Source organism: Bos taurus, chromosome 27, assembly GCF_002263795.3.
Source record: "Bos taurus isolate L1 Dominette 01449 registration number 42190680 breed Hereford chromosome 27, ARS-UCD2.0, whole genome shotgun sequence".
Lineage (NCBI taxonomy): Eukaryota > Metazoa > Chordata > Mammalia > Artiodactyla > Bovidae > Bos > Bos taurus.
In genome coordinates, this window is record NC_037354.1 from 32,105,763 (window position 1) to 32,394,120 (window position 288,358).

At 42.5% G+C, this 288,358-nt stretch overlaps 1 protein-coding gene and 1 pseudogene across 3 annotated transcripts; both read left to right on the forward strand.

Annotated features, from left to right (window-relative positions):
* Nucleotides 1–31,181: 31,181 nt before the first annotated feature.
* On the forward strand, nucleotides 31,182–179,243 carry KCNU1 (potassium calcium-activated channel subfamily U member 1). Of its 3 annotated transcripts, XR_009493070.1 has the most exons (28): nucleotides 31,182–31,408; nucleotides 35,069–35,185; nucleotides 50,151–50,212; nucleotides 51,312–51,402; nucleotides 52,635–52,746; nucleotides 53,897–53,972; nucleotides 55,849–55,924; nucleotides 59,811–59,981; nucleotides 61,086–61,177; nucleotides 63,555–63,665; nucleotides 75,871–75,976; nucleotides 77,505–77,587; nucleotides 78,647–78,716; nucleotides 79,894–80,046; nucleotides 88,021–88,133; nucleotides 88,526–88,594; nucleotides 92,111–92,200; nucleotides 92,339–92,433; nucleotides 103,764–103,872; nucleotides 148,400–148,496; nucleotides 152,059–152,283; nucleotides 153,615–153,801; nucleotides 161,208–161,279; nucleotides 164,357–164,496; nucleotides 170,754–170,948; nucleotides 173,356–175,519; nucleotides 176,274–176,407; nucleotides 177,398–179,243. XR_009493070.1 is itself a non-coding variant. In NM_001163249.1 (27 exons), exons 1-27 carry the CDS (start codon nucleotides 31,220–31,222, stop codon nucleotides 175,766–175,768), a joined length of 3,426 nt encoding a protein of 1,141 aa, NP_001156721.1. The 3 variants fall into 3 exon arrangements, 2 of the variants coding, with proteins under 2 accessions (XP_059738221.1, NP_001156721.1); NM_001163249.1 differs by lacking the exons at nucleotides 176,274–176,407; nucleotides 177,398–179,243 and having other exon boundaries at nucleotides 31,220–31,408; nucleotides 173,356–173,468; nucleotides 175,357–175,768; XM_059882238.1 differs by lacking the exons at nucleotides 176,274–176,407; nucleotides 177,398–179,243 and having other exon boundaries at nucleotides 173,356–175,988.
* Nucleotides 179,244–182,928: 3,685 nt separating this feature from the next.
* LOC132344083 (exocyst complex component 3-like) lies at nucleotides 182,929–194,970 on the forward strand (annotated as a pseudogene).
* The last annotated feature ends 93,388 nt before the right edge of the window (nucleotides 194,971–288,358 follow it).

Sequence of the window (288,358 nt, forward strand, 5' to 3'; positions counted from 1 at the left end):
GAAATCATAATCCAGAACAGATGCCAAACTAGAAGCCAGTTCTGAGTTTTCCTGTCACCTGACATTTAAAGTAAAATTAAAAAAATGTATTTGGCTGTACCAGGTCTTAGTTGCAGGATCTTTCATCTTTGTTGCGGCATGTGGAAGCTTTTAGCTGTGGCGTGCCTTTTGTCCAGACCCAGAATTCATTTGGATTTTGATCAGATGTGTAGAGTAACCGAGCAGGCAGGACCAACACATCCAGTGTGTACAGATTTTCTGTTCTTCAGAGCATGGGCAGCTCCTGTGCACGTGTGCTAAGTTGCTTCAGATGGTCTGACCCTTTGTGATCCCCTGGACTGTAGCCCACAGGCTCTTCTGCCCATGGGATTCTCCAGGCAAGAATACTGGAGTGGGTTGCCATGCCCTCCTCCAGGGGGTCTTCCTGACCCAGGGTTCGAACCTGGGTCTCTTATGTCTCTTGCATTGGCAGGTAGGTTCTTTACCACTAGCACCTCCTGGGAAGTCCAAAGTGTTAATTGCTCAGTCTTGTCTGACTCTTTGTGACCCCATGGATTGTAGCCCACCAGGCTCCTCTGTCCTTGGAATTCTCCAGGCAAGAATACTGGAGTGGGTTGCCATTCTCTTCTCTAGGGGATTTTTCCTACCCTACCCCGAGTGAATTCTTCTATTTTCTTGGTAGTGGGTTGAGTTCAGGGACTGAACTGAATGATTGTTTGTTTGTTTTTTTTTAATTGAAGAAATAATACTCAGAACTTGGAGATCACACTGTCTTTAAGTTATAAGCATTTATCATACAGTGTCCCTTAATAATGACCAAATTAATTATTGTGTTTACATCTTCCTGAAGTTTCCTTAATTCTTTTTTCTAGCTTTACTGAGATATACTTGACATAATGACATTGTGTGCATTTAAGTTATACAAGGTAATGATTTGATACATGTATATATTGCCAAATACTTACAACAATAAAGTTAGTTAACAAGGTTAGTTCATATAATTACCATTTTCTTCTTGTTTCCGTTATGTTGCAGTGAGAACATTAAAGCTCTACTCTCATAGCAACAGTCTGTGAAGCAGTATTGTTATTGTATTGGTAGACAGAGCACTGTTGTTAGCGGTGGTCACCACGCTGTACCGTAGATCCCTGGGTATTTTCATCTTATATCTGAAAGTTTGTGCCCTTTGACCCGTATCTCCCCATTCCTCCAACACCTCAAGCTGTGGGGGTCACCATTCTACTCTCTGTTTTTGTAAGTTCAATGTTTTTAAGTTCCACGTATAATTGAGATTGCAACTTGATAAGAAGAGTTAGGGGCCTCCATTCATGGCAGAACAATGAACTCTTAGTTTAAAATATCAATACATACCACCTTTTCCCAGAAAAAAAAGAAGAATTTGCTTTAAGATATTCTTCACTTAAAGTTTAAAGTGAAGTAAATATTAAAAAGAACAAAATTCGTGTATCTTAAAATACAGAGTTTAACAAGTCAAGGATTCCATGGTATTGAATCGTAGAAGTCACTGGAATAATCCAAACGCAATTCCTTTTTCAAATTTGAAGCACTATTTCAGCAAGTTAGGCAATGTTTGAATCATTGTTTGGTTGAGACCTGTGCCTGTGTGCTCGAGTGTTACTGAACCAGTATGATCCAATGACTTTAAATATTTCTTCTCTTCCCAGAACTAGGCAGTTTGGGCTCAGTGAGGATTCACGAGAATTGCTTTGCCCATTAACCGTAGAAAAACAGAAGAGAGTTTGATAACCTCAAGCTCAGAAAATCTTTAGGATTCACAACGGTGAGATATTTTAAGGTAGAAATCAATCATGTAGATTCCAATTCCAGATTCCTAAGAACAGAAGCAATAGAGGATGTCGGGTGCGAACGGATGAGCCCTTCCTCCCATGGGTTACCCAGCAGATCAGGTTGTTGAAAAGCAAGGGCTGCCCTGAGTCAGAGAGGAATGATGTCCTACAGTTCACAAGTATGTGTTCAACGACCAGCACTCTAAGTAACGTAAGAAAGGCTGGAGATTTCTGGAGAAGACTTGGAATACTTCAGGGCTAAACTGAGTCTGTGTGAGGTTACAAAGAGGTGTCACAGCAGAATCATTATAACATCGTGTCTATAATGAACAATACTACATTACACACTTAAAAATTTGCCAAGAGGATAGAGCGCATATTAAATGTTCTTACCACAATTTAAAAGACATTGATAAACTTATTTTAAAAAGAAGTACAAGGAAATCTTAAAGTTTATTCAGTAGTTTTATTTCAGTAGTAATGCTTATTTTATTTTGAAACTTTCTTGTGAATATTGTATTATGCTACAATAAATAGTCATTTCCATATCATTTTTTATGTATCATGATTTCACTGTATGGGAAAAGAGACACAGATCTAAAGTTCAAGAAATTAAGTAACTTTTTTTATGTCATCCTTGAAATGAAAACTGTATAGATAGATGCAAGATTTTTTTTAAAAAATTATGGCATTCATGAAAGGGTTGATGATCAGTGATATCCAAGTAAAATTGAGTACCACTTGTATCCAAAGTTTGTTTTCTCAATACCATTCTCCACTAAAGGGGACGGTGTTCTTTTCTAAAAATGACTGTCTCCAGATCTGCTAGGGCAAGGGAAAGGTATTGGGACATCTTTTTTGTACCAGAAAACAAAAAGGCATTCAAAGACTAATGGAATTCTGTCAAAAGGACCCAGGACCTAGTTGAAAGAGATTCTACTGTTCAAACTTGAAACAATATGAGCAAAATAATAATAATAAATGTATTTCATTGTAGCATGTTGTGAATATACAATTTCAGCCCAGTGAAATACAGGTGTGTGTGCTTAGTCGCTCAGTTGTGTCCGACTCTGCGACCCAATGGACTGCAGCCCTCCAGGCTCCTCTGTCCATGGGGATTCTCCAGCTGAGAATACTGGAGTGGGTTGCCATGCCCTTCTCCAGGGGATCTTCCCAAACCAGGGGTCAAACCCAGATCACCCGCATTGCAGGCGGATTCTATACCATCTGAGCCATCAGGGAAGCCCATATGTGTGTATGTGTATGTATGAAAAAGTGAAAATTAGTCATTTAGTTGTGTCTGATTCTTTGTGACCCCATGGACTATAGCCCACCAGGCTCCTCCATGGAATTCTCTAGGCAAGAATACTGGAGTGGGTTGCCATTTCTTTCTCCAGGGGATCTTCCCAACGCAGAGATCAAACCCAGGTCTCCTGCACTGCAGGCGGACTCTTTACCAGCTGAGCCACCAGGGAAGTGTGTGTATGTATATACATATGTATATATAAAACATTGTGGATTGAAATTTGAAATTGAAATTACACACATGAAAAAGGCTTTCATTGGAAATGACAGTTATACTAACTTCTGACTTTAAAAGTAGATTAATAAGAAAGAATTAATTAGGCATTTATACTTTTGTTTTTCTGACTATGACATGTCACCAGATGGCCCTAATTGATGAGAAAACAATATCTCATTATAAAAGAGAATCAGCTAATGATTGTAGATGAAACGACAGGGAGAAAAACACCACCACTGACTAGCTCGAGTCAGGCAAGGATCACTGATGAATGCTAAAATCACTAAGTGAAAAGTGACTGTGCTGAAAATGCTGCCACTCAGGTGAAGTCCCACTTGTACAGGGGACAATATCCCCTCACAATGGAGGAATGGTTTGTCTCCGCCATGAATAATGGGTCAGCTAGTCATTTTGTGCTGCTTGATGTGATGCAACATAAAATACTCAACATCAGCAACAACTTATTTTGTTAAAATTGTTATAAAATATACAAAACATAAAACTGTTTTAACCATTTCTAAGCACACAATTCAGCAGCCTTAAACACAGTCAATATTATGCTACAGCCTTTACCACTATCCATCTCAAGAACTTGTTTTCATTGTCCCACACCGAAACTTGGTACTAACCAAACACGGACTTCCCAGTCCTCTCCTCTGCAAGACCCTGGGAACAACCATACCGCCCGCTGTCTTTAGTGAAGTTAAGTCAGACAGAGAATGAAAAATATCATATGATGTCACTAATATATGGAATCTAAAAAAGTTGATACAAAATAGCATATTTGTATAATAGAAACAGATTCACAGACTTCAAAAACAAACCTGTGATTACCAAAGGGGAAACATGGAGGTTGGTATGGAAAAATTAGGAGTTTGAGATTAACATTCTGCTGCTGCAGCTAAGTCGCTTCAGTCGTATCCAACTCTGTGCGACCCCCTAGACGGCAGCCCACCAGGCTCCACCATCCCTGGGATTCTCCAGGCAAGAACTATTACATATAAAATAATCAACAAAGCCTACCATATAGCTGGAGAAGGAAATGGCAGCCCATTCCAGTATTCTTGCCTGGAGAATCCCAGGGACAGAGGAGCCTGGTGGGCTACAGTCCATGGGGCTGCAAGAGTCGGACACGACTGAGCAACTAAACCACCACCAGGACCACCACCACGACCACCACATAGTACAGGAAACTACTCAATATTCTGTAATAACCTATATGGGAGAAGAATCTGAAAAAGAATGTAGTGTTTTATATCAGTCAATTTTTGTATATTGAGCCAATCATGCCTTCCAGGTATAAGTGTTTGTTAATCATGGGTTTTTTTTTTTTTTAACATGGATTCAGTTTGCTTGTATTTTAGGGGGAATATTTCCACCAGTATTCATTAGCAATATTGGTATGTATTATAGTTTTCTTTGCTTTGGATTCAGGATAATTCTGGCTTCATAGAATGAATTAGGAAGTGTCCCTTCCCCTTCAACTTTTTGGAAGAACCTGAGATTCTGTTGTTTTAAACGTTTGATAAAATTCACTAATGAAGTCATCTGACCCAGAACTATTTTTGTTGTTGTAGGGTTTTTTTTTTTTTAATTACCAATAAAATCTCCATATTCCTTATTGATCTATTGAGATTTTCTAATTCTTGATGATTTAGACTTAGTAGGTTGCATGCATCTAGGAATTTGTGCTTTTCTTGCAAGTTATCAAATTTGTTGGCATACAGTTCTTCATAGTAGTCCCTTATGATTATTTTTATATCTGTAAAGTCAGTAGTAATGTTCCCACTTTTGTTTCTGATTTTACTTCTTGGAGGCGTTTCTCTATTTTTGCTAAGTTAATCTAGCTAAAGATCATCAATTCTGTGATCTTTTTGAAGGAGAAACAAGGATCTTAGTTTCATTGATTTTCTCTATTGCCTTGCTGTTCTCTATTTTATTTGCCTCTGCTCTAATCTTTATTATGTTCTTCCCTCTAGCTTTTAGTTTTTTTTTTTTCCTCCCTCTTTAAGATATAAAGTTAGGCTGTTCATTTGTGACACTTGTTCTTTTTTAATATTAGCACTTAGAACTATAAATTTCTCTCAGCTGAAAATGTCTGATTTTTAAAATGTATATACGAATTTTGTTTTTAAATATTATACATATATCTGTGTATGTATGGTTGTGTGGCATGTATATACGATAGAATATGGCAAAATATTGACAGCTGTTTGATTTATGTGGTGAGTATGTGGAGGGTGGTTATACTGTTCTCCTTGCTTTTAAATATGTTTAAAATTCAAGTAGAGCAGGATTAAAGAGGGTTTTGGCCTGGAGAATCCCAGGGACCAGGGAGCCTGGTGGGCTGCCATCTATGGGGTCACACAGAGTCGAACACGACTGAAGTGACTTAGCAGCCGCAGAAGAGCTTAGTCTATGGTGGAGATAGACAGGGAGCTGAAGTAGCTAAACAAATTTGACTGTGGTTCAAATATTCCCTACTTCCAATAGCCTCTCATTCATGTCTCCCTAGCACACGTGTGTTTGGTGTTTATAAGCTAGGGATGCATGAATCTGTAGACCTTAGATGAGGCAGATGTTTATCCCCCCAGTAGATTATTAGGAACTTGAATACAGCAACAATAGTTTTTCTTCCTTTTGTCACTCCTTATAACACCTACACAGACTTCCCAGGTGGCTCAGTGGTAAAGAATCTGCCTAGGCTACAGTAAATGGGATCGCAAAGACTTGGACATGACTGAGCGTGCACACACACACACACACACAACACCTATACACCCAGATACTGCAGTAATTGTAAGTCACCAAGAGACTCATGAGACCTGCAACAGAGAGATGATAGATTACAAAAATTGCTGTAATGCTTCACTCCGACCTTTATCCATGCCTCTTTGCGATGTGACTTTACAGGACTTCCTGCAAGAGGCAGAACCTCTTCCTCAGTCTTTGCATCTGGGCTGTTCTTGCTTTGATTCGAGGACGTGTCAGGAATGTTGCTGTACTGGGTCTGAGCCTCCTTCTCCACATGCCCTGCATGCCTCTTTTCCCTCTCAAGATCCTCGAAACCCCCGTTGTGCCTCTCACGGGCTAGCCTGCTCTGTGTTAACAGGTACTTGCTGTTGTCCCCAAAACCTCAGATCTGAGCTCCTCATTGATTGGAAGCTGACCACAGATGCATTACCTAAGCAAGCTGAAAACAGAAGTGCTGATGCACAGAACCGTTAGCTAAATAAGTGTTCATTGTTTTAAATTACTCTACTTGGGGTGGTGTTTGGCAGAGAGAAAGATAAGTGATGCAAGGAACAAGGGGGAGGAATAAGAAAAAGAAGAGGGAGAACTAGGCAGGAAGGAAGAAGAGAGGACCTGAACATACGGACACTTTTTTCATGGCAGTCCTGCATCCTGTATTATATTTAACTAGGGTTGCTGCTGCATTGGTAGCATTCAGCACGGTCCCAAAAGTTATGTTGCATTCCTTCTGTTTTGTCAAGCTCTAGATTTGAAATACTCATACAGATGTGTGTATGTGTGTGTGTTAATCGCTCAGTCATGTGTGTTAGTTGCTCAGTTGTGTCCAACTCTTTGCGACCCCATGGACTGTAGCCCTCCAGGCTCCTCTGCCCATGGAATTATCCAGGCAAGAATACTGGAGTGGGTAGCCATTCCCTTCTCCAGGGGATCTTCTTGACCCAGGGATCGAACCCAGGTCTCCCATATTGCAGGTAGATTCTTTACCATCTGAGCCCCATTCATACAGATAAAAGAACACATTACAATTCAGGAGAAAGTCCTTCATTTGCCATTAGCTCATATGCACAGAAGCAGCATCTGGCTTCTATCAAAGGGTAGGTACTCAGTCTCACTGATCAACTTTTCATTTGACTAAGCCCTCATATCCAAACACTATTGCTCCCTGTGTCTGTTAGGACACTGATGCTGTACTTTTTAAGACTGTTGGAGGTGTGAGTGAGGTGATTTTTTTTTTTTTTTTTGGTAAAGACTTTGATCAGGTTTCTGAAACCATGGAAATCCTGGACTCTAATTGGAAGCTTCTAATTTCTTTTTCTCCATCCTCCTTACATCTTTCCTCTGAGTATAAAAAATATGTACATCAGGAAATACATGTGGAATATTATCCAGTGAAAAAATACTTAGAAAAACCTGAAAAAAATTGACTAATATCAAAATTTAGGCTACCCTGATAGCTCAGTTGTTAACGAATCTGCCTGCAATGCAGGAGACCCCAGTTCGATTCCTGAGTCAGGAAGATCTGCTGGAGAAGGGATAGGCTACCCACTCCAGCATTCTTGGACTTCCCTTGTGGCTCAGCTGGTAATATTTAGAAAAAGTACTTAGAAAAACCTGAAAAAAATAGATCAATATCAACATTTAGATATGAAATATTTACTTGACCTACCATCAGAATGTCAGTGTTCCATCTTGATACTGTGCAAAGACCTCAAAAAATACCTATGGACAGAGGAGCTTAAAGGAAAAATAGAAGAGGTAAAATTAGAGAAATTTTAAACCCAGTAATCACCCAATTGCTTATCACCCTGCTGAGGGTTTTGAAAATGTACAAGAAGTCTGGGGAAACCAAGAGGCCAAAGTACTCTTGAAAACAGAGAGACCTAGAACACAGATCTCTGAGCTGCTACTGCTTCTGTAATTTTGACTTCAGCCATGTTTCTTTTAGATCTTGATCTTTTCATTCAATGGGCTCATCTAACAGATCAAAATAAAATTACTAATAAAGGAAATTAGTCCTGAATATTCATTGGAAGGACTGATGTGGAGGTTGAAACTCCAATACTTCAGCCACCTGATATGAAGAGCTGACTCGTTTGAAAAGACCCTGATGCTGAGAAAGATTGAAGGCAGGAGGAGAAGGGAACAACAGAGGATGAGATGGTTGGATGGCATCACCCACTCAATGGACATGAGTTTGAATGAACTCTGGGAGTTGGTGATGGACAGGGAGGCCTGGCGTACTGCAGTCCATTGGGTCGCAAAGAGTCAGACACGACTGAGCTACTGAACTGAACTGAATTGAATGCCAGGAAATTTAATTCAATGTATGAGTATTCCTGGACCTGCCAGGCAGTCAAGCTGCAATAATCAATGGGCTCCCCTGCCCCTCCCATCTCACCCTCCCTCCCTCCAGGATCAGAACGGCTGGAGGAAACCAATTGTTCCCAACACACGTGTGCAACAGAATTACTCTAGATGTTTTAAACAAGATGGACATCTCTGAGGGCAGGAGCCTGATCATCTAAATTCAGAAAACTCCTCCAGTTCGTTTCCCTGCAGCCATCAAGGTGCTGCTCCATGACCAGATTTTTGGAACCCACTGGACAATATGAAATTATAGTCAAGAGTCATAGGGTATTTGTAGAGCTTTTGGTAAATTGATTTCTATAACATTTGTCTGGGTTCTTCCACATAAATGCACCACATGAATGAGATTCTGAAGCACAGAATACAAACAAAAACCTACAGAATTAAGTGGGAAGGTGGAAAGTATATAAAAACTGGAGACCAATGCCCTTTCTAAAAGTCATAGCCTATTCCTGCCATCTGGGAATAAGGGTGCAGGATTTGTTTTTCAAGTATATCTAGAAATCCAAATATTTTAAAGTGAAATTTAACTATTTAAAAAGGTTAACAACTTATTTTTTAAAGCTTAAAAACACTGACCTTGGACCCTTCTGGATATTTCTCTGGGCTTGAACAAGACAACCCTATGAGCTACCTTAGGGTATCTGCAGATGCGATGTTGCCTCTGCAGGAGTTGACTTTGCAATAAGTGTTCTGGGACCTCCCAGCCAGCACAGTGGTCAGGACACCCCCTTTCACTGCCAACTGCCTGGCTTTAATCCCTGGTCAGGGAACTAAGATCCTGAGAGCTGTTTAGCGTGGCAAAAAAATAAAATAAAAAATAAGGTATGATAAATGTCCTGAAGTATTGCAAGTATCAAAAGACTTAGACACAACAAGGAAATCTACTAGATTGAATAATGACTAATCTTCACAAAATATAATTTTTTCACTTTGGTATGCATTACTGTAATATGACCTCATTCTAAAGACAGGCTGATATGTCTCCCCACATATAACCTCAAGCATGAGCACTTATTTCCTTTCGGTATCTATTTGCATGAGTTTATATACATAGAATGTTTGTTTGGCTTGAGGAAGTCATGTTATGCAGAGACTTTGGGTATACAAAGGTCTTGGAACAATGGCTCCCACGCTCAGTGTTTCCTGAGCTGTGGGTTTTCAGTTCCATGGAGAAGGGTATTAAAAACCACAGGATAAAAGAGTTCTTTCCTTGAGAGATCTTGTGAGACTCTCAGCCCAAAGAGTGCTCAGATGAGAACGTCAACACAGAGTCAGGAAGATTGTCCTTCTTTCTGTTGCTCCTCAAGTTATCCCATGGCTCCAGCCCTAGAAGGACTCAAAGACAATGCGGCTTCATTTGGCATCTCAAGGATGTGGTGGCTCTTAGTAGATTGGTCAAGCATTCAGCATCTTTCGGAGGATGGCACTGCAAGTGACAAATGACCTATTTTGAGACACTTGGCAGCAGCCACTACCCACAAGGAGGCCAGGGTTGACCTAAGCCAACTCATTCCTGTGTATCAGTGAAACGACCCAGGGAATCGCCAGGAAATGTTGATCCGTGGCCACCATATACCTACCACTATCAGCAGTATGGCCCTACTCACCCTAATGGTACCTTTATTAAGGCTGACCTAGGTTAACCAGCTCTTCAGAGTTGTTAGGTTCTTTGGGGTGGATATTGGTTGCCTCCAGTGATCACTGATGGTTGGAGCCGTTTTTTTTCTCTGCAATATCATTGCCAGATATTGTGCTTTAAAGAAAGCAAAAACCGTACCTAAGTGCCAATGTTGATGCTACCAAAAGTACCATTGATATTGCTGCAAATACTGCCATAAGTACCAATATTGATTGGCGAGCAGGTTTTAAGATATCTGAATAATGTGGTCTTGCAACTCAAGTGAAGCCCTACTCTCCACCCTTTCCACACTCTACGTACTCTGCAAGTCACTTGCACTAAAGGCTCATCCAGCCCCAACAAGTATTCTGATGGCAGAAACAGCTATGTTCCTAGTTTTATTAGAGCAAAGAATTCTCTATAAAGTGGGGAACTCGGGAATGAGTAGAGTTCAAAATCTAGGGTACTGCTCAAAAACTATTAGCCTGCTGGGATTGTCAGAGTGTTAATCAAACTAGCATTGATTTTTTTTCTGTTCAAATCTTTCTGCCTGACATATATTGACACTATTCATTTCTCCAATGACATAATTTAATATTCTTTATGTTAATTAATAAACCCTCTGGTGCCAAATCAGACTGATATGTGAGGTACTTACTGTAGTGGAGTGTGAACTATACAGTAAGGTTTTCAGATTCTAACCAACCCGTTCTGATATATTCTGAAATGTAAGTTAGCAACTAACATACTTCACATGCTACGCGACCATTCCTGCACTCTAGATCAATGTTAATTTAGATATGCACGCATGCCCCATACTGCGAAGTTGAAGCACTTCAAATAAATTTTAGAAAAGAGAGTAATATTCCAAGAAACTCACTTTTCAGTGAATTCAGTTTACAGTGAAAGAATCCCTTAGGATTTACTGATCTTATCCTCCAATCCGTCATCTAGGAGCAGCTAACTCCGTTGAAGTCAGTTGAGTGCTTCGTGAAGACTCTGTGTTAACTAAGGGAAAACACCCAGCAAAACAGAGGTGTTGTGCATAGAATTGGAAGTCACTCCACACCAACAACCAGAAAGGAGCTCTTCCTTCCTGAAGCCACAGGTGCAGGATCCAAGAGATCAGAGTGAAAGGATCCCCTCTTAGTTTTACACACATAATAACCATCTCACAAATTTCATCTTATGCAGTAGCACAATGCATTAATTAACCATGTTCTTGATCAGTATTCCTGTATCACAGACATTTCTTTTGGTTTAGTCAGTTGCTGGAAAAGCTCAGGGTAGCCAGGTGCGCTATAGCTTCAGATTCAATGGGGCCGTCCCGAGTCTCTTCAGGGAAGCACTATTCTGAAATAGTGAAATCTGGAAACCGTAGGAGCCTGGATCTCCTGGTATTGGACAACAAAAGAGTGATAATTAACAGTAACAACACTTTCTTCCTGATGATAATTTGAATCTCATTTCACTATTTGGGGGATTTCTCACATTATGAGTGGAAGAGAAGCAGAGCCTAATTCCACCCCAAAAGCTCAGACACTCCCTTCCAAACCCTCCCTGTAGTCAGCACACGGGCATATGATTGCACACCCAATACCGAGCAACCACTGGACCTTGAAGAAGGAACTGGTAAAGCAAAAAATCGAGGCAGGAGGAACTTCTCTGAAAGTAGATGTGGGCGCATCCATTTTCCAAGAACACCAACACCTGAAATGCCAGCAACAGCGTTCAGTTAAGTCCCTGACTGTCCTGGTGAATAGAGCTCATATGTGTTCTGAGAGAGTGAAAGTCGCTCAGTGGTGTCCAACTCTTTGAGACCCCATGGACTGTAGCCTGCCAGGCTCCTCTGTCCATGGAATTCTCCAGGCCAGAATACCAGAGTGGGTATCCTTTCCCTTCTCCAGGGGATCTTCCCAACCCAGGGATGGAAACCAGGTCTCCCGCATTGCAGGCAGATTCTTTACCAGCTGAGCCACAAGGGAAGCCCGTATGTGTCCAATGCTGTGTAACAGATGACAGCCGTCTTAGCACCTTGGAACCTTCTCTGGTGGCTCAGCTGGTAAAGAAACTGCCTGCAATACAGGAGACCCCGGTTTGATCCCTGGGTAGGGAAGATCCCCTGGAAAAGGAAATGGCAACCCACTCCAGTATTCTTGCCTGAAGAATTCCGTGGACAGAGGAGCGTGGTGGGCTATAGTCCATGGGATCGCAAAGAGTCAGACATGACTGAGACTAACACTTAGCACCTTAAAACAATGCAAATGTATTCTCTTGGCAGTTCTGTAGGTCAGAAGTTTGGGATGACATGACTGATTTCCCCACTCTGGGTCTCATAAGAAAAAAACAATCAAGGTGGTGACCTGCCTGAGCTCTTATCTGGAGACTCTGAGAGAGACTCCATGTACAGGAATGGCTCTGCCATGCACTCTGCTGACCCTGCAGGTTTCCACATAGACCAAGCAGATGAAGGCCTGAAGTGCAGCTCTTCTGAGCCTGGGCAGGGTGCCCGTGATCTTCCCAGAGCAAGAGAGTATGCGAGCATCGTAGGAAACTTCTGTGAGATCATCTTCCCCTGCACTTAATCTTCCTGTAAGACATTTCCTAGGTGATGATGAGGTATGGGACTTTCTGCCCTGCCCCTTTCCCCCATCAGAATAGAGCTAGAGGATAAGCTGTAGCCTTGAACTGGCGCCTTAGCGATGAGGTAGTCCACAGTTTGCACTATAGTTACATGGATGCTTTTGCTTAGTGTCATCCTTTCTGGGATGGAGAGATGTCACCCTTTCTGGGAATCTGAGAGGTTCCCACTCTGGTGTGTGGGACCAGAACCTCTGACTGCTCTTCCATCTTGCTGTTTATGTAGGTAATAAACTGAGGCCCAGCGTTTGCTGAAATGCAAGTTGAAGCAGTTGGGTCTTGGTCTTGCCCTTGCCTTTTCTTGGGTGTCATTGATGATCCACTTCTAAGGCTCATTCGAAGTGCTGGCAGAATTCAGTTCTTTGCAGTAGCAGGTTGAGTTCCCCGCATTCTGGCTAGCTCTCATACAGGACCCTCTCTCAGCTCCTTAAGGCCACCTACACTTCTCATCATGTTTCTGGCTCCATCTTCAAACCATCAGTGGTGCAGAGTCTTACTCATGCTTGGAATTTGACTTCTCCCCCTGCCACATCTCTCCTGCCTCTGGTCAGAAAAGTTCTCTATTTTAAGGCTTACATGATGAGACTGGACAAGCCTGGATAAAACAGGGTAGCCTCTTTATTTTAGGGTCCATTATCTGAACTACATCTGCAAAGCCCCTTTTGCCACATAAAGTATTCTATTTATAGTTTCTAGGGATTGGGACGTGGACTTCGTTGGGGCTCCATTTTGCCAATTACAATTGGCCACGATGTTGGTTTCCCAACAGACCAGATATGTGTGTTGTTTTTGTTTTCCATTGCTTTGGCTCCATGGTCCACACATTTACTGGTCCAGCATTCTCAGATATTCAAGCTACTGTGAGTAGCTAATATTCTAATATAAATTCATTTTTGTTTTGTAAGGGTCATTTTCTGTTTCTTGCAACTAAAGCTGACTGATACACATGATTTTCAGCAGTATTGACAAATACCCGATGACATTTCCTAGGGTTTAAAATTCTTTCCCAAATTATTACAGCTCATAGTCTGGCACTGTTTAGTAGAATTAACAACTTATGCATTTTTTTTTCTTTGTTGGACAGTCTCACCTCTGACTTCTGGTATCAGTGACTATAACTCTAGCTTATGAAATAATCCCTATATTCATGACTGACCATTATAAAAGAAAATGATTGAGGAAATAAGCACCCAAAGACCGACACCTTGCTTCTCACTCTCAGTGAGAATCTTCCAACCTGCTCCTCATGCCTCAGTCCCCAGTCAAGATTGTTACACAAATTATACAAACATCATCTGGAGTTACAGAGAACCATCACTCCACTTCATTCAGTTAATTTCTTGGGACTATAAGTAGAAATAAGCATTCCCCTACCTCTCCCTGGTGGATCAGATGGTGAAGACTCTGCTTGCAGTGTAGGAGACCTGGCTTCAATCCCTGGGTTGGGAGGATTCCCTGGAGAAGGGAATGGCTACCCACTCCAGTATTCTTGTCTGGAGAATTCCATGGACAGAGGAGCCTGGCAGGCTACACTCCATGGGGTCTCAAAGACATGACTGAGTTAACACTTTGACTTTTCCTCTAGGAGAGGATAAGAGATAATCCCACAATGCCCTGCTTCCCTACTTAAGTACCATCTGTACTCTCATCTCTTTACTGCTATTCCCACTGTCATCCTCTTCCTATTTGGAACATCCCATCATACAGTATGTTCCCCACACCTTCCCGCCCCTACAAAACTTCTACTGTGCACCTTGGATTTCCTTTTCTGGAAAAAGTAAATCTTCTAACTCTTCATGGCTTTCAGTTCAGTTCAGTTCAGTTGCTCAGTCGTGTCCGACTCTTTTTGACCCCATGGACCGCAGCAAGCAAGGCCTCCTTGACCATCACCGACTCCTGGAGTTTACCCAAACCCATGTCCATTGAGTCTGTGATGCCATCCAACCATCTCATCCTCTGTCGTCCCCTTCTCTTCCTGCCTTCAATCTTTCCCAGCTTCATGGCTTTACCTTTATTGAAAACCATCTTTTTCCAAAGAACTCCATTTCTGCCAAGTTTTTCTTCAAGGGGAGGCCTTTTATCTCCCTCTCCTCCCCAATACTGCAGGGCAGTGAGGCGGTGTATTCTCCTTCTCACTGCCGCTTCCACACTTTTCCTTGCTTTTCTCACACCATCCCCGCCCCTCTGATACTCAGACCATCAGCGCAGACTAGAGGGGCCACCCCTCCAGTTGCCGTCACCTGCAGACTTCTTGCTGTTTCTCATTGCTTCACTGAAGACGTGCTTCCTGTGGCCTCTGCTCAGACTCCATCTTTAGAGACGCTTTCCAGGACCACCTCATCACAAGTCATTCTGCCTCCTCCCCACTTCTCTAACTCTTCACCACATTCATTTCCTTTGTAGCATTTATATTGTAAAACTGTTTATTAACTTATTTTTTCATTCACTTGAAGTATATTTCTCTGGCTAGAATAAATCGGAGTTTTTGTCTATTTATTTCACAATTGTGTCCTCAATACCCAAAACAGTATCTGACACCTTAAGTAAAATTGCCTACCTGAACTTGGGTTAAAATAGCTGTACATGTACTTTATAGTTCTACCTTGGTGTTTTATCTAAGTAGCCAATTTTCCATACTATTCACAGAATAATAGGATTCTTTCTCACTCACATGCAGTGTTTCCTCTATTACTCATTACATTCTTACATATGGTCTATTTTATAATTTTTTTTCCTCTGTCACTTGGATGCATATGCCTGATAGTTCTGGCAAATTGATCGATTTTAATCACTATGAACTGATAAATTTTGCAATAAATGATGTGCTACATGCTTAGTTGCTTCAGTCATGCCCAATTCTTTGTGACCCCATAGACTGTATCTTGCAAGGCTCCTCTATCCATGGGATTCTTCAGGCAAGGATAATGGAGGCGGTTGCCATGCCCTCCTCCAGGGGATCTTCCTGACCCAGAAATCAAACCAGCCCCCACTGCCTTGCAGGCTGATTCTTTACCACTGAACCCCCAAAGAAGCCTGCAGTAAACGATGGGGGCAAGTTATTGCTTTTCCTTTTTTAAGCTTTTCATTGAAAATCTTTTCCAGATGAACAACAGAGTTCAGACTTGTGGGCATTTTCAATGTAGAATGAAAGTGGAACAGATCATGAAGGGAGAAAGATCCTAAATTTGTTTATATAAAAATATGAACTTCTGTACTTGGAAAGCATCAGTATTGGGACTTTCCTGATGGTCCAGTGGTTAAGACTTCCTCTTCCAGTGCAGGGGGTGCCTGGTGGGAAAGCTAAGATCTCCCATACCTTGAGGCCCAAAATGCAAAATGGAAAACAGAAACAACATTGTAACACATTCAATAAAGATTTTAAAAATGGTCCACATCACACACAAAAAATTTTTTTTTAATCAGTAACAAACTTGGGAGAAGCATTGGCATGCCACGTAGCAGTATTTGGGGAGGGGGCATCTAACAGACACTGTGAGTCCTCCTGAGATCAGGACGTAGCACTTCCTTCACTGCTCTGGGAGGGAACAGCCCTACCTTCGGACAAGCTACCCAACTGTCAGGGGATGCTTCGAGAGGAAAGGGATGCAGCAACCTGCCTTGCATTGGAGGGCTCTGGGAACCAGTCTGAAAGAGAGAACATGACTATTGGACACATTCCAATGTGTCTGCAGATCTGACAGGTAGACTGGACAGAAAGGGGAAAATTGTGTGTCTGCTGAAAGAAAGTGTCAGAACCTCGAGATCAGTAGGAAGATGACTTCTAAGAAAAATCTGAATTTGGCCTGGCCCCCACAGCACCACCTCCACCCTTGGCACACTTGTGCTGTCTGAGAAGGGGGCACCAGCCTGCTGGATAGTTGGGGAATCTCACTACCCTGGAGTGGGAAACCTCTTCCAAGGAGCAGCGTAAAAATGTAGAGGAACCTATCAGACTGACCAGAGAGAAGAGTCCCCACGTTGCTTCAGGAATATGGTGAAAAGCATCAGGCTGATTGTCTGGGACTTAGAGACAGAAGGAGCTGCCATCAAGAAAAGGTATGGATATCTGATCCCTATGTGAGTTCCTCCCCTTCCCTAACCAGGTTCCTAAAGAATAATGTGGCAAGGGGGACCCCAGAACTGCTTGAGACTCTGAACATTAAGATTGGCAGAAAATTTGTCACCAGTGATAGGTGAGACCAAGACACCTATGGATTACCAACATAAGAGACAAAGACAATGATTATCACTAACATAAAAGTATTCTTAACACTGAAACAAAGGACTGTCTTTCCAATGGGAAAAAAAAAAGTCAATGAATATCAACAGATAATTTACTAGTGAATATAGGAAACCAGATATGTCACCCCCGAAATATGCATCTTTCACATAAAAATTATTTTGAACGGAAGGCAATTAAGAAACAGTAAACACAAAAAAGCTCTCCTTTTTTTACCTGAAGCAAGAATACAAACTCTCCTTTCTGGAAATAGATTTTTATTAGCACAGATATGGCACCAGTGCATTCTGCAAACAAACCATTGTTAAGTCCTTATTTTCCTAGTTACTTCTTCACTGTTTACCATCTCTAGTCCAAACCCTTTGTCTTGTCAATTCTTTGCAAATGTATCGATTCTTTGTCTAAAAGTCATAAGAGCTCCCTGCTCTGGTCCCTTCTTTTGGTCTTCATTCTCTGGTGAAGACTCCCTTGTGTATGTAAAAAACTCAATAAAAAGTGTCTGTTTTTCTCTGATTGTCTTTGTCAGTTTAATTTTCAGATCCAGCCAGTGACCCTAAGAAGGTTGAGGAAAAATATTTTTCTGCCCTGCATGAAGGACCGTGACTTATAAATGCATGTGTATAAACATTCCATTTAAAAATGAAAGAAGAACTAGAAATTGAAATGGTAAGATACATGAAATTATCACCCGAACTCACACACAGAAAACATGAAACACAGCAATGTGGGTGGAAAAGAGAAGACCCAGGAGCTCAAGAGGGAATAAAAATGATAAGAGCTTTCCAAGAAGAGATCTGGCAATACATATCAAACGTCTAAAAAAAGGCTTATATTCTCTGACATAGTAATTTCACTTTTAAGACTCTATTCAAGGAAGTCACTACAGCAGGGACAAATATTTACAAAGATACTTATGGTAGCATTTTTATAATTAAAAACATTGAAAACCCGAATACCTAGAAAATGGCTAATTAATAGATTACATGTTACACAGTCTTTGCAACAATGTTTTAGAGTAATTTCAGTGACATGGAAAATATTCACTATCTAACGTACAGTAGAAGGAGAAAAATAGATGCATACCTGTATATAGTATGATTATATACAAGCCATAAAATCACTGAACTGTATCTCAGCTATCACCCAGGCCCCTGCAGTCATTTTACGGATAAAGAAATATAGGTTCAAACTGAGAAATTAAGGGACTTTCCTAGTGTTTCAGTGGTTAAGGCTCTGGCTTCTACTGCAGTGGGCAAGGGTTCAGGCCCCGGTCAGGGAACTAGATTCCACATGCTATGGGTCACAACCAATTGAAAAAGAAGTTATGGTTCAAAGAGAATAAAGGACTTTTTCAAAGTCACAGAGTTAGGAACGGACTGGACTGCAATTCTAGCCCTGGTCTTGGAAACTCCCCATTTATAGCTCCTGGAGTTTGCTCACATAAATTTCCGAACTCATGTCATGCATTTTGAGGAGTGTCCAGCCTCCTACCTGCATCAGCACATTTCTGTCTTTTCATCTGCATTACCCTTATCAACCTATTAGGACTCTAGTCCTTCAGACTGTTATCTCCAGATCCATATCTGACAGGGTTCAGGGAATTCTTTTTTTAACTGCTTTACATCCTCTCTTCTCTAGATTCTTTTGTTCTTCTTATCTGGACCATATCATCAATACTTTAAGAAATACACATTCCAATGGGAAATGTCCCAAGACCTTAAATCCACAAATTTCAAAATACCACCATTATCTATCATTGTCCCCATAAAATGTTATGAGATATAATGTAAAAATTTAAGTAACCCCCTTAGACAATGACTGATTCTGTAAATTCAGTACTAATGCCTTTTATACAGATATTAAAATTAATCCTGGTGGAAGCAATTGCTGAGATATCACTGATTGCTTACCCTTGTCTCTCTTTAGAGTACATTATAGTTCTGCATTGAACTCACTATTTGAGTCCTTAATATTATTTTCTGGCTGAGAAACATAAAGTTTGAGCACCTTAACTTTTATCCCAAACTTAGTTGTTGACTGTCTCTCAAGGTCATTTTTCAAAAGATCTAAACGGGTAGCTTTTTTGGTGCTGCTTTATTTTTAACTTTTTTTAATCATGAACTGTAGTAAATACACAGGGCCAGACAGACAACAGAGTTGAGTCAAGATTTAGATACAAAGAATCTGTTAAGCTCACCTACCAAGACACTCAGTATCCTAGCCAATTCTAGAACATTAAGTTCAAATTCATAAGGTCTGCAAAATTACTAATGAAGCTATATATTCCTAGTCAAAATCTTAAATGTTATCCACAAAAGTCAAGAAGCCATTGTTTTATTGTCTTGTGGTTCTTGAGTCCCAGAAAGATACTTAATAGTCTTTATTATTATACATTTTATTCCATTTCTGTAGGTGGCACCAGTGGTAAAGAATCCACCTGCCAGTGCAGGAGATACAGGAGATGTAGGTTCAATCCCTGGATTTTGAAGACCTCCCTGCCCCCATTGGAGAAAGAAATGGTAACCCACTCCAGTATCCTTGCCTGGAGAATCTCATGGACAGAGGAGCCTGATGGGCTACAGTCCAGAGGGTCGCAAAGAGTCTGATGCTAATAAGCACACACACACACACACACACACACACACACCTTATTCCATTTCCAAACAGCTTAAGTAGAGGCCAGTGTCTTTGAGATCTAGCCATTTTCCAATATCTCCTATATAATAGCCCTAGATGACACCCACTTTACTCAAGGATGCTCTTTACCTTGTCGTTAAGATCATAGACCTGGTCAGGGATAGAAGCACTGACCTTTAGATCTCAAAGCATGTTTGTTTGTTTTTTCCTTTAAACTATGTCTCCTCTTAATTGCAGTGCTAGATTCTGTATAAGAGAAATGAGATTTGCAGATAAATTTCTAAAACAAAAAGATCCATGGGGAGGGCTCATGTGTCGACTCTGAAGCATCCCAGGTGATTCTCATGTGCAGACAGACCCGAGGACCAAGCTTCCCAAGTGGTCTGAGTCCGCTCACAATGTTTCTCCTCCCCCTCCCCTCTGCATGTATGTTCATTCTTGAATTTCATGACCTTTTCTCAGCTGGAATGATTTTCTCTATTTCCTTCATCCTCTGAACTCTGCCTGCTCCTTATTACTGTCTCCTCCATGAAAAATCATCTGGTCTCATGTCCCTCTTTAGGGCTGCACACCTGAGGTTCTAATTAAGCACTAAAAGCTTCCTCATAGTTTCCCTCTGTTTTTGTGTGTCTGCCTTCTCTGCACAGCCATCTCCTCCACCAAACCCATCTTTTTAAAACTGTGAAAAGATTCTGCAAAATGCAGTGGAGGAGCCAAAGAAGATCTATAAATCTCAGCTAACTCTTTTTTTTTTTCAAAATGAAACAAATATGCAAGAAGTAAATGCCTACTGCCAACCCTACCCTAAACAAGAATCATGTACCTTAAAAGTAATGCTATATAATTCCAACTACACACTTCAAATACTCAATGTCAGATGATGTTTGACAGGTTATCTGCCCTTCTGCCCAGTGCATTTCAGTGTATCAGAGCTCTTTCCCTGTTATGAACAGTTTCCAGGGATGAGACCTCAAATCAAAGTAGTTCTAGAGGACCTGGGCCAGTCACCCAGAGTCCTCTCTTCCCTATCTCCCAGGAGATGGTCATGCCATTAAAGCATCACAGCATCTTACTGTGACTTCTCCTTAGAAGAGCTCTCCTCCGTGGCAGCTGCAAAATGCTGCTAATTAGGTGTAGGGACTGGCCTCATCCCTCAGCGCCCTCCCCTCTTTGCCTCCAAGTCATGCCCACTTCTCTCCTCCTTAGTCTGAAGAGCTCCCCTAAGAAACAACACGATCTCCAAATCAGAGCACTGGAGGCAATCAGGATAGCTCTATAAAGGCCATTAAAGAGCCTTCATTAGTATCGAGTGCCCCTTTGTAATGAATCACGAGGGCTAAGAGGAGGAAGGAGGTTTAACCTCTCTGCAGGGAAGCAGCCTCAGAAGCCAAGAGTTTTATCTGCTCCCCTGCCCCAAGATAAAGGCAGCAGTCTGTATGTAACCGGCCAACTGTCAGGCAGCATTGCTGAACAGTGATTCAGAAGAGGACAAAGTTCCCTCAATCCTCTTGAGGCAGAGGAGGAAACCGTGATGTTGAGGAAGAAAAAACATTTCCTTCCATCCTCATAGGGTCCCTGGCTTGGTCTGGAAACCAATCTGACCAAGACAGTCAGAGAAAAGCATACAAAGAGAACTGAATTTTTACATGGGGATGAAGGCGATCACTGAAGAATGAAAACAGAGGAAGTGACCAGATCCAAAAGCTATTTGTCCAGGAAATAGTAAATTTGTGAAGAATGGAAAAGACGCAAAGGGGTTAGGCCAGGGGTGATTCATGGAGAAGAAATAACTAGAAAGATAAGGGTGACTTTAGCAAGGTTCACTTATACAGCCTTTTTGGCCCTAAATTTCCTGTCTCTGGTGATAAGAGTGTTTTTGTCCTGCCCTGCAGAGTTACTTTTCACAGGGGAGCTTTATGACCTGTTTCAGGGAAGAAGGATGACAAGGCAGTTAGGAAAAAAAAAAAAAAACTGCTTCTGCCCGTTAAAAAAAAAAATTCATTAGTATATTTAATATGCTGAGTTGCCATATTTTGGAGTGACCTGTCCCAAACCCCATCAATGAGAATACTGATTCCGGAGTCAGCTGGACCGTGGACTAGGCTTTGAATCATCTTCACCACTTGTTAGCTCAGAGACCTGGGCGAAATGTTGAATTTCTCTGGACGCCAAATCTTCCATCTCTAAAGTAGGGGAATTGATATCTACCAGGCACTGTTGTGATGATTTGGTGAGACCATCTGCATAAAGTGTTTAATATGGAACCCTGACAGCTGTGATTATGGAGTGTCCAAACTGCCATCGCATTGAGAGCTTAAATCTTTAAATTCACAAGGTGCTTTTTCTCATAACAGCTACTTGACTCTCATGCAATCCATGAGATAGACATTTTTGAGGCAGGTATTGTATCTCCCAGGAGACTTTTCTCGCCCTAGCACTGGTAGGTGGCAAAGTCAAGACTCAAAGCCATCACTTGGGGTCCAGGGCACTGGCCCCTGGCCACAAAGGACCCCCAGACTCTCCAGGGGAAGAGTCAGCAGAGCCTGTGATCCTCCTGTGACTGATGAGCTTCTAAAGGATGTGCAGTGATGTGTCGTGCTTGTTTTCATTCCACGTGCTTGACTCAGGCAGGCAGCACCGAAGCTGGGAAGTCCAGCTCTCTCATGCTGTCAGTTTGTTTAATGATTATTCTAGGAGCAGCTGATTTCTATTAGAAGGCAAGTGACAGATTGCCCATTAGATAGAAATGCATGTTTTTCAAAGTAGGGAGTCTCAGCCCTCAGGGAAGCTGACCTGGCTCGTCCCCAACCCCACATCCGATCACAAGGTTAATGATATGATTATCGGAGTGTGGCTTGGCTGGGCTGGGGTACTAGATTCTAAGCATCCCTACTGCTAACTGCTGCCTCACTCCAGAAGCAGGTGGGGGACATAGGACGAGAAAGAATGGCAACCAACGTGTGGCAGATTTGGGAAAAAAGTCTGGAAACCAAAAGGGCCCCCAGAAACTTATTCTTCAGCTGCAGAAAGGATTAGGAAAAATCCTTCCTCTCAAAGCCAAGCAAGAGTCCTGGGCCATCTTTCTTACAGCACTCCTGTCTTTCTAGGGGAGACTTGTTGAATTTCTTCTACCTTTCTCTGCTTTGGTTTGTTTTTGTTGTTGTTTATTCTAGTATCCCCAATGTTAGTGTAACATCAGGAGGAGGAAAAGCACAGAGAACACAGAAATATCTATTTGATGAAATGATGTTTGGGTGGATGGATGAAACCAGTTCAAGTGAAAAAGCTGAAAGAAAGCATATTCACTCACTCGTGACCAACTCTTTGCGACCCCGTGGACTGTAGTCTGCCAGACTCCTCTGGGGATTTCCCAGACAAGAATACTGGAGTGGGTTGCCATTTCCTTCTCCAGGGGATCTTCCAAGATCCATGGATCGAACCCTGGTCTCGTGCATTGCGGGCAGACTCTTTACCAGCTGACCCACCAGGGAGGCTCACTCACGTTTTTTCTCTTTATGTACTTTGAATGTTTGGATTTTAATGGGATGAGAAGACACTGAACTCATTCCTTCTTAACCTTGAAAATACTGGTATCAGTAGTTTACAATGGATCATACAGAACACAGTGTGGTAGCCAAATATGCGTTCTAAAATAGGAAACAATTAGCAACTGTATTAAAGGTGCGATTACTTTGAATAATTAACAAAACCATTGTCAATCCCAAACTCCCAGTCTATTCCTCCTTCTCATCCTTCCCCTCTGGCAACCCCTGGTGCTTTGTTTTGTATCATCTCATTAATGATTCTTATAAAGAACTATTAGTCGCTCAGTCGTGTCCAACTCTTTGTGACCCCATGAACCGTAGCCACCAGGCTCCTCTGTCCATGTGATTCTCAGGCAAGAATCCTGGAGTGGGCTGCCATTTCCTTCTCCAGGGGATCTTCCTGACCCAGGGATGGAACCCATGTTTCCTGCACTGCAGGCAGACTCTTTGGCAACTGTGCCACCAGGGAAGCCCAGAAATAAAGATTCCCCTATTTCTTAATTTCTGGGGAAATCTGGATTATCTATGGTTGAGATCACTCATAAAATAGTGTTTGCAGCAAGAAAGGTCCAAGCAGAAGAAAACATTTTGAGTGGAAATGCAGTAAAATGATTTACTATTTTGGTTCTTTCATTAGATTTATTAATCCAAGGATGGTGCCTCAGGGCAAGGATTAACTTTGCAAACCTAAATTCAGTTTGTCTGACTCCTGAAAATCCAGAGGGGAAAGGTCTCCAGAGCAACCCGTTCCCAAACTCATGAGATTCCTGTGCAGGGCCCCAAACACCCCCTCTCTCCAGCTTCCTCGAGCTGAGCCAAGGCAGCATTGACAAACAAAGGGAGAAACACAGGCTTTGTTTTATCCACCATTTCTCAGGACTCCATTTCTTCCCCAGCTCTGAGCAGGAAACTGCAAAAGTGTGCTTTTAGAAGGGCTCATTCACCTGTGCCCCAAGGTGGAAAAAAACAAACAAAAAACACAGAGAAAACACCCTAACCCTTTTTTTTAAAGGGGTGGGGGGAGGGAAGTAGGGCTGGGAGGGCCTTGAAGGCAAAAATTAGTCGCTGTTGCTCCCTAATGGCAAGATTTCCAAAGAGCTACCTTTGCTTTGGTGTTCTTCCCTGGTGGCTCAGATGGTAAAAATCTGCCTGCAATGCAGGAGACAAGGGTTTGATCCCTGGGTCAGGAAGATCCCCTGGAGAAGGGAATGGCAAACCACTCCACTCCAGTATTCTTGCCTGGAGAATTCCATGGACAGAAGAGCCTGGCAGGCTATAGCCCATAAGGTCACAAAGAGTCAGGCATGACTGAGTGACTAACAGACACACACACACACACACACACATACACACATACACATCTTTGCTTTGGTGAGTACTGTAGTCCCTGGTGTCCCCAGAAAGTTGGTTCTAGGACACTCATACCAAAACCCCAGATGCTCAAGTCTCAAATAAAATGACATGGGACGGTTGGCCCTTCGAATCTGCCAGGTTTCACATCCACAGATACAGAGGGCTGACTGTTAAGTGCAGTGGCATCCAGCCCCAGCTCTCGGCTCTAGTGGTTATAGACAGTGTAAATGAGGAGGGGCCAGGGAGCTTGCTCAGCTATGGCTGCTCCGTGGAGTTTGGCTTTCTCAACCAGCAAATAATACGTTGCCAGCAAATTGCTTTCTCCTTTCCCTGTCTCTCCTGTCCAGAAAGGCTGCGATCCATCGTTCTTCTATAGCATTCTCCTGCTCCACCCCCCAAATAAGTTCATTGCTTCTTAGAAGTGAGATCAAAAGATGTTTTAAAATACTTAGGAGGCCCAACGATCTTACCAAAGAAACTGACCATTGGAGCTTGACGATGACTAACCCTTGTAGGTTTATCTTTTTCCTTCCAAAATGCCATGCATTTGGATTGGGCGGGGGCGGGGGGTGGGGATGGTAACTTTGTTTTCATAAATTGAAGAATATATTCCTCTGCCTTGATCTCAATCTTCTCATTTAAAAAAAAAGAACTTGGGGATAAATAGATTTAATGCTCAATAATTCTTATACCTCAATGCTTATCTACATAGTTTTTGCATATTATATTTTTAAAAGCCCTTACTTCAAGGACATACTACAAGAAGAAAATAAGTGTATTAATGCAGCAGTTACATTGAAACTCTATATCAAGGGCATTGCTTATAGAGGCAGTTTTTAGACAAATGCAATTAAAATCACAATGCTGATGAAAAAAGTCAGAAATACTAATAAAGAGGGCAACATTACCCTTTGATGAGAGAAATAATAGAGCTGGGCGAATAAGCTGAGCTCTGTTTTAGAAGATGTTAACCAGTCTCAGAGCATTTCATTTGCCTCATGCATGCTTGTTATTTGTTGGGATTTTCTTTAAAAATACGTAGATGAAAAGAAATTTGGTTTCTAGAAGTTATTTTTTATCTATAGAGTTTTCATTTCTCTCCTGACATACTTGGAAAATTGTTGATTGCTTCCCCAAAACAAACACAGAGCTAAAAATCCAGTCCTTCATCTCCTGCTGAAACTCACAAGGAGACTGGGGCATTTGGAGAGGGGTGTGTTGATGAGTGCACCAATTCAGTGGGAGCTGATACAGAAATGATGGCTTTCATCTCCTCTGCTGTTGGCGACAATTCCGTTTTTCAATCTAATTTCCACGTTGGATATGATTTTGCCTAGAAACTCGAACACACAGTTCACTGAAATTGAGATATTAGAAATACACTCACACAGTACCCAGAGGACTCACGCAACCAGCTGCTGGTACAATGCTTGGTTATCCACCTTAGCTTGTCTGTGGTAGACCAGTAGTTCTAAACAGGAGCAGGCAAGAGGAAGGACACAGCAATGGTTTTGTGATTCTTGCACTGGAACCCCAGCCCGAATCGTTGGTTGGAGCTGCCAACACAGGCCTCCCTGTGGTTCCTCTCATACCACTCTTGCTGATGGGCATTAAGCATTCCAGTGAGGTCACCAGCTTCATGTTCAGCTGGCATGATTGCTGGAGAGGCTGATTGCATTATTCACTCTCCTGAAAAGATTTTTTTCAGACTCTCAAGAATCCACAGAGATTGTATTAAAAAAAAAAACAAAAACTCCAGAGTTATGAACTATTTAATTTATCCTTCTATTCTTTCAAAAGGGACAGAGTCACAGAGAATAGAGAAAACCTCAACAGAAAATGGGTTTTTAGTCAGTTTAGAAGCTCTGTGTTTTATAGAACTTGTCTCTGAGCTTCTGTTTTTCATTTCTCCTTTCTACTTCTTTTCTGGGATGAGTCTTCCATCTTCTTCAGTTCAGCTACTCAGTCGTGTCTGACTCTTTGTGACCCTATGGACCACAGCACGCCGGGCTTCTCTGTCCATCACCAACTCCCAGAGCTTGTTCAAACTCATGTCCATCGAGTCGGTGATGCTATCCAACCATCTCATCCTCTTTTGTCCCTTTCTTCTCCTGCCTTCAGTCTTTCCCAGCATCAGGATCTTTTCCAAGGAGTTAGCTCTTCGCATCAGGTAGCCAAAGTATTGGAGTTTCAGCTTCAGCATCAGTCCTTCCAATGAATAGTCAAGACTGATTTCCTTTAGGATTGACTGGTTGGATCTCCTTGCTGTCCAAGGAACTCTCAAGAGTCTTCTCCAACACCACAGTTCAAAAGCATCAATTCTTTGGTGTTCAGCTTTCTTTATGGTCCAACTCTCACATCCATGCATGACCACTGGAAAAACCATAGCCTTGACTAGATGGGCCTTTGTCTGCATCTTTGTCCATCCTCTTAAAAACAACAAAACAAGAACCAGCCAACCAAAACCCTACTTTTGCCTATTTCCTTATGAAATACTTCCATCTACTGGCCAAACAGGGAAGGCTCCTGTCTCAACACTTTTGTTCTACTCGTACTGGAATTTGTGAGGACCACTCTCCAAATGTCTAGTACAATAATCGGAAATAAAAAATCAGAAATTTAAAGATATTGTGGAAATTCTTTACTTTGAACCTAGCAGTTCACCCAAAGTAAACCTACCTACCCCATGTATTTGACCCATGTATACAGTTTGAAAATACCCAAAATGAAGTGTAAGTCTGCAGAGAAAGCAAATTAGTGAGAAGCGATGGGAGACCAAGCAGAGAGATAGGAAGACATGGCCTCTCTCCCAAAACAGCACCTTTCTAATCAAATAGCCGTTTTCCTGGTGATTAGTCATGTTGAGCGTCTTTTCATGTGTCTGTTGGCCATCTGTAAGTTTTTTTTTGGAAAAAAATATCTATTCAGATTCTCTGCTCATTTTTAATTGGGTTGTTTGGGTTCCTTTGATATTGCATTGTATGAGTTTCTTGTTCATTTTGAAAAAGAATCCATATGGGAAATGAGGTCAGAGAGTGGAATATGGAAAGATGTTTACAATCTATTAGAGAACTAATCTGGGTTTACAGAATTAAAGATTTATAATGTGTCAAAGCTGGTAGAATCTCAAACACCAGAATAGCCTCCTCACTTTACTGAGGCAATGGTTAGGATCGGAGGTGCATTAGAAGCCCATGGCAAGACTTCCACTTCAGAAGTAAACCAACTAATTCAACAAAAAACAAAACTGGAAGTTTCTGTCTGGATTTTAAATACAAGTACATTGTTTATAAAACATATAATAAAAAAGCCAATAATTCCTAAAAACATATGCTCACCAAAAATAGAATGGGCATTCTGTTGGGCTAAAATCCCTACCACAGTGGACCATCTTCTGTGCTCTGTCCACTTAGAATAAATGGGGAACACCAGAGTGAAGGGAAAAAGTGCAATGTCTTTTTTAAAGGGTGGGTTTCAATAGCTCAGAGATGTAAATAGAATATGGATTAAATCGTATTTCCTCAAAAGAAAGCTTTCCTTAAAATTGATTCATCTACTATCTTGCCTATTCCATGCAAATTTACAGAGAGGAATTAAACCAAAAATGAAAATTGAAGAAGTTGAAAGGTAAAGATGTGGTGACTAAAACAGCTTCTCGGAAACATCTTGAGAGACAGTGTAGCATTTCCAAAGTGATGGATGTATTAAGTCAGCAAGAAGATGCTTATCTCAGAAACAGCTTCTTCTGTGGAGTGAGTGTCCCGTGGAGGTGACACCATCTTCATCTTTGACTTTAGACCTGGTTTTGTCATTGACTAGCTGCCTGAACTGAGGCCTAATACGTCTTGACCAGTGTGTTTGACCATTGCTGTGGGTGTAGCTGGGGGTATGAAATAAACCCCTGCTTGTCAAAGTGGAAGGGAGGGTTGCATCATTAACTGGGATGGATACTTTTAGGCCCTTAAAAGATAACATGGAAATATGATTTGTTATTTTCAGAAGCATTAAAAGCATAGGCATACACATGCACACACGCGTTCGTGAGTATTGCTCTGTACACTTAAAAAATGAAGTTCTTACTTTCTCAGATGCATGTTTCTTGAAGAGAGCAAATTTTTTAAATGAAACATTTATTCAGTCTCATTATAAAGTATAATTTTTCCAGAATATTTGAGTGCCCAGAGGTAAATTACAGAGATGTGTACAAAGTGAAGCTATTTTTCTAATGAAATCACTGGCATGTTAAAAAATTCATCTGAACTTAAAAAAAAAAAAAGAAAGTTCATCAGTAGCAGAGTCTTCATTTCTTAAGTGCAATCTTAAAGGCATAGCAATGAAAGGTCCCCCCAGGACCACCCGGAAGTACCAGGCAAAGGGAGGGGTCAGCCTGGACGTGGCCACGCCCTCATCCCCGCCTGCAGACCTGACTCCCTGGACTGCCTTGACTCACCCCTGCCCACTTGTCTCCACCCAGCATCTTGCCTGGACTGACCTCTTCTCTGGACCAGTGCTTTCTCTGCGTGGAAGCCAGGACCATCCTTTTATGACCGGCATTCGCTCACTTAACTCTCTTCTTTAAAATCCTTCAGCCGTTTCCCCGTGGGCTAGTAGCTGCGGTGCACCGGCTGAGTTGCTCCGCAGCAGGGGTGCTCTTCCCAGGCCAGGCACTCAACTCCTGTGCCCTGGGGTGGATTCTTAACCACTGGACCTCCATGGAAGTCCCAAAGTTTTTTGTATATATATATATTTTTTAATCGAAAACTGGAACACGAAGTTTCCCTCCTGACATCCCCAGCCTTCTCTTGGGCCACTGCTTTCCAACCAACCAGCCTGTGCAGAAGTGCCATTTCCCTTCCACCTTCACTCATGAGAGACCCGCAGCCTCACAGCGTTTGTCCAGCTCCCCCAAGCCCACAGGGGCTCTGGGCCTAGGTAGCTTCCCCCGTTTCAGACCCCAGCTTCAAACACAATCGGCATACTCAAGGCAGCCTCCTGAGCACATCTGGGGAGCCTCAGCTGGGTGAGGGTCCTGCTTCTACTTACTTGACTTCTTCCCCGGACATGTGGCCAGTTTCTAATTTTAACTGTTTTCCTTTGACAACTGGATCCCCTGGGAGGGGGTGAACTAGTCTTTTTTATTCTCTATCATGCTTACAGTTCTTGGAATATAGTATCTGCTTGCGTGCTAGGAGGCACATACCCACAGAAACACACCATGCCACTGTGTACACACACACACCCCACCACCATGTCCTGTGCATATACACACTCGGCTGATAGCACTTCTTTCAGAGGACAGTAATACTTTGACAATATTTAACGACAAACGTCAGGAAGTGGAAAAATATCATTGGTGATGACAGCTTAATCAGACTAAGTCAACAATGTGAATGAACTTCAACTTGGAAACTGTGATCTTGTTTACCACGTATCTATGGGCATATAGTGTGAGTGTGTGATATGAACAAAACCCTTCCTTCTTTGTTCCTTCCTTCCTTCTCCCCTACCTCCCTCTTTTCCTTCCCGCTTCCCTTCCTTCCTTTATCTGCCTGTTTCCTCCTTTTCTTTAGAATCAATGCCATTCATAAAAAGAACTCTACTAGCTAAGCACTACTTTTCACAGTACGATCCCACTACCTTATGGAGTTCTTAAAGATGGCATCAAGTCTGTATTATCTTAAAATAAGACTATAAAAAACTAAGTGACTTGGAAGATCCCACATAGTAACTTAACAGAAGGGCTGGGTTTGGAGCTCAGAGCTTCGGACTCCTAGAACAGAGTTCTTTATCATGCTGCCCTCTGCTAGCCAGCGAGCTTAATGACAGCCTTTTGTGAAAATTATAGGTAAACTGAAGAGAAGGCAATCTGCCCATGGCAGCCTTTCTAGGAAAAGCTATCGCTATCAGTTGCTACAGGTAGCTGAGTCAAGGCGGGCCCCAAAGGACAACAGCATGAAGATGACTCATCTTCACAATAACTGGGGGGAACTAGCCCCTCTGCCGGGCACTGAAATTTTGCCCACTACTCGTGCACACTGAAAGGCATGACATTTCTTACACCTTTGAAAACACCAGAGGAAATAAAAGCTATTGCTCTCATTTTGAACTCTACCTGTACTGGACCAAAGGGTCTGGGGACAGGGCAGGGATAAAAGCAAGAAAGGAGAGGGCCCCATAAAAGAAGGGATGGGGGGAATGGGTTCCTGAGCTAAAAAGCAACCAACCAGTGTTCCCCCTCACAAAGTTGCCTCCTGCAACTCCTGTACTCTGCCTTTCTGATTGAGAGGATACACAAAAATCTTGAAGTCCTCCTCTCCTCTGTTCCTCTGAGGTTACTGAGACTGTGGTATCACTCAGGAGAAGAGTCAGCCTGTGGATTCAGGCGTGGTTCAAGGTCATCTCACTCAAAAAAAAAAGTTCTCCTAAAGTTGCTTGCACAAACCAGATAGATGGCCAGTTGACCGTGGCCACGAAGGATGCAGTTTTCTCAAGGTCATGGAGAAAATCAGTAAGAGCATCCCATCTAGAATCCCGGTCTTCCAAAGACCCACGTCCTGGACCTTCTGCTCATTCAGTTGCATCCTGTGAGTCAGCACCTCACTGGTTACCAGACCCCTTCACTGTTGCTGCACGAGGAGGTTAAGACCCTGACGCACTGAACTCTAATTCCTGGAATCGTTACCGTGTGATCATGACATCACAGAGGAGGCCGCCGGACAGTTCTGTCTCAAGATGTTTGTAACCAAGCCAAAGGATGAACTTGAGGAAAGCATGGAGAAATTGTCTTGTACAACTGAGATCCAGGCAGTGTTTATTCTTTCCTCCATTGTAATCTTCTTCTGTGGATTCCTCATCTTATTCATATCCAGGTTCATCGGGAGGAATTTTAAAAAATGGAAAAAGAGCAAGGGAATTTTCCTGGTCAGTTCCCCTGTTACAAAGATCAGAGACAGGTTTGGCTTGAGTTTGTGTTTAGAAGACCACAAAGGCATCACCCAGTTTTCCTGGGCCAAGAGCTGTGGTGGAGTGACTTAGAAAGGTGTCCACCCCGCTCAGGGGGCAGGACCCCAGGCCTTCATTCCAAAGGGCACAGCTACAAGGCCTGGCCTCCTCTCCCACCTCTGGGAGAAGCAATGCCTCATGTGGATGATGCAGAATGTTAGCTCTGGAAACAGAGGTCACTAATTTGAAAAAAACATCTACTAACACTGAGTCCCTGGTAGCTCAGAAGGTAAAGAATCTGACTGCAATGCAGGAGAACTGGGTTCGATCCCTGGGTTGGGAAGATTCCCCTGGAGGAAGGAATGGCTACTCACTGCAGTATTCTGGCCTGGAGAATTTCAAGGACAGAGGAGCCTGGGGGGCTGCAGGCCGTGGGGTCGCAAAGAGTCAGACATGGCCGGGTGACTGAGCATCCACAGCACTATGTCTGTGCCTCTGTTTCAAATTTTAAAATGACAGTCGTGTTAGGTACGATGAGGGAGGCAGAAGAGACGCCGGGGTCAATCTCACTTTCCCGGATCGTTCGTGCAAGAGGTTCAGGTACTCAGAAGTATACACTGCCTTTCATACATGTTAAAACAACACAAGGAACTATACACACGCACCCACAGAAACCCATGCACACGTGGCACGGGTCATCCAGCCGCAAATGCAGAGACACTTTTTTATGCCCAAACAAGCTTTGCAAGGGTGGGTGCTGCTGCATAACAGCTGGAAAATGATGATGGTAAAGAGGTATCTTATCCAGGGAAAGCTCTGCTTAAGAGACTGTTGTTCTTCTTCTTCAACCACTAAGCCGTGTCCAACTCCTTGCAACCCCATGGACTATAGCCCGCTAGGCTCCTCTGTCCATAGGGATTTTTCAAGCAAGTATTCCAGGTTAGGTTGCCACTTCCCTTCTCCAGTGATCTTCCCAACCCAGGGATCAAACCCTTGTCTCCTGCATTGACAGGCAGATTCTTTACCATGGCCCCATCAGGGAAGCTGGCTTAAAGGAATAGAAACACTCAAATGCTACATAATGGCTATTCTAGTACCAGTGGTTGAATGCTCTCAGTTATTTTCCCCCAGCTTCATTTCTCTGATTTCCAGAATAGAACACATTTCAATTGTGTTTTGCAATTAATCCTGAACAGTTCCTTGAAGCACTGACTCTTGATGCTAAACACTGACATAAAAGAATTTATAACTTGGTAATTTTTTCAGGGCATTGGCAGTGTCATTACATGAAATTCAGGTGTCTGCTTTTGAGAAGTGTCCAATATGGAAGTTTACAGATTTTTTTTTTTTTTTTTTGCTAAATGAGTTTGCTGTGTGCTCAGTCGTGTTCAACTCTTGGTGACCTTATGGACTTGCAGTCTACCCAGACTCCTCTGTCCATGGGATTTTCCTGGCAGGAACACTGGAGTGGGTTGCCATTTCCTCCTCAAGGGGATCTTCCCCATCCAGAGATCGAACCCAAGTTTTGCCTGTCTCCTGCATTGCAGGCAGATTCTTTACCACTGAGTTCCCAGGGAAGCCCCAGTGCTATTACTAATTATTTCTAGATTAAAAACAACAAGCAGTGGCATTACAACTGGGAGAAGAATCCTGGGTTCTAACTGCTTAATGACACTAATGGGAAGCACAAATGGGTAGTGGATATAGTGAACCTGCCTTCTATCTTTATTTTATTTTTTTAGTGCACAACTGAATTGGTAGAATTATTTAGTCTCCTTAGATTTCTGCTTCCAGAAGTGTATCTTCTCCCCCATTATATTCGTTTTTCTGTGGTTTACAAAAATGTGGGAACCCATTTGTCTACAAACATTTGCTGTATTTTTCATGTCTTTCTTTTGATATAATTTATGTCTGCCTTCCAGTCCAGAGGTACCTTTCATTTCAGATAGGAAGAAGATGTTGCAAAATGTTCACCAGTGGGGTCTTAGCAACCAACAGACTGTGCTGTTCTTTTAAATCCTGAGGAGAGAGTTTGATAACAATTGAATGACTTCTTAATAATTTGTTAGATCTAATTGAATTGAGAGTGTTGTATTTTTCTCTAAGCCTTTGGGAATGTTGGCCTAATGCAAAAATGCCACAAAGCTAGGTACTGTGGAAAATTGTTTTAAAAAAATTATTTGGAGAGTCATAATTTTCTCCTTAAATGTGCATTTTAAAAGATTTACTACATTCATATGTACAATTTTATTATATCTTAGGGCCAATTTGTTTTCCCACAGAAGGCACCTCAGTTTTATAATGGAATTCAAATGAGTGTTCCACATTCATGCCATTGAATATCTTTTAAAAAAAAAATCGATGTCCAGACAACTTCCCAGGAAGGCACAGGATGAGTCATAGGCATTAGAGGCAATCGTTGATGGAGATATGAACTCTATCAAATAGTCATTTAATGAAACTTCTTACCATTCAGAAAACATAGATAGAGAAATTATATCATTTCAAAAGCCTGGCTCCACATGAAATGAGCTTTTCTAAAACTCAGAGGTCTTATTTCACATGGTGAGGTCAATGCCCATTCATGTGTGCCTTTCTGGGGACTAGTTCAAGACTAACAGACCCAGCGGCTAATTCAGCCTCCAGCCTGTTTTCATTGCCTACCCAGGAGTATGTCATTTAAATTTGCTATACCTCAGTTTCCTTATTTAATTTTGTGATACCTTAGTTTCCTTCAGTATAAAATGGATTCAATCAGACTTACTTTGTCTACCTCATAAGATTATTATAAATTTCAAATAGAGTCATCCCTTGGTATCAGCCACGGGTTGGTTGCAGGACGTCCCCCCATACCAAAATCTGAGGGTGCTCAAGTCCCTTATATAAAAGGGCATAGTACTTGCACCTTCCTTGGGCATGTCTCCAGTACACTTCAAATCACTTCTAGATGAGTTATAATACCAAATACAATGTAAATGCTGTGTAACTAGAGGCCCAAACCCCGCAAATCCAAGCTTTGTCTTCTGGAACTTTCTAGAATTGTTTTTCCAACTATTTTCCATCTGATATTGGTTGAATCCGCAGATGCGGAACCCAAAGATTGTATAATAAGTAAAGGCATTTTATAAATGTGAGGGAGGATCATAGTTTCAACAGGATAGGATACCAGATAAGGAATTAAAATCAATATAAAATGCCTAAACATTTTCCTCTTCTTTCTTGCTCAAAAAAAAAAAAAAAAAAAGCAGATACTTAAGTAACCACCTAGAAATCCACGTGTAATCTTTGTTCTTTGTCCATGTATCTTGATGGAAAAGGATAAGACACTTATTCCCAGAGCAGAAGGAAGCTCTTTTCTCCCAACCCTGATCATTACGACAGAGTCAGTGTGAAGGATGTGAGACAAACATGGCAAAGACTGCAGGGGTTGGAATGAAACTACTGCAGAAGAGCAGTAAAATGCAAACCGAGTCAGATTCATCCGTGAAATATGGAAGAGGGGACTTTAAGTTTCCTGGGGTGGGACAAGGTGGAGAGATTCTGGCTGATGTCACAGCAGGAGATGCCATCAACCACTCATGAAACCCATGACCTCTTCTGAGACCCAGCTCACTCTCCATTTCTTTCTCTTGCTTCTAGGAATTTAATTCAGGTAACATGAGACGTAAACATTCAAGAAGTCTCACCTTCCAGAGCCACTTTCGTGATCGTATAGAAATGCTGCTCTCGGCACAGACCTTGGTGGGACAGGTATTGGTGAGTACGTTTCCAGTGACCACTTGCTAAAAGACTTTAGCCATGACTGTGATGCATGGTCCACGTAAAGGCATCTGCTGTGCCCTGGCGGCCTTTCCCAAAACATCACTACCTCCCAACGGCTGTCTCCCTGCATCTGTGGTCTCCAACTTACGCTTCTGCTTGCTTTTTCCTTTGGAGTGAAGAGACTCATTTGGCATTGCGTTTTCTATTTGTTGTCAGTCTATCCCCCAGAAGAAAAACTTTATTAGGGCAAAGGTTGTGTGCATTCTGTTCTTGTATGTAGATGGTTTGTTCTCTTTGTAATGTAGATCGATGCCGGGCATATAGCTGATGCTCAAATAATGTTGGTTTGTAGTGGATTCTCTGCTCTGTAAGGGACAGGTATTTCCCCCTCCTTTGATGCTAACAGCTTCCTTTCTTCAGCGTTGACATATATACACTACCATATGTAAAACAGATAGCTAGTGGGAGGCTGCTGTATAGCACAAGGGGTTCAGCTCAGTGCTCTGTGATGACCAGGAGGGGTGGGATGGAGGGGTGGCTGGGACGGAGGCTGAAGAGGGAGGGATGTATGTATGCTAATAGCTGATTAATGTTGTTGTACAGCAGAAACCAACACAACATTGTATAGCTATTGTCCTCCAATTAAAAGTAAATTTTCAAAAGCTAGTCTTTTTTGCCTCTGAATATTTATCATTTACTTCCTATTTTCACCCAGGTAAACTCTGATGCATTAAAATTCAATCCAGGCATCATCCCATCAGGGAAATTTTACCTTATCTCCCTAGCTCTCTTGGTAAAGACTCTGCCTGCAGTGCAGGAGACCTGGGTTCAATTCCTGGGTCAGGAAGATCCCCTGGAGAAGGAAATGGCAACCCACTCCAGTATTCTTGCCTGGAAAAGCCTATGGACAGAGGAGCCTGGTGGCTACAGTCCAGGGGTCACAAAGAATCAGACACGACTTAGCAACTAAACAGCAACCACCATATTAAGCTAAGAGTCCCCACCTCTAGGTTTCTATCATTTCCACTGTTCTTAAAATTATCTGTGCATAAGCCTGTCTCCCCGCACTGCTCCATGCGCTCCTTGAGAGAAAAAGACCATGTCAGGGGGATGGGGGGAAGTTTATACCCCATTGTCTGGAAATAGCAGACGCCCTGTAAATGAATATCACCCTGATCATCATTTCAGTAGTATTGTTTGATCTGAAACATTCAAAATCAGAATCCGTAATGTGAGGGTGTGCTGCCATCACGTGGTAACACAGTGGAAGGAGATGTATGTGAACCAACAACGATCGTCTTTTGTGATTCATACATCGCTCTTTTCTAGAAAACTCAATGTTACTTAATTCAGATCTAACAGCTTTTAAAACTTAAAGTACATAAATAAAATTGCGTTGATGAACTCTGCAGTGAATACTGAGTCATCTGAGAATGTGCCTCTCCTTTTTTTTCTGGTCTCTTTTTTGAAATCCTTAACCCCAACACCTGTTAAAGAAGGATTTTCTGGTTCTTTTTTTAAAATTTTATCACGGATTTGTTGGTTAGATCTCTTCAAGTGTTCAAATCATGTTAGATTATATGTGGACAATGTTGGGACTAAAGTAGTCAAGGTGACTGGGGTAAGGCAAAAGAGAACTCTACACCGTCTACCATATAAGCACTGCGTATACAGAGTGGGTGGCAAGGAGTAAGTGTTGAGTACATGCCAATATATAGTACTTCTTTAATGATGGAAAAATTGTTCTTTTGATCTGACATGGGTTATGATTAAATAGTTGGAAAACAGGAAGCAGAATAGTCTGGCACTGAAAGACAGAATTGAGAGTCTCTGTGAGGGTTCCAAGCAAGTGTGTATGAAAGGATGGGGGGCGGGGAATGGCTCCTTCCTTCCACCCACCCTTCCTTTGTAATTTCCTTTCTTCCTTCTTTCCACAAATATTTATTGTTTGCAACTACATGCGAAGCATATATTCTAGACATGGTGAAAAATGCAGGCGAGAGTCTTACACTTATGGGACTGAAATTCTCGTGGAGGTAGAAATGATAAATATGTACATAAACAGGAAGGATAAATTCAGATGGTTACCAGTGAGAGAATGATGAGGGGTATGTTTGAGAATTTTGGTGGTTTTGGAGTTAGACCACATTAGATGCAGTGATCTGAGAGGAAATCTCTGAAAAGGTAAGATTTGAGCTGAGACCTGAAGAATCAGAAGAATAAAGAGATTAAAGAGCAGAAGGAACAAGTTTCCTGTTTGAGAGAAGAGACTTGTGGAAGTAAGGGCTCAAATTACGGTAAATGCCAAATGGGGTTCCTGTGTCAGAGGCCAGGAGGTAGGAGAACAGTGAGGTCTGAGTAGAGATGGGAGGGCCCTGCAATGCGTAGGTTGCTCAAATGGAAGGATTTATTCTGATGCAACAGGGAGTCATTGAGGAGTTTTTAAGAAGCATGGGTTGACACAGTCTAATTATGTTTTAGAAATTCAAGAGGCACTAAAGTTTGAAAATAAAGGAACTGTCAAAGGCAAACTAGTTTGTTTCATGATATACGTGTGTGTGTGTGTGTGTGTGTGTTAATCACTCAGTTGTGTCCAACTCTTTGTGCCCCCATGGACTGCAGCATGCCAGGCCTCCCTGGCCATCACCAACTCCCGGAGCTTACCCAAACTCATGTCCATTGAGTTGGTGATGCCATCCAACCATCTCATCCTCTGTCGTCTCCTTCTCCTCCTGCTCTCAATCTTTCCTAGCATCAGGGTCTTTTCAAATGAGTCAGCTCTTCGCATCATGTGGCCAATCCTTACCTATTGGTTAAGGTGATAGAAGCTGCATTTTGTCCAGGGGCAGAAGAGGCTCTGCCCTCCCCCTACTACCTGTGGTACCCAGCCCGGGTAGAGGTGGCCTTGGCCATCTTGTATGCATCACGCTTCCTTTAGATCATCACTGCGGCTCCCAGAAGCCTCCAGCAGCAACCGTGACACTCCTCAGACAACACCATCCACAGGTACTTTTTCCTCTCGAGGCCAGGAAGCCACCACACTGGTCAGCTCGTATCACAGGGGCCTGGTAGGAATGGGCACCTTTGAGGACGGGTCCCTGCCCATCCCAGGCTCAGTTTCTCAGTGCCCCATGCAAGAGAGTGCAGGAATGGAGTTTGATGTCTCTCTGTTCCTCTGCAGAAACAGTGTGGTACTTCTCAGACTGCTTCCTTTCCACACCTTCCTCATTCTGTCCCGGGGTCCTGGCCAATAACTTCAGTTCAGTTCAGTCACTCAGTCGTGTCCAACTCTTTGTGACCCCATGGACTGCAGCACGCCAGGCTTCCCTGTCCATCACCAACTCCCAGAGTTCACTCAAACTCATGGCCATCAAGTTGGTGATGCCATCCAACCATCTCATCCTCTGTCATCCCCTTCTCCTCCCACCTTCAATCTTTCCCAGCATCAGGGTCTTTTCCAATGAGTTGGTTCTTTGCATCAGGTGGCCAAAGTTTTAGAGTTTCAGCTTCAGTATCTATCCTTCCAATGAATATTCAGGACTGATTTCCTTTAGGATAGACTGGGTGGATCTCCTTGCAGTCCAAGGGACTCTCAAGAGTCTTCTCCAACACCACAGTTTAAAAGCATCAATTCTTCAGCGCTCAGCCATACATGACTACTGGAAAAACCATAGTTTTGACTAGATGGACCTTTGTTGGCAAAGTAATGTCTCTGCTTTTTAATATGCTGTCTAGGTTGGTCATAGTTTTTCTTCCAAGGAGCAAGTGTCTTTTAATTTCATAGCTGCAGTCACCATCTGCAGTGATTTTTGAAGCCAAAAAATGTCTCTCACTGTTTTCATTGTTTTCCCATCTATTTGCCATGAAATGATGGGACCAGATGCCATGATCTTAGTTTTGTGAATGCTGAATTTTAAGCCAACTTTTTCACTCTCCTCTTTCACTTTCATCAAGAGACTCTTTAGTTTTTCTTCACTTTCTGCCATAAGGGTGGTGTCATCTGCACATCTGAGGTTATTGATATTTCTCTCGGCAATCTAGATTCCAGCTTGTGCTTCTTCCAGCCCAGCGTTTCTCATTATGTACTCTGCATATGAGTTAAATAAGCAGGGTGACAATATACAGCCTTGACGTATTCCTTTTCCTGTTTGGAACCAGTCTGTTGTTCCATGTCCAGTTCTAACTGCTGCTTCCTGACCTGCATACAGGTTTCTCAAGAGGCAGGTCAGGTGGTCTGGTGTTCCCATCTCTTTCAGAATTTTCCACAGTTTATTGTGATCCACACAGTCAAAGGCTTTCGCATAGTCAAGAAAGCAGAAATAGATGTTTTTCTGGAATTCTCTGCTTTTTCGATGATCCAGAAGATGTTGGCAATTTGATCTCTGGTTCTTCTGCCTTTTCTAAAACCAGCTTGAACATCTGGAAGTTCACGGTTCACGTATTCCACAGTTCGTTTCCTCCTAAATCATCATGTTGGTCAATTTCCTGATCACTGGGCTTATTTTCGTCACTGGAGCAGCTTGGATGAGCTTGGTTTTCCCGAGCTCGTGCTCACACCTCCTCCCCAGTCGGCTCTGCCGTGGGCCACCAGTCGTCTTTCTTGTCAACCTGGAGATCCCTGAACCGTGAACCTTGGCGGCCTCATCTGGCCGGGCGCAGCCTAGAAGCCACATCACGGTACTGCGCATGCCCAGCTCAGTCCCACTGCGCCTGCGCAGCCTGCACCTGGCCAGTCATCTGGGCTGAGTGCTTTTCAACAGGTTATTCAGTTGAATTTCATTTATAAAAACTTCTTCCTCCGAGCACGTCTTTGGTCACATCTCATAGGCCTTGGCAAGTGATATTCTGGTTTTTAAAAATGCCTGATCGTCTTTAAGTTGTTTTCAGTTTTAATTTTGATTTCCTGTTGGATTCCTATTCTATTGAGAAGCGTGCGTGCTTTTGTTTCCTTAGGAATGGAAAACTCTCTTTTCTATTTTGGTGGAATTGATGGACCAAGAATATCACTGCCTTTATGATCTCTAGTTGATGAAATTTATGGGGAAATTCTTTGTTACCTAGTACATGGTCAATTTTTATTACTGTGTAATGGACTTTTGAGAGAATGTTTATGGTTTGACATATAGGCACTATAATTATATGTATTTTCCCTACCCTTAATTAATTGCTGACTGCTTGAAAAGGGCATGTCAAAATTTTTCATTCATGATTTTATAGTTTTATCAAATATCTTGCATTTCTATCAGATTTAGATATTTTATATAGCATCAATTGATGCATAGTTACCTATTGTATATCCATGGTTGATAGTGCATTTTACTAATATGAAATATCCATTTTTGTCACATTGACTAGGTGTTTTTTGTCACATTGAGTGGGGATTTTTTGTAGTTTTTTTTTTTTTTTTTAACTCCTGGCATGTTTTGGGATATAATATTAGCATGTAACATTGCTTTCTTTTTATTCATACTTGATTGGGATGTCTTTGCCCAGCGTCTTTCAGTCTTTATGTCTTATTTCCTCTTATGTGTCTCTTTAAATATCATGTAGCTGGATTTTTGTGTTTATTGATTTAAGAATACATTTATTTGTTAATTTACCAGGAGGATTTAATTATTTTCCTTTATGGTGATCTGTTTTGTTGGTCTTTATAATATTTAGAGATTGAATTTACTGCATAATAGGCTATCTAAATATCTGTGGCTTAAGCAAACAAACGGGAGTTCTGTTAGTAAGAAAAGGGAGAGTGGGTGTTGGATAAACAACTAAAACCTTTGTAACGTATTTGTTCCTTACTGGGGAGGCAAAATGACATGGTGATTGAGAATTTTGAAAGATGTGAACTTAAAACATTGGCTTCTGCACTTCATCTTGAGCAGATTAATTTTTCCCAAACTGAACTTCTTTCATATAATGTGAATCAGATCAGATCAGATCAGTCGCTCAGTCATGTCCCACTCTTTGTGACCCCATGAATCGAAGCACGCCAGGCCTCCCTGTCCATCAACAACTCCCGGAGTTCACCTAGACTCACGTCCATCGAGTCAGTGATGCCATCCAGCCATCTCATCCCCCTTCTCCTCCTGCCCCCAATCCCTCCCAGCATCAGAGTCTTTTCCAATGAGTCAACTCTTCACATGAGGTGGCCAAAGTACTGGAGTTTCAGCTTTAGCATCATTCCTTCCAAAGAAATCCCAGGGTTGATCTCCTTCAGAATGGACTGGTTGGATCTCCTTGCAGTCCAAGGGACTCTCAAGAGTCTTCTCCAACACCACAGTTCAAAAGCATCAATTCTTCAGCACTCAGCCTTCTTCACAGTCCAACTCTCACATCCATACATGACCACAGGAAAAACCATAGCCTTGACTATAAACTTCCTTAAAATGCTGCAGGGAGTATTGTAAACCCTTCATTCAGTTAAGTTCAGTTGCTCAGTCGTGTCTGACTCTGCGACCCCATGAACTGCAGCACACCAGGCTTCCCCGTCCATCATCAACTCCAGGAGTTTCCCAAACTCATGTCCATTGAGTTGGTGATGCCATCCAACCATTTCATCCTCTGTCGTCCCCTTCTCCTCCTGCCTCTGATCTTTCCCAGCATCAAGGTCGTGGGTGTACTAAATACTGACAATTGGATGATATCTACATTCCTTATTTGTTGAGGTGAGTGAAATTTGCTCAGTCGTATCCAATTCTGCGACCCCATGGACTATACAGTCCATGGAATTCTCTAGGCCAGAATGCTGGAGTAGGTAGCCTGTCCCTTCTCCAGTGGATGTTAGTGACCCAGGAATCAAACCGGGGTCTCCTGCATTGCAGGTGGATTTTTTACCAACTGGTCCTCATTTGTTGGTTTTTATTAATTTTATTTCTTTTGCATTTTGGGGGTAATATGAATGGCATTTATTTTAAAAGTCAAATTTTTCCAAAACTTAATTAGAAGAGTACTACTGTTTTTCGGAGAAGGCAATGGCACCCCACTCCAGTACTCTTGCCTGGAAAATCCCATGGATGGAAGAGCCTGGTAGGCTGCAGTCCATGGGGTCGCTAAGAGTCAGACACGACTGAGTGACTTCACTTTCACTTTTCACTTTCATGCATTGGAGAAGCAAATAGCAACCCACTCCAGTGTTATTGCCTGGAGAATCCCAGGGATGGAGGAGCCTGGTGGGCTTCCGTCTATGGGGTCGCACAGAGTCGGACACGACTGAAGCAACTTAGCAGCAGCAGTACTGTTTTTATAATTTTGCAAATGTCTTTACTGTCTGGTCTAGTTCAAGACAGCTAGAATCTTAAATTTGTTTCTACAGGCAGTATGTTGTTTTGAAACATGCCAAGAAAACCCAGCTTCATGTAGGTCTGTAGTTAGAAAATAAATGCTGCTGCTGCTGCTAAGTCGCTTCAGTCGTGTCCGACTCTGTGCGACCCCATGGATCACAGCCCACCAGGCTCCCCTGTCCCTGGGATTCTCCAGGCAAGAACACTGCAGTGGGTTGCCATTTCCTTCTCCAAAACATGAAAGTGAAAAGTGAAAGTGAAGTTGCTCAGTCATGTCCGACTTAGCGACCCCATGGACTGCAGCCCACCAGGCTCCTCCATCCATGGGGATCTCCAGGCAAGAGTACTGGAGTGGGGTGCCATTAAATGATCTCACAGATTTCCTTTGAGAAGCCTTTGGGATCCCTGGAGCTGAGTCCTCACATCACACTTTGATAGTATGCCGAGGTCCAGCCCCGGCTGATCCAGGGTATTCGAAGGGGAGACGGCGTCGGCGACTATTTATTTATTTATTTATCAAAGATATAAAGAATAATAGAATGAGGATAGCTCAGTAGGAATTCAGTGGAGAAAAGAAGCTGAGTAGCTTGGTTTACGCAGAAAATCAATATAACCTGTGACACCAGGTTAGCTCTGACCACGGAGGCCGCAGGCACCCTCTCGAATAGCGGATGGTGCCCCACCTTAGACACCTTCTCGAGTGGGTCTTAGAAGCCCAGGCAAATAAATGGTCGCAGAGGATATCCGCACTCCAGATGGAGACTCAGCTGGAAGTTAAGGGGAAGAATGACATGGGGAGACCAAGCATTGGTGAGCAAGGCCCGTAGCTTTATTTTCAACAGGGGCTTTTATACGCTAAGTTACACATAGAGGATAATAGGGGATGCAAAGTCAGCAGTCTTTGATCCTTATCAAAAACTAGGGTTTCTATCCTGCAAATTTATCGTATACAAATGGTTTAGGTGATTTACATCATCTTCTGGTCAGAAGGCCTATTAACATTTTATGACTCTTGACAAAGACTTATCCACAAAGACTTATTTTCTCTAAGAGTAATTATTTTAAGGTTTGGCGCCATCTTCCGAAGATAAAATTGCATTCCTATAGGGCGGATGTGTAATGGGTTTACAACAAAGGAAAGAATTTATTACCTTAAGGGTCTAAAATTACTAACACCAAGGCCACTGCTTATTTTTTCTACATACCAACTGTATTAATTAATACACATTCAAGGATACAATTCAGGGGATGTGAAAACTTGGCAACAAGCATTGGCTCATCAATGAAATCTTTTACTAGTTTTATTCTGACAGTTTCTAACTCTCTGAGAGGCTCTAAGCTATTTGAATATCTTAAGCTTCCCGTGCCTCTCGAAGCTGGGAGACTGTAAACAATCGTGTGCATAGCTGTAGGAGTCCGGGTAAACTTGTCAGGCGAGTTAGAGAGCTATCTGAGGGGTTTGGATTTAAACACTCCTAATGCCCAGGAACTTTATTAATTGGAGCTGTAAGTTAACTCTTTGACAGAGAGAGCGAGATGGTGGTGGGGGACAGCCCCCAGTAAAGTCAGAGGTGAGAGCACAAAGCAATAAAGTAGGCAGACTCTGGTTTTTTGGGGGTAGATGCTCGAGAATATCCAGGGGGACTCCTGAGGCTCGATCCCGCCTTTGCGTATGCCGAGCCTCCTTCCTCATGACCTTTGTCACGAGTGGAATGTCTCTCGCCGGCTCCCGGCAATAGTATGTGGAAGGAATGTGCAGTTTGGGACCAGAGAGGGCAGAGGGCTTTACCTAGCTCTGGGCTCATCCCCTGCCTCGTTCCCCCAGAGGCCTGTGTTTGCCTGGCAGCATTAGCTCCTGGCCTGTGAGCTCTGAATCCATCAGCCTACGGCATCAAGGGGAGCCACTGGTGCGTCTCCACCCTCCCAGGTGAAGCGGCTTAGACTACAGTGTTGCAACTGGCCTGACCATGTTGTAAGTGGCCATGGAACAGCAAACAGACCCACTATTAGTATTCCCATGACAGACTTCTGGATTTCAGCTACCTGTTCTGCCTATCTGTTTTGGATGTGGTTGTTGGTTTAAACCCCTCTCAGTGTTAGTGACAAGCCTCTAGCAGTTGGGCTGAATTAATTCTGGTTAAGTCAATACACAAGTGGCCTCGTGAGTGTTGAAATTGTTATTGTTGTTGTTGCTTTGTCGCTAAGTCGTGTCTAACTCTTTTGCAACTCCATGGACTGTAGCCCACCAGGCTCTTCTGTCCATGGGATTTCCCTGGCAAGATTATTGGAGTGGGTTGCCATTTCCTTCTTCGTCTTTTGCATCTTTTGACTTGGGTTTTTCCATTTTTAATAGAATATCATAAGCATTTCAGTAAATGAAGTTCAGAACAAACTCCCCACCTATATTTCTCTCCAATCATACCTCTGCGTGTTTTATATCTGTATACTGCTCTCCCATGAGACTATTGGCACATTTTTCCTCCACACCACCCCTCTTTCCTTCCTGAAATTGTTGAATTAATCTGAACATTCAGTTCCAGATTGCTACTGTTTTTTAGGGGCTTTGTTTTGTTTTGTTTTTGGCTTTTAGCATTGTACAACTCATAAGATTTCCTTCTTAATATTTTCTTTAGAGTTAAAAATTCCATTAATTTTACCTGTTTTATTAGGCATCACTTTTCTTACGTAACTTATTTTAACTTTCTATTTTTTTTTTTCTTGAGTACTTGCCATATTCATTTGCAAGGGAAACTGTAGGTGTGTACTTTCTGAATTCTTGGATGTCCAAGAATTCTTTTCTGTTGCTCTCAGAAGTAAACTATAATTTGGTTGGGTTTAGAATTCTTGGCTTATAATCCTTTTCCCTAAAATCTCTGGAAGTGCTGTTCCAAAGTGTCCTGGCTCCTTAAGGATACTTGCTAGATGCATGTCCTTGCTTCTGGTCTCTGAATCCCCCCTCTCTCCTCTGCTTTGGCATGTGAGGCTAGTGCTCAGCAGCCACAGGTCCCTTGTCAGCTCCCTTGTGCTCTAGAGTGGGGGGAGGAACTGCTCCTGTGTTTTGCGTCTGTTTTTTTTCAGCCTCACTTCATCAAAGTTTTTTCACTCCAGCAGCCATGTCTGGTTTCCATTTCCAGTTTTTGCCAACACTGCTGGAACCAAAGCTCAGTAGCCAATCCAGGACGCCTCCGCCCAAGTCTGAAGCCCACCTCCAAAGGGCACCTCTTTTAAGATGCTAAATACTGAGAATCCTGACCTTTCTTTGTTGATCTCCCAGCACCCGGGGGTACAGCTTCTTGCAATACTGCCTGTGTTACCCCATGTTCCTCTGCCTTTCCAATCCTCCAGTACTGTTTCACAGATTTTTAGAATTTCACCGGAACACTAATGGGAATTCTGAAATGTCTGATTATATATTCTGTGTTCACTCTTTCCCTGGAAGTTATGTAGTCTGTTTTGTCAGCCTGATCTTCCTGTTTTCTTATCCTTTCTATGTAATTGTCAATTTTCTGTTGTCTGCTCATTTTCACAAAGGAAGATCTAGGGTTTTTTTTTTTTTTTTTTTTCTTTTTTCTTTTTTCTCCAATTTTATTTTATTTTTAAACTTTACATAATTGTATTAGTTTTGCCAAATATCAAAGTGAATCCGCCACAGGTATACATGTGATCTAGGGTTTTCATAGCGCCCCTTGTCAACTGCATTGGCGGCTGTTTGTATTCTGAAGACACCCATAACCATCCACCAGCTGAACAGGGGTTTTAAGCCCCACTGGGGTTTCCCAGGTGGTTCAGTGGTAAAGAATCTGCCTGCCAGTGCAGGAGATACAGGAGACATGGGTTCGATCCCTGGGTCGGGAAGATCCCTTGGAGAAGGAAATGGCAACCCACTCCAGTATTCTTGCCTGAAAAACCCCATGGACAGAGGAGCCTGGTGGGCTACAGTCCTTGGGGTCTCAGAGAGTTGAACTGAGCATGCACACACGCAGGTAGAAATCAAAGCCCAGATGGAGGGCTTCCCACCTCTCCCAGCCAGCCAGCACTTCCAGACTCTGCTCCTTCAACCCAAGGGAAATTCCTAAGTCTTCTCAGAATATCTCCCATTTTCACCTGAACAGCCTTCACAAGCTGTTAGCTCCCAGAGCCTTACTCTGCTTTGGTACACATTTTGTTGTTTGTTACACATAATTTCTGGATCATCCTTTTTACATTTACATCCTTTTTACTTTTTACATGAAGTTGATGTTCTTCTTGAATAAAGCTAAAATTTCCCTCTTTTATTTATTTTTTTGTTAATTCCTATGTTGTGGATTGCTGTAAATATATGGCCTTGCCACCATATTTCTGGAGACTTGTCAATACATGATTTACACATAAATAATCACTTATGGAATTTAGCCTTGGAGAAAAATATGTAATTATATGTAAGGAGAAGGAAAAATATTTCATGAAAACTATTAATAATGATTAATCTACTGATATATATATATATATATATATATATATATATATTATATATATTCACCCCCAACATATTTTCCTGAACTTCAGACTACATTTGCAACTGAATATCTCCATGAGACCCACTAACTTAGTGATGTCTCCATTGATTCATGATTCAGATGTTAGAACTGACAGTAAAAGTTGAGACCCCAAGAAAAATAGATGTCAGTAACTCCCAGTAAGCTACAGCTTCTGCCACTTACAAAGCAGTTGAAAGAAAACCATTTGAAAGTCTTAGCATCTTGACCAATCCCATGTAAATCAGGGTAAATTGGGAATTGGAGGGAGCTCTTATTGTGGCGGGGTGGTGGTTGGGGCGGGGGGGGGAGGGCATGGGACTTTCCTCTCCTGGCAAGTGATAGACCACTTAGAAAGATCAGATTGCATCTCTTAGAACTTTGGGGATGCAGAAGCTGAGTCTGGTTCATTGGTGAAGAGAGATGGCCACCCTGAAGACAATCGGTCCTTAAGGAAAGCCTCATGCCCCCCGCCCCAACCACCACCCCACCACAATAAGAGCTCCCTCCAATTTCCAATTTACTGATCACCTCCTCTTGGCAGAGAACTCAAATTCTGGTTCTGGTCTGGTCTGATTTCTGGTAGGGCCGAGTTCCAGTCCTCCCTTCTCTGGAGTCCCAGAGAAAAGTCCCATAACGCCTGGGTATCTGCAGGTGGCAGGAGACGTCTGTAAGGCCACCCCTTTCAGCACCCCCCCACCCCCCGCCTCCTCCTCCTTCTTCTTTCAACTTGGCTTCCTTTCCTCTCTTGAAATGTTTGATGTTAGTACTTGGATCTGAAGTTCTGTGTCTCTATAGGAGGTTTTCTGAGAGACTGTATTCTTGTATTTAAGGGCTTCCTTGGTGGTGCAGAGGTTAAAGCGTCTGCCTGCAATGTGGGAGACCTAGGTTCAATCCCTGGGTCAGGAAGATCCCCTGGAGATGGAAATGGCAACCACTCCAGTATTCTTGCCTGGAGAATCCCATGGATGGAGGAGCTTGGTGGGCTACAGTCCACGGGTCGCAAAGAGTCGGACACGACTGAGCGACTTCACTTTCCTTTCACTTTCACTTTTCTAGTGTTTCTTGGGGCACAGGGTGCTCGAGCTGGTCCCTGGGCCAGACACGGGTCACGGGGGAGAGTCTTCTGGAACCTGTCCAAGTAGGCCTCTGGAGGGAGGAGTCCCAGCAGAATCAGGAGTGGGAAGTGCACTGAGAAAGGAGTTGTGAGCAGCCAGCGAGAGAAGATGCTTCCACTCAGCGCAGGAGAACCGCAGTGGGGACACTTAGCTTTAAATATTATCTAGATGGCAGCCAGTCTGCCCCCTCACCTTGCACTTCTGATCTTTTCAATTGCTCTCCTTTCTTTTCCTAGCACGCATCTTCTCACATATCACCTAAGGTACATGTTAATTACTTCATTGTCCAGACCCTGAGCTCCATAGGGCAGGGATCTTTGTGTATATTTGTGACAGATATATCCCAATCCCCAGAATGATTCTTGGGGCATGAGAGGTACGAAACAAATAGCTGTTGAATAGGAATAGAAATTAAAACGGGATCTCTACAAACAATGAATCAACCCAGGAAAGCAAACTAACACCTCCCTTGCCTGGAGAGCCCAAGGGTGAGAGCCTAGTGATCTAACACCAGCCAGGTCCAACATTTCTGGCTGTTACCTGTCCTACCTCCCCTTTCGATTCACTGCCTGACACTGATCATGAATCTCAAGTCTCTAGAGGCCAGAGGCAGCCTAGTCACTAGGCTGGTGCTGCTACTGCGGCTAAGTCGCTTCAGTCGTGTCCGACTCTGTGCCACCCCATAGACAGTAGCCCACCAGGCTCCCCCGTCCCTGGGACTCTCCAGGCAAGAACACTGGAGTGGGTTGCCATTTCCTTCTCCAATGCATGAAAGTGAAAATTGAAAGTGAAGTCGTTCAGTCGTGTCCGACTCTTCACGACCCCACGGACTGTAGCCTACCAGGCTCCTCCATCCATGGGATTTTCTAGGCAAGTCCTGGGGTGGGTTGCCATCGCCTTCAACTAAAAAACAAAAAAGCTTAACAGAGAAAAGACATTGACCACTTTTCAAATACAGGTAGCCTGTCCAAGAGGCACCTGAGTTGGAGGGGAGTGAAGCTTTAATTGTAAATAAAATTCTGAGTTTTACACTGGACTGAACATATTTTTTTTAATGTTTGGAAACTAGAACTAACTGATTGTGTATAATTGATCTAAAAAATCACGGAGGCTGCAAAAGATTTCATCCAAATGCACTGAAGATTCTGAATGGGTAGATTTCTCATTGCACTCCACAAGTTCTTATTTTACAGACTGGATACATTGGCAAGTTCAAGCACTTGTTCTTCTCTTCTCACTTTATAGCACATTCTCTCCTGTCAAGAGTCTGATCGTCCTTTAGAGGGGCAGGTTTGGGACTGTTTCTTCTCCACCATCACTGGCAATTCAAATTCAGAGTCTGTATGCCATGGCCCTCATTTTCTAGCGTGTAATAAAGTGAATAACACATATTAAGCACTATAAATGTTTGGTGAATGCGTGAGTGAACGATAGGACTTCCAGAGCTCAGAAAACCTTAGAAGCAGCAGAAAGGACCAATTGTTTATTCTGAACTGTGTGAAAGTTAAAATTAAGGAAGTTATGGGAGGATACAGGTTCATTTATTGATTATAGTAAAGGTCCAGTCAGTTTTTATTTAAATTTGTCATTTATTTAATTTTTTTTATTGTTGTAAAATTCACATAACATAAAACATATGCTCCTAGCCATACTCAGCTGGAAAGCTCAGTGGCACTAAGTATAGTCACATTGTTGTGACTCTCACCATCATCTGTCTCCCAAATTTCACCTTCCTAAACTGAAACTCTGTCCCCATTGAACACTAACTCCCCATCCCCCCCGCCCACCCCTCTCCCAGCACCTACCAATGTACTTTCTGACTCTATAAATTCAACTTCTCCAGGCATGTCATACAGGTGGACTCAAACAGCATTTGTCTGAACCAATCCATTTTTCTTGAATGAATGAATGAATGTTTGAAAAAATGGCCACAGATATATAAGGAAGGGAAAAAGGGAAAACATAATTTTGTTGGTATGTTTATTCATCTATGTTCATGTTAACAAAACGGATCTGTACATCTCTCTCTCTCTCTTTTTTTTTTTTCCAGGTTATCCTTGTCTTTGTCCTAAGCATCGGGTCTCTTATAATCTATTTCATCAACTCTACTGAGTGAGTAAATTTCCCCAGTCTTGTCTGCTTATATCAGTAGGCTGCCAGCTAATTTGGAATTTTCTCTCAGGAATAATGTTTAATATACTTTCACAGATACTCACACACAGAAGCTCATAAAAAAGGATAAGTGTTTCGTTTCCCCCAGAAAGTACTAAACCCAGCTCCACACACACATACACACACACACACAAATGCATGCGTTTCCTCTGTATCCTGTCATTCTGCACTGCTAGAAGCTGGGGTGCTGTGCATAAGACTGTTTTAGTTTCTGGGACTACAAGCCTCTAGCTGTTACCTCTCCTTTGGATCCTCTATGTGGGCCATACAGCCTTTGGGCTCCTTAGGTGTTGACGCAGAAGTTCGGTAGGCATTTCAGCGTTTCTCATAGATTTCAGACAAGTTTGTATGGTCTTGAGAAAATTCTAGCCCTCGTCAGGGACATAGGAGCACATTATCCTGTGTTCTTCCCTGCAGGCACTCCCCTCACTTCTGCCACAGTCAGGACAGCCTCTGGGACACAGCCCAACAGAGTCTGAACTCCATGCTGATCCTCTGGGAACTGCACTGGGCTCCAGCTAAAGTAAAACGAGATTAGAGGGCCACACGAGTCAGGCAACTTCAGAGATCTTACAGAAACTAGTCATCTTTGCTTCGTGAATTCCTTACTGATCTATTAGGAACGTTTTCTTGGAATTTGGTTCAGATCAGTTCATTTGACCTGGAGTAGCTCTCTCTCAGAAGTATACTGAAGCCAAAATGTCCTGGCTGGGTAGATGGTCTTGCAAACCTTAAAAAGCCATGTAAGCCATGTGCCGCTCAATCCCATTGATAAAGTGGAAATGTAACCAACAAACCCTATGAAAAGAAGAGCAGGTAATTCTGTTTTTCTCAGCTCCATTCATAGTGCGGTGGTTTTGTTCATGCAGACCTCTGCTCCCAAGAGAAAAGTAATTTCCTCGAGATGTGCACATAAGAGTCTGGGTTGACCATTCATGGTAAATAAATAGAAAATTGCCCACCTATTCTCTATTGTGTCCTCTGTAGTCACAGCTTTTAAAATGTCCATCTTTATAAACTGTCCTTGTTTCTTTTCTAGCCCAGTAAGAAGCTGTTCTTCATACAAAGACAGAACCATCCCGATTGATTTGACCTTCAACGCTTTCTTTAGTTTCTATTTTGGGCTGAGAGTAAGTACCTATACCTATCGAATGTTGGAGTAAACAGAGGCGCTCACTGGCATGTCCAGAAGAGATCTGTGTGATACTAGGAGATGCCTTCCTCAGACAATCTGCCTCGGCTCTCAGGCTCTACAGCCAGAGGGTCTGGGTCCTGAATTGTCAAAGTTATAATGAGACCCCAAAACTCTCTCCTGCGCTTGAGCCTGTAAACCAGGCCAACAATGTCAGCATGAGTGGAAAGGATTCCTTTAGAAAATATCATCGTCCTGTCATCCTGAATTTTTCTCACTGGCTTCCCACCTGCCACCGAGTAAGAGCAACTAGTAATCACAAAATAGCAGAACCTGGGTAAGAAGCCTCTGAAATTGTCATCTGCTCCACTGATGGCTTCTGTGCCATATAACTCCATAAAAGACTCTGTGCTTTTAACTTTGTTGCATTCATATATTCAGTAGTTCTCTCATTCCACAAGCAATTTTTGAGGGCCCACCCTAGATCTAGATTTTAGATTTATCTATTCCATGTTTTAGAGAGATGTGTATGTATATATACATATATATGTACACACACTCTCACATATGTGCATATATACGTGCAAACATGTGTACACATATATGTGTATAAATATGCATGTATTTTTAAGGATATATATGTATTTCTATGACCTCGCTTCAAAATTTATTCAACCGCAATAGCCATCACAATCTTATTTTTATAGCAGATCCTCCCTTCTGGAAGTGCTTCCTTTCTTAATCTAAATAGGGAAATTCATAAACACAGCCTTGGCCAGCCGAACTTGTAGACCTTTTCTATTGAAGACCACACATAAATATACATTATCTGTTGTGTGTCTGTGCTCAGTCAGTCATGTCCGACTCTTTGCGACCCCATCAATTGTAGCTCACCAGGCTCCGCTGTCAGAATTTTCCAGGCAAGAATACTGGAGTGGGTTGCCATTTCCTCCTCCAGGGGAATCTTCCTAACCTTGGGATCAAACTTGCATCTCTTGCCTCTTCTGCACCCACAGGCAGATTCTTCACCACTATGTCACCTATATAGTTATATAAATACATATAAGTGTATATGCATATATATATATATATATATAATGTATGTATGTGATACAATGAGTTCAGGGCTTCAGTTAATGAATGAAAAGTACCTGGAAAAAGCCACTTTAGTGTTCACTGTAAAATTCTTGAGGGTAACAGAATTCAGGGTCTTGTGCTTTTATTTCATAGTTTCTGGCAGCAGATGACAAGGTCAAGTTCTGGTTGGAGATGAATTCGATTGTAGACATCTTTACCATCCCACCCACCTTTATTTCTTATTACTTGAAGAGTAACTGGCTAGGTAAGTGAATTGTGGGAGTTAGAAGCAATTTCCAAAAAAATTAAAAAAAAACCCTCAACATTCATTCCGAAGTATTCTTTATTTACTTTCAAAGCCTGTGTGCACTCAGTTGCTCAGTCATGTCTGACTCTGCGACCATATGGACTGTAGCCCGCCAGGCTCCTCTGTCCATGGGATTCTCCAGGCAAGAATACTGGAGTGGGTTGTCATGCCCTCCTCCAGGGGATCTCCCTGCCCCAGGGACCGAACCCTCATCTCTTGCATCTTCTACATTGGCAGGTGGATTCTTTACTACTGCGCCACCTAGGAAGCCCCCATTTAAAGCCTTATTTCCATTAAAAAAATTCCTCACCATGTTTGTATGGTTTTGTAATGTATTTTCAGAACCCATTTTTTTCATCCCAGCCCCTAGTGATGGGCCTGATGTCATCTGATATCTAAGGTTTTTATTGTTTAGGGATTATCTGCTCCTGGAGGGAAATCACCACCCAACATCACCACCCACCTCGGCACCTTTGTGCTAGGATCCCACGTGACAGGAGAGGTGAAAAGCCTCCCAGATCTAAAACCTATAAATCCTCATATCCAGATATGCGGTGACCTGTTAGAGATTTTTAAAATTAGTTACTTTGTCTTTAAGGTAGTTGTATTGACAGTACATGAGTCTGCTGTGGCCTTTGTCAGTTTTTATGTAATCGTATTATTTATTATCTACAAAAATATTCCTTACTGATGCTGTTATCAAACCATATAAATGCAAATAACATGTAAACCCTGGGGAGTGTATCACAGAGATTCTGCAGTCAGGAATTTAAGTGGTTTACGGATCATTTGCTCTCCATTCTAAAAAAGAGTTAAACAGAGTAAAATGTGAGTTGTGCTTATTACATGCTTTGTAGTAATGATAATTCTCAGCAGCACTTTGAGGTGGGTATCATTATAATTCCCATTTTACAGATGAGGAACCAGAGGAGCTAAGGGTGTTGCTTTAGATGACAATAGCCATTAAGTGAATCAGGATTTGAACTAGTCCTCATGGTCTTAAACTGATGACATTGTGATATATTTGAGCATTTCAGGGAGAGAGAACATGAACAGTCCTAGGTGTGGGGTAGTTCAGACTGCAGCTTTCTTTTTTGATTGCTTTTAGGTTTAAGGTTCTTACGAGCATTGCGGCTGCTGGAACTCCCTCAAATCTTGCAAATTCTGCGAGCCATCAGCACCAGGTAAATGCCAGGCCTGCCCCAAGTATGCCTTACTCGTTTGGATTAGGAAATTCAAATGTTAACTGAACCTTCAACTCAGCTCATTTCCCATCAGAAACTTCAGCGGAAACGTCATGAAATCCCTCACTTCCCAAGGTAGCATTCGCTTACTTTTCTCCCATTGCATTAACCTCACACACTGGCTGGAAGTTTGCAATCATCTTAAAGAGTTTGTTTCTTCTTTGTTTCTTGGACCTGCAGTGTATCCGTTCCTTTAGGCTTTAACTCTTCCCCCTCCCCCCAAGTTTTTTTTCTTAAATCAAAGCAATTCAGACAAAATAGACTTTAAAATAATGACTGTTAAAAGAGACAAAGATCACATAATGATCAAAGAGACACAGACTAGATAACGATCAAAGGTTCAATCCAAGAAGATAAGAGTTGTACACAGGAATGTACTCAACATAGGAGCACATCAATACTTAAGGCAAATGCTAACAGCCATAAAAGGGGAAGTCAACAGTAACACAATAATAGTGAGGAACTTTAACCCCCCATTAAGCCAATGGACAGATCATCTAGATGGAAAGTTAATAAGAACACACAAGCCTTGAATGATGCATTAGACCAGATAGACTTAATACTTACAGGGCATTCCATCCCAAAGCAGCAGAATACACTTTCTTCTCAAGTGCACACAGAACATTCTCCAGGGTAGATCACATCTTGGGCTACAAATAAAGCCTCAGTAAATTTAAGAAAATTGAAATCATATCCAGCATCTTTTCTGACCACAACGCTATGAGATTAGAAGTCAATTACAGGGAAAAAAAAAAACTATAAAAAATACAAACACATGGAGGCTAAACAATATTTTACTAAATAATCAGTGGATCACCAAAGAACTCAGATACTTTAATTCTACACATTCATTGTCATGAAATACACCACAGCTGTCTAGGAATGTATGACAGTTTCTCCAAGCCTGAGAGCTGCCCAGTAGCAGCAATAAACTCATTCTTACAGAAATAGAATCATTTAAATGTCTCCACAAAATTAAAATTACAGTTACAAAAAAAAATCCAAATATTGGGTTGGCCAAAATGTTCATTTGGGTCTTTCTGTAACATCTTATGGAAAATTCCAAACAAACCTTTTGGCCAACCCAGCACCTTTAAGCTCCAGTCCTGTTAAAGCTGTAAGCATTTTGGTCTAACATTACGTACGCACCATCTCCATGACCCTGCATTCTCACTAGAAGCATCATCAAATAGTTCTGGCCAGCTGGGTCTCACTGCTATAAGTTGATGCTTTGTGGAGAAAGGGCTGTTTTTGTGGGACAGGCAGCCTTGCTGAGAACCCCAGAGATTTCAGCTAAACTCGGAGGCTTTCTTTAGGAGACAGGAGCTTGTTTGATCTTCTTCCTCCAAGGATCCTCTTGTGAGTTTAGCGATATGGAGCTTAATTTCTGTAATCCACTTCCATTTCTTCATTTAATCCATTTCTCCATTAATCCATTTCTTCATTTCTGTGATCCACTCAAAATTTTATTTTGCAAATCCACTCTCTGGCTTCTTGAGATTCTGCCTTTGGTCAATATAATATCAGGCTAGGGATCATCCCCCAGAATCTACCAAGGGTTTTGAACAAAAGTGTGTCACGGGGCTGTGCTTCTCCACCTGTAAGGTGTATATGCATAAGGAGAGGGGATCCAGGAATATTGCAGATCAGAGATAAAGGCAGGGCCTGGGACTCTGCATTTCCAGGATGCTCCCAAGGAAGGTGTATCATTGCTCTTGGTCTAGAAGCAAGCTCTGAGGAGCAGGAGTTTAGAGGATGAGGTATTTGTATTGTTCTGGAACCTGCCAGAACCCAGCAACACTCCTTCTTCCCCTAGCAATTCAGTGAAGTTTTGCAAGCTGTTATCCATCGTTCTGAGCATCTGGTTCACGGCTGCAGGATTCATTCACCTGGTGAGCATCTCATCCAACCCTGTGATGTTGCTGGTGAGCATGCATGTCTTTTCTGTGAAAAATGGAGGCAAATCTCCCGAGCTCCTGTCTCCATCATTGTGATCAGCGTGAGGTCTGTCTTTTTACCTCCTTTGGGTGGGTTTTCTCCACTCCATATTTCTCACAAGCATATATCTCCTGCACTCACAGTATCGATGTGTCTTCTCCAAACTCTCAAAACCTGTTCTTAGAGAAGGATTTAATAAGTGCATTCATCTAAAGTATAAGCAACAGGTAAAATGTATCACTGTATCATAGGGTTTCCAGCAATTTGAAAAAGAATAAAGGATCAGAGAAATAAAGAGATAAAGAAGTAAAGACATAATAAACAATGTTATAAATTATAATGAGTATATTGTATACTTACATATAATATAATAATATAAATAGTAATGTGTGTTTAGTCCCTCAGTCATGTCTGACTCTTTGTGACCCCATGGACTTAACTTTCCCCTATGGAGCCTGCCAGGCTCCTCTGTCCATGGGATTCTCCATGCAGGAATACTAGAGTGGGTTGCCATTTACTTCTCCAATAAATAGTAATAAATGATATAAATATCATTATAAAAAATAAATAGAGAAATAAAGAAATACAGGGTCAGAGAGAATTTCGTACTTAGAAAAGCTGGAGAGTTGCAGGGGGAGCAGTTGCTGAGTTGCAAAGGGGAGTTTGGGGACTTTCTTGGTCCTCCTGGAATCAATCTGTGTATGCAGCTGCCTCCTTTGTCTACAAGAAAGATTAGCTCTCATCTCACATAATCAGCAACATAATAAATGGATTTCAGCAATAGGAAAGAAACTCCTGGACTTAACTGCTCCAGGAAAGTTGAGGAGAGGGCATTAGAAAATGCAGAAGTTAAAGTGGGCTGCTAAAAGCTTGCAAAGGCCTTTGAGAAAAGCAAAGCAAAACAGAAAACAGACCAGAAGTCTTTTCCACTTGAGCTCTTCTCTCAAAAATCCATTTCAAAATAACAAGAAAAAGGAAAAAATAAGTAAAAAAAAAAAAAAAAAAAAAACTTAGCCATGTTCAGTTCATCAAGGAAAATGTCAAACACCAAATGTGTTTGGTGTTTCAAGAAACAAACTACAATGCACAAAATAGGTAAGCAAGAAGTATTTACTTTATAGGGCTCCCCAGGAGGCGCTAGTGGTAAAGAACCCACCTACCAATGCAGGGGATGAAGGAGACGTGGGTTCGATCCTTGGCTCAGGAAGGTCCCCTGGAGAAGGAAATGGCAACCCATTCCAGTATGCTTGTCTGAGAAATCCCATGGACAGAGGAGCCTGGTGGGCTACCGTCCAAGGGGTCACAAAGAGTTGGGCACAACTGAGCAGATTTATATATTCATATATATCTGTATATTTACTTTATAGCACAGGGAGTTATATTCAATATCTTGTAATAACCTATAATGAAAAATTATCAGAAGAAGATCACTGAATCACTGCGATGTATACCTGAAATGAACATAATATTATAAATCAACTGTACATCAATTAAAGAAGAAAGGAATTATGAAGGCTGCCACATCCTTCCTCCTCTTGCAGGCAGGAGACAGTTTTCCCTGAGAAATGTCACAGTAGTAAAGGTAGATTCCTACATCTAGAAGGTCAGCCCAAGGGCGTGGGTCCACCCCGGGAGAAGCAGTCACCAGTCTCCCTGTAGAGACCTGTTGGCCCTCACAGAACAGAGGGCAAGAGGATGCTAAAGGAGAAACCATGGTGACAAGGGTTTGTTTTTGTTTTTTTGCTTTCAGTAGCAATTACCAGGCTGAATGGGGCCTGCAGCCCTATTTATTGCCCCTAACATGCTTTGCATTTTGTGTTTGCTATTTTTGTATTGGTCGCTAAACCTTTTTATTTTTATTTTTTAATGTATTGATTTAATTGGAGGCTAATTACTTTATACTATTGTAGTGATTTTTGCCATACACTGACATGAATCAGCCATGGGTGTACATGTGTTACCCATCCTGAACCCCGCACCCACCTCCCTCCCCATCCCATCCCTCAGAGTCATCCCAGTGTACCAGCCCCGAGCACCCTGTCTCATGCATCAAACCTGGACTGGCGATCTGTTTCACATATGATAATATACATGTTGCCAACCTTTTTAAAAGGAAGTCACATTAAAAACCCAGACTTTGGGGTTCTTTGCAAAAACACACATTTCTGGCAACCTGCTCTCAGAAGGCCACCTGCAGTCCTAGTGGATTAGCTGCACCCTAGACATACCACACGGAGAAGGCAATGGCACCCCACTCCAGTACTCTTGCCTGCAAAATCCCATGGACGGAGGAGCCTGGTGGGTTGCAGTCCATGGGGTCGCTAAGAGTCGGACACGACTGAGCGACTTCACTTTCACTTTTCACTTTCATGCACTGGAGAAGGAAATGACAACCCACTCCAGTGTTCTTGCCTGGAGAATCCCAGGGATGGGGGAGCCTGGTGGGCTGCTGTCTATGGGGTCGCACAGAGTCGGACACGACTGAAGCGACTAGCACATACCACAAAGCTTCCCAGGTTACGCTAGTGGTAAAGAACCCACCTGCCAATATAGGAGACCTAAAAGATGAGGGTTTGATCCCTGGGAAGGTCTCCTGGAGAAGGAAACGGCAATCCACTCCTTGCTAGAATCCACATTCTTGCTAGGAGAATCCCATGGACAGAGGAGCCTGGAGTCTCAAAGAGTTGGACATGACTGAAAAGACTTAGCACAAATGCCATTGCCTCAGTTGCTCTTTTTGTTTAATGTAAAAAAAAAAAATCTGATAAACTTAGTTTCCTTAAAACGTGAAGACACGAGGAACTAAGATCCTGCGTGTGTGTGGCCAAAAAAAAAAAAAGTGAAGACTAATCGGGAAAATCAGAGGAAACATTTATCAGAGTTTCTTTTTTTAATTAAAGTATAGTTTCCATACAATATTATATCATTTACAGGTGTACAATATAGCGATTCACAATTTTAAAGATTGTGCACCATTTACAGTCATATCCAACTCTTTGCGACCCCAGGCTCCTCTGTCCATAGGATTCTCCAGGCAAGAATACTGGAGTGGGTTGCCATTTCCTTCTCCTGAAGATCTTCCCAGGAATCAAACCCACGTCTCTTATGTCTCCTGCATTGACAGGTGGGTTTCTTACTGCTAGTGCCACCTGGGAAGCCTTCAGGATAGCAATTCACAATTTTTTAAGATTATGCTGCATTTATAGTTACTATCAAACATTGGCTACATCCCCCATTTTATACAGTGTGTCCTTGCAGCTTATTTCAGAGTTACTTTTTAATCACTGAAAATATTTTTCCAGGGAGAGAGGAAAAATAATCTGGAAAGTTTCTTTGCGCTTCCTTATACATCAACATCCATGTGCATAAGCTCCCTGACATGAAGCGACCGTGTAACTGTGTATTTTCTCATGATGATCCTGATCTGTTGTAAAATGAGACTGAATAATAAGTGCTCAGCCTGACAGCCTCCGAGTCCCATGGCTCCACGGTTGGATGAGGTACCCACAGGAAAGGAAAAGAGAGGTTGTCAGCCATTTTCTCCAGAGAGCATCCCATTGTGGGCTCAAGTTACATGCCCCCTCAGATCTGAGCAATAATCGCAAGGAAGGGAAACATGACTTCACAATCATTACCCACAATCTGCAAAACTTTGGATGGGACACACGACTTCACAATCACTACCCACGATCTGCACACCCTTCACAGCAACCTGGGAATCATGTACTATTTCATTTGGATTGAATTAAGTGAAACAAATCCAGTGTTTTGCTTTTTCTTTATAAACGTTCCCTTGGAGTCCATTTACAGACCTTGCCTGAGTCTTCTTTCTTTGGACAGGTGGAAAACTCCGGTGATCCTTGGCTCCAAGGGAGAAATTCACAGACCATTTCATTCTTTGAGTCCATTTACCTGATCATGGCAACAATGTCAACTGTCGGTTTTGGAGATGTGGTACCCAAGACATACCTAGGACGGATTTTCATCATAGTCTTCACCCTCGGGAGTTTGGTGAAGAGTATTTCCTATATCTTTTGAATATCACTTACATACACCCAAAACATTTGGTTAATGGGGAGAAATAAAGTGATGTAGGTTTAAGAGCAAGTGTTGCGTTGTTCAGAGCAGGTGTCAAATGAAAATGAAGGGATAAATGAATCCCATGTTTTTCAGACTGCATCCTCTGGAGCCCATGACATAATTGCTTGATTGCCAGGGATGAAGGTAGTAAATAAAGGAGAGCAGACCTTCCTAATTAGCCTCTACACTGATCGGAGCAACCTCATCTTCCTTCATCTTTTGCCCATCAGATTAAAGTCTTTCTTCCAAGGAGGAAGGGGACTTGAGGTTTGATCTGCTGGATGTAGTGTTCTTTCCAGCTCAGATGAGTAAGCTCTCTCCACACCAACATTTTACTACAGATAAGGGAACATCTGTGTTTGGTTCAGGAGTGTGTCCAGGACAAAGGAAGCCTCCTTTTTCCGTGACTTTACTTTCAATTCTTTAAAGACCATCCCAGAGTTCTCCATTCTACCTTTCGTTTTTTAACTTTTTATTTTGTATTGGAGTATGACCAATTAACAATGTTGTGATAGTTTTGGGTGGACCGCAAAGGGACTCAGCCATACATATACATGTGCCCTTTCTCCCCCAAACTCCCCTCCCATCCAGTCCAGTCTACTTTTCTGACATCCCGCTGTCCACATAATTGTTACATCCCTTCATTTCTATCATTTTCCCTTAGTGGGGTTCCACTCTGTCCCATTGCTTTTTTTTCCCCAAAGCCCCAAATAGGATCAAATGGAAGAGTCAGAAGGGCCTTTAGAGGTGATGGCAGGACCAAATGGATGGGGAGGTTGTCTTACTGCTTGTCTTTGCTTTCATCTTTTTGAAGGCTGAAATGCATTCTGTTGAATTTTAACCAAGTCCAAAGCCTGAAGTAAAGGAAGAAATTTCTTTAATTTTAAACTGTGCTTTAAAAAGCACGGTTCATAGTCATGTCTTTGTTATAAGAAAGAATATTTTATGGACCTTCCTTCTCCTTTGTCATCTTGGAATTTTGGAGTATCCTTGGACATAGTGAGACCTAAGGTTTTATTTGCTGATCATTTCTAGGTACTGTTCGCCAACTATGTCCCCGAAATGGTGGAACTTCTTGCCAACGAGAGGAAATATACCAGTTCCTATGAAGTGGTCAAAGGGAAGAAGTAAGTAGCTTTACGGCATAATTTCTGCAGTTTGAGATACTCTGCTGGTCACTGTCTCTTTCTGAACACTATTGCCTGGCCTAGGTGGATGTATGGGCAAGGTCCTCACTCCCTAAAAGAGGGCTGTGCTAGAGTAGATACCACGAGAAGATGATATTTGCCACTTGATTCACGTATCTAGAGACACGTAAGAATTAAATCAGTTAAAATTATTACAGATATGTTGTCATTCAGTGTCAAATGTTGATTGTGCCAGTATTTGCACATTCCTTATCATGACTGTTCTCTTAGATCCATTACTAATGGTTTTATTCATTCTAATCATGTGGTTGACTCATGACTAATTTTACATAATGGATCAAGTTAAAGTCATGGTTTGAATTGAAAATAATTCAATTCAGTCATCTCAGCCCAAACTCCCGTAAAGCTTGTGGGGCTCATGACAGAAAGAGGTTTGCTCGAGTGAGGAGGAGTCTCTTTTCTTCAGTCCTTCACAGATTGCCTGTTCTGTCCACACCACAGCCATTTGTTCCCAGGAGCAAAGTGAAGTCAGAGTTACTTTTACACGATTTCTCAGTGGATGTATGTTACCTCCATTGCCATCGTGGTTTTTCACACCTAGTAGAAAGGTCAAACCAGTCAATCTTAAAGGAAATCAACCCTGAATATTCATTGAAAGGACTGATGCTGAAGCTGAAACTCCAATACTTTGGCCACCTGATGCGAAGTGCCGACTCAATGGAAAAGACCCTGATACTGGGAAAGATTGAAGGCAGGAGGAGAAGAGGGTGGCAGAGGATGAGATGGTTGGATGGCGTCACTGACTGTATGGACATGACTTTGAGCAAACTCTGGGAGACAGTGAAGGACAGGGAAGCCTGACGTGCTGCAGTCCGTGAGGTCATGGAGAGTCAAACATGACTTAGTGACTGAACAAGAAGATAATGAATTGGAGATCTTAAATTTGGAACAATTCTTACCTGCTGTTGAGGAAAGAGCCACAGTGAAGATGAGCTCCTATGGAATGATGTCTTAACACAGTTGGATAAAAACCAAGATTGACTCAGGAGTAGGGAGAGAAAATAAAAAACCAAGATGAATGAAAAACAAATATTGAAAACAATGAAATGAACTAAATAAGCCAAAATCTGACCTGGCCCATCTGAGGAAAGGGATAAAACATGCCAAGTCAGTGAGGTCTGAAAAATTTAAGTTTGAGGCTAAAATTAGACTTTCAGCTTCTTACATAACTAATAGGGTGGAGTGGAACAGCTTCCTTATGTGTACTAAGCCTAAGGAAACTGACAGCTCTTTTTCACTGTAAAGGTTACATGCATAGATTTGTGGGCCACTCTGAGATGTCTCTCCACTGGACTCACTGTTTTTGTGACTACTGGGTAATTTTAGATACAGGAGATAAACCAAAATAACCTGGATTCTGGTGCTGCTCAACCATACTATGTGACTGTGGGAAAATCAGTGAGACTTTCCAATGATCAGTTGTTTGTCAGTGAAAAAAGACTACACCAGCCAATCAGGAGTCAAGTGGAAAATCAAGTGTAATGAACACACGTGCAAGTCCATCATAGGTTGTAAATAAGCAAGAAAAATCTAGCGGTTGCAATAGTTGCCCATATATGCCTAAAAAGTTATGTGCAATTCAAAGTGTAGAATCATTCCCTACAGAATCTGAGCCTGCTTTTGTATATTAGAGATGTAGTCTTTGGTGTTTTTAAATTTAAAATCTTGGTGGAACATATACCAGCTTTATTTAAAACTAAGTTTAAGCTACGTTCAGTTCAGTTCAGTCGCTCAGTCATGTCAGACTCTCTGCAACCCCACAGACTGCAGCATGCCAGGCCTCCCTGTCCATCACCAACTCCCGGAGCTTGCTTAAACTCATGTCCATCGAGTCGGTGATGCCATCCAACCATTTCATCCTCTGCCATCCCCTTCTTCTCCTACCTCCAATCCTTCCCAGCATCAGGGTCTTTTCCAATGAGTCAAGTCTTTGCATGAGGTAGCCAAAGTATTGGAGTTTCAGCTTTAGCATCAGTCCTTCCAAAGAAATCCCAGGGCTGATCTCCTTTAGAATGGACAGGTTGGATCTCCTTGCAGTCCAAAGGACTCTCAAGAGTCTTCTCCAATACCACAGTTCAAAAGCATCATTTCTTCGGCACTCAGCTTTCTTTATAGCCCAACCCTCACATCCATACATGACCACTGGAAAAACCATAGCCTTGACTAGACAGACCTTTGTTGGCAAAGTAATGTCTCTGCTTTTTTAACATGCTATTTAAGAGTCCATCTCTAAATCTAGACTGGAAGATGCTACTGCTCCTGGGATGACCCGCCACACCTTGCTCTCACTCTCTAGGTTCATCGTGGTGTGCGGAAACATCACTGTGGACAGTGTGATGGCTTTCCTGAGGAACTTTCTCCGCCACAAAGCAGGGGAGATCAACACTGAGATTGTATTCCTGGGAGAGTAAGTATATCTGTACGGCCCATGAGCGGGGGACACTTAAAATATGTGCAAATATTTTTAATGGAAGAAAATTGCCCTTCCGCCATTGATCTTTAAAAGTAGGAAGTAATTAATCAGCAAAAAGTAAAGAAAAAGCAGTTCATGACGAGAGTTAACCTATGAAAATATTATTCTGGACTATAAATTGCCGGATTTTTTTTCTGTACAGGTTTTAATATTATTTAAGTGATTGAAAAAGACTGATGCTGCGAAAAGCTGAAGGCAAAAGGATAAGGGAGTGCCAGAGGAGGAGGTGGTTAGATAGCATCACCAACTCAATGGACATGAATTTGAGCAAACTCCGGGAGAGAGTGGAGGACAGAGGAGCCTGGAGTGCTGCAGTCCGTGGGGTCACACAGAGTCAGAAGCAACTTAGTGACTAAGTAACAACAACAATAGCATGTATTATTATGTATAACCATAATTTTGTGCGCTAGTCTGGTGCAATTCATGGTTATTATTCTGTCAGTTCTCAGAATTGCAAATGCAAAGTTCAGCTGGACACAGAAGGCATGTGTTTGTTCTTTGTGGTTTATCTTTTTATGACCAGAGTCCAAGTCAAATATTTTGTGAAACACTGGTAAGTGCCTTTTTAACACAAAAAGAGTTTTAAGTAGGCAAAATGGTTTCTAATTGTTCTGTATTTACAATTTTGGTTCCTAATGAGGTTGAGCAATTTTTGTGTTTTGAAGATTTGCTGATTTTTTTGGAATTCTCTTCATTTCTTTTATGTAAGGAGGGTTGTCTGTTACTTCACTGACTTTTAAGCACTTAGTGTACTTTTATAGTAGCTTCTTTGCATCATATGTTGTAAATTTCCCTCCCCTTTGTCTTTTAATTTTTGTGTGTGCTTTTATCTTAAGGAAGAAGCATTCAATTTACACAGATTCCAATCTATCAACTCTTTCCCTTTTGACTTCTTGCCTTTCTGATGTTCTTTGATCTGTCTGTTCTAAAATTAAGTAACTATTTTAGGTTTTTATATTGAAATATTTTGTATTTAAGCTCTCTGGAATTGACTTTGTGTAATGTATAGGGAGGGCTCAGTGATTAAAAAAAAAAAATCCAGCTGCCAATAACAGGAGATGCAAGAGATATGATTCAATCCCGGGGTTGGAAAGACCCCATGGAAAAGGAAATGGCAACCTGCTCCAGTATTATTGCCTGGTAAATCCCAGAGACAGAAGAATCTTGTCTGCTACAGTCCAAGGTGTTGCAAAGAGTCAGGCACAACTGAGCACGCACACACGCGAATGTGTAGAGAACTAACTTCTATATTTTTCTAAATTGTCAATCCATATCCAGAGATCACTCACTAAAGTCAAGCAGCTATGAGATGACATTTTGGTCTTATCCATGATTGCATGTGGGGTCACCTCAGCCTTCTTCATGCCTTTCGTAGTTGAACACTGTACTCTTTACATTATGACACCTTCAACCAACCGTTACCTTAGGCTCTCGGTTATGAGATGACCAGTAAGCCTTCTGAATTCCTTTATGGTGCTGCGGATAGATAGCCAAGAGTTCTGCTTCAGAATCATTGTCATGCCTGTCTTTTCAGCAATTTTGCATTGCTAGGCCCCTAATTTAAAACATAGTAAACAAACAAAAGACCCAAAGTGTTAAAACCAGTGATAAAACACTAATAATTGTAATCCAGTTGAGATAGAGAGGAAATCATTAAATGTATGGAAAGTTACATCTTTTACCCACTGCTGTATTTTCATAGAATAACGTAGGTTATTGTAGGTACTTGTCAAGATAATGATTGAAATGTCTTAAATGACACAAACATTGGGAGTGGCTTGTCCAGACTCTGTCAATTACATCTATATTCTGAAGACTCCCCTTCATAGCTCAGTTGGTAAAGAATCTGCTTGCCATGCAGGAGACCCTGGTTCAATTCATGAGTTGGGAAGATCTGCTGGAGAAGGGATAGGCTACCCACTCCAGTATTCTTGGGCTTTTCTTGTGGCTCAGCTGGTAAAGAATCTGCCTACAATGCGGGAGACCTGGGTTCGATCCCTGGGTTGGGAAGATCCCCTGGAGAAGGGAACGGCTACCCACTCCAGTATTCTGGCCTGGAGAGTTCCATGGACTATATAGTCCATGGGGTCACAAAGAGTCGGACATAACTGAGCAACTTTCACGTCACTTTCTGAAGACTCCAAAATTGATATCCCCACTGGACATTCTTTCTGGCTTCATAGTCACACAGCTAGTAGCTTACTGGATATTTCCATCCCAGTGTTTCAAAGACCCCTCAGACTCAGCATTTTCAAAAGTAAATTCATGATCTCAAGTCCAGCTTTCCCATTTCACAAGGCAAATTAAAAATAAAACAAGAAAGAAAGCAAATAGCATTACTTATCTCAGCAAGTGGCATCTCATCAATGCCAGTCCTTAAAACAGAAAACTAAGCATAGTCTTGGACATTCCTTTCTTCCTCAGACCCTGTGTACGTGTCCTAATTCTGTTGCTGTCATTTCGTCTGCCCTGAAGGTGAAATGCTGGCTACTCAGTCATGTCCAACTCTTCGACCCCATGGACTGTATATAGCCCGCCAGGCTCCGCTATCATAACCCTATTCAAAGTTCCTATCTTGTCTCTCTTGAACTTCTATAAAGGCTACTTTATTGATCTGTTCTTTTTGCTCAGAAGCTCTCCTACTGGATGTGAATGATTTATTTTCATCCCCCAGCACTCAGAGTCCTTCTCTGGCCAAACTGTCTAAGTTAGCCTGTTGGAATCCTCCTATCTCATCACTCCATTTGTTGGCTTTAAAGTGATTATCACAGTCTGTGATTCTGGTGGACTTTCCTTTGATGCCAAAGTTCACGTTGCCTTTCCTCACTGTACATTCATACTGCTTCTCTCAGTGAATCCGGGCTGGCCTTTGACTTAACTTGATAAAGAGAATGTAGCAGACGGAAAACAGTGGTAGTTTTTTTTTTTTTTTTAATAACTACCAGAAATACCTCCCAGCTGTTTACACACATTCTCTTCCTCCCATCAAGAATGGAGTCTTCTAATCTCCTTTCTCTTGATCTGAGCTGGCCTTTTGACTCCTTTTAACCTGTAAAATATATATAAATGACCAAACCAGTTAAAGAACCAAGCCATAAGAAGCCTGGGCGCTTCTGCACTCGGTATTTTGATGCCATGGAACACTATGTGAGAAGTTCAGCTGCTCTGAAGGGCATGAGGGCCATGCAGCTGCCAGCTCCTCCGGAAGTCCAGCCGAGGGAATGGACGTGTGTGTGTGTGTGTGTGTGTGTGTCTATGTTTATTAGCTGCTCAGTTGTGTCTCACTCTTTGTGACCCCATGGGAATTCTCTGGGCAAGAATCCTGGAGTGGGTTGCCATTCCCTTCTCCAGAGGATCTTCCTGACCCAAGGATCAAACCCAGGTCTTCTGTATTACAGGCAGATTCTCTATCATCTGAGCCACAAATTTCAGCTCTAATGGACATGTAAATGATACTTTTTCAGAAATTGTTCCCACTAGGGTTCTCAGCTAAACACAGTCATGTACTTGACTCCAGTGAAACCACACGGAGCAGAAGACTTACCCAGCTGAGCTCAGTCAAACATAAATATTGATTTGTTATTCTTTGTATTGAATGTATGCATCCTATGTACTTCGTATACGTGCAATTTTTCACAATTAAATGAAAAAGTAAAAACTTCCTAGAACCAAAAAATGATATCAGTTGTCAGATTGGAAAGGTACCGTAATGCTGATCAGGATAAAGGAAAACCATGTACACACAGGCACATTGTCATCACACGTAAAATCATGTACATACAGATGCATTGTCATTACATGTAAGAGACACCTAATTCAACAGTCATTGGGGGGTGGAGCAGATCCATGTAGGAATCCAGAAGATAGCACTGCTCCAGAAGGCAACATATGAACATGCACATCAATAGCAAAATGTTGTTGTTCAGTTGTTAAGTCGTGTTCCACTCTGCATCCCCACGAACTGCAGCACACCAGGCTTCCTGCCCTTCACTATCTCCCTGAGTTTGCTCAAACTCATGTCCATTGCGCTGGTGATGCTGTCTAACCATCTCATCCTCTGCTGCCCCCGTTTCCTTTCACCTTCAGTCTTCCCCAGCATCAAGGCCTTTTCCAACGAGTCAGCTCTTGGCACCAGCTGACCATTATACTGGGACTTCAATGCTTACTACCAAATATTTAATCCCTTACAGTTTTTTCCAGCCTTACTACTCAGAGATAATTAACCTCTTTCATTTTTAATATTTCTTTTAAGTTTAAATTTATGTTTTATCACTCTTTGGACTCCTCAGTTGTACACAGTATTTACTCATCACCTGATATTTTTCAGATGAATATTATTCAGCCCTCTGCACCGCTTTGTCTCCTTCACTTGTTCCAACAGTTATCTTCTAATTTGTAATTACAGCAGCAATGAGTATTTATATCATTATGGCTAATAAATGTTGGTTTTATGATAACAGTACATTTCCTCAAATTTGTTTTTTTTTCAGTATGTAGTGGTCACCTCATTTTCATATGTGTATCATTAAATATTTTCCAATATCCACATCACATGCGTAGCAATAAATATTTTCTAATTTCTTCAACATTAAATAATTTCATAAGAGTAAAAGTTAAGTGAAAAATTCCCAAGAGTTGTGCATGGGTCATTGGAGCATAGATAATAATTAAGTACCATGTTTAAAACTCTTTATCCTTAAATTATAACTCAGAAAACTACACAGAATTACAGCGTACATTAAAATGAATTATTGTGATGCAAACATCCATGTAACCATCACCAAAATCAAGATATATTCTATTGCCAGCTTTGCAGCAAAACCCTCCCCATCTGTTGCCCCATCTTTAGCTCCTAGAGGTAATTATGATTTTGACTTGATACCTTACATTTATTAATTCATATCTCCTGACATTTTTCCTGTTTTTAAACTCACAAAAATGGGATACAGATTGATTTACCTCAATATTGCGTTTGTGAGATCCGTCCTTGTTGCAGCTGGGTATAGCGGTACCTATTCATTTTCATTGCTGTGCGGTAAAGCATTCCATTATGTGAATACACCACAATTTTTCTTAATCCGTTCTACTGTTGGTTGACATTTCTCCTCAATTTCGGCTATTATGAAGAATGTTGCTTTGAAAGTTCTTGTATATGTGCCCTGGTCCCCAGGAGTAAAGCTGCAGGGTACTAAATCTTCCTGTAATAGAACTGTCAGTCGTCCAGAATGCTTTTTCTGTCTTGTCTGCACTTCCCCAGCAGCCCTGAGAGTGCCTGCTGCCCTGTAGCCTTACTACCAGTTAAAACGTATCTTCCCACCCTACCTGATGCTTGGATACATCAGTCTTCTTCATTTGAGCCATTCATTCTTCAGAATAGCATTTGTAAGACATTGTCTCATATTGTGGTTTTTCATCTCGTTTTTCTGGTTGGTAATGAGGTCAAGAATATATTCAAATGTATAAGCCATTTGGATTCCTTCTTATGAAATTACTGTTATCCTGCCCCTTCTTTAAAAAATTGGAGTGTAGTTGATTGATAGCATTGTATTAGTTTCTGGTGTACAGCAAGGTGATTAAGTTATATGTATATATACATATTCTTCTTCATATTGGTTTCCATTATGCTTTCCCCCCCCCATTTTTATCCTGAATTAAATACAGATCTGCCAGTAACAAATTCTTTTATTTAAATGTAAAGACATCTTGATTTTGTTCTCATTCTTGAAAGATGATTTTATGAATATAGGGTCTTAAAGCTGCTACCTTTCATCCTGGAAAACCATGAAGTATTATTCTGTTGATTTCCTGGTTTTGTTATTGCTATTAAGAAGTCTGTTCAATGATCTTTAATGAATTATCTTCTCAAAAGATCATAGTGAAAGTGAAAGTCGCTCAGTTGTGACCAACTCTTTGCAACCCCATGGACTGTAGCCTGTCAGGCTCCTCTGTCTGTGGATTTCTCCAGGCAAGAATACTGGAGTGGGTAGCCTTTCCCTTCTCCAGGGGATCTTCCCGACCCAGTGATCAAACCCAGGTCTTCCACATCACAGGTGCATTCTTTACGATCTGAGCTACCAGGGAAGCCCAAGAATATTGGAGTGGGTAGCCTATTCCTTCTCCAGGGGGTCTTCCTGACCCAGGGATCAAACCAGGGTCTCCAGTATTGCAGGTAGATTCATAAAAGATTATATGTAGTACTTAATATGAAAGTATGTTATACTTTGACTATGATGTGTGTAGATTTGAATTTCTGATAATTTATTGTGCTTGGACATGAGTTTGAGTAAACTGCAGGAGTTGGTGATGGACAGGGAGGCCTGGCGTGCTGCAGTCCATGGAGTTGCAAAGAGTCAGACACGACTGAGTGACTGAACTGAACTGATTGTGCTTGGTATTCGTGAATCTTTCTGAGTCTCCAGATCAGTGTTTTCCACCATTTTTGGCAGATTCTCAATTATTTCTTCAAATATTGCCCTTGTCACTATGTTCTTCATCCTCCTTTCCTGGGGATTCAATTTTACGTGCATGAGTCCTTTTTCTTCACTGTACCAAATATATTTCTTATCTTCTTTTTTATATTTCCCTTCTTTTTTGTATCTCAGTATTACGTTCTGGATAATTTATTCTGACTTACCTTCCAATTTACTACTTCTCTCTTTGTGTTTAATCTGTTTACAAACTCACTCATTGAGTTTTTCATTTCAGTTATTGTATTTTTTAGTTTTCTAGAGTTTCTATTTGGTTCTGTTTCAGATATTCTGTTTTTAGATTCTTGTGTTCCAGGCTTATCATTTATTTCAATAAAATAAATATAATTATGTTGTAATTTGTGACTAGTAATTTGATGCCTAGAGTCTTTATTTTTTTTTTCCAGCTGACCTTTAACATGGTGATAGCATGTTTCACACGTTTATTTATTTATTATTTTTCAATCTTATAGGAATTTTTAAAATTAATTTTATTGGCATATAGCTGCTTTACAATGCTGCGTTAGTTTCTACTTTACAGCAAATGAATCAGCTATATATGTACATATATCCGCTTCCTTTTGGACTTCCGGTTCAGATCACCACAGTGCATTTAGTAGTGCTCCCTGTGCTATAGAGTATGTTCTTGTTAGTTACCTATTTTATACATAGTATCAATACTGTGTACTTGTCAATAAGTCTTTGGTTTTTATTGTCAGTTATTTTTACTGGATGTTACACATAGTATCTTGTTTTTTGCGTGTGCTTTCTTATCATAGATTATGTGCTGACTCTTATGTTAAAAAATATATGTAGATAACTTGTGGCCTAGAAAAATATTACATTCTTACAGAAAGGGTATTTCTTTACTTCTTCCAAGTACAATGGGGCACTTCTGTCTCAAGACCACATAAATCCAAATTCAAGGCTTGAGGTTCTTTGTACTATGCAGGCGACAAGCTAAGGATGGAAGTCTTATCTGAAAACTAGCTTATTCTGTTTTACACTTCTATGTCTCCATACTTCAGTTATGCCAGGTTAAAATTTGGAGGCGTTATCAAACTCTTCATTTTGTACATCAGCAGAGCTGTTGCCCTGTGATACCACCAGCTGACATTTAGCATGGTGATGGCATGGTTCACGTGTTTATTTTACTTATTTATTCTTTTTCAATCTTATAGGAATTTTTAAAATTAATTTTATTGGCGTTAGTTGCTTTACAATGCTGCATTAGTTTCTACTTTACAGCAAAATGAATCAGCTATATATGTTAGCTCATTTTGGTTAGTGCTTCTTCTGAATTACTCAGTGCTTTCAGGGGGTGGAAAAAAAAGAAAAACAAAACCAGACTTAACCTCTAAGACCTTGATTTGTTCTCAATTTTGGCCTGGTAATTATTCATGGTCTGGTTTTATCTCTTATGATTTATTAGGAGATGTTTTCATATTTCATCTAGTATTTTTATTTTTATATATCCTCAGTAGAAGACTGGCTGAAGTTACCTAATTTACTGTTCCTAGAAACAGAAGTTCCACCTCTAGTGATATTTAATATATGGGAATATGCAAAGCTCTCACTTGTCCACATATGTTTTAAGGGAACAAAGGAAGTTTTAGTCAAGAGGATTGAAAATTCTCTTTTACTCAGAGAATTTCAAAATATTGCAGTTGGTAGTGGGCCAGATGATAAAAGTGTTATATAGTCTATCGTAAGGATTTGGCTTTAAGGAAGTTGTCTTTTCTCCAAGTCAGTTCTGAATTCTTGGTGATTTTGAGCAGAGGGATGACATGATCAGATTTAGTTTTCTTTCTTGGTGTTGAGAAATTGGAATTGGATTTATCATAATTCTTACAACAGCCTTAGTAACTGACTTACACATAAGCACATTGTGGTTATTTAATTTTCTGATTAGTTCGTTTTAATAATGTTCTAAGCCCAGTACATGAACTCACCAGGCTTCCTAGGTGCTGCTAGTGGTAAAGAACCCCCCACCAATGCAGGAGACATAAGAGATGTGGGTTCGATCCTGGGTCAGGAAGATCCCATGGAGGAGGGCATGGCAACCCACTCCAGTATTCTTGCCTGGAGAATCCCCATGAATAGAGGAGCCTGGCAGGTTACAGTCCATAGGGTTGCAAAGAGTTGCCACAACTCAAACGACAACCCAGCACAGCATGTATGAAGTCACCATCAATACAAAATTTAGGACACAATCTATATCTAACTATATGGTCTTTCCCACATTTCATCCTGCTCTCAGTTTTTTGTCCATCATTATTATCATTCTTTATCTCTCCTGTAGTTTTATTACATTTATATATACTCTTTAAAATGTTTAAATATATTTACCTTTGCAGAAGGAGGATCTCACCCATGGAATATTGTAGTACTTAGACTCTCCTTATTTTATATTTCTAAGATACACTCATATTTCTGAGTGTTGCTATAGTTAATTGGTGTTTGAAGAAGGGAATGGCTACCCACTCCAGTATTCTTGCCTGGAGAATTCCATGGACAGAGGAGTCTGGAGGGCTATAGTCCATAGGGTTGCAAAAAGTCGGACACGACTGAGCAACTAACACTTTTACTCTTTTTTTTCATTGTTATAAGATTTCATTGACAGAGTAAACTTTATTTATCCACTCTTGGTGTGATTTGAGTTGTTTCTAGATTTTTCTGTTGGAAGTAGTTTTGTTATTAACATGGCCTGTATATGGCTCTTGGTGGATCTGTGCAAGAGTGTCTATGTGTATGGGGGGAGGAGTGGTGGAGGTTTAATGGTATAAAAAAATGTGAATGTTCATTTTAGGAGATAATAGCATGTTTTGCCAGGTGTTTACACCATGTTTGAAGCTTACTGGCAATGTGTAAGGGACTTTGTGTTATCTAAACATCTGTGCTTTTTTCTAACAGTTGACATGGTCATACTTTTTCATCTTTGCAATGCAATCAGTGTAAAATGGAATCTCATTGCAGTTTTGATTTACACGCCCCTTATCACGAAGAGTATAGTTTCTCTTCATGTTCATTACCCATACGTGTCTCATCTTTCTGTGAAATGCCTATCCATGCGTTTTGCCCATTTTCTTACTGGATTGTTGGTGGGGGTTTTCTTACTTAATTTCTGCTACTGCTACTGCTGCTAAGTCGCTTCAGTCGTGTCCGACTCTGTGCGACCCCATAGACAGCAACCCACCAGGCTCCTCTGTTCCTGGGATTCTCCAGGCAAGAACACTGGAGTGGGTTGCCATTTCCTTCTCCAATGCATGAAAGTGAAAAATGAAAGGGAAGTCGATCAGTCGTGTCCGACTCCTCACAACCCCATGGACTGCAACCTACCAGGCTCCTGCGTCCATGGGATCCTCCAGGCAAGAGTACTGGAGTAGGGTGCCATTGCCTTCTCCACATAATTTCTAGGAGAGCTTAAAATATTCTGACACTAATTCTTCATCAATGATGTGAACTGTAGCCATATTCTTCCAGTTTGTAACTTGTCTTTTCTCAGAGTATTAGATGTCTTTTGATATTCAAAAGGTTTTAATATTATAGTTCATATTTTCAATATTTTCAACTATATTTAAAAACTTTTTAGTTTTTGCTTAGAATTTTTCCCTATCCCAGTATTTAAAAGATGTTTAAAATATTTATTTTTATTTATTTATTTGGCTGCACCAGACCTTAGTCGCAGCATTAGGGGTCTTTTTAGTTGCAGCATGTGAGCTCTTAGTTGCCGCATGTAGGATCTAGTTCCCTGACAAGGGATCAAACCCAGGCCTCCTGCGTCAGGAGCTCGGAGTTTTAGCCATTGGACCACCAGGGAAGTCCCTTTAAATAAGATAATTAACTGCATTTCCTATAAAGAATTTTGGATTTTCTTTTTTTGTTTTAAATTCCTAATTCTACAGCAATTTGCTTTTTGTGTGACATGACACATGAATAAAATTTCATTTTTTTCCATAGACACCGATTTTATCAATGCTAGTTTTTGAATGAATCCTTTTCCGCTCACTGATTTGACATGCTGCCAGTTGAATAGATCTTTTCTGTTTTTGTTTTTTTTTTTTAATAAGTTTATCTGTCACTGCGTTAATACTATACTTTTTTAATTACTAAGGCTCATAATTAATCCTTACATATCCTAGGGCAAGTTTTTCCTCCTTGCTTATCTTTATTCGATAATTGACAAGCTCTTCTTGGCCCTTTATCTTCCATATAATTTTTATAATCATTTTATCATGAACTATGAAAAACTGAAAAAATTGATGAGAATCTCATTGCATTTTTGACTCAAAATTTACTTCTTTGTGTTACAATTTCTAACTCTGACTTCTATTTCTAACTCTAAGATAACTTATGGTTATCTATTTATGTAGTTCTCAATTAGTGTTTCTTAATAATATTGCAAAATCTCCTAGCTTGCTGATGTTTATTATATATTATATAATTTTACATATTTATATTGTAATAAATGTATATGACATTTTATAGGTAATTAATATTTTCTGATACTATTGGAAACAGTGTCTTATTAATTGTATTTTCTAGTTGTTTGCTTTTGGTATAAAAAAAATTGACTTTTGTATATTAATCTTCCATTCATCCATATTGTTAAATTAGAACATGTTATCACTTACATCTGAAATCTAAAAAAAAAAAATCACCCTTACATAAACAAAATGGAGAGATGGTTTGCCAAGGGTTGGGAATTGGGAGAAATAGGGAGAGATTTGGTAAAAGGGTACAGATGAATAAAGTCTGAGGATCTAACATAAAACATGGTGATCATAGTTGATAACACTATTGTATAATTGAAATTTGCTAAGAGAGTAGAATTTAAATGTCATCACCCCCACAAAAGGTGAATGCGTGAGGTGTGATCGATGTGTTAATTAACTCAGTGGGAGGAGTCTTTCACAGTATATACATCTATCAAATCATGTCATACACTAAAGTGAAAAAGTGAAAGTTGCTCAATTGTATCTGACTCTTTGCGACCCCACAGACTGTACAGTCCATGGAATTCTCCAGGCCAGAATACTGGAGTGGGTACCCTTTCCCGTCTTCAGGGGATCTTCCCAACCCAGGGATCAAACTCAGGTCTCCCACACTGCAGGCAGATTCACTAAATATTTCACAATTTTAATTGTCAATTTTGCCTCAACAAAAATGAAAAATGTTCTAAAGTTGTTTGCAGAATTTATAAATATCAAACAATTATCATTTTCCCCTTTGACCCATCAATAATTGAGAAGATGCATTGAGATATTTTATTACAGTGGCAGATTCATCTATTTGTGTCTCCAATTTTGTTTAAATGTTTACATATTTAGAAACTATTTTATTTAGTTGTTTTAAAATGCTATGTCTTTTTGAATAATTGAAATATTCTCATTTGATCCTGAACTTCCTTGTTCTTAGTAATTCTTTTTTTTTTTTTGTATTAATCCAATTTGTATCTTTTCACGTCACTATGAGTGATGTACCTGAGCTCAAGACCCATTCCTAGACTTCGGCTAATGGTATCAACATCACCTGAGCCTGGGGATTAGTAATAGAAGATGTATATTTTCCAAGAGTATTAGGGTTTTTATTAAATGCACTAAATAATATAACGGTCTCTAAACCGAAGCCACTCTTCTTTTTCCGTCTTTGGCACGGCATCCTGTGTCCAGGGTCTCTCCTTCGTTGGAATTGGAAACCATATTTAAGCACCACATGGCCTATACAACCTTCATTTCTGGGTCTGCACTCAAGTGGGAGGATCTGAGGCGAGTTGCGGTAAGATCTAGTTCTTTTCCTCCTTGTCATTTCCCTGCTGCTGCTGCTGCTGCTAAGTCGCTTCAGTTGTGTCTGACCCTGTGCGACCCCATAGATGGCAGCCCACCAGGCTCCCCCATCCCTGGGGTTCTCCAGGCAAGAACACTGGAGTGGGTTGCCATTTCCTTCTCCAATGCATGAAAGTGAAAATTGAAAGTGAAGTCGCTCAGTCGTGTCCGACTCTTAGCGACCCCATGGACTGCAGCCCACCAGGCTCCTCCGTCCATGGGATTTTCCAGGCAAGAGTACTGGAGTGGGGTGCCTAAGCTACAACAATTAAGATGATAGTGTGTTGGTCTTCCCAAAGGTATTACTCCAGACTCTTAATGGAGTAAATACAACTCCTTCAACTTACTGATCGTAGAGGAAATGTTAGCAATTGGCCTTCAAATCCTTCTTGACAAATACCAAATTGACCTCACTGTTTACATACACTTACATTTAAATTTTTATTTCACTGAAATCTCTGTCTACAGCAGTTTTATTTTATTGTTCTAATAGATCTGGAAAAGTTGTGGATAGCAGAAGTCTGTTAGATCTTTCTATCCAAGTAGGATTCTTACCAGATGACAGATTTCTAGGAGTCTGTCAGCTTTCACCAACTTCTCTTAAACACACTGATATGTCCTCTCATAGAAAGGGCATGAATGAAGATAGCAGAGATCCCATTTAGGCTGAGATTAAGACAGATACAAACCCTCCAGATATCTTTCATTTAAGGCCAAGGCCAGCATCCTTTCATGTTTTAGGTTTCACAGAATCATATATACCAAAAGCTTCAGTTTTTAAAGCAGAGATTTACAGAGTCAACACAAAGAAGTGAAGCAAAAACTGACACAGGCAAAATAATCTTTCTCCTTCCTGCAACTTGGGATAAGAACCTCTTCAGTATTTATTTATTTATTTTTTTGCTAAACTGAAAGGCAATTGCTTAAAAGGTCTTATTGCTCATGCAATTGCTTAAAAGGTCTTATTGCTCATCACTGCTCATAAATTGATGTTTTTGGATGATAGGAAAAATATCACTATGCACTATTCCCATTTTAAAGCAATCTGCATCTGTGTCAGGGACCCTGATCCATTTAAGGTGCCTCTCTCAGGTATCCTTATCACCAGTCCTTCTCGAGTGCGCTCTCTCTCTCATTGGAATTCTATGACAAAACCATGGGCTGTCAAGGTGGCTCAGTGATAAAGAATCTACCTGCTATGCAGGAGATATGCGATACGCAAGTTCAGTTCCGGGTTCGGGAAGATCCCTGGAGTAGGGATCTTCTACTCCAGGGCCACCTACTCCACTATTCTGGCCTGGGAAGTTCCATGGACAGAGGAGCCTTGAGGGCTACCATCCACGGGGTTGCAAAGAGTCAAGACACGACTGGGTGACTGAGCATGCACCAGGTGACAGAACCCTAAGAAAAGCCCAAATGGGAACAGGCAAGCATGGCCCATGCAATTAACAAGGTGACTGCCATTTCATCTTGAAGAATAGGTGGACTCTGCAGAAGCGTGCCTGATCATAGCCAACCCCCTATGCAGTGATTCACATGCTGAAGACTCTTCAAACATTATGAGGTAAGAAGCCGGTGCTATGTCTTATATGCTCAGATTCTGGTCTTTATTTTCTCTCCTTTAAAATAAAGCCCAGTACATAGGACTAAACAGGTGTCATCTATCATAGCACAGAGGAGTCATCATATTCCAGGTTTCTGCCTTATTTTTTGCCCCCAGAGACAGCAGATGTATGAAAAAAGGAAGTCAAAATAGAGTTTCCTGTATGTTGATGTGCTTTTCCACTTACTTTACTGTAGTTTTATATGAATAACAGCTGTGTAAATTTAAAAAGCAAACATACAGATAACTGATAAACTGTTCAGATAGCGCCTTTCTCACTAACGTCATCTCAAAAATAAAGATAGTACGTGTGATTTGTGAACCTTATTCAGAGACTTTATTTACTGGGTTTTTTTTCTAGGAGTCTTAGTGAAAGGTTGTGTGTGGTTCAGTATGGTGCACTTTTGACTTTTGGCTGTATTTTCAAGATGGCTATGGGTAGTGTTACCATCCTGAACTGAACTATCCATGAGCAAGAGCTTAATTTGTGGTAACAGATTTAAATGCAATGCCATTGAACCTAATCCAGACAACCTGTTGGCGCTCAGAGCAAAATAAATGTATATAGCTGAAGGTTACTCTACAAAAAGCAAGAAACAGCTATGCAGTAAATATGAGAAGGATCTTAGTTTCTTATTTTGTAAAAGTTATTTTGAGAAAGTTGTGTTAGACAGTCTATGAGCTACTTCAATAATAGACAGCAATTCAGTCCCTATTTTTTTTTTAATTAATGTGTTTGAGTTTGAAAGCTACAATGTATGAAAATTCCTCCTCAAGAACTGGTCCCAGATGACCACAGCTATTAATACCAAGAGCTGGCCTTACCATAGATATAATTTGCTAAGTCACTAAAATCATAGTATTCTTCCACATGTATGCTATTAAAGATCATAACAAAGAACTTTGTAATATGTGCTTTTCCTGTACTTATGCACACATCAGTTTAACTTTGAATTGAATTATATTACAAAGATGTTAGACATGGCACATCACTAATGAAAATATTTGTTGTTTATGTAGGGTGCTCTCTATCAAGAACTATTACCCTAACACCAGGATCATCATACAGATACTTCAGTCCCATAACAAGGTATTGCAACATTATAGCCTGTTCAGTCTCCTCCTATTTTGGTCTACAGACCTAGATGAACCTTAGTTCCTCCAAGTAATATATGAACTTACTATTTTCTAGTGGGTCTACACACAAAAGGTTTTTGCCAGTTGTAGGTGAAATTGGGAATCTCATTAAGATTATTAACCATATAAAAATGTCAATTTGGCAAGAGTTATGTTTATATACTTTAAAAGCTGCCTGATGGTCTGGAATCTGCTCATCCTGAATTTAGATGCTGACTCAGATCCTTCCGTTCGGGTCACCAACAGATCTTGACACAGCCTTAAATATTGAGAGCCACTAAAATAAGTAGTCAGGTTGGACAGTGACAAAGGTTTAAGAGACAGCCAAGGGCTAGGGCAGGGTTGAACAATGAGATTCATCTACTGCACAAGTCCACTCATTCAGGACTAGGAGAGATGGCTATTTTATCTGATGCATAGAAACCGACACAGAGAGTCAAATAAAAGGAAGAAACAGAGGACTATGTTTCAAAGAAAAGAATAAGATTAAACCTCAGGAAAAAAAACTAATGAAAAGGAGAAATAAGGACACACACAAGACTGAAAATGAGGGGATGGAAAAATACTTTACGTGCTGATGGAGAACAAAATAAATCTGAAGAAGCTGTACCTGTATCAGACAAGATAGACTTTAAAACAAAGACTTTAATCAGATTAAAAGAAGAGCATTACATATGATAAAGGAGTCAATCCAGCAAGAAGATATAACTTTTGTAATTATTTATGACACCAACATAGGAGGACCTAAATTTATAAAGCAAATGTGAAGAAATCTAAAGGGAGAAATAGACAGCAATACTTTGTTTTGTTGAAGAACAGTTAATGTAAAATGTCATTTTGGTTTCTGGTGTACAGTATTCAATATTTGTATATGTTGTAAAATGATGTAGTAATTCAAAATTTTTATAGATTATACTCCATTTAAAGTTATTTCAGAATAATGGCTATATTTCACTCTGCCATACAGCATATCCTTGCTTATCTACTTTATACGTAGCAGTTGGTGTTAAGAGAATTCCCTGCCCCTGTCTTGTCATTCCCTCCCTTTACCCACTGATAGCCACTAGCTTGTTACTAGCTTGTTTTCTGTGTCCATGAGACTGTTTCTCTTACTTTCTACCCTGAAACAGGCCTTTCTGCCAAAGATCCCCAGCTGGAACTGGAACGCTGGCGACAACATCATCTGCTTTGCTGAACTAAAGCTTGGATTCATCGCCCAGGGCTGCTTGGTGCCAGGCTTGTGTACCTTCCTGACGTCTCTATTTGTTGAGCAAAACAAGAAGGTAACCTTGTAAACTGATGTTGAATCTTGGCTCTGTCCCCATGTCCTCCTAAATGTAAGATCAGATATAGAAAATAAAAATTGAGGAAAGCAAGAAGGCCCTGAGAAGTGAGATTTGGCTTCTACTTAAGCTGAGAAGGGATTGAGAGATGTGGATTGAAGTCCCAGGCACCACACTGACCTTAAAGAAGTTGTTTACCTGAGTCTTTCCCAAGAATTATTATTGTTGCTTAGTCACTATGTCATGTCTGACTCTTTTTTTGCCACCCCATGGACTGTAGCCACCAGGCCCCTCTGTCCATGGGACTCTCCAGACAAGAATCCTGGAGTGGGTTGCCATTTCCTTACCCAGGGGATCTTCCTGACCCAGGGATCAAACCTGCGTCTCCTGCATCGACAGATGGATTCTTTGCTGCTGAGCCACTGGGGAAGCTCTTACCTAAAAATATTTACTTGTGAAATAAAAACCATAACTCTGCTTCCTCCTTGCACTCCATGATGTTATGAAACTAAATGTATTCATAAATGTAGAAGCACTTTGAGTTACTGAAGGTAGAAATAGAAAATAAAACTTATTAGTGGAGATTTCATATATTAACATATAAGTTAAATACAAAGTAATGGACAATAATAAATAATTATTTTCATCGAGAAATAATTATACAAATAATCATTAAAATTTAATTTTGCAGATTACTTTGGGGCATTCTATGCAGTAATAATAAGAGTAGCCACGTGTTGAATGTATACTGTGTGTCATACATTTTAAATACATGATGTTTTAGTCACAGAAAACTAAACAAACTGATCACATGGACCACAGCCTTGTCTAATTCAGTGAAACTATGAGCCATGCCATGTAGGGCCACCCAAGATGGACAGGTCATGGTGGAGAGTTCTGACCAAACATGGTCCACTGGAGAAGGGAATGGCAAACCACTTCAGTATTCTTGCCTTGAGAACCCCATAAACAGTATGAAAAGGCAAAATGACTGACACTGAAAGATAAACTTCCCAGGTAGATTGGTGCCCAATATGCTACTGGAAGAGAGTGGAGAAATAACTCCAGAAAGAATGAAGAGATGGAGCCAAAGTGAAAACAATGCCCAGTTGTGGATGTGACTGGTGATGGAAGTAAAATCCGATGCTGTAAAGAACAATATTGAATAGGAACCTGAGATAAATTGGAAGTGGTCAAACAGGAGATGGCAAGTGTGAACATCAACATTTTAGGAATCAGTGAACTAAAATGGACAGGAATGGGCAAATTTAATTCAGATTACCATAACATGTACTACCATGGGCAAGAATTCCTTAGAAGAAATAGAGTAGACCTCATAGTCAACAAAAGACTCCAAAAGGCAGTACTTAGGTGCAATCTCAAAAATGACAGAATTATCTCTGTTCATTTCCGAAGCAAACCATTCAGTATCACAGTAACCCAACTCTACGCCCCAACCACTAGTGCTGAAAAAGCTGAAGTTGAACAGTTCTATGAAGACCTACAAGATCTTCTATAACTAAAACCCAAAAAAGATGCCCTGTTCATCATAGGGGACTGGAATACAAAAGTAGGAAGTCAAGAGACACCTGGAGTAATAGGCAAGTTTGGCCTTGGAGTACAAAATGAAGCAAAAGCTAACAGAGTTTTGTCAAGAGATCGCACTGGTCATAGCAAACACCCTCTTCCAACAACACAAGAGAAGACTCTACACATGGACATCTCCAGATGGTCAATACTGAAATCAGATTGATAATATTCTTTGTAGCCAAAGATGGAGAAGCCCTATACAGTCAGCAAAAACAAGACTAGGAGCTGACTGTGGCTCAGATCATGAACTCCTTATTGCAAAATTCAGACATAAATTGAAGAAACTATGGAAACCCACTAGACCATTTAGGTATGACCTAAATCAAATCCCTTATGATTATACAATGGAAGTGACAAATAGACTCAATGGATTAGATCTGATAGACAGAGTGCCTGAAGAACTATGAACGGAGGTTCATGACACTGTACAAGAGGCAGTGATCAAGACCACCCCCATTAAAAACAAATGCAAAAAGGCAAAATGAGTGTCTGAGGAGACCTTACAAACACCTGGGCAAAGAAGAGAAGTGAAAGGCAAAGGAGAAAAGGAAAGATAAACCCATCTGAATGCAGAGTTCCAAAGAATAGCAAGGAGAGATAAGAAAGCCTTCCTCAGTGATCAGTGGAAAGAAATAGAGGAAAACAATAGAATGGACAAGACTAGAGATCTCTTTAAAAAATTAGAGATACTAAGGGAATATTTTATGCAAAGATGGGCACAATAAAGGACAGAAAAAAGTATGGACCTCACAGAAGCAAAAGATATTAAGAAGAGGGGGCAAGAATACGTGGAGAACTATTCAAAAAAGATCCCCATGACCCAGATAACCATCATGGTGTGATCACTCACCTAGAGCCAGACATCCTAGAATGTGAAGTCAGGTGAACCTTAGGCAGCATCACAATGAACAAAGCTAGTGAAGGTGATGGAATTCCAGCTGAGCTATTTCAAATCCTAAAAGATAATGTTGTGAAAGTGCTGCACTCAATATACCAGCAAATTTGGAAAACTCAGCCATGGCCACAGGACTGGAAAATGTCAGTTTTCATTCCAATCCCAAAGAAAGGCAATGCCAAAGAATGTTCAAACTACTGCACAATTGCACTCATCTCACATGCTAGCAAAGTAATGCTCAAAATTCTCCAAGATAGGCTTCAATAGTACATGAACCAAGAACTTCCAGATGTTCAAGCTGGATTTAGAAAAGGCAGAGGAACCAGAGATCAAATTGCCAACGTCCATTAGATCATCAAAAAAGCAAGAGAATTCCAGAAAAACATCAACTTTTGTTTTATTGACTACACCAAAGCCTTTGACTGTGTGGATCACAAGAAATTGTGGAAAATTCTGAAAGAGATGGGAATACCAGACCACCTGACCTGCCTCTTGAGAAATCTGTACGCAGGTCAGGAAGCAACAGTTAGAACTGGACATGGAACAACAGACTTGTTTCAAATTGGGAAAGGAGTACATCAAGGCTCTATGTTGACCCCCTGCTTATTTAACTTATATGCAGAGTACACCATGGGAAATGGCAGGCTGGATGAAGCACAAGCTGGAATCAAGATTGTCAGGAGAAATATCAATAACCTCAGATGTGCAGATGATACCACCCTTATGGCAGAAAGTGAAGAGGAACTAAAGAGCCTCTTGATGAGGTGAAAGAGAAGACTGAAAAAGCTTCTTTAAAACTCTACATTCAGAAAATGAAGATCATAGTATCCGATCCCATCACTTCATAGCCAATAGATGGGGAAACAGTGGAAACAGTGACAGACTTTCTTTTCTTGGGCTCCAAAATGACTGCAGATGGTGACTGCAGCCATGAAATTAAAAGACACTTGCTCCTTGGAAGAAAGATATGACCAACCTAGACAACATATTAAAAGGCAGAGACATTACTTTGCCCATCAGAGGTCCATCTAGTCAAAGCTATAGTTTTTCCAGTGGTCATGTATGGATGTGAGAGTTGGAGCCTAAAGAAAACTGAGTGCCAAATAATTGATGCTTTTGAGCTGTGGTGCTGGAGAAGACCCTTGAGAGCCCCTTGAACTGCAAGGAGATCCAACCAATCAATCCTAAAGGAAAGCAATCCTGAATGTTCATTGGAAGGACTGATGATGAAGCTGGAGCCTCAATACTTTGGCCACCTGATGCAAAGAACTGACTCATTGGAAAAGACATGATTCTGGGAAATATTGAAGGCAGGAGGAGACAGGTATGACAGAGGATGAGATGGTTGGATGGCATCACCGACTCAATGGACATAAGGTTGAGCTCTGGGAGCTGGTGATGGACAGCGAGGCCTGGCGTGCTGCAGTCCAAAGGGTCGCAAAGAGTTGGACAGGGCTAAGTGACTGAACTGAACTGACCTGATGTTTCTCTTAGTATTTCAAGGGAGTATCCCAGTTGTGGAAGCTAACTAATTGACTGTATAATAAGTTAATGAGTAACAGACAGAAAATTGTCTGACTTACAGTCTTACTACTGTGCCATGTGCCTCTGGCTGTTGGATATCTACTCCCAGTCTCCTACATCAGGTCTGTTGATACCTTTGCTTGAGACAAATAAAGTGGCTCAATGGACCACCAGGATGAAATATGATAGCACATAGCATGGCCTTCCAAATGCCATCCCCATGAAGCACTTCCAGGAAAGATATTCTTAACGCTCAGCTGGGTCTGGAAAACTCAAAGTTTCTCCAGAAAGTGACCTTTCTCTCCATCTAATTATGCATCCACATTTGACTTTTCTTATGCTCAATTTTCTTTATGACTTCTCTTTGCACTTTATTTCCTTTTTTCAAATAAATGTTTAAAAAACTGGCATTCCTTTTCTGGTCCCTTCTCCAATACTGTAAAGAAAAAGCAAAAGAATTGAAAGATTCAAAAGATAGTCTGGCCAGCAAAATGCTCACTGGCAACCACAGAATTCCTTCTGTGAATATAAGGAGATGAGGCTTCCCAGATGGCGCTAGTGGTAAAGAACCCGCCTGCCAATGCAGGAGACGAAAGAGATGCGGGTTTGATCCCCGCATGGGAAGATCCCCTGGAAGAGGGCATGGTACCCATCCCAGTGTTCTTGCCTGGAGAATCCCATTGACAGAGGAGCCTGGTGGGCTACAGTCCAAAAGGTCGCAAAGAGTCTGACATGACTGAAGCGACTTGACGGGTAACACATGCATATACAGAGAAGTAGAACCGGCCGTCAGGCAGTCAGCGTGAGCCTTGGTGATGCTACAGCGAACAAACTTTAACGTTCACTTAGCGGTCACTGTGTGTGACCCAGAAAGTGGCTGGGGAGGACATTGTCTCCGCCTGTGCATTATAAGTTTAGAAAAGCGAGAGTTAACTCAGTATCTGTTGTGATGACTGTGATTTTACTCTCCGTGTCTGGAGAAATGAGAGTGAGAACTCTACATGACGACTTTGTCTCCTTCGTGGAAATACAGACGGTACAGATGTACAGCCTGCCCTGTTGTGGCTTTGTTTTCTGTCCTTGTTTGTTGTTGGTTTTTCCTACTGTTTGTCTAAGTTGGAACCTCCTCAGTGATGATGGGCACCTGTCAGTATTCATACAGTGGCTTCTGGAAGCTAGGAATTAAGAGAGACTTGGGGTCATGATCATCTGTTGATCAGGGAGTTGAAGTCTGAAACCCCCTTTCAGGAATTCTAAACTGGTCAGAGTCAGGGCAAAATTTTCTCATGTTGTACTCTGCTCTGGTGCTTTAGATTCTGTAATTAATTAGCTTAATTAACTAAAATTAATTCAATTAATTAACTTAAATTAATTAAACCTATTAACTTAGATTTAATGGTCAGGATGCCACTGTCTTAGGGACTACTTTGCTCAGATAAGGCATTTAAACTTTCTCTGACAGTTTCTGCATCTGTAAAATAAGACTTGCTAATCCCTGGTGGCTCAGAGGTTAAAGCGTCTGCCTGCAATGCAGGAGACCTGGGTTTGATCCCTGGGTTGAGAAGATCTCCTGGAGAAGGAAATGGCAACCCACTCCAGTATTCTTGCCTGGAGAATCCCATGGATGGAAGAGCCTGGTGGGCTACAGTCCACAGGGTCGCAAAGAGTCGGACACGACTGAGCGACTTCACTTCACTTCAATCTAATCGTAGGCTTCCCAGGTGGCGCTAGTGGTGAAGAATCCATCTGCAATGCAGGAGACATAAAAGACGCGGGTTCGATCCCTGGGTTGGGAAGATCACGACAAGAAGGGAATGGCAACCCACTCCAGTATTTTTGCCTGGAGAATCCCATGGACAGAAGAGCCTGGAGGGCTGCAAGTCCATGGGGTTGCAAAGACTTGGGCATGACTGAAGCAACTTAGCACGCATTCTACTTGTGACCTGATTTTTCCCAGGTATTGAGTTAATATTTGTAAAACTTCTGAGCAGTCAGATTAGAAAGCCTTGGGTCAGTGCCACATATTCTGACTCTACTGATCTATATTGAATATATGGTGAGAAATTGAAGTCTGAGCAGCATTTCTGGTTGGTTCTAAGCACAGAGCATTGCCTTAAACTTAAACTTGGATTAGATTTAATCCAACTGACTTACTTGAACTCCCTGAGTCTACTATCTAAATCCCAAATCTGTCTTGTCTTCCTGTTTCTTTTTCTGATTAAAAAAAAAATGATACAAGAAATCCTCATGTCTATGGTTATTTTTTGAGCCATGTGCTCAGTTGTGTCCAACTCTTTGTGACCCTATGGACTGTAGCCCACCAGCCTCTTCTGTCCATGGGATTTTCCAGGCAAGAATACTGGAGTGGGTTGCCCTTTCTTCCTCCAGGAGATATTCCTGACCCAGGGATCAAACCCGCATCTCATGTCTCCTGCACTGCAGGCAGATTCTGTACCTGCCAAGCCATCAGAGTTTTACTTTATTGCATAAGCTGGAACCTTTGGGTTGGCAGCACTAAGCCAGGTTCTATAGTCAATGAGGACTTAAATCACGGCCTGAACTGCCCAAGGAGGTGAGCCTTCCTCAATTAAGGATTTTAAGAGAGTGGGAGGGGACTTCCTGGTGGTCCAGTGGTTAAGAATCCATCTTCCAATGCAGTGGATGTGGGTTCAGTCCCTGGTCAGGGAACTAAGACCCCCAATGCTGTGCCTGTGCACTAAAAGTAGAGACCCTCATGCACCCACTAGAGAGAGCTCGGGCACCACAGTGAAGACCCAGTGAAGCCAGTAATAATAGTAATTTTTTAAAAAGAAAATGGGAAAATGCAGGAGAGCCTGCAGCTTGGGACTCAGATGAGGTATGCTGGAAAGAAGTGGTCCTTTTTAGCAGGGCAGAATTTTTTTGTTCATCTGTTTCTTTTTGTTTTTTTTCTTCCTGAACCACAAGATGGCCATCTGAGGCATGTTTCTGGGCTGGCCTTAACTCTCCAGCACCAAAGTGTTTCACAGTTCCTAGAAATTCCAGGCTTCATGGGAGATTCTGGGCTTTAAGGGGCCTGTCCTGCTCAGAGCAGCGTGATGGTGATTCTCATGGCTGCATGGGGAGGAAGAAGAGGATGATGCACAGAGAGAAAAACAGAATCCTGGGGGTCTTGCACAGAAGAGAGCAGCATTTAGCTTTTTCTGAGAGAGAAATCCTTCCATCACATTCCCCTTTGTCTAGAAACCTGCCGCTGTTCTTGATTTTTACATTGTCATGTCCAAGCATTGGGATGGCTTTTTGAGTTTATTAGAACCAAGAAGGGTTCTGATCCTGAGCAGAAGTCATCGATGTTTTCATCCTTGTGGTATATGATTAGTCAATGACTAGGAAACTAATATTTTTTTTAATAATCTTAAACAGCCATATCTAGGAGGAGATGAGTTAGAGTGCACATTCCCCTTCTTATCTTGTTGTTCCTGACTCAAAAACCAGTCTACCTGCTGAAATAACTGGAAGAAGAATTCATTTCTAGCAGGAAGCATGAGTAAATCATGATGCTTCCTCTTCGTTATCAGAGTCATTGAGATGTACGATGGAGTTTTAGTTCTTCCTTTGACATTTGTCCAGTTAATCATGAGGACAAAGCTCCTTTCTTTTCATTAAAAAAAAAAATGTTTTATACGGACTACTTTAAAATCTTTACTGAGTTTGTTACACTGTTGCTTCTGTTGTTTATGTGTTGGTTTTTTTGGCTACAAGTCATGTGGGATCCTAGCTCCCTGACCAGTGGTCAAATCTGCACCCCCTGCTTTGGAAGGAGAAGTTTGAACTCCTGGACCACCTGGGAAGTCCCGACAAATGTCCTTCCTGGGACCTGAATGCCAGTGGGCACTGGTTTGGTACTGGGCAGAGCACACAGCTTGAGCTAGTAGACCCTGAACTCCACATCACCCTGCCTCCCGTGGCCTGGCTGTGTGTTCCAGATCTGTCCTCACGAGCCCTGGCAGCAGCTTTTCTGCAACGGCCTGAAGAACAAAATCCTGACGCAACGTCTCTCCAATGACTTTGCTGGGATGACCTTTCCTGACGCTTGCCAGTAAGTGAAGGGAAAACCACTCCTCGGTTTCGTGCCACGCGCTCTTTCCCCAAAGCTCACGGAGGGCTCGCTGTAGGCTTGGTGACAGGCCCCGAAGGCCTAATGATGAGTAAGTTGGAGCGTCTGCCACCTGGGCTGGGGGTTACAGTCCGTGCGGGACAGGTTCATGGCTGTCCCAGTTGGCTCCCTAGCTGTGAGTTCCTCCAGGGTGGACTCTCTCTCCACCAATGTCCAAACTTTCAGAGAACGTTTCCTGTTTGAGAGGCCCTCCCCCTGCCGAGGGGCGGTGTCCCCCCGGGCGCAGAGCCCAGCACAGCACCCAGCCCCCCATCACTGTGAGCGGGTGCTCTGCTCTCCTGTCTCACCTCACCCCCTCCTCGTCTTCTCTCCAGGCTCTGCTTCACAAAGATGCACCTCATGCTGATCGCCATCGAGTACAAGTCCGCCTGCCACGGTTACTGGTATCAGTGAGGCTTCGAACCTCTTCAGATTCTTTGAGGACACTCTTTAAAGATTATGATTTTGGCAGAGACACAGCCGTAACTAAGCTTGTGGCCCTGTGGTGAGAGCTGGCCTCTCAGGCACCCAGGCAGCTGTGGTGTCTTTGATACTATCTATGAACACTGGGGTTCAAAAGGTTACCCTAGTGGGTGGGCAAAGGCTTTGCCTCTGTTGCGGTGGTCTTGCCCCAGTGTCTTTCATGATCAGGAGAGAGAGACGACAAGATCACCTTCTCAGATCTGTTCCTCTTAATATATTCCCAGATCTTGTAAGGCTTGACCGTAGATCATACAATGAAATAGAATTATTTGTGATCAAAGTGTTCCCACAAACCTTAGAAAGCCTTAGAAACTAATCTGAAAAATATGAAAAAAAAAATGGGGATTTGACTGACCTATGGGGCAAAGTTTGCTATTGATCAGGTAGATGAAAGAAAGAGTTACCCTTATTAGACCATAAGCATTTCCTGAAAATGCATAGGATAATATAAGAAGTATGAGAAGTGATCATACAATAAAAAAAGAAAATCCAGAATCAGCCACAATGATTTAGAGATAAAAGATGCTGGAAAACAAGAAAAAGTGGGGCTTAAGTGGAATGGGAAACAAGAAACATGCGGCTTGTTTGTATTTTTTTTTTTTTAGTGGAAAACTTCCTTTAATTCTGATGTAAATTGTAATCAATAGACTAGGTTCAGAACCTGGCTCTGATTTGCCAGATCAGTGGCCTTGGAGAAGTGTCCGTCACCTGTAAAATGAGGATGTCACGCAAATGAATTCCTAGGATCACTTCCAGCTCTAAGACGGACGTTACCAGGAACCTAGAATCATAGGAAACCCTCAAAAATTCAGTAATTTGAATGATATCAGTACAAGTATCTGAAAAGTTAGAAAGAAGGAATAATGTGTCATGTACAAAGAGTGTAGAAGGTATCTGAGGGAAAGGACTCAGCAGGGTATGTCACAAAGCAAGTCCTTAAGGAGAGTGAAGACTGGTATCCTCTGGCTGCTACATTTTATTTAACAATTCCACCATACTCATGAAAATTTCAAAATCTAAACCCATGTCCAAGTTCCCTTTCTGCTGGAAATAGATGTGAGTGAGGAAGCTGGTGTCTTACTTCACAGGGAAGGCAGTTTGAGTTTCAGAGCAGCCAGAAGCTTGATCAGGGTTTTAACATCTGATCAGGTTTTAACATCTTTGGCCTTCAATGACTGGGATTATACATCAGAATTATTTGCAAAGTTTTAAAGACAGAGAATTCAAAACCCCACTTCTGAAAAATAGACATAGAATTCAAAAATACCACTTATAAAACCCAAATCTGTGATTTGGTTTTGAATCTCCATAATACAGTCATTTTTGTTCACTGGCAGTCAGAAATGACTGGGCCAAATGCTCTTAATACGTTTCCACATTTAACATCCCAGATTTCTATCAACTTTATTAGGGTGACTGTTAGGACACTGTGGACCAGAAACATGAGTGAGCAGCTAAGTTTCATGTATATTCAAGAAGTTCTGATGCTGTTTACTTCCTAGCAGACATCCACCCCCAAGGAGAGAGACCCCTGCTCTGACATAGATTTAACTCTGGTTTCTCTTGAAAGAGTCAGAGTTGCATCAAAAGAATAAAATCCTGATTTGGCAAAGATATTGGTAATAGCAGTCTTACATGATTGCTGGTTCCTGAGCAACACTACTTTAAGCATTTCACTTACATGAACTCCCGAATCCTCACAACAACACTGTAAGAAGGGTACAATTATTTGCTCCATTTTATGGAGAAGGAGCTAAGAAAAGGTAAATAGTTTTCCCAAGCTCGCACCACACCCAAGGGGCAAAGGAGACTCTGAACTCAGTCTGGGCACTTACGTGATTGGAGCTCTTCTGGTCACCTAGCTGTGCTAAATCCACCCAGTCATTACACAGAATAAAAGCAGGGCAACTCAGTGCTGCACTTTAGGCAAGTATATTGAAAAACTAGGGGAAACCTATCTCTCCTCACTTTTTATTTTCTTTTCTAATTGATACACTTGAGTAGGCTCTAGGATGGGCAAAAGCCCTGGGTAATCCTCAGAGTCTGTCTTGGGGAATAATTTATCACCTGGTAAGCGGTAAAGCTGGATCAGATCCCAGTTAGAGAATTTCCTGAGTCTGTTCCAGGGGCCAGCATTTTCTAACAGAGCAGCTTGTTGTGATTCATGAAGACAGGGGCAAGTCTTTGGAAAAAGTTCACCTTTTCTTGCAAATGCAACCAGAGAAGTTATCACGACAGTATCTTCATAACTAAGTATTCAATTTGAGTTCAGAGGACCCTGCCTTTAGAAAAGGACATATTAAGATGCAACTTGAGCATATGCTTCTTGAGCGGTGGACATCAGCCCATGATATTGGAGCAGGGGAGGCACAATCCATGCTTTTCAGGCTTAAAAGCAATCATTCCATGAATGTGTTAGTCAGTCAGTACTCAGAGAAAGCGCCACACAGGGTTTCATATAACAATCTACTTGAACACAGCTATTCAGCATCTTTTACTCTCAGCATAGATCTGAAGAGCTTTTGTTGCACAAGCTCTTTTATTTTTGTAAGGCTCTCATACTTGCACATTACTTTGCAATATCCTAACAACAGACTAAGTTTTGCCCAAATGAAGACTTGACCTCTTTCCATTGTGAATATGATAGGAAGGGTGTGTTTTAAAGGAGGAAAGGAGAACTTTGATCATGTACAAACAAAGTGAGGGAAGGCACAGGGTTATAAGACCTAACAATATTGGAGGTCTAAATTAAAGAAAATAAAAATGGGAGAGCCTGACAAACAGGGAGAGTTTGAGGAATTCAGATAGTCACAATGGAGTAGCCCATCAAAAAATATTATGGTTGAAATTTATAAGACAGTGTTTGCAAACACCCAAACCATAAGAAAACAGAAAATCAAAATATTCAAGTGGTGCAGAAATAGAAACAGTTCATGTGGTTCCTGCTTTCAAAAATCTTACAATCAAGATAGATGAAAGTGAAGTCAAAGACAAAAGTGCAGTCAAAGACATGCGTTTAAAAATTGTACTGGCCAATAAAAGGAATTTTCTAAAGGGCAAAAAGCCTAATGATGTATGTACACCACTAGAATGACAGTAAGACCAGCAACTGTGCAGCCTTGGCCTCTTTGGCTTTGGATATCTCAAATTAGCAAAGCTTCCTGCATCTGCATTGCTTTGACTGTTTCTGATTCAGGGCATAGTCCAGGGAATGTATGCAGCTCAGGTACTGAGTTTTGACCTGGCTCCCTCTCAGGATATTTGTCCACAATCGATCAATTAAATGCAGTCAAATCCCCATTTTCTACTGTAAATTCCTGCAGTAAAAGGGGATTGAGTCCTATTAACTCTGCAACTTAGAGAATCCATTGGTAAAAACAGATATTGCCCCAGAATTTGGAGGGGGAAATTACTGTATTTTTATTTTCTGTTTCCAGCGGGCTGATATTAAATCCACCTGCTCAAGTTAAGCTCCGTAAGAACACACTAGGGTTCTTTATCGCTGAATCTGCAAAGGATGTCAAAAGGTAAAAATTTTTTTATCACTTTACGGGGAGAAAGCCCTAAAGCAAATACAATTTAATGACAGACGGGCTGAGTCAGCCCCGTGCTGCTTCTGCGTGAAACCTCACGTAAGTCATTCTTGATTTGCTTTCGTTGTCCAGAGCCTTCTTTTACTGTGCCATCTGTCACAGCGATGTGCAGACTCCCGAGCTAATTGAAAAATGTGACTGCAAAAGCAAGGCTCGACGCGCGACAGGCAAGTGCGCTTTCTGTGTCCTCAGCCCAGCTTCGGGGGGTGTGGCCAAAGAAAGGGGAGGGGCTTCATCTCTTAAAGAAGGTATTCTCTTGAACTTGGCCAAGAAGAGACAGACACTTCCCCACTGGGCATCCCAGACCTGAGAATCTGTCTTTTAGAGCTGGAAGAAACCTCACTAGTTCTAGTTCTCTAGTACAACCCCTTCACAGGCTAGACAAATGAGCTCTGGAAGAGATGCATTAATTTTATCCAAGGTCACACAGCCAGCTGCAGCCTCCTCCCAACTCAGTCCCAGGCACACGGGCGATGAGCCTGTTGACTTTTCTCTATGTATTTCCCTCCCTTTAGTCTGAAAGTTCAGCCTCTGTTTGACGGCTTGGTGGGCCGTAAGGGTGGCCCCTCATGACCATTTCTTTTTTCTTTTAATTTTATTAAGATGTCTTTGACATACAACAGTACTCTTGCCTGGAAAATCTCATGGACGGAGGAGCTTGGTAGGCTACAGTCCCTGGGGTTGCGAAGAGTCAGACATGACTGAGCGACTTCACTTTCACTTTTCACTTTCATGCATTGGAGAAGGAAATGGCAACCCACTCCAGTATTCTCCGTCTCAGGGACAGAGGAGCTGGTGGGCTGCCGTCTATGGGGTCGCACAGAGTTGGACACGACTGAAGCAATTTAGCAGCAGCAGCAGCAAGGTGTACAACATGATCTGACTGAAACATTTATATCACAATATATGATTGCCATTGTAGCATTAGCTAACACCTCTGTCACAGGGCATAGTTATCATTTCTTCTAGTGTTGGGAACAAAACCGTTCCCTGAGGACTCTGTTCCTTTGCGGATTGTCAGGAGTGTAAAATTTTCTCATTCTGACACAGTAATGAGGAAATGAAACTTTCTCCCTTTACTCAAATTGAACGGGATAGCTCACCAGCAAACCCTTACCACTTAATGGAAGGAAGAGTTAACCTCGAGAACTCACAATAATTTAGTCCCTTCTGGTTGAAAATTTAGTCTCTTTCAGGTACATTAAAGATGGTTTAGGTTAATTCCCAGTGTTTCAGCATTTAATTCAGAATTTGAATTTCCCGTTAGCATTCTTCTTCTCCCTAAGGTTCTTCTCTTCTCCCGAGTGGCAGTCTCTCTGAATGCAGGCATAAACTTGCTAAGCCCCGTGGACAGGAGCATCCTTACTGGCTCCTGAGCTCTGTAACTGTCCGCTTCTGTGGCCTCTGCATCAGCAATGAGCGACTGTTCCTCCTGGATTTAGGTCACCTTCCTTGCTGAAATCCATCATCCCTGCCATAGCTACTAGACTTTTTTTTTCCCCCCAGATAGAATTTTCTTTTAAAAAATTATCTTTTACTGAAGTATAGTGGATTTACAGTGTTGTGTTAGTTTCAAGTGTATAGCGAAGTGATTCAAACACACACACACACACACACACACACACACACATTTTCAGATTCTTTTTCCATATAGGCTATTACAGAGTATTGAGTATAGTTTCCTGTGCTATGCAGTACATCCTCATTTAATCTATTTATATATGGTAGTTTGTGTATGTTACTTTCAAATTCCTAATTTATCTCTCTTCCCCACCTTTCCCCTCTGGTAACCATTAGTTTGCTTTCTATGTCTGTGACTCTATTTCGGTTTTGCAAATAACTTCACTTATATCACGTTCTACCCCTCCAGATTCTACCTATAAGTGAGATCATATAATATTTGTCTTTGTCTGACTTACTTCACTTAGTGTGATAATCTCCAGGTGCACCAATGGTTGCTCAGATGGTAAAACGTCTGCCTGCAATGCGGGACACCTGGGTTCGATTCCTCGGTCAGGAAGATCCCCTGGAGAAGGAAATGGCAATCCACTCCAGCACTCTTGCCTGGAAAATCCCATGGACAGAGGAGCCTGATAGGCTACAGTCCATGGGGTCGCAAAGAGTCGGACACGACTGAGCGACTTCACTTTCTTTCTTTCTTTCTTTCCACCCATGTTGCTGCAAATAGCATTATTCTATTCTTTTTTAGGGCTGAGTAATATTCTATGGTATATATTTACCACATCTTCTTTATACATCCTTCTGTCCATAGGTATTTAGTTGGCTTCCATGCCTAGGCTCTTGTAAATAGTGCTGCTGTAAAGATTGGTGTGTGGGCATCTCTTTGAATTATGGCTTTCTTTGCATATATGACCAGGAGTGGGATTGATGGATCCTTAGTCTTTTAAGGAACCTCCATACTCTTCTTCATAGTGGCTGCACCGATTTACATTCCCACCAATAGTGTAGGAGGGTTTGCTTTTCTCCACACCCACTCCAGCATTTATTATTTGTAGACTTTTTGATACCTTACTGTAGTTTTTAGCCTCCAGTCTTGAGGTCTGCAAAGCCCCCTTTTCTATTGTTCTTGTTCAGTCACCAAGTTATGTCTGACTCTTTGTGACCCCATGGATGCCAGGCTTCCCTGTCCTTCACTATCTCCCAGAGTTTGCTCAAACTCATATCCATTGAGTTGGTGATGCCATCCAGCCATCTCATCCTCTGCTGCCCACTTCTCCTTCTGCCCTTAATCTTTCCCAGCATCAGGGTCTTTTCCAATGAGCTGGCTCTTCGCATCAGGTGGCCAAAGTGTTGGAGCTTCAGCTTCGGCATCAGTCCTTCCAGTGAATCTTCAGGGTTGATTTCCTTTAGGATTGACTGGTTTGATCTCCTTTCAGTCCAAGGGACTCTCAAGAGTCTTCCTCAGCACCACAGTTCAAAAATGTCAATTCTTCAGCACTCAGCCAACTCTCACATCCGTACATGTGATGGACCAACTCTCACATCCGTACATGACACAACCTTTCCCTATACTCCTAGTCTTTTTATTCCTTATGTTCTTTTGGTCTCTTTACACTGTGGGATTTGTTATAATTTTAAAATAAATTTCCTTCATTTGCTGCATGCCTGCTAGACAATTTCCAGAGACTTTAAATGGGCTCGTGTGTGTGTGTGTTTGTTTTGATTTTCACTAGTTACTCTTGTTTCATGGAGGAGCAGGTTCATGGATCTTTTCTGATTCCATTCCAACCTAAAGGCTCTATCTTAATCCTGTTTATTTTCTCTGACTTTTTGGATTTTTTCTAGAAAACCTTAGACGGTATTGGGTATAGAAAGAAACTATTCCTGTGTCATTTCCTGAAATCTCTATTACCTGTAGAATTTGCAACTGAACACTTAAGTCTAAAGAACACTGTTAATCAAAAGGACTTAAAGAGCCTGTTTGGGGTTCAAAAGTTAAACGTTGACTCTTTTGCCTTCTGTAACAATATGAATCATTCTTAAGGCAATGGTTGAGTCTGACTGGATGGTTGAGTCTGACTGAGTGCAGAAATATCTGATTAAAGAGGTGTGAGTAAGAAAAAAAAATACATTGCGTATCATCTTATTATAGTATCTTTATCCCTTATGAAAATTCAGCAAGGTTTCATGAGGTAGACATATCCCTGTAAACACATTGTATGAATCAAACTTTTGCAAATCAATTATACTCACTTATATGCATGCAGTGCTGGCAGTCATTTTGAAAAACAAAAAGTGTTTTATAAATTGAATAACTTCCCCTTTATTTATCTGTCTTTTAAGTGTGTTTTATTATATTCTAACAATGGCACCCCACTCCAGTACTCTTGCCTGGAAAATCCCATGGATGGAGGAGCCTAGTGGGCTGCAGTCCATGGGGTCGCTAAGAGTCGGACACGACTGAGCGACTTCACTTTCCCTTTTTACTTTCATGCATTGGAGAAGAAAATGGCAACCCACTCCAGTATTCTTGCCTGGAGAATCCCAGGGACGGCGGAGCCTGGTGGGCTGCCGTCTATGGGGTCGCACAGAGTCGGACACGACTGAAGCGACTTGGCGGCAGCAGCAGTAGCAAAGCAGGAAGTTAAGTGCTCTAGTATGAATTGGAGAGATTTTGGTGTAAAGAAAAGGCTTATGCCTTCATATTTGTAGAAATGCAAATTTCATCCACTTCTATAACAAGTAATTTATAGTATCTAGGGAATCAGTACACCTTTCAGTTTATAATCTAATGTTTGATCTTCCCCAGAATCTTTCATTCTTTTCACAATAGGATCATTTTTTTTTCTTCTTGCTCCCTTACTATAACTCCATCACCACTTCTACTGCATCCAGGACAATTCTCATAAATCTGGTACCAAGATTCTTAAGTAACAGGCAGTGAGTGAGCTAGCTGTTCTTACTTCAGTCTGCCAGATGGTGGCAGCAGAGTACCATTAAACATTCAGGGGCTGGCCGTTCAGGGGAGTGGACTTGAATTTGAATATGAATCTGGAGAGTTCCAACCAAAAATGTGCCAGAGAGGACATCACTGTAGAAGGCGACTACTAGGCCTTATGTATTTAAAAATCATGATAATGTTTTGGAAATTCTCCCAGAGACTCAACTTTCTAAAAGGACTTAGGAATGTACCAATAGATGACAAAAGAGAAAATTTACTGACTTCAAGTTAGTATACAGATTTCAGGTTGAATATTTTACATTTCAGAATCAGATGAGGTGTATGCCCGGTCCACTCCCATTGCAGAATTCTCTCTTCATTGAGCTAATCAAGCTCACTTAGCCCCATCAACTCCTTCAACCTCCCACGCGTGTGTGCGTGCAAAGTCACTTCAGTAGTATCCGACTGACTCTTTGTAACCTTGACCCCTTGGACTGTAGCCCACCAGGCTCCTCTGTCCAGGGGATTCTCCAGGCAAGAACACTGGAATGGGTTGCTATGCCCTCATCCAGGGCATCTTCCCGACCCAGGGATCGAACCCACATCTCTTATGTTTCCTGCATGGGCGCCTCCTGGGAAGGAAGCCCTTCCACTTGCTGGACTCAATGAGAATTCAAAACACTTGAATTCTGACCACAGCTGTGCCACTGATTGGCTGTGCTTTGGAAGAGACACATCAGCTTTTGGGATGTCAGCGTCTTCCGTTCCAAACTCAGCTGTCTTCATCACCACTATGGCCGTTTCAGTTCTGATGTTCTGTGATTTATAATCCCTCCTCCATTTTTTTCTGAATAGAATCATACCAGAGGTCCTCCCCTTAAGTTCAAACTCCAGCATTTGAGAGAGGCAGCAAGCATGTGATGGTTAAGAACGCTCGGTTCTGCATTGATCACTTCTTTGCTGTGTGACTTGAGGCAAATTATTTAAGCTCTCAGCATGTTTTAGATTTCTGTAAATAATCTTTTGGTGACAATATTATATATTTCAGAGGGTTAAGTGAGAGTATTAGTACATAAAGGGTATACAAATTGAATATATTAATATTGAAAGCACTAAGACCTGTTCCTGGCCAATACTAAGTACTGCATGTAAGACAGGGCTTCCCAGGTGGTGCTAGTGGTAAAGAACCCACCTGTCAACGCAGGAGACAGGAGTTCAGTCCCTGGGTTGGGAAGATCCCCTGGAGAAGGGCATGGCCACCCACTCCAGTATTCTTGCCTGGAGAATCCCACGGGCAGAGGAGCCAGGTGGGCTACAGTCCAAACGGTCGCAAAGAGTTGGACAGACTCAAGTGACGTAGCACACACGTGCGTGCACACACACACACAGTAACAATCACAGAACCCAGGGGAACACAAACTCAGAAGGAGTCTCATTATTTTGCTCACCAATGAAATTCAGATGAAATAAGAATTGGCAGAGACGTCTTGGTTCAGTTCAGTTCAGTTCAGTCGCTCAGTTGTGTCTGACTCTTTGAGACCCCATGAATTGCAGCACGCCAGGCCTTCCTGTCCATCACCAATTCCCGGAGCTTACCCAAACTCATGTCCATTGAGTCGGTGATGCCATCCAACCATCTCATCCTCTGTTGTCCCCTTCTCCTCCTGCCCTCAATCCCTCCCAGCATCAGAGTCTTTTCCAATGAGTCAACTCTTCACATCAGGTATTGGAGTTTCAGCTTCAACATCAATCCTTCCAATAAACACCCAGGACTAATCTCCTTTAGGGTGGACTGGTTGGATCTCCTTGCTATCCAAGGGACTCTCAAGAGTCTTCTCCAACACCACAGTTCAAAAGCATCAATTCTTCAGCGCTCAGCTTTCTTCACAGTCCAACTCTCACATCCATACATGACCACAGGAAAAACCATAGCCTTGACTAGACGAACCTTTGTTGGCAAAGTAATGTCCCTGCTTTTCAAAATGCTATCTAGGTTGGTTATAACTTTCCTTCTAAGGAGTAAGCGTCTTTTAATTTCATGGCTGCAGTCACCATCTGCAGTGACTTTGGAGCCCAAAAAAATAAAGTCTGACACTGTTTCCACTGTTTCCCCATCTATTTCCCATGAAGTGATGGGACCGGATGCCATGATCTTCATTTTCTGAATGTTGAGCTTTAAGCCAACTTTTTCACTCTCCACTTTTACTTTCATCAAGAAGCTCTTTAGTTCTTCACTTTCTGCCATAAGGGTGGTATCATCTGCATATCTGAAGTTATTGATGTTTCTCCCGGCAATCTTGATTCCCACTTGTGCTTCCTCCAGCCCAGCGTTTCTCACGATGTACTCTGCATATAAGTTAAATAAACAGGGTGACAATATACAGCCTTGACAAACTCCTTTTGGAACCAGTCTGTTGTTCCATGTCCAGTTCTAACTGTTGCTTCCTAACCTGCATACAGGTTTCTCAAGAGGCAGGTCAGGTGGTCTGGTATGCCCATCTCTCAGAATTTTCCACAGTTTATTGTGATCCACACAAAGGCTTTGGCATAGTCAATAAAGCAGAAATAGATGTTTTTCTGGAACTTTCTTGCTTTTTTGATGATACTTATTCAAACCCATTCCTCGATCTCTTTTGGATTCAGAGCATGAAGATTGTGGTAGGACCAGCCCTCAGAGCAGGAAGAATCCTATGTAATTAGATAAGTTACTGGGCAGAAACTTTCCCAACCCCAGCTATGCAGTTCACTGCCTGCCATTTCAGCACTGAATTCTCTTAATACCTAATTTTTTGAACAGTGGTCCTCATCCAGGGCAGGGAGGGGCACACGGGGTTCTCTGGACGAGATAGGCTGGAGAGAGAGGGCTTAAGGAAAGTCGTGTCCAAACTCCCCTAATCGCCACCCTCTAGAGCTAATTTATATTCGTCCTTAAAATGTTAATGTTCATGATGGAGTCGCCAAAAAGGAGAGAGGAGTAATGAAGAGGAAACTGGAAAGAAGGTGTGAGCGGAGCCAGAGACAGGCAGTGTGGAGTGTGAGTGTCGCTCAGTCATATCCAACTCTGTGTGACCCCATAGACTATAGCCCGCCAGGCTCCTCTGTCCATGGAATTCTCCAGAAAAGAATATGGGCGTGGGTTTCCATGCCCTTCTCCAGGGGTTCTTCCCAACCCAAGGATGGAACCCGGGTCTCCTGCATTGCAGGCAGATTCTTCACACTCGGAGCCACCAGGGAAGCCCCCGGGGAGAGGCAAAAATAATGTTTTGAATAGGAGGCCCTAATTTGAATTTATCCTACTTCACAGTTTTCTTTAGATCTGGCCTTGGGTTGCTTTTTTCATCTTCATCCCATACTAATTGACCTCTTTAAGAAGGGAGTCAGCCCAGCCAGTGTTCCCCAGGGATGGGCATTCCAAACCCAGAAGCCTGAGTTCTTACCCCTGTAATGAGTCAAGCAGCTCATCTCTCTAGCTTGGCTAAAAGTTGTCCAGGATCTCCTGCAGCACCAATGGCTATGGGCAGGAGAGAGCACAGGCGTTCCTAAGTGGTTCTTCATCTCTAAAGCAGGGTCAGGGATCATATGTCCACCTAATTCCAGTAAAATGGAAAACAACCTGATAATAGTCCACCAAGACCACACACCAATATCTTGTGTTCCTGTACTCATGACAGTCGCCATTGTTCTTGTGGCCAATCCAGCACTTGGCTGTAGGGCTGCCTTTTCTGCAGTCTTCTGTGTCCATCTCCACCTGCTCTGTGGCCCTCTCCATATTTCTTATCCCAATGATTACGATAGCATCCTTGCTGTATCTAGTAAGGTATCTAGCAAGATACAGCATCATTGCTGTATCTTTCCCTGTATCTAGCCTCTCTTTAAACCAATCCATGCCATCTTTCATAGCTATAATAATCTTCTTGAAGTTTTGATCAGAAACAGATATATAAATAAAAAATCAAAGATGGATGAATGTTATCCCTCCTTTTGCAAGAGGAAGGCATGGGCTTGATTGCTTGTCCTGCTGCTGCTGCAGCTCCTAAGAACAGTGTTTCTTGTCTGGAAGACCTGGTATCACTTCTTAGGTGTGTCCCAATGACTGGTAGATTGCAGAATTTTCCAACAGTGTACCTACTGAGTAGACTGGAGCAGATTCAAAATCAGCCAAATAAGGCAGAAGTTATTTTCACTCATTGGGACTCTGGTAAGATTTGAGGGAGATAGAAAGGCATAAAATGATTGCTCTCGACATGGAAGTCATGTATGGGGCATGTTTTTAAAGGTAGTTCTATCGTGTGTGCCAGGAAAGGAGAACGGTTGGTTGTCGTTCTCAAGGAATCATTTCTTGAAGAAGAGAGAAAGGTAATCAAGATGTTGGCGTTACATAGGGCTTTTGTTTTTTGGTTCAGTCGCCCACAGGTCTTAGATATCTTAGCTGCCATGTCTTTTTTGATGTCTAATGCTTATAAGGAAACCATCTTTAGAATATCCATAGAGAAGAAGTCATAATAAGCCTTTAGCTTAGAGCGTTAGGCAAATTTCATTTCATTTTCCCTTGCCTAAAATATGAAAGCATAATTTTTTTCCACACTGTCAGCTGTAGATAGATTAAAATATAAACAAATCAAGTGGTCAAACTTTCTTAGAAAATGAAATCAGAGAAAACTCAGTTGCTTGTCTATTTCTTTGAGAGAAGGGGAGTTTGCTTCCTAGTTTTATTTTATTCTGAGCTCTCGCCCTCTGAATGTCTGAAGCAGTGAAGAAACTGGGGAGAAAGGCAGTAATAGACCGTCGCACATTCTTAACAGCCTCCTCTGGTAAGTGTCCTCTGAAAGAGGACACTTTCAGACTCCTTTTCTGAAATCCATTATGATTATAGAATTTAGAGATGAAGGGACCAAAGAGATCATGTGGAATAGGTGTTTTCCATTCGGAGCCAGCAGCACCCAGCCAGAGACTCCACCCATTCTCAGGCAGACTGTGCCTTCCAGCCCCTATGTCCATGCAGGAAGCTGCCAGCATTATGCAAATCATTTATGTATTCTAAGGAGAGGTTTTATCCCAAAGGACACAAGGGAAGAGTCAAAGCTTTATTTAGCAGAAATTTTGAGAGGTCCATACCTAGTACTCACTGAACCCACCCACCCTCCTCCCACCTTTTTTTTAATACCTGGCACACATCATCCGCTGGAGAGTCAGGCTCTGAGAAAGCAGAGACTTCCCGAAAGTTCCATTGTTCTCCGGCCAGTTTGGGCTTGTTGCCTTCTACATTCCACAGCTCACTTTCTCTCAGGAGCCCTAAGCCGGCTAGCCTTGAAAGGCTGACGGTTGGTAAAACGCTAGTCCTCGCTCAGATATTTCTTAAGAAGTTCCCTTCCTAAGCCACTTTCCCGCCCAGGGCAAAAAAAGTTAACAGAGAATAAGGAAACATGAGTCAACTTCAAAACCCCATCAAAATTCCATATGTAAAGTGAAGGCTTTCTGAGGATTACAGTCAGGAGCGATCTTATTCCAAACCTGGCTGTTAGCACACCTGTATGACGCAATTACTGCCGATTTAAGCCGACAGATCACATCAGCAAAGGAGGTCCTTCTTCTTTCGAAAGTGTGTTTTGACTCGGTTGATATTTTCTGTAGATTAAAATGGCTCAGAAGGAATTATATCAAAAGAAAAGGGATAGTAGAATATTTCTGTGGCTCATTCTGTCTGCCATTGTCCCAAACCTGGTGAGGTGCGGGCTTAAAGGATTGTCCCAGAGGAACTCTGCATTCTAAGTAGTCTCAGTATAGACAGAGTCTTAGATTTCCAGGAGGAAATGTGTATCTTTTCTCCATTTAGGTGGGTGGCTGCAGAAGAGTAGCCATGATGGCTCTTCTTTGACTTTGTCCATCTCCTTGATAACTTCTTCCCGGGCAATGTCCCCCTCTCTGATCATCTGGCAGTCAGGTTCAGGAAAGCAAATCATGCAGGGTTTTCGAACCATGAAAGAAAAGCATTTAACTTCCAAAGCATCCTTTAGAATGTTACTTTTCATCACAGTACCAAGTGCCAATTCTTATTGAGCAAGCATGGCTTCCTAGCCCAGCGCTTTGAAAGGATTCCTAGGTTAAATCTCTGCTCTGGAATAAGAGGGACAAGATAGAGTATCAACCTGTGGGTGCAGGAAGGAGTCATGGCTCACATGTCACGTTTTTGCTTTTTCCATCTCCAAGCAGCTTCCTGTGGCTCATCTAAAGACTACATGTCACCCGTCCGTGCGTTCATCCTCCTCAATCACCCTTTGAAGCCCCATTCTCATCCCCATTTTGCAGATGAGAAGGTGATCTGCTCTTGTGTTGTTTCCAGATGTCGAAATTCACACATGTTTTGCAACATATCCCGTGTAAGATCAAGATCCTTCAAAGTTAAAAATAAGAAAGGAAGCCTTGAAGGAAAAATGAAGTAAAAGGAGGCAGAATTGGAGGACAATGAATTTCAGCCTGACCAGTACCTGGGGAGGGAGAAGGGGACTTGGCTGAGATCTTTTCTTTGAGCCTGTAGAGACGCTAGTGGTAAAGAACCTGCCTGCCAATGCAGGAGATGTAAGAGACACAGGTTCAATCCCTGGGTGGGGAAGATTCCCTGGAGGAGGGCATGGCAACCCACTCCTGGAGAATTGCCTGGAGAATCCCATGGACGAGGAGCCTGGCAGCATACAGTCCATAGGGTTGGAAAAAGTTGGACATGACCGAAACAACTGAGCATGCACCTCATGACTGCAGACCGCGCTAGCAGCAGAAGGCTCCCCAACGCTACACTCGGGGGTGAGATGGGAGGAGCGACGGATTACAAAGGTGCAGAATGGATAAGAAAGTACACAATGTGTACTTATTTTAAACAGACCATATGGTAGTAACACCTTCACAATCATTTTCACCCACTCTTTAACTCTGCAGAGGAAAATTAAAGAGCTCTCTACCAACCATCCTCTTAGAATTAGACTATAGCTTGAAATTCTCAGCCTCTCCCTAGTCAAGGATGTAGAGCTGTCTCAGTCAATAGGAATAATCCAGAATAAAGGGGTATTATGCCAACTCACCAAGATGGCTCTGCCATTGCAGGGACAACGGTCGTGGTGATGAGAGACAGCCAGGAGGAATACTGTGAACTCCAGGACCCCTACTCAGAAACACGTATGAGCTTCTATAGCGGCTTGAGCGTTACTACCAAGTAAGCACCTCAGAGAACCCTGGTTCCCTATCAGTTTTTAAGAATCGCTGGGCAACAACAATTTGACTTAAACAGGAATATTAGCTTTATCAGCTCCTATCCTGACTAACGCAATTGTTCCTCACCAAAATGAATGCATCACAGCTTCTCCCAATATCACTTAGCTAAGCAAATATACCTGTCCCCGGCATTGTTCCAATCATTTTTACCAATGACAACCATAGGTTATGCACCTGGTTTTCATTCAGATCACCCCTACTCTGGAAATGTGTGTCAGGGCAAGATTTCAGCTCTTTCCCAGTTTTTTTTTTTTTTTTTTCTGTTATTAATCCAACGCTTTATTTTGAGCAAATTGACGCGAGACACAAATTGATGATGGTGTTTGGTTTTAGGTCTGCAAAATAGGGCCAATAAATTTTCCCTCCCCTACTCAAATTCCTACATCTCTTTAGTCCATGAAAACCCTGATTAAGCTGAATTCAGGGTTGTAGGTGAAGAGTGTGCGATCTGTTTAGTTAATTTTTAAATCGAGGGGTGATATAAAGGTTCTATCACCCCGGATTTTATTGTAAATAATTCTGTAGCATATCGGCAACGTTTCAACTTAGTAGCTGTAACATACCAGGAAAATCTTTCATGATTGAGAATTGTCATCAGCTGTGAGTAAATATTACATTTTCTTCAGAGCATAGAAATCATGCTGTGGCATTACACAGTGTTCAGGGCAAACACTGGTCCTGAGCTGTGTGACCTTGAGCAAGTTGCTTTACTTCTTGGTGTCTCAGTTCTGATTTAAGTGAGTATAGTAGTGATGAAGACCCTGAGCTTCTTTGTAATGACTGAATGAGATGAGGTATTTAAAACACTTTACTTGATTCCTAGCTGAGAGTAAGCATTCGTTAAATGTTCCATATTATTGCAATGAACAGTTCTTGTATCTGGGTATGAAATTGGACGGCAAACATGGTAGGTGCAGAGCCTTCCAGGGATGTGGATTTTGAGATAAACCCTTGATCTTATTTTGCTGTAACCCACGTCTTTCTTTTAATGCATGAGGTGTCTGGTTTCTGTTTACTGGAGGGTTCTGGATAGATGGGTCTGGTTAACAGAGGTTTTGCTGTACCTGTCCAGCAGGCGAGGCAGGTGTCAGGCGTCTGAGCCCCAAAGGTGCCATCTCTCGGTGGTGTGCTTTCTGAGAGGCATATAAAAGTCTAGAAATTACATTCTCTGTTCTCCTATTCTATGCTATTGCCTTCTATTCCAGGATTTTCTGAAACCTAAGTGAGGTAATCTACATGAAAGGATTACAGACTTTTTGGAGGAAAGAGTCTATGGAATCTCAGGAATTTTGCCTTACTCACATCCGCAAGCTAGCAGTGGCATCTGTAGATAGTTCTCTGTCTTTTTTGGTCTTGCCGCATGGCTTGCAGGGTCTTAGTTCCCTGACCAAGGTTGGAACTCAGGGCCATAGCAATGAAAGTGCAAAGTCCTAACCACTGGACTGCTGGGGAATGCCCCCCTTTTCCTTGGAAATGGTTGGTAATGCACTATGCAGTGAGTAGCTCTGTGTGCTCAGTAGGCACTCTGCTGGGTGTGTTGTTAGATGCAGAAATCATGTTTTAGCCCTCAGGAAACCTAGTTGGGTATACCAGATGCATTCAGATAAATTAATTTGAGGCCAAATAAGGCAGCATCCCTTCCAGGTCTACACTGATGATTCTGGCAAGAGGTCAAGCAGGAAGAGGTCAGTGGGGGCTGGGTGGATTGTTCCAGAGTGTTTCCTGTAGGAAGTGGGGTGGGATTGGGAGAAAGATAACAGCATGGGATCTCTAGTCCTGTGACAGACGTGATACGGGCAAGTCGTGGGAAACACATGGAGCCCTCTGTGTCTGAATAGCATGACTAGGGGTGGGAATGTATGATGGAGTGAGGAACAATGTCTCAGATTTCTCAAGAATGCACTCTTGGTTGTTGGTATTGCCCACGTGTGAATATATGCATCTATGTTACATTTGTGTTAATGCAAAGTTGTTGCAAAAACATAATTCCACTCTGAAAAGTGTTTTGTGACTGTAAAGACAGCATATGTGACAACACATAAAATGCTCCAACCATGTTTATACTTTCATTTATTCTTTCCTGTGTCTTCTCTGTGATATGAGAGGATTGGCAAGTCATGGATAATGAGAACCCACAGAAAATCCAATTTCAGCTATTGAGTTTCACTGACTTTTCTCACCATTCTTTAACACAGCTCTAAGGACAGAATCATGGATGTTTTCCCCATTGTCTTTAATTTCTTTATTGTCTGTAATAAATAAGGAAATGGTGTAAAGCAGGCATCTAAAAGGAAAATTTTAACCAATAATTAGAGAAATGCAAATCAGAACTACAATGAGATATCAGCTCACACCGGTCAGAATAGCCATCATCAAAAAATGTATAAACAATTAATGCTAGAGAGTGTGTGGAGAAAATTGAACCCTTCTCCACTGTTGGTGGGAATTTAAATTGGTATAACCACTACACAAAACAGTATGGCAAGTCCTTTAAAAACTAAAAATAGTACGACCATAAGACCTAGCAATCCCACTCCTGGGCAAAACCGTAATTCAAAAAGATAACATGCACCCCAGTGTTCATTGCAGCACTATTTACAATAGTCAGGACATGTAAGCAACCTAAATGTGCATCAACAAAGGAATGGATAAAAAAGATGCGGTACATATATACAATGGAATATTACTCAGCCGTAAAAAGAATAAAACAATGCCATTTGCAGCAACATGGATGGATCTAGAGACTCCCACACTGAGTGAAGTCAGTCAGTCACAGAAAGACAAGTGTCATATGATGTCACTTATATGTAGGCTCTAAAAAAAGGCTACAAATGAACTTACTTACAAAACAGAAGTAGAGTCATGGATATCGAAAACAAACTTACGGTTACCAGGGGATAAGGGAGGGGTATAAATTGGGACTGACATACACATACTATATGTAAAATAGATAAACTATAGGGAAATTTTTTAAAAAGGGAGTGGATATATATGTATATTTTACATATATATGTAACTGCTTTACTTTGCTGTGTACCTGAAACTAACACATTATAAATCAACTATACTCCAATAATGTTTTTTAATTTTTAATTGGAGGATAATTGCTTTACAATGTAGGGTTGGTTTCTGCCACACATCAACATGAATCAGTCATAGGTATACATATGTCCCCAATTTTTAAAAAAGGAGAATTGGTCCACATGGCCTGGTCCATCTGCAGACTGGACCCATCAGCCCTCTATATGACTAGGGGTTCCTGATTACGTCTAAAGAAGGTCAAGGATAGTGATAGTGTCCCATCCAGATTATCTCTAAAGAGGATGCATAATCATCTTCCACCTCTTAATTAAAAAGCAAGACAAATTCTCATGAATTACAGAGCTTAAGAAACTGATCAAAGCCACACTGCTGAATAGATGGTTATATGCATGTCAATAGATAAATGCCATTTGTGGGTGAATTTTCTGTGATATTTCATCAAGGGAGTGGTCAATTCAGTTGACTGAAATCCAGTGTTAATGGGATGAACAGCACATCTAGCTCCCACTTAGGACTATAAAATAGAGTGGGTTTCATTTTCTGGTTTTGAGGGTTTTGTTGTGGTTCTTCTTTTTGTGGGGCAGAGATAATTCCAACCAGCAAACTAGCAAACATATGTCCTGGGAAACAACCACGAGGGTAAAAGAGACTTGATGGCCTAATAGAGATGAATAGGTATTATTGGGGAAATAATATAAAATGTGTGATGGGTGCAACTTGTGACCCATTTTTGATGTGTTAGTAGTATTACATGCACATTTCCAAAACAGCATACAGTTATTTATAAGTTTGCTGACAGTGGGCTTGGTGTTTTTAAAGATGGAATCTTCAGACCACCAGTGGGTTTTCTGGTAAGTTCAGAAAATACTATCTTCTATTCTTAGTCCTTGAGGCCGTTCAAACGGCCTTAACATACTCAAAAGTTATAGTTCAATATTTCATTGCATCCCTGGTGTCTTTCTTTCCCCACAGAAAAAGCAACAGTAAGCAATGTCATAAGTAGCAGTTCAGATCTCAGACTAGCACGCTAAAGTCTGTTTAATAGATGGTAGTTAAATATGGTTTGTTGAGCAAATAGACAAACACTAGTTGTGTTCTGCGTCCTTGTGGCCGGATTCTTTCCCAGCTAAGGTACCAGGGAAACTGGCCTTAAACCAAGGGGTCATGTGATTTGAGAAGGGGGAAGGTAAATATTTCCTCTTGTTTCTTTCAGGGTGAAAAGATGAGCCCCGTGCACAATGTGGTGGTCAATAGAAATGCATACCAATCCCTCTTGGACCTCCTTTGCCTTCACTTCTGATTTCTTTCCCATGGCCACACCACTGGGGTGAGCTTAGGAGAGTTCTGTCCACTTTACTGTCGCACAGGACAACTATGGTGTCTGTGCGTGCTCAGTTGTGCCCAACTCTTTGCCCGCCAGGCTCCTCTGTCCATGACATTTTCCTGGCAAGAATACTGAAGTGGATTGCCTTTTCCTCCTCCAGGGGATCTTCCTGATCCAGGGATCAAACCCAGTATTGACTATTCTCGATCAAAATCCACTTTTTCAGGAAAACTGGCTTTGACCAGGTATTAGAAAGAAAACATTGGGATACAACTAACTCATATTATGTTGTGACTGACTAGTAGCAGGATAACCACACTAAGTCTTTCAGTATTTTTAAAAGTTGAGTGTTTATAAACTCAAGTAGACACAGATAGATAGCTAATCATTGAAACAAGGAGAGGTGGAAATTTTCAAGCAGTGTGTGATGGATCTGGGTTGGGAGAGGAGGCCAATTCTAATGAAAAATCTTTGGGACTGTTGGCCCTTCCGTAGAAGCCCTCCTTCTGGGTCTGCCACATTCAAACCTCACAGATGCTGGTGAAATCCAAATAAGTTTCCACACAACTTCCCTTTCCATTTTGTCTCTAAGAAACCTGTGGCTAAGGGCTTATGAATAGTGTCAGCTTTGTCTTCATGCTCTCCGTGTCTTTTTAGAGATATCAGAGGCCATGCATATTTTTTTCTCTCTTTATCCAAATGTCCAGCCCAGCCTTAGCTCTTTAAAGCAAGTGATCATTGCCCCATGGCAGACTTGAGCCCACCATCAATTTCCTCATCTGTAAAGCAGAGATAACAATAGAACCGAATTGAAATGTTGTGAGGATTGTAGCAAAAATCAAGCAAGCGAAAAGGGGTTCCTTTGCTGTGATTCTTCCCTCTGCCTTCATTTCTCTGGCTGGTAGATTTTCATGCTTTTGCAACTAGTTTCTTCCTCCTTCAAGGGGAGAGGGCTTGAAGTTTAAGATCTTCCCAAATTTCATGTACTGTCTATGGCCCACCAGCCAAGACCATCAGCTCAGCGAAGCATGTCATCAGGGTTTCCAGAGAAGGTCTGTGATGTGGTACTTCCCATGGGCATATTCACTTCGCTTTGCCCAAGTCTGTTCGTTGCTCACCATGTCTTCTCCAGAACACTCTTTCCGTGGCGGTTCCAGCTCCTTCCTTGGCTCTTTCCCAGGGTCTTCCAGCTAATCCCATGGCAGCCTTCAGGTTCTGAGCAAATTATAGTCCATCAGAATGGCCAGTGGGTACTCTGCCCGCCATGGCTCCTGGGATGTCTGTCCCTACAACTTTTCACTTTCAGGTACCATGCTCCTTACACACACACACACACACACACACACACTGATATTAGGAAAGGAAGCTGGGCCCTTCCTCTCTTTCTAGTCTCAGCTCTTCACATTTATTGAATTCTGTGCTTCAGATGATCCAGACAGAAGAAATGCCATCTTTTAACCTCAGTGGTGTCTGAATTCCTACTGAGGACCAGCTTTTAGGGTCTTTCCAAGAGAAGGAGCTTGGATATGAATCACCATATGTGGTTCTTCTCTCTCCACACCTTGTCTGATCTTTCTGCAAAGCTAACCAAGTGAGATTATCTGAGTAGGTACTTTTTTCCCTTTTGTCCATATTAAGCTTTTAAAATAACTTTCCCTCTAGACAAGCACAGACTTCTCTGTTTACATAAAATATGGCCCATCACTGGTAAATCAGAAGCATTCTTTACTTCTTTCCTTCGTACACACTTATTGAGTATTCCCTTACTGTAGGATTTCATATCACCTTCTAGAAATCCACACCTGCTTAGTACTGAGTAGCCAGCATTTTATCTCCCAGAATTACCTTTCTTCAGAGGCCAGGTAGCTCTTATGTTCCCAGTGCTCTTGTTTCCAGCCTTATGTTTTAGAACCTCTAAAGATGCCTTCCTCATTTCAATTGATATTCAATTGATACATAGGAATCACTAGCAGGGGTGTATTTTGGCCAGGAAGTTTAATAAGCAGCTTCATCAAGTCTCAATAAAAAGTTTAAAAAAACCCAGTGATACAAATATATCTGTGCTCAATTATAGGTATAGATATTGGGGTAGGGATAAAGATAGACACAGACACATCTAGAAATGATATACTGCTAAGTCGCTTCAGTCATGTCCGACTCTGCGATCCCATAGATGGCAGCCCACCAGGCTCTGCCGACCCTGGGATTCTCTGGGCAAGAGTACTGGAGTGGGTTGCCATTTCCTTCTCCAAGGAATGATATATTTAAGCAAATTAAAAGATGCTTGCTCCTTGGAAGAAAAGTTATGACTAATCTAGGCAGCATATTAAAAAGCAGAGACATTACTTTGCCAACAAAGTCTAGTCATAGCTATGGTTTTTCCAGTAGTAAGTATGGGTGTCAGTTGGACTATAAAGATAGCTGAGCATCAAAGAATTGATGCTTTTGAAGTGTGGTGCTGGAGAAGACTCTTGAGAGTCCCTTGGACTGCAAGGAGATCCAACCAGTCCATCCTAAAGGAAATCAGTCCTGAATATTCATTGGAAAGACTGATGCTGAAGCTGAAAGTCCAATACTTTGGCCACCTGAAGGGAAGAACTGACTCATTTGAAAAGTCCCCGATGCTGGGAAAGATTGAAGGCAGGAGGAGAAGGGGACGACAGAGGATGAGATGGTTGAATGGCATCACCAACTCAGTGGACATGAGTTTGAGTAAGCTTTGGGAGTTGATGATGGACAGGGAGGCCTGGCGTGCTGCAGTCCATGGGGTCACAAAGAGTTGGACACGACTGAGTGAACTGAACTGAACTGAACTGAAGCATCATGAGCCTGAGTATCAAAGATAGATGAAAGAGCATTTCAGAGAATAAAAGAATAAGAATTTGAGAAGAATGAGTAGATTCGTTCTTTTGAAATTTCCAAACAGTGCCTGTCTAGTTCTTGTCTCAGATTTGTTGGCGAAAATCTGACTTCTTGAGAAGCAGTGTGCCAGACTCCAGCAAAGTGCCATATAGACAAACACACTTTAACTGTGTTTGTATACACTGCTTTTTTCTCTCTTTATTTTCACTTATTAATTTTTTTTTTTTTTTTTTACATATTGAAGGCCTGTGGCTACCTCGCACCAAAGTGGATTGGTGCTATTCTTCCAAAAGCAGTTGCTTACTTTGTATCTCATTTTGATAGTTTTTGTAATTTCTAAGTTTTCTATTATTATTTTGTTGTGGTGACCTGTGATCGGTGGTCTTCGATGCTGATATTGTAATTGGGGCACCATGAACCGCACCCATATAAGACTGTGAACCTAACCAATAAATGTCTGTGTTCTGACTGCCCCACTGACCAGCTGTCCCCCCATCTCTCACCCTCTCCTCGGGCCTCCCTTTCCCTGAGACACAGCAATATGGAAATTAGGCCCATTAATAAACCTACAGTGGCCTCTAAGTGTTCAAGTGAAAGGAAGAGCCATGCATCTCTCGCCTGAAATCAAAACCCAGAAATTATTAAACTCAGTGAGGGAGACAGAGACAGGGCAAAAGCCAAGCCTCTTGTACCAAATGTCAACTTGAGAATGCAAAGGGAAAGTTCTTGAAAAAAATTAAAAGCACTACCCCTGTGAACACACAGTTGATAAGAAAGTGAAACAGCCTTATTGTTGATATGGAGAAAGTTTTAGTGGTCTGGACAGAAAATCAAACCGGCTGCAGCATTCCTTTAAGCTAAAGCCTAATCCAGCATTCTCCTCCATTCTCTGAAGGCTGAGAGGTGAGGGACCTGCAGAAGAAGTTTGAAGCCAACAGAAGTTAGTTCATGAGGTTTAAGGAAAGAAGCATCTCCATCACACAAAGTGTGAGGTGAAGCAGCAAGTGATGATGCAGGAAGAGATCCAGAAAATCTAGCCTAGATGATTCATGAAAGTGAATGCACTAAACGAGATTTTCAGTGTGGATGAAATAGTTTTATATATATATGGGAAGAAGATGCCCTAGTCCTTTGATAGCTAGAGGGTAGAAGTCAAACTGGTTTCAAAGCTTCAAAGGACAGGCTGACTCTTGTTAGAGGCTAAGGCAGCTGGTGACTCCAAGTTGAAGCCAAATCTCATTGACTGTTCTGAAAATCCTAGGGTCTTTTAGATGACAATTGTGCTAAATCTACCCTCAGTGCTCTTTAAATGGGACAACAAAACCTGGATGACAGCACATCTCTTCACACATGGTTTACTGAGTATTTCCTCCATTGTGGAGACCTACTTCTGAGTAAAATATTTCTTTCAAAATATTTCTGCTCATTGACAATGCACTTGGGTCACCCAAGAGCTCTGATGGGGATGTACAATAAGATTCATGTTGTCTTCACGCCTGCTCACACAACATCCACTCTGCAGCCCATGGATCAAGGAGTAATTCTGACTTTCAAGTCTTGTTATTCAGGAAATACATTCTGTATGGCTGTCGCTGCCATACATAGTGATTCCTTTGATGAATCTGAGGGAAGTAAATCAAAAGCCTTCTGGAAAGAATTCACCATTCTCAAAGCCATTCACAATTCATGGGACATTCACAATTCATGGGAAGAGGTCAAAATATCAACATGAACACAAGTTTGGAAGAAGTTGATTCCAGCCCTCATGGATGACTTTGAGGGGTTCAAGACTCTAGGGGAGGAACTAACTGCAGATGTGGCAGAAGGAGCAAGAGAACTGGAATTAGAAATGGATCCTGAAGATGTAACTGAATTGCTGCAGTCCCATGATAGACTAGTATGAATGAGGAGTTGCTTCTTGTGGGTGAGCTAAGAAAGTGGTTTCTTGAGATGGAATCTACTCCTGATGAAGACGGCTGAAAGAATCTTAGAATAGTAAGTAAACTTAGTTGATAAAGTAGCAGCAGGGTTTGGGGGACTGACTCCAATTTTGAAAGAAGTTCTACCAGGAGTAAAATGCTATCAAACCGCATTGCCTGCTCCAGAGAAATGCTTCATTGTTGCTTCATTTTAAGAAACCACTATCATTCTAATCAATCTGCTGCCCTCAGCATCAAGGCAGGACCCTCTAGCAGCAAAAGATTACAGCTCATTGGAGTTTTAGATGATGGTTAGAATTTTTTATCAATAAAATATTTTTTAATTAAGGGATGCACACCTTTTAGACATGATGCAATTATTGCACACTTAACAGATGACAGTAACATAACTTTTGTATCCCTGGGAAACCAAAAAATTAGTGTGACTTGCCTTCTTGCGATACTTGCTTTATTGTGGTAGTCTGAAACTGAACTGGAAAATATCCCTGAGGTCTGCCTGTATAGGAATAATTCATCAGATATGTATTGAATAAATGAGTTCTTTACGTTAACAAACAATATTTTATTCTTATTACTTAAAATAGAAGACAAAAGAGCTTTAGGGTTCATAAAAGTGTCAGAGTAATGCCATGGACAATTCAACATGTTCCTTTCATTATTCTTTTCTTTCTCTCCCTGTCTGTTTGACTTAGAAGGCTGTAATCAAAGAGGGATAAAGGCCTTTTTTAAAAACCTCTTTGTGAATATGTGGACAGGTTTTAAGAAAAATGAAGTCAAATTCTCCTAGGACTTATGGGTATGGAAATTTCCATTGATTTAGCTAGAGGATAAGATGAGGAAGCAGTCCAGGACCCAGTAATAAAAATACTAGGACAACTGATTAATTACCGAATGTATTTATTTATTTGAACTAAGTAATTGGTTTTTGCATGTTTTCATTCTTCTTATTTGTAATCTCCTAAAAGGTGGGGATGAGACCTCATCCTGTAGGATTATATATAAAAGACCAGCTAACGCAACCAGACAGGGTGAAGATTGCGAGAGCCTTAGTCAATGTTTTGTACAGCAAACTAACACACCATCACACCATTGTAAAGCAATTATATCCAATTTAAAAAGAAATTATTTAAGATAAGAAAAACTATCCAGGGACTAAGGAGATGGCATAATTTCTAGGGAAAAATAAATGCAACTTGGACAATTGCCACAGACTTTTCATTCTGTGTTTTGGGCTCTCTGTTTGATGTCCACCATCACCTCTGCTCAGGGACTCAAAGTCTCCAGCTACTCCCTGTTTTCATCCATATCTACTATTTGAACCATCCTTCAGAGTCTCTACTGTAGCCTTGGCCATGGGCAGCCTCTTTCTTTATCATTCTTGCCTCAACCTGAGAACTAAGATGCCATCATACACAACAAGCTTCAAGATGTGCTTTTTGCATTGTTCACAAAAACAGAAGTTTACGATTATTACTCCTCCCAGGGGTACCTTTTCTTTCATCAAAGATCAGGGATTTCAACTAAAGGGCAGAGACCTAGCTGGGGGATTTCAGATGGGGAGGTGTTATTCGAGGTAATGTTTGGTAAGGATCTCCTGGGCGCATCTAAAGCACGCCTTGAAGCCTGCTGTGTGTGGCGGCATCTTAGTTTGCAGGTTGAGGCAAGAGTGATAAAGAAGGAGCCTGTGGTGGGGACTCCAAAAGTGAATGGGTTAGGATCAGATCTCAGTGACTTTGTGACTTCCATGTGATGGTGACTCAGACTTTTCATCTGTGAAACAAGTGGTACCAATGTCCTGGGGCTTCCCTGGTGGCTCAGAAATAAAGAATCTACCTGCAATGCAAGAGATGCAGGTTCAATCCCTGGGTCAAGAAGATCCCCTGGAGAAGGAAACAACAACCCATTCCAGTATTATTTTTTTTTAACTTTAAACTTTTTATTTTGCATTGGGCTATAGTCAGTTAACATATGGTGGTAGCTTCAGGTGAACAGTGAAGGGACTTAGCCATATATATACATGTATCCATTCTCCCCCAAACCCCCTCCCATCTAGGCTGGCACATAACGTTGAGCAGAGTTCCATGAGCTATCCAATAGGTCTTTGTTGGTTATCCATTTTAGATATAGCAGCCCACTCCAGTATTCTTGCCTGGGAAATCCCATGGACAGAGGAGCCTGGCGGGTACAGTCCACGAGGTCACAAAAGAGTGACATAACTAAGGGACTGAACGACAGCAACTAGTGTCCTAGGATTGATGAGAAGACCGAGCGTTAGACTCTTGGCCAAGTTCCCAGCAGAGAGTAAGCACTCAGTAAGTGTTAGCCATTATCACAACCCAGAAAACAGCGCTTGGCCACAAAGTAATTGAACCCGTGGACTGGAGACTTGCCTGGAAGCAGCTCTCTGCTAACATTGTACTGGCATTGTGCGTCTGTGTTCACATCAGTGGCATTAAAAGGAAAGATAGAGGACGTAAAGATAAGTGAGATTTTCATTTAAGCCTGAGGGGTAACAAAGCTGTAGCAGAACTCACCTCAGGTAACGTGAGAGGTAGACCCAGTTTCTGTCTCCCCATGAAGCAGTTTGGTCTTTGACTGGTAGGAGCGATTTCTTTCTTTTTTTTTTTCAGCCTGTTCTCTAATGACATAAGAATATGAGAATTTCCAACCTATGTTAGACCCATGCCTGGGTCCTGAAGACCAGTGGTCCCCAGCCTTTTTGGCACCAGGGACCAGGTTCGTGGAAGACAATTTTTCCACAAATGGGGGTGGAGATGGTTTCAGGGTGATTCAACTGCATTGCATTTAGAGTGCTCATGATAATCTGTATTTGCAGCCACTCCCCAGGGTTAGCATCACCACCTCAGCTGCCCCTCAGATCATTAGGCGTTGGAGTCTCATAAGGAGCACACGACTTAGATCCCTTGCTTACACAGGTCACAGTAGGGTTCCTGCTCCTATGGGAATCAAATGCTACCGCCGAACTGACAGGAGGTGCTCAGGCAGTAACGCGAGTGATGGGGAGTAAATACAGACGAAACTTTGCTTGCTCAACATGCTCACCTCCCGCTGTGCAGCCTGGTTTCCAACAGGCCACGGTACAGAACCAGTCCACGGCCTGGGGGCTAGGGACCCCTGCTAAAGACCACACGGGCTTTGACTGTGAAAGTTAAGAGCAGGGCCAAGGTTGGCCTCAACTTAACTTCAAGATATTATTGACTTTAATGTATTTATACCTTTTCATGCAAACTTGCCAATAGCAGGTAAACTTTGGGTCTGAGGCAGCTCCAAGTAACTGGCAAAGTACTTTCTTGCCAAAAAAGGATTCAGAGAAGACATCTTTAATAAGCTCCTCTTCTCCCCACCCCAGAACCCCTTTCTCTTTCCCTCCCACTTTCTTTCCCATTCTGTAACTGGCTGATGAAGGCAGACTCGAGGCAGGAAAAACCTCAGAGTCGCCAGGCAGCTTTATACCTTAGCAGCTGCCTTCAGCACATGCGCAGCTACTGGGACAATAAACCATTTCACATTGCTTCTACCCCACAACCAATTAGGTCAGCTGTAAATATTGGAATTGCTTGGTAAATGTGCTAGAAGATTGTGCTGACTTGTTAATATAAGTGAAAATGTAATTAGATTTATAACACTTTTTTTCCCCCAAAACCATAATTTACAACAACAACAACAGAAGCAAAAAAAAAAAAAAACTTGCTTGCAACCTGCTGAAATATCATTATTAAAATGCACATGAAAAGTCAATTACGCCAGAGGGAGGTATTTAAGAGAAGTAAGTTTCCATACCCTAGGATTACACCATGGGGATTACATATTTCTTATTTATTTATTTTTTTTTCCCTGAGATCTTTGCTGCTGCCAGATGAAAAGGAACAGATATTTTACTTATTTTGCTCTGAAATATTGCTGCAGATAGTGCTAAAAAGTGAACTAAATAACCTGGCTCCCTGGAAACCTACTCTATTCGCCTCAGAGCCCCAGGAAAAGCTGAGCAGTCACCATTCTTTTTATTTACAAGCCTGTCTCTCTTTAAGCAATAGCCATGTTCCTTAAAGCATGTAGACATCACATATCCTTTCTAACTATTATTCTGTTTATTGCTCTAAATGAGTAGATTATTTTATATCATTTGATGGAAAATCCTTATGTCAAGATAAGAAATACACCCTCCCTTTTATTCACTTTAAAACCTGGAGTTTCCTCTGCTCCTAGGGTTGTATTGAGAATGCAGTTCTTTCTCCAGATAAGATGTCACAGGGTTCACCACTGGCATTGGCTGGGTCAGAGGACTCTGGCATCTGTGCCCTGAGCTGGACTTTCTCTGCTGCAGGAGCCTCCGTGGGTCAGGGAGGCGCTGCCCCTCTTCCCAAGACTCTGATTCTAGCACCATCACCACAGGCAGTTGCTCCCTCTCTGCTTTCTAGTTTTCTCATCATGAAACAGAGGTGTTATTACAGCTCATGCATGTTTAAGGTGCCAGTGGGGAAAAGCTAGTTTAAAAAAAATCATAAAGTAATTTGTAAGTGTGAGAGGAGGTGCCATTTCTAGACTCAAACTTCTCCTAAAATGTTCAGTTTAGATAATGGAAGAAATTTTTAATGCATATCCTTTAGAATCACTAACGCATATATTGCAGATAAATTAATCTTTGGGGAAAGATTCCGGTGTTACTGCACAGGAATCAGTGGGTAAAGTAAATCCCATATATCTATACATATATATGTATATGGTCCACTTTACACACTCATAGTTTATACTCACCTGGAGACACGTTTCAGGTGTCCATGTTTACAGGAAGATCTAGGAAAGATTGAAGTGAAAAGGGACAAACCACAGACTTTCATTTGAAATAATCCATTGGTGAGGCTCTGTAATCGAAAGCAGTGCAAACAGTCTTCCAACATTAAAATGCTCTCAGTTCCTATTTATGTGTTAATGTGATCATCATGATTAATACCTGTATGTTTTCATTTTTTTACATGTAAAGAGCTTATTAATATTTCTAGTCCTTAAACTATTTCATGAAAACCATCTCCGAAATGATTAGCTAGATTTGCTTCTGAACTGAAATATTCTGTTAGATATCGCAATTAGCCAAGCCTGGTGCCTGGCTTTTACACTGGGGGTAAATCTGAATATTCTAGGACCTTTCTAAATATCCCTGGTTGCAGCTTTATCCCACAGCATAGGTATTCAACTTCCAGGACCGTGGCTGGCATTTCCTTTTTTCTCACTTGTTTTACTCCTTTGAGAAATCCTGCTTGTGGATTAGTGTTAGTAATCAGTTTCAGGAGCCTTAGAGATGGCTCAGAGATAAAGATAACTGGAAAGGATTTGTGTGTGTGTGCGCGTGCACACACTAGTTGCTCCGTCGTGTCCAACTCTTTGCAACCCCATGGACTGCAGCCATGTAGCCTGCCAGGCTCCTCTGTCCATGAGATTCTCCAGGCAAGAATGCTGAAACGGGTAGCCATTGTCTTCTCCAAGGGATCTTCCCAACTGAGGGATCGAACCCAGGTCTCCTGCATTGCTGGCAGATTCTTTACCGCCTGAACCACCAGGGAATCCCAGAAAGGATGTGTAGGGCCAGGTCAGTATCTGCTTGTCCTGTGAGCTCACTCTTCCAGAAACAGCTCTTGGCACTCTCCACTCAAAGTAGTTGGTTTCCATCAGCATCCCTTAAGCTCATCTAGGAAGGCATTCTGAGGGAAGCCAAAACAACAAAACAAAACAAAACGAAATCCGTGAAACTACTGGAAGAAGGTTCTGACCTCTCCATATGGATTCTGTGGGTTGTTTTATTTTTGTTTTTAACAGTTAATTTGTAGGGAGGAAATGGTGAACATATTACAGAGTAAAACAGGCAGAAACCATCCCGGGTGAGTTTGCATTCATCTGCTTTCAAAGTTAAAGTTTAGTCAGATGACTAAATCTTCAGTTCAGTTCAGTCGCTCAGTTGTGTCCAACTCTTTATGACCCCAAGGACTGCAGCACGCCAGGCTGCCTTGTCCATCACCAACTACCAGAGTTTACTCAAACTCATGTCCATTGAGTCAGCAATGCCATCCAACCATCTCATCCTCTGTCGTCCCCTTCTCCTCCCGCCTTCAATCTTGCCCAGCATCAGGGTCTTTTCAAATGAGTCAGTTCTTTGCATCAGGTGGCCAAAGTATTGGACTTTCAGCTTCAGCATCAGTCCTTTCAATGAACACTCAGGACTGACCTCCTTTAGGATGGATTGGTTGGATCTCATTGCAGTCCAAGGGACTCTCAAAAGTCTTCAACACCACATTTCAAAAGCATCAATTCTTCAATGCTCAGCTTTCTTTATAGTCCAACTCTTAAGAGCTATTTAAGGAAATTATTTATATGTAACCCACACAAATAGAGTATCTCTACCAACTAGATGGTTTTTCAAGGTCCACTTTCCTGCCTAGTACCTTTTACTTTCCTGAGGGGAAGGAGTGTAAAGAAAGATTGTTATCAGCCACTGTCTCACCAGATGCTCTCATCTCCACCTCTAGGTCTGTGGGGCTACCTTACTCCTTCTTTACTCTTCTTAGTTTATGATTTCAGCCATTGAATCTTGTCGTAGTATTTTTCCAGGTGTATTGTTTTCCAAGCCAAGAAATAACAGAAGAGTAGAGAAGGAAGGAAACTAATTCCCAGGGGAATGATGCATGGATATATCACTTTTGGGGGCAAGAGACAGCTTCAAAATGTCTCCCAACCCAGACCCACGATTTCATAGCTCCCTTGGCTGACTTGTCTTCACTCTGAGCCCCATAGTATGTGAGGTTAGGTGATGGGAGTGCTAACGTTGAACGGAAGAGGAGGGAAGAGAATATATAGAGAAGTGGACAAAGTAGTTAGATTCTGGAACCAAGTCCCTATGCCAAATTAGGGACTAACATTACAAAATTACAGGGAATCCTCTTGCCCCAGGGATCAAACCTGGGTCTCCTGCATTGCAGGCAGATTGTCTACCATCTGAGCCACCAGGGAAGCCCATAGATACATGTGTATGGAGATACATAAAATACCCATATAATAATATATGTATAATATGTTATGATCCTATGGGGTACCCTATGGTATAGCAAACACTTGTGGTGCCCACTAAACACACTAAATCTGTCTTCAAGGAGCATGTGTGTGAGAAGCAAGAAAAAAAAAAATAGGCATCAATTAATTGTAGCATGAACCAAATAAATCAATGCAATGCATATTTCCATCTAATATCTGGTGAGTGCCTTTAATGTGCATTGTGCCCTCAAGGATTCATTACTTAGGAAGTTGTGTTGTGGGGTGGGTCAAGCAGTGTGCTGGAGATCAGAGAATTGGTGAGATTAATAAGGAAGGCTTCCTGCAGGAGGTGGATCTGGAGCTGGGTTTGAAACGCCAAATGCTTTAACAACTGGCACCCCCGCAACCCGCGTGAGTGAGAAATAATTAATACAAAGCACGCTCGATCGAAGGAAAATGCAGCTTGGCTTTCCCTCCTGTGAAATTTACGTGACCGCTGGTAAACCATTAAGTCACTTTCTTAGGTGTGCTTGACGGGCCTCCTAGAGTGGGCATCGTAAAGATTGGTTTATAGCTCAGATAGCTGTTACATTTTAATAAGGCTCGGAAACTTAGATGTTATTCACTGCAGCTGCCAATCAAGTACCTGTGTCGAAGCAAGACAAACATAACAATAAATGCTAAGCACTCTGGTGTTCAGCAGCCTGGCAGGATGCACTGCAGGCTTTATGAATGTGTGAGAGCGAATATACAGAAGCTTGGGAAAAGGTCATTGGTATTTTTGGAGCAATAAATCAAACATGGAAAGATTTGCATTTTGGCTGTATAACATACAGGACTGGATTAGAGAGAGAGAATACTTTGAAGTAATATTTCTCTGCTGACTTGTTTTATTAGCTTCCTTTAAACATGTTACATTATTGCTTATAGAATTTCATTTACTCGGATTGGCAGCTTGATAAATACGTCTATTGGCGATGATTTGGATTGCTCTGGGCATTAATATTATTAAAACCTGTCACAAGGAAATGTCTGAAAGATGACTTACTGTAAAGATTACAGCATGAAATAAATCATCCAGTGGTATTTGTTACCATTTATGGCCTCTTGGAGCTGAGTCAATCCCTTTTTATGTTGCATTATTTTTCAAGTTTTTATAGCCTTACATTATATATTGCTGTCAGGAATGAACAGATGGGGTGTCGAACACGAGCTCTCTGAATAATTCCCACCCTCCAGTTATTTGTATGAAGGGCAAATGCAAAACTGTGCATTCTCCAGCAAAAAAAAAAAAAAAGGAAAGAGAGAGAAGAGAAGCTGCTGTTGAGGAAGAGGGATCCCTTTGTCAGATGGTTCAGGCCAATTCCACCAGCTGGTTGGAATCCCTGACTGGCAGTCACCCTGTTTGGGTTCCAAGCAAGAGATGAGGTGGCGGTATCTGCTCCAGTGAAACAACAAATGCCGTCTTCAGAGGCATTTTATTTTCTTAGAGTGCCTCTTGCTGAGACAGCTCCCCATTTGGAGGTGAATGTATCATACTCTCTTCCTACGAAGCTGAGAAATTTGGGGGAGAAAAAACCTCAGAAAGAGCCAAGAGAACCAAAAGAAAGATGCATTGAAAGGATTTGATACGTTTTTGAGTGAGTGAGAGACAAGCAGGCATCCTGGGGGGTGGACATGGGGGTTCACAAAGGATTCTGTGCCATCTGAATTGTTGGGTGGGGCGGGGGGAGTCCTTGGAATCAATGTAGAGGAAGTCAAAGGAGTCCCATGGGGATTTCGAGGCCTCTCATGGACAAGGCTTCCCTGGTGGCTCAGTTGGTAAAGAATCAGTCTGTAATGCAGGAGACCTGGGTTCTATCCCTGGGTTGGGAAGATCCCCTGGAGAAGAGAACAGCTACCCACTCCAGTATTCTTGCCTGGAGAATTCCATGGATAGGGGAGCCTGGCAGGCTATAGTCCACAGGGTCACAAAGAGTTGGACACGACTGAGCAATTAACATTTTCTTTCACTTTCATGGACGAAGCAGAACAGAGTCTCCAAGACCTAGTACACTTTGCAGTGTATATGCCCTGGGGAGCCCGTAGGTCTTCTCCCCCTCCTCTGAGGGGTCGGGCAGCTGCTTAATGGTCATACAAGATCCCCTTCAGGGTCCTGAGCTTCCGCCACCATTGGAAGAGGCGAGAAAACTAACCCAGTAAAAAGCCCACCAGCTTTTTAAGAGGACGCGAATGTGAATTTTATTCACTTACCTTCCTACACTCCACTCCATGCATTCTGAGAAGTTCTGTAAAGTGCTCCCATATTGTAGAGAAGCAGTAGACACAGAGTCTGGATGACTGGAACCCAGACTCACTGCTTCTGATCTGGGGATTTGGAGACACTTAATTTTGCATCATCCCAAATTGTGGACAGGATGTTTTTCCTGCTGACCTCACAATGTTGCTGCAAAAAGTCAAATCATACAATACACACACACATGCACACTTTAAAGGCTATTCACTCCTACATTTGTCAGAAGTGGGTTTTCATGGGTCAAAAGTTTTAACCACCATGTTGAAACCAGACTCTTGAGTTCCCTCCTATAAAGCTCTGCGTTTTCTCGAGTTTATCACCCTCTGGCTCATCTCCTCATCCCCATCATGTCAAACCCTCCCTCCACCACCTCTTTACATTGTCACCTTCCTGGGAGGGATTTGTAGACAAGCCATCAGAGCTTCCGCAGCTGCTTGAAGTGACCAGACCCGTTCTCTCGTGCTGAGCATCCGACTCCCTTGCCCCCCTTCTCTTCTTCTGTGTCATCTTCCCAAGGTCCTTCCATACGAGCTTCTGTCTGTTGATGTGTCACGTTTGCACAAGGATGCCATCTGGGTACACTCAGGCATACCTGAGTGAGACAGGCAGGACAGCAAGGACTGCTTCATTCTAGGCAGAATTCACAGCTTCACTATCTTGCATTTCAGTTCTCTCTGTCCGGCAGCATAGAAACTTTTTTGCCCTTAATTCCGGGAGAGAGTACAAAAGGGTTAACTTTCAGGCAGTTCAGGAGTTGATAAGGGCAGTCAGTTAGTTGAATTTCCGTATTCCTGCACACATCTCTCTCGCCTGCCTTGTTGCCCTCATGGCTCCCCGCAGACGGACATCGACCTGACCACACTGGCAGTGCGGAACCTCCAGCGTCTGATGTGTAAACGTGTATCAGCTCTTGAATTTTACATCTGTCTTTAAAGTAGGCTTGTCTTTTTTTTCTTTCTTCCTTTCTCCTTCCTTCTCCCTCTCTTTTTATATCCCTCTCTTCTTCCTTCCTTATCTTTGAATTGTTATTTGCTTTTGCTTCCCCAGAAATGTACTCAAAGTTCTCAGCCTCTTTTGGATAGGCATTGCAGTATTTCTGTTTCCATAGAGCAGCTCCCTTATCTCAGCTGAAGCCACAATTCTCCAAGCCAGACAGTGACTTACCTTTCTTGTACTCTGCAAACTAAATGTGGACCTGCTTTCCATGTTCTCTCACCCGGTCCCATGCTGAGAAAACCCTGATGCTCTCCGATTTCCTCATCAGTCCAGGGCCTTCCATACATTAAAACAGACAAGCTTGGAACCTGGCTCTCTTATTCACTGGCAGCCACATATGTTCTCTAGGCTAAGTCCTCTATCAGTAAAACTAGATGAGATGAAACACAATCATCTAAAGCTCTTTCAAGATTTAAGTTATCACTTGCTCCTGCTCCAGCTGCCGTAGCTTGAAACATCCCCACAGTAAATGATTTCTTCTTGTGGTGCTTTGCTCTTTCTGATCAGAGAAAGGATCTCTTTCTCTGATCAACTCCAAGACAATGCACATGCGGCATTTGCAAATCTTTCTCCTCCTGGTGTTAGCTTTCGCTTAAAAAGTTATCATAAATCAGCTAAAACCATTATGCCATTCATTAAACCATCTTGCAGGTATGTGTGTGCATGAGTGTGTGTGTGCGTACATATGTGTGCATATTGTGTTGAGTGTGGGATCGGGAAAAGGTGCGGTATGACCCAGAGTGACCTTTTGTAATAAAGTTTCATAGTGAGGTCTAATTACCACAACTCACCTCTTTATTATTAATTCCGCAGTCCCGGCACATGAAATAGCTTAATCATTTTCAGAATTTGCATGACTAATGGAGTGAGTTATGATAGAAAGGATAAGTTTCATAATTAGATTTTGCTGGAAACTTGTGCAAACTAGTCTATGTATAATTTGGTCAGCTCTTGATTTTTAATGAGGGCACCGAGAGTGACTGAAGCCTCTGGCAGCCTTCGCTTCATGTTTTAATTACTCACAGTAATCCTGACAATTACATACGTGTCATAAATCACATCATAATGACTCATAAAGAAAGTATATTTAATTATTGAAGGGGGAGTTCTCCGATTAGACAGGTAGAGAGGGGATGTGCTGAAATGTGAGCTGTATTTGAAAACTGAGCTGCCTGATTCTGTGACATGGAGGAATCAGCCTCTGAAACTGGCATTATGGAGAATAAGGAAAGGCGTCACCAAATTTCCAGTTTCAGCTTCAACATGTGAAGAGCTCTGAAGTCATCACTCCTGTCCTTACAATAGGAAAAAAAATTGAACAAACTGAAAATTAGACTTTTCTTCCCCCATCAGAACACTGAGGTTACAAAGCAGATTGTCGCCCTGGAACGCAGAGAGTTACAGGTGAGGTCTGCTTTCCTGGGGGAAGGGCCGCTGGAGCCATAAAGTGGTAGGAACATGTAAATAGTAATTTTTATTAATTGCTGGAGGTTGAGTGGTGGAGAAGACTCTTGAGAGTCCCTTGAACTACAAGGAAATCAAACCAGTCAACCCTAAAGGAAATCAGTTCTGAATATTCATTGGAAGGACTGATGCTGAAACTCCAATACTTTGGCCACCTAATGCTAAGAACTGACTCCTTAGAAAAGACCCTGATGCTGGGAAGATTGAAGGCAGGAGAAGGGGGCTACAGAGGATGAGATGGTTGGATGACATCACTGACTTGATGGACATGAGTTTGAGCAAGCTCTGGGAGTTGGTGATGGACAGGGAAGCCTGGTGTGCTGCAGTCCATGGGGTCACAAAGAGTCGGACACAACTGAGTGACTGAACTGAACTGAACTGAGTGTGGCCTAGGTGAAGAGTGAGAAGGTCTGGGGAGCTGGAGACTTAGAGGGACATCCACACTTTGAGGGACTTTCACCTATAGGAGCTCTATCAAATTCTCCCACCAAACAAACAAAAATCCCCTCAACAACTGGAAGAAGGAGGCGAAGGGTGACTATAGCAAAATATACCCAGAGGGTTTTCTGGAACAAAGTCCTACTCTCCCTGGGAAAAGAGTTTTCTAATGCTTATCTAAAACCTAAGGGAATGGTGAGGAGTGGCATTTCTCCCACTCAGCCTCCTCTAGCCCTCCTATCTCACCTGAGCAGGGGACAGGCAGAGATAAAATATACCCTTAACAGTTACAGCCCCAAGATGCAGGGCCACTGAAAAACTGAGATTTAATCACAAAATTACACAATCTTCCTTTCTCCCATACATTACTACTGTGAAGCTCCAGTATAACAACAGTGAATTATAGACAAAAGAGCTTCAATGTAGACACTATTTAAGAAAGAGTTCTCTGAGAAACCCTAAGATGAGACAGAAGCACAGATGTTAAAGGAAGTTGAATCCTTGGAAACTACAGCTACAGCAGACATTAAACAGAGTGTAATTGCTAGCCAGAATATCATAAAATCTCATGCTACAGATCTGTTTGCCTTAGTTCCTATTATCTAATATGTCATATCCCATTGCAAAAAAAATGCAAAGCATGCTAAAAGGCAAGGGAAAAGTGCTATATGAAGAGACAGAGCAAGTGTTAGACGAAGACTCATCGGTGTCATCAATTTGGAATTAGTAAGAGATATAAAATGAGTGTGATTACTATTTAAGAGCTCTGAATAAGAAAGGTAGGCAGTGCAGAAAAACAAGTGAGTAATGCTAGCAGAGGGTTGGCATCTCTAAGAAAGAATCAGAAGGAAAAACTAGAAAATAAAAATGCTGTAACAAAAATGTCTTTATAGACTCACTCGTGGACTAGACAAAGCACAAGAAAGAATGTGTGCTTGAAGATATGTCATCAGAAACTCCCCAGACCAATATCAAAGAGAAGAAGATTTAAAGAAACTCAGAACTGTGTTGAAGAAACATGGGACAATTTCTCACAATGTGTAAATATATGCATTATTGGAATATAAAGAGAAGAGAGAAAGAATGAAGCAGAAGAAATATTTGAAGTGAATATTGGCTGAAAATGTTCCAAAATTAATGACAACAAATCACAGATACAGAAAGGTCAGAGCACACCAAGAATAATAAATATAAAAATGTCTACAGTTATGCATATCATATTCAAACTGCTAAAAAAATAAAATAAAAAAGACAAACCCCGAAAAGAAAATTGTGAAAGAAGGAAGAGGAGGAGAAAAAAAAAAAAAACACTCTACCTCAAGAGAAACAAGGTTAAGAATTACAGTGGTCTTTGTGTCAGAAACTGTAAGGAAGAAGAGAGTGGAGTGAAATATTTAAAGTATTGAAAGAAAAAAAATATCACCTCAACCTAAAATTTTATACGCAGTGAAGCTGTTCTTCAGAAGTGAAGGAAAACTAAACACTTTCTCAGACAGACAAAAACCTAGGGAGTTTACATCACCAGAAGACCTCTCCTTCAAGAAAAATCAAGAAAGGTAAGAAAGTAAGAAGGTCTTTCCAAGAAGAAAAAAATTGATCTAGGTCAGAATCTCAGGTCTACATAAAGAAAAGAAGAGCATTAGAGAAGGGATAAATGCAAGTAAAATACAATATTTTAATTTTTCTTATTCTTAGTTAAACTAAAATATATGTGTTTAAATTACTAAAATTGTATTGGATGATTATAGCACAGAAGTACTTGAAATGATGAACTGTAGTGTCATAAGAGATGGGAACGAGGAAGAGGGGATACTCTGTTACGAGCACCAGCTCTGAACAGAAAGCAGCACAGTGTTACTGGAAGATGGACTTGGTTTAGTTAAAGATGTATGTTGCACGTTTGAAGATAACTCCTATTGTTTTTTGTATTCTCTTTTTCTAATTTTTTATTGTGGTAAAAGTCACATAATAAAAAGCATACTGTCCTAGCCACATTTAACTGTGTAGTTCAGGGGCTCTACGTACGATCACCCTCATCCATCTCCTGAGTTTTTCACTTGCTTAAACTGAAACTCCAAAACAAACAAACAAACAAACAAAAATAAACTGAAACTCCACCCCCATTAAACACTAACTTCCTGTTTCCCCTGTACCGCTCCTGCCCTGCCCCTGGTATCTACCAATGCACTGAGTCTGTGAAATTGACAATCCTAGGTACCTCCTATAAGTGGAATCAAACAATATTTGCTCATGTATATTGGAATGCACTTTTAAGCTGTAGGAGAACTCAATTTTTTTTTTTTTTAGTAGAATATGAGTAAGAGAAGAGATAAAAAGGCAGAAAAGGTAAGGGGAGACTAAATGCAGAAAATAGCAAACAATTATAAAACATAGTAGACAATCTAATAAATCAATAATCACTTTTAGTAGGTGGCACAGTGGTAAGGAATCCACCTGCCAATGCAGGAGATGCTGGAGACATGGGATCAATCCCTGGGTCCTGAAGATTGCCTGGAGGAGGAAATGGCAACCCATTTCAGTGTTCTTGCCTGAAAAATCCCATAGACAAAAGAGCCTAGCGGGCTACAGACGATGGGGTTGCAAAGAGACAGACATGACTGAGCAACTGAACATAGCACACAAATAAAATAACTCAAAGACCAATACTGTCTGAGTGGATAAAGAAACAGAACCCAATTACCTACTATCCATGAGAAACCCACTTTAAGCATAAATATTTGCATAGGTTAAAAATGAAAAGATGGAGAAAGATAAACCATGCTAACACTAATCATAAAGAAAGCTTGAGTAGCTAAATTCATTTTAATCAAAAACGGTTCAAAACAAGGAAAATTGTCACAGATAAAGAGGGACTTACATGATGATGAAGAAGTCAATCCTTTAAGATAACAACCCTAAATGTTTACATAAAAATACATAAAGAACATAGAAATACACAGGGCAAAAAATTGTTAAAGCTAATAAAAGGGGAAATAGATAAATCCACTCAAAATTGGAGACTTGATGACCCCCTTTTGAGTAATTGGTCAAATTAGCAGGAAGTCATACAGGATGTAGTTGATCCGAACAGCATTATCAATCAACTTGTTCTAACTGACAGCAGTAGTCTCACTACCAGCAGTAGTGACATGCACATTCTTAAGTGTGCAAAGCAGCCTACACCCTGGGCTACAGAAAATACACTAACAAAAAATGGAGCAAATGAACTTATTTATGAGACAGAAATAGAGTCACGGATGTAAAAAACGAATTAATGGTTGGCGGGGAGGTCGGGAGGGAGTAAACTGGGAGATGGGGATTGACATACATATGCTGCCATGTATAAAATGGGCTTCCCTGGTGGCTCAGTGGTAAAGAACCCGCGTACAATGCAGGAGACGTGGCAGGAGACGTGAGTGTGATTCCTGGCTCAGGAAGATCCCCTGGAGAAGGAAACGGCAACACGCTCCAACATTCTTCCCTGGAAAGTCCCATGGACAGCCCGTGGGATCTCAAAAGAATTGGACATGACTTAGCAACTAGACAACAAGCAATACATAAAATAGATAACTGGTAAGGACCTACTATACAGCACAAGGAAACTCTATTCAGTGGTCTGTAATGATCCATATGGCAAAAGAATCCAAAAACGAGTAGATGTATATGTACATGTATAACAGATTAACTTTGCTGTACAGTACTAACACAGAATTATAAACCAAATATACTTCAATAAAAATTTAAAAATTAAAAGCATTGAAATCATAAAAAATATTTCTCAGAACACAGTGAAATTAAACTAACAGAAAGAAATTAGTAACAGAGAGCTGAAAATTTTCCCAAATAGGTAGAAATAACTTCTAAATAACACATAAGTACAAGAAGATGATCTAAAGGAAGATTTATAAAGAAAATGTAGGTTATCAAAATAGGTGGGATATGGCCTAAAGGGAAACTTATGACATTAAGTGTATATATTAGAAAAGAGGAAGTAACTAAAATTACTAACCTAAGATTCTACCATAAGACAATAAAGAAAGAAAAAATTTAATCCTAAAGCAAGAAGAAGAAAAGTAATAATAAAATTATAGGATAAATCAATAAAAATGAAAATAGGAAAACAAAAGAGAATCTGCTCTTCAAAAGACACTGTTAAGAAAATGAAAATATAAGCCACAGGTTGGGAGCAAATGTTTGCAAAATACGTAACTGAACAAGGACTTGTATCCAAAATAAACAAAGAACTCGTAAAACTCAATAAGAAACCAATTCAGTTAAAACATGGGTAGAATAACTGAAAAGACAGCTCACCAAAGAAAATATGCAGGTTGAAAATAAGCATATGGAATAGATGCTCAAGTCATTTGTCCTGACAGAATTGCAAATTAAAATAATAATGAAGTACCACCACCTACCTATTCATTTAGCAAAAATTCAACAAAACTGACAATATCAAGGATGCATAGCAACAGGAACTCTCATTCATTGATGGTGGGAATGAAAAAGGACAAAGTTCTCTGGAAGATGGTTTGGAGGTTTCTTATAAAATTAAACATCATTTCAGTTTAGTTCAGTCCCTCAGCCATGTCCAACTCTTTGCGACCCCATGGACTTCAGCATGCCAGCCCTCCCCGGAGGATTAAGCATCAGTTCAGTTCAGTCACTCAGTCGTGTCCGACTCGTTGCGACCCCATGAATCGCAGCACGCCAGGCCTCCCTGTCCATCACCAACTACCAGAGTTCACTCAGACTCACGTCCATCGAGTCAGTGATGCCATCCAGCCATCTCATCCTCTGTCATCCCCTGCTTCTCCTGCCCTCAATCCCTCCCAGCATCAGAGTCTTTTCCAATGAGTCAACTCTTCGCATGAGGTGGCCAAAGTACTGGAGTTTCAGCTTTAGCATCATTCCTTCCAAAGAAATCCCAAGAACCTGAAATTTTAGGTCCATGAATCAAGGTAAATTGAAAGTGGTCAAAAAGGAGATGGCAAGACATTTTAGGAATCAGTGAACTAAAATGGACCAGAATGGGTGAATTTAATTCAGCTGACCATTACATCTACTACTGTGGGCAAGAAGCCCTTAGAAGAAATGGAGTAGCCCTCATAGTCAACAAAATAGTCTGAAATGCAGTACTTGGGTGCAGTCTCAAAAATGACAGAATGATCTCTGTTCGTTTCCAAGGTAAACCATTCAATATCACAGTAATCCAAGTCTATGCCCTAACCACTAACGCTGAAGAAGCTGAAGTTAAACGGTTCTATGGTGACCTACAAGACCTTTGAAAACTTACCTCCCCACAAAAATGTGCATGTGAATGTTATAGCAGCTTATTCAGAATCACCAAAAAAAAAAAAAAACCCTACAAGCAACCAAGATGGCCTTTAATAGATGAATTGATAACAAACTGCTATATCCACAGAATTGAATTTTATTTAGCAATTTAAAAAACTGAACTATCAAGACACAAGAAGACATGAATAAATCTTAAATTTTGTCTGTTTCTAAGAAGTCAGCGTGAAAAAGCATACATATTTTATGATTCAAATTATATGACATTCTGGAAAAGGCCAGACTATAATGATAGTAAAAACAAAAGGCATTATCTGCCCATCAAAACTCAGGCTAAATAGTTGCTTATAAACAAGATCAAATTTATGTCTCTTTTGAAACATAGAGTTATATCCTGTTTGTTCGCTAATGAATTCATCATACTGCAGAAATGTGTGTGTGTGTGTTTTAAGGAATTTCTAATACTTTTGCCTTTCTTAATGTTGATATAAATGTTTGAATTGGAGAAGTTAACAATATTTGCTTGCTTTCAAGCCCTTTCGTAGGATGGTATTCATACTGGTTACTTGCCACACATCAGAATGTGGTTTTCAGCTTGATAGGCTTTGATTTGCCGTCTGGGAAAAGATGTGTACCAACCAAGCAGTTGTATATTACTTTACAATAAAACCACCTAAGAACCTAAATGCTCAGATTGGCGTGGCCAGTGCATCTCTCCTTATTCACAGAGCAATGACAGGATCTTAATGAAATTATCTAGCTCCTCCTCATCTGAAAATTAGGCAACTGCAGAGTCAACGTGAGGATTAGCGTAATAAACATGAAGCACCTAGGGTAGGGCTTTCCAGGAGTGCTCATTCAATACATGGCCCCTATGATGAAAGAAACCCTCATCTGCCTGTGCCTGACCAACATGAAATTAGAGCAGAAGGGGTTGGTTGAAGGACCCTTAGGCTGATAACAGCCTGTTGCATTTACACGTCAGGCTCAGAGCCATCTTCCCAACCTGTTGCCACAAGAGTTTGAGTCCAAGAAGAAGAGAAACTTTTCTTATGGTAAAACAGAAGATGTCAGATAGGTGATGTTGGTTGCAGTTACTCATTTCCTAGATCAAAGGAAGATTTGTTTAGAGAAGATTTTGTAGAAAGTATTTATTAAGTTCACTCCTAAATCACAATCATATTAAACTTGCTATCCTGAACCTTTATTTCCCAAGGAACAGGGGAGCTCTAGATAACCCGCTGCTTTGTTCTCACGAGTGTTGCATGGTATTCATCCTGTGGATTTTATACTTTAAGATTCACCTATTTTTTCCCAGTTTGTGGGTGACAGGAACACACCTTGCTATAATTACCATATATCTACAAGTAGATGGTGAATTTCCCTAAAATCATGGAAGGTGTAAACTATAAAGCAGTTGAATTTTGTTTCTGAATTTCCTGATAGTAGGAGAGATGCCCTGGACTTACTGTAACTTTCTTAAACCAGTAACATGGCAACACAACTGGCCAAGTTTACAGACAATGGCTTTCATCAGCTACTCATTCTCTGCTCAGTAAGTCAACAAATATTTACTGGGAATTCAGTGGATGTCCTCTGAATCATAATGTGCCAAACACTGTATTATATGGTAGATCACACACATGATCTGTGTTCTCATGCAACTCAAGCATGCAGAAGTTCTCTGTAAGCCTTAGAGAGGAAATGCCAGTAGTCTTTGATTTTCTGTCAATCTCAGTGTCATATGAGATACTTATAATAGTTGCAAGATATCTTCAACTTCAGTGAATCTAAAGTCTTGGAATAAATCATTCTGGATAACTTTTCCCAGAACTTATCTAAGCATCGTTATGGTTTACATAATTTTAGGTTGAAATATTCCTAGGAGCATAGTAGGCACTTTTCCTGATTCTTTATGGAAGAATGTATTGACTATAATTTAACCTCTGGATTGTTCAGTTTTCGTTATTAATGTCAGTGATTGGATGTATCATAGTACACAGTACAGTTATAGTTAACTGAATCGGAGGAGAATTTGACCCTGCAGGAAGGCAAATAGAATACCTCGCTTTGTCCCTTCTGTTGACTACTTTGTTTTTTTAATGAATATTTATTGAGATGTAATTCACTTACTATACTGTTCACCCTTTGTAGCTCAGTACAGTGGTTTTTTTATAGTCACAGAATCGTGCAGCTGGCACATCTAAGTTTAGAACAGGTTCATCCCTCTGGAAAAAACCATTCAACCCTTCCCACATCCTCTGAAATCATTAATATACTTTCTGTCTTTATGGATTTTCCCATTCTGAACATGTTGTAAAAATTGAATTAGGTCGTATAAGATCTTTTGTATTTGACATCTTTTATTTAGCAGAATGTTTTTAGGTTTATCCATGTTGTAATATATCTAGTCTTCATTCCTTTTTAGGCCTGAATAATATTCCATTGTATATCCAATACTTTGGCCACCTGATGCGAAGAGCTGACTCGTTAGAAAAGACCCTGATGCTGGGAAAGACTGAAGGAAGGAGGAGAAGGGGACGACAGAGAGCGAGGTGGTTGGATGGCATCACCGACTCGGTGGATATGAGTTAGCCAGGAGTCAGACACGACTGAGTGACTGAACAACAACAGTATTCCATTGTATCAGCCCACTACGTTTTGTTTATCCATTCATTAGTTGGTAAACATTTGAGTTGTTTATTTCCTTGGCCATTATTAATAATGCTGCAGTGGACATTCATGTGAAAGTGTTTGTATAGACACATGTTTTCCGTTCTATTTGATATATACCCAGGAGTAGGATTGTTAGGTTATGTGATAACTCTATTCATAGCGTTTTGAAGAGCTGCCAAATTATCTTGCAATGCTGATACATCATTGGTGACTATGCCAGCAATGCGTAAGGGCTCCAATGTCTTTACAATCTCTCTGATACTTGCTATTGTCTGTCTTTTCTATTATAGCCAGCCTAGTGGGAGTGAAATGGTACCTCACTGTCGTTTTTATTTGAATTTCCTTGGGGCCTAATGATGAGAATCTTTTCATGTGCTTATTGGTCATTGATATGACTATCAAGGCTTTTATCCATTTTTAATTGGGTTGTCTTTGTTGTTGAATTCTAAGAGTTATTTATTTTTCCTGACCAAGTTCTTTATCAGATATATATTTTTGCAATATTTTATCATATGTACTCTGTATGCATGTTGGGGAATGCCTTCAACACCCCAGCAGTGCCCATCTCTGCCTTAGCCTATACTTCCTGCCTGTGCAGTCTCAAAGTCACCCAGATATGAGGGTTGAAAGACGCCTCAGGTGTTTCCTGGATATCATGTGCAGAGCTTTGCACGTGTGAGTGGTTGATTTAGATTCCTAGAATGAATAAGTTCAAAGCCCCCACCCCCATGGACTTATTCTCCAGCTTTTCTGTTTAAGGATTTTGATTAGCCTCTTGTTTGCCACGCTGTTATCTTTGCCTCAAGTATCTACAGTTTTAAACAACTGCTGCTCATCATTTTTGGGAAATTTCCCAGGAGAACCAGTTATTCCCACTGAGGAAACTCGGAGTCAGGTCAAATAAAGCAAGTCCTGTGATGGGGTGTCTCCAGGGAGCCGCAATAAGCTAAATGGTGACATTTTCTGTAAATAGGGCTTTGGGGGAAAGTTCAAATGCATTCTTCTCCCTCCAGTGGATGCTGAAAAGCTGGTTTTCCTGCCCACCGTGATTGTGAGGCTTTTGGACTTCAAGGCTACCATAGAGATGGGGAGAGGGGATGGGAATAAGGCAAGCTACAATGCAACAAAACTTACCATTCTTATCAAGATCCTGTCATTTTTCTTGAATTGTACACTTCTCAGATTGCTTCAGGCATCTGGCTAATTTCCAGAGTTCTGAAAAAGTTGATTTTGAGAATTTTTGTCAGTATTCTCATTGCTTTTATGGAAGAGCGGAGTTTTGGAGGTCCTTACTGCCATCTGGAAGTGCTTTTCTCCAAGTCTACTTTTTTCTAGTTTAGTTTTATTATCTTTCTATTAAAATTTCAGTGATCACTTAAGGTGATATAAAACTATCTCTCTGCAGCAACTTCTCTCTTCAACTATAATTTGACACTTTTAATTTGCAAATCAAAAAAAACCCAAGCATATTAGAATTAAAGATAACACGTGCAAAAATTTACCATTAGATGCCACGTGGACTTTGTGATATTTTTAGTCTGTGCAAATGTTGTTTTAAAAAATGATGTCAGGGTGTGTTCTAGTCAGGGACTAGAAAATTATGGCCTGCAGGCTAAATCCCCAGCCTACCACTTGTTTTGTATAATGGCTTGCAACGGCAAAGCAGTCTGTTTAATTCGCAGTGACAGTATTTCGTGGTGGTGACTGAATGAAATATATATTGATGGTATCAGATTAGGCACTTATCACGATATTCCTATTCAAAAGCACTTGTTACAATTAGAAAAATTTTAAAGACTATCTCATCACAACAGAATTTGCAAACAAAGTTTATTTATAAGTGGCTCATTTGGTAACCAAGCAAGGCAAGTCACTGACTGTGAGCCAGTTATATTGTTTGATTGCAACACCAGTAAGAATGTCATAGAAAATGAAATCATTTAATACCATTAATTTCCCAGCAATAATGGCTGTTTGAATAGTTGACCTTGGAAACTATATCAATAGCCATTTAAAAAATAAGACAAATGATTTTGAGGGGTTTCCCTTAGCTCATTATGAGTCAATAAATGTTACCGTTTAATTGTTGTGAGTTAAAGAAACAAATGCCGAATTTGAAGTAACTGAAAAATTATCCTCTGTGAATAGTCTGCATGGCACAACGTCCACATGAAAATACATTCAGAAAAGGTGAGAAAATACTCATTCAGTACAATCTGAAGTGGAATCTACTAAGATGTATTACAACTGATAGTGATATTGATAAAAATACATGTGGAGCAGAAATTCAGTGACACAAATTTTCAAAACTTGTAAAATGCAAGGCATGTACTGTGTGTGTTTATTATATTCATGAATATAATATATGTATTTTTTAATCAGCCAGTAGCTTGTGGAAAATGTTTTAATTTATCCTGAGTTATTAGGGCAGCAGCATCAGTAGTGAACTTCATTGGCTCTTCCAGACTTCACCATTGTTAGTCCTGTGAATTTTTGTCAGAAACAGAAGCTGAATATCCTGACTTACCCTATTGCAAAGCCATCTAAGAGCTTAGTAGTGGTAAGGATTTTTTGACAGTTTTTGAACTCTGGGTCAAGACTGAAATTTTTCTGAATAAGAATTGTCCTTGATCACTTTTACTGATCTCTTCAGAATCTATCATTCACTGTTTTTCTTAAACCATCAAACATAAAACTAAAAGACAAAGCAGCTTATATATGAAACTTGTTTTATGATAAAAGTCACTAAAATGACAATTATTGTTCTTTGAATCACAACTAACGTCATGCTCCTTTATACATTCCCCATGATGTCAGAAATTAAAACTAATGGTGCAATCGCTATTTCCACACATATTTGCAGTGAATATATTTTCTGATCTTGTAGACCTACCAGTTCCAGTAGTTAGTTCATTTGGACCTTGATGTGAGGGCAATGGAAACATCTGTATTTTAAGTTCATTTAGCAGTGCGAGTAAGGAGTTTCCACCTATCTCGGTTGCAGGTGATTAATCTGTCATATGATCACATGCTAAAGGCAGATATAGACAGAAGGGTTTAATAATGTCTCCTAAGTGATGAATATTCTCAATTAGAATCATATGTTCATGAGGCAGTATCAGTATTTGGCAGTACCTATCTGTGTGAAAACTTTTTTCAAGATGATACATTTTTGAATTAAATCTTGTTAGCATTAGCATGTGAGCATTTGCAATTGATTTTGATGATAACACTAATTTTGTTTGCCAGTTAATCAAAGTACTTTTGAAAATCTATTTCTTTTCATTATTAGATCTATAATAGAAAATTATATTTATTATGATTATTATTGGGGCTTCCCTGGTGGCTCAGATGGTAGAGAATCCTCCTGCAATATGGGAGACCTAGGTTCAGTCCCTGGGTGGGGAAGATCCCCTGGAGAAGGGAACAGCTCCCCACTCCAGTATTCTGGCCTGTAGAGTCCCCATGGACAGAAGAGCTGGTGGGCAACAGTCCATGGGGTCACAAAGAGTTGGACATGACCAAGTGACTTTCACTTTATGATTATTATCATGAATATCATCAATGAGAAATTGTGAAAAATTATTTTCTGTCTTGCTGTATACCTACATAATATCAGTTTTGTCTCTTGGCCTGCAAAGCTGGCCCTTTACAGGAAAAAAAAATTGTTTTGATCCTGTTCTAGATAGTTAAGCTGACCACTATTGCATCAGATGTCTGGAAATAATAGGCACAAATTAATTTCAGGATAATTTTGCAAAGACATTAATTCTTATTCCAAACTCTTACTAAAAGTTTTGTGTTTAGATTAATAGGGTGTTGAATAGCTTGGAAAAGTAGAAGTGAATAAAGAGTGTCATAACATGCAGTTGACTCCTCAATTCAGTTCAGTTCAGTCGCTCAGTCATGTCCGACTCTCTGCGACCCCATGAACCACAGCACGCCAGGCCTCCTTGTCCATCACCAACTCCAGGAGTTTACCCAAACCCATGTCCATTGAGTCGGTGATGCCATCCAACCATCTCATCCTCTGTCGTCCCCTTCTCCTCCCGCCTTCAATCTTTCCCAGCATCAGGGTCTTTTCAAATGAGTCAGCTCTTCACATCAGGTGGCAAAGTATTGGAGTTTCAGCTTCAACATCAATGCGGGAGACCTGGATTCAATCCCTGGGTTGGCAAGACCCCTGGGAAGGGAAAGGTTACCCACTCCAGTATTCAGGCTTGGAGAATACAGTCCATGGTGTCGCAAAGAGTCAGACTCCTCAATTATATAGCCTCAATTTCCCACTAAAACTAATATACACCCACAAAAGATACAAGAATCAAAGAGTCAAAGTAATCATCAAGACATCTGAAATTTGGTGTGGTTTTGTTCCACTTTTTCTCTGGAATCCTGAGTAAAGGAGAACAGGCCCCTGGCAGATGACCAAATAGAAGAGGCTGAGAAAAGAAGTCACAGGACATGTAGTTTATTTTCTCTTCTTTCACAGGGTGATGAGAGCTCATGCATAATTTAGAATCTTTTTCCATGGACATTTTGATATGGAAGAGAAAGATGATAAGAAAGAATTTGCATTCTTGCCAAACAGTCCGGAAATGACTCACTGGCTAGTTAAATATTACTTGTGTTTGTGTTAAGTAGCCATATAATTCTAAACAGATGCCAGTTTACTCTAATTTGTAAAAGCCAAAGCTTCTTAGATGAAACCCGTGACAGTGCATCCCTTGGGGTCTTCCATGTGGTCTCCAGAGGCAGTGAAGAGGGGCGTGCGTGCACTTCTCCCTGCTGGAGGCCTCGTGATGGACCACTGGGTGCCCTTGTCCCTGCTGTGAGACGCAGCAAGAAAAATGCAAGTTACAGCTCACTTACGTGCATTCACCATGGTTCTATGGGACAGGAGGCATTTCAATGTGTGTATATTTGGTGGTGATTTCATTTTTTGATTTTTGTAATGAGGTATAGTTGATTTATGGGCTTCCCCGGTGGCACTAGTGGTAAAGAACCTGCCTGCCAACACAGGAGACATAAGAGACAGGGGTTCCATCCCTGGGTTGGGAAGATCCCCCAGGGAAAGTCATGGCAACCCACTCCAGCATTCTTGCCTGGAAAATCCCATGGACAGAGGAGCCTGGCAGGCTACAGCCCATACAGTGACATAGAGTTGAACACGACGGAAGCGACTTAGCATGCATGCATAGTTGATGTACAACAGTGTGTTAGTTTCTGCTGTACAAGGAAGTGAATCCGCTTAATGTATACATATATCGCTCCCTCGTGAACCTCCCCCACCCCCCGCCACCCCTCTAGATCCTCACAGAGCCCCGAGCTGAGCTCAGTATGCTTTTCTGAAGGTTCCTGCTAGCTATCTATTTCACAAATGGTAGTGTACGTATGTCAATCTAATCTCCCAATTTTTCCCACCCCTGCTCCCTCCACACCATGTCCACACATCTGTTCTCTGTTTCCAGAAAGTTTATATAATCCCTCCCCCTCTCTCTTTCCCTCCCTCTCTCCTTCCTATAAATGACTGCACCCAAGTAGACAATATTGGGAAGGCAAACATGACTCCCCAAATTTTCCATCTGGACCTTAGGCAGTAGGGGTAAGTGATGGGGTATCCAGATGGTTTCCTGGTGCAGCAGGCCTCAGCCTCCAGAAACCCAGTGATAAGTGTCACCTCCATAGTCACACATAAGGAAAGTCAAGTGCTTGATGTGCTACAGGAACTTAATTTCAAACTGTGTGTGCATTCTCAATTACTAAGTCGTGTTCAACTCTTTGCAACTCCATGGACTGCAGCCCACCAGGTTCCTCTGTCCATGGGATTTCCCAGGCAAGAATACTGGAGTGGGTTGCTAATTCCTCCTCCTCCAGGGATCTCCCCGCCCCAGGGATCGAACCTGCTTCTCCTGCATTGGCAGGCAGATTCTTTACCACTGTACCACTGAGAAGCCCCAGTTTCAAGCTAGAGGTGAACAGAACAGAATCAACATTCTGCTCCTTTCCCCTCGTTGTCTCTCATCTTTAATGTAAAGACCTAACACCCAGGGGACATCTCAGTAACAATGCTCAAGACCTGTCTTCCCCCCTCTCATCCTGGGACTCCTGTCTCCCACCAAAGAAACTGGACTCTTAGCTTTCATCACTAAAATCAGCCCAAGTTTAATCACTTTAATCACAGCCATTTCTCTCCCACCAGAGCCCACTAATCCTAACTTTTCATTTTTAATCAAGGCAGACCACTTTTTAAAAATAGCCATCCTATAAAACCCAACGCAGGAGGAGGGCTTCGCATCACGACAGATGCCGAGCGGCCTCCACCTCCATGCCGTCCCTTGCTTCATAACAGGTCACAGGTGCTAAAGAAAAATGCTATTGCACCCAGAATGCCATTACTCCACAGGCTTCCCTCCAGAGATGGCTTCCAGATGTGGGGAAAAGTCTAAAGTCCGTGGCCCTCGACACATCATTAAGTCCTTCCAGGGTTTCCAAAAGTCTGTAATCACCAGCACACTAATAATTTGTCTCCATCTTGAACTTCAGCCTCAGGGATTTCAGAGAAACTAAGGAATGTAGATAAGAAGTCTTCGCAAATAACACCCTATTACCAGAAAATGAATCCAGTAATATCCGTATACCCTGGAATTATTTTATCTGCTCTACACAATTTGTGTCCCTTTCAATTTAATACCCCTCCCTCTCTTTCTGTCTCTTTCTTACACACACAGACACACACACTCAAGAATACGTGTACACTCACAACTGTAACATTTTGATGATGGATGCTGTTCTTCATCAGTCCTAATTTCTTGAGGGGGGAATTATTATTAGTAATTGTCAAGGCCAAGCCTCTCGCCCCACTGCATAAGGAAAGCATTTCTGTCACCCTAATCTGACCCAGGCTCAACCCTTTAAAACCTCAGAAAGTACATCAATATAATGAAAAACAAACTACTTTTCAGATATTTCAGTTTCCTATTTCCCACTTGTATATCCTCTCCGCCAAAACGAAATCTTTTGCCTGAAATATGCATTTGTTTCCTTTAACGTGTTTTTTCTTTTCTTTTCTTTTTTTTTTTTTTTCTGTAATGTGTTTTCCTTTTAAGATCAAAAGTATTCGAGTAACTGACTCCATCATTCAGTTCCTAGCCCACTGAACAGGGAAAATTGTATCCCAATCTGTCTGAGGGAGGAACGTATTTTTCATTCCAATCTACTTCTGTGTTTACGGGGTCATTTGATATTTAGAACATGCTGGAAAGAGTACTTGAAAACACAACCTCATGCCACAAAGATTAGCTAAGGAAATGGTTCCCGGGAGAGGTGAGGCTTGCCCCCGCCCCACCCCACCCCAACCCCAGGCTTCTCGCCCAGGGCGCAGTCTCCAGCCTTATTAAAGGCATCCGCTGCTCCAGGTCATGCCTCATTTGTCCTCACGTTGTAGGAAATCCCAAATGCAATATCCATAAAATAAAAAGAGATTTAAATGAGGATCCATCTGGGGAATGGGTGAGGAAACAAGGAATTGTCCTTTTTTATCTTTCTCCTCCATCTCCTGTCTGGTAACAATTTTCAGTTCTGAGATGCCTGTATGAATGCTTTCACAGAATATGCTCTGCAGAGAATCCGTCAGTTTACACTCATCAGAAATATAGTAAAACTTAGCAGAGAGATGCTCGCATGTGAGCTCGGATGTGGGTTAATCTCATGGAAACACCCTCCCCTTCTTGCCTTCACCTGGGCCGGGGCCCTTCTGACCTCAGGTCTAACTTCTAAGGCAAGAGGATGGAAAGAAATGTCTTCGTGGAGATTTCACGTGATAAACATGGAAAATAGAGGCCGCGGATTTGGTCAACTCCATCTGGAAAGCAGCATTTACAAGCAAACAAAATGCCCTCCTCACGGCTGGCTTGGTTTACATCGGAACACAGTTTACATTCTCCTGAGTAGACTGAAAGAAGACTATGCTGATGTCCTGATGTTAACACCTCTCTTTTTAAAAAATACCATTTTGACTTTTTTAAAAAAGTCATACCAACACTCTTTACCACCGAAGTTCATCATTCTTCAATGACTTTGTGAAGACTTTACATATGCCAGGAATTAGGAGACAGGATCCAGAGGGAAGTTGGAAGGTGTAATTCACCAGAACCTACTTGTCTTAAAACATTCAGAATTCCAGTCACCCCAGTGTCCTTTCTTCAGTTGAACATCAGCCAGACTTATCTATATATAGGTAGAAGTGTGGAAAGTTTTCAGGGTTTCCCTGGTGGCTCAGTGGTAAAAAAATCCGCCTGCCAGTGAAGGAGACTCGGGTTTGACCGCTGGGTGGGAAAGATCCCCTGGAGGAGGACATGGCAACACACTCCAGTGTTCTTGGAGTTCTTGGAAAATCCTATAGACAGAGGACCCTGGTGGGCTACAGTCCACAGAGTGGACTACAGAGTTGGACATGACTTAGCAACTAAACAACAGCGGCAATGTGGAAGCTTTTCTGGGCTTTCAAGCTTTCCAAGGCTTTATTCTTCCTTCCTCCTTCTTCTTCTCTGTCTACGAGCTTTTCAGATTAGCAGGGAAAGTGTCCCCATTCTAGCTGTCAAGTGACCAGTATTAATACTTAAGCCTCTTGTCTGAGACACTAGAGTCTTTAGCCAACCACAGTCAGTCCCTAGCTGCCCCACAGTGGGTTTCTTTTCTTCTTATTATTAATTTTTATTGGAGTATAGTTGATTTACAATGTTTAGTTTCTGCTGTATAGCAAAGTGAATCAGTTACACATACACATGTATTCACTCTTTTTAAGATTCTGTTCTCATATAGGGTGGCTTCCCACATGGCGCTAGTGGTAAAGAATCCACCTGCCAATGCAGGAGACACAAGAGATGTGGGTTCTATGCTTGGGTTGGGAAGATCCCCTGGAGCAGGAAATGGTGCAGAGAATCTGACACAACTGAGCACACACACTTGCACACACTCTCATATAGGGTATCACAGAATATTGAGTAGAGTTCCCTCTGCTAATAGTAGGTCCTTATTAGTTACCTGTTTTATATGTGAAAGTGTTAGTCGCTCAGTCATGTCTGACTCTTTGCAACCTCATGAACTATATAGCCTGCCAGACTCCTCTGTCCACAGAATTCTGCAGGCATGAATACTGGAATGGGTAGCCATTCTCTTCTCCAGGGGATCTTCCCAACCCAGGAATCAAACCCAGATCTCTTGCATTGCAGGCAGATTCTTGACCTTCTGCATAGTAGCGTGTATATGTCAGTCCCAATCTCCCAAATCATCCCTCCAGCCTCTGTGTTTCTTATTTCTTCTCCTTCCCTAAGATTCCCACATGAGAACCAAGAAAGCTTGGTGCTTTCTAGATAACCAGCCTGCTGTCAAAGTATGTGGTGGGTTTTCTCACTTTTACCCAGTAAAGGTTTCTCAGCAAGGAGATCCGGTCAAACTGGAGGCTGGGGGCAGCACGGAGCCTGGTGCGTGCTCTCCCCTTCTTGCTGAAAAGGATGCGACCCCTGAGGCCTTTCTATGAGGGAAGGTGGGATAGACCCTTTGCCTTCCTGAGCTCCCGCCACAGTTACTTGGTCCTGAAGGCTTCTCGGAGAAGGGAATGGCACCCCATTCCAGTACTCTTCCCTGGAAAATCCCATGGATGGAGGGGCCTGATAGGCTACAGTCCATGGGGTCGCTAAGAGTTGGACACAACTGAGCGACTTCACTTTCACTTTTTACTTTCATGCATTGGAGAAGGAAATGGCAACCCACTCCAATATTCTTGCCTGGAGAATTCCAGGGACGGGGGAGCCTGGTGGGCTGCCGTCTATGGGGTCGCACAGTCAGACACGACTGAAGCGACTTAGCAGCAGCAGTAGCAGAAGGCTTCTCAGTGCTCCCAGGGGCCCTTTTCTGCTTGCCTATCCACAGGTTCCTAGGTGAAAGGATTGCAAAATTTATCCATGTTTTTATACCTTAAGTTTCTCTCCAAGGTGAAAATAATGCTTTGAAATGAGTAAATGGCGACAGGGTGCAACCCAGAAAAATGAAATCATAATATGACCATAAAGGCTCATATTCTGAAGTTTGACTCTAGCATGCGTGTATGTGTGTGTGTGATGTATGTATATGTGTGTAAGTTTGAGAGAGAGGCGGGGGGAAGCAGAGAGTAGGCAAAATGCCCTCATGTTCCCCAATTTTAGGTGATTTCCTCTCTCCCAGAACACAAAAGATGGTAGTCCGAATTGATGATAAGTGACTATTTCTGGGTTAAATATGAACTGCAAAGCCCTGTCGCCACGTCTGTGCTGAGTCCTTGGGGAGAAAGCAGCTATAGCCCACAAGATTAAAAATCCTCCGCAGCTCCAGAGGCATCTGGGACTGAAGATTGCCCCCTCCATTTTTGGTGAGAACTTGAACACTGCTTTCAAGAAGGAGTAGCAGTGGATTTTCCCAAAGATTGAGCCTAGAAGGGCACTGGAACTCCCCGACACAGGGACCCATTCTTCCTCTCCTCCCCAACACTCGGCCAAGGGACTTGTCCTTCTCCCTGTGCTAAGACTTGACGAAGCATGTTATTTTTATTCAACTCAAGTCTTGAGCAAAAAAATATATGGTTCTGCATCCAGGCCAGCAACCTCTCTCCTCAGAATTTACAAGCCACCTGTGGAGTTTTAGAGAGGTTTTACATGGAAGGGTGGCAAGCCAGGGTTTCCTAACACATCCAAAAATGAACCCTGCAAAAACAAACCAAAAAAGGAACTGTGGGTGCCTTTTGAACTTTCTAATAGATGTTGTGATCAGTGGAGGATCTCCTCTATTGGATCATTTTCAAGAATAATCAGAGTCAAGAATGTTTGTTGGATGAAATATGGAAGCCTACTTACATTCTGGGAAACCTTGCTTCCCAACCTGGCCCTGAAACCTCGCCCGCCTTATGCATAGAGGTTTCCCTGCACGGCTGGATCTCTGTCACCTCAGGCGCCACCAGTGGAAACCAAAGGAACATGGTCCCTTATTTCTATTTTCCTTTAAGTCAGGGGTCTCCACTCCCAGAATCTAAAGCCTGATGATCTGAGGGGGAGCTGATGTAATAATGTTCAAAATAAAATGCATGATAAACTTAGTGCACTTGAATCATTCCCAAACCATCCCCCCACTCAGACTATGGAAAAAATCGTCTTCCACAAAACTAGTCCAGGGCGCCAAAAAGATTGGGGACGGCTGCCAAGGGACAGGATTCATACACGATAGGTTGCTGTGGCCCTGGGCAGAGTAGCAGTTTTCTTCAGAATGGTTCCAGAGAGCAGAGAGGAAAGAGCCTGCCTTCCTTAGCTGGGACAGGTCCAAGCTTGGGTTCACAAGATGTTTGCTTCATGAACGTCAAAGCAGCCTGAAGCAAGGCAGTTGTCAGCAAAGATCGCTGATGGCTTCCTCCCGGTACTGCCCCCCACGTCCCTGGTGGGCGGCTGTCATGCTGTTCCCACCCAGCACACTAAGCCCATCAGCTCCCCAAGGCACAAGGCGAGACCTGACTCCAAGGACATATCAAGGTTCAGTGCCTCCTGGGGTCTCCCCTTTGGAGGTTGGTTCTCCCACTTGGCTCAGACAACAAGAAGCCGGTCTTGTGACCAAACCCCCACTCTCATCCCAAACAGGGCCCTCTCAGGGGACTCCCACCTGGCTTCTTGCCAGGCTCTCTTACACAGAAAGTGCCCTCACCCAAGAGGCTCCTCAGGTTGCTCTGATAACCTGGATGGTGCCGTGCGGCTACCTCTCCGTCCAACAGACCCGGCCTTTATGTTCCAGTCCTGGTTTCTAAGTCCTCAGACTGCTGGTGCTCCACATTCTCATGGATGATTTATTCGTCTCTTTAGGGAAGTATATTTCTGCAAGGATCATGTCATTTGTGAGACATATGGCAGGAAGGTGCTTTAGTTAAGGGGTGGTGAACTGAATCACATCAGGTTTTGCTTTGGCGAAGACACCAGATGGATGCCTTTATGATGAAGCGGGTCTCCTTCTCAGCCTTCTCTTTAATGCCGGTCTCCAACAGGTGTTTCCTCTAAGGCCTATCTGTTTTCCATAACGTCGGAATGAAGAAAGACGTTGTCTGTGACAGCTTGCGTACATAGATCATGCTTTTTATTATGATAGAAATGTGTACAGTGACTTATTTGCTACTCTGAGTCAAGTTAAAATGTGCTTGGAAGGAGATCATCTTCCATTTGCCAAAAAGGCATTTCATTTCCAGACCAAGGATGCTTTATTCATTATGGGGGGTGCACTTGGGAGAGGAAGAACGAGAGGAAGCGGGAAAAAAAAAAAAAAAAAGCTGAAGAAAGTGAGCAGAAGAGTAGGCACAGTTGTTGCAGACTTGGGCACTGAGGGCCGCCTCCTGACGGTAACTTAGCTACGTTATATTAGCACTTGAGGCATAGTGTCGAGAAAGCTACACATGATGGGAGAAGAAGATTCTATGAATGAGTAATACAGTCCATTCTCCAAGTCCTGATAAAAATCAAAACCAGATATGGGTCTTTGGTGTGTTCCCCTTAATGATCACCATGGTCCTGTTTAGCCATCACCATTAAGAGTGTGCCTGTTTGGCTCTTAGGGTTCTGGGTTGGGGCTCATGACTTATGGATATTGAAACCACAAAAAGCCACATTAATTTGAATGAACAAGGTAGCTTATTTTAGTCAAGCTGACTTTGAGGCTTATATTACAACGTCTTCTGGCTAGGTAGATGACTGGAATCACTAAGCTTGTAGGGAGATTAAATGGAGAGGAAAATTAAGAATTGCACCTAGTCCTTGGCTGATCTCATCAGCAATTAGCCTCTCTGCTTTTCCAAACCCTTCTAAACCCTTCTGCCTCAAGCCTCCTACCTCAGCTTCTCTATCTGTGTCCTCTCTCTATCCCATTACTTTAGATCTGACATGTCAATCTAAGTTCTTTTGTCAGAAAAATTATGGTTTTACATAGCAGTTTAGAAATTAACCTGGTCAAAGAGAGCAAAAATTGCTTGTTATTATGTTGGAGTCTGAGTCTTTGACCAGGTATCAAATAACAAGCTGTGTTAATTCACAGAGAATACCCCTAACCCTTCAGCACAAAGAGAAATAGGTCATATTACTCTATGGATGAATAGTAAAATCTTACAGGAGAATGCTATCTTAAGCTACAGGTTACCAGGGCTGAACCCATAGCGTGCCATGGTACAGTATTTGGAAAAGGCATCGTAACAGACGTGTTTAAATAAGTATAGGTAGTTAAGTAAATAGTAACGTTTCTATGGTCAAAGAAGTGTGTAAAACACTGAATTATACAAATTTCAAATGATATCTCTTTTGCAAGACTTTTCAGAACCTTTCATATGCTAAGGTGTGGGGTAAATTTCAAAGAGGAGCTACTGTTCTCAAAATTTATTTGCCTCCAGAAAACATGTGTTAGGGACTTCTTCAGTTGCTCACATTATGGAATATTTTGGAAAAGGTAATTGTGTTAGAATAGGGCTGACTAATACTGTGGTAGCAACCAAGAAACCTTAGCGGCTTGGCACAACCCATATTTCTTGTTCATGTTACATGTCCAACATGGGCCAGGAAGGCAAGGAATCAGCTCATCATCACTCATATACTCAGGCTGGTCATCTCTGCAATGGGTTAGGAGGAGGTATGGAGGCTCACCTGAGGACTTCTCCCTATGTCAACCATGACTGCTCACATGTCATTGGCCAGAGCGAATCACGTGGCCTCACCTAACCTGTCCATCTGCTAAGGCAGGAAAGGAGAATGGGAAATTGTGAATACCAGTAATCTCAACCTCATCAGTATATTCAAGTGTCAGGTTTCAGTCTGTTAGCTCTTTGAATTTTATCCATGAACTAAGGGGTAAAGTCTCTGAAAGAGACAGAAATGCTCAGCAGATATTTCAAATGCTTCCCGATTCCTCAGCCCCATAAAGCCTGCAGGAGCCCCGTGACTCGTTCTGGCCAGTGAAATGTGAGGTACAATGGCTGGTTGACTTGGGCCAAGGCAGTTAAATGCCTGAGCCTGACTCTCTCATCTCTTTCTCTTCTCTTGCCTTGATGACAAAGGAGGATGTGAGTTCCAGGGGGGCATGCCAATCAATTTAATATGGTAGATCCTCTTTCCTTTTAAGACGCTGAGTGACTGTGTGGAGCAGAGACACCTGTTCACCTCAGTAAAATGAATAGTGTGTGTGAGAAATAACCCATGTTGGATTAAGCCCTTGGGATTTTGAGGTTGTTTCTGCAGCCTGTGCCTGGATTCTCTCAACTTGAATAGTCCTTTCTAACCCAAACCTCTCGGTGATCCCTTTAGGGTGTCCTTTCTTCTCTCACAGGCACATGTTCCTCAGGATGGGAGTGGAATTTTTCTAAGCCTCCTCCAGCCTTTTTGGTGATTGACTCTATGGCATGACAAGTGTTGTGGCTGACTGCAGTGTGGGGCGATCATATGGAAGGGTTTGCCAAGACTTAGACCAAGGTTTGAGCAAGTTTTAGTCAAATGCAGGCCAGTGAGATGCAAGCTGTAAAGGATGCAAAATGCATTTAATGAGTAAGGATGTTTCAACCGGGACCCATAAGAAAAGATCTGGACAGGAGAGGAGAAGAAAACAGGCTAAGGAGAGAGATATAGCACTCATGACTGGATCTCCTAACGCTTTAAGTTCTAGATTAGGGTGCACAAAACATCTCTCATGATCTCTCCCAAACAGCAGTAGCATCAAAACAGTAACAAAACTAAGGGCAAAACTTAAGCAGACATAACTACCTTTAGAACACATCTAATCTAAGGTAAAAAGAGAGACTGGTATGTCACACACACACACACACGTGCACACAATTCTTGTTGGCTTTTGCCCCAGCGTGCTTAATGTGCCTTCAGCTCTGAAGACATGACCCCTTGCTGTCCTTCAGACATGAATCTTTATTCTGGAGTCTCACAGACCTAAGGTTGCTTTCCCTGTGTTATTCCCTTTGGGCTCAGGGCTCAACAAGTTTGGTATCAGGCATTGTTCGCCAGAGCCCCGAGTGTTCCCAGGCTAACTGTCCCTTCTCCACATTTAGGACTTTTTTCTGCGAAATGGAAGAGGAGTCTGACCGCCTCGATAGCAGCGGCATGTTTCACTGGTGTAGAGCCACCCCTTTGAACAAGATGATTCTGGTAGGTGACCTGGCGCCAAATCTCAGATAGACTCGAGCTTCTCTTAGGGTAGATGGTGTCCTCCTGCTAGTCATAAGCACTTGCCCTTTCTCTTTGTAAACTGTGCATTTTGAAGGAAAAATACAGCCTCACGAGCCATCTAAATATATGCAGGTTAACAGATGGGGCATTTGACAACAACCTTGTGGGTAATATGCCAGGGTTTAAAACACGTTAGCTCAGATTCTTCAACCACTTTCTCCTTCCTTTAATAGTTCAGCTGAGTCAGTTATTCAGAATAATGTTCTCCTGAAACTTTTCTGTTTTGCTAGTAAATCTGGTTAATTTACATGTACCAGGGGAACATACTGTTTACAAGAACTCTGCAGTCTTTCCCTTTTTTTAAAGTAGATAAATGTTTCCTTAATTTATTGTTTTCAAAGTTGGAATTTTTTAATAGTATTTTTTCTTAAAGCTGTTTATACGTATACTGAATGTATTAGCCACGGATGTAGCTCTGTAGTGCTTGGCCTTCCCACAGCACACAGCATGGGTGAATTCATATAGATGTAGAATTCTGTCCTTGACTCTGTCCTTCCAAGGAGACAAACTAACTGAGTTCAGTGAAATGCCGGCAACCAAGATGTAAACACCTCAGATCCTAATCCCAGGCTCTGACACCCACTTTCTCGATCTCCATCTATTCTCAGAGTTGGAAACTCAAGTACAATCTCAGTGGTTTACTTTCAAGCAGTAGCTGGTAAATTTAACTAACAAAAGGTTATTTTTTTTAATTTAAAATAAGCTAATAAAAGATTACTTACATGTTGTAAGAACCCTGTATAATTTGTTCAGCTATGACTAATTGGTAACTATGTATTTTTCTTGCTTTCCAAAAGTAGTTTAGTTCACTTTTTTCTGTTACACACACACACACACACACACACACACACACACACGCAATCCTTGTGCTCAGTGCCAATGTCCTGACAAAATACGTTCCAGTTCTTATAAAAAGCATAATCAATCATTTGATCAGAAGCACAAAGTTGTCAGAGCTGTCATATCAACTGGAAGACTATTAGGACTGCCTAAGCTCATCATTTTAGAAAGTATGTCTTATTTTAAATGAAACAAACATCCGTTGAGCAGGAAGGCAAACATGTTTTCAGTGGGAGGGACATCTTTAGAAAGGTTGGGAGGTGACTGCAGATGGAAGCATTCAAGAGACCAAGAGATGGAAATAGCAGATGTTTCTTTATCCCGTTTAGTAAGTCCCCAGATAGCTTGCTGAGAGATGTCCCCTTATGGCACTTGATGTGAAATATAACCGAGTCTTCTGATGAATTTAGAAGGGCTTCTAGTTTAAGAGGTTCTAAGAGTTTTGAAACTGTGATCATAGAGGAGAAATGTATAGGTTGCAAATTTCTGGCCAACTTTGAACTTGGTTCGATTTGCAGAAAAGTAACAACTTGGAGCAAATAGTGCACTCCCCTCTTTCCTACTGAAGCCACCATCTTTCTCAGTGGGAAGACAGTTTTGTGCCACAGTTCCCTGGAGAAATTGCCTTGCTAGCTGTGCCCGTTAATGCCCTATGCCATGTATCTTGTTCCTAATTGTTTAGTTCTACTCAGAAGAGCGATTTCTGGACTTCAGAGCTGTTCCATTAAATACTGTTAGAGGCATCATTATTCAAGTTAAAACTAATCGGATTAGCCAGAGACAATTATTTAATGGATTTGGTTAAGATTCATATCACTCTCTAGAAAGGATCTCCAGATGAGTAGCTTCGTGTCCCCTCACGGGGCCATTCCCTTCAGAAAGAGTACTTCCCAGTCTATGCTAATAGAACAAACTCTAATTGTTGAGATGTCAGATGTGACTTATCTATCCTGTTAAATTTCAGCAGCCCCTGTTTCACAGAAGCTTGTTCTTTAACCAGCGATGGACTGGCATAAGGATGAATGATACATCCCTTTGAAATATTTTGAGTTTTCATCTACTCAGGAATGTAGAACACTCTCAAGCAGGAACGGCTTGTCAATGCATTTAGCAAGTTCTCTACCAGTTTCCAAGAGTCCTTCTCTGAAAATCTAGGAATTCAGTGTGATTCAGATTGGATTAAATAGTTATTGAAAACAGTTAAAGACAGAAGTACTGAAATTTCAACCTATTATCCCATTTCCACAACAGAATTAACTTTTATTTTTAAATCATTTAAATGTAAAGAAATTGGGGCTTAGAGAGGCTAGCTAGTTTATGGTCATACATGAATGACAACCAGAATACAAAATCAGTGCTTTTTCTACCCATCCCAGCACCACGAAAGATGACATTGACTCATTCCCTGAGATCAATCACAGAGACTTAAAATGTTTCTTACAGAAATATTCCTTTAAAAAATATTCCTTTAAATAAAAGTGATGCTTACTGTTTTTAAAAGTCTCTGTGAATGTGGGAGAAACCTGATCTAAATATCCGTCACATATATTGTTTTATCTTAGCTTAAAAGTATAGGAGAGATGCTAAAAATCGGCCATGCTGATAAGATTCTGAGGGCATAATCAGATGACTGAGATGAAACAGAATGTAACCTTTTATTTTGTGTATTTTTCATGATAAATTTCCTCAACTCTGGAGTTCTCTGGAATCCATTTAGTGTAGCTGGTGGAACCACATGAAGTTGCCAGTAGTCAACCATTTTTGACCCAGAAGAAGGCAATTTCATGTGGTTCAAACTAATATATGTGTCTTCATATGTATGAAAATCCACTGAAAACTGCATCATACTGTACAACGTGGTGTAATTTTCAAGATTCGCTAGAAGACGTAAGTTTAGCAACAGGATTTGGGATGTTTTAAGTTTTCAGGGAGTTGTACGATAGTGTGTGTGTGTCTCTGTGTGTGTGTGTGTTAGTTGCTCAGTCACGTCTGACTCTTTGCAACCCCGCAGACTGTAGCCAGCCAGGCTCCCATGTCCATGGAATTCTCCAGATAAGAATACTGGAATGGGTTGCCATTCCCTTCTCTAGGGGATCTTCCCGACCCAGGGATCAAACTCAGATCTCCTGTATTGCAGGAAGATTCTTTACCATCTGAGCTACCAGGGAAGCCCACTATAGCACGCTGCTGCTGCTACTGCTAAGTCGCTTCAGTCGTGTCTGACTCTGTGTGACCCCATAGATGGAAGCCCACCAGGCTCCCCCATCCCTGGGATTCTCCAGGCAAGAACACTGGAGCGCGTATATGAGGCTAAAAACATGTAATGAAAATGAGAGCTATTTTCCCCATTTGGTTCAGTGGTTTCACAACTTGAGGAATGATACCAATCTGAATTTTCATGGAGGCACTCCAAGCTAATATAAAACTGGAAAAAGTGAAATAAGCAGGAACACCAGGAAAAGATATAAAGTATAATTGTCCATGTTCCATATTATTAGGAGAATTTGCAGAATCTGATTACTGTTATGAAAGTGCTAGTGTTAATATACCTGGAAGAGTTGGAATGTGGGGAAGGAGCCTTCTTTAAGGGACTGTCATCTTGTTTCTAAAAATGACCAGAGTCTGGCCTGCTTATGCTTAGAAACGAACTGACAAGGCAAAATACGAGTTTCGGGACCACATTGTAGCATGTATCTTTGGAGATGCCCACTCAACACTGATGGGACTTCGGAATTTTGTAATGCCATTGAGAGCTAGCAACTATACCCGTCAGGAGCTGAAGGACATTGTGTTCATTGGGTCTCTGGATTACCTGCAGAGAGAATGGCGATTTATCCGGAATTTTCCCCAGATATACATTCTGCCTGTAAGTGTCACAGTAAGGAATAGTGAATGGTTATAATGATTATAATAATAACATTATATTATTATATATTATATATATATATTACTATAATACTAGTTAAGATTAATCATGATACTAATAATACATCAATAATGTATTGTACAGTATTTTATACAATTATACAGTGCTTACTGGTACCAGAAATGGTTTGAAGCAGGTTGCACATACTAATTCACTTAACCCTCCAAATAACCCCATAGTATAAATTTTAAAGATGCTGAACTGTAGGCACAGAGAAAGGAAGTTACCTGTCGAAGTTTTCACGGTGGGTAAGTAGCTGGACTAGGATTTGAATCGACATATTTTCATGTTTATATTAATGACCATGTGTGTGGCCTTTATGTAAAGAGTTTATCTGCATTTCTGAATCTGATTCTGACCTAGTGTCTACACCTGAGCTGATCCTAGCCAGCCTTCCTAGGCTGTGCTCTGCAAACTTGTCTTTTATGGAATGCATAGTGCCATGTGGTCCTTGATAGACGTATGAAAAGGAGGAATTCTGAGAAACGGGTCCATTAGGCCCCTGTGGTACTGTGGGTTGTAATCGTCTTTGCTCTGAACCAACATAGAGATCTGTATCTCATTATAGGCCGCCATTTTCCTGGATTAAAATATACATAGGCAGTGTGAGATGCACCAAAGCGTTTGATTTTTCAAGAAATGCTATCAATATATCAGAAGTATTCTTTAAAAGCAGCTGTCTCAGGAAGCAAGTTGTATTGCTTTTAAAAAAGTCACCATAAAATTCCCTGCACCACCTCAGTCCGTCGAAAGGGAGGAAAGAAAATGACCAGAAGTCTCCAGATTCAGCTGGTGTCAGGAATCACCAGTAACTGCATCTCAGCCACCTAATGGTGGGACCAGATCTCTCCCTATTTCTCCACCAAAGGAGCAACCGCCACTTTACTAATTGATCCAGGTTCCAGGTGGGGCCCCCAAAAGCAGCATTGTGAGGATGCAGAGGTGACCTCTCGATCTTTAGATGCGATGTTTTCCTCACCACTGTTATCCTGAGTTGTCGTTCAGCCACTCAGTTGTGACTCACTCTTTGCGATGCCATGGACTGTAGTACTCTGAGCTTCCCTGTCCTTCATTATCTCCGGGCATTTGCTCAAGTTCATGTCCATTGAATTGACAATGCCATCCAACCATCTCATCCTCTGTCGCCCCCTTCTCCTCCCACTTGAGTCATCTAGGTGACTCGATGCCAGCTTTGGTTCAGAAGCTTGCATCATCCCCAGTGCACCAGCGCCATCTGAGAAGTGTCCTCTCACCGGATTTTCTCTCCTTAGGGATCTGCACTCTATTCCGGGGACCTCCACGCGGTCAACATAGAGGAGTGTTCCATGTGTGCTGTCTTTTCCTCCTCCTGTAAGTCACCCAGTGGCCCGACTTTGGTGGACACAGAGCCCATCATGGCCACGCTCAACATCGGATACCTGCGAATTAGCTGCTCGGCCCGGACACCCTCAGGGCCACGTAAGAACCACACCCCGATAGAAAGGGGCTGGAGAGGATAGGATGAGGAAAGGGAGTCAACTCCTCTCTAAAAAACGCTCATGATGGGGAGGAGGAGAAATGGAGCTGGATGGCTTGGAAAATCCCATCCAGCTCTGAGAATTCTGTACTAGGATTAGTGGTTAGTGGACAGTTCAGTCCTGGGGAACCCTAGTCCAGTGAAAAGTGACGTTCATCTCCTAACTGGAATGCCCCTAACACTGTTTTCTCATATTAAGGAAAATCATGGAGTCGTAAGTGCTGTTTATTGTCACGAATCAATTATCAGTGAACATGGCCATTGGTATTTCATTATTGTTAATAACAAGTATTATTATTGCCAGTTAGTTCTCGTTGGAGCTAGTAGACGTTAAAGTTACTATTCTTAGTTTTGTGCTTGGACAGAATGAAGCCTAACTCTCTTTCAGTCTTCAAGATACTTTCACTACATGAATTTTTAGAAGATTAGCCCTAAAGTCCTTTCTAATTGCTATAAACTAAAAGTGTCAGGTTGGGAAGCGATGGTGAGAAGTGGGGAAATCACTTCGGGATGGGGTTTGCATCTCTTCCTCCTTTATACTCCTCTGAGTACAATTATGGTCATTCCGTAGATGCCTGAAGTGAAAGTTGTTCAGTTGTGTCCAGCTCTTTGTGACCCCTTGGACTGTACAGTCCATGGAATTCTCCAGGCCAGAATACTGGAGTGGGTAGCCTTTCCCTTCTTCAGGGGATCTCCCCAACCCAGGGATTGAACCCAGGTCTCCCACATTGCAGGTGGATTTTTACCAGCTGAGCCACCAGTAAAGCCCTTGTGAAGCATCTGTGGATGCGTAACATGCACTTATTAAGTCAACTTAAGTGAGCCAGTAGGTGGACTGTGAGGAGTTTTCATGCATCTCACTTGCCCAAAATGTGCTTCAGGTATATTCCTGCGGCAGACTCGTGGCTTACCTTCTCCCCAAATTGGGAAAAGGCTTAGCTATCAGTCCATTTCCAAAAATTTATGACTAGCCACTTAATATGAAAATATTATGGTGAATAATTTTCAGTATTTAGAACAGATTTTCAATTCATGAAGTGAACACAACCCTTGGTTGGAGGCGCCTCCCCACCCCAGATCCAACTGTTTCCCTTGGGGATGTGGATGCTTCGTATTAAGATAGGGCACTCTGTCCTCCAACCACGTGGCTTGCTGACCACAGCTGTCCTACTTCACACGGAACTTGAAGAGGGCAGACAGTCCAGCCTTCACAAAGCTTTCATGGTCATGACAGTGGATGGACATGTTCACGAGTGAAATCAGGAAACCCAAAGACCACTCTCTGACTCCTAGTACTGTTGCTAGGAAGGAAAATGGAGGGCTCTTGGGACAAAGGAATAAATGAATAATCTCGTCAAATCTTTGGTGGGTGAATTAAGTCAGCTACTGCATAGACCTGCACTACACAGCCAAACACCACTCAACCTAAACCGGAGTTTCAGGGGTTTTTGTTAAGTGAAATAATAGCAAAGCAGTTCCTGAATATCAAACTACATTGAAAATCCTCACTAAGAAAATGTGAACCATACCCTTGCTGAGCTAATCTGGAGATGCATACAAATGACATTGTGTTCTGTATGTCAGTCCTTAGCTTAGCAATGAGGGCACTCAGATTTACACAAAATTTGTATGGTGTGTGTGTGTGTGTGTGTGTGTGTATCATGCTTTCAACTTTCTAAAATTGGACAGAGAAATATTCACTCTGAAGGCAATGTCATCAATATACAGATGAAAACGCTCACTCAGTAACAGCTGGGGGTGGACTGTCGTAAGCCACCTAGCTAATCATCAGGTGACTTGTCCTTCTATTATTTTTTAATCTTACATCCTATACAGGCTAAACCATATAGAAACCTATGATTTTACTTCTAGTCTCTTTTATTATGTATCTAGTGATTCTTCTCATTTATGCATTTCTTCATTCAACAAGAATATATTCATTTTGTATGTGTCACATACTCTGCTGCAGGCTAGGTTACCCTTAAAAGAGCAAATGATGGGTTTAGTAGAAAGAGAGAGAGAAAAGAGGGGAAAGGGTTGGGAGGGAGAAAGATGATGAAGAGATGTCACAGTGTTTGAATCATCGCGAAGTATGAGTAGGTACTCTCCCCAACGACAAAAGGGACGGTTTAGAGAAAAGTATATTGTGTAGACCTTGCTTATTTCCTTGTGTGGTTGTCAATGCACCCATTGTGTGATGAGGAAATAGAGGTCTGGACAGGCTCTCCTGTGCTACCTAAGAGAGGTAGCCAGCAGTAAACTCAGGTTGTACACACATGGAGATAGCCAAAGACTGTCACTCAGAAACCTCATCAGTTGTTCTGGCATCACAGGAATCTCCCTGGAGTTTGCATAGAGAAATTCCCAACCCTCAGAGAAGCCTGATCAGTTCTCTTAACCATTCTTCCCATTTCATACTAATATTCCCCTTGCACCAGACCAAGCAGGTGGCGATGGGAATTATCACCTCCAAGAACTGAGAGTATAAAAGATTGTGAAATTCCACAATTTCACAATTGTAGAAAGGAGGAAGACAAAGGAAGGGAGGGAGAAAAGCTCTTCCACGCTGAGCACCAACATGCATCTAGCATCCTGGCAATTTTCTTTTCCTTCCTCTAAGACAGTGGTTCCCAACCAGGGGCAGTTTTACCCCCATAGGTCAGCTGACAATGTCTGGAGACAGTTTTGGTTATCACAGCTTGGGGGGTGGTGCTGTTGGCATCTAGTGGGTAGAGGTCAAAGATGCTGCTAAATATCCTGCAGTGTACAAGTGTGAAATGTCGATAAGATCAAGACTGAGAACTCTTGCTCTGGACATGTCTGCTGAGCCTGTTGTGGCCTCAGCGGGCTTTTCCATGTCTTCATGACCATGCCAAAGTTACACATAAAACCTGTCTGGGGCCAGCAAGGCTGTTGCATCCAGTGGTCCCCCAAGGGACGGTGGACATGGAAGGACAGAGAGACCGAAGACTCGCTAAAGGACGACATCATGGCAAACTTAAGATTTTTCAGCTGATGCTCTAATTACTGCCCTGTCATGTCACAAGAGCAGGTTGGCAAACCTAGGTACTGAACTAAATAATCTGTGGCATAATCTAAACATATAACGGTAATTAAGTCTGACAACTTAATATGCTACTGAAATTTAAACATACAGCAGTAATCTACAATTAAGCAATCTTTTGTAATAGCACCCTGCCAGCCTGGAAGATTTCAGGTATAATACTGTGTACTACTAGGTGGCAAAAATATTGACATTAGTAGAATGTACCCAGGCTGTCATCAGATACATATTCAAATTGCCATTCACATTAACCATTACTTTACAAGGAAGGATGGAGTTCAGGCAGAAACTGTTTCTGTGCCCCAGCTGGTGTCAGAAAAGATACTTATACAGTTACGCCAGCTGATGTGGACACATCTCTATCCAAGAAGAAGATTTGCCTCTGAAAGTCGGGATTTTCCAAGCCCTTTTAGAGGGAATTGGAATCAGAAAGTGGAATTTGAAGGAGGATTTCCCCTTTAAGGGAAACTGATCTCAGTGTTTTATTGAAAATGCCAACCCAACCTGGTATATTTTAATAGGGCTACAAAGGAGCCCTTAAAAGAGCGTGGGCTTTGAAATAAGTCCTAATTGGTGAGTAAGAACCCATCCCTCCTTTGCAAGCAATATAATCTTGGGCAATATAATCTTTGCAAGCAATATAATCTAGGAAAAGGAGTACGTCAAGGTTGTATGTTGTCACCCTGTTTATTTAACTTGTATGCAGAGTACATCATGAGAAACGCTGGACTGGAAGAAACACAAGCTGGAATCAAGATTGCCGGGAGAAATATCAATAACCTCAGATATGCAGATGACACCACCCTTATGGCAGAAAGTGAAGAGGAACTCAAAAGCCTCTTGATGAAGCTGAAAGTGGAGAGTGAAAAAGTTGGCTTAAAGCTCAACATTCAGAAAAAGAAGATCATGGCCTCCGGTCCCATCACTTTATGGGAAATAGATGAGAAAACAGTGGAAACAGCGTCAGACTTTATTTTTCTGGGCTCCAAAATCACTGCAGATGGTGACTTCAGCCATGAAATTAAAAGGCGCTTACTCCTTGGAAGGAAAGTTATGACCAACCTAGATAGCATATTCAAAAGCAGAGACATTACTTTGCCAACAAAGGTCCGTCTAGTCAAGGCTATGGTTTTTCCAGTGGTCATGTGTGAATGTGAGAGTTGGACTGTGAAGAAGGCTGAGCACCGAAGAATTGATGCTTTTGAACTGTGGTGTTGGAGAAGACTCTTGAGAGTCCCTTGGACTGCAAGGAGATCCAACCAGTCCATTCTGAAGGAGATCAGCCCTGGGATTTCTTTGGAAGCAATGATGCTAAAGCTGAAACTCCAGTACTTTGGCCACCTCATGGGAAGAGTTGACTCATTGGAAAAGACTCTGATGCTGGGAGGGATTGGGGGCAGGAGGAGAAGGGGACGACAGAGGATGAGATGGCTGGATGGCATCACTGACTCAATGGACGTGAGTCTGAGTGAACTCCGGGAGTTGGTGATAGACAGGGAGGCCTGGCGTGCTGCGATTCATGGGGTCACAAAGAGTCGGACACGACTGAGCGACTGATCTGATCTGATCTGATCTGATAATCTTGGGCAAAGTATATAAACCTTGAGTCAGTTTCCTTGTCTTCAAAGGTGATCTTGTGGGACATAATTTATAGATTGCATGTAACCATTCGATGTCATCATTCTTACTTCCTTGCCGTTTCTACTGTTCACAGCAGCCAGAGGGATTTTTTTGAAAGTATTTATTAGATAATAAACTTATCAGTTTCCTCCTTTCAGTCCTATAATGGTGATCCATAACAATTATAGGAAAACCATGTAGGGTCTTGCAGGCCAGTAAGGAGCTTGAACTTCCTCCTCCTTCAGCCTGTTTATACTGGCTCTTTCCTGCCTTTAGTCCCCTCTCGTTGGATGTCTTTTGCTTACCACTCAGGATGGCATTTCAATGTCAGAGAAACCTCTTCACACCCTAAGTAAGGCCACCTCCCTTGTCAGTCCCGAAAACTTAGGTTTTTTCATAGTGCTCTTCACTATCTGAAAATATTTTGTTTATTGCAAATTTATTTGCAAATTGCAAAAAATTTGCAAATATTGCAACACGTAGTAATTGGGGAAAGGGCTGTTCACAGTTCTAACCTGGAGCTGATACTCTTTAAAGAATCATAGACAGAGGACAGGTAGAAAGGAGATGAGGGTAGAAAGAAGGAAGGAAGAGAGGGAGGGAAGAAGGAAGGAAGGGACAGAAAGCAAATGAAACGCCTTGTATGGCTCTGAAAATCAAATAGAATCTCAGTTCCCCCAAGACTCTCTGCATGATGACAATCCCAGAAATTTAAGAAAAAGAGTTGAATGTATTCAGATCCCATCAGCAATAAGATTTCCCAGTGAGTTTGGATATCTGATCTCTAGCCATCAGGCAAACCATCCTCTTTAATAGCTGTGTGGGTGAGGTTTGCCCCAGGGCATCTGTTTCCGCCCAGAGAGCAAAAGGGTTTTGCTAACATCCTAAGGCCATTTGCTTCCGGATCTAACTGTTAACTGCATGTGTTGCCCCCACCCCGTGTGGCTTCTGTGTTCACCCTAAATCTACTCAGCATTTTGGTGGCAATCAGAAATGTACTCAGCTCTACTCTGCATTAATAGGAGTGGCCCTTTTACTGACTGTTTCTGGGGGAGATGGGAGAGGTGGTAAACACTGCAGAGCTTAGCATTCCATCTGGGAACAAAACCTCCCTCTGGATTTCCCCTTTTCCAGACCTGTCTCAGTGGCCAGCTTCCCCATGACCACGCCTCGGTCTGTTTCTCAGACTCTCTTACCAAACCAAACTTGTTCATCTCACTCTCCCTCCCCACCACTTCCCTGGCTTGGGAAACAAAAGATTCTCCACATATTTCAACTTCTTCCAAGGCAACAGAGAATCTTGATGACAAGTAGACTGTTAAGTTTCACGATATTTTTTCCCTCTTACATGCATAGTGTTCTCAGTACAGTTCAAGAAAGGTAATGAGCATTTTTTTGGTTGTTTTGGCTGCACTGGGTCTTAGTTGGGGCACACGGCACTCGGGATCTTTAGTTTCGAAATGTAAGATCTAGTTCTCTGACCAGGGATTGAACCTGGGCCCCCTGCATTGGGAGCCCAGAGTCGTAGCCACTGGCCTGCCAGGGAATCCCTAACCAGCAGTTTTAAAGCAGAACTCCCAATGAGAGCATCGTGTATTTGTTTTGCTTGGTTGTGTGTCTTTGCTTTTAATCAGGATCTTAGATTCCTATTTCTCTCTTCCGTTTTCTTTCTTTACCTTTTTTGAGGGTTTAACTTGGCGACCAAGACTCTGGTGTCATTCTTGTTTTCGAAACTCCTCATTTGTCAACACGAGCTGAGGCTGTGTTCTGGGTCGGGGCTGGGCACCGACTCTCTCTGGCATTCGAGGCTTGTGGACTGAGAGGAAGGGCCTCGTTTCCTAAGGCAGGAACTAAAAGCAAAGTACGGAGGCCCCTGTGACCTCCAGTCCTAGTCTTTAAGGCGTTCCCGAGACGTTACGGATTGGGAAGACCAACCAGACCTGGAAGGCAGGCAGTCTTGCTGAAGAAGAAAGAGGATGTGGGCAGAGCCTCAGGCCAGGAGGACCCCAAAGAGGCAGAAGCACCAGGAGCAGAAGCCCTCCAGTGACTGTGTATCCCCAAGCGCTCCTGGGGAGGCACTCCTGCTTATTCACAGTTTCCTGAAAGTTCTACAAGCAAAAGGATGTGGTTTGAAGCACTGCCTGCCTGAGCCATCACCTGGGACCCCACACGGTGCAGAACAATCATGTTTAAACTTTGTTCGCCAATAAACAACGATGGGGAGAGCGCCACCTGTTTTCACAATTCACCTGAAAGGTCATTTAGGACGGGAGTCCCCAACCTCTGCGCCACGGACTGGTAACCCCCATCAGATCAGCCGTGGCTTTAGATTAGACATAAAGTGTGAGATAAATATAATGCACTTGAATCATCGCGAAACCATCCCATGGAAAAATTGTCTTCCGTGAAACCAATCCTTGGTGCCAAAAAAGTTGAGGATTGCTGATTTAGGAAACACACATACACCACTAAACTGGAAAGCAGAGGCTGAGACTTGTTTTTTTTTTTTCTAATTATAGAAAAGGATTTGGGATTTGGGCGTGAGGGTCGGTTTGCTGAGATAAAGCACCAGCAGCCACGGTGCGCTTCCGCATCCTTATCTGTGTCACCAGCCACCGCCTTTACGTTTATCGACCCCTTTCCTCCCTGTTGTCTGTTCTGCAGAGTTCGCCCAGTGCTTCAGTAGCAATCCCAGGAAATCAAAGTACCGAAGGATCCCCATTCTCACCGAACTGAGTAAGTTGTGTTTCAAGGGCAGAATTCAAGGGAGGGGTCTTTGCCTGTGTGCTCGATGACCCAGGGTTGCCTTTAGGATCCACCGGCAAAGGACTGAGGACCCAGAAGGAGACTGAGAGACCATTCTGTGCTTGCAGGACGTTATGTTAGGCTTTTATTGGATTGGTGATGTTGACGTCATCCAGCAGAGCCTGTCGTGTGTGTGTGTGTGTGTGTGTGTGTGTGTGTGTTGCGGGGGCCCGCGGTTGGGGCAGAGGTGGCTCCTGCCTTCCCCACTCCTGCAGTTTCCAGGGGAAGGAGACCAGCACTTGTCTTAGCCTCATTCAGAGGGAACCCCCGCGGCGGTGGGGGGAGGGCATTGATTTGAAAACTGTTAGAAAGGCTTTCCCTGAACCAGCTTCTCTGCCCATCAGGCTCCTTCCTCTCCTGTGATGACCCCAGGGCAGGCGCTGGGGTGAGGCCAGTGAGGCCCCGGGGTGCAGACTTTAGGAAGAGGCTTGCTCCTGAGTCCCCTGTGTCTTCTTGATCCCAGCCCTGAGCAGTGCTCTTATAAAACAGAAATGCTCCATAGCAGAAATAACAGACCAGGCTGTTACCTCTCACCAACATCTTATGGAAAACGAATGTATATGGAACCTCCCCGGATGTGAGCAGCCCTGGGGGCAGCAAGAAAGGCAGGGGCCGGGGGAGGCGGGGAGGCGGGGGAGGGGGGCGGTGCTCGAGGATACTGGGGGGTGTTTGTGAGGCACTCAGGGAGACCCTGGGTTTAATACTGGTAATAGTTGGTGAGAAAAGGGGAGGTTACGGAAGAAGGGGCGGTACCTTTAACATAGGTTGGATCAGCTCAAAGTCAGTCTCTAAAGTTGGCCCCAGGCATGAGATTTGACTTGATTCAAGGATGTAACAAATGTGTTAGTGGGAATTTTATGATTCAGAGTATGTAAGCCAAATGAAACTTTAACCAAGCAGATGAGCAGAAGTCAGAGTTCCAGAAATGAAGCAGGTGAACATAGAGAGGAACCAGTGGGTGACACTACTCTGTGGTTTGGGAGTGGCTGTGCATAGGAGGGCGGGCAACAGTCTAGTCCTTGTGCCCCGGAGCCCTAGCCCTTCAAATCCAGGTTGGAAGATCTCAGAGCCCTTGAGTCTGACTCGTGCCTGCCAGTCTGTCCGTAACCACCCTAAAGCTGTTGGCTACAGTTCTCATTTTTTGTTTTATTTTTATTCCCTTTTGAGCCATCTGTCACCCTGATGTGTATATACCCTAAGTTTTGTATAAGTTAGAGTGGTTGGGAGGGGACCAGCGAGCTTCTCACTGGCCCCAGAAATGCATCTGGTCACTCTCCAGGGACATACAGCTTTGTTCAACTAAACACTTTCTGGCACCTGGCAGCACCTGTCAAATTAGCCGAACAATTCTCCTGCCAGTTCACTCAGTTTCTGTTCTTTGGCTGCAAGGAAGGATCACAGTGACATAAGAGCTGCGGATTTGAGAGCCAGCATTTCAGTACAGAGTGTACAATGCAGGATAACGACTGGGAACACTGAAGCCACTGGTTTAGGATGACACAGCAAGAACGGGACAAGGGCTTCTGGGGTGTGTGTGTGTATGTGTGTGTGTGTGTGTGTGTTGAGGGTTGGCAGTACAAGAGGAAGAAAGTATGTGTGCATAGGAAATTTGGGTTGATATTAGTCATACCTCCCTCATCTTTTGTAAATATACATAGTTCTTGGAAGCAAATTATTCCCTAATACCAGAAGTCTATTGCTTCCCCCAAACTTGACTAAGGAATAATTTTAAGAACGAGGGACCAATCCAAGCTCAGGAAAGAGTGTGCTCTGAGTTGCATGTCCAATAGATTTGTTTGGATCAGTAATAGGACAGTCAAGAACTTTGAAGGATCTAAGACATCATGCAACTTGCAAGCTATAATAACAGGTTAATCTGCCCAGTTTATGGAAGACACAAGACCACTGGGTCAGAGAGAGTGAATAGTTTAGCACCCACAGCAATAGCAGTAGCATCCTTATTTTTTTGCTGGTTTCCCTAGACTTAGTTCCCACAAAGGGGCATGAAGAGGACCAAATAACACCTGGATCCACCATGAATTGATTGTTGGAGAGGAACCCTGAGCTTCGGGTACCAGAATCTTTTATAATGGGCAGTAAGCGTGACTTCCCTTTGCTCTGGTAGGAGACATTATCACTGTCTGCCAATGCTGTCCTCTATACAAAAACATTTTTCAAGCAATAGTCATGGAACGAAGACAGTCAGTGCCTCTGCTGTCCTAGAAATGAATGATTGCATTGAGCTCAGAGGTTGCCTACAGGGGTCTGAGCTGTAGCTTGAGGCTGGCACAGATTTGCTAATGGATAATCCGGCCGCTGCCACCCTGGTTTGGTTAGGATGATTCTTGAAGCCCTTGCTACTCAAAGTGTAGTCCACACATCAGCTGTAGCAGCAGCGTCTGGAAGCTTGTTGGACACACGGATGCTCAGGCCCACCCTAGACCCAGTGGATCAGAAGATGTGTCATAACAGGATCCCCAGTTAGTTCACTTTGCACACTAAGTTTTGGAAGCCCTGATTAACTCATTCTAGACCCACATGACTCTAAGAACCTAAGTAAATACCAAGCCATCTGTGAAACAGTATATGGAGAAAAAGACAATGACAGGGGTGAGCAGATGTTCTATTTATGTCTTTTATACCTGTGTGATCATTGAAAGTGTTCCCCACCTTCCCCTCAAAGTGTCCTGGCTTGAAAGACAAATTATACAGAGTGATTTTCAGGATACTTGCTTGGAGAAACTGAGCCTAAGATCCAAGAATAACTCCTTGATTGTGAAGGTACTCAAAAGGATATCCCATCTTCAGGGGATGAAGATACTCGGAAAGAAAAAAAAAAAAAGTACTAAAATTGAGGCAGGTCCCACATGGACCCCATAGTGGCATCTGTCCCTTTGAGCAATGGTTCCCCCCTCCCCTCAACCCCCCGCACTTGGTCAGTCTGCTCTGAAAGTCCTGTGTTCCTAAACTTGTCTGCCTGCCTTTCCCTTTTGCCTCTTTTCTTGCAGAAAATCCTTCCAACATCCACTTTATTGAACAGCTCAGTGGGATGGAATGGAACTTCTCCGGAACGAACCTGCATCTGAGCACTTCCTTCGCCACTGGCACCGTCTTTTCTGGCAGCTTCTTAGATTCTCTCCTGGCCACGGTGAGTGCCACAAAGCCCAGGAGCCCACACGACCAGCCCCTTGCCTAGGGCAGAGCACGTGGGGGTCCAGGGATGATGCTAACTGATGCCTCGCAATTCTGCATTCTCTGATTTTCCAGAAACACTTGACATTATTTTGCCTTTTCTCATAACTGTGTGGCAAGGGAAGCTTGCATTTTTAAGATTAGAAACGTAAAGCCCTTAGAGCCAGGACACTCAATACCAGGGGGAATATGCACATCAACAGCATAGAACCCGCCTTGTAGCGTGTGTTAGTCGCTCAGTCATGTCTGACTCTTTTCGACCCCATGGACTGTAGCCCCCAGACTCCTCTGTCCATGGGATTCTCCAGGCAAGAATACTGGAGTGGGTTGCCATTCCCTTCTCCAGGGGATCTTCCTAACCCAGGGATCAAACCCTGGTCTCCCGCTTTGCAGGCAGACTCTTTACCATCTCAGCCACCAGGGAACCCACCTTAGGAACAGTCATAACGTCATCCCTCAGGCTTTTCCTTGGGCCCAAGATCTCAGCTAAATGCCTTACCCACATTATCTGTTTAATTCTCCCATCCACTCAATTAGGAGGATATAATTCCTAGCCTTCTTTTTATTTATTTATCTAGTTTTGGCTGTGCTGGGACTTCATTGCTGGGCATGGGCTTTCTCGAGTTGTGGTGCCTGCATAGACTCTGGGGTGTGCAGGCTCAGGAGTTGTGGCTCGCCGGCTTAGTTGCCCCGTGGCATGCGGGGTCTCAGTTCCCTGATCAGGAATCAAACCTGTGTCCCCTGCATTGTCAGGCAAGTTCTTAACCACCGGACCACCAGGAAAGTCCCACTAGCCTTGTTTCCTAGATCAGGAATCTGAAGCCTAAAGGGGTAAATAAGGTGCAAAAGGTTACTGCACTCACACGTGACAAATCCCTAAGGTTCCAGAGTTAGATCTTGCAACCAGATCCACTGCTGCTCGAGTCTCTTTCTGTGATGATGAGTGTGTTTTCAGTACACTGAGGTTGTGCTTGGAGGAATCTGCCTCCCGGGGTGCTCCAGAGCTGCCATGGGATGGAGAGGGAGAAGGGGACCAGGGTGCTCCAGCTCCCAATGTCTCCCCACCACTTTCCCCCAATCAGAACAGCTCTACTCTCAGCTGGATCCCGCATGAGGTTTCTGCATATGGCTTGATTAGAAGAAGGATTTCAGTTGTAAAGAAGACTTTAGAAACTACTACTTAGAAGTTAGAGAATCTGACCGACAGGCCGAAAATAAGAGAACCAGATTCCTTTTCCCCTCTGTTCCAAGTCATGTCTCCAGTCAGGAGTCTCGTCTGCCACTCAGCCACATGTCCATTTCATCCCATCATTTCCCTCCGCAAGGAGCATCTTCTAGACTGGGCTCTTCCTGCCTGCTGTCCAGCTTGATGCACTAAGAGCTCGGTTTCCATGGCTGCAGAGTCAGAGGTTATAATTAGAATCAAAATGTGTGTTTCCCCCGTGCCCTCCTCTGCAGAGGGCGGGGCTACCGACAGGTGTGTTCAGGACAGGCTGCCTCGGATGAAGGGGGCTGACGCCTCTGCAGCTTCTGGAACAGGGCGAGGTCCCTCCTTGACCCCAGTCTAGGTTGCCTCTATTTCCTCCCCCTTCTCACAAGTCCTCTGAAAACTGCTCTGTGCTAAATCACCAGTGAGAAACACAAGGAGAAGAAACTCACATGTCCTGGGAGAGAGCTGCACCCGAATAAAGTGGTGTGAACTCGTCCCTACTTGGAAGCACTGATGTTATGTTTGAGATTTTCATGCACTTCTCCCTTCTATCCCTGATACATCTGTCATTTTTTAAAATAAAAAAATAGTGGATTTTTCCTCCAAATATTCTGATTCAGCCAACACAGTACCTTCAGGTATCCCCTGGAATATTACTGTAAACACCTGGCCCAGCTGGAGAAACACACCTATAACGTGTAATTTTAATCTCTGTATTTTATAAAGGATTTTGCCAACAAAGGACTGTCTAGTCAAGGCTATGGTTTTTCCAGTGGTCATGTATAAATGTGAGAGTTGGACTGTGAAGAAAGCTGAGCGCCGAAGAATTGATGCCTTTGAACTGTGGCGTTGGAGAAGACTCTTGAGAGTCCCTTGGACTGCAAGGAGATCCAACCAGTCCATCCTAAAGGAGATCAGTCCTGGGTGTTCATTGGAAGGACTGATGCTAAAGCTGAAACTCCAATACTTTGGCCACCTCATGCGAAGAGTTGACTCATTGGAAAAGACCCTGATGCTGGGAGGGATTAGGGGCAGGAGGAGAAGGGGACAACAGAGGATGAGATGGCTGGATGGCATCACCGACTTGATGGACGTGAGTTTGAGTGAACTCCGGGAGTTGGTGATGGACAGGGAGGCCTGGCATGCTGCAGTTCATGGGGTTGCAAAAAGTTGGACGTGACTGAGCAACTGAACTGAACTGATAAATCCTTTATAGTTCGATGCTATAAAGATTAAAATCTGGAGGGGGCCCTGGTGGCTAATGCAGGGGACACGGATTTAATCCTTGATCCAGGAAGATCCCACATGTCATGGAAAAACTAAGCCCGTGTGCCACAACTACTGAACCTAAGCACAAGAGCCCGTGCTCCGCAAAAAGAAGCCATCACAGTGAGAAGCCCACGCGCCACCACCAGAGTAGCCCGCATGCTGCAGTGAGGATGCAGCACAGCCAAAAAAAATACAAATTTTAAAAAATAAAGTATAAAAAACTCTACGGGTGGGGCACCCAGACCACACCCCACACACACATCCATGGGAGCAAAACTTTATAATAATAGAATTTCAGAACTAGACATAAAGAGAAGGCATTTTCCTTTACTTATAAGAAGGTAAGGACAGTAACAGAAGTTATCTGGTTTCTCAAGTTCACTCAGTTTTTCCTCCCATATAGCCTCATTCTCAGAAGTATTACTCAAAAAATCTTGGTCTTCAGGCCTTTTGAGAAATTCTCGGAAGAAAAAGCAGCAAGTAGCTAGGCTGCTAGCATCTGTGTTGTTAAGGAGTGATATCCTGGGTTAAGAGAGAGACCTCAAGCTTCATTGTAGTTCAAAGTTAAAACCCTTTTCTACAATATTTTCTAGCATTGGAAGTCCAAATTCTAGTAAATCTGATTATATTAGAAACATTCTCCAAGTTTAGAAGCCCTAGACTATTTCAAGCACATTTCAACTTGCATATTTCCTTGACAAAGTAAAAAAAAAAAAGAAAAGAAACAATGAAGAGAGGGAGGGAGGAAAGAAAAAAAAGAAAGAGACCCATAGGGTAGTGCTATGAAATCCTGAATAATAAGGATATTAGATGAGCTCGCAGGGTAAGGGTGACATGTAAATCCCATTATTTCCCCCAATATAGAATTGCAAGCCTTTTGATGTCAACACTGAAGAAATGATATATTCAAAAGCTAAGCCTCTCTCCATTAAATATGTAAAGTACGTTTCCCCAGAGCCATGGACACCAGGATAACCCTAGAAGTTACACCTTTTTCTTTAATCAGTGGAGAATTATCCTAACAGCATTATGTTTGATCATTCTGCACCGCGGCCACTTGTTCTTAAACGGATTGTGGCCCAGCCTGGATTTACAACCTCTGCACCCTCCTGGATTTCAGGGAGCCGGATCCTTAAGCATCCTTCTGGGAGGTCACAGGACACAACAGAAAGGAATGTCACTTAGGGAATCTTTGCAGTCTGGATGTGAGGATGGAGAAAGCATTTGAAGTCATCTTTAATCTGAAAAATATTATAGAAATTCTTTTTATTTTCTCTTAATTGACTTAGATTATATTCTTTCCCAGCTTACCTTCTCCAGTGGTCTCTATATTTTCCTAGAAATACACATTTACTTGTTAAAAATCAGCTGCCAGTTGCACTCAATATTCTTACAGCTGTTTTTGCACTCAATTTTTAAAATTATTTACAATAATTAATTATTTGAAACCATCTTTGCACTTAGTATTTTTACACCTGCTTGGTCCAATGCACTCCTGAGAACATGAATATTGAGTAGATAATGTCTGTCTGAAAGACCACTTCATTTAAGGCAGCGTTGCTCCCTCCGTATGGTTTGAGGACCACCGGTGTCCAAACCACCAAAGGTGTCCTTTAAATTTTGATTCCAACTCCTCTTTGGTAATTCTGATCCAGTAGATCAGGGGTCTTGGAAATCTGCTCTCACAAATATCACTCCAGGTGATCTAGGTCCCTGAGAACCAATGTCAGAGATAATAGAATTCAGTGTGCACGCTGCGTATCTCATTTAATCCCACAAATAGTGCTCAAAAATGGGTATTATCATGTCAGCTTTAAGATCATAAAACTGTGGCTAAGAGAATGCATGACTTGTCCAAAGGTATTCTGCTAGAACACACCAGCCCAAGATTCAAACCTGGATATGTTCCCTACAAACAGTTAGCTCTCAAATGCAGAATAAAAGCCAGTGACCATAGGATCGCAAAGCAAGGAAAATTTCACTCTGATAAGGAGGCCCGTGAAGAGTCTGCCAGTTTCATAAAGGAAAGATGAAGCCGATGTTCCAAAACAAGGGCATGAAGGAGTAAGTGTGTAGCTTGAGCAGCTGCAGAGAGACCAGTGTGCCCTGGAGGGAACATCAGATCTTGTGCATCTTTGAATGCCACAGAAATGAGTCTGAGCTCGGTTTTCCAGCAGAGGTCTGACAGTGAAAGTCCAAATTTGTATTTCTAGACAATCTTTCTGCAAGCATTTTGAGTGATGGATCGCAAATGAGAAGAAGACTCGTAAAGAGGCCCCTCTCACAACCCAGGCTTCAGGAGGCAAATCCCTGAATTTGGACAGAGAAAGTCAATGGTAAAATTTCTCAATAGCAATTAAGTCATTCCTATTGTTTATAATGAAAACAAAAGTACTGATTTTTACATAAGCGCTATATAGCCACGTAAATTATTTCTACTGGAATGAAAGCCCAATTTAACTAAGACAAAGGTAGGAAATTAAAAACTTTACATAGATAACAATAGATTTGAGAAAACCTCATGGGCAGTTATTACAGTGATGTTTCCATGTACGTCACTGCCTAGTCAACACACTATGTAGGAATCCTTTGGAAAAGAAGCTTAAGAAAATGGCTATGCTTATTCCGACTCAAGCTAGTTTCAAACTAAGTTGACCACACATCAATCTCTGGCTTCATTTTGATGTCAAATATTCTAAAATTCCATTCATTTACTCAACACATACAGTTTTTGAAGTGTTCTATAATAGCTATGAGAGATAATACCTGTCCTCACATAGGTCAGAATCAAAAGGAATGTAAGTAGATCCACATCCAGAAGATTCAAGAATAGACAATAATAATATCTATAGTCCCCTAAGGAAATGCTGAAGCTGAAGCTCCAGTACTTTGGCCACCTGATGAAAAGAGCCGACTTATTGGAAAAGACCCTGATGCTCGGAAAGATTAGGGCAAGAGGAGAAGGGACCATTAGGAGATGAGATGCTTAGATAGCATCACTGACTCAATGGACATGAATTTGAGCAAACTCCAGAAGATAGTAAAGGACAGAGGAGCTTGGCATGCTGTAGTCCATGGTGTCAAAAAGAGTCAGACATGACTCAGCAACTAAACAACCACCACCTAAGGAAAATGTATTGATGTCTCATTAAATGCATATTTTTAAATACATGTTGATATTATTAGGGTGTCTATGGCCTGCTATTCTCCTCTGATCATTTTTGGAAGTGGGGACTACCATGGTGTCAGTATCATTTACCCATTAATTTCTTCTGCTAGAGCCCTCCCTCAGGAGCGGGAATACGGTAAGTGTTATTTTCTCTGCACTTTGCTTAACCCAGCACCATACCCAAACCACCAGCTTTTGGTTGATTTTAATAAGGATAATGATGGGACTTCCCTAGTGGTCCAGTGGTTAAGACTTCACCTTCCAATGCAGGTGGTCCAGGCCCAATCCCTGGTTGGAGAGTGAATAAGATCCTACATGCCTCAAGGCCAAAAAACAACACATAAAATAGAAGCAATATTGAAACAAATTCAATAAAGACTTGGAAAGTGATCCATGTCCAAAAAAAAAAAAAAATCTTTAACAAAATTAATGATAATGAGAGACAGAGCTTTGAACCATCGGATCCATTTCAGACAGCCATACCCAGTAATTCCCACCTCTCTCACCTCCACGGTCTACAGAGCAGCTCTTCTGATTTTGTATGTGCCTTCTCCTTGCTCTCCAGGCTTTCTACAACTACCATGTTGTAGAGTTACTTCAGATGCTAGTGACAGGAGGGATGAATTTTCAGCTGGAACAACATCTGGATAAAGAAAAGTTACTTGGGCTGAATACCAGCTACTCTACGATTTTACCTGGAAAGATGCGGTGTAAGCTGGGGCTGCTCTCCTTAAACCAGACCGTCCTGTCAGACATTGAAGTGAGTCAGCTCTTCTTTAAAAAAAAAAAATAATAATTTATTTAAATTGGAGAATAATGACTTTACAATATTGTGATGGTTTTTGCCCTACTTTGACATGAATCGGCCACAGGTATACATGTGTTCCCCCCATTCTGAACCCTCCTCCCACCTCCCACCCATCCTATCCTTCTGGGTTGTCCCAGAGCACTGGCTTTGCGTGCCCTGCTTCATGCAGCAGACTCGCACTGGTCTTTATGTACTTTATATATGGTAATGAACATGTTTCAACACTATTCTTTCAAATCATCCCCCCCTCACCTCTCCCATTGAGTCCAAAATTCTGTTATTTACATCTGTATCTCCTTTGCTGCCCTGCATGTGGGATTGTTGGTACCGTCTTTCCAAATTCCATATATATGTGTTAATTTACAGTGTTGGTCTTTCTCTTTCTGATTTTCTTCACTCTGTATAATAGGTTCCAGGTTCATCCACCTTATTAGAACTGACTCAAATGCATTCATTTTTATAGCTCAGTAATATTCCATTATGTATGTGTACCACAACTTCCTTATCCATTCATCTACCAATAGACATCTAGGTTGCTTCCATGTCCTGACTATTGTAAACAGTGCTGCAGTGATCATTGGGGTACATCTGTCTCTTTCAGTTCTGGTCTCCTCAGAATGTATGCCCAGCAGTGGGATTGCTGGGTCATGTGGCCGTTCTATTCCCAGTTTTTAAGGCATCTCCACACTGTTCTCCAAAGTGGCTGTACAGCTCTTCTTTCTCACAATAGTTTCCCATGTCCTTACCTCCCTGAGTTTTGGAAAGGATCCAACCTGTCTGCGTTCCTAGACAGCTTATACTGTATAAATAATAACAATGATAACAAAAATTAATGTAACATAGTCATAGTTATTTCCAGTTTACAGTCATTTTCACATGTTATATTTATCTTGAGCTATATCAAGCAGTTGATATGATCCTCATCTTCCAGGCCAAAAATAAAGTGCGCTGGAAGCATCAGAGGGGTTCAACAACTTTGTCCTTTGACAAGGATACTAATGATAAGTGTAATGATTAATATTCACTGAGCATTTGCTTAGGCCTGTCTGCTTTTTTTTTTTTTAAATCACTTAATTTATCCAAGGATTTACAAGGTAGGTATCATTTAATTTCATTGAACAGATCAAGAAGCTGAGGTACTTACCTGAGACCATATTGTCTCCAAGTGGCCAAGCAGGGTCCCTCTAAGGCACTCTGACCAAGGGCCCGCCCACTCTCCCTACACTTTAGCTATTAAAGAAATTGGATCATGTCATCTGAAATCAGGCAGAAGGACTCCGTGTTCGGTCTAAGAATCTTATTGGGCCAGCCAGTGAAAAATGCCTGAGTTTTCTCGATCCTCAGAACTAGCAAACAGTGGAATACAGCAAGGAAAAGATAATTCTGGAAAATTCTAGTGAGGCATCTGGCATTTGGGGATCTGAGTCAAGTCCAGCCCTGCAAAGAGGAGTCCACTTGTCAGTGTGACGCCCCTGGGTTTGGTGTTGAGTGGCGTGGCCTTCGGCTCCCCAGTGTCACTGTCAGAGTCTGGCCTTTATAGGGACATGAGCAGAACCCCTTCTTCACAAACCTCCAGCCTCTGTGCCTGCCGTGTCTCGGCAGGTACCACCAAGAAGGGTGAACCCCATGCCTTGTGCATCTGGTTGCCCAGTACACACAGCATTCCAAAGCTCCCTCCGTGGTCTAGTCCTTCAAATCTCTGTGGTCCTGGGCTCCTCATCTAAGGTTGACTTGTGAGCAATTCTAAGCCCAGGACGGCTGCCGCTGGCCACATCCTGTTGGTGCCAGAGGTGTCAGTAGATTGGTAAACCCTTTCTTCTCCACTGATGTGTGGGCCTCGCTCTGTTCTTTACCCTGAGGTATCACGGACCTAAACAGACTGTTCATTTTCAAATTCCCAGGATCCATTTGCTGCTGCTTTGGAAAGCTGAGGTCCACTTGTAGCGCCTTGTTGGCAGTAACCTGAGAGCAGGGTCAAAAGAAGACTGCTCTCTGGAGATCACTTAACATCCCAGCTCATGGCATGCCTTGAAAACAGCATTTCCAACCTGGCGCTCATTGTTCCTTGTTAGTCGTTACCAAAACATATCAGTATTGATAAAAGCGAGCATAACACCTCGCAACACCCCGTGCATCAGAGGCTCTTCAAAGACCAGAGTGAAACAGTTGCTGGTATGAGATGCTCAAGACTAATGGTAAACCTGGTTTCCTGGCCACTTACCACCACAAAGGTACTAGGAGGTGGCTCTCGGGTCTGCCAGGCTTCTACCGGGAGGAAAGGCAGATGACAACTCCAATGCTTGCTGTGGCTTAATTTTAAGTGCAACTGGGCATGTGTTTTTCTCTTTTCTCTCCCCAGCCAAGAAAAACTTTTGGACAAATATTCTGCGGCTCATTAAATAATCTTGGAATCCTGTGCCTCGGCTTATACCGCATGATAGATGAAGAAGAGCACAATCCAGAGCACAAAAGGGAAGTACGCTGGTGCAAAAGGTGCTGGGCCCCCATCCAAGCATAAAGGCCAAAGCTACTTCATTCAGGAATGAAAGGGGTGGCCAGAATTCAAGGCCTCTCATTGCAATGAAGGGTGTGGGGAAGTAGATATGTAGGATCAGTATCAATAATAGGAATGAACCCTGATGATTGGGATCCAGTTAGTACTGGCCATGTGAAGAGAATGGGATCTTTATCCCCAATGAAGTTTGAGATGTACACCCAGATTTTAAGTCTGAGTTATTTTGCAAGTTACCCCTGACCCATGGCTATGCAACTTTTTAAAGCTGAAAGCCACTGTCCACTTTGAAAAATCCACTTGTTCACTGCTGGGCTCACTGGGTAAGTATTTATTGAGTGCCTCTTCTAGCCACTGTGCTTGGTCCATCTAAGTCTTGGGAGCGATATGTAGAGATTTCAGTTTAAAGAAAGATCAATGTGACAGCAGGAGGGAAGACAGAGAAAATGTATGTGGAGGGAGGAGGAGTAAAAAAAGATGGTGCCGTTTGTAGACAGCAGAGCGATGGACTTCCAGGCTGAGAGTCTCATGGTGGGAGTGCGCAGGATTTGGTAGAGAAGGAGAAATTAAAAATACCAGAGTGGAAATGGACTGTTTCAGGAGAAAGGGGAAGGAAGTCAAATCACTCCAAGTGGAATTGTGGTGAATACAAAGAAAGACAATTTCTCGGCTCAAAGGAGAAGAGAAGGGAAAGAAAGGATGCCAAGGTCAACCTGGCTGCAGATGAGGGTTGAGCTTCCGGGAATGTTTACATAACATAACACTAGGATTTCTCAGCAACAGATGGCTAAGCCCCTGCTGAGAGAAGAGAGGGGAAAGTTCACAGGGAGTGGAAACAGAGGTAAAAGGTACAGTAATTGCTGCAAAGGATGGAAGAAGGAGTTTATGGTGGATTCGTAGAAGCAAAACTACAAAAGGACAGGGGAATGGGAAATCCTGATGAAATTCAAGATCAGTGGTCCTCAGAGTAAGGAAACAAGAGAGAGAAAGAGTGATGGGAAGTTGCGGGCAGAGAGTGATTGATTGAAGTGTAAGATTGTAGCTGGCAGGATATGTCAGGAAGTCATAACATCAGTATGTGGCCAGGAAAGTGGTTAGGAGATAAAGATCGCTGGGGAGTGGAAGTCAAAGAAATTGGTCTGCCTGTTGGAGTCATAAATCATGCAGGCACTGCAGGCACGTCAGGTGACGGCGGCCCTGGAGTTGGAGAGAAAACGCATCCCACGTGCCAAAGGCTTAAATAAACATGGAGCTCTGTGGATGACACTGATGAGTCAAGAGGGAGGGTGGTATGGCTGTAGAGCGTTGACCACAAAGATGGCAGAGGAGTATGATGCTCAGGAAATGGCACTGGAAAGCATGAATGATACTGACATCTCCTCCCTCCATCTCTGTCTGTCTATGTCTGGGCTCCATCCGCTTCCCCCCCAACACCTCTGGAAATGCTGTGGACTGCGGTGATTGGGAGAATAGGCAAGCCCAGAGCCTAGAGTTAGAAAAGCCATCAGAAAATGACTAGCCCAAACCGTGGTCCTACCTCACTCCCATTAAAATGATGGGAAGAGCAGGACCCAGAAGGGAGACAGCATGTCCAAGATCAAAGATGGTTGGTTTCAGAGGAAAGGATGAAAATACTAGTCTCCCAGTTACTAGTCCAGGGCCTCTCCTATTGCACCACACCAAAGATTGTTTTTTTTTAATTATTAATCAGAAACCAAATAAAGCAAAGCAACACAAATCTTTCCTTTTCTGTCCCCCAGCCAACTGACTTTCTTATTTTGGTCACTCCCTGCACCCACACTGTCCCAGCTGCAGGGGTACAGAATTCAAGTTTGGCTTTTCTTACAGGTTTGTGATTACCCGGCCAGAAAATGAGTTCAGCCTGCTGCCCTCGGATCTCGTGTTCTGCGCCATCCCTTTCAGCACCTCTTGTTACAAAAAGGATAGTAAAGCTTCAGCTCCATATGAGATTATAAATATAATGCCACTGAAAAAAGAGACGGTCCCAGACGTAAGTCCTGACCAAACACCTCTAGTTGCCCAGGCCAGGGAGAGTGTATCACAACTGCCCCATAGGCCAGTCCCTTTGTTGGAGCCCAAACCAATCCCTGCTACTGATTCTAAGCAAGCAATATTGACTCTGGGCAGTAAACATTCATCTCATCACCACTGCACATACCCAGGTGAAACTGTGGAAGAAAATGGAAAAGAAAGCATGGAGGAAACCACAGTGGAAGATGCCTATGCCTTTCACCATTAGACTAGACTTTCACTATTCCCCAGGGGCCCCTGGCTCACTCTTTACACAGCATCTCCAGAGATGGTGACTTTGAACACGGAAGATAAGCATGGAAGTCTGCCATGGTGCGCCAATTGTGCAGTGGCGGTTAGACCAGCAAGCCCACACTGTTTAGGAAGAGACAGAAGTTTGATTTAATCCCACTGGACTTGGTGTGATAAATAAAGAAATAGATGATAAATGCCTCTGTAAGGGAAGTGCATCGCTCTGTATCTCTTAGGCAGGAAACATGATGGTTGGAGCTATGTCAAAGACGTTCTTCAGTACTTGACTGGGTTTCCTCCAGACAGGGGATATGAGTCATCAAGATAAAAGTGAGAAGGACTTAGACATAAGAGACAAGACATAAAGAGCCCCAAATCAAGCATCTTACATTCTTTATCTTCAAACAAGCAACTAGTGAACTAGTATATTATCATCTTCTCTTTTTCCCTCTTACTTTTTGTTTCCTCATCTCTTTCTATAGGAGATGAGAGTGGCCACTTGGAGAGATACTTGTTTGAACTGGAAAGCAATTTGTGTATAATGAAAGCCTAGGCATGGCCTGGCACAAAAATGAATATTAGAGTGTCCTCAAATGGGGTACCTGGGTGAAGTCAGGTAGGTTGAAATATATAACCCTCCGGATCCTCTTATTGAAGAACAAAGGCAGCTCACGAGAGGTAATAAAACATTTCCCCGTGTTCCAAGAGGAACCAGTCCACTTCCTTGTAAACTGCATCATTAGGTCATTTTGCCTGGGTATTACTCTGTTAACAGAGTAAAAGTTCAGCACATTCAGGAAGTATTTACTCCCAATTGGTGAACCTCATGAGCTTCCCAGGCGGCACTGGTGGTAAAGAACCCACCTGCCAATGCAGGTAGACATAAGAGATGTGTGTTCAGTCCCTGGGTTAGGAAGACCCCCAGGAGGAGGGCATAGCAACCCACTCCAGTATCCTTGCCTGGAGAATCCCATGGACAGAGGAGCCTGTCACCCAACTATAGTCTGTAGGGTCGCAAAGAGTCAGACAAGACTGAAGCAACTTAGCACACATGCACGGTGAGCCTGGTAAGAAGTGCCTTCTTGTGTTATAAATACGATACAGGGAAAAAGGAGGAGGAAAGAGAATAATAAACTCTATTTCTCTTAAATGGTTTTACATAATGTTTATGATATCCTTGACGTTTTTCACAACATCCTTGTCAATTTGGTATCACTACCTCCATTTGACAAAGGAAGAAACCATGTCACAAATAGAGTTCCCAGAAAGGATACCCAGTTAAATTTTAATTTCAGATAAACAACAAACTTTAGCATGAGTGCATCCAAATTACTGAATTTAGCTAGTAAGTGATCGAATCCATATTTAAACCTAGTTAATTCAACCCCAGCACCTATAAACATGTGCCTCTAAGAACACAAGTAGAGGAAATGAAACAAAATATTCATCTATGAGAAAAAATTTGGATTGGGAAAGCTTTCATTGTAATGAAATTAATATACGTAGGGAAAAAAGAGTGATTGTAATAAAAGTTGTCAGAGACCAAGGATCCTTTTTTAAATTTTTCAAGTTTAGCTAAGTCATCTTCATCTTTCTCTTTTTACAGATTGACTTTCTTTGTTTTTCTGTATACACGGCAAAATATATTTCCTTGCAATTTCAAAGTTACAGCTAGAGTTGAAGGCACATCAGAGATTTAACTGTCCTGTTTCTGTGTATCAGATCTTGATTTCTGAAAGAAAGTATGAAGAGGACTCAGCTTTGGCTTCTCCATCCCAGCTATCAGTGGATGAGGAACAGGGTACCAGATCTTGATTTCTGAAAGAAAGTACGAAGAGGACTCAGCTTTGGCTTCTCCATCCCAGCTATCAGTGGATGAGGAACAGGGTACCAGATCTTGATTTCTGAAAGAAAGTACGAAGAGGACTCAGCTTTGGCTTCTCCATCCCAGCTATCAGTGGATGAGGAACAGGGTACCAGATCTTGATTTCTGAAAGAAAGTACGAAGAGGACTCAGCTTTGGCTTCTCCATCCCAGCTATCAGTGGATGAGGAACAGGGTACCTCTGAATGCAGGACTTGTCCTCAGGGAAGGAAGGCTAGTTCATGACCTAGGAAGAGGTACCACCAAATATCTACTGCAAAGACAGTACTATTTCTTTGCCACATTTCCCTGAGCCGTTTTATCCATATAGCAGTTTCAGTAGAAACAAAATATGCCTAGGAAGGGATGGACAAGCCCTGTGCATATTCATATGCACAGACTAATAGTTTTTATATTTATTTTCTAATCTAAACTTAGCCTCTGGACCTTCAGAGTAAAAACGTAGCCCTCAAATGGTCTCACTTTCAATGTAGCAGAGAAATTTGAATGAAAAGTTCTTTACTTGCCAGCATTTTAGAGGAATGGGTACCAAAAATATGGCTAAAGAAATATGGCGGTATATGCAACCATTGCCAGTATGTGAGCGTTTCTGTTGCCAGTCTTGAAAAATAAAGTTCGCAGAGGGCCTCCTAGACTTAGTGCCAAGTGACACCATAACTCTAGAACCAAACCCTTTACCTAGAGATATAATGTACCCTTTACATTTTAATACAAGTCATAACACTAGATCCTTTGGTAATATGGCAGATACTTAATTCATAATGATTATTCAATTCTTATCAATTGAAGGACTGACATGAAGACAAGATAAAATGTACAATGAATTTAACAGTATGTGACTCAGTGGTTTTTATGATTTTTTTTAAAAGACATTGACCTTTCTGAAATTATATGAAAGCTACAGTCTTCCTCCCCAGAGAAAATTAAGAGATGTATGTATTACATAAAAGATATCATATAAATGAGAGGGAGGTCATGGGTCACCCTACAGTTTATCCATCATCTTCCCAGACCCCTGATATAGACCTTCAATAACCAGTGCAGTGATCACCAGAAAGGACATGGGAGTCAGGAGACCAGAGTACTTGTTTCAGATATTTTGAGAAATAGCAAAAATGCCGCCTATCCAATGGATGGTTCACGTAAGCCTAGAGAAACACTGGAGCAGCATTTAAAGGACTAAGAAGGAGGACAACCAGGTTACCCTGAAGAAGCTGGAAGGCGATGTGTGATGATCTCTTTAGGATTTGGTGTTCAAAATGTGGTCCCCAAACCAGCAACATCTACAATACCTGAAGGTGGGCTCCATCCCAGACCTGTTGAATCTGATTCTGATTTTAACAAGATGTGTAAGTGATCCATACATTTAACTTTGAGAAGCAGGGCTTTCAAGGAGTATATATGTGTTTATGTATATATGTGCAACATAGATATATGTGATATATATCTGTAATATAAATTGCACATCCACATAAACACCTACATATACACATATGCATACACACATAAGCACATGCACACGTGGTGACTCCTGGCAAATGAGAAGATCTGGAGGTTTGGATTTTAATAAAAACTATGCCCTGCAACATTTAGCTCTTTGGCGTGTTCACTCCTATTTAAGACCTACAATACATTCCAAACATCTCTAATTAGTTATAAAATCCTTAAGCTGAGTACCTTTCAAACCATAAAGGAGTTAAGGGAGGTTAAAGTTCAGTCAAGTTGGTGAATATTTTCCTGGAGGAATAATAAACAACCTTCAGCTCCAAGGCATGGGTTATTCCTTCCAGGTCAATGAAACAAAGAGCGGAACCTCTCAAAGCCGGCTGTGTGGGTTCCTAGATTGGCATGCTTAAGGATCACGGGCAAGAGAGGAGAGGAGGCGAGAGAGAGGGAGGAAAAGCCCTCACACTAATGAGGTTTGAAAGGATACAGGATGAGTCCAGCCCTGCCTGCTGAGAAGAAAGGAACCTAGCAGCTGATGCTAAGTTCAGACTAAACTAACCGCAGTCCCCTGGGGACGTCAAAAGGTAAACCTGATCGTCCCTGTCATTTACAATCATTATCAGGCAGACTGCTCCTGTAATTTTACTGGGGCGCCAATTAACAGACCCCTGAAGCTCGAGGTGGCGGGGCGGGGGGTGGAGAGCGGGGGAGGGAAATGTCCCAGGCCTCCTCTGGTTTTTGAAAAGGCAAAACCAGGCAGCCTTTTCGCTGCTGTCTTCTGATCATTACCTCTGTCAGGGCGGGGGTGGGGGATGACTTCATACAGGGCAGGGCGGCTCAGCTCAGGTGAGTGGCTAGAGTCGGGCTTTTCTCTCTGCCTTCACTTCCTCTGTTCTCCAGCAACCTCAGGGAGCCTCCAGAGAGCCGAGCAAGCCTTGTTACTTTCTTGCCTGAGATATGAAATGTTGATCAGCTTTCCCTCTTTCTCACCTTAAAGAAAATATCTTTGCCACATTTCATCTTGCAGGAAACCCGGGAAAGGCCAGCAGATGCATCAAGAAGGCAGCGAAGAAGGACCACTGAAATGTATTCCTTGGCCGCCTTCCTTCCTGACGCCAGTCTTTCTCTTGCCTTCCTGACACGGCCAGGCTTTTTCACTAGTCATCTACATCACTGCTTGATTCCCACTGCTCTGATTCACTCCTTAAGCCACCCCAGGCTCTGGTTGCAACTCCCATGATTCTGCTAAAAAGACCGTAAGATCATCAGTTCTTTTGAAGTCACTGGGTTGAGGAGAGTATTAAGTACTGTCCAACTTGCAGCCTGAGTGGGATTCAGCACAGCTGATCCTCCCAACCCCTGTCCCATTCGGAAACATTCTCTTCTCTCGAGTTGCGTGATACAACCATCTTTTAATCGTCCATTCACTTTCCTGACTATGCATCCTCAACACTCCCTTCAACTTGCCTTTTATACAACGTGATTAGGTATTAGCATCACTCAAATCTTGACTGCGGACTTCTTTTTTCACTCTCAGGGCTCAGTGAGTGATCCACATAATAAAACTGCAGAGCATCTTACCTAAAAGTTGAGGACAGAGACTACTTACCTGTAGCCATTATTTCTATGCAAGAATGTGGGTCCAGATGTCCAGAATTTTTTTTTTTTAATTTTAAGAGAAATTGAGAATTCTGATTTTTACATAAAATATGATGCTGTTAAATATGTTTCTCATAGTCATGAGAGAGTAACTATAGCAGATGAACCCCTACTCCAAGAAAAAATGTTTAAAATTGGTTTAAAAAGATTTTAAAATACCTGTTTGAAGTAATCATAGAGCCAAACAGTCAGTAAGAACTTCAAAGGCTAAGATCCAAGAGAAAAGAAAAGCACTGAGGTGAGTTCACCATTCTCTGATGTTTTTCCCTCAGGGCATTGGCCAAGTGAGACCAAGCAAGAGATCAGGTTGGAATTCAAGGTTAAGGGCATTCAGCAGACACATGGGGGTGGACGGGAAAAAAAATGGAGGTGAGGTTTATCCAGGCAGGTGGAAATTGAAGGGACTAAGTTTTAGAGAAAAGAGAATGGAAACAATGAGTGTGTGCTTGAGGATATTATTTATTACTAATATTTCCAACATAAGAGGCTCAGCAAACAAAAGGAAAGGCCAATGAAGAATCTAAAAAGCCAAGCAGAGCTTCGGCCAGTTTCAAAGTGCTGGTGGGGTGAAGTTGGCATCCAAGGCTGGGTGAGGGCGATGGGCCCAGTGTTCTCAGTTGAGATTCTTGAACGCTTTTCCTTCGGGATTCAACTTCAGACTAGAAGTAGACCAGTCCTCACAAAGCCTGAAATCAGCTTTAATGCTTCCCATTCCTAAACTGTATCAAGGGGACCAACCCCTACTCTAAGTAACTCACTGAGTAAAAAAGTCAATAGATTCTTTCTGCTGGAAGTTAGCATGATTCAGAGTCTCTACACTTTTTTATGTACAGAATCCAACATTCAATAAAAATAACTGGAGTCAGTCTCATATCTGTCTTGTTTGATGCTTTTCTTGAGCAAGATAAATGAGCCTCCAGAAAGACCAACAAGCCTTGCTGCCTTCAGGTTTCTGAGACGCAGCATTGTCCACAGTATCTTTTATTTCTTTTTTTGCCTTCAATAAATAAGTAAATAATTACCATTTACTGAAGCTAAGATGCTTCAGTCACGTCTGACTCTTTTGAAACCCTATAGACTGTAGCCTGCCAGGCTCCTCTGTCCATGGGATCCTCCAGCCAAGATTACTGGAGTGGGTCACCATGCCCTCCTTCAGAGGATCTTCCCAACCTGGGGATCGAACCAGAGTCTTCTGTGCAGGCAGATTGCAGGCAGATTCTTTATTGCTGAGCCACCAGGGAAGCCCAGGAATGATATTAGAGAGATTCAAATGGCCTCAAATCAAGAGGAAAGAAACAGATAATGGAGACGACTCACAGATGATCTAGATATACTACGCAAGACAGACTTTAAAGTAACTGTAACAGACACGTTCAAGAAACTGGATGCCACTTCCCACAGGACACCAGTGGCAGAGCTGAGGGATAATGTTGTTCTGACACAGGGAAGGAGGGGTTTCTGCCTGCTTGCTAACCAGGAAGGAGACAGTCTGGGAGGCTGGTGCAACAATGATCCCAAAGGAGGGAGGCTTAAGAGGGAGGGGATATATACACAGTCATGACTTATTCTGTACGACGGAAACCATCACAACATTGTAAAACAATTATTCTATCATTTAAAAAAAAATTTTTTTAAAGGTTGCTGGGGTGCTTTGGGGCCTGGAGCAGCAGGACAAAGTGGAGCAGTACCACAGAAGACAGGTCCGGAGAAAGGCTTGTGTGAACTGAGGATGCTATCCAGTCGTAGTTGGACGGCGAGCCATGCGGGGAACCACATGGGCTGGAACCAGCTTCAAAATGCACTGAATAAAGTCACAGACATCGCGAGGGCCCTGGCCAAGATCGGCAAGGACTAGAGAGGGAGGGATCATCCACACCATCGGTCGACAGCATCAAGGAAGTGAAGGACGGGGCCTTCCCTAGTGGTCCATCAGTTAAAGAACCCTCCTTCCAGGGCAGGGGACACGGCTTTGAGCCTTGATTGGGAAATTAAGATCCCATGTGCTGTGAAGCAACTACTGAGCCCCCATGCTCTAGAGCCCATGCTCCAACACAAGAGAAGCCATCGCAATGCAGAAGTGCTTGTGCCATACCAGAGAAGCCCTGCGTGCTGCAGTGAGATGCAGCACAGCCGAACAAAAAAGTACGGATGGAGGATGCAATCGTGCAGCACAGACAGCTCACTACAGCTGTGGAGAACCTCAAGAATATCTTCTTGGGGCCCCAGATTGTGAGGGAGTCCCTGGACTTCATTAAGCAAGGGGTGCTCCTGCAGGCCCCCTGGAACCTGAGGGACCTGAAACAGGGGTGCCCCTGGGATGAGCTGATGCATAAGCACTACCACGTGGACATGACCCTCATCCATAGCTCCTTCAGGAGAAAACAGGGGATCTCAGTTGAGCTGGCCAAGCAGCTGTGGATGATGCTACAGAAGTCCCTGGCCACCGTCCCTGTGACCCCATTTTGCTGGTCTCTGTTGTCTGGATCTGGCAAGGAAAGAAAAATTGGTGCATATTTAACCATAAAAAAAAAATGCAAACTAGCTTTGTTCTTCCTAGAAGGTCCAAGAATTGGAAGGAGGAAATGTTTCCAAAGAGCCGACTCATTGGCAAAGACCCTGATGCTGAGAAAGATTGAAGGCAGGAGGAGAAGGGGGTGACAGAGGAGATGGTTGGATGGCATCACCAGCTCAATGAACATGAATTTAAGCAAATTCTGGGAGATAGTGAAGAACACGGGAGCCTGGTGTGCTGCAGTCCACAGGGTCACAAAGAGTCAGACATAACAACAACCATGTTTGTGCTCTTGGACAGAATCAAGGCTGCTAGAATTGAGGGCACAGAGGCAGACCGCAGGTTATCCAACAAGGAGTGGTCCATCTCCCACCTGGAAGTCATATGGAAGCATGTCCTGGATGACCTCATTGCTACCAAAAACCCCACGATTGAGTGCTTTCCTCCCCATTATGAGATTTTCAGAAACCTCCTCAACCACCAAGCTCTGAGAACCTGGATACAAATCTCGTGGGAAGATCTAGAAGCAAAAGAAATGATGAGCCTGTTTGACGTGGGTCTTGAACACCAACACAAGCACAGAGATGGTGGGGAACATGGAGCTGGTCCCAGAAATGGACGTCAGTGCCTAGAGGTTATACTTCCTTCAGATGTGGTGTCTGAACTGCTTCGTATGTCCATGTCAGCTCCCTCTTCAAACACCGTTGTCTGGCTGCAGAAATCACTAGATGCAGACACTAAGGATGGCATGAAAGAGACTGAGCCCAGAGCTGACCCACGTGGGAACACTCCCTGCCATCATCTTCTAGATTTTCCAACAGATTCTTTAAGTTGTTACCCAGATAAGTGAAGATTTTAAGATAAAGGAACTAGTTAGTGTTTTCAGTAAATGAATTCTTTCTTTTTAAAAAAATGTTGCATTTGGTAAAAGTCACACAATATAAAACGTACAATTTTAACCATATTTAACTGTACAGTTCAGGAGACTAAAGTACATTCGTATTGTTGTGCAGCTCTCACCGTCATCCATTTCCTGAATCTTCCACCTTCCTGAACTGAGACTCTGTCCCCATTAAACACTGACTCCCCACCCCACCGCCCCAGGCCCTGGCATCTACCAATGTACTTTCTGACTCTATGAATTTGACTCTTATAGAGATGAAACTCAGTTGTAGATAGAACATCTGAAATACTGGCAACACCCACGCTGTTACGGGTTATGTTATGTTCAGGATATGACAGCAATTGTCACAACTGCCAGACATTTATGGAACTCCTGGTCAGTTTAAAGAGAAAGTATTTTTAAAATGAAATGGAGGCTATTCTCTCAAATCATCCCACCCTCACCTTCTCCCACAGAGTCCAAAAGTCTGTTCTTTACATCTGTGTCTCTTTTGCTGCCATGAATATATTCCCATCTTTCTAGCATTGAAAAATGCATATTACCATGTGTAAAATAGAAGACCAGTCCAAGTTTGATGCATGAAGCAGGGCACTCAAAGCCATTGCAATGGGACAACCCAGAGGGATGGGATGGGGATGGAGGTGAGAGGGGGGTTCAGGATGGGGGGGGCCCCATGTGCATCCGTGGCTGACTGATGTCGATGTATGGCAAAAACCACAGTATTGTAAAGTAATCATCCTCTAATTAAAATAAATTAACTTAAAAAAATGAAATGGAAGAGTGAACCAAATATGGATGGGGTTTTAGATACCATTGTTGCAAGGAGGCTGCAGCAGTTACCTGGAGGAGGTCTTCTGGGATCTGGAGCAACATCTAGATGAGCCAATGGCAAAGAAGTGGCTGTTAGGCTCAAAACTGTAGCCATTGTCTGTGTTACTATGGAAGCATATTTCAATGATGTTGCCAAAATTCAAAATCATATAGAAAGAGGGTGACAGCAAGTGGGGGTGGGGTCCCTATCGGCCACCACGCAGAAGCACGTCTCATCCTGGAGCGCCAGGTAGCACAAGACCGTCAGGGAGGCGGAACAGCTCCACTTCTTGTTCCGGAAGTCTCCAGATTTGGTAAAGATGCAGGTGGGCAGAGTATCACTACTGCCACCCTTGCAGAAGTCATCAAATTAGCAAACCCTCTGTGCTCTGCCTGGAGGTTTCAACTTTGATCAGCAAATACCCAGACACCAAGGATGACTGCATTGGCCCACTGCTGGCCACCCAAGGGGGCACCTACCAGGACATGAAGTCAACCATCAGTGAGGCTCTGGAGCAGGGCCTGATGGCAGGAAATCCAAGCTATGTGCCCATCTTCAAGGGAATCATAACTCTCAGTCTGAACGTGGTGTGACTTCTCAAGTAGCCTGACGGTTTCCAGCTTTGTGTAGCTCATTCTGCATGCACCACCCCCCACCCTCAAAAATGTGCTAAAGCGAGAGATTCTGGTGGTTCTCAGTGGGTGTTTCAGGCCCTCGTGTTTGTTTGCTGTGGGGTCTAGCTGATGTCTGCAAGATGTCAGAACACACGGCTTTTTGAAGAACAAGTGCCCTACTGCCTGTGGTTCCTTTAGCTCTCTCATTTCTGTGTAAATATCCTTTGAGAGGCAGGACTCTGCTGGAAAATGCCTTATGGTTGAACGTTTATCACAGTGGAAAAGACATGTGGAGAAGGAAGAGGCTCTGTCTTCCTTCCCTGGGGGTCTCCACCCTGCTGCTTAATAAAAGAGTTGAAACTTCTCCACAGACCTGAAAACAAACTGGAGAAATTTACCAGAGAATTATAATCTATCAAAAAACTATTTTAAAAGTACAAGAAATAAAATTATAAATGTCAGAGGTGGGTTAACAGCTGTTTGAGTGGAGAGGAAGGTAAAATTAGTGAATTGGAAGACAGGTTAGTAGGGGGAAAAAAAGTACAGAGTAAATCCTGGAAAAGAAAAACATGCATGAACGTGTTTAGGAGACATATGAGACATGGAAATAAGGTGCAAAAATGTACTTAAAGTCCAAGAAAAATAGGAGAGAGAGAAAGCATGAGCATGTGGGACAGAGAAAAATATTTGAGGAAATACTGAAAATTAGCCTAAACTGAAGACATCAACACATGCATTTAAGTCTCTGTGAACCCCAACCATGACTAATGAAAAAAATTCCTAAACACATCATAGTAAAAAATCTTCGAATTAAACCTGGAAAATCCCATGGATGGAGGAGTCTGGAAGGCTACAGTCCATGGGGTCGCTGAGGGTAGAGCACAATGGAGCAACTTCACTTTCACTTTTCACTTTCATGCACTGGAGAAGGAAATGGCAATCCACTCCAATGTTCTTGCCTGGAGAATCCCAGGGATGGGGGAGCCTGGTGGGCTGCCATCTATGGGGTTGCACAGAGTCGGACAGGACTGAAGTGACTTAGCAGCAGCAGAAGAAGATTTTAAAGGCATCTGAAGTTTTTTTTTTTTTTTAAAGACACATTATACCCAAAAAAGTTACAACAGGATTGAAGGTCGACTTTTCTACAGAAACAATGAAGCAGGGAAATAGCACATTTAAAGTTCTAAAAATAAGAAAGCTGACCTATCATTTTATGCCCAGAATGATAATTTATAGATAAATGCCAAATATAAAAATTACCAGACAGACAGAAAGTAAAAGATTTTATCACCTTCAAACTAATATTTTAAAAGAAATGCTAAAAGGAATTATTTAGACAAAAAGAAAAGATTCATAAATGGAAATGCAGTAAAGAATGAAGAGCAGAAAAAGGAAATATATAGATAAATACAAGTTAACATTGTTTTTTTTAAACAATCAGTTCAGTTCAGTTCAGTCACTCAGTCGTGTCTGACTCTTTGGGACCCCATGAACCACAGCACGCCAGGCCTCCCTGTCCATCACCAACTCCCGGAGTCCACCCAAACCCATGTCCATTGAGTCGGTGATGCCATCCAACCATCTCATCCTCTATCGTCCCCTTCTCCTCCTGCCCTCAGTCTTTCCCAGCATCAGGGTCTTTTCCAATGAGTCAGCTCTTCACATCAGGTGGCCAAAGTACTGGAGTTTTAGCTTCAACATCAGTACTTCCAATGAATACCCAGGATTGATCTCCTTTAGGATGGACTGGTTGGATCTCCTTGCATAGTAATATCATTTTGTGGAATTTAAAATAAACATGGGAGAGAGATAAATGGAATTTAAGATAACTAACATTTGTGTCTTGCTGGAAATTGATAGAAGACAGTGGTGAAAATACTACTTTTTAGTAACTTTATTAAGTGAGAGACACACATCATAATCTCTTGGATAAATACTAAGAGAATAATACAAGGAATGCATAATGAACGAGAAAAGAGCAAAATGAAAAAAAAAGTTTGATTAATCAAAAAGAGGAGAAGCATGTAAAAAAATTTTAAGGCCAATAACAATCAACTAATAAAATAGTGGCTGCACCAATTTACATTCTTTCGTGGTTTCAAACAAATTTCAGAATTGTTTGCTCAATTTCTGTGGGAAATGCCCTTTGAATTCTAACAGGGAACAAATATAGTCCAACAAAGAGAAGTCCAGGATAAGATGGCTTCACTATTGAATTCTACCAAACATTTAAAATGTACGTAAGGCCACCCCTTCTCAGTCACTTCCAAAGAGAGGCAGCTAGCGATGCCTCAAAGCACGTTTTCTCTGCAGGGTGTATTTATTCTGCAGTGAGAGCGCCTCCCCAGAACACCCATCGACCCTAATGACAGAAGCAAAAGTCCTAGCTGATTTTGGCTGGAAAGCAAATGAACTCTGGCCAAAAGCAGTGCTGTGCAGGGCCCGAGTGAAAGTGTGACCTGGGGGCAGGGTCGATGGATGCCAATCAACTATTCTTGAATTCCCAAACTATCTGACATTTGAGGAGTTACATTTTGAAGGAGTTAGGTAAGAAAAAAGCCCTCTTGGTGTGTACACTGGCATCCTTATAAAGGGCTTCGCTGGCAGAGATCGTGGCTCAGTGGCTTCTGTTATCAGATTGAATGCTGTCTGTAGGGAGGGAACATATACAGTTTATTCCATAACATTGTTTATTTGCTTCTGGAGTTCTTATATAATTCCTCTTTCTATGCCCTTTCTTTTACCTTTCTTAAAATGTGACTTAAGGTAATCTATTACAGAAGCAAGGAAATTATATTTCCTGTTTCTACTCCCTGCATCTCCTCTGGGACCTGCCAGGTTGTCGGTCTCTCCATGGTAACTGAGTAGGGCTGGTATTAGACCAGACTAGTGCCTTTGCATCCAGGAGAGGACCTGGATCTCCTGAGTCCCCCTGTATCTGGCTGTCTTCTACCCTAGCAGGGACTGCTCCATTGTTTTGAACAGGAAAGGTCACCTAACAGTTGAACAATTCTTCTGAATGGTCAGTTGATTTTACACAGGGATTTTTTTCCTGTGTTTGGTATTTGGATCTGCTGTCACTAGAGAGGCTACACATGAGGACATCAGCTGATTCAGTTGATTTTTCCAAAATTTTAACAGGGACAGAAGGTGGTGGGGGTTGGGCATAGGGGAGGAGGGCTCAGGAGGTGAAGCAAGGGATGGGGAGGGATAGGGAGAGGCAGATGAGGCTTCACTCACTTGCCTGCTGCTCACCTCCTGCTGTGTGGCTGGGCTCCCAATAGGCCATGGACCCAGTCTCCCGGGGTTGGGGACCCCTGACTTAAGGCAATGACTATTTACCAACCATCATGGAAGTTTGGGGGGGGGTTGATTTTTAGATCACGCTACGTACATGCAGGATCTTAGTTCCCCAACCAGAGATCAAACTTGTGGTCCCTTACACAGGAAGCTCAAAATCTTAACTACTGGACCATCAGGGAAGCTCCTTAAGGGAACTATTTTAATGATATATCAACCAGCATTGCCATACAAATGCTCATACGGCTGTTACCCTTCCTATTACTAGAGCCCAGGGACAGGGCCTCCCTCTGCCCAGAATCCAGACAATTTGAGGATAATGTCAAACAGGGGAATTCTGAAATAGCTGGAAAAAGCCTCACTCCTTAAATGAAATCTAGTCACCTGAGCAGTCACACGAGAGGCAATCAATAAACTTTTCAGAATGAGTTAATAGCCGGAGATGGATGTTTTTGCTTCATCATTTACCTACTAGAGGCATCCGGCCACATTGTCATCAGTTTGTGCTGCTTCACAGGTCGGAAACTCTTAGATTCAGCGGGCTGGTACACAAAGAACTTCAGTACCTAGGGAGTGGCTGCAGAACAGGAAAGGAGGGGGCTGGGAGGGCTGGGAGTTGAGGGGGGAGTGGAGATTTGATTCTGAAGAGAAAAATCCTTACTGGGTCAAGGCCGCTTTTGCATAATTCTATTATCACCAGGAAGAAGAGAAATAATCATATTAGGTGAGTGCTGCACCGCTCGACGTGGCTTGTCTTACCTTACTTTTGAAGTCAGACAGGTTTAATTGCTTTGTGTGAGTGAGTTGTTCAGAAGGCACCCAATCAATAAGGCAGGTGCTGCCAGAGCAAAGCGGGGGAAGTTTTTGATGTTGACAATGACATACAATCTTGTGCAGAAAGGAGTAATCCATTCGGTCACAGCTATGGGGGGGAAAAAAGTTATCTGTGTGTTGTTCTGGGGAGCAGAGGCAATGTCACCCGGGAGGGTGGGCTCCAGGCAGGCTGGCCACAGGGCAGCAGTGTGAGGGCGACTCAGCCCAAGAGCAAGGGCTGTGCTTTCTGTAGCCTCCTGGTCTTCTGTGCATAGTGGGCCTCCACAGCTGCACAGGAGGTTGTCAGCATCCACTCCACTGCATCTTCTGCTTACAGAGCCCAAGCATCTCGTCAATTTGTGTTTCAGTTTCTGCCCATCATTGCCTCTCTGTGAAGTCCAGTGCAGTCCCCAGCAAGGCTCTACTCATCCACTGCTCAGTTGACTCCAGCTGAAGCTTGCCAGAAAGTTCCCCTACAATGGACCAGAGGTGGTCAGGGAATTCATTGTTTTTTTTTTTAGCCTAGATCCCACTGTAGAAATACTCAGTATGAGGAAAGAGAACAAAAGTTGTGATTGTCAATTGCAAATGTCTTCCAAACTCAGGTGACGGTTGCTTGAAACTGGCCCTAGTGGTAGTTTTTGTACTACAGAACCCAGTACACTCTACAAATGAGGGGTTTGTTTATTTTGTGAGAGTTAGTTGTTAAGCACCTACCAGCACAATACTGGGTGAGGGCAGAGGGCAGAAATAGGAGCCTAGAATTGACATCCTTAATTAACCCTCTATTCTCCCCTTCCTAGCAGCTGCTCAGATGGCTCAGTTGAATCTCTCCTCTATACCTTGACGAGCACCACAGGTCATAGCTCACTGCAGAATATTTCACGTGTGCTTTTGTCTTCAATCAGATTTGTATTTTGGAAAGGTGACCCTGGCCACAGTGTGTTGGATAGACTGAAAGGGTATAAAATCAGAGATCTTATCAAAGGCAAAGACATCAGATAGTAATATAATTGCTTTTATCCAAATAGAAGATGAGACCTGAATTAAGGCAAGATAAGTGGGAAGAGAGGACAGACCTAACAGATGCTCAAGAAATAGAATTGGCAGGATTTATTGATTGATGGGGTGTCAGGGTGAGAAAGGATAAGAGTAGATGATAACATCCAAGTTTTTTATAATTCTGCCATTCCTCAACACAGAAGGAATAGCAGACTTTGGTGGGAAATTAATGACTTTGGAGCAAGCTGAGAAGCCTAAGAAGCAGATAGATGGAACCAGCTCTCAGAGGAGAAGAGTTAACTTGAATACATTTTGAAAGGAAGAACACGGTGGTAAGTGACAGCAGGTGATAAGAAGGTATCACCCGGAGATGCTGTGAAATGCGAAGAGTCCAAGGAAAAAGCAGTCATAGAAAACAATATGAAAAGGCACTTGAAGAGAATTAAGACTCCACAGATGACAGGAGAAGGCTGGTCAGTGAAGCAGTAGAGATCTAGGAAGAAGCAAAGTGAGACAAGTCATAGAATTGAACAGCCAGTTAGATAAAATACCAGGCCATCACAATATTGTAAAGTAATAATTCTCCAATTTAATTAATTAAAAAATAAAATATCAGGCCCGTGATCAGAAAAGATGAACTCAAACATAGACTGCAGACGTTTGAAGAACAAGTGAGCAGAAAGTAGAAATAACAGAAAAAAAAACGCAAAGAAGGAATTCTAGGCTTGGAAGTTAAGGAGAGTCATTCCCAATTAGACTGTGGACAACACACATGGAAAAAACTACTTGCTGTTCCAAACCTGAGCACTAAGTAGCTAGTACAACGCAGGGTCAAGGGAGGACTTTATTTCTAAGATGGACCCCAGGCTCGGTCATAATCGAATGCTATGCAGAAGGAACCAATGGGGACAAAGTTGGCAACTTGGGAGGGAGAAAGAGAGCAGAGATGCAGTAAGGTCAGATCAGTAGGTCTGATCTGATGTAATAATAATAGTAATAGAAATAAAAGTAATGCACTTGAATCTTCCCCAAACCACCCCCCACCCTCAGACAATGGAAAATTGTCTTCCACAAAATGGGTCCCTGGTGCAAAAAAAGTTGGGGACTGCTGGCAGAGTCAGTCAAGAGGGAATGGCCTTAATGCAAGAAACGACATCTCTTTCTGCAAGGCCAGAAATATGGATATGAGAATACATGCAAAAATAAATAGCTTCTGGATGCTGGAAACTGAGGGAGCTTATGCCTCATTTTCTCTTAAAGTTCAAAAAGTTAAGGAGAGTGGCAGATTTTTGAAATAAGCATCACGAGGAAGGGGGCATAACACTCTACTCTAAGGATACATTATAGTTTAATGCCCTAATGCACAGACATAATTTTATTGTTCTGTGTTTTTTATATGTATCAGGCCCCCTTTAGCATGAGTATTGTCATAGATATAATAGCACATCTTACCCAGAATTACTATTATTCATTTGTCTACCCGCCTTTCTATCTAGAAATAAACTTCAGTTCAGTTTAGTTCAGTCACTCAGTCATGTCCGACTCTTTGCGATCCCATGAATCGCACCACACCAGGCCTCCCTGTCCATCACCAACTCCCAGAGTTCATTCCAACTCATGTGCATCGAGTCGGTGATGCCATCCAGCCATCTCATCCTTTGTCGTCCCCTTCTCCTCCTGCCCCCAGTCCCTCCCAGCATCAGGGTCTTTTCCAATGAGTCAACTCTTCGCATCAGGTGGCCAAAGTATTGGAGTTTCAGCTTTAGCATCAGTCCTTCCAATGAACATCCAGGACTGGTCTCCTTTAGGATGGACTGGTTGGATCTCCTTGCAGTCCAAGGCACTCTCAAGAGTCTTCTCCAACACCACAGTTCAAAAGCATCAATTCTTCGGCTCTCAGCTTTCTTTACAGTCCAACTCTCACATCCATACATGACCACTGGAAAAACCACAGCCTGACTAGACGGACCTTTGTTGGCAAAGTAATGTCTCTGCTTTTTAATATGCTATCTAGGTTGGTCATAAGTTTCCTTTCAAGGAGTAAGCATCTTTTAATTTCATGGCTGCAATCACCATCTGCAGTGATTTTGGAGCCCAAAAAAATAAAGTCTGACACTGTTTCCACTGTTTCCCCATCTATTTGCCATGAAGTGATGGGACCAGATGCCGTGATCTTCATTTTCTGAATGTTGAGCTTTAAAGCCAACTTTTTCACTCTCCTCTTTCACTTTCGTCAAGAAGCTTTTTAGTTCCTCTTCACTTTCTGCCATAAGGGTGATGTCATCTGCATATCTGAGGTTATTGATGTTTCTCCCGGCAGTCTTGATTCCAGCTTGTGCTTCTTCCAGCCCAGCATTTCTCATGATGTACTCTGCATATAAGTTAAATAAGTAGGGTGACAATATACAGCCTTGATGTACTCCTTTTCCTATTTGGAACTAGTCTGTTATTCCATGTCCAGTTCTAACTGTTGCTTCCTGACCTGCATACAGGTTTCTCTAGAGGCAGGTCAGGAGGTCTGGTATTCCCATCTCTTTCAGAATTGTCCACAGTTTATTGTGATCCACACAGTCAAAGGCTTCGGCATAGTCAATAAAGCAGAAATAGATGTTTTTCTGGAACTCTCTTGCTTTTTTGATGATCCAACAGATGTTGGCAATTTGATCTCTAGTTCCTCTGCCTTTCCTAAAACCAGCTTGAACATCTGGAAGTTCATAGTTCACATATTGCTGAAACCTGGCTTGAAGAATTTTGAGCTTCACTTTACTAGCATGTGAAATGAGTGCAACTGTATGATAGTTTGAGCATTCTTTGTCATTGCCTTTCTTTGGGATTGGAATGAAAACTGACCTTTTCCACTGCTGAGTTTTCCAATTTGCTGGCATATTGAGTGAAGCACTGTCACAGCATCATCTTTCAGGATTTGAAATAGATCAACTGGAATTCCATCACCTCCACTAGCTTTGTTCATAGTGATGCTTTCTAAGGCCCACTTGACTTCACATTCCAGGATGTCTGGCTCTCGGTGAGTGATCACACCATTGTGATTATCTTGGTCATGAAGCTCTTTTTTGTACAATTCTTCTGTGTATTCTTGCCACCTCTTCTTAATATCTTCTGCTTCTGTTAGGTCTATACCATTTTTGTCCTTTATCGAGCCCATCTTTGCATGAAATGTTCCCTTGGTATCTCTAATTTTCTCAAAGAGATCTCTAGTCTTTCCCATTCTGTTGTGAAATGAACTTAGAATTTAAAAAAAGCCTTCTAGCGCAGCAGATTGCCTGATGTATACTGGGTGATTAACAAATATTTGATGAATGATTGAGTAAATGAGTCAATGTTGAATTAGTCCAGCCTTCCCAACTCAACTGTAGACTGCATCGTGTCTTAAAGTTGGTAAGCTTCCTCAAAATGAACTGGGCATTTCTAAACCAAATTGTTGTTGTAAAAGATCAAGAAATGCATTCTCAGAGAGAAGCTTCAAAGGAGGGAGGAATGGAATACAAAAGCGGCCCCAGCTAGGGACCTCCCTGGTGGTCCGGTGGCTAAGACTCCACACTCACAGTGCAAGGGAACTGGGTTCGATTCCTGGTTGGGGAACTAGATCCTGCATGCTGCAGCTAAGACCTGGTGTGGTTAAATAAAAAATATGCTTTTAAAAGAAACAGCTTTTTTCTGTCTGACATCTTAGAGAGGCGACAGCAGTAGCAGCTGCTCTCCCAACTTCACTCTGCCACCCGAGGAGCACAAGAAGAAAGATTCCAGAAAGTCAGCCAAGCAAGACAAAGATCCAGTGAACAAACCTCAGGGCAAGCCTAAACAGAAGTGTTCCAGAAGCAAAGTTGGAAACGAGCTCAATAACCTAGTCTTCTTTGACAAAGCAACATATGACACCCTGGAAAGTAGCTCCCAACTATAAGCTTGTAACTCCAGCTGTCGTCTCTGAGAGACCGAGAAACCCTAGTTCCCTGGCCAGGGCAGCCCTTCAGGAACTCCTTAGTAAAGGACTTAGTACACCGCTTTCAAAGCACAGAGCTCAAGTAATTTATTCCAGAAACTCTAAGGGTGGAGATGCCCCAGCTGTCGGTACAGATGCAGGAACCCAGTCCACCAACTGCATTTGGCAAAATAAAACTATATGAAATCAGAACAAACAAACGGCTCAACCTGTAGCAGAAAATACAACGATGTTCCCCCTCCCAACTGTTCAGTTACGGATTTTTTTTTTTTCAAGTTTTAGGGAACATACCCTGTGAGCATCCAGAAGCCTTGGGGTTTCTGTTTCTTAGTGGAATCAGCAGGTGACATGCCAGGGTTATCAGCATCCCTCACCCAACCTGTTGGCTGGCTTCTTGAACCGTCTTCCCCACAATCTATAGAGACTGAGGCCCAGAGGAGGTAACCAGTTAGTGTCAGATGTGTCCCTGCGTCGTGGGTTTCCCAGTTCGAGGCCTGGGCTCCCTATTGCCAGCTGTCTGTGCTGACAGAGAGAAAAATCCCTCAGGCAGGTTGTGAGAGGTGGTCTCTCTCTGCCCTGATCTGAGTGTCCCACAGCAAATGCTAGTGACAGGGAAACGTCTTAATACAGCATGTTGTTTAGCATAATTGATGTGCAGATGCGGCGGCGGGAGAAACAAGCCCAGTTAATTGGTCTCTCAACCTACATTAGCTTTTGCATCTCAGCCAATTAGGCAGGGGCCAGAGGGCCCTGTGCGTGGCCATTAGATCCTGCCATGCGGGGGCTGGAAAGGTACTGGCAGTCAGGTTCAGATGACTCTGATGCGCGCTGTGTGCAGATGCACTGAGGCCAAGCCATCTGTCCATGTAAGAGCAGGAGACCTTAAACAACCAGCCCGGAGGTGAAAAACAAGGAAGGGGATATTCAGGAGAGGAAAATCTGGGCTCTCGCACGGGCTGGAGGCACCTTCGAAGCGTCTGGATTTGAAGGGTATAAACCTAATACTACTCCTACAGCCATCTTCCTAATGAACCCAGAGTCCAGCTCTGTTCTCTGAGCCTCAGGGTATTTGGAAATGCCCAGGACATAAAGGAAGGGCATGTTCCAAGGAGACACTATAAGATCGCTGCTCAAAGTGAGGTCCTCAGATCAGCATCAAGACCACCATCTGGTTGGAGGGTCAGGAAGGCAGATCCCAGGCGCACTCCTGACCAGCTGAATCAGAATCTGCATTTTAATTTTTTATTTATTTATTTGGCTGCATTGGGTCTTAGATGTGGCACTCCAGGTCTTTGTTAGATCACGTGGGATCTTCACTGCAGTGCATGGACTTTCCAATGGTGTGCGGGCTTATCAGTTGCTCCATGGCAAGTGGGATCCCCAACTGGCGATCAAATTCACATCCCCTGCATTGCAAGGTGGATTCTTAACCACTGGGTCACCAGGGAAGTCCCAGAACCTGCAGTTTACCAAGATTCCTAGGCGTTTCCTGTGCCTGTGAAAGTCTGAGAAGCAGCACTCCAGGCCAAGGGGCAGCAAATACATTTTATTGGAACTCAGCATGTCCATTTGCTGATCTCTTAATTCGGTGGCCTTCTTGCTGCAGTCATGGGGCTGAGAAGTTATGATGGACATCTTGTGTCCTGCATGCCTGAAATAAAGAGTTGGCTCTTTACGAAGAGTTGGGCTACCCCTGTTCTGGGCAGAAAAGCTGCCACCAATTCATGTGGCCAACATTCCTGTTAGTCCTCAGAGGGCAGGTGAGTGGCAGATGTTAAATTTACTGTATAAACATTGTCACGGGCATTAGGGACAGTGGAGAAAATGTCAGATGATCTTCAATTCAGGTGCTGAGGCATTTGTAAGATTACATAGATACCAGCAAAAGTTGGCCAACACTGAACTTTCTGCTACTTTGAGTCAGGTGGTTTGAAGGATCCTTTCTCTCCCTCATATACAGAGTATAAAGAAAAAATGAAAATCTTGCACTCTCAATCAAGCAGTCATTTAATTTATATTTCTCTGTTGCATCCTTGAAAGCATGTTCATTGTGACTGAGAAAGATTCCCTTTTTTCTAAATATACTAAGAGGTTACATTGATTTTATGTCAATTTGGGGAGGTAATTTTATACAGGATGAATTTTGAAAAGAGACTACATTCTCCCCCAGTTGAATTTCACCAGGGTGAAATATGAAAACAGGTGTGACTGTTCTGCTTTATATATGGCAAAAGGCTTGTTGAAAATATGCATTCCTTGGTGCACAGCATAAAGAGCTTATGCAAAGTCTCCACGAAGACTGCAGTGGCTCATGGTAAGGAAGAGGCCTGCTCAAGCAACATTTCTGAAATTGCTGAGACAGTTTGATAAAAAGATCCTGTCCTGGAGCTTTTAGACTTGTGCTTGCAAGCATATTTTTTAAAAAAGCACCTCCCTGGTTTTGGAAACCTTTGGAGTTTTCCAAGCTAGTGCTTCCCAAGTCAGTCTCTGTCCTTCTATCTCTCTGTCTCTGTCTCTGCCTCTCTCTCTCTCTCTCTCTCTCTCTCTCTCTTTCACACACACACACACACACACACACACACACGTACCATCAACAAAAGCCGGGCTGCAAAGACTCCAGACGCACGCATCAATCATAATTGTACTAGTGCCAGCAGTCATGTAACTGCTTAAAGACCTCAACAGCCTTCTGGCACTTAAAGGGGGAAAAAAAATCATCTAATTAATCACAGGTGAAACAGCTTGGACTGTCTCCAAAAGACCCTGAATTTACTGCCAAGCTTTGATGCTAATTTTCTTTCTAAGTAACCCCCTGAAGAAATTTACGATTAGGTAATTAAAGTAATGAATAAAGAGATACTTAGGTAGAGGGGAAAGAGGAGAGGGAAAAGTCCATATTTCCATCCTGTAATAAACACATCTGGGCATGCACCATTTGAAGACCCCAACTTAAAGGTCCCCAAGTGGCTTTCTCTTGGAGAATATTTTAAAAATCAATATTTGAAAGACTAAAATGAAGCATACCAGTGAAGTTGGAGCAGGTCACTTGGTAGAGTCTGTAAGAGAAAAAAGGAAATCTGCCTTCTACCAGATATTTGCTCTTGATTCTTTTTTTTTTAGGGCCATAGCTCGTGTCCTATTGGGAGGTCAATGCCGGTTTCTCCCTGTGAGCTGATTGGCTAGCATCACAGATTGGAGGTTAGCCAATTCCCCCATCTCCCTGCTGTGATAGATCCTAGTTTTCTGAGTTTAATTGGCTGGAAGGAAATTGCTCTCATCTCTGGTCAGGAAGCGTTCAGGGGAAGGCCTTGAATTTTCTCATCCCGGCCCTGATCCTTCCCTCTGTCTCTGACGCTCAATACTGGAACATTCCAGGAATGGGAGCTTTAGTTAATTGGCTGCTTTGGGTTTCAGAGTTAAACAGTAATACCCCTCATTTAAAGGAATTAGAGTTTCTGCTAGCCTCCAAAGTGCCTAGAGCTTCAATCCTCCCTGGAAGATCTTGTTAGCAAGTCTTGTTCATCTTAGAAAATATACTGTGATAAGCATAATGCTTTTTAAAAAATAATTCAGAATCGCGACTTTTTGAATGGAAAGTTCTTTGCTCTGATTTATATCTTATACCTTCAAGATAGTTTATATGGTTTTTTTTGCAGGTCTTCAGTTCCTTACTGAGTCCAGCAGAGGGTGGTTACTATTTTCGGACTGTTACTTACTTGCATCACAGTGTTATATTAACAAGGTATTCAGAAACAGAAAAACAAATACTATATGTGAACGCATATATGTGGGCTTCCCTGGCGGCTCAGTCAGTAAAGAATCTGCTTGTAATGCTGGAGATGTGGATTCAATCCCTGGGTCAGGAAGATCCCCTGGAGAAGGAAACAGCAACCCACTCTAGTTCTTGCCTGAAGAATCATATGGACAGAGCTGCCGGGTGGGCTACAGTCCATGGGGTCACAGAGATTTGGACATGACTTAGCGACTAACCCACCACATGTGGAATCTGGAAAACTTGGTATAGACGATCTTCGTTACAAAGCATAAATAGAGACACAGACACACAGAACAAAGATATGGGTAGCAAGGGAGGAAGGAGCAGATGGAATAAATTGGGAGACTGGGATTGACATATACGCACTGTTGACACCGTATATAAAATAGGTAACTAATGGGAACTTACAATATAGCATGGGAAACTCAGTGCTCTGTGGTGACCTAAATGGGAAGGAAATCCAAAAGAGGGTGTGTATGTATGGCTGATTCACTTTGCTGTACAGTAAAAACTAACACAACATTGTAAAGCAACTATACTCCAGTAAAAATTTTTAAAAGAGAAGATACGTATAATGGCTACCCACTCCAGTATTCCTGCCTGGGAAATCCCATGGACCAGAGGAGCCAGACAGACTACAGTCCATGGGGTCGTAAGAGTGGGACATGACTTAGTGACTAAACCAGTAGTAGTTTGTGGGCTTCTCTGTGGCTCAGTTGGTAAAGAATCCGCTTGCAGTGTGGGGAGACTGGGGTTTGATCCCTGGGTTGGAAAGATACCCACTCCAGTATTCTTTCTTGCCTGGAGAATCCCCGTGGACAGAGGAGCCTCGCAGGCTGCAGTCCATGGGGTTGTAAGAGTAGGACACAACTGAGCGACTAAGCACAGCACACAGATCGTACTGACTCAAAGATATACCCTGGAAATTTACTTTTAATTTTTCACTAAGTTAGTGTTTGACTTCATGTGTCTACTTTTGTTCCCTCCTGCAGGCGGAGGGGTGAAAATAATAATCAGAATTTTGAGGTAGGAGGTTAGATTTCATCCTCTTGAGTTCATTTCAGAGCTGAGGGGATGAGGCTCAGAGAGGTGAAATGATTTAGCAAAGATGCATAGGTACCAAGAAGGTAATTAAGATTATAGACTCCAAAGCAAGATACATCTGTACTGGTAAACTGCTCTGCTACTTACCAGCTGCAGACCTTAAGACACAACTTGCCTTCTGACAGTTTTCCCCTGATTTACAAAATGAACACAATGATGTTCTTGAGTTGGAGTAAAGGTTAAATACGCTAATATAGTTAAGATAATTAGCACCATGCAAACACTAGAAAATAGCTTTTATGAGTTTTATTTATTGATTTTTAATTATCACGCAGTTCGTTGTAGTTTTATTTTTATGGAATGGATTCTTTTCCATTATTCACAATTCCTTACTGCCTTCCAAGGGAAGTAAGCTCACCCCAAGGGTGGCCTTTGGTTGCTTGGGCCAGATGGGAGGAGTCAGTGTTTCTATGTAGAGGAGCTGAACCACAGCTAAACTGCTCTGTGTAATGAAATGTCACCCATTTAAGAGGCCTCTAAGTCAGACTTTCATCTTCTTCCTAGCCAACGCAGAATGATACAAGACTTGAATCTCATTCCTCATTGAGGAGTGAAAGATATTTTTCCCCAGAGAAAGCAGTGTCAGGATGTGTGAATCCCAGAAGAGAGGTGAGGGTGGAATGGGGGTCATTTAGCAATTTTTGTTCCTTCCTGGGTCCTCCTGAATCAGCCAGGGTTGAAGGTCCTTATTTACTCAGCTTTCCATCACCCCCACCTACTCCCTGCTCCTAGAGGCCTGCGGGCTTAGTTCTCCTCTGAGCCTGTACCGAGGGAGTAGGAGAATCCTGCCAAACAGGAATTAAAAATGACAAAACAGCTGATTAGATCTGAGGTGACAAGAATGAGAAATAAAAGCCATTAGAGCCCATTTGCAACGTGCCCTCGGCAAGTCAAGTTTCAAGGTGTTCCTCCGAAGGTTATTAATGGCATGACAGTGTTTCTCATGCAGGCATCTGATACATGAAATCACACCAGTGTACACACGCTGCATTCTAGATGCTAAGAGGGGCCTGCCCTCATTTATTTAGCCTCACAGATTTGAAGAGACACCCTACCTTGGCTGTCAGGGCGAGAGCTGGTGTCAATACCTACTCAGTGCTAGAAAGAACAGATGCCCACAGTACATAGCTTTCTTCTACAGCCAGCATCGGTCCGCCCATTGGCTAAGCCTGCTCTGCTGCCTGATTCTTGTATGGCCGGTGAGCAAGAATGACTCTTTTGTTTTTATTTTTAATTAATTAATTTTGGGCTCTTCATGGCTGCGTGTGGGCTTTCTCTAGTCACGGCGCTCAGCCTTCTCATTGCAGCAGCTTCTCTTTTTGCAGAGCGCAGGCTCTGGAGCGTGGGCTCAGTAGTTGCCATGCACACGGGCTTAGTTGCCTCGCTGCAGGGGGATCTTCCTGGACCAGGGACCAACCAGTGTTCCTTGCATTAGCAGGTGGATTCTAGACCACTAGACCACCAGGGAAGTCCCTTATATTTTAAAATGTTTTTTTTTTTTAAATCAAAACGTATTAGGACATATGGGAAGTTTATGACCTTCAACTACCAATGTCCATAAATAAAGTTTTATGGGAATATGGTAAGGCTCATTTGTTGCCACATAATCTATGGTTGCTTTTGTGCTATAACAGAGTCTGGGTGGCCCAAACACCTAAATTATTTAATATCTAGACCTTTACAGGAGAAGTTCGCTAATACCTATTCTCTAGGATTTCTTCAAGCAAACAGCCTTCCTTTGTAAAAAGTAGGCACAACTTAGCAGAATACTGTAAGGGTTTTCTGCAGAAGAATATAGCTTGGTTTTAGAGTCATAGCATGAAAATAAATGATTCCATGTTTCCCAAGGACAACCACTGAACCCCAAGAGCAGCAAGTTCCAGGCTTCATGAAAGGTCACTGGAGTTGAGGTCCAGAAGGCCCCCTGTGCCCATCCAAACACATAGGGAAGCAGCAGTTCTAAAAGGCAATGGCAGCATCCTATTCTTTCAGAAATCATCGCAGGGTATTGATCAGATATCTCTCTGCACTTTGACGCCGTCATATTTTACCTTCATCCATAAGAGATGAGTGAGAGCCCAGGAAAGACTTAATGCTCAATATTTTCATATCCTCTGCTGCGCCATCTGGCGTCCCTATCTCATTCCTAGATCCAGACATTTTGCCAAGGTTTCTCCATGATTTCCTTCCCTTCTCGAAAATGGTTGTGTTTCTCAACCTTCACTGATATTTGTGTCCAAGAGATATGTTGTCCTAGGGTCTCAGATTGCTTCCAAAGTCCTTTTCCAATCAGTATTTTTTTTATGCACCATTTATTTTTTATGTGGACCATTTTTAAAGTTTTTATTTAATTTGTTACATTATTGCTTCTATTTTATGTTTTGTTTTTCTTTTTGCATCGAGGCATGTGGGATCTTAGCTCTCCGACCAGGGATCGAAGCCACACTCCTGGCATTGGAAGGTGAAGTCTTAACTACTGGACCACCAGGGGAGTCCTTCCAATCCTAGTTTTTATAAGTGAGGGCAGTTGCAGTGATCCTGAGATGGAAAACAGAGTGGCTGTTGTTTGGAGGCCAGGACAGAGGGTGCTGGTCCAGGAGACTTGGACACCATGTCCTCCGAGGATCAATCATGAAAGCCTTCACTCAAAGACATGTTCAGAAAAGCTATTAGGTGTCAATGACCATCAGGCTCATCATCTAATAGAACAGATGCACTGCAGAACCCATGGAAAAAGGACAAACCAAGGGCCCCTGAGGAGGGCACAGCCCCTGGGCAACTTAATGGAAAAGGGGCAAATGGAATTGAGTGGAAAAGTGGGGCTGGAGGGTGCTAGTCAGAGAGGGGAATTCATGGTGTTTTTACAATGAAAAAAAAAATCCTTTAAAACCGAGTTATTTAATACCTTCCTGAAATGAATTGGTGGCAGAACAAGTCTTTTGACTTCCTAATTGAATGCTCTTTCATTAAAGCAAAGAGTAGACAAAGGACCTTTAGCCAGTGTCTCAAGAGCTTGAGGGAGGGGATTTTGTCATTCACTTCAGTTCAATTCAGTTGCTCAGTCGTGTCCCACTCTTTGCGACCCCATGAATCGCAGCATGCCAGGCCTCCCTGTCCATCACCAACTCCCAGAGTTCACCCAAACTCACGTCCATCGAGTCAGTGATGCCATCCAGCCATCTCACCCTCTGTCATCCCCTACTCCTCCTGCCCCCAATCCTTCCCAGCATCAGGGTCTTTTCCAATGAGTCAACTCTTCGCATCAGGTGGCCAAAGTATTGGAGTTTCAGCCTCAGCATCAATCCTTCCAATGAACACCCAGGACTGGTCTCCTTTAGGATGGACTGGTTGGATCTCCTTGCTGCCCAAGGGACTCTCAAGAGTCTTCTCCAACACCATAGTTCAAAAGCATCAATTCTTCGGTGCTCAGCTTTCTTTATAGTCCAACTCTCACATCCATACACGACTACTGGAAAAACCATAGCCTTGACTAGATGGACCTTTGTTGGCAAAGTAATATCTCTGCTTTTGAATATGCTATCTAAGTTGGTCATAACTTTCCTTCCAAGGAGTAAGTGTCTTTTAATTTCATGGCTGCAGTCACCATCTGCAGTGATTTTGGAGCCCAAAAAAATAAAGTCTGACACTGTTTCCACTGTTTCCCCATCTATTTCCCATGAAGTGATGGGACCAGATGCCATGATCTTCGTTTTCTGAACATCATTATGTTCTTTATTTTTAGCTGTGTTGGGTTTCCATTGCTATTTGAACTTTTCTCTAGTTGTCAAGAGTGGGGGCTATTCTCTAGTTGCGGTGCGGGGGCTTCTTATTGCAGTGGCTTGTCTCGTTGCAGAGCACAGGCTCTAGGGCATGCAGACCAGTAAAGCGACACGTGGGGCTCAGCAGTTGCGGCTCCCAGGCTCTAGAGCACAGGTAAATAGTTGTGGTGGCACTGGAGTAGTTGCTCTGTGGCATGTGGGATCTTCCCAGATCAGAGATCAAACCTGAATCACCTGCATTGGCAGACAGATTCTTTATACCACTGGGCCATCAGGGAAGCTGGCCATTAGGTTTTTAGAACACAGAATGCTTCTCCGGGAGTAGCCATGTTTTTGGTGAGGTAGAAGGAAGACCAGAAGGATTTTGCACCCTGCTGTTTTATCAGAAGAGATACAATAGGCATACTCTCACTCCTGGACTAATGGACTCACAGAAGCTTCAATGTTTAGAGCCGCTCTGCAGGATAAAGTATCTCTGGTTTACACTGTCGGATATGGGCCAAGAGCCACCCAAGGGAGTCCCGAGCCAGAGGCAGGAGATGGATCCTGGAATGGCTTTTTCATCCCTTTCATTTCCAGAAGTTCTTTCTCCTAGGCCGTCGTGGTGTTTTTCTCCTTTCCGTGGTGCAGAATCTCTTACTGATGGCTTTTAAGGTTTCTTTCCATCTCACTTTTATTATTTTAAAAATACATTGTATGGATACGATGGTACCTGAGTTATAAGCAGGTACCGTCACATCCAACAGGATGGAAATTGTGAAATGCTCAAGTTATGGTCTTGCCAAAGAGCAGATCATAGAGGAAGCTGGCAGAAATGGTGCCTGAAAGCGGGGACCATGACCTAGTACCCAACTCGCAAATAGTGTCATCACCTCTGAGCATCACAGGGAAACAGGACCTCTAAGAAAGAGGCTCCACTTCAAGAAGGGCCCCCTGGACCCCACCTCTGGGGGGTTGCCAGCAGGTAAACCTTTGGAGGCAGGAATTTTACAGGAATGGGTCCCTGCCTTGGGATTTCTGCACAGTCCTGCATGTGCCATTAATTCCCGTCCTCTGAAAAATGCAAGGACTCTGCATGTCAGTGGGTTATGGCCTGTGCTTCAGGGTAAATCTCCCAGTAATTGAGACCCCTGCCAGCCCTGTCACCTGGTCATCCCGCTAATAGAAGGGCAGTTTCACCAGAGACTCAGCAGTAAGCATGTATTTCTGCTCACTGGCTCCCAAATAGCCCAAATGAATCTTCCGAAAGGCTCGAGACCACCTCGAGCAGAGAAAATACCCGCAGAGAAATGAAGGCAGGAACGACTGCTCTATGTAGGCATCAATGTCTACTGCTATATAGAGAAGGCAGCTACCCTTTCTCCATCACGTGGCCTGGAATATAAAGGTGTTCTATAGGGTGACTACCCTTCAGGAAAAAGAGAAAACACTAATTGGCAGTATGCAATTGTTGCCGTTGAAAGTCTCTTGAACTCGCACCAAACTTGTTTCTGTTGAGACTCAGAGGAGGCAGAGGAAGCTGAGAGTTTCACTCAAGGAGTGTCAGCGGGTTTGAACTCACCCCTCTCCCCGGCTCTCTCCTGCCAGTCACAGGGAGCCTGAAACCCCTCTGACACTCACCGCGAAGACGATGACAGATGCTCCCCCGAAGACTCGCCAGCCGCCAGCTAGTGCATCGTTCTCTCTGTCAACCTGCTCTCGAAAGGTGATCCACAGCCAGCTGCAATTGGCTTCATTTGTTAGTGTTCGCAAGCATGAGGCGGAAGCTTTTTACCCCAAGAAAAGGGAGAATGGGTTCCTGAAATCAGGGACCTATCATCAAGCCTGAGATCTGAATGCGCCACCTCCGGCTGGTGACAGAGACTGGCTTGTCCCTCCTTGAGCACCTGCTTCTTCCCACCTCAAATATCCCACCTCCGTGAAGTGCAGTCACAGAGGTGTGTTTGGGATCCAGAACACAGATGCTTTATTTTCTGGTCCGGTTTTCTTTCCATCGCTACATGCTGCCTCCCTGTGGAGGGAGGGAACACAGGGGCTGTGCCTTTAGAAGCACTTGGACACGTGGCCTCAGGCAGAAGTGGCCTCTCTGTCATCCTTGTCCCCACGCACCTTTCTAACAAGCTGGTAACCTAGTGAGCGAACGGGTTCCTGAGTTCTGTGAGCTGCTCTAACAAATTGTTGAACCCAAGGAGTGGGCATTCTCTGATTTATAGCCAGTCAGTCAGAAGCCCTGGCTTCCCTTGTGGCTCAGCTGGTAAAGAATCCGCCTGCAATGTGGGAGACCTGGGTTCGATCCCTGGGTTGAGAAGATCCCCTGGAGAAGGGAAAGGCTGCCCACTCCAGTATTCTGGCCTGGAGAATTCCATGGACTGTACCATCCATGGGGTCACAAAGAGTCAGACACGACTGAGCAACTTTGACGTTGATTTTCAGTCAGAAGCCCAGGTACAACCTGAGTTTGCAATTGGCATCAGAAGAAGTGGAGGGTGGTCTTGTGGGACTGAGCTCTTTACCCATGGAATCTCCAGGTAGACGTGGTCAGAACTGAGATGAATTTTAGGATGCCCAGTTGGTGTCTCCAGAATTGCTTGGTAGTGTGTGGAGGGGAGACTTGCTCCCACACATTGGAATTGGATCCAGAACCCAAAATAGCAGCCCTAGCAAACTAATACAGGGAAGTTGAGCCCAAGTTCTTTCAGTCCTAACAATCTAGGTTCATGGTTTATAACGTTAAGGATCACACACCCCTCTGAGAAAATGCTGAAAGCTAGGGACTCTGAAAAAATATGCAAACACACAAAAGTTTGCAAACCATTCATGGCCTCAAGGATCTACCTATGGGTTCTTAGCATCCTATGGCCCCTGGAAGCTTGGACTCGATCTTTCAATAGGCAGGGAAGACAAGTAGAATGAGATCCTTGGGTGGGAATGAGACATTTCTGTAGAAGTCAGCCCTTAGCCAGAGTTAACATCTGGAAAGGATGCCATTCTCACTTTAACTCACATTCCCTGAAATTGACTTCAGTCCCTTGTTGCAAGAAAAACAAATTGATCCTTGGATTTTTTTTTAATTTCCTAATTGGATTTAAAAAAATTTATTGGCGTATAATTGCTTTAGAGAGTGAAGTAAGTCAGAAAGAGAAAAACAGATATCATATATTAACACATATATGTGGTCTAGAAAAATGGTACAGATGATCCTTGGATTTTTACAAAGTATCTTTGCACAGCAGAAGACCGCCCCGCCCCCCAGAGCATCTTCACTACTTTTCTGGCTTTGCTTGAAAATATGAATAAATGAGCTGAAGCTTAATATGCTATGATTTGCAGGGAAATGTCCCTTTTCTGCCCAGATCTAAAGGATGAAAGCATTTGGCCATGTCACATAAGTGAAGACACGTGGTATGTGATTGGCTGAGGGAGAGAGTGACCGAGGTTCTAGTTCTAAGGACTCAGGGGTGGACTAGAAAACTCTCATGTTTACCCTCAGTCTTCCCACCGGGCTCGCCCACTTCCTGGTCTAGCACTTAGCATCACCCCGCACCCCCCAGGGCTTCCGGTTCTCAGCTCTCCTCCACATTCTCCTTCTTGAATCCCCGCCTCCACTTCCCCATCCTGTAAAATCAGCAGGTTGAAAAGATCTCAACGGTCCCTTCCGACTTAAAAAAAAAAAAAAATTCTATGATTTTATGATTCTCTGAATCCCAGAGCTGCGGTAGCTCTAATTTCAGGCTTGTCTTGAATTCTTGGCTTTGCTTCACAGAGCAGGAGAATAGCTTATGCTGCAAAATGCATCCCAGAGAGGAGCGCCCTAGAGACCAGAGCAGGGCGAATGCAGGCACAGCCTATGCAGAGCGCAGCAGCCTGACCAGGTGGAGGAGGAGGGCGCGGGCCGTGTCTGTGGATTGTAAAAAGCTTTGCTTGGCAGTTTGGTTATGCTGATAATTGCAGGGCAGGGAAGCTGAGAGGGAGATGGTGGTGGAGTTGTGGTTAAGAGCACTCTTCTAGGGGTGTCTCCCTGTCTTGATTCTCTTGGACAATCGGGGGCTGGCAGAGAACCAAGGATAATCCTTCAAGGGAGCAAGTCGGCTTCCTTACCTACCTCATTTTAGGAGATGATCCACGTGTCCTGTGCACAGTGATGTTTTTTGTTTTGATTGTGTGTGTGTGTTTACAGCCCTGGCAAGTAGTTGCCCTTGACATGAGATGAAAAGTCATTGATTGACTTACCCTTCCAATTAAGGGAGCATGTGTTCTCAGACAGTTCTATCAGACAGAAGGATAAGTAATGCACAACTTAAAGAACTTCTGTAAGAACTGCATGACATAAAATGGAGGTTGTCGTATGCTAATCCAGTGAAATAAGGCACAGCAGAAGAACTAGCTCTATAGACAAAAGAACTGTTTTATTAATAAGATCTAGGGACTTTCCTGGGGGTCCAGAAGTTGAGAATCTGAGGTTCTTCTCAGGGAGAGCATGTTAGATCCTTGTCTGGGGGACTAAGATCCTGATGCTGTGCTATTCAGCAAAGTAAGACAAACCAACCAACCAACCCCTCCAAAAAATGATCTAGCTTTGCACTTGGCACTTAATGAGACCTGATAGCCAACTCTCTTTAACTCATGCCTTCCCTAACTTTAAGCAGTGTAAAATTGCCATTGTAATAACAATTACAGGGTGAGTTGGGATGGTAATAATAATAATGATAATAGTTTTCTTTCAAAAGCAAAAGGAACCACATTCTCCAAAAACCCGTTTATTCTTAATTCTGAAGACTTTTCTCCTTGATGGTCTTTCCCATGGAGTTTGCTGGGTAAACAAGTTCTGGTCACAATAGTTGCTAATGATATTTTCAAATGTTAATGTTCTGAACCAGACCCCATAGCAGCTTTTTAAATCACTTAGTGAAGAATCACTCACCCTGGGCCACCAAGGAGTGATTTGCCTTCTTTTAATGTTTCCAGTGCACATCAAACCAATGGTGAAGCTAACTGGTGGTCTTTCAGGAGGTTGCCACAAAAACAATTCCAAGTGTAGCAGAGGTGAAAATATTATGTGTCACAGTCATATATAAATACATGTTGCAGAGATACAATGGATAGCTTCAGGTGATGGAATTATGAATGATTTCTGGCCTCTTTTCTTTATGGTTTTCCCCTAGGTTTTCTTCAAAGAGTATATATTTTTCTTTTGAATGCTAAAATACAGAATAAAATTGTCCCTAACGATCATTGAGTTAGTGCAGCATTTTCGCCCAACCATAATCTTTTCTCTCAATTACAATTATGGCTCTTTTTACTAAAAGGCTCCAGTGGCCCTTTAATCCAAAGGAGGGTCTTTCCCTGAGATGTCCATTTCCTTAAATACACCTGGGAGAAGCCAGCCTGAAGTGTGTTAAAAGATAACGGAGGCAAATCAAAAGATGTTAAGAGTTTATTTGAGCAAAAGTCAATTTGAGTCAGGCAGCACCAAACCAGAAGTCGTTAGGAGTGCTCCAGGAACAGGGGCTTAAGGGGAAGATTTTATAAGAAAGTTGCAGAAGCAAAACAAGAAAATTGTTGGATTGGCTATAGCTTAAGCATTTACCTTATTTGGAAGAAACACATTGACTGTTTGTGATTGTCTGTCCTTCAGCTTTGATTTCTTAACCTTGAGGCATTTCAGGCTCAGTTTTGATTAGCTTACTGGGTTTCTAAAGACATGAAAGGCATCTCAGGTTAATGGCCTCTTTGTTTAATTAAACAGGTGGATTAGTTAATGTCCAGAGCCTTGTGGGATGACAATGTGAGTGTCAAGAAATGCCCAGGAGCTTTAGAAGTGTCTTGGAGAATGAGGTGCCAAGGAACATTGAACAAAACCGATGGTCGTTTGTGGTAAGCTTCAAAAATCTTTCTTGGGGTTGATCTCTCCAGAATACTGGAGCAAAGAGATGCAACTGTCTTCAAGGAGTGAGAGGGTGAGTAGTTAAAAAAAAAAAAAGCGTGGTACTCTCACTGCTACAGACAATTCCAAGGTCTGGGTGAAGGTCATGAGGAAGCCTGATGTTCTTTGGAAAGAACCCGCAATAATGTAAGGGCAAAGCATGTTCACCTTCCCCATTAAGATAAAAATTAAGACCCCAGAACAAGAAACATGCAAACAAATTGAGAAATACACATCTAATCCAAGACCTTGGCTTCCAATGCCTAATTTCTTAACTTGCCCCTAACAGGCAGGGAGAAACTAAACACCTCACCTCCTGGGTGGCTAAGGGCTTTTTCTTTTATTCTACACTTTCAACTGATTTTCTTTATTCTTTGGGTTAAGAAAAGAGAGAGAAATAGAAAAAGGAAAAGGTCTGTGACCATGTGCAGATCTCCTCTAGGGGGAACAGGGCCCCTGACTGTTAGCAGAGGAGTTGTGTGTATGTCCAATTCTACCTGAAAGCCAGACCTGTTTTCTGCTCCCCTGTGGCAGACACATGAGTGATTTATTGCTTCTAATGTCTCTTAGCTTGTAATAAAGTTTTCAGCAGCTCTTTGTAGCTGCTGCAACCTCTGCCCCTACAAACATTCACATACACACACACACACAGACACACACACACACAGACACACACACACTGACTTCACTTTGTTCTTTTTTCCCATAATGTCAACTCATAAAGCTTTCATCAAGTCAACCAGCTGGAAAAATCCCATTGCTGAAAGAAGCATTCATTCAGGGTGGTAGAGGCGAGCCGTTGGGCAGGAGAAAGGCGTGGTAGACAAGGTGTAGAAGGGAAGAAAGTGGGCGGATGGGAGAAGTGTGTTCTGTGCGGAGAAGTGAGTGTGGGCCTCCCAGGGGCGCGCCCTCTTGATGAAAGATCTCCTTTCCTTCTTATACGTGCCTGCCAACATGCACAGAAGCTGACAGGTCTGTCATTATAGGAATGGAGGGTAGAGTTCATAATACGCAAACTCGAGGATTCTAATACCCCATGATGATGAGAAGGCTTAAGCAAAGCTGATTTTCCCTCCCTGTGTTCCTTCCCACAGTCTAGCATCTCTGTGAGGTGCTTGGTTTCTCCTTCCTTCCTCCTATGTCCCTGCTCTTGCTGGGTTTCTACCTCCAGCTCTGATACAACCTGCCATGGTCATCCCAACCACTGGACCACCCCTCCTCCCCCGCCACCCAGCCCCTTAGAGCCTTCTCAGCCTCCTCATTTAAGGCTAGCCGTTATATGGCCTTTGTCGATTGCCTTCTCTTTTGAGTATAGCTCGTGTTTCCTTATTGAACATGTTTAGTAATTCTAGATTGCATCCTGGACATTGTAAAAGATAATTGTAGGGACTGAAGGTGCTTTTGTATTCCTACTCCTCCAAAGAATGTTGCTATTTTGCATGTGTGCTAACAGTCTGAATTTTCAGGCCTCAATCACCAACCTCTGCTTCTCTGTAACGGACACCAGCTAATATCTCCATTTAGCTCTTTAGACCTACTTAACGCTTGGAATCTGTCCTGTACGTGTGTGGTGCGGACACAAACCAGATATTTGGGATGTTTATGTGCAGAATCTGTGATTCTTGCTCTCTGTATATCTATTTTCTAAGGCACGCCCTCTCACTTTCTGGCTTCTGTGGTCATTCCTGTGGTTCTTCAGTCTGCAAAACTGCACGGGTCTATCAGAATTTCAGTTACTTTACATGAGGCCAAACTAAGGTCTACTCTTAGCCAACAAAACTTAAAAAAAAAAAAAAATTATCCAATTCACCTTCTGTCAAGTGTAGACCTCCATGCTGGTTCCTGACTTGGGTAGGAAAAACATAAATGTCTTTGGGTAGCCATTTTTTATATTCTGTCCAGAATTAATAATTCTTACCCATGAAATAGTTGGCCCAATAGGAGCTACTCATCCTTCCTAGAAACAGAATCTTGCTACTCCTTTTTTTTTTTCAGCTAAAGATTTTAAGTTTATATAGTAGATTTACAACTCCTACTCTTTAACAGTAGAAAAAAATGTCCACTGACCCTAATATTGCCACATTTTGAGTTGTTTAGAAAATAATTTTAAAAACTTAAAAAACAAAATTCCATACACTATACTTTTAATAGAGTGTGAGATTTCATTAAAAATTTGTTTTCAACATTTATGGATTTTACTGGGAATACGTTATACTTATGACCCTATAATCTCCATCTGCCTTCAGAGAGAATACAACCAAATCAGAAAAATAAGACTTGGCCATAACAGATAAGCAGCAGCATGCCATGGCACAAATAAATACTGACCAGGTGATGTGATAATAAATACTGAGGAGGAGGAGGCCTTAATGCACTGAGGTCATTCAGGAAGTCTTCCTGGATGGAGTAGAAACTGAGGTAATCTTGAAGGAAAAGGAAAGACTTAAATAAATGAACAAAAAATGAAATAAATTTTCAAGAGGGAAATAAAATCACAGTTTGATTTATGGATAATACGTAAACCAGTTAGGCTAAAATAGAGAATTCAAGTAGAGAAGTGATGACATGTAATGCTGGAGAGTAGAAAACCAGGGCTCCAAAGAAAAGTTCTTTGCATCCCATGTTCTTATGAGCAACAGAACTGAAGTCCATGATACAGGTTACATGGTAAGCTCAGGACAGGATTTAATAAGAGTGCCCTGTGGTTCTCTTTTTGACTGTGTTCTGAAATGACAACTGTAAAATATGGGAAGGACCCGTAACCTTTTGACTGAGGGCAAGCCAGGTCTCTACCTGAAGTGAGTAGACGACTTCCTGAGTGGCAAGTACCTGTAAAAGAGGTGGGTTTAGAAAGGAAACTAGAACTAGTCTTGAACTACCCAGAAAGGAAAATTACCTTACCCTGACTCACTCTCTCAAGTCTCCACTTTTACTGTGTTTCCAGAAGATCAAAGAAAGATGATCCCTCCCACAAAGGATAGGTGGAAATGAGGTAAGGAGATGCTCAGACTGCAAGTTCTGTAAGATCAAAGACACACACATCCACGTGGTTCAACAGCCATGAGCTATACAGTGCCTGGCATCTAGTGACACATAATAAGCATGGGCGTGTGTTACAGATGAATGAGCTGCACCCATATAAGCTAATTGCATCTTACTCTTCATGCTTATTTTCCTCACTAAAAAAAAAATTCCCCCTACCTTATCCCTCCCCCTCTCTCTTTGGTTTGTTAAAAATAACTCAGCCTATCAGTTTAGGGTTAAACGTTAACAGTGAGCAGAAATTAGGGTGAAATCCTCAAGGAGAAGGGAACTCCAAGGTCACAAATTTTGTCAAACTTGGAATCTCTGGGTTTACTGGCATTAAGGAAAATGAAAACTTCCTCAAGGAGTAATTCAAAATGCTCTTCATTTTAAATTTATTTCAACCATGTGAATGTGGTGTCATCATTCATACATTAAATAGGGGGAGAATGAGATCCAGGGAGATTAAGTGCCTCACCCAACACACAGCTAGAGAGTAACATTTGCAACCAGATACCACTCAACTAGATCATTAATTAGAACCAAAGACTCGAACTCACAGGCTTGGTGAGGTGTCATGTCAATGACAGAGTCTAGAAATGAAGGGGTGCTGAGTTGAACAGGCTAGTGATGGAGTCCACAGTGGGGAAGACTGGGGGTTAATGATGAGATTAATAACATCAAAATGCTTCCTCTTCTTGACATAGTCCACAATAAATAGTCAAAGAGTAGAATTTGGTTAACTAGATACAATTTAGACCAAATTTCCTTGAATCGTCTGTTATTAGAGCTTACTATAGGAAAAACAAAGGCTGTAAAGAGACCTTCAGCTGTCACAATAAGAAAATTGCCATGCTTTCCCTCTTAGAAATTCAGCATTTCCTATTATCACTTTTTCCCCTTCTCCAGTATTCCAAATTAAAATTAAATTCAGGCTAAAACACATTTCAGATCACTGAAAACCCAGAATTAATCTCCACTGGATTTATCTCCATAAACAGGACAATGGGCAAGGAGGCTGAGTTTGGTCCCCATTTTTTCTAATTTAATTAACTCATTCAACAAAATTTATCAAAGACTTACTGTATCCCAAGCATTTTTTCCAGGCATGCAGGTCATAAGACTCAATCTTTACCCTCAAGGAGCTCATAGTACAATTACATGATCTAAATTGTGACTTCCTTTCCTTAGACTTGATTAATCTGCAAAACAGAGAGAACAATCCTCATCCTTTGGTGAGAGGCTAAATATTCCCTTAGTTGTCAAAGCAGCCTGTACTGCATTGCAGAATGAAAAGTAACCCATGAGAAAATTATTTTTACCTTTTACACACTGCTTCATTTAACAGTCAATAAGCTAAACCTAAACTCTATGGATAAATTAAGCAATTTTCTGCCAAATGCTCTGAATTCCTGTGAGGCAACTAGCAGCATAATATGAAATCACGTCCTTTTCTTAAGGATCAGGGAAGTGGAAGTACAAGCAAGGGCCTTGTTTCACAGACTTGGTAAGTATGACATTATTTAGGATTAAGCTTGTCCATAAGTAACAGGGACCCAGAAAACAGTAATTTAAGTAAGGTTTATTTCCCTCTCACATAAGAATAGTTGAAAGAAGATAAGTCCAAGACTCAAACAGTAGTTCTAAATTGTCTGGATGAAATTAAGCTCTTTCTACAAAACCCAGGATGTAGTCTTTGTCCACTTGGCTCGAGAGTTGTCATCATTCCAGGCATCACATTGATTTCAAAGTAGCAAGATGGACAAAGAGAATCAGGAAAGCAAACCCCTCTTCCACATGACCTCTCTACTTGCAGTCGCTTGGTCAAAACTTAGATGGTCATGTTTAGCTGCAAGGGAGGCCAGGAAACATTTGTTAGTCAAGGCACAACGTGTCTGGCTAAAAATCAATTTTCCTTTGAGAGAGAAAATTAGGACAAGTATTTATAAGGCAACTAGCAGCATCTCCCACAGGGAGCATCAGACAGACTACCGATGCATATTCATCGTCATCTCCTTTCCTGAGTGTTACCATCTGCTACTGACTAGAACACCAATGCCCAGCCAGTGGTTGTCAAACTTTAGCAGACATCAGAGTCACTTGTTGAAACACAGATTGCTGAGACCCAGCCCTGGAATTTCTTGTTCAGGAGGTTTAAAGTGGGACTGCATAATTTGCATTTCAAGAAGGTCCCAGGTGATAGTGATGCTGCTGGCCTGGAAATCATACCTGAGAATTCTTGCTCTAAGCAAATGGAGGAGAAGGGGATAACAGAGGATGAGATGGTTGGAAGGCATCACTGACTCAATGGACATGAGTTTGAGCAAGCTCCAGGAGATAGTGAAGGACAGGGTAGCCTGGCATGCTGCAGTCCATGAGGTCACAAAAAGTCAGATACAACTTAGAGACTCAACAAAAACAACAAGCAAATGGAAAAATGAGGAGCAAAAGGAAAAAGAGGGAAAGCAATAGATTGTGAGTATTAATGATGGGGTAGGCAACAGAGCATAGAACTGATAAGTAAGAATAGCATCAAACCATTGAGACGGGAAGGCTGTATCAGCGCCTCTAACTCTTGTCCCAAGCCTTGGAAGAGTTCTAGTGCTCCAGCACATTTGGGCACATCGTGTAACCTAGATACTGTTGTTCAAGAGATCCTGCTTCTGCCTTGGCCTGCTCAATCTGCCTTTGCAGAATTAGCAAAGGCCACACTTTATAGCTCTAAATTGCTGAAATCTGACGTCTTCCTTACTTCTAACATATTACCAATGGCCCCATTGGAATTGCTGACCTATGACCTGCTGGGATATTTGACTCAAGTTTCTCCTTGGAAGGTAGAAGGATGACAGTAAAATAGCCATAATCAGCTTCCCCTCCCTTATAGTCTCATAAAATCAGTGACCTGGAAGATCCTTCTTTCCTCATCATCTCACCAGAGTCCCCTAATCATGAGCTCCTCCATGTGTGGGGCTGCCAAGGATGCTAAGTCAGAAACTTAGCCCTTGATCAAGAAGGACAGTGACATTCTCCAGCTGGATGGGGCATCTTACTTTATCACTGGGGGTTTGTTATTTTTTTTCTATTTGTTTTGTGAATTTTCTCACCCTAAACATAATTTTACACATGTAAACATAACTTCAATGAGCCCTTACTTTGTATCGATCCATGCTACCTGCATGCTTTTGAACTGTGGTGTTGGAGAAGACTTTCGAGAGTCCCTTGGACTGCAAGGAGATCAAACCAGTCAATCCTGAAGGAAATCAGTCCTGGGTGTTCATTGGAAGGACTGGTGCTGAAGCTGCAGCTCCAATATTTTGGCCACCTGATGTGAAGAACTGACTCATTGGAAAAGACCCTGATGCTGGGAAAGACTGAAGGAAGGAGGAGAAGGGGATGACAGAGGATGAGATGGTTGGATGGCATCACCAACTTGATGGACATGAGGTTGAGCAAGCTCCAGGAGTTGGTGATGGACAGAGAAGACTGGTCCATGGGGTTGCAGAGTTGGACACAACTGAACTGAACTGAACTGAACTGACCTGCATACTTTAGTTATCTATGTATATCCTCTCTCCTCCATCCTATGTGAGTGCCTGAAGGATCCAGCATGTTGTTGCTCTTTGGTTGCCCAGTCATGTGCAACTGTTTGGACACCATGGACTGTAGCCTACCAGGCTGCTTTGTCCATGGGATCCTCCAGGCAAGAACACAGGAGTGAGTTGCCATTCCCTTCTCCAGAGGGATCCAGCATAGTGCCTGACATCTAGGCAATATGAAAGTGTTGAAGTGTTGATACCGAGCTGGAGGTTTTTCATACACAGTTTGTCAATAAGGCTTTGAGAGTCTCTGCTGGTTTCTCTGTCAACAGCTCCAGGCCTTACCAGCACCTGTGACCGCTGGCAGATCCTGGTCTCATTCTCTTTACCCCTCCCTCATCTGAAAAAAGACAGCATGAAAACAGTGGGCACACTGCTTTGGGAAGAGTGGTGGGCCCTAATGCAAGTCTTTGGCAGCAACAGAGGTAAAAGGGACAGAATCCGAATTCCTAAAGAGTTTCTGTGCAGGTGGAATGGCAAGTGCCTGAATGCCACCAAGGGGAGCCCAAAGGCAGCCACAATCTCATGGACTGATCCTGACCTATCGGGCGAGTGAATGGTCAATGAGAAGTTGCTTTATAGTGTGGTGTGAGTTTGCATGTGTGTGTGTAGCACATAAAACATAGGATTAGATCTACCAGCTTCATTCCCTCTCTATTTCTGTTCTAAATCATCACCTCCCTTTACAAGGCTGCCATGTCCAAGACCTCTTGGAAATGACTTACTGAAAGATCTTCGAAGGAGGCATAGGAAATCAAGAAAATATTAATCCTCTAACAACTTGCTTCTTCCTCCTTCTTCTCTGTTCCTGTGTTTGGCATTAGAAAGCTAAAGCTCAGCCAGAGAGCCCAAACAAATTAGTTTTTAAAATCATCCATATCTCAGGTGCCGAGCTGTCTGTGGGAAACAAAATTGATCTGTTTTAAAGACTTGATTGGGCTTAGGAAGACAGTTCCCTGAGCTCAGTTTATCTGCCCTAATCAGCTGCAATTTTTTTTCAGTCTCATTTAACTTTTCTTGCCACAGGGATAAAATAGAGAGAACAATAAAAAGGGAGGGGGGTAGGTAGGAGGAATTAAAGCGCTCCTGTGTGAATAGGTAATTTGATTCACTATTTACATTGCTGGTAGAGATATTTAAACAGCTGACCTACTGATGACCCTTCAAATTGAGATTTCAGAGAAAAATTTAAAACCAAATAAACTTTAAAGTAATGAAAACTATTTTGTGGACTCTAAACTAAGCCAGGTGGTCAGACTAGGAAGGGGTTGGGCAGGGGTCATTATTGGGGAGGGATCTATAAAGATCTAGTTTTTCTTTTTGCTGCTTAAAAGTTATTTTTTATAAGCATCAAAAATGTATGGCAACCTATTGTGTGTAATGCCTCGCATTGGGCAACTAAAATATAGCTGGAGAGAAGACAGAGTGTAATACACACAGAAAAATAGTATATCTTTTTATGTTCCAAGTACCAAATGTTATACCCAGTAATAATGTAAAATGTTGAGGATTATGTAAACTGGGAAAGATTACCGGAGGGTGTGATGTTCAAGAAAGATTTCACATAGTGAGAGAGACTCTTTTAGGTTTTTGCTTAATATATAAAACTCAGACAAAACAGAGGTGGTTGTTATTCTAGGAAAAGGAAAAAGCATAAGATTAGCTAAGGAAAGAGAAGGCACTAGAGATTACTGTGTTACTAGCTGCTTAGCAAAGTAACAGCAGAGTGCCACGGAGAATTTTGGGGAAGGATGGCAATGTAGATGAAACTTTACAAAACTCCCATCCTAAACACTACTGAAAAGAACCCAAAAGAAGCAGAAGAGAAAACTACTTTATTATTCTGAATGGAGGGAATGATCTACTTTATATCATTAAGCCCTGAGAAATATGTGTCAGAGACAATCTGATCCAAGCTGAAATGAGTCATCAAAGGTGGACGACCCATCTTCAGTTCCTAAGAGATCTATGAAGTGTCATGGGAAGATTAAGAAATTCTGATGTGGAGCCGAGAAACTTCACAACAGTGTGAGAACCTCTTTGGTATTATTATTGTTCTACAGTTTGTGAGTCACCCACCCGGCAGGCATGGGATTTTATTTTAGCATAATTTTCCCCCTCCTACCATTTCCTTGTGGCTTCTCCTTGGTCTTTGGATGGGGAGTATCTTTCTTTGGTGGGTTCCAGTGTCTTCCTGTCCAAGGTTGTTCAACAGCTACTTGTGAATTTTTTGTCAAGAAATTCTGTATAATAATTTTCTAAAGACTCTGATCCTCAATTTATGAAAATGAAGATTGAGTATGTGAATTCAGTTCAGTTCAGTTCAGTTCAGTCGCTCAGTCAAGCCATAAGCAAAAAAGCGGACAACCTACTTTGGTTGTTCCTTTCCTGACTGAGGTCAGACACACCCTGTAAGTGGGGACAGAAGTTTGCATGGTCGTGCCCCAGTTTTTTCTCTCTAACATGACTTCCTAATGGTGACAGAGGCTGACTGCAGCAACGACAAACTCTTCCTAATGTGAAGAACATGGTTTGAAGCAGAAACAGCCCTGGTGGTGTTGTGTCCATTACTGCAGAGAGACTGAATTTGCACCAAATTCTTTAGCTGCCGATGGCGGTAGCTCCACCACCACTGACTGCGGAACAACTGAACTCATCATTTCAATCCATCATCCAGGCTCCAGAACAAATTTAAAGGGGAGATTAAACTGGTATACAAGTAAACTGAAAACAGAAACAAGAACTCACTTCAGTTGGGGAAGTTGCAAGCCCAGAAAAGGTTGATGGGTGGCAGCCATCACAATATTGTAATTATCCTCCAATTAATATAAATAAGTAAATTTTAAAAAATAATGAATCAGAAAACACACAATACAAGCAAGCAAACACAAATCTCCCAAAGAAGAATATTTGGAATAAGCTAATTGAATGTGTATGAACACAAAGTTGGGCTCAAGTAATTTTGCTAATTATGTTGAAGGAAAAGATTGTAGATATCTAATTCTTCAAGGTCAAGGTATGTAATATAGAAAATGAAAAATTTAGTAATTTGATATATTTAGTATATATAATTATATATATATAATTTAGTAATTTAGAGTAGTAATAATACTTTCACTAAAAACGCCATACAAAGAACAAAATCCAGACAGCAAAGTGTAAATGATCTAATTTCTGTATCTTTAGTAGAAAATAATCTGTCAATATTATTTGCTTTCTCAATTTCACTAAGTGATAACTATAAACACATCAAATATTCACAATCAGGAGACACAAAGTGCAATTCACAAAAAACTGACACGCAAGAAACATAAGCATATAGCAAAAGACACACAAGCAAGCACAGACCACAGGCAATAAGAAAATTATCTCAAAACAAAAGTAAATGGTGTATACTATATAATTTTAAACTCTGTATATCAAGCTTCAAATCTCATAAATAAAAATATACTTATTAATACCTTTTACATGTAAATGCTACATTACTTTAAAAAGTTGATCATATAAAACATGAAAAAATTTAAATAAATTTCAAAGATAACTAGACACTTTTTTTTACCACATGCAACAAAACAAGAGATATCAATGAATAACAGAAGCACAAATAATTCACAAACAGAAATATTTTAAACACTAATAAAAACCTCAAGTCAAAGAGAATGTCAAAATCTTACGCATTAAATAACAATAAAAGAAACTTCACATTTGAAATTAGTGAATGTGAACAAAATCGTACTCAGAGGAACATTCATAGCCTTAAATGGCATCATTTCTAAACAAAATGGATATAAATAATATTTAGCTCCAAAAGTTGGAGGTATAAGTAAGAAAATATAAGTAAACATAGGAAATAAATGCTGATGAATTAAACCTAAAGTCAAAACAGATAACCAACAAGGACCTGATGTATAGCACAGGGAACTCTGCTAAATATTCTGTAGTAACTTTTTAAAATAAAGAAAAACTCTAAAAGTCAATGAATTAGGGTTTTGTAAAATCTAGCAGCAAAACAGTTGAACTAACTTATCTATCAAGAAACAAAAAGTAAAACACAAGTTTACAATTACACTACTGAACAAGATAAAGGGTTTATATTTACAGATTGAATGGACGTTGGAAGACTTTTTTAAAAAGCCTTCATTTAATACTACACTAGTAAAATTGAAAAATGGATAAAATACAGCTATAAAATAAATAAATAATGGTACGTAATATACAGCAAAGACAATATAGTCAGTAATGTTATGACTTTGTATGGAAACAGATGGTAATTAGACTTGACATAGTAATCATTTTGTAATGTATAAAAACATTGAGTTACGATGTGATACACCTGAAATGAGCATTGTAAGTCAGTTATATCTCAATAAATTTTTTAAAAGAAATATAAAAATGGATGAAAATTAAAAATTTTATAGAAAAAATGTAAATTATGCAAATTATAAGTAAGAACATTCAAAAAAGTAAGAACATTTAAGTGATGAATAACCACTGGGGGAAAAAATTCAAAATATTGCAAAAACAAAAATAGCACTCCCTCCAAAAAACAGACAGAGTTCAGACAGTTCCCAATGTGATTCATAGGAGCTCAGTAGTTTTTTGAATGAAATACCTAGTTCTGAAAAAACGAGTGTTCTTTCTAATGTTTTCCCGAGGCTGTAGCCCTGGGAAAAGCCTGGACTCATGGCCAGCTAACTCAGAAATAAATTTTAAAACCTTTATTTTTCTAGGCAGCATCAGGAGCCTGGAGAAGGTGGACAGTTAAATAAAACATCAGTTCACACCTATTAAAAGCAGTCGAGGCAAAGTTCTGTGCCAAATTGGCTTGGAGAAATAGTGTGGCAGGTATGCTCTTAATGAAGATCATTTCTCCACCTTCCTTGTTTTAATTTGATTTCCCTGGCAGACTTGTGCTTCCTTGGCTTGGAGGAAATCTACTTAACTACCACCATCTCAACCAGGAGCCAGACAGAGCTGGACTCCTTCACCATTTCTGCAGTTTGCCTTTTGAGGTCCACAGGGATCATTGCACTGCCTCCACCGGAGGCCTGGAGAGAGTCCAGCAGGAAAGGAGAGGCTGGTCCCTCTGCCTGGGACAAGCTCCATGATGTCAGTGGCAGCGGCTTTGCCCACTCTCAGCTAAATTACAAACTCTCTCCTCTTCCCAGATTACTGGCAGCTACACAGAGTCTCTTTGTCAACTGCTCCAAACCACCCAGCAAATTGTCTCTCAGGCTAAGAGCATGGCTAAGACCCAACTGTTAGTTTCAGAGCAGGCTGGGGTGGCATTCTTAGCCAGCCTCTTAGGCTCTCTACAATACAACCACACTTTCCTAACAGATTACATAAAAATTTCATGGCCATTTCATTGTTTTCCAAATAGGTTCAAACTTCTATCAGCCTGCAGAATGTCCCACAAGGCCTAATCAGGACAGACAAGTGTTTGCTGAGCCAGTCTGTATTTGTTTCCTTGTGCTGCCTGAGCAAATCGCCACCAATGTCAAGGCTTAACCCAACACACATTTTTTTTTTTGGTCTCACATTTCAGGAGGTTCCAAGTCCAAAATAGATCTTATGTGCTAAAATTAAGGTGCCAGCAGAGCTGCGTTCCTTCTGAAGTTTCTGGAATATCCGTTTTCTTACCCTGTCCAGTGCCTAGAGGCCACCTGTGTCCTTTGGCTCGTGGCCTTCCCTCCATCTTTGATGCTGATCATGCCAAGCTCTGTTTCTCTTGTTACATTTTCTCTCCCGAATTTACCCTCTGATCCCACCTCTTAGAAAGACTCTAGTGATTACACTGGGCCCACGCAGATAATCCAGGGTAATCTCACCATCTCAAAATCCTGAACACACCTGCAAAGTCCTTTTAGCCATGTAAGTTGACATATTCATACATTCCTAGGAATAGGATGGGGATGTCTTCCGGGAACACTTTTCGGTCTACTGTGGCATCCTCAAGGGATAGTATACTTCAACCAGGTAAGAGCTGCAACATGGTTGTATGTGATTAAGATTCAGTGAAAGGGACTTCCCTACGGGTTCCATCCCTGGTCCAGGAAGATCCCACATGCTGCAGATCAACTAAGCCCATGTGCCACAACTACTGAGCCTGTGCTGTGGAATCTGAGCTCTGCAACAAGAGCAGCCACCTCAATGAGAAGCCCATGTACCGCAGCTACAGAGTAGCCCCCTCTCGCTGCAACTAGGGAAAGCCCACACGCATCCATGAAGACCCAGTGCAGCCAAAAATAAACATTTTTTTAAAAGATCCTGTGAAAGAACAAGAGGCATAACAAATGCTAAGATATCAGAGGAAAGAGAGGACATCTGATTTGAGAGTTGTTAGGTGAGCCATCATGGAGGGAAGGGCAGAGAATTGAACTGGATCATGAAGGATGAGAGGAAACTTTGCTTCCTTGGGCCCCAGAGGGAGCCTTGATGGACAGCAGACAGTGAAGAATATAAAGTGCCAACACGTTCATCACTCTGCTTGTAGAGGCACTTCCAGACACACAAACACCAAATCAACGGCTCTTGAGAGAGAAAGAAATCAGTTTATCTTAGGAGCCACCCCTATCACTTCCACCTACACCCTTCCTCAACTCCCAGAGGAATCAGTCTTCATCCTTCAGAACACCCTGGGAGCAATGGATTCAGGGTTATGACCAAATGGAGCATAACCCTCCTCTTGGAAGAAAGCTCATCAGTTCCTCTATTTAACAGAATGGGCATGTATCCTGACTTGCTCAGCTGGAACTCAGCATCTCTTTCTCACCGAAGCAGTTTTCATAATGAAGGTAAGATGTTGCTGGAAGAGCCACGGATTCTTGATTGGAAATGACTTCAGAGAGCCTCTAATCCAGCCTTCCTCAAAAAGCCAGCTGGTAGCACAAGGTTATACCAAATCCTGTAAAATAGAACACACTTACTATCCTGTGCTTTTTTAATAGTTATTTTTAGTTTAATTCAAAGCTATCTGAACTCTACCATTTATTCAGCAAATATTTATTGAGCCAGACACAGGCTTATTCACAAGTCCAAGAGGACATGGCCAGGGAAATGTGTTGCCTCACTAATAAATGCAGGCAAACTTAACAGGTCCCTTAGCAAGCCAGTCCCAACACCACATCCCTGATGCGTAATTATACTGCTCCTCCTAATTTCTAATGGAGATTGTCAATGCCCTCTTAGTTCATTAATTTTATATTCCATACAATCTTTCTCCAGATTTGCCTACCAAAGCCTCAGTTCAGTTCAGTCACTCAGTCATTTCCGACTCTTTGCAACCCCATGGACTATAGCACGCCAGGCTTCCTTGTCCATCATCAACTCCCGGAGCTTCCTCAAACTCATGTCCATTGAGTTGGTGATGCCATCCAACCATCTCATCCTCTGTCATCCCCTTCTCCTCCCGCCTTCAATCTTTCCCAGCATCAGGGTCTTTTTCAATGAGTCAGTTCTTCGCATCAGGTGGCCAAAGTATTAGAGCTGCAGCTTCAGCATCAGTCCTTCCAATGAATATTCAGGACTGATTTCCTTCAGGATTGACTGGTTTGATCTCCTTGTTGTCCAAGGGATTCTCAAGAGTCTTCTCCAACACCACAGTTCAAAACCATCAGTTCTTTGGCACTCAGCTTTCTTTATGGTCCAACTCTCACATCCATACATGACTACTGGAAAAACCATAGCTTTGACTAGACGGACCTTTGTCAGCAAAATAATGTCTCTGTTTTTAATATGCTGTCTAGGTTTGTCATAGCTTTTCTTCCAAGGAGCAAGCGTCTTTTAATTTCATGGCTGCAGTCACCATCTGCAGTGATTTTGGAGCCCAAGAAAATATAATCTGTCACTGTTTCCATTATTTCCCCATCTATTTTCCCCACTTTCCCCATGAAGTGATGGGACTGGATGCCATGATCTTAATTTTTTGAATGTTGAGTTTTAAGCCAGCTTTTTCACTCTCCTCTTTCACTTTTATCAAGAGGCTCTTTAGTTCGTCTTCACTTTCTGCCATAAGGGAGGTGTCACCTGCATATCTGAGGTTATTGATATTTCTCCCGGCAATCTTGATTCCAGCTTGTGCTTTATCCAGACTGGCATCTCACATGATGTACTCTGCATATAAGTTAAATAACCAAGGTTACCTGCATTCAATCTCCAACCCCAGCTCACATCTTCTCAGTGTTTTGTATCTATTCTCAGAGTTCATCATGTAAATGAACCAGGGACAGTGTATACCCAGACCGCAACCTTCTTCTATCATCAACTAGCACACCTCAAGAACAGGGATGATGCTATGAGGCTAGACACTGTACATGCAGGACAGACAAAGTCAGGCACAGGCTTATGCTTGAATCTTGGGTTCATGGTCTTATGGAGATTCTAGTCCAGTTCAAGAGATAAACTTAAACAAATAATCATGCAAATGAACACATACAGTGATTCCACATTTTCACAAGCATTATGAATAGATCATGCACTCCTAGGGAGGAGAATAGGCAGGTGGCAAGGATTTTTTTCTTTGGAGGATATAAAGGATGGCTCTACAGACAGCTGAGAAATGAGTGTTCAATGGGGAGGCTCAGCCAAAAACTAACTGGGAGGGAGAAAAGCCTTTCTGGTAGAGGAGCATGTGTATGAGGGTCATAGAGCAGAAAAGAGCTGAACAGACCATTGTGACCTCAGAAATGAACCGATCAACCCTGTCATGTTTCCACTTGGGGGAAGTTCAATTATTTTTTAATCAATTTATAACTTTTATTTTATATTGGAATACAGTTAGTTAACAATAGTGTGTTAGTTTCATGCATACAGCAAAGTGATTCAGTTTTACACATACATTCTTTCTCAAATTCTTTTCCCATTTCGGTTGTTACATGATATTGACCAGAGTTCCCTGTGCTGTACAATAGGTCCTTGTTGGTTATCCATTATATTACTAAATGTAGCAGTGTGTATATGTTGATGTCAAACTCCTTAACTATCCCTTTATCCTTCCCTTCCCTCCTGGTAACCATGAGTTTGTTCTCTAAGTCTGTTTCTGTTTTGCAAATAAGGTCACTTGTATCATGTTTTTAGATTATGCATGTAAATGATCTCATAGGATATTTGTCTTTCTCTTTCTGACTTACCACTCAGTGTGACAGTCTCTCTTATATGTTCCTCATCCCCATGTGAAGGATCTTCTCATTGCAGAGTTGCAAATAAACCAACTGACTGTATAAACATATTTCTCACAATTGGCTGGTCCCCAGGTCATCAGTTCCTTTGTGCCAGGGAACTTGCCTTCAGAGGTGAACAGCTCTTACACTTAAGTGCCATCAAGCCTTACCCAGCTCAAGGCTTCACCTTCATTAACATCATTAAATCCTAGACAACATACGTGTCTACTTGCATATCTTGTTTTACAGAACAAATGTCCTGATGGTGGGAATGAATGGGTAACTTTTCAGGATCTCAGTTAGTAAATGACTGTGATTTTGAACCCAGGACTGTTTCCAAAGGTCTCCCTCTTTCCATTACATTGAATACAGTGGATCCCATCCACACCAAGTTGTCAAGTCCAGATCAGAATCGTTTCTGCTCTCCAGCAATTCTTGTAAGTGCTGGTTCTCTCTTAATATGTGAGCAGTATGTCAGAGAAATGCTTCTAGGCTTCAGTAGACATATGCTGCAAAGGGCTGTCAGGACCACCTGTCCAGGGGAAATTGTTCAAGTTAAGGTGGGGTCTGGCCAGTAAATATCCAAAACAAATCTAACCTCAAAAGTAGAGCTGGAAGTTATCAGGCAGAAGGTCAAGGCCACCAGATGAACAGGCAGGCTCTATTACCATCAAGAAACAGGATCCAGTCAGACTGTCAACACACAGTGATGGATAGGGACCATAGTCCCATGCGCAGTTGGCCCTTGGGGCTAGACACTCCCTAGACCTTCAGTCCAGTAAACAAGATGCTCCCCAAAAGGTCTGCCTTTCAGTGGATCCAAAGAGGGATTTATTATATCCAGCAGCTGGGCAGAGGTGGAGAGGCAATGAATCCAGCTCAGACTAATGTCTGTGTTTGGAATCAAGCATGTTCATCTTGCTTCCTCGTGAATGGGATTCTATTTTCCAATCCAAGTATAGCTGCAGAGATGCAGCAGCAAGGGGCACCTGCTCAGGTATGTGAGACCAGGGCAAACTGAAAGCAGGTTTCAACTGTATCAGCAGGTGGCATTCTGAAATGTTTGAGAAATTCTCAAGTTCCCTTCAAAGATAAAGACCATTTCACATGAGTTCTTTTCCTCTTCATCCTCTAAATCTGAGGAGTAGCTATCCATCCTGCCAAGGCTCTTTGCTGGTGCTTTAGAACTTTCTGTGATGATGAATGGTTTCCATATTTGTGCTGATAAATATAGTAGCCACTAATCACCTGTGGCTGTTGAATACTTGAAATGTGACTAGTGCGACTAAGGAAATGAATTTTTAATTTTATTACATTTTAATTAATTTAAATGTAGATGCAAATAGCCACATATGGTGAGTGGCCACTATTGCACACTACAGTTCTAGATATTCCAGCTGTGTAAGAACAGCAGTCATGATTTATTCATCCTCTGTTCCCAGGGTTACCACAGCGCTTGTGACATATTTCACACTAGATATTTCTTACTGGACTGAATGAAGAGAGGAAAGAAAAAATAATTAAATGATCCTACTGGGCTAACATGGAAAGGAGACAACAATTTTTTGCTTGAATTTTGTCTCTACCACTTACCTGTGGTATAAATTCTGGTGAGCTATTATTTACAAATGACATAATTGCTAATGTATCCAATGCTTAATGTGTGAAGTCTCTTATGAGCATGAGTTTGCTTGGCGTCTTCAACAAGCCCCTTTCTCAGTTCAGGAAACTGGGACTAATGCAAGGTTAAATCAGGGATTTGGGATTGAAGGTCATAACCCACTGTTTTTGTTGGTTAGTCGCTAAGTTGTGTCCGACTTTTGTGACCCCATGGACTGTAGCTCACCAGGCTCCTCTCTCTATGGGATTTCCCAGGCAAGAATACTGGAGTGGGTTGCTATTCCCTTCTCCAGGGGATATTCCTGACCTAGGGATCTAATTCATGTCTCCTATATTGCAGGCAGATTCTTTACCAGTGAGCCACCAGGAAGCCCTCATGACCCATTACTTGCTATAAAATCAATTAAGTTGATTCCAAATGTGTACAACAAAAATTACATTTGATACATATATGTATAGATGCATATATTTATATGTATTACATATATTAATATATGTATATATGTGTCTATATATACATACATATATATAGAGAGAGTATGTATGTATAATCGAAAGTGTCTGAAAGCCACTAGACTAGGTAACTTTGTCAAGCCAGATAAATAAATAAATGTTTTTAAAATGTCTGAGAGTGAAAGTGTTAGTTGCTCAGTTGTGTCTGACTCTTTGTGACCCCATGGACTGTAGCCTGCCAGACTCCTCTGTCCACGGAATTCTCCAGCCAAGAATACTGAAATGAGTTGTTATGCCCTTCTCCAGGGGATCTTCTTGACCCAGGGATCCTCCCGCATTGCAGGCAGATTCTTTACCATCTGAGCCACCAGGGATGTAATTTCAAAAATGCTTTCTCAATATACATTTTCACATGATTACATTAAATAGGAAGAAGAATCCTGTTGCTAAAGCTGAGGTTCAAACCGAGTAATATTTACCTGGGATCTCAAGCATGTTAAGAATAAGGCGATGTCTGCAGACTCTAAACCCAATGACTTACTGAGGAGAAGGTGGATTCAGAGGCAAAAGCCCTCCCAAAGCCAAGGTTGAGATCAGTCTACATAAAACAAGCCCAAATTCTTGTCTGCTTCCTAGAAAAAAGGCACACAGTAGCTGAGATGTTTCAAGCTTCCCCAAGTATTCTCACAATTTTTATCTCATTTGAGCCTTGCAAAGTCCCTGGGAGGTAAACAAAACCGATGCTGTTAACCCCATTTTAGACGTGTCACCTGAAGCCCAGAAGTAAAGTAACTTTCCTGGGTATGTAACTTATTAGTGAGAGAGTTAAGATTAGCATCCAGGCCTCCTTATTCTAGGTCTAAATGATTGTTGCTGGATTGTGCTTCTCAATTCCTGATCTTAGGGAATTTCTCGCATAAATTAAACCCAGCCAGGGTTTAATTTTTCTAGGACTCGATAGTTCTGCATGAACTAGACATCTACCTCATGTTTCTTCTAATGCCTTCATGTTCAGGGGAAATCAATGGTTTTAAGGTAAATGGAAATGATCCATGATAAATGAGTTGCTTCTTTTCTTAATCTTTTTTGATGTTCTTCTTCTTCTGCTGCTGCTGCTGCTGCTTCAGTCTTGTCTGACTCTGTGCGACCCCATAGACGGCAGCCCACCAGGCTCCCCCGTCCCTGGGATTCTCAAGACAAGAACACTGGAGTGGGTTGCCATTTCCTTCTCCAATGCATGAAAGTGAAAAGTGAAAGGGAAGTCACTCAGTCATGTCCAACTCCTCACGACCCCATGGACTGCAGCCTTCCAGGCTCCTCTGCCCATGGGATTTTCCAGGCAAGAGTACTGGAGTGGGGTGCCATTGCCTCCTCCATGTTCCTCAGCCATGTCCAGAGAACATCTCAGTTTAGTGCTGCAGGGTTTGATGCTGCATGGATGGTGTTGGTATGGGAAGTTGCCCAAGTTTAGGTGGGGGCAAGGATAGGATGAGTCAGGAAGGAGAGATACAGTATATCACAGACCCTTGGCTAAGAGACCAGACCACAGGCTTATTTTCCATCCTGGAAACCTACAGCTGACTGACAAGAAAAAAAGGAAAAAACTGAGAGCGTGAGAGTGGCCACCACTCTCAGGCCCACATGTGCTCTATTGCCCTTGGGATTTGACAAGATGGAAGATCATTCTTCGGACAGAAGATCATACATCACTTTAGTGATGCAGCTCAAGAAGGAACAGACATGGGGCTTCCCTGGCAGTCCAGTGGTTAAGACTCTACCTTCCACTGCAGGGGGCATGGGTTCAATCAATCCCTGGTCAGGGAAGTAAGCTTCCACATTCCACTCAATGTGCCCAAGAATAAAAAAATACAGATTCTCACTCAGACCTATGCAATCAGAATCACTTGGACCTTAAATTCCCTGTAAACAGAAAAAAAAATAAATTGAACATCCTTTAAAAAAAAAGGAATACACATTTCATGATACATCGAAGTGACCATAAGGTTGATCCTTCTAACTTCTCTCCCCAGAGAAACACCACAGAAAAGGTGGTTATGCATCTTACCTAAACACCATAGTATTTATTAAAACCCATCACTTTTCCCCACACTTTTTGGGATGGATAGTGGAAAGGGAACCAGTATTGTATTTAAACAGATTAAGTCCTGGTTCTAATACTTAGCTGCATGTCTTTAAGGAAGTTACTTTATCTCTCTGAGCTCCACTTTTCTCTCTATAAGTAGGGCCAGTGTTTACCCTATGTAGTTTCAGAACAAAATAAGTCATGTATATAATTCATGTAATATATACACTCAATCCACATTAGATCCCCTTTTGAAAGGATTGTTGGCTTCAGTTATCTCCTGGGACCTGGTATCTGAGATGACCAGCTTTCAAGGAGGAATACAGAACTTGCCCTGCACTGCTTTTTTAATTAAGTTTTGGCCACGCTGGGTCTTCTTACTGCAAAAGTGCTTTCTCTAGTTGCGGCGAGTGAGGGCTACTCTTTAGTTGCCGCGTGCGGGCTTCTCACTGCAGAGGCTTCTCTTGAAGAGAGTGCTTGGGCTTCAGTGGTTGCGGCACATGGGCTCTAGAGCACAGGCTCAGTAGTTGTGATAGGCAGGCTTGGTTGCCCCGCGGCACAGATCTTACTTCCCGGACCAGGGATCAAACCTGCGTCCCCTGCATTGGCAAGTGAATATTTAATCACTGGACCACCAGGGAAGTCCCCTACCCTGCTCTTCTTAATCAGCAGCAATGACTGATGAACTTTCCAACCTCCCTCTCTCCAGGGAAATCTACATGGAAATCTGATCTATTTCCCTCCTGAATCAGATCTCATGCAATGTATTTTCTTAGCGCCAAAAAAACCTCAAAGATTTAAAACTGGATTCTCTGTCCTTTCATGTGATGCCTTCATTAAGTTTTACATTTACGAAGACCCCGCTAACCATTGAGAGCTGTTTTCTTTCATTACCAGGGGTGGCCGCAGGGCACTGAAAACCTCCCGTGAACAGGCACTGTCAGCAAACCGAGGGCAGACCAGGCGAGAGAACTCAGAGCCCAGAATTCACGCTGCGGCTGCCCCTGGCCTCTCTTTCCAAGCTTCCTTGCTGCCCAGGGAACAGGCAAAGGCCTCATGACCTCAGCTCTTCTGGCGCAGAGAGAAACAACAAAATCCACCAGCTTTTGCCTCCTGTCTCTTTCCATTTTGTTAGGCCAGTGGAAAGCAGAACCAGCAAAAAACCAATTTTTCTAATTTTAATGTCCATTGTAATAAACTCAATTAAGTTTCACTAGCAAACCGTTTTCTGTTTGTTCATTGGAGAATTCAGCTGTAGTCTTCAAAGCCTGCCTTAGGGAGATGCGTGGTTTTGGAATAAATTACAGCCCTTCACTACGCAGATGAGACCGGCTGACTTCTGAAGACCGGAAGTGACGCACACGTGACTCACTGAATACAATATGGACTTAATACAAGGGGATGTGCCTTCTGAGGCATCGGGAGCATTGATACCATCTCTTAGACACGGGCCCCATTACCTTTGCAAAAACATGCAGTTAAGACTTAAGTGTTAGTTCAACAATGAGATGAACAAACTTTATTTAGTTGGAGCTAAATGTGGATGAGGTGACCCTCATCAGCTGAGTATCAGGTGAAGGCAGCCAAACTGAACCCCAAGAAGGGGTTTTTCTCCAAGGGGTCCCCTGGTTCCTTTCCAGGACCTCCCCATCCAAGACTCTTCTCGAACTGACCACCATGGGTGGGAGTCCTGGTTATGTCTGGGTCAGAATGAGAGCAGAAACACAGTCACTGCTCCCAAGACTTAATCATTTCCAGGTTAGAAGATACAAGGGAGTTACGAGGAATCTGAAGACAAACCACAAAGCCATGAGCTTGCTAAATATTTTAAACCTAAGAAAGAAGAGTAGGAGCATATTGGCTGGTAGAACTTGACCGTTCCCTGAAAGTGAATTTCAGGGCAATCTTCTAGGTTAGAGACTTTCAAAGGTGTCAACTGAAACAGAGATGCTGATAACTCCTTAATACAATGGGCAAACTGTGGTTAGATGCCTGCCTGTTTCTCCACTCTTGTTATGCTTCCAGTTCTATTTCAAAACCCACTAGGATGACACTGGAGCCTATTATACAGAGTGAAGTAAGTCAGAAAGAAAAAAACACCAATACAGTGTATTAATGCATATATATGGAATTTAGAAAGATGGTAACAATGACCCTATATGCGAGACAGCAAAAGAAACACAGAGATAAAGAACAGACTTTTGGACTCTGTGGGAGAGGGCGAGGGTGGGATGATTTGACAGAATAGCACTGAAACATGTATATTACCATATGTGAAATAGATCGCCAGTCCAGGTTCAATGCATGAGACAGGGTGCTCAGAGCCGGTGCCCTGGGATGACCCTGAGGGATGGGATGGGGAGGGAGGTGTGAGGGGGGTTCAGGATGGGGGACACATGCTCACCCATGGCTGACTCATGTCAGTGTATGGCCAAAACCACTACAATATTCTAAAGTAATTAGCCTCCAATTTAATATAAATAATTTAATTTTTAAAAAGCCCACTAGTGGTCTCTTAGCCCCTCTGCCCCCCAGCCTCCCTCTTCTGAAGGGTCCTGAACACTATTCCCTCTGCCAGAGCATCCATCTCCTGAATAGCTTCTGTTCCCCCGGCTTCAGTGGTTTTGTCAGCTTTGCCCACAGCTGATTGACGCTCTAGTCCATCTGTGTCCCAGGTATCTTCAGTTTTCTGCTTCTTTGTCCTTATGTGTCCAACTCAAATCTGATTGTCATGGCAAGTGGGGATGTCGACCTCATCTACACCATTGCCCTGGAACCAGGCAAGGCTCAGGGCATGTGCATGAAATATTTGGAGTCTGAGTGGATAACAGAGAAACTGTATGTCTATAAATATATACTTGCTTGAGCCCAGTGGTGGAGGTAGGAAGGGAGAGGAGGACTCCAAACCAAGCTGCTGATGGTCTCCTTTCCTGAGAACAGGCCACTTCTTCCCTTATCAATAGGGACCTGACTATTAGAGATATAAAAACCAAAGAACTCTCTGGTTGTTTTAACCATCCTTAAAAAACGAGACAGGTCAGTAAGGCCTGCAGTCCCCATAACCTGTAAAATACTTGGGTATTACCAACACATCTGCTTGGGCCCAGGGTACCCCTTATGGCACGCCACTGCAGTCCTCTGCAGAGGGTTGTTTCCTCTGTCCATTTAGCTTGATTTACTCATTAAGCTCAGCCCCTGAGTCTTGGACCTGTGCGCCATTCTTTGGCTGGGGCTGAACATGCAAGATTTTCCCTTCATCAGGCTAATGAAGTAAGAGTCTTATGTCATCATTAGTGCTGGTGTTAATCCAAGCAGAACTAATATTGGTGTTGTTCCAAGTAGAATTAACCAGGCCCAGCCCCCCACAAGCCAGATGTTAGTCAGGCATTCCTTACTGATGTTAATGAATAACTCCCTTGGGTTTCACAAACAGCTGAGTTCACCAAATGAACTTCAGGGCCCCAGAAGAACTGCCTGCCTAATAGAGATTGGTCCTTGAAGGATACTGAGGGCTTAGAATGTCTGAACTGAAAGCAAGAAAGAGTTTCCTTTTCTGCAGAGCAAATGACCATGGTACTCAGCTGTTCAAAAATCAAAGAGACTACATGGGCAGCTAACCAGCTCCAGAGGCTGCTTAGGGACTACTTCTTTGCAGATCTGTCTCTTTTTCTCTGCCAATTTCCATAGGGATTACGTGTTTGCCCACTTATTCTCTCCAATTTGAGTGCTAGCACTGTGTCTTTTCACCTCTGCATCTCTGCACCAAGTCGAGAGATTGGCTAACTCCTGTGTGAAAATAAATGATGACCGAAACTCTTCCTGAGATCGCTGCCTCGTGGTCCAATTCCATGTGACCTTTTGTCTTCCTCTTCCTCAATAACATGCATCAGCACTAGACTTTCCATTTCGGCTTGATCACTGCTGTCATAGGAATGTGATGCAGTAATAAGAATAGAAATCCTTTATTGGAAGGGTGAGGCACTGTGCTAAGAAATCTGCATGCATTTTTCAACAACCCATGAAAGTAGCATAGCAAGATTTTAAAATATATGACCAAGTCTTCAGGTCTAAGTGGGATGGGCAGAGAGGTTGCTTAAATGATGTGCTGATTTTGCTTAAGGTCACAGGACTAGCCCAGAGCAGATCCAGAGTAATTTGTGACTCAGCTGTTCGTTCCCCTAATAGTTGGGTGATCTGTTCAACAGGAAGTTGTAGACCCATCTCACCTGGAAAAAAATGGAATAGGTGTTGTAGTATTTCCTCTCCAAGCCATAAAATCCCCGTAGTGGAAGAATTTGTAAATTAGAGACTTAAAGTAGTATGGGAAAAACAGAGGGGGTGGGGAGATGAATGGAAGACTTTAAGAGCATTTTGGGGTTTGCTAAAAAAAAAAAAAAGAAATGAAGACAATGAACTAGCAAGACTATCAAAAATCTATTCGCAGATGTTTAATTATATACTATTGGCCATACTATGGTTTCCATGTACTCTACCACTGCCCCCGTGCCAGAAGGTTTTCAGGCTCTCAGTTTCAGTGAGGTATGTATAAATATCTTTTCATTAGTGGTAGATGATACAGTTACCAAGAGGATTTTTCCCCCTGTGGCTCCTCCTCCATCCAAATGTTTATAGTCTTATCTATTGGGTTGGTCAAAATGTTCTTTGGCACCTTGGAGAGGACCATATTTCCTTAAAAGGGTCATTACATTACAGAAGTTGCATGGAAAGTGACCCAGCCCAGGCTTGGAGCACAGGGTTGGGTGTTCAATAAATGGATCTGCTATTAATATCACAGACTGGCTCTCAGAAAACAGGTGTGCCCAAGTGGATTGAGCACTGACCTGGGGAAAGAATCTACAGACAAGAACTGTCTCCAGCCACCCGTGTCCTTAAAACAAAGACCTACTATAAATAGATGTACTTGTATATCCGTGCTCTCCAACTGAATATTTAAGTAACATACTATGGAATATTTTCCATGACATCTCATTGAAAAACTCACACCAACCTTTGGGCCAACTCAATGTAACGACTCAACTATTGCCTCTCTCCTCTGGGATCCCACCATGGACTGGAGATGAAGAGGAGTTTGGTCTCCTGAACTAGTAAAGTGGGGAGGGGGGGGCGCTTATCAATCCATTTGCCTCCCTGTACTGAAGCCTTGTTCCACCCTTGATAGCACAGTAGAACCCTGACCTGACCCTAACCCTAACTGGCTCAGCCCATCTTCTCACAAGTCTCTGCTCCCCCTTTGCTGTGAAGACAAGAATGTTTTTGGAGCCCAGGTTTAGTGCGTCTTGTTGCCTTTTCCTCTTCTAAAGCAGCATCGCACAGGTGCTTCTGTTCTCTCCTCTACTTTGTACTCTTTCTTTCTGCTTAACCTGTAGGTTCCTCTCTTCTTAATTATCCTTGCCAAGAGAGACAAAAAGTTTCAGAACACTCAAATTTAAATATTCAGTTGGAGAACACGGCTATGTAAGTACATCTGTTTATAGCAGGCTTTTTTTTTGAAGGGTACTGGTGGTTGGGGACTTAGTTTCAATCACACAGCTGGGCTGTGCTGGACTCTTTGCAACCCCATGGACTGTAGCCCACCAGGCTCCTCTGTCCATGGGATTCTCCAGGCAAGAATACTGGAGTGGGTTGCCATTTCCTCCCTCAGAGGATCTTCCCAATTCAGGGATGGAAACTGCATCTCTTTTGATTCCTGCATTTGCACACAGATTCTTTACCATTGAGCCACCAGGGAAGCCCAGTGGTTGGGGACAATTTTTGCCTACAAATTCTTTCCCTGGGTCAAAGACCAATCCATTTGTGCAAATCTGTTTTCTGAGAGTCAGGCTATGACATAATAATAGGCCACTCAGCCCTGTACTCCAAGCACTGTGCTGGACTGGGCACTTTCCATGCAATCTCTGTAGCTTAATGACCCTCCTCTCCATGTTACCAAGGGAGACCCTGAGGGCAGCCTCCTCCTGGACAGGTGAGACTTCAGAGCCCCACAGGACCACTGAGAAACATGCCCCATGGTCGGTGCCTCTGTGCCTTTCCATACCAGTGATGCTCTATGTAATCTAAAGTATAACACGATGAGGTGTCTTCTGACAGATAAAATGCCATATTTAGAAAGCCTCCACTCTGTATGGGCTTCCCTGGTGGCTCAGCAGTAAAGCATCTGCCTGCAATGTGGGAGATGCCATAGACTGAGGTTCAATCCCTGGGTCAGGAAGATCCCTTGGAGAAAGCAGTCCATTCCAGTATTCTCGCCTGGAGAACCCCATGGGCAGAGGAGCCTGGTGGGCTACAGTCCATAGAGTCACAGAGAGTCAGACACGACTGAAGTGACTTAGCAAGCACACACCACTCTGTACATATACTTACCACCAGGTCATTCTATTTTCTCAGCCCTTTCAAGCTTTAATTTTCTAGTTTTAAATTGAGACATAGTTCATAGCCCTATATGACATTTTACGATGATAAATGAAAGATCAGGGTAGTCTTTTAAAGAAATAGTTTCCCGGCAAAGCATAAAGAAATAGAGAGATGAGTGAAATCTCTAGGAGGGAACTCTCGTCCTTTGAGACCCATAGATCCTTTAGTTTGAGATGTTCTTTGAGCATCTGCTATTTGCCAGCATTTTTATGATGTAATATACATATGTTGTCACATTTCATCTTTACCTCTCAAAGAAGTAATTACAATTATCTGTTTATCAATAAGAACACTGAGAATTGAAAAGCTAAAAAGCGATGGAGCTAGCGTTAGGATCCAAGACTGTCTAACAATAAAACCAGCAAGGGGGCTGGCTCGGGAAGTCTAAATAAGTCTTTGTCACAAAACCATAACTCTCCCCGACCCAAGAGAATTCTTTGACTGTCATGGTTGTCCTACTTAGCTTGGCACTTGACATCAGCTTCTTGACTAGCCAGCTGTTGGCCTAATGCCTGTTACTTTAGACACAGAAGTTGGTGCCTCTGACCAGCTTGTTAATTGGAATGAGGAGCAAATGACTCCATCTTAAATGCAGAAGGCTGCTCTTACAATACAGTCATTTGTAGCAGAACTTTATCCTGAACTAACATTTCCTTTCAAGACTAAATTTAACCCCAGCTTGAAATAGTCTACCTTACAACATCATCACCCTCTGATTCCACGCCATTTGTGTCTGTGAGTGAAAATCGTTCAGTTGTGTCCGACTTTTTGCAACCCCATGGACTATAGCCCGCCAGGCTCCTCTGTCCATGGAATTCTCCAGGCAGGAATACTGGAGTGGGTTGCTGTTCCCTTCTCCAGGATTTGTGTCTGTATATTCTCAATATATTGGTTTGGGCACAAAATTCATTCAGGTTTTTCTATAAGATCATATGGAAAAACTCAAACTTTTTGACCAACCCAATACAATATATCTGGAGAAGGAAATGGCAACCCACTCCAGTATTCTTGCCTGGAGCATTCCATGGACAGAGGATCCTGGTGGGCTACAGATCATGGGGTCACAAAGAGTCAGGCACGACGGAGCAACTAACTCACACACACGTACAATATATCAATGATCCTCTAACCTCCCCAAGATCCTCCAGGGTCATGACCTAGACCTGACAACACCTAGAAAGATTCTGGCAAAAGCAGAGCTTAATAGCAGGACCTCATAGACCTCCTTTCAGGAAACAAGAGCGATTCAAGGGAAGGAAGAACAGCCGCTGGAGGCTGATGCTGGACCCACTAAAGCTGCAGGCTTTGTTCTGTCTGTGGCTCCCTTGTCTTGCCAGGCAATGTCATCAGTGCTGGAGCAGCCCAAGGGGGGACCCCTCAGGGAGGAGGTTTGCAGAGCCAGCGTGCTTAGGGTAAAAAAAGAGCAAGCCAAAGAGTGGAAGTTCTTTAAGTTTTAATTTAAAGCAAATGATGCATGGTTGTCTGTGGACGTAGCCAAGTAGAAGGGACTCAAGAGCAAAGAGTTATAACTGAAGGTTATTTATAGGCCTTGCCGTGAGCAGAGTTAACAAAACTGTTGTATATACTTGCAAGTTGCTAAAATGGTGGTTCTTAAATGTCCTCACTGCAAAAAAAGCAGTGGTAATTTGTGATATGATGGACATGGTCACTAATGCTATGGTGGTCATCATTTTGCAAAATATAAATGCATTAACACATTGTACACCTTTAACACAATGTTATATGCCAATTATTGGGTTGGCCAAAAAGTTCATTTGGGTTTTTACGTAAGATGTAATGGAAAAAATAACACTCAATAAACCTGGGGAAATAATTAATTAATTAATATGTTTTCCTGTAATCTCTTTATACCTTTATTCCTCTCTCTTTTCTGTCCTACTCTGCTGCTGCTGCTGCTGCTGCTAAGTGGCTTCAGTCGTGTCCGGCTCTGTGCAACCCCACAGACGGCAGCCCACCAGGCTCCCCCGTCCCTGGGATTCTCCAGGCAAGAACACTGGAGTGGGTTGCCATTTCCTTCTCCAGTGCATGAAAGTGAAAAGTGAAAGTGAAGTTGCTACATCGTGTCCAACTCCTAGCGACCCCATGGACTGCAGCCCACCAGGCCTCTCCATCCATGGGATTTTCCAGGCAAGAGTACTGGAGTGGTTTGCCATTGCCTTCTCCTCTGTCCTACTCTAGGGCATAGGAATGACACAGTCTGAGAAATTCGTGCCACAGAATTATTTACCCGTTATCCAGCTCTGTCTTTCACAGTCTCGAACACATTCACAAGTCCACCATGGTGGTTTAATCAGCGGAACCAGGTAAATTACCAGTACTTGTTATCCAGAACTCGGTGTGTCCTGGATGAAGCATCACTAGCAACATTTATGAAGGTCCCATGTCAAGCAATGGAAATCATCACTGAAAGTTAATCCACAGGTATATGCGGAAAATACCTCAAGGATATTTTCCATTAGCCTATTCTCTTATCAAAAACCCATTCATCTGAATAAAATGATTAACACCTGCCGAATGCCATGTCAAAGCCCCCACCCCGAGAGATCCAGTCCATCGAGACCCATGAGAGCCACACCCACGCACACCCACCCACATGGCAATATTCACTGCCCACCTCTGTCCAGCCGATCCCTGGACTCGGATGCCCTCAGCGCCCGCTCTTGTCTTGCAGGCTGTCAAATCGCCAGCCTCCTCTGATCCCTGCCCTCCTTTGCCTCCAAATTAAATTTCAACTTTTTGTAAACCTCTGTGAAAATGACAAGCCCATGGCAGAGCTGTCTTTTAATACACAAAAGCATAAATAAGGCCATCCATCAGGCCTGTCACTCAGAAAGACAGATTGCTGGTTGTCCGGACCCCAGAATGACACCGAAAGCCAAAGTTAGAAAGTGTCTCTTTTCTTTCCTGGAGTCGCTCTCTCACTCACACGCTGGCTCTCTCTTGTATTTGCCGGACTGCTTGATTCTGATTAATGGTCCTGTCAGGGTGGGATTCCACTTGCCCGGATAATGAGTCAAGAATGTATTCCCTGTCACAGGCACAGCAGATGTCAGGGGCAGAAGGGCTCAGGGATGCCAGAAACAATATACAGTTTCTTCCTAGTCCCCTGACAGGCCAATATGCTGCACAAGGTCTAATTTATGTAGACAAAATGCAGGCGGGGCTGCAGCAACCGGAAAACTGCCCCCCAAAGCCCCAGCTTCAACGCAGCTGAGCGCTCCGGCTGCCTGTCGGCCAGGCCGGCTGGAGGCAGACGGGTAATGAACGTCAGCCGTGGGCTCGAGAGCCCTGCCTCCCGATGTCTGAACACAGCAAGCGGCCCGGGACCCCTCTGACTTCATTAAACTGCACTTTGTATCATTATGGGAAGATATCAAACAGGGCAGAGGGCTTCTGTTTCCTTGAATGGCTTGATTAGGTTCCTCGCTGCTGGGCTTGGGCCTTGTTTCACAGGCGGCTGCTGGAGGGGGCTGAGGAGTGTGAGCTGGCCTAGCTGCTCTAGCTGCACACCCTCTTTGCTTTGACGGGACTCATTTGATCTCAGAAGTGTGCGTACCCACAAAGGCCTTCGTTCCTGATGTTCTGCCGGAGCTCTAGGAAGCAGAGCTGCTCCTTGGCTAGAAGGTAGACACTTGGTCTCAGCCCCGAGGTGGAAATGCTTGCATCTAATCACCCTGTCCCCGTGTGTGTGTGTGTGTGTATGTCTGTGTGTGTGTGTGTGTGTGTGCGCGCGCGCATGCACGCACGCTTCAGGTGTGTCTGTTTTTTTGTGATCCTCTGGACTGTAGCCTGCCAGGCTCCTCTGTCCATGGGATTCTCTAGGCAAGAATACTGGAGTGGGTCACCATGCCCTCCTCTAGGGGATCTTCTCCACTCAGGGATCCAACCCGCATCTCTCACATCTCCTGAATCGGCAGGCAAGCTCTTTACCACGAGCGCCACCTGGGGGATAGTTCTGATCCAGGGATGGAACCCCGGCCTCCTGCGTTACAGGCAGATTCTTTACCACTGAGCCAACAGGGAAGCCCCAACTCTGTGTGCATATGCACACATTTTCTTTGTTGAGAAAAATTCTTGGAGTGTTTCTTGAGCTGTAACATGAAATCAATGTACATTACCTTTAGAAATTAAAATATAACCACATTCCTTTAACCAACAACCCAAGCAATTAAATGTGAAGGACACACTGAACTTCAAAATCAGGCAGGGAAGCTGACATATCACCAAGACTGGGAATATAATGTTAAACCAGGTCACAGATATCTTCCTTTTAACAAAAAAATTCAAAGAGATGCTGAAACTCCATGTATTGAGCAGGTATTATTAGTGCCTAGCTTCTAGACTTCATTTCCATGGGCCTGAGTCCGAGGGTGGACTCCGCTGATAAAAACCTCTGGCATCCAGGTCTAGGTTGTGGATCCTGCTGGTTAAAAGGGAGCAGGCAGCGTGCTTGAGCTTGAAAGCTCATTCAAAATGTTAGAAGCTCAGCTGTTTCATTCTTTCTTTCTTTAAAAAAAAAAAAAATCAGTTATTTATTTAGCTATGCTGAGTCTTAGCTGCAGCATATGGGATCTAGTTCCCCGATCAGGGATCAAACCCAAGCCCCCTGCATTGGGAGCAGGGAGTTTTGGCCACTAGACCACCAGGGAAATCCCTGTTTCATTCTCCCTAATGGTGTTTTTACTTCCTATTTTATTAATGGGTCTGTCTGCTTTACAAAGACTTGTTCAGTTTTAAAAGGATGTCCCCATAATGGGAGCCGAAAGGATGAGGCAGAAAGAGTGTGGATCCCAGCAGTGGTCAGGCTTGTGACTGACCAGGTACCAGTTCCATGAGAGGTTTAAGGCTGTGGGCAAGTTGCTTATGCTCCCTAAGGCCCGTTCCTTTTAACTATAAAATGCAACCAATGCCATTTACATGCAGGCATCTGGGTTCGTACATATACCATGCAGAATATGTGTTATGTCTTACAAAGGCATTTTCTGGGAACCAGGTGGTCAAGAAATGGTAGCAATTGTGATATATTTTGTCCCAGTGCCTAACTTTGTACCAGGCTAAAGCTACTGCATATGCAAGTGGATACATTTCGCACTATTTAGAAGGGAAAAAAAATGTAAATGAGCCCCTGTGGCTGTCACACCCTTCATCCGAGTTCAGATCCACCCATGTTAAGTGAATCAGTACCAGTCTTCTCTTTACCCACGCCCTCCAAAGCCCATCCCTGTTCTGCAGGTACTTCTCAACATCCGCCTCTTGGCTTCACATTGAACTCTGTTGCTTCCTAAACCTGGGTCCTGGTTGGGTTTCTTCTAATTCCATCCATACGCATTTCACCACTTGAGATTTTCACAAGAGACACAATGGAAGAGGAAGGCAAGAAGAAAGCTCTGAAGGATTTAGTTCCCCTCCACTAAGGTGAAAATATGTCCTGTGAAATGGGGGTGGGGGGGAAGCAAGCTGCAGAAGCGTGTGCATAATAAAACCCAATTTCTGAAACTTCCCTGGTGGTCCAGTGGTTAGGACTTCGCCTCCCAGTGCAGAGGATACAGGTTTAATCCTTGGTAGCTAGGATCCTACATGACGTGTGGCCAAAAACCCAACACATAGAACAGAAAAAATATTGTAACAAATTCAATAAAGACTTTAAAAAAAGAAATGCCATTTAAAATCTAATTTCTATCGAATACGTGTGTGTTTATTTAAATGTATTTATGTTCCAGAAAATTACAGAAGAGATTGAACAGTAGTTACCTCGGGGAATAGATGGGAGGTCAAATTTTTTGTTGTGAGTCTGTGTTAGTTTTATACTAAAACCTAATTTTAAAATAAAGAGAAAGAAGTTGGAAGGCCAAATTAAGCAAACCCACTCACTGAAATCCCCCCAACATAGAACACTGACCTCTCTCTAATGGTCTGGAATTTACTAGCAAATCATTAGGCCAAAGCAAATATCCTGATATAAATGAGCCCCACTTTATGAAAATTCAGTGTGTAAAAATCCAAACAGCAGGCAGTGCTCCAGCAAGAAAAGAAACTGCCTCAAAGAAGCAGGCTCTGATGTGGCCAAGAAAGAGGGTCGGATGGTGGGAAATGAAGTTGATGGTGGACAAGAGTTGCCCAGATGGCTCAGTGGTAAGGAACCTGCCTGCCAATGTAAGAGACACCGGTTTGATCCCTGGGTCAGGAAGGTCCCCTGGAGAAGGAAATGGCAACCCAGTCCCGTATTCTCGCCAGGGAAATCGCATAGACAGAGGAGCATGGCAAGTCTGTGGGGTCACAAAGAGTCAGACACGACTGAGCGGGCATACACACACAAGGACAGCCACCATGTGGAACAGGGCTACACACTCGGGACCCCCCAAAGGAGAGATCACAGAACAGAGGGGTGTGAGGGTACTTTACGATTATTGGAGGATTTGTATGTTACAAATGATTGTTTCAATGGCAAGATTCTACAGTATGTACATTTGCATACACCACTCAGGGGCTGGAGGCAGGGACAAGTAACATTTGCTAGACTTCAGGGCCATATCAACAGATGATGAACAAACAGGTGGCTGGGTTGGCAGATAGTGCCTGCCTCCTCCAAAAAGTAAACCCGGAGGTGCCATTTCCAGGCAACTTGTGGCAAACAACTGACTGTGTAAAATGAGCTGCAAGTGCACTGGTTTGACCTTCGAACACGCCTAGTTTGATTTATCTGTGCGGCAATCATTCATCATAGATTACAAAATCCCAGAGCTGAGGCATGGAACAAGGTCACCAGAAAGATGCCAGGGCCAGCACATGGGAATGCAAACTGAGGAGAAGGGCGGAATGGAAAATTCATTTTCAATGCCAGTTACCGAACTGTTTCCAAAGGCCTGTCTGCTCCAGGGGCAGGGAAGTGTGATGTGGATACTGGCCCTGGCTGATTTTAGGCTCCTGTCTAGGGCTTTACCAAAGTGTGCTGGGACCAAAGGTCAGCCCCTGGTCCTCTGTAAAGACAAGCCTGAGGAACGATAACATCGTTGTTGCGAAGGCTTAAGGATTGCAGTGATGAAGGCCCTTTCCCTGGTGAAGCTGTCTTCCTCCAGGCAGCCCCTGAGATGTCCCTACCTATCCCTAACTGTAGGGAAAGAGCTGGGGATGAAGGATGGTTCATCTATGGCTACACATGCATGGTATTTCCTGCCTCAGTGCCAACAGCTGAAATTTCCCACTTACCTGGGTGGGGTCCTCCATATCTCTTTCCTTCTTGGTAAATCACTCCTCCCATGGTTGCCTTCAAGACCAGTTCAGACTCAACCTTGTCTGCCTTTCTTGGTACAAGGTGCCCCAAGTCCTTTCTGGAAGCAATTCCAGACGTGACACACAGAACTGTGTCGGAAGTCTTCCTGGACTGTCCCTTGGGGTATGTGGGGAGGAGGTGGAAGGACTGACCTTATACTTTTTCAAGTCAAGGAAGCACAGGTCACCTTTGACAGGTTCCACGGCCCCCAGTGAGGCTGCTGTCCCCAAGATGACGCTGGTATTCAGTGTGGGGAGGGGGGCGGGTGGCAGATGGTCACCAGCTCAAGCCTGGAAGTCACGGTCACCATGATCTCCCCAAATCAGAAACCCATGGAGACCTTATGACAGTTTGTGCAGTCATAGGGAAGGAAGACCTTGAAGCAGGATGCCTGTGGACCTGGGAAATGCAGCCTTCTGTCACCTTGAGGGCTTTCAGATCTCTGAGGAAAATGAGAGGTGGATTAGATGCTATTGGAACCCTGTGTTTCTTCAAGAAGAGAGTTGTCAATTTCTTGAAGAGTGACAGGGGAAGTGGGGAGAAAGAAGGGAAGAGGAGGTGGAGAAGGAAGAGAATGGGGCAAAGACAGGAAAGGAGAGGAAGACAGGAAGGAGAAAAGCTGTCAATGAGGAAGGATTAAGTCTCCCATCAGGAGCCATCTGCTTTCTCCTTTGCCTTGACCCCTGCACTTCAGAACTTCCTACCCTCCCATCTTGATCACAGTTGCAATATTTCCCCAGCCTCTTAACCCACGTCTGCGTAGGGAAGATCCCTGGAGGAGGGCATGGCAACCCACTCCAGTACTCTTGCCTGGAGAATTCCATGGACAGAAGAGCCTGGGGGTGCTAAAGTCCATGGGGTCACAAAGAGTCAGACACGACTGAGTGACAAACACTTTCACTTTTACCCAGTTACCAGCTCAGGCAGATTAACTCCCTACTCACAGCTCTTCCCTGGTTTCCTCTCAATTGGGATCAAGACTGAACTCCTTCACCCAGGACCTCCAGATCACACTTCCAGCCACACTCCCTACACACCTTGTACACCTCACGACATCCTGAACTCCAGCCCAATTCAGTCACAGGCTGTGATTTCTCATAAGTCTACCTCCCCTCCTGCTTGAAAGAAGCTTCCTCTACTTCACCCGAGGAGCTTCTATGTTTCCCTGTAGGTTCAGCACAAACATCCCTCCTTTGGGTAGACTGCCGTGGTGTCATCCCTACCCTAGTCATGGTAGAAGGAATTTTTCCCTCTCCTGTACTCCTATAGAACTTCAAAAACAGAGCCTAGCACACTCTGCTCCACTTCTCTGGCAGCGTAACAGTTTCCTTCAAGGGACGGTTCTGTGAGTGCCTGTTGGGCCACTTTAGCCCAAGACCTGGGGTCAAGTCTGAAAAGCAGAAGGTTTGTAATAAATGTTGAAAAAATGAATAAATAAAAGCACATGGATGAGAATAATGTACTCCCAGCTCCATGGTTTACCCCTGCAGCCCCCTTGCTGGCCAGATGTCCTCCACCTGCTGCCATTTTCCAAGTCGAGAGGAGACATTCACTTCACCTTCAGACATGACTGCCATCTTCCTTCCCATAAGTCTGCACTAGGCTCTCATCAGGCTCAGGGTTGGCTTCAGTGGAGGAAAAGGCATAGGCCTCCCCTCAGACATGACAAAGCCAGTTCATTCACATGAGAGCGATTCCAGGCCCCCTGTTTCCTGGCCTAAAAAGAGAGAGCAAATGAAGGACCCCCTCCCCATGAGTTACTAGACTCAGCCTGGTGCTCTCTGACATCAGGGCCCACTGCTCCTTTGACCAAAGTTTTATGTCCTAAGTCATTAAGTTTTTCTGCCAAAACACAGCATGTTTCTCTTTAAAGGCCCTTGTTCCCACTCAGAAGTTTCTTAATCAGAAACAGGGACTTACTGTTAAACTCCAAATAAAGGAAATAAAATTAAGCGTCCCAATTGCTTTTTGCTGATTTGGGCTTTGGTTTCATTTTATTGTTTTCTTTACAAGCCTTGGGCTTATGGAGGAACTCCCCGACGCCCAGCTCCCCACTCTGTTGTGGAGGGGGAGAGGTGTAATGCCCAACGTGACCTGTGAGTTATAGTTTCACTAAACCATATGCAAACGTGGATGAAGAGAAATATAAGGTGCCAATGTTTAAAACTAGCATCTCTGGCATATGGTTGGGAGACTGCTGTGGATTCCTATGTGCAAAAGTGTTGGGGCATTTCCAGACCCAAGAGACAATGGTTCGGGAGGCAAGAAAAGGATTCTGCGAATTTATCTCTCTCTGAATGGATCCCAGCCACCTTTCCTGTTTATGAAAGACCGCTGAAGTTGGACTCCTTCATCTAATTGTGGAAACACTGGGAATATGCCCATTCAGGAACATTCTACATTCTATAGAAAATCCCAGAAAAAAAGAGAGGACTGTCCAGAGAAGAAAGAAATAATGAGAGGGATTGAGCAGAGAGACTTACAAAAATTAATATTACGACCAAAGCACATCTACCTCATTGTCTGTTGTTTTTTAGTCCCTAAGTCACATCCAACTCTTTGCAACCCTCATGGACTGTAGCCTACCAGCCTCCTCTTCCCTGGGATTTTCCAGGCAAGAATACTGGAATGGGTTGCCATTTCCTTCTCCTGGAGATCTTTCCAATCCAGGGATTGAACCTGTGTCTCCTGCATTGGCAGGCGGATTCTTTACCACCGAGCCATCTGGGAAGCCCATCTAATTGTCTACAGGGTACAAACAAGGAGCATGGGTCCCAGAAAGACCTGGAATCCCAAAGGGGGTGTAAGTTGTTCTATGTCATCTTATCATTATTGGATGAAAGAAAGCTCAGAGGAGCAGGGCAGAGCAATGCCCGAAGCTTGTCACAGTTCCTGGCACAAAGTGGACAATAAACACTCGATTAAATAATGTTAAATTATTTACACAGTTCACACAGGGGATACAGTTATTCAATATTTGCAGGGTCTCTCAGGCAACAGCCCACAAAGAAAGCCTGAAACATACCTCAGAGAGGTTGCATTTTTGGTTCCAAACCATTGCAATAAAGTGAATAATACCATAAAGTAAGTTGCATGGATTTTTTTGGTTTCCCAGTGAGTGTAAATGTTATGTTCACACTGTACTGGAGCTTATTCAGTGTGCCATAGAATTGTGTCTAAAAAAGTACATACTTTAATTAGAAATACTTTACTGCTAAAAAATGCTCACCTTTGAGCCTTCAGCGAGTTATAGTAGTAACATCAAAGGTCACTGATCACAGATCATCATGACACATGTAGTAATAATGAAAAAGTTAAAAATATTATGAAAATTACCAAAATGTGACACAGAGATCCTAAGTGAGAAAATGTTGGTGGAAAAATGATGTCAATAGACTTGTTCAAGACAAGATTGCCACAAAACTTTAACTTGTTTAAAAAAAAAAAAAAGCAGTACCTGTAAAGCACAGTAAAGTGAAGTACTTGTCTGCTCCGTTGCTTGCTGAAACCACACCTCTGGTGAACTAAACCGAGCTGACCAACACCCACAACATCAGTCAGAATTTCTCGGGCCCTCACTGACCGCAGTGTTAATGGCAGAACTAAAGAAGTGACATGGATTAAAAAGAAGCGTTTCTCCTTCCTCATCCACATGTACCGCTCTAAGGCTTCCTATCCTCACTAGGAAGGAAGAGGAGATAAAGAAGAATAAAGAGGGAAAAGAACGACTAAAAGGGGAAATCCTATTTACCTAGTGGTGTGTTTGGTGTTTCATATAATTTTCAAAATAAGTAAGGCTGATATTTCATAGATGGAAGCTTCAAGGGTTCAAATGAGTGATTTGAATGAGTGCAGTCCTACTAATTGGACACTACGTGCGCTTTTAACGGCACCAGGCTGTCGGCAGGTACCACACTTGAGACGGTCTCCTGCAGTTATTATTCTTTTGAAGATCTATCAAAGACTTAGCAGGGTTCAGTGGAAGCCCATCGTCTAGCCCAGGTACCATTAGATCCACATGAGATTTCTTGAAGTCGGTAGCCTGAAATCCAGAGCTCATCTTCTTGGCAAAAGAATGTATCTGAGAATGACTGAGAAATTAGCTTAAGCTCAGCCCAGCATCCCAGGGCACCATGCCTGCCTGATTGAGCACTGAGTGAGCACCTTGGTGGATCACGTGACTCGTGAGCAGGAAGAGCATGTTGTGGAGATCAGCCCCATCTCAGCTTGTGTGCAAATCAGAAATGCCAGAGCATTCTTCCATGGTCTTCTATAATGTTCATTACAAAAGAGTTCCCAGATGGCAGATGGCTATTAACTCACCATGACCTATATAAATGTCAAACGTAAAACTATTGCTCCAGCAAAAATCTCAAAATAAATAACAACAGGAGGGATGAGATTCTGCTGTCATCAGTATTTACAGTTTATGCGTTTGGATTCTTCCTTTCTCAAGCCAGCGCAAAATGCTTTCATCCCACAAGGGAATTCAATTAGCCAGAACAAAACAGGAAGTGGAGTCCCACAAGACTAGCTAGCACAGATGAAGAATGGCTGCCCTGAAAAGGCAAGCCAGTGGCTGGGAAGAGTGGAGTGGCTCGAGGGAATTGCTTAGCCCACATTTTAAAGGCTTATCGCCAGATCTTTATCCTTATGACCAGGCTTACTAAGACAAAAGGAAGGTTGGGTTTTCTAGCTTAACTCCTGGATAACCAGGAGCAGGGTCATGCTTTACCCTCCAAGGAAGATTCTAGATCGAAAGAAATACAGAATAAGTTATTTTTGAATAAGCTTAGAGGATCAACTTCTTTCTTATTTGAAAGTCACAGAGTCTCTGCCTGCCAACTGCCAAATCCTCAGAGATGTGTTCTCCACCATGGTATGTGTGTGTGTGTGCACGTGGGTGTGTGTATATATACACACAATTTATCTATATAAATCCATATCTATATATGTATTTAGATTTTATATGTATATAGAAAAATCTTTTTTAACATATCGCTGTTTCTAACACAACATGATTTAAATCTGGTTTTCCAGATGAACAACTGGGAAAATGTTCACTCAATCTGTTCAGTGAACTAAAGTCAGCTTGCACTGCCTTGTTGGCTCTATGGTGTAATGAGTCTGTATGGATTTTCCTCTTGCATTTATGAAGATCTAGACGATCCTAGGAACCAAGCCGTTAAGATTAAAAAGAAAAACTACCCCTAAGACTTGGGTAAAGGATTCACCAGGAAGCAACTGAATGAGCAGTGTAAACTGTAAGTTCAAAGAGAAGGTGACCATATAATTTACCTTCCAGACCGGGACAATTCTAAGAGTGAAAGGCAGTGTCATTAATAATGTCACCAAGGCAACAAACATACTTCAGAGGTATCCATCCAGGGCAAACCGAGCCGTAAGATCACCTTATTCAAAGATGATTTATAAACACCACATAAAGCTTATTTAAACAGTGCATGTATCTGAGGAATAGAAGTGTTCATTATAAGAAGTAACCAAGGCAGGAAGGCAGCAGGGTACAGCAGACAGAACTTAGCAATTTGACAGTGCTTTGCTTTGAAACTGGCTCTCTTCCCTAACTAGCTATGTGACCCTAAAACCTCTAATTTCTCATTTGGAAAGTGAGAATAAAATACCTTGAAAAGCTGTCAACAGAATTCAATAAGATAAAATATGTGAACTGTCTAACACATGGCTTGGATAGAAATAGTGCATAATAATTTTTATTTCTCACTGTTAGGGACATGCAGATCCTACTTCGAATCTATTTCATTCCATTATTCCCTGGTTTTAAATCAACAACTACTAAAAATGCACTGGAAAATGAATTTCCAGCAAAGCTTTTCCTGGTAACTGACAGCTGGCAGATTGCAACGTGGTTCCACATGTATTTTTGTGAGACCTGTCTTGAAATAGAAGTCTTTGATCCAAATGTTTTGGTTTTCACTTTTGAAGAAACATGTGATGATACAAGTAACACCTCAAGCCATGGTGTCAAGCTAAGGCTTAGACTGGAAGCAGAGATGTCCATTCCTAAAGAAACCGCTCAGTTCAGAGAAGGTGTTTGATGAGCAATGCATGGTTCATGAATCTCATCATGCGTGTCTTCACACAGGGTGCTGACATTGCGGTAGTATTCCAAATACGTGTTACGGTAGATGCAGAAAGTAAAGATGCAGAAAGTAAAGGTTTTATCACAAAAATTCAATTTGTATTCACTCATTTAACTTCATAAAAGCTCCCCAAATGGCCAAGGAGTCCCTAACAGTGGATGGCCCATGTTCTAGGTCAATACTGTGCTTCCTCCAGCTCTCATTTTCCCAACTCAAGGGTCTTGCTGGTGGATACTTTATGTGCAAATCTCTTGTAAAAGCAAACCTGTGGGACTTCCTTGGTCGTCCAGTGGTTAAGATTTCTCCTTCTAATGCAGCGAACCCCCACATGACCTAGAGCCAAAAACCCAAAACATAAAACAGAAGCAGTATTGTAACAAATTCAATAATGACTTTAAAAATGATCTACATTAAAAAAAAAAAAAAAAAGGCAAACCTGTGACCATTCCATTGGAGTTGCATCCCAAAACTTCCTCTCACACGATGGAAAAAAATCTAGAGAAACATTTGACCCCAAGGGTCGAGTCTTATTACTGAAGTTAGACTCATACTCTGGAATGATGTTGGAAGTGAAAACATTTATTTATTATTCAATAAGTGCTTATAAAATGCCCATGACACGCCGGCATCTTAGGAGGTCCCAAGAAGACCAGATGAAACGATTCAATCTAGACATTTAGGAAGTTTAACGATGTAGGAGAGAAAGCAGCAATTGGTTATAATACACCAAGTGATGGCTTGCATGGATAAGGAACAAACTGAATCACATAGAGGAAGAAGCATCCATGTGGACGTGGGGACGAAGGGGAGGTTACAAAGAGAGGGCGGTGTTTGAACTGGGTTTTAAAGATCGAATCTGGGGACGTCCCTGGTGGTCCAGTGGTAGAGAGTCTGCCTTCCAATGCAGAGGACACAAGTTCAATCCCTGGTCAGGGAACTGGAATCCCACAGGCCATGAGCAGAGCAATTAAGTCCACGGAGTGAGACTATTGAGCCCACATGCCACAACTAGAGAGAAGCTGCGACCAAGACCTGATGCAGCCCAAAATAAAATTAAATAAATGACTGAAATAAAGGTTGAGTTTGCAAAGTGGTCAACATGGAGGAAGAAGAAACAGGGCATGAAAAGGCAGGAGGAGGCTGGGCACAGTGTGGTAGGCTGTGGATGTGACAAGCGTCACTGTGGCCTGTGCAGTGCAGGGCAATGGGAGCCCAGGAGGCTGGCATGGAGTGACGACCTGGTCCCAGGGCACTCTCTGGTTCTCATCAAGGCGCGCAAGTGTCTCTTTCCCAGACGTGTAGTTTTCTGACAGTGTCCTGGGTCTGCACCGATACTCCACCGCCCACCCTTCCCTCTCCTGCTCAGACCACACCATCTTTCACCTGCTGTTTTAAAAGTCTTTATTGAATTTGCTACAACATTGCCTTTGTTTTACATTTTGAATTTTTGGCCAAGAGGTATGTGGGAATCTTACCTCCCCGACCACTGCACCTGCACCCCCCGCACTGGAAAGCAAAGTCTGAACTATCAGACCCCCAGGGAAGTCCTCACTTTATTTTCAGAATCACATTCTGTTGATCTTCTCAAAACTCTGCAGGGGCTCTGTGCTTTGCTCAGAGGACTGGTAGATCTGAGTCGGCACAACAACCCTCCACATCCAGGTGGCTTCCTGGGTGTCCCTGCGTCTCTTTGACCTTGCCCTGTCGCCTCACCCACTCAGCGCCAGCCACACCAGCCTCCCAGCTTTGGGACCTCAGCGTGTTGACACTCCATCCCCCAGGCCTGGAGGGCCTAGGTGACCCTCTGTGTCACCTCCTTCCAGAGATTTAGCTGCTAGAGAAGTAGTAGCTAAATTGGCCACATTATGCTAAGCAACAAATGCACCCTCACCCCAGCTTTTCCTAGTCTACTATGCCTCATTTTTCTTCTCGCCATCCGACATTATATGCATTCCCTTATTTTTTTTCTCGCCTTTCTCCTACATGTCTACCATCACAGGATCGAGAGCCCTAGGACAGGAGGGGCCTAGGGTTATCTTTGCTCTCCTTATTCCCACTGCCTAGGACAGGGTGGCTCGTGCAGAGCTGGCACTCAGCCAGCAGGTACCCATGAGTGAGTGGACGAAGCCCAGACAGGGAAGAGGGGGCAGGCCGGGCAGGTGAACTTCAGTGCCTGCTTCCGTGCTTCCATCTGTTGTATATATCAGGACTTCTCTTTAGTCTCAAGGCAAATACTCAAGAATTCAGTATGATATAACACTTGGTGTTGCAACAGTCACAACTTGCTGATGAGATAGAGGTTTTCAGGCTAAAAGTTAGAAAAGCAGGTAAGGAGGGTCCCAAATGGGCCTAATGGAGAAGCTGAGAGTGTGCTATTCAAGCCCAAGCTATGAGAGGAGAGGGAACGGAGAACAAAAGAGAGAGGGGTTTAGGAGGGTTCTTCTCCCTGTCTGGGGTCGCGTGTGACCAAGTCCAGAGAAAAGAGGATTCTAAGGACTCCACCCCATTTCTGACTTAAATAACTTGCCTGAAAGGTGACAGCCTCGATGCTGACAGGGAGGAGATGCGGGGAACTATCTGGACCCAGTTCAGGGTGAAGAGCCTGGGGGAGGTCCAGGTGACCAGGTCCATCTCAGCAGTTGGACTCAAGGTCTAGAGCTCAAGAGAGATACAGAGTCATCAACGTTTACGAGGGAGAGGAAGGCATGACCCGGAGTGAGATTACTCAAGTGTGTGGAGGACATAGCACGTGAAAAGGCATAGGAATCCCAGCAAGCCTGTGATGAGAGCCTGACCACCTCAGCTTTCATCCTGGCTCCATAGTTTAGTGGCTACCTCATTCTATTCTGCTTATTAAACCTTGCAGGCACTTCCCTGGTTACTCAGATGGTAAAGAATCTGCCTGCAATGTGGGAGATCTGGGTTCGATTCCTGGGTTGAGAAGATCTCCTGCAATAGAAAATGGCAGCCAACTCCCATATTCTTGCCTGCAAAATCTCATGGCCAGAGGAGCCTGGAGGGGTACAGTCTATGGGATCCCAAAGAGTCAGACACAACTGAGAGACTAGCACACACACACACAAACATTTCAGAGCCTCAGCTTTCTTTTCTGCTAACTAGTGCTAATAACAATAACTACCTCATAGCATAGCTGTGAAATTTAAGAAAGAATGATGTATAGTATCTAGAACATGTTAATAAATATTGCTAAGAACCTTACCATCTGTGGTAACCACATCAGATACGATGAAGCCAAGAAAGTTGACACTTCATAGAAAGGATAAAGCCACCAAACTTCAGGAAGGAAAGCATTTCAGGAAAGGAATGAGTGGTCAGCCGTGTGACACACCACTGACCAAAGAAGGGAAATATTAAAAAGTGCTGGTCAGCTGTGGCAACTAAGATCTGTAGTGACTCCACCAAAATCAGTGTAGACAGATTGGCGGACATTAAAACCAGAGAGAGTGAGTGGGATGAGAACAGAAGGCAGGAAGACAGACTCGGTTCTACATCAGGATCCTTTTCTCTCTAGCCGGGTGGGCTTAGCGAAGTTACTTAACCTCTCTGTGCCTTAGTCCCCTTACAGATAAAGTGGAAACAAACACAAAAATAAAGCGCTTCTGACAGTATCTGGCCAAGGTCAGGTGACTAGCTAAATGCCAGCTCTCTTTCACTGCCTCTTCTCTTCCTCATGGTGAAAATTCAAAAAGGACCCAGATGTCGTGTTTGATGCCGCCTCAAATTCTTCAGCCCAAAGATGCTCTCATGATATAAGAAGTAAGTATGCTCCCAGGGAACATAAAATAAATTATAATTTGCATATGGTATTCAGATCATCACTTGAATCATCGCGTTCCAAGTTTTTTTTCTTTCCTTATATCAGATTTCCTCACTTAACAATTACTCTCAGATACAAGTATTTGTGTGTGTGTGTTAAGTCCCCTTCAGTTGTGTCCGACTTTGTAGCCCTCCAGGCTCCTCTGTCCCTGGGAGTCTCCTGGCAAGAATACTGGAGTGGGTTGCCATGCCCTCCTGCAGAGGATCTTCCCGACCCAAGGATCAAACCCGTGCTTCTTGTATCTCCTGCATTGGCAGGCGGGTTTTTTAGCATCAGTGGTCCTTGGGAAGCTTCTAGACAAACTTTTTAAATGGCTACATTCCTTTCCTTTTATTATGTACATAGATACCCGTTACATATTAATTCCTTTCAATAAAATATTTAGATAGAAGTTTTTTAATATAAATTTATTTATTTCAATTGGAGGCTAATTACTTTACAATATTGTATTGGTTTTGCCATACATGACATGAATCCGCCATGGGTGTACACGTGTTCCCCATCCTAAACCCCCCTCCCACCTCCCTCCCCATACAATTAAGTGAACATTTTTTTGCCTACTCATTTCAAAACAATTTATATAATAGAAGCCCAACATAACACAATATTAGATTGTACTTCATCTTTTTGTTTTACTGTGGGATTGACTGGTTATACTATATATCACATGTAAGGGGCAGATGTTAATTATAGGTATTTTTATATCTCTGAAATTCTGCTAGTATTTTACTCTTTATATTTATATATAAAATGATTAATTTTCTTATAAAATATAAAAGAAACAATTTTCTTGTCTCTTCTTGCTGTTTCACAAAATCAAGTACTTTAACGTAAAACTTCTGCTTTTGCCATTCTAATGGTCATGCATGTAACAAACTAGAAATTGCTGCAACTGAAACTAGAAATCGTTAGTTTCTGCAACTAACAGAAATCGTTAGTTTCAGTAAGGATCTACACACACACACACACACACACACACACCCTTTTGAACGTCGAGGTTTCTATTTAACAACGTATAAATAATAAGTATGAATAATGTAAATGCAAATAAATATTTGTAAAATTAAAAAAAAAATCCAACTACTCTCTGTTTAACCAAATGTAATTACACACAGACTGGATCAACTCTCCAAAAGTAATTTTTTTAAACATCATTCATCAGCAACACCAACCAACATGCCCACAGCCTTTAAGCAAACTTAACTCCCTCTCACTTCAAAGGTCCCTGTTTTGAGTTTGGCTGTAAATTGCTGTGTTGCCCTAACAAGGAAGTATTTATAAGATTTCTGGTTCTTGCTGTTAAATGACTAGTCTGCTTATTTTCTTGCTCAAATGACCTCATTTCTCTCAGAACAAAAAAAGGGGAGCTTAGTAGCCTCCCTTCCCTTCTTAAGCGTCCTGCTCTGGGGAACCAAAAGAGAAAGAGTCAGAAACTTTTCAGTACATTTCCCCAATTCTGGAGCAGAATCTCAGAGTATTCATTTCCTGCCCAGCCTCCCTTTGGGAAAAGGAGATCCCTTTGTTCTTGGGTTCATGAGGACAGAGTGAACATGACTCAGAAGAAAGAGAATAAAGTCTATCCCCTTCCCACTCATTTCTTCTGGCATGCCCACTTGCCTAGTCTTCAATTTGGTGTCTATTTGCACCATCATAAATTCTAAACTCAAGAGGATAATCCCAGCCAAAGTCTACATGTGCCGGATACCATAATGTAAACGGCATATGTTGTGAGAAGCTGTTAAATGGAACCAGTGAATGAAAACAGGGCCAGCCCTAGGCCTGGGCCCCTGGATTTCCTCTCCTCTGTAAACCAAGGCCTCTCCCCTCAATTCTAACTTCCTGACATGGCCATAAATAAAAGCATTTTTGGCTACCAGCCCCCCTTGAGATATTTAGGAACAGCATCGATTCCAGAGTTAAAGTTCAGCCTCTGCTCAAAAGTACAAACGGCCAGCCCAGAGCTCCCTCTGACCTGATCGTGATGCATAATAGAAATTGCTGCAAAAAGCTGCAATTTTTTCGTCTTAGGCCTAGGCCCCACTGTCTTCTCTCCCCCAGATTTGCCCTCATTCCAAAAGGAAGGAGACCCAGTTGATGGGCTGATGGGTTCAGCTGGCAGGAATCCAGTCCATGAAATGAGGTTAATAACAATTTGAAACCCCAGTCAGGTGGGGAGGAATAAACTCATCATCAAATGAGTCGTTTCAGCCCTTCTTCCCCCACCTTTCTGGAGCTGCACCCAAGTTCAAGGCTCTTAAACAATGTCAGGGCCTTTGGGGCAGACATCTGGACCTTGATGTCTTCTGTCTAGAGGGGTGTCCACTGACACGCATACCTCCCTTGCTGGCCCTTGGCTGCTAGTCTATGCAAGGTGACGCTACAATGTCTCTATAGCCATGTGGCCACTTCAGCATCAACCCCCATCGTCTTAGCCTCACTTGTCCTATGATATCTGATTTCATCCGCTATTCTGCTGGGTTCTCAGAGTTTCTATGAAGAGTGCCTTATAGTCCTGTTTTGCTTCCTCAGGCCTCTGCCCAAGAAGCAGGGGCCAGGCACTGCAGGAGCTACTGGTTTCTACAGTATCATTGCTTTCCACCCAGAGCCCTGTGTTCAGTTCTGCAGTTATTGTGAAATGCCACTCTGCAGTTCACTACCAGTTTTGCTCAGGAGAGAAGGAAATATTACACTCCTAGATGCCAAATGTAGACCTCTCTCAGAGCTGGTAGTCTGTGTTCCTATGATGCACGCTCCCCAGCAACCATCATATCGCATGTCATGTTCTCTTTTGCAACATCATGTCTGAAACAGATTTTGTTATATGCATCTTTGAGCAAGGAGAACTGAGATATGCCTGATTACAGGGCTTCAGTTTCCATTTCTTAGGGATAGACAACCCCAAAAGGCTGCACTCCATGGCCACTCCACAAAACAAGAAAAATAACTAAAGGAAAATATAACTGTAATGATTATTTTAAATATTTCATTCAGTATGAAATATAGATCTTCACTCATTAATGTTTTATTGGAGAAATGAGTTACTGCAGGTCAGACAGCCAGTGCACACAGATGTACACAAAGAGAAGAAAGTAGAAAGAATCTGGGCTCATAATCGTAGGGTTTTGAGGATTACAGATTACTAGAATCATATTCCATGGTGCCAGAAAGCTAGCATGGCTCCTCTAGGGCTTCACCACGTACAGCTCCAGAGTTGGTAGTGTCTGTACCTCCATCCCCACCATATCACTGAGACCCCAGAGTTCATGTTCAAGTGATACCCAGATGTCCCATTATCATTTTACCATAAAAAACTAAAATCACTGTCTGCTTCTCCTCTCTCAAGACTGTCCAACTCATATCATCTCACTTTGGTCAAATGGTTAAGTAGTACAGCGATTAGGACCTCAGCATAACAGGGATCATAGAGTTAAAAAGAAAGTAAAATGTGTTCACAGCAATATAGATATTTATATTGATATATATTTATATATATATATTTATATTATATATATAATATATTTATATATATTTATATATGCTTTATATATATATATATACATATAAAGAAAAATAGCTATTGCCATAATCTCCCAACTCAGAGATATCCGCTCCTAATATTAACATTAAGTGGGTATGTTCTTCCAGTTTCACAGGTGAGGGTATGCATATCCTCAGCATAACAGGGATCATAGAGTTAAAAAGAAAGTAAAATGTGTTCACAGCAATATATATATTTTTATATATTTATATATATTTATATTTATATATTTATATTTATATTATATATAATACATATTTATATATTTATATATGCATTGTATATATATATACATATAAAGAAAAATAGCTATTGCCATAATCTCCCAACTCAGAGATATCTGCTCCTAATATTAACATTAAGTGGGTATGTTCTTCCAGTTTCATAGGTGAGGGTATGCATTTAGTTGTCTTCAAATCTATTTTAACAAGATTTGAATCATAGTTTGGTTCCCTGCTTTACATGCTTAACATTTAAACATGGCTAAGTTTGTGGTGATTTGTTACAGCATCCGTAGCAAACTAATCCATTAGATTTAACCAATCTTCATAAATGTATTGACCACCATACTCTTTCTGTGTTGAAAATGCCTACCTGTTATGCTTCTTTCCCATTTTCTACTATGGAATTTAATTTTTTCCCTTCAAATTTTCCAAGCATATTTATAACTTCATATTTGTACATGTATAGTTATACAGTGGCAGCAGTCATGAAATTAAAAGATGCTTGCTCCTTGGAAGGAAAACTATGACAAACCTAGACAGCATATTCAAAAGCAGAGACATCACTTCGCCGACAAAGGTCTGTATAGTCAAAGCTATGGTTTTCCCGTAGTCATGTGCAGATGTGAGAGCTGGAACATAAAGAAGGCTAAGTGCAAAAGAACTGATGCTTTTGAACTGTGGTGTTGGAGAAGACTCTTTTTTTTTTTTTTTTAAATTACGCCAGCTGTGCCAGCAGCCCTGCCACGTCCACGCTCAGCGCCGCGCCGGGGGGCTCTGCCCCGGAGGCGCCCACCTCAGGGCCCGGAGCCCTGGAGCCGCTCATGGCCCCGCCGCGTACCGCTCCCCTCGGTTCCCGGCCGAGGCGCCTCAGCCCGCGCTGGAGAAGACTCTTAAGAGTCCCTTGGACTACAAGGAGATCCAACTAGCTAATTGACCGAAGGAAGTCAACCCTGAGTGTTCATTGGAAGGACTGATGCTGAAGCTGAAACTCCAATACTTTGGCCATCTGTTGTGAAGAGCTGACTCATTGGAAAAGACCCTGATGCTGGGAAAAATTTGAAGGCAAGGGAGAAGAGGGAGGCAGAGGGTGAGATGGTTAGATAGCATCACTCAATGGACATGAATCTGAGCAAACTCTGGGAGACAGTGAAGGCCAGGGAAGCCTGCAGTCAGTGAGGTTGCAAAGAGTCAGACACATCTTAGTGACTGAACAACAACCTCTGTCTATATAAGGAGTGCACATAGTTCCCCAATTTATCATAAACTTTTTAACTTTATAGTTTTTGATTAATATGGGTTTTCACTCTTTCATGTTTTTAAAATCTATCAGTATGTTCCTCCATATTTTCTCATTTTGCTTTTATGTGATATCAGATAGATGCCAATCTACATTTTCTTCCAAGCCATTCGTGACTCATTTTTATGTTTATCTTTTTAATCCATCTAAAAATATCTTTGATAAGTGATATGAAGCAAGAATTTAGTTATTTTCTCCAGTTGTTGGCCAATTGTTCCAACACGACTTATTTAATAATCATCTCTGTCCACTGATTTAAAGTGTTAAATTTCATTTGATTAGTTTATACACTATGGTCTGTTCCAGACCTTTTTATGTTATTCTACTGTTATCCCTGCTTAATTACAGCCACTTTATAAAATCCTTTGAAATCTACAAATGCATCTCCGTATATATTTTTCCTTGTGGAATATTTCAAAAACTTTCCAGATGAACTTTCTGATTATTTTGTCAAGTTAAAAGATAATTCTTTTAGAATTTTTTATTGGAATTGCATGAAGCTTATCAACTGATTTCAAAAGCCAAGCAATTGAGTTCCATTTACACATTTTAAGTGTTGATAATGTTTAAAATTCTTTTTTTATTTTTAATAGATTGTTCTCTTTCTAATATTACAAGCAATACATGTTCATTACAGACAACTAGTGAATGTTGATTTTTTTTTCATTCTTTTTTTTTCTTAGTTGCTCCTCATAGCATGTGGGGTTTTATCCATGAACAGGGATCCAATCTGTGTCCCCTGCAGTGGAAGCACAGAGCCATAACCACTGGACTGCCAAGGAAGCCCCAGAGACTGACATTTTAAAACAGGAACATGAGTGTCTAGAGTCTGGTAAGAAAATAGATCTAGACCTAGATAATGAAAATTCGTCTTCAATTCCAGATTCCATCAAGTGTGTTTAAGGTATGATTTTTGTTCATCCTCTAGCTCTCTGTGAACTCTCTCAAGAAACTTTCCTTTCACTGCTTTTCTGCTTGCTTCACTCCCTTATGCACATTTCGGATTTCCCAGATCATTTCACAGTTCCCTCGCCACTTTCATTTATTGTTTGCTCCTTTCAGTTCTGAAAGAGTGTCTAGAATTATGCCTTTATTTTCAAAATTCAGCTTGTTGGCAGTATCCCCTCAGCTGTTCACTGCCACATGCAGGTTTTAAATTCTATAGTTGCAGTTTTTAAATTTTCATTCAGTCTTTCATGATTTTGCATTGTTACTTCTGTGATACTGCTCAAATTTCAAAATGTAGTTTCTATTTAAGTGTTGCAGAGAGTGTACATTAGAAAATTTCAGCAATTGCAGCAGTTTGAGTTTTATAGGAAGAAACTTGCTCTGATTCTGTGAAATGGTGTCTTTTTAAACTGTAGAATATGTTTGTGCCAGTGATTTTTCTCAATTTGTGCATTTTTTAAAAAGAGTTCTGCATGAGAACAAACCAGCCACTACCAGTGGGGAGAGGGCTGGGGAAAGGGGCAAGGTGTGGGAAGGGAAGTTAAGAGGTACAAACTATCCTTGAATAGCAAGGAGATCAAACCAGTCGATCCTAAAGGAAATGAACTCTGAATATTCATTGGCAGGACTGATGATGGCACTGAAGCTCCAATACTTTGACTACCTGATGTGAAGAGCCTACGCATTGGAAAAGACCCTGATGCTGGGAAAGATTGAGGGCAGGAGGAAAAGGGGATGGCAGAGGATGAGGTGGTTGGATGGCATCATTGAGTCAATGGGCATGAGTTTGAGCAAGCTCAGGGAGATAGTGAAGGACAAGGGAAGCCTGGCATGCTGCAGTTCATGGGGTGGCAAAGAGTTGGACACAACTTAGCGACTGAACAACAACAAAACAACAAATAAAATACATGGATGTAATGTGCAATCCAAGAAGTACAGCCAATATCTTGTAATAACTTTATGTGGAGTATAGTCTGTAAAAATACTGAATCACCTATACTGAACACCTAAAATGAACATAATATTTTAAACCAACGTTATTTCATTCTTTAAAAATCATGGCAAAAGAGTTCTGTGTGCTAGGTAAGAGTTGAAGTTATTAAGGTATTATGAGCTGACATGGTTTCTGGCATGGATGTTGTACCAAAAATATTTTTGGCCCCCAAAAGAAAAGAGGAAGACTTGCACTGGAATTCACCGACATTAGAGAAATATGGAAGTACCAGGTTGGTGGTCACTTGGCGTTTCTGCAGGTGAATTTGTCCCAGGAGTGGTGGGGCAGTCAGAAATTTCTGGAGACCTTTCTTCGTCCTCTGCTGTCTGTTCCAGGGTTAAGAGTCCCCATCAGCCATCTGCTCAGTGCAGCCTCTGGAGCCTAACAGGTACCAAGGACAACTGATGGGTATCTATATCCCTCCTGACCATTTCAGAAAGTGTCTATTCTCAAACAGTCACTGCCCAGAACCTTTCGTGGGTGAGATGGAAGGATTTGATTGGGTCTCTTCTGCTTACTTCCCAAGAAAATTGCTTTTCTATATGCCAACAATGCATTTCTTCTTGGCCAAATATTACAGATTTTTACCCTCATTTATCCAGTAAAATTACCTCCAGTTTTCTGGAGCTTGTCTTGCATCGTTTCCTAGTTTCCAATGCAGAATAAGCCCCATGATTATTTCTGAGTAATATCTGCCGGATTTTAGAGGCAAGAAGTTAGATGCTTGTAAAGTGGTTATCTCTCTTAAAAGTTTGAAAATGCATTTTAGAAACTGGAAAACACTAATAACCTATTTCTGTCAGTCTTGATCCCATTCTAGTGGTCATCCAGGTTTTATTAATACATCTGTAGAGTGACTTTTACTATCTTCTTCCTCCCTATAGCAAAGCAGCCCCCACGTTTTTAAAACACCACCTGCAGTTCAGTCTTCTTTACGAGTTCCTCTGTGGCCAAGCTCTTCTCTCTAGTGGGATCCCACTTTCCAATTTGTCCCCAGCCCTGCCCCCCAACAGCCATCTATCCTACACACCCCTGAAGTTAATCCTCCTAAAACATTTCAAACCACCAGTGGCTCCCACACCCAACTGGATAAAATTAAAATGCTCTTAGGTTTCTCGCTATCTGATTTCTTGAAACAACCTTATTTTGATCACTCCCTGACACAGAGCATCGTCACCTTCAGCATGACCCCAGAGACACACAGTGCTTAATTTCAGCCCTATGCTTGCCTCAAATGCCCCCCATCCCCTGTGAGGCTGCGAGTACCTGGAAGTGAGGGTCAAGGCTGCCTACCTTCACAAGGTCACAATATTAAACAAATGCTTTTTTGAATCTTTCACATCTTTTCTAATCCAGCACCACACCATCGTTGGTGACGTCTGTTACAAATACCCAGGCTTATCCATTGATCCAAGTGCCTGCTTTTTATAATTATTTTTTTAAGTTTTTTCTTTGGGACATAATGCAGATCAATATTTCAAAAATGCTTTATTGATGATGAAAATAAAGAGTATTCTCTGCAGGATACAAAGATCAATATATACATATTTACACATACTGCCTTATTAATTATATTATTCAGGACCTACATAACATTTTTTTCCTATTTGATTAAAAAAATATGCTTTATAGTCTTCTACTACTATTGTAATTCTGTTAATTTCTCCCTGCCTTTCTAAAACTCTTTTCTTTGCCTATTCCAATGATAACTGTATCAATCTGTGTCCAGTCAGATAAGCAGAAAAACTCTGAGTGTTGGGATGAAGCACTCAGTCATGACACATGATGATGTAAAAGGAAAGGGATCCCAGGTGCCCGTTAAGAGGTAGAAGAGGATGTAGAAATGGGAGGAATGATGGGGTGTTAATACCACTGCAAAAATCAGGAGTCCAGAGAAATATTATTTACAGAATAGCTCATGGAGGCTTAATTAGAAGTCTCGGATAGAACAAAGGAAGAAACTTAGGATTCTTACTTAACTATATTGGGAGAAAGGGCAAGAAAGCAGGGAAGGTGTGAACTACATAAATCTCTAGATAGGCAAAAAGTCTGCGGACTATATATAACAATGATAAATTAAAAAAAATCAAGGGACTTCCCGGGTGGTCCAGAAGTTAAGATTATGCACTCCCAATTCAGAGGGCCTGGGTTCAATACCTGATCAGAGAACTAGGTCCCACTTAAAGATGCTACATGCTGCAAAGAGGATCCTGTGGCACAGCTAAATAAGTAAAATATTTTTTGTTTAGAAAAAGAGAAAATCAAAATATAACCACGTTATTTAGATATTGGTAGTAACAAAAGAAAGAAATGGCTAAAATTAGTTTAACCGAAATTGTCAAAACCAAGACACTTTTGAGAGTAAAAGTGGATAGCATTAATAATTGTACTTGGAAAAAAAAAAAGAATGTAATGTAGAGCACAGGGAATATAGCCTATATATAATCTATAAAAATATCAAGATACTATTTTGTACACCTGGTACCAGGTATATGTAAACTATACTTCATTAAAAAATAAAAATATGGAAGGGTTAGAGCAAAACTTTAAGAAATAAAAAAAAGAAAGAAAGAAAGAAAATGAGTGTAAACCTGGAATGAACTGGGCGAATGGCAAAGTACAGTCACCACATGGGGAAGGGATCAGTTGCTTTTCCTTTCTGTGCTATTTGTTTTTCTTCAAACTGTTCGCGTAGCTTTGAATTAAAAAAAAAAAAAATCATTCACTGGCTTGCCTTTTTACTTTTTCTTATGTCCAAATGATGTGACTCTCTTGTCTGTCTGACTAATAGGGTTGTGAACTCCTGGAGAACAAGAGTCACATGTGACTTATCTTTCGATAACAGCAGGGTTTGGGAGAGAAGTTGTCAAGCTCGTTGAGATAGCAGATAGACCCACCCTTAGTTCTGAGTTCCTTATTTGGCTATCACATTTTACTGTGTATCTTTTTCCAATTAGTCAAAAAATGTCTAGCAGGTATGGGTGCTGGAGATGGAAAACAAACAATTCCTAAAACAACGATAAGCAACACATGAAAGGAGCTCTGCTTCCTAATTGTCCAGAACTTGAGGACGTGGGTTATGTGGCTTGATTCTTGGAGAGATGGTACCGTATTTATCTTGCAGACGAAGAAGAGGAAGTTCAGAGATGTCAAGCAGTTTGTCAGGAGTCACACAGATTTTTTTTTTTTAATGTGTTATTTTATTTATTTTTTAAAAGTTTAAGCACTTATTTTTGGCTCTGTTGGACCTTCAGTGGGCTTTCTCTAGTTCCAGTGAGTGGGGGGCTACTCCTCACTGCGGCGCCTGGCCTGCTCGTTGCGGTGGCTTTCCTCGTTGCAGAGGCTGTGCTCTAGAGTGCGAGCTCAGTGATTGTGGTCCCTGAGCTTAGCTGCCCTGAAACATGTGAAATCTTGCCAGACCAGGGGTTGAACCATGTGCCCTGCATGGGCAGGTCGATTCTTAACCCCTGGACCACCAGGGAAGTCCCGTCACACAGCTTTTCAATGAGAGAGTTAAGCCCAGATGGCAAGAATGTTCACTGTCGTTCTGATGTTCCGCCCATCCCCAGCACCACCTTTCTAATGAATCATTTTTCTGTCTTCACCGAAGAGTCCTGGCAAAAAGTAGGATTTCTGACCGCAAACAACAAACTCTGTATTCTCTCTTTCCATTTTCTCCTCCAGCACTGGCTCCTTTTCATTCTAGGCTGCCAGTTCCTTATGATCGAAATTTGAAAGCATGTAACTGTTAATCTAGGAGTGATTAAAGAGTTTCATTTCTCGGAAGAGTCGGTACTCATCATCAACTGTGATGAATGAGCCCCTAACATCCCCTGATCCCATTATATTGTGATTAATTGTGCCAGTTTAAGTCAATAATTCATTTGTTAAAAATAGGCCTGCAAAGTATCATTTGTCTCATGGGAGACATCAGAATAAAAAAAAATTCATTTGATACTTCTCATTAAATTAGTGTTGGAAGTTATATTGAAGAGCCCTGTTCATCAAATACTTATCGCAGGCTTATTTGATAAGAAGTTGTATTTGTCTAAAATTATGTCTGCTAACTGTCATAATGGCCTGCATTTTCCCTGTGTTAATGAAGGAATAAAAAGTCTAAATACGTGCATGACTGGAGAAAAGGATGGGACTTGAAACTGGGATTAGAATAATTCCTAAATGGTCTGGTTTCATTGTATTAAAATTTATAAAAAAGAAAGTGAGAGAGATTGAGCTGGGTATCCTCTGCCTGGGCCTGGGACTGTCCTGGGAGGTGCCAAACTGGTTTTCTAAGAGATGGATCTTCCTCATTGTCTCTTAACTAGAAATTATTATAAATGGTGCATTCAGCCTCACTGGGTCATTAAGACATTTTCAGCTATAATGATTTTTTAAAAGATGGAAGTGAAGAGCTGACCCAGTGTAAATGATAATGGTCACCATCCAATGAGACACAGGACTCACAGTTTAATATTTCCAAAGCAGTGTCATAGCAACTTGGGAAAGACTTCTCAAATGCTCCTGAAATATTTGGATACGAGAAGGGGGATGATGACTTAGGCGACAGATGCTTCTGAAGACAAGGTTGCTTTCTTACAATTGGGGGTAGGGGTAACAGGAAGACTTAAAAGTGGGCTGACTCTAATACAACAGGGCAAAATGATGAGAGGCCAAGTACCCGGCACATGTTGGGAACTTAGTACATGATGGGTGAGAAGGGAAAGAGGAGGCAGAATACATACAAGGGAAGGGAAAGCATGAAAGAACAGAGAAAACTGGACTGACCACAGCGGACCATCGTGCTTTATGGCGGCAGCTCCGAATGACCGATCCTGAGGGCAGCTCCCCAGGCATACCATGTGAAGAGTTCTAAATTTGGGAATCATGGACTCTGAACTCAGGACACACCCCCCCTCCCCAAATCCTTCTTACTGGGCTTGAGATGGTACTCAAGAGAATGCATTTTAAAAATGCTCCGTAGATGACACTGGTGTATGGTCAAGTTTGGATAGGCAAAGGGATAAATATTTAGATGACTGAAAAAAAAATTCTTGTAGCTGTTTGGGTGGGAAATGCTGGCCAACTGGAGTCAAAATATGATGCAAGCCACTTCAGATGGCAAAAATAGACATCATTATGAAGACAACAAAATGGTTTCAAATATTAGGGGTTGTATATGCCCATGTCCAGGCAAGATAAAAGTGCCATTTTAGAAATTTGAGCCCTTTCTCTATTGACTACACAGGGTGCGTGTCATTGAGTCTCTCTGGATGCTTCCAATGATGGAAAAGTAACAGAAGTCTAAGGATTAAGTCAAATCCAACCCAGAAAATGGCTGGGACATTCTCTTTGCTGCCTCAGAAGAGAAAGGGGATACTGAGATGGAGAACAAGAGAGAGACTGGGGACCATCCTAGAGCAGTGGTGGAAGCTGCTCCAACCACTGGCAGGGCCCAAGTATTTTCTGAAAACTCAGCAAGAAGGCTGAAAGCATGGCTTCAGGTTATACGTGGTTTTGTGCTATCCTGTGGAGCCCTCCATTTCACTCCAAATATTACTAAGTTTATCACACCCAATGGCATTGGGCTAGTGATGCTTGATGGGTCAAGAAGGAAGGTGTGTCCACGCAGGGGAAGAGTCCTTTCAGGGAACGGACAGCAGAGCTGGGGGTGAAAGAGACTATGGAAAAGAATATATTCAGATGATGTGTATGTGTGTGTGTGTGTGTGTGTGTGTATACATTATTGTGTATATATACATACTTGAGTCTTCCCTGATGGCTCAGTGGTAAAGAATTTGCCTGCCAATGCAGGAGACCTAGGTTCAATCCCTGGGTCAGGAAGATCCCCTGGAGAAGGAAATGGCAACTCACTCCAGTACTCTTGCCTGGAGAATCCCATGGACAGAGGAGCCTGGAAGGTTACAGTCCATGAGGTCACAAAGAGTCAGATACAACTTAGTGACTAAAAAATAACATATATATATATATATATATATATATATATATATATATATAACTGAATCCCTTTGCTACCCACCTGAAACTGACACAATATTGTAAATCCACTATACTTCAGTTAAAGAAAAAAGAGAAAGAGGCCAGTGATTTATCCTAGAACAGAAACTTGGTACAGAAGGTGACTGGACAAATCAAGCTTTACCCTGCACTTCTTTTTAATCCTACAAACTTGTGGATTCTTTTAAAAAATATTTAAGGGGTATATTAGAATTCCCACAGGTAGGCTCCTGTTACTTTCAGACAAAGGGTTTACATAAGAAAAACATTTTACTTCTTCTACTTAAAATTCTTTTCAAGTGATGACTGCAGTGGGTTCGAGATACACCTGAGATCTGTCTTCCCTATGTTTCAGCTCTTTCTGAGGCATTTCAGTTGTCATCTCTTCTCTCTTTTCAATTCTCTCAAAATCTCTTCTTTTCTGAGCCTTCATAAAGGCAAGTGAAAAAGAAAAGATAATAGGTTAAGCCTTTTAATGATGATTTATACTTATCTTAACCACGTTTCACCCATTTTTAATATTTGACAGAGGGGAGAAGCACTGTCAGGACTTATATTTCCCTCTCTCTAATTTCAGCCCTAGGAATTATTAATGCACAAATTAACAATGCAGTTTGTACCACCCACCACAGAGAAAGATGTTAAAATTCTTAATGGGCCCTAGAAATGCCATTGACTTAACTTATTCTAAGTATTTCTAGAGACCGGCCTATAACTTCAGCTTTACTGTTTCCCTTGTGGTATAATCAAATTTGGGTAAAACCAAACCACAGGCATCTTGAAACAAGAAAAAGTATTTTAGAATTCTGGTGTGAAAAGAAACTCCCAAAATCGTTTAGTAAAAGTTCTTTTGTCTTTGAGACACAGAATTAGATGCTTAGAGATATGAAGAAATTTGACCAAGGTTATATATTTCTTCGGTGTCATGTCGCAAATCAGAACACACAAATTCTATCCATTTGTTAATAAACATTAGTTTAAAAAATTCCATGTGCTAGGCCTTTACAAAACATTTTTTTAAGAAAAATGAAAATATATAATTCCTGGCCTCATGGTGCTTTCTAGCAAGGAGACCAATATGCAAAGAATTACATTTTCAGAAATACAGGCTTCAGTCATATAAATTTCAGTAATTTAATCGGCCAGGGCTTGCATGAGGAGTGGGACAGAGAGAAGAATATTTTGGGTCACGGTGGTTATGCCTCTTGATCTGTAAATCACAATAAAAATCGTGTGTTTCTGACCCAAACAGTAGTGACGGCGGCTTATTCTCATTCCAAACCTCTTTGGGGTGCTGGTGTTTATAATTTGTAACTACTTACTTTCATTTCAAAACTTATTATTTGAAACACTCCAAAGGCTCTCCTGATAGCATGTTGATGGCATCGTGACTCACTTCAAAGTGATCAAGGGAGTTGGCAGTAATCGCATTCTCAAGGTTATGAAGGTGTTGGTTTGACCTCAGTCCCAGAGCACAGAGTTCAAAGAAAACATGGTCCCTGCGGTCCTGAACTGGAACCTCTGCAGGTTGGTAAAGACGAAATGAGACGACAGGAAGTCAGAATCAACTGTGGAAACACTTGGTAGGTTAGGACTACACTGAAAACACCATCCAGCTACTGAAGAGTACATATCCTAAAACGGGGAGGGAAATGAGAACCCCAGCTGTGCCCCTATGAAGCAGATCCGCAACTCCAGTGCTTCCGTCTCCCTCTGAAATCCGGATTCCTCTGGCATTGCGATGGCTCTGCGGTGCCTGGCAGGTGTGTGCACCTCCTAAATCAAGCCACCCAGAATCCGTCCCAGCAGGTTATCTCCTCACAGTAGCCTCATTGTCTGGAGGGGACCCGCTGGGTATTGACAGAGCCTCTGAAAACATAGCTCTTTGTCTCCAACTTCATCATGAAGCTGTAATGTAGTAAATCTTAGGCCAAAAACCTATTAGTGCCCCAGAGAGGTTACAGGAAAGAACTTTTTTGATGTAAATTCAAGTTTTGTCTGTCAGGAGTGGGGCTGTGGAAATACACTGGTCCGGAGTCATGGTAGGTGTGAGGAATCACTTACCCACTGCGAGAACACAGGGACCTTGATTGCGGCCATCTGGTCAACTTCCTGGGGCATTCAGCCAAATAGCCCTAGGTCCTTGCCTCTGTGCTGGAACAGACAGGGTATAAGGTTTTGAGATGTTTCTTGAGGTTGTAGGCCACATTAGCCCATAGTCTTGTTCAACAAATCTCATGTGCAAAGGAATATTGGGATAGCTGTCAGGTTAAGAGTAAGAAGTAGGGCTGAGAGACCTTTTCTCTCGCTAGTACTTTCCAGGACTCGCCCTCTCCAGGGAGATTTCTGGGGCGAGCACCCTAGGGACTTTTATGGTTCCACATGGTTGTGGCAGTAGGTCCAAAAACGCTGAAGTCAGTAAGAAAGCATAAAAGAGAGAGAGAAGCAGGAATTCAGGCAGTGCCTCTCAAGTACAAAGGAGATGAGAAACTGAGGCTTGCTGAAATCTCCTGGCTGGCTCCACCAGCGATGTATTATTGCAGGGTATGTTCCTGTCTCATTGCAGAAAGAATGTAGAGCTGACAGGAGGTCAAGAAAGCCAAGAGAGGATTTATTTAAGTGACAGTACACTCTCAACCAGTCCATTCTGAAGGAGATCAGCCCTGGGATTTCTTTGGAAAGAATGATGCTAAAGCTGAAAGTCCAGTACTTTGGCCACCTCATGCAAAGAATTGACTCACTGGAAAAGACTCTGATGCTGGGAGGGATTGGGGGCAGGAGGAGAAGGAGATGACAGAGGATGAGATGGCTGGATGGCATCACTGACTCGATGGACGTGAATCTGAGTGAACTCCGGGAGTTGGTGATGGACAGGGAGGCCTGGCGTGCTGCGATTCATGGGGTTGCAGAGTCGGACACGACTGACCAACTGAACTGAACTGACTGACACTCTCAAGGGGAGAGCTGGCAGTCTCAGTGAGAATATTTGCTTTACTTCACATCTGAGGCACAGGACGCTCAGAGAGGGGACATTAAAGTGCCAGTAAGGCATTACTGGCAGATGCTTGCTAATAATGAGAGCTATGGAGCAACAAAATGAACTGCATTGCATTGTAGGATATGGGTCTTCATTAAATATACTCAAACAGTAGTTGAGTTGATGCTTTTGAACTGTGCTGTTGGAGAAGACTCTTGGGAGTCCCTCAGACTGCAAGGAGATCCAACCAGTCCATCCTCAAGGAGATCAGTTCTGAATATATATTGGAAGGACTGATGCTGTGGCTGAAACTCCCAATACTTTGGCTACCTGATGCGAAGAGTTGACTCATTGGAAAAGACCCTGATGCTGGGAAAGATTGAAGGCAGGAGGAGAAGGGGACGACAGAGGATGAGATGGTTGGATGGCATCGCTGACTCAATGGACACGAGTTTGAGCAAGCTCTGGGAGCTGGTGATGGACAGGGAAGCCTGGTGTGCTGCAGTCCATGGGATCACAAAGAGTCAGATAGGAATGAGTGACTGAAATGAACTGAACTGAACTGAAACAATAGTTGGATGTTGATGGTGGTAATGATGACGTGATCCCAGTGAGAACACTGGTATCATAACCTCCAAGGCAACTGCCGTTGGATGCTTATTGATTTTCATGAATTGTATCAACTGATCTTTTCTGGGTTCCAAAATCACTACAGATGGTGACTGCAGCCATGAAATTGAAAGACGCTTACTCCTTGGAAGGAAAGTTATGACCAACCTAGATAGCATATTCAAAAGCAGAGACATTACTTTGCCAACAAAGGTCCGTCTAGTCAAGGCTATGGTTTTTCCAGTGGTCATGTATGGATGTGAGAGTTGGACTGTGAAGAAGGCTGAGAGCTGAAGAATTGATGCTTTTGAACTGTGGTGTTGGAGAAGACTCTTTAGAGTCCCTTGGACTGCAAGGAGATCCAACCAGTCCATTCTGAAGGAGATCAGCCCTGGGATTTCTTTGGAAGGAATGATGCTAAAGCTGAAACTCCAGTACTTTGGCCACCTCATGCGAAGAGTTGACTCATTGGAAAAGACTCTGATGCTGGGAGGGATTGGGGGCAAGAGGAGAAGGGGACGACAGAGGATGAGATGGCTGGATGGCATCACTGACTCGATGGACGTGAGTCTGAGTGAACTCCGGGAGTTGGTGATGGACAGGGAGGCCTGGTGTGCTGCGATTCATGGGGTCACAAAGAGTCGCACACGACTGAGTGACTGATCTGATCTGATCTGATCAACTGATCTTCTCCACAGACATATGAATTGATAGTACGAGTCCTTCCATTTTACAGGCTAGAGGAAAAGGGAACAGTATGATCAAGAAGTGAAAGTCGCTCGGTCATGTCCGACTCTTTGCAACCCCATGGACTACACAGTCCATGGCATTCTCCATGCAGGAATGCTGGAGTGGATGGCTGTTCCCTTCTCCAGGGGACCTTCCCGACCCAGGGATCGAGCCTAGGTCTCCCGCATTGTGGGTGGATTCTTTACCAGCTGGGCCAACAGGGGAGTCCTGTTATAGGTCACACAGCTAGGATTGCGTTGGAAGAATCTGGACCCAGGTCTGCTCATACCTAGAACTCATGCTCTTAACTGTGCTCTGTTGCTAATTGCAGCAGTTATAAATGAGTTTCCATTTCATTCATTCATTTCATTTCACTCAGTTATAAGTGAATTTCTTGTGTGATGTGTGTGATTGAATCAAAAGGCTCTAGAATACCTTTTATATTCTCCAATTCTGTTTCCATGAAAAGATTTTTCATAAAAGGCAAATATTGTGACGTTGCATTATTTTAATCTCTAAGAAATCAATGTAACATTCCATTTGTGAATTAGGATTGGCATAAAATTTGAATATAATATGTGTAATTGACATCATCATCATCTGGGTTTCTGGTAAACTAAACTCCTTTCTTAATCCCAGAGACCCCCTTTGCATAAGTCTAGGCTTCATGATGAAAATTCTGAAAGAGATGGGAATACCAGACCACCTGACCTGACCTGCCTCTTGAGAAACCTATATGCAAGTCAGGAAGCAACAGTTAGAACTGGACATGGAACAACAGACTGGTTCCAAATAGGAAAAGGAGTTCGTCAAGGCTGTATACTATCACCCTGTTTATTTAACTTATATGCAGAGTACATCATGAGAAACGCTGGACTGGAAGAAATATAAGCTGGAATCAAGATTGCCGGGAGAAATATCAATAACCTCAATTGTGCAGATGACACCACCCTTATGGCAGAAAGTGAAGAGGAACTCAAAAGCCTCTTCATGAAAGTGAAAGTAGAGAGTGAAAAAGTTGGCTTAAAGCTCAACGTTCAGAAAACGAATATCATGGCATTCGGTCCCACCACTTCATGGGAAATAGATGGGGAAACAGTGGAAACAGTGTCAGACTTTATTTTTTGGGGGTTCCAAAATCACTACAGATGGTGACTGCAGCCATGAAATTGAAAGACGCTTACTCCTTGGAAGGAAAGTTATGACCAACCTAGATAGCATACTCAAAAGCAAAGACATTACATTACCAAAAAAGGTCTGTCTAGTCAAGGCTATGGTTTTTCCAGTGGTCATGTATGGATGTGAGAGTTGGGCTGTGATGAAAGCTGAATACTAAAGAATTGATGCTTTTGAACTGTGATGTTGGAGAAGACTCTTGAGAGTCCCTTGGACTGCAAGGAGATCCAACCAGTCCATTCTAAAGGAGACCAGCCCTGGGTGTTCATTGGAAGGATTGATGCTGAGGCTGAAACTCCAGTACTTTGGCCACCTCATGCAAAGAATTGACTCATTGGAAAAGACTCTGATGCTGGGAGGGATTGGGGGCAGGAGGAGAAGGGGACGACAGAGGATGAGATGGCTGAATGGCATCACTGACTTGATGGACGTGAGCCTGAATGAAGTCCAGGAGTTGGTGATGGACAGGGAGGCCTGGCGTGCTGCGATTCATGGGGTCACAAAGAGTCTGACACGACTGAACTGAACTGAACTGAGGCTTCATCACTCAAATAGAAACTGGCAAATGATGAAGACTGAGTCAGTTAGATACTCTCACCCAGGACTCTGAATCATGGAAAATGATAAAATGATTTCTTCTTGTAAGGAAGAACAGATGAGAACCATTCACAGTGATGGTGATGCCTGGAGATAGCAGTCAGAGAAGGCAGCCTGTGCAGACCAGTCCTACTAAAAGTTGATGTCCTTTCTGCTCCTTGTGTGTGCGTGTGCTAAGTCGCTTCATTCCCTGTCTGACTCTTTGCTACCCTATGGACTGCAGACAATGGGGCTCTTCTGTTCATGAGGTTCTCCAGGCAAGAATGCCAGAGTGAGTTGCCACGCCCTCCTCCAGGGGATCTTCCCGATCCAGTAATCAAACTGGCGTCTCTTTAGTCCACCTGCACTGGCAGTGGGTTCTTTACAACCACAGCCACCTGGGAAGTCCTTTCTGCTTCTTGCCCCTCTTCTGTTTTGCCAGCCTGATTGAATAGCCTCTAATCAATTCTGTGAACCTTAAAACGCTTCCTGCTGCTGCTGCTGCTGCTAAGTCGCTTCAGTCGTGTCCGACTCTGTGCAACCCCACAGATGGCAGCCCACCAGGCTCCCCCATCCCTGGGATTCTCCAGGCAAGAACACTGGAGTGGGTTGCCATTTCCTTTTCCAATGCATGAAAGGGAAAAGGGAAAGTGACTCGACTTTCTTAGCGACCCCATGGACTGCAGCCTACTAGACTCCTCCATCCATGGGATTTTCCAGGCAAGAGTACTGGAGTGGGGTGCCAGTGCCTTCTCCGAAAACGCTTCCAATATATCCTATTTCTGCTTAAGTCATCAGCCAGTTCCATTGCCTGCAGCTGAGAACCTTGACTGACTCCCCACTTCGAACATTAATATGGTGACCCCTATAGGTACTGATGTTTGCCAGCATCAGAGAGCTTATTTGGGCTTATCTCTAGTAAATTATGTTTAAAAATATAAGTGTAATTAATTACGACTTTCTAGTGTCTTACAAAGAACTTTCATGAGAAATTTCCTGACCTGACATCACTATCATTTTTATGTACATATCAAGATAAATATTATAATTTTCCTTCACTTACTGAATGATTATTACTGTTTTCAGTCTATTGAAGAGTGTGAGACTAAAATTATACAAGCAAAAGACCAAGATATCCTTTTTTCCCTGTGATATTAGACTGTGGATTTAGGAGAATGCAGGAATTTCCACTGGGCCTATGGAATGGGGGTCTATACGTTGGAGACTCTGCCTGCAGTGCGGGAGACTTGGGTTCGATCTCCAGTATCAGGGGGCTTCCCTGGAATGGGGAGAGGTGACCCACTCTGGTGTCCTAGCCTGGAGAATTCCATGGATGGAGGAGTCTGGTAGACTTCAGTCCATGGGGTCACAAAGAGTTTGGACACAACTGAGTGACTAACACTTTTTTTTTTTCAAGAGTTTCCTACTGTGTTTAAAGATTTTATGAGTGTGAGAGATAGTACAATACGATGCTGCTGTAGTACAGACTGTGAGCTCTGGAACCACAACCAAGCCTAGGTTTCGATGAATCTCTGCTCTACCTACAGTGTGTAATCTTAGGCAGGTTACTTAACTTCTCTATGCCTCCATTTTCCCAATGAAAAAATGGCAATAATAACAGAGATTATTTTAATAATCTTACATCTAAGAAATGTAAGGAGTCAAAATTCTCATAATTTTTCATCAACACCTTAGATAAAGTAAAATATATATACACTTAATATATAAAACTAATGCATAGAAATAATTACTTATTTCTCTTAAGGAAGAAGCAAGATTCAAAAGTCCTCTAAATTTTGTAGTAGCCTCAGTTTTCATTAATTAATAGACTGAAAGTATACACGTGTCAAACCAGGATTTAACATTAGTTTGGTGTTCTTAACTAAAGATCTTATTTGAACTTCACCAGTTTCTCTGCTAATGTCCTTTTTCTTTTTCTTCTGTTTAAGGCTGAATAAGGTATATTTGGAAACCCTCTGTACTGTTTTTGCAAGTTTCCCCTAAGTCTAAAATTAGTTCATAATAAAGCACAGAAAAGAAGCAAAAGACCATAAGATTAGAAGAGTAAAAATTGTTTTATTTTTCCCCCTAAAGAAATATGCTGAATAAAAGTAATGACATGGAACAAAAAAAAGAAAAAGAGTAAGAAGTAGGGGTGAGAATGAAGTTATCTAGTTTTCTCCTCCACTAAAATCAGTCTTTCCTCAAATGTTAAAGATTTGGGGAAGCAATAGAAAACCTCACAATATGTGTATTTTGTTATGTGTGGGACCAGTGATATATCGTCCTTTTAAAATTAATGGTAGAAGACTTTACAACTATACTTTCAGAATAATTAAAGGTTAACTGTGCTCATCTCATATGGATGCCTTTTAAGAGACCTGAGACATTTTTATTTTATTTTATTTTATTTTTAAAATTTACATAATTGTATTAGTTTTGCCAAATATCAAAATGAATCCATCACAGGTATACATGTGCTCCCCATCCTGAACCCTCCTCCCTCCTCCCTCCCCATACCATCCCTCTGGGTCGTCCCAGTGCACTAGCCCCAAGCATCCAGTATCGTGCATTGAACCTGGACTGGCATCTCGTTTCATACATGATATTTTACATGTTTCAATGCCATTGTCCCAAATCTTCCCACCCTCTCCCTCTCCCACAGAGTCCATAAGACTGTTCCATACATCAGCGTCACTTTTGCTGTCTCATACACAGGGTTATTGTTATCATCTTTCTAAATTCCATATATATGCGTTAGTATACTGTATTGGTGTTTTTCCTTCTGGCTTGCTTCACTCTGTATAATAGGCTCCAGTTTCATCCACCTCATTAGAACTGATTCAAATGTATTGTTTTTAATGGCTGAGTAATACTCCATTGTGTATATGTACCACAGCTTTCTTATCCATTCATCTGCTGATGGACATCTAGGTTGCTTCCATGTCCTGGCTATTATAAACAGTGCTGCGATGAACATTGGGGTACACGTGTCTCTTTCCCTTCTGGTTTCCTCAGTGTGTATGCCCAGCAGTGGGATAAAAGCTTCTGCACATCAAAGGAAACTATTAGCAAGGTGAAAAGACAGCCTTCAGAATGGGAGAAAATAATAGCAAATGAAGCAACTGACAAACAACTAATCTCAAAAATATACAAGCAACTCCTCCAGCTCAACTCCAGAAAAATAAATGACCCAATCAAAAAATGGGCCAAAGAACTAAATAGACATTTTTCCAAAGAAGACATACAGATGGCTAACATGAAAAGATGCTCAACATCACTCATTATCAGAGAAATGCAAATCAAGACCACTATGAGGTACCATTTCACACCAGTCAGAATGGCTGCGATCCAAAAGTCTACAAATAATAAATGTTGGAAAGGGTGTGGAGGAAAGGCAACCCTCTTACACTGTTGGTGGGAATGCAAACTAGTACAGCCACTATGGAGAACAGTGTGGAGATTCCTTAAAAAACTGGAGACCTGAGACATTTGATTGGCTGCCCCAGATACAGACCATCTCCTGAACAGACGGGTGTTCCCACAAGTAGGTATCCTGTGTATGTCGTCTGAGAAAAGCCCACACACCTGGAGGTAGTGGTGAACTTCTGCCTGTTCGTGACTTATTCTGGGACACAGGGTGTCTTGCTTTCTCTCCTTAGATATCACCTATTCCTGCTTTGTTATTTTACAAACAAGGAAACGGAAGCTAAGAGGAGTGGGCTGACTTCACTCGCAGAAACAGAGCTGGAATGGAAGGACACTCCAGGCCTCCAGATCCTTGCTCCAAAGTTTTTCCTCTGTGACAGTCATCCACCTAGAGGCATGGCTGGGTCCATGAGAGTGTGAAAAGTGAAAGTGTTAGTCACTCAGTCGTGACTCTTTGTGACCCCTATAGTCCATCAGGGTCCTCTGTCTGTGGAATTCTCCAGGCAAGACTACTGGAGCAGGTCGCCATGCCCTTCTCCAGGGCATCTACCTGACCCAGGAGTCAAACCCGTGTCTCCTGCACTACAGGCAAATTCTGTACCATCTAAGCCACCAGGGAAGCCCTAACCAACTCCATTTTCAACAGTGTTGGTAAAAAGCTTAATGCAGAGGGAGATGAACAATGTAGAAAAGTGGTGAGAAATAACATTCCACCCCTAGTTTAGTTTAGAATAAATGTATTGTGGTCTTGCTGACCCTCTGCAGGATCGGCCTATTTCATGGGAAGGACAGGGAATGGGGAAGCAGGATTATGTGAACACGTGTTCGTGCACAGGCTGGGGAAAGAGTGGGCAGGATGGAGACAGACCAAAACCACCGGAGGGGCCTTTGCTCATAGGATCTGGTTTTCTCAGCCTCCCACAGTGCCTAACAGGCAGAAAGAAGGTCTGTGCCTTTGCTGTGTGTACACTTTCCACCAGACTGTTTTACAGTTCCCTGTCTTCCTCCTCTGTTTATTCAGGTTGGGTCCATGCCTGGGAGATGAGAGTGGGCGGAAATCCAGAGCCAGGAGCTGGGGCCTAGGGGCCTCCCCTGAGACTTCTGGAACTGGGTAGGGCATCTTCCTGTCTGCCAAGCTTTCCATGGAGGCTGTAGAGAGTGACTACAGAGTCCAACGTGTGCTTAACCACGCTCTCCTCCAGCTCTTGTGCCTGTTCCTTCTGACGAGAAGCACATGGTGGAAAGGTGATGTAAGGGGAACTGTTTTAAAATCTGGCATGGGAAGGTTGCCCCGATGACATGCCCTGGCCATTGACAAAGCAGGAAGATCCCTGCACGAGCTCGTCCTGACGTTTTCCAGTTGTGCACAAGATGCGTCCTGGTCTCGAAGCCATGGGCCCAGTCTTTTCTGTGGTCAGAAGAATAACTAGGGTACCTTCTCATAACCATGGAGTTTAGAGAGAAACACTTCCTTATGCTAAACTCTCTGTTCAACACTTCTACATGTATTACCTCATTTTATTCACATAGAAAATCGTGGAGACCTGAACTCCATTATGTTCAGAATCAGTGCTTGAATGTGTGTCTGTCTATGCATTCTTCACCAATAAAAAGCCCTCCTTCCAGTGTGAGTGACACAACAATAAAGTGTGACTGCGTAAGTGGGTCCAGCATCCACCATGTACCTAGAGAGGGGACCTAGAGCAAGTCGCATAATCACTCTTTATGTCAATGTCCTCAGCAAATAATAGGAATAATAACAATGACCAGTACCTACCTCATGGGGTGGTTTTGAGAACCAAGTGAAGTATTTTAAATATAAATGTTCATTAAGCAAATATAAGGAGAAGGGGGTTTTGGGGTTTGCTTTTCACATATGTAAAGATATTAGAAATGGATGAACTACATATAAGCTATGTTTTTGCAAGTTCATATAGTAAAATCAAAGGCTAATTTTATCCCAACATGAATACAAATGTAATCTCCTATGGCCAGCCTCTTATGAACCCCTTGATTACTTGCCTCAGGGGTTCTCAGCCCAATTACATCTAATGTCCCTTTTATATTAGGTATGTTAAACCATTCCATTTGTTATCCTAAAGCAGAATTCATAAATAATATAACCTACCTATAGACATAATTATAGAAATCATATGACATCCTGCTTGTAATAATGGAAAGAGGAAATCCAAGGAGAGTGTTTCAATATATAATACTCAAGCATGACTAGAAGACAGCAGGTAATACTCAGATACCTGTTGTTCTACATATAATCACCAGAATCTACCAATCACAAATGCAAACTGATACGAGAACCTTTTATTCTGATTCAAACAATGTAATGACACTGCTGTTAGTGATGTATTTTCTAAAATGATCAACAACTTTTGGTGAAGTTCCAAGTACAATAAAGTGCTGCTTTCTGTCAATTTACAGAATTGATGCTTTACTGAAAATTCAGAGAGCTTTAAAACAGGGCAAAAAACAAATGTTCAGTGTTTTATAGAATATAGGCTCCCAAGTTTATGGATTTAAGTTCAGATCATTCTAAACAGGGCTTTTAACCCAACTACATGTCCAGCGGGGCATCTGAAAATGAAGTGTGAAATGGGATAATTCTTCAATGTGTGTGGTTTGTCCAGTACATGGCAGGATGTCCTTGGCCCCATCCATCAAATCCCCATTATCATGATGATCAAAAACACACTAGTGAACTCCAAGATACACAGGGGTGGCAGCCCCTCCTCTGCCCCACCAGTACCAAGAACCTCCACTCCGTATGCTTCCTTTCCTTGTAGGGCTCACCATTTTGCCAGAGTGCAACTCTCTCCCCGGATTACCCAAAATCTTTCTCCTTCATCCTTTGTCTCTCTTATCTTTTATAATCTGATGCTTCAACATAACTAAACTTTTCTTCCTCTCGTGACCTAAATTATTTACTCTAACTGGACTCTCTTTGAACTATTTGCTTCCAACCTAGAGCCCTACGGATGTTCTTGGAAGAGTTGACAAGACATGGAACTAGTTCTTAGAACTAGAAAGTAACATGGAAATCATTTAGTTCAACGCTACAAACAATCAAGCTGAAGCTTAAATATGTGTGGGGACTTATCTGAGGGCCCACAACCAATGTCTGGTCATTCAGATCAAGAACCTGCGCCGGTCTCACCGTCCCCATACCACCCTCTGTCGTTACCAATTAACCAGTAAACCAGGCAGCAAACTCATATGCAGGTCATCTATAAGGCACCCTGTTAGGAATGTTTTAGATTTCCTGAGTTCAAAGTACGATTATAAAGACAAGAAATGGCGATGAAAACCAAGGATTGTTTAACGAAGCTTATGTCTTATATTCCAGTTTTGTTCACGACTTTGTCTTCCATGTTTTAGGACGTGAGTAGCTGTAACTTTAGCCTATAGTCCCTCTGGTACTGAGCTAAGATATTACTATTTACAAGGTAAAGTGAAAAAAAAAAATGTGCCTTACAAAGAGGTGCAACATACAGACAATTGTATAAAGGTAGAATGTGTTGGAAGGAAGAGAATCCGGAAGTGATAATATAGGCAGGTATTATAATATTTCAAGAAGGCGAGACCCCGAATCAACTTGGAGGCAGTGGAAGTGTTAAGAGGAAGCAAGAGATGAAAGACATCCTGGATAGAGAATCTCAGGAAAATGAAAACTGATTATATGCAATGATGATTGGAAAAGGAAATTTCAACACTGATCCCCAAGTTTCCAGTCTACAGAATAGGGGGAAGGGTGGTACCATGAATAAAGACCAAAAGGAGATAGGGGTACCACAAAGTCAGAAAGAAGGAAGTTGGAGGGAGAAGGGCTGGTGATTGGGAAATGACTCAACAAGAGAGTGCTCAACTCAGATGGCAACTGAACACATGAAGCCTGTGCCCAAACAGATAAGGGGAAATGTGCGTCTGATCTTCAGCCTATAGTCATGAAGCTAGACGTGGATGCGAATGACACGGATGAAGGAGGAGAGTTAGACCACTTAGAAGGAGAGGATGGACTGGAAAGTAAGCGTCAACAGTCTGAGCCTAATGAATAGCTAACAAGTTTGGGGGTGAAAAGACAGGGAGAAGATGTCAAATGAAACTTTTAAAGGAGGATGTGGGGGAAGAGGAATTAAGGGAGGAAACCGAATTGGGCAGATCTCCGGAAGCTGCAGGCAGAGAAATTCTCAACAAGCCTGGCTCACAGCATGGCTGAGGAGGACGTGGGGGATCACAGGATGGGCGGAGAGGATGCTGCTCAGAGCACAGGTAGAGCCTGGCAGAAATGGGGAGAAAGGGCAAGGTTCTCTGCCTGCGAGAAGACCAAAGAAAGAGACGCTGGATAAAGCACTGACGGAGGAGCAGAGGGGCTGAGCAGAGAGCCGAGAGCCAAAAGCTGGAAGGATCTCAGGTAAGGGAGTCTTGTCCTCTTCAAGAGCGGGAAAGGAGAGGTGGTCCACTGAGAGCAGGAGGGGCTGAGAGGGAGGGGCGTGGTGAGAAGTTACTCCCTAGGACGTAACAGGAATCCGGCGTGTGATGTATGATGGACGAGAGGCCAACGAGAATTCAGAGTTGCTTTAATAAAACGAGGGAGGAAGAACAGCAAAAGCAACAGACTCACAGACCCAGAGGACGAACTTCTGGTTACCAGGGAAGAGATGTGGGGTAGGGGTTGTTTGGGAGTCTGGGATGGACATGCACACACTGCTATGTAAAAAAATGGATGACCAGCAAGGTCCTGCTGTATAACACAAGGAGCTCTGCCCAGTGTCGTGGGGCAGTCTAGACGGGAGGGGAGTCTGGGGGAGAACGGAGGCATGTATGTGTAGGGCTGAGTCACTCTGTGCACCTGCAACCATCACAACATTTTTAATCAGTTCTACTCCAATATGAAGTAAAAGGGTTCAAAAATAAAAGAAAGGTAGAACAGGGAGGAGGTTATGGCCTCGGAAATTTCACGAGTTCAAGATCCAAGTAGTGGAGGAATTCTCAGAGACGTCGATGATGATGATAATGATGATAATTTCAGCTAACATTGCATGTGGTATTAAAGTACCAGATAACATGTTAGGCAATTTTTTTCATGTGTTTTCTCATTAAATCTCTATAGCACCACAGTAGGGTATTACTATTATCCCATTTTATAGGTGAATAAGTCAAGTCTACAGATAGCCCAGCCATTTGCTCTCAGGCAAACGAGAGACAGACCCAGAACTCACACTTGGTCCTGTTACCTCCAGAAAACCTAATGCCAAGCTGCCCATGATGGTCTTTACTGTCACTCACGTGAGCAGCTCCATGGAGGTGGGACCAAGCTTCCTGAGGATGTAAAACTTGAATGGTGCCCTAGGGCAGAGTTGGGAGGATGATCCATGTTCACGTTGGAATCCTGAGAACTCGAACTAGAAAAGGAAGCCTGTGAACCAGATGCAGGAGTCACTCAGGAAAGAGAGAAAGTGTTACAGATTCTGGTGTACGAAGCTCACCTTGGAAAAGTTGTTGGATAAAGGTCACGAAATGATGGTTGGGGGAAGTGGTGGGATACACGGATGTTCTATTCAGGGAAAGGAATAAGAGATGTGTTAGAGATGGTTACAAGATAAATGGAGTCTTCAGAGTAAAGCCAGAGGTTTTTCTTAATGCTAGGAAGTTGAAGGATGCACAGAAAATTATTTGGGGAGCTCTGTGCATTTTGTTTCGTTTTTAATATAGAGAGTCCCAAGGGATAGGTTGCATAGTTTCAAGTTAGAGATCAGATAAGACTTTAGGGCTCTCTGGAAAGAGATGGATATAAGGGCTAAAGTGGAAGGAGAATGAAAGTTGGGATTTAAAACTATTATTTTAATGACCAGGGCTTGGAACGAAGAGGTCAATAATAACGGAAGAGGAATAGCAACTAGAAATCAATCAGTGCAGGAACTGTTGGTTTTGCATGATGACCACTAGGAGGAGCTCCAGCTTCCTCCTCACCTAGAGGTTAGGAGCACAGTTTCAAATTCTCAGTCTACTTCCTAGATGGGGGATTTGGACCATCTGCTAGATAACAAAGTGGAGATCATGATGTTGTTCAGAGAATAGTTTTGAGGATTAAATGAGATACTACATGTAACATGTTTTTACCGCTCTGCCCTGAAGACAGGCAGCCATCAGGGTCCCAGTTGGAGAGGATTCTCTTCCATCAGAAACGAAGCCGTGAGAACTACTAGACCAGGGTGCCAGGGCCTCTGTTCAGCATGGAAAGGGAAACCGTCCACAGTTGCTGACACGTCTGTGCTCTTTAGGGATTGTCTTTTTCTATCCAGTAAATCCATATGGCTTATGGGGCAGAAACAGGGTGAAGCTGCCTCAAGTCTAAGAGGAGTCCATTAGGAAGAAATCCAGAATTGGTGAGCCTTCTAGATCTTCAAATGAGAGCTCCTCCTTCCTCGAAGACATGTTTCACCCTTCCTTGTCTCTTCTCCCCAGCTGGATGGTGAGATGTTGGAATTGAGGCACGGGGAGGGGGTGGGGGCGGGCTGGGAGGTCTGCCTCGGAGGCCTGTCTTATTACACGTCTTCCACCCCCTTCTGTTTCCATTTCTAGAGCCTGTCTCTCAGCAGACTCTCTCCCAGCATTTTTTGTTTTGTTTTGTTTTTAATTGGGGCCTGGATACCCTCATTGTCATTTATTACATTTCTCTTCTCTGAGCCTGGAGGACTTTCTCTGGAATAAACATAAGACCTGTTATTTTAGAAATAAAATGTGTTTTTCATTAAAAACCTTATTCTGACTCCTTCAGTCCCAGCAAAGCTTTTCCCTCCTGGCCTAATTGGGTTTCAAGTTATCAATGATACCATTTCTGTACAAGGAAGCAGGACTCCGCCTGTGTCCTACTAAAAGCCCTCCTACCACTGATATGAAATGAAACTTCCCTTTGGGAAAGTGTAAGGGGAAAAACTGTTGCTTTTAAACTGTGGTGTTGGAGAAGACTCTTGAGAGTCCCTTGGACAGCAAGGAGATCCAACCAGTCCATTCTGAAGGAGATCAGCCCTGGGTGTTCATTGGAAGGACTGATGCTGAAACTAAAACTCCAATATTTTGGCCACCTGATTCAAAGAACTGACTTATTGGAAAAGACCTGATGCTGGGAAAGAGTAAAGGCGGGAGGAAAAGGAGACGACAGAGGATGAAATGGCTGGATGGCATCACCAACTCAATGGACATCAGTTTAAGTAAGCTCCGGGAGTTGGTGAAAGACAGGGAAGCCTGGCATGCTGCAGTCCATGGGGTCTCAAAGAGTCAGACACGACTGAGCGACTGAACTGAATTGAATAGACGGGGAAATAGAAAAGAGGGTTTCAGAACTCCGAGGGGAAACCTCTCATTACCCTTGTAGGTTGCTAGGTCTACATTGTTCCTCCCACACTCATCAAAACCATTCCCCCCTCCCCATCCGGCGACCCTCCCCAGTCCCATCAGCCAAGGGAGAGACATGTCCAGGACTGTGAAAAAAGGAGACCGATAAGCCTGCCTAAATGGGAAGTGTCTAGACTTTGTTCCAAAAGCCAATGTAGTGAAGTCCTCAACAAAGAGAAAGCCCAGTAGTTACATCTCAGAGCGAGCCAGTCTCCATCATTCACCTGAGCCGTGGGCGGTGATTGACACGAACACCCACACAACAGAGTCCCTCCCATTTCTGAGCAGCAGCCCCCAACCTTGGCTACAGGTTACCATCAGCTCGGGAGCTCTTACCTCTCATGCCAGGATTTAAATTGCTTGAGATCAGATCTTCAAGACTTTTTCAAACATCTAGAGGATTCAAATGTGCAGCCTGAGCTGAGAACCACTGTTCTAGGATCGTGTTGTCCCATAGAGTAGCCATCTGTGAGTACTTAAAGTTGGAGACCTAAACATCAAATCAAATTAAAAATCAGTTCCCAGATTGCACTAGCCACATCCAGCCGCTGGGGGCCCATGGCTTTTCTAGGTGAGAGTACAGACCTACCAAGTCTCCATCATCATGGATGGAGTTGTCCTGGAAGTAACGAGAGCTAAGAATATTTCTAAGCACAGCAAATGTTATTTGGTTTTAATGTAGATTTATTTTAATTATCTTCCATTTTGTCCTTGCACAGCATCAGAAAAGATATTTAAGAGGTAAATTTGGTGTAAATTGATCCCGGTCTAGAACATGAATCACTCACAGCATGATGGGCTCAGGACACTGCCTATCAGGTGTGAATTTGGCCCAATATCTTCCATGTTGTCATATTTACCCTCTTAACTTAAACGTAAATTTACCACCGAAAATCACCCTTCTCCTTTTATTCCGTTACCCTTTCTGATCTGGGGACCTACTCTAACTAGGCCAGTGATTCTGGTAGCTGCCAGAAGACAAGGTGAATGGCTTCTGCAGACCGTGGACCTGGCCCCAAGGCTGGCCAGAGCATCTGCCTTTGGATTCACAAAAATCTACCCCACAAACAGAATCCCATGAGGGCATGCTATCTTCTGTTTCAATGTCCACGTTATAATCCATATTACTATTTTATCATTTGGGGCCTTTTAATCCTAATATTGATGTTGCCCAGTCCATGTTTCGGTGGTGGTGATTTTATTCCAATGGACTGATATGGCCACCATCATGATAAAAATAGATAAATGCACTTGGTTGATTTCCTCAGTCCTGCAAAAGACAGGACACCAGCAAGAGCAGATTTTTTTTTCTTTTTTTTTTTTTAATAGAAAATTATTTAATTAGTATACATGTGCAGATTTTTGATGGAGGCACAGTATCCACTTAGGCCCCAGCCAAGGTCTCACTAAAAGCATGAATCAGAGCCTAAATACCAAGTTAAAGACTCCTTCTGCTAATGGTGTGAGTACCGCCCTCCACCCCACCCCGTGGGTGAAAGAGTTGGTTCATAATGTCAACACGTGGTGAGGTCAGACACAGTTTTTCTTCTGATGGAGATAACTCAGAAGTCCTGAGGCTATCCAGAAAGAAATGACGGGGCCCACTCTGCGTTGAAATCTGGAAATCCAGCATCCCTTTCAGGGAGGAGGTAACAGGCAGCTGCCAGCTCCTGTCCCTTTCCAACTATTTTCTATTCCCTTTTCCTTGATTGTTGCTGCCTCAAACTGCTCCTTAACTCTGCAGAATGGAAGACTCTGCCACCTGCTGTGAGACGTGAAAATGCCAGGGGCCCACTGGCATTTGCCGCAGGGCAGGGTGCTGTCTGAGTCGTCTGTACACCTGGCTGTGTGTGGAGATGCTCCATAGTAACTAATCTGGAGGGGTGGGCCTGGCACAGGCCAGAACCCTGTGAGCTTTTGGCTTCGCTTATTTGGGGTTGATTATCATGTCAGCTGCCCAGGGGATAGGCGCGAAATACACACATTTGATCTGATCTGGTTTTTAAGAAGCGGTCCGATGAGTTCACCTGTTTTAACAGCTCAATCAGATGGACCGGGTATCCAGGCATTGATCCTATGGCACTGCCTGGATCCATCTGAATGAAGCCATTTAGTGCCATGTATAAACACCACTGAATTCAGACGAGTGGGATGAAATCTTTCCTTGAAGCTCTTGAGTCATTGAAAATCCAGCCCCTCTGATGGGGTCTCCACTGGGGAGAGGCTGTGTAGCAGCCTGGTTGCAACTCTATCCAACTCCCTGAATGGAATTCAACTTCTTTCCTAGTTTCATTCCTGGGGATCTCCTTTTTACATCACCCTGAGCTCCCCAAAAGGACATTTGTGAGAGCGATAGATAAAGACTGGGGACCAAAGACACAGGCATAAGCTATCAAAAAAGTTTCTTTCCTGGAGGTGATGAAATCTGTGACCTCTCACTTGGGGGGTCAAAGACAGATTGATTCTTTTCTGAAGTAAAACGGAGCCAACAGGATTTATGCTAAACAAGGACTCTAAGAGATTCTTGACTGACCCTAATTGATTCACAGTACTTCCTAGCCTTATTCAAAGCCATGCTTCTTTCTGCTTAGACAAAGGGGACGGTTCAGATTTGGGGGTTCTTCCCTTGGTCATGCTGTGTGGTGATGTCTGATTCTGCACCTCAGAGCTCATCACCTTGGCCATGACTGCAACACAAGGCCAGCTGATTCTGGTTCTCACGTGTCTTGGATTTAGCAGAGTTGTTTTTTTCTTTTTTTGCATCATTCTTTTTTATTAATTAATTTTAATTGCCGTGTATTTGCTTTACAAAGTTTCTACTACATAGCAAAATGAGTTAGCCATAAGTATAAATATATCCCTTTTCTTGGGATTTCCTTTGCATTTAGGTCAGGCAGAGCATTCCTGTGCTCTATATTATGTTCCCATCCATTGTCTGTTTTAGACATAGTATCAATAGTGTATACTGTCAATTCCAATCTCCCAATTGGTCCCACCCTACCTCTTTCCCCACTGGTATCCATACATTTGTTCTCTACATCTGTGTCTCAGCTTCTGCTTTGCAAACAAGGTCATCTGTACTGTTTTTCTAGATGCCATATAGATGTGTTAATATGCAATATTTGTTTTTCTCTTTCTAGCGGGGTATTTCTAATGACTCTTCTACCTGCCCCTCGGCTTTCTCATCTGTAAGTGAGATGGTTGAATCCGGTCATCTCTAAGCTCTCTCCTAGCATTTGCCTTGTTAGAGTTGAAGAATATCCTCTGCTGGTATTTGCACAGCATATTAAACATCTTGTACAGCAAAATTGTATCTATCATCTGCATTGCTCCTTCTCAGTTGTCCTAGGGAAAACACATCCTTTATTTTCTTCAGACACATTACCCAGTTAGATCAGATATCCAAGGTCCACCAGTCTAAGTAGGTGGACGTGTTAACACAGCTGCCCCTAACACACTGACCACTGGACTCTCAGCCAAGTCCAGATTCCCTCCACAGGTGGATGCCCTGCCTACGGGAGAGTTAACACCACCTGTCAGCACCCAATGTGGCAAAGACTGGCATGAGGCAGTGAGCTTGAACCATCTTGTGTTGAAAGGCAGAACTTTTTCTTTCTTATAGTTCAGCTTGTATCAAGGCCTTCAAATGCAGCCAAGGCATTAAAGAAGAGAGAGGGGAAAAAAAAAAACCTTGGAAGGTTTTTGTACTTTATGCAAGAAAAAAAAAATTTTTTTTTCACCATTACCAAAATCTCCTCCAAACACACAGACCCTACAGTATCCCTATTAAATTATATAGCGCGAGTCCAGCCCTTGACTGTCAGCGGGGCCCATCAGTCCTAATTTATCGCCCCAGGAAACACAGTACAATTATGGTAATAAATAATAATAGGATTCAGTACATGACAACATGAATGATGGAGGCTCTCAGAATTCATTTACGTTGCTTTGTGTTGCAATCATCATGCCTCTAATGTAATGCCAAGCAAATGAGCCCCTTTGAATATTGTGCAATCTATTGCAAGTCAACTGGCACAAAACTCACTCAATAAATCATGTTCAAACACATGCCTGTAATGACAGGTAAATCAACAATGAAGTAATTGCATTTAATGTATTGAAATACTGGACAAAAAAAACAGTGACCTCGAAGTGACTTTTTGTAAAAGGTATGATATAGTTGCAACAGGGAGTGAGTTCCATCCTAAGAGGCGCTTCTTGCTTACACGCACACACAGCACCCGGGACCCTCCTCCCTGCACAGGCCTTGATTTATCGCGGTCTTCCTACAGCAGTCACGTGACCAGGCTGTTGGAGGCCTCAAAGGGGGCCTTCACCAGGCTGAACTCCACACTCTGCTCAGGGTGGGGATCAGCCTCCAGCCCAGGAGCCCCTTCTCTGCCTGGCCTGTCCCCAAGCTCCGATTTGGGGAGTTAATGCAGACGGCAACCTGATGGGAAGGAAAGAGCCCTGGGCAAGAGTCAGGAGGGCCCATCCCAGCCCTCGTCCTGGTATTAACAAAACCAGCATTCAACTCTCACCAAGTCCCTCCGCCTCTCGATCCTTCATCTGTAAAATGAAGGGCTTGGACTGGCATCTCTGAAATTCACTGCAATTCTAATATTTTACCAAGTTCTGATTCTAATTAGAGGACTTGATTTTCAAACAGGCAGAAAAAGTCCCCCGCCCCCACGCCGGCTCCTGAGTGTTGGAGGCCCTGGTTTGAACCAGCCAGCATCTCTTCATCATTTCTGTGGCTTAGGCCAAGTGTATGTGCTTCTAATTTCTGTGAAACTTGGGCCTGCCCCTTTCTGGGCAAGCAGACAAGTCTGAAAATAGGGCCCCAGGGGCCATGTGGATGGATAACAGACAACATTGAAATGACAGGCTTCCCCACATCCCCTGCTGCAGTGGGCCCATCTCCCCTCGTCCCAGCAACCACGTCAAGAAGAGATGAAGCAGAGCCTCGGCGAAGCCAAAGGCCACTCCAGGGACTGTTCCTGCTCTTGGGAAACACTCCTTCTCTGAAAGGTTGCAGAGCCTCCTCCACTGACAAACATCCCTCTTTCTCCTTAACTCTGAGCCCTTGACTATTTGTCAGTGTAGATCTCAGGACCCTACCGTCTTGGAGACATAGGGAAGTGGCAAGATGTCAAAGAAATGGCAGCAAATGTGGAGTGAGAAGGCCTGGCACGTGGTGTATCAGGCCCGTGACCACGTCCAAGTCCTCAGCTTTCCAGCTCCATGGGCTGCATCTGTGAAATGCTCATATGTGGTGTGCCCACAGTGGGGTTGTGGGAAGAACTGTGTGACACACTCATGAAAAACCTCCGTTAATTGTACACCAAGAAACTGAAGTTTCCGTTTTAATGATTCTTTGGGAGAACAGAACACTCAGAGATGAGGGGACTGCCTTTTGCTCTCAGACAACACTTCTCACCACCAGACATCATCTTGTCGATGGATCTCTGGGTTGTTATTGTCAAGCTCTCCTCGGGAGGGTGTCGACTAAAGGAAGAGGGGCTTTCAGGGTCTGATTCTCATCAC

Excerpts from the sequence above, each read along its gene's own strand:
- KCNU1 (NM_001163249.1), top strand. The coding sequence starts at position 31,220 with ATGTTTGTAACCAAGCCAAAGGATGAACTTGAGGAAAGCATGGAGAAA. Across the intron at positions 77,588-78,646 it reads GACTCTTCAAACATTATGAG|GGTGCTCTCTATCAAGAACT; the intron begins GTAAGAAGCCGG and ends TTGTTTATGTAG. Across the intron at positions 78,717-79,893 it reads TACTTCAGTCCCATAACAAG|GCCTTTCTGCCAAAGATCCC; the intron begins GTATTGCAACAT and ends ACCCTGAAACAG.